The sequence below is a fragment of the Lynx rufus genome, unplaced genomic scaffold (assembly GCF_022079265.1).
Source record: "Lynx rufus isolate CCGP_SWC_20201006 ecotype Redwood Valley unplaced genomic scaffold, mLynRuf1.p SCAF_1, whole genome shotgun sequence".
NCBI lineage: Eukaryota > Metazoa > Chordata > Mammalia > Carnivora > Felidae > Lynx > Lynx rufus.
Genome location: NW_025814823.1, coordinates 228,526,949 through 228,815,306, shown reverse-complemented (window position 1 = coordinate 228,815,306; position 288,358 = coordinate 228,526,949). Strand labels below are relative to the sequence as shown.

At 41.3% G+C, this 288,358-nt stretch overlaps 1 protein-coding gene across 1 annotated transcript; it reads right to left on the bottom strand.

The window, feature by feature from the left end:
- Nucleotides 1-53,236: 53,236 nt before the first annotated feature.
- Nucleotides 53,237-284,511, bottom strand: DNAH5 (dynein axonemal heavy chain 5). The gene is made up of 79 exons (XM_047077331.1): nt 284,507-284,511; nt 278,757-278,886; nt 275,050-275,134; nt 271,685-271,845; nt 270,258-270,479; nt 267,489-267,626; nt 266,511-266,687; nt 265,414-265,527; nt 264,129-264,236; nt 261,637-261,759; nt 260,866-261,081; nt 257,264-257,371; nt 251,732-251,817; nt 250,383-250,704; nt 249,236-249,442; nt 243,736-243,907; nt 241,409-241,554; nt 235,579-235,767; nt 234,753-234,984; nt 233,055-233,245; nt 232,880-232,967; nt 226,564-226,697; nt 221,960-222,161; nt 221,173-221,408; nt 217,842-218,060; nt 216,521-216,583; nt 215,990-216,228; nt 215,008-215,248; nt 212,756-212,955; nt 209,492-209,645; nt 207,592-207,755; nt 201,297-201,453; nt 197,488-197,700; nt 196,508-196,732; nt 194,959-195,131; nt 186,419-186,597; nt 185,619-185,806; nt 185,092-185,286; nt 181,534-181,668; nt 180,585-180,692; nt 178,481-178,634; nt 171,987-172,133; nt 169,333-169,574; nt 165,605-165,781; nt 164,994-165,195; nt 163,070-163,212; nt 162,220-162,354; nt 152,486-152,608; nt 152,095-152,308; nt 150,376-150,599; nt 147,660-147,858; nt 145,091-145,263; nt 139,649-139,779; nt 135,366-135,519; nt 133,734-134,001; nt 123,031-123,262; nt 121,798-121,912; nt 121,379-121,555; nt 117,462-117,665; nt 112,923-113,102; nt 109,367-109,504; nt 105,197-105,332; nt 104,060-104,376; nt 103,343-103,498; nt 102,025-102,207; nt 89,218-89,461; nt 88,102-88,216; nt 87,418-87,608; nt 82,946-83,067; nt 80,773-80,922; nt 76,640-76,885; nt 72,489-72,708; nt 70,978-71,183; nt 70,158-70,361; nt 67,822-68,037; nt 65,515-65,727; nt 62,981-63,133; nt 62,089-62,320; nt 53,237-53,388 (listed from the first exon to the last, which is right to left on the bottom strand). Exons 1-79 carry the CDS (start codon nt 284,509-284,511, stop codon nt 53,237-53,239), a joined length of 13,833 nt encoding a protein of 4,610 aa, XP_046933287.1.
- Nucleotides 284,512-288,358: the final 3,847 nt, after the last annotated feature.

The following is a 288,358-nucleotide window of genomic DNA, read 5'->3' as shown; positions in this document are numbered from 1 at the left end:
TACAAAATGGGGAAGTAAAAAGAATGCCACTTCACAGGATGGAAGGGGGCCACAGGCAGATATCCTTAGGGGCCACAGGCAGAGTTGAATAATGCAAGCCAAAAGTACAGGGAATTAACTCTCTGTGGAGTGAACTTTGAGCAATGGTCAACAGGAAACAGGAGGAAGCCAAACCCTACCCCATCGTGAACACCACGAGCTGTTCACATAGGCTTCTTTACCTTCTGGTGCTGAGATGCACCTGTAGGGCCCACTGTGTCTTTTCACAGCTCTTTGTGAAGCTGCAGCTGGTTTGGTGATGTAGCCCTACACGTCTTTGCTCACCTTTCCTCTCGCTCTCACCGCCCTAGTGTAGCACCTCCCAAGTAATCATTAGTACTTCAAATCCTTGCCTCAGATTTATTTTCTAAGAAACTAAATTCTAAGACTGAATTTAATTTCACCTAAACTGGATTCTTCAGTTATTTCCTTCATCCAAATCCTAGACCTAAAATATAACTAAGAGTAAGTTCAAATTAAGTGTGTCAGGTCCTTGGGGAAATATTGAGATATATACAAGCTCACTAATTTTAAATTAAGAAAATATCCTTGGAAATTTTTGTAATTAACTATCGTCCTTCAAGCACTCCAAATAGTGTTAATCAAAATTTATTCTCAAAAAATTGACAAGGCTAATATCAAAGATCTATCTCTGAAACTCTAGAGTGAGCAACCAAAACAGTGTCAAAGGTTATTACTTCTCCTTCATCAACATCATAAAAATATAGTATTGGTGACATGTACAATCCCCATGACAATGAACTTTAAGGTCTCGACAAATGGATGTCTTGGGGCTCAAAACTTATATACTTCTTAAGTGGCTGGAATTCATATCCCCAGGAAGCTGGGAGTGAAATAGCTACGTCCCAACTTTCTAAAAATGAATTAGCAAATATAAACAACTGTTCTAAACACAGTTGAGAAGATGAAACATAACATGAATTCTCCAAACAAGCGACTCTTCGTACAAATGTTACAAATTGTATAATTTTCTTTTGGAAGGTGATCAGGATATTTGAGAAGGAAGGGGATGATGAGAATCAGCTTTGTAGTGAGTTGGGCCATCGGGACTCAGGAATGAATAACAAACAGTCCCTGCGTTTGATAAACTTAAAGGCTGATAAAAGAAAAGACAAATCAGAATTTAGAACTCACTGCAGTAAGTACTGAAAGTAATAGATTTCCTGTTACAGAAGCACAGATGAGAGTTGCTAATCCAACTTGGAGGAAGTCAGAGATACAGGTAGATGTTCTAGTTAACATGCCACTGTTAACTTGTTTGAGGCACTAATTTGCTTGAGGAAGGAAAATAAGTGGTTTGGTTTGGGACATGGTGAATTTAAAGTACAACATCCAGGTGGAGATAACCTGTAGACAATAGAAAATCAGGCCTGACGTTCAGGAGACACTTCTAGTCTAAAGAAGGAGATGTGAGTTGAGAGGGTACAGATTATAGTTAAGCACACATATGAGAAGGTCCAGGGAGCACGTGTCAAGAAAAGAGAGGGGTGGATTGGGTAGAGGCCAATTGGCCAGAGCCCAATTTTAGAATCCCTGGGAACATAGCTATTTAGGATGAGCAGGGAATTAGATAAAGAAAACAAGAAAGAATAGTCAAAAATTAGGAGGAAAAACAAAAGCATACATTATCTCAAATGAACGTTGGAAAGTTTCAAAGAGGAAACGTGTTCAGCAATTTCAATGCTTATAAACAGCCAATTGAAATAACTGATAAGAGGAAAGTTACCACTAGATTTGGCAGTTAGCAGGTCACTCTGAGAGGACTTTTTCAGAGGCAGGATGGGCCAAGGCCAAGTTGAAAAGGGATGGACATAGAAAGGCAGGCAAGGAAGTGGAAAGGGTGATGAGTCACTAGAGTGAAACACTGATACTGCATCACTACATTGGGTCACAAAAGTAAACTGCATAAAACACGTCTGTCGTGTGCATGCGTGTGTGTGTGTGTGTGTGTGTGTGTGTGTGTGATAGCTTGTCATAGCTCTTTCTGGGGTCTGCATCATCGCAGCGGGTCTGGTCCCTTCTGCAGTTCGGTGCTCTTTGTTGGCTGCAACACACGTATCTTTCGGGGACCCTCTGGTTTCTGTGGACTTACACACTCAGCTCTCTTTTTACAGGCTTGAAGCAAGGAGGACTGGGCTGGAGAATGGGGCACAGGGACTCCCTTTCTGCCCCCAGTTTCCCAAGAGAATTTGCTGCTTCCTGCTTTGCCTCACGTTGCCCTCCAGGTACCCCCTGAGGAAGTGAAACACTGTGGCTGTCAGCACTCTCTCCCTCCCGCACCCCCAGCCTGCTTCCCTTACTGCAGGATGCTGACGGGGCCCCTGACAAGAAGAGATGGCAGCTGTAACGGGGAGAGACGTAGACCTCTCTCTGGCACAACAGAGGAGGAAGTAATAACTTAAATACAGATCCCTATTCTTCTGTGCCATTTCAGTTACTTTTCAGTTTTATTATTCCCTAGACCCTCATTTATTATCTACTGGCATAGAATCAAGTACCTTGATACAGAAACTATTTCTTAGAATGAAAAGAGAGACTTCATATGTCATAGGAGATTATCCTCATAGAGAAACTGTGCCGGTCATATACGTCTTTTGCCATCAAATCTGCTTTCCACTCTTCCTCTAAGGAATTTCACTTCCGCGTTTCCCTTGGCACCTGGATTCCGTATAACTGCAGCCAGGGAGGGCAGGAGGAGACACCTTGGGTATTTCTCCCTCTCTTGTTCGGCTGCATACAGCACCCCCAGCAACGGCTGTGTCTTCCCTCCAGGTTCATCGTGTCCCTGCCCCGGTTCTCACTCTCTGAAAGTCAGCCTGGTTTCCGAGTTCTGGGAACACCACTGCCTCCCATTGTCTCTCCAGCCTTATAAGTGGGCACAGATCCCTGCTGTCACTAATCTTTTGGAGGCATGAACCACCCCCACGTGGCTTCTCAGATCATCCATTACTCAAGAACAAATTCTCTGAATTAAATCCCTTCTGTTGAACCGTCTAGAGTCATTTCTGTCCTCTGATTGGACCGTCACAGAGAAACCATCATAACCAAATCCAGGAAGCAGAGTTTTAGAAGGATTATTGGCAAAGATAGGCACATATTTATCTATATCAGCCTTCCTTATCACTTTGCCCTATCCAACCTTCAACCAAAAGTGATAGTGAGCTCACAGTGTCCTTCCTAACCGGAAAGTGTAAATGTATTTTAAAATCAGGAAAACACGGATACAAGGGAAGACAATGCCCTGAAGAACAGAAATGCTGTGAAGTCAGGGCTCTCAGACAGAGGGCTGATGGCCCTAGAGGCAAAGTAGTTGAGGAAAAGGGGGGAACATATTGGAGGCTAAGAGCTATTAGAAAGGGAAGAGATGTGAAGCTGAGATGCATAGAAAAATGTACTGAGCAAAATCAGAGGAACTGGGGTTATCAGTCTGCCTAGTAAAGTTAAAATACCTGAGATCTGTGAGGTAAAGGGAGACAGGGCTCCAGGGGAGGGGAGAGGGAAGGAAAGAAACTGCCCTAGAATATAGAAGAGGGGGTAAGTATATTTTTACTCCAAGAGAAACAGTAAGTATACTAAATAGCTTAAGTCTCTGCTGATATAACTGGACAAATAAAACCTATGTAAATGTAACCTCTCTCAAGGGCTAAGGACCGTGGTGCTATGTTTTCCTTATAAGGATTATCTGGGGTGATCCAACTGAATCACTATGGAACCTTAAAAATAAAACAAAATAAAAACAAATTCTGGAACGCTCACTCCAGAATTATTGAAACAGACTTCAAGGGGGCAAGGCTTTGACTCTGATTTTTAAAGAGCTCCCCACTTAGAGCTCGAGAGGTCCAGCTGAAGGAGTTACCTGCATGACACCATGGTTCGAATGAACACTAGCGTAGTTGAATCATCTCCCAGTATCCAGGAGTACAGGAAAGCTTCTTTAACAGAAGTGGGGAAATCTGTCTGATGTCGGAGATCTCAAGATTTAAAAGACACATTTCACAAAAAATGTTTTTGGACACTCTGGACTGTGATGATGGAAACCTATTTCCAGTAGACCTGGGTAAGCCTTCTGTTTGAAGATTGCCTTGGGAGGAACCTCATTCTAGACCAGAATAAGACTTTGATATCTATGCATACTTCTTTGTTTACGATGTATATGTCTATATGTTGGTCCTCCATTTTGTTCCTGTATTTGTGGTTAGGTCCTGAAATAATTTTACCCAACTTTCTTGAAATAATTTTACCCAAATTTTTAAAAAAAAAAATTTTTTTACATTTATTTATTTTTGAGAAACAGAGTGGGACAGGAGTGAGCGGGGGACAGGCAGAGAGAGAAGGAGACGCAGAATCTGAAGCAGGCTCCAGGCTCTGAGCAAGCTGTGAGCACAGAGCCCGACACGGGGCTCGAACCCACAAACTGTGAGATCATGACCTGAGCCGAAGTCGGACGCTCAACCGACTGAGCCACCCAGGCGCCCCTAATTGTACCCAATTTTTAATTCTCGGTCAGAAAGTTCTGGAACATTAAACAAAATTAAAAGGCTCTTTTAAAAATGGTGTTTTACAGAGCTATTTGCTGTACTTATTCTACACGCAGTATGATGATTACTTCTCTAGGCTTTTTTTTTTCCTTTTTTTTTTTTTGTTTCGAAGTAACTAGATAAGGAATTTTTAGAAAACAGTCACAGACACCCATTACTAAATGCCTAGCACATTCAGGGGAGCTTCAAGACCATTTGTAACACCACTGAAGACATTTTCAATAACTGGCACAATTTTGAAATGGAAATTGCTCTTGGTGTTAAATTTTAAAAGCAATTTTGTTTGGAAATATTAGTGCAGTCTACAAAGAAACATCAAATCATACAGCTACGGGGACTAACAGCCTTTGAAGCTTTAGCTGTAGACTGGAGATTTCTCATTCTTTTCTTTCTGCTTGCTTGCCTTCCTTCCTGCCTGCCTTCCTTCTTCCCTTTGTCATGACAGATATGAGGAACGCGATAGTGAACAAAACACTCATTATCTCTGCCTTCACCGAGCTGTAGTCCAATGAGAAAATTAGATATTAAGCAAATAATTATGCCAAAAAAGTAGTTAGAAATGTGAGAGCGCCTGACCATGGATTTTACATAGTCAGGTTGTCAAATGAGAGGTTTCAGTGCCTTTCAGACACCTAGGAGAAGAGTTAGGGAGGCGAATGGTTAGATGGTTTTGAGTCAAAAGATAGGTTGTGGTTAGTAGATTACAGGCTGAAACTATCTGATTAAAACTTGTTTCCTTTACATTGTCATTGGAAATCTATTCTTTCAAGCAATAATTACTAAGGATGTAGTACAGTGGTAGTTCATATGTGCTCTGCACTGACCTGGGCTTTGGTGCGAGTGAAGGGGAAAGAAGGGTATGTTTGGAAGGGTTACGTAGGAGGGGGGAGGACATGAAAAGAAAAAGTATTCTAGTGAGGGAACAGCTATAGGATCCCCTGTATTCCTGTGAAACCTCTCCTAAGCCAAAATGGCCTCAAAGAAAGCCACAGTCACCATTAATTTATATGGATTCATTTTTGAGCATCCCCAGACCAAAAATAACCTCCTTTAGGTTTTCCTGATACCTTCAGACGTATCTTGCTAACGGCTGCACAAAATAAACGGAGACAGAGCCCCGATGCTCACAGAGAGAGTTCAAAGCTCTGGGGGCTGGACACTGAGACGGAGCTTGGTTCCCAGTTCCAAAGGCTGGCCACCGTTGCTGTTTTTCAGCTTGGCAGCTTTTACCATGAAAGTGAAAAGCCTCTCCGGATTTCTTTCAGTTAGCAAAAGCAAGTACGGTGGTGCCCCCCCTTATCTGTGGGGGGATACATTCAAAGACCCCCAGTTAATGCCTGAAACCGCAGACAGGACTGAACCCTATAAATACTATGTTTTCTCCAAACACACACGTCTATGATACAGATTAACTTCTAACTCAGTCACAGTACAAGATTAACAGCAGCTAAACTATTAACACACTGCACTCACCCTTCTTCTGACCATGTGAGATGATAAAACGCCCCAGTGATGAGATGACGTGAGGTAGATGACATAGGCACCGACACGTTGCCTTAGGTGACTATTGACTTTCTGACCCAGCGAAGGATCATCTGCTTCCCGGTCACGGTTGACGGCAGGTAGCTGAAACCACAGAAAGCGAACCCCCAGATAAGAGGGGGACTACGAATGCTGGTCTTCTGTAAAATCCAAGTGGTGGAAGCAAACTTTCAAAAAGCGGGGATACCAGTATACCAAAGCAAATACCGGAATAGAAGAAAGAAAGATCCTGGTGTGTACGCGGTGCTGTGAAACGGAGTAGTTGTGAAGTCAGTCAGCTCACAGAGCCAGTAAAGATATTGACTGAAGCCCACATCAGCGGGTGGGTCTGTATATGAGTATATGCATACAGGTATATGCACATGTTTATGTGTGTATGGATATAATATACAAGTATTTATTAATTAGTATGTAAGATGCAAAAATACTAAAAATTTTAGACGAGCAGACTCATAGACTGAGAACAGGTAAGAAGTTGAACCAAACTTTAGAGAATTTAGAAACTGAGCAGATAAGAGTTTAAATAAAACTAGACAACTCCCCCTACCCATCCCTCTCTCTTGCTGCCTTCAAACCCTTCCCCACCTGTTGTCATATTTCACGAAGAAGATATTGTTATGGCCATAAATTGCCCAGACTACAACTCAAGTCAGTTTGAAGGCTTCTAGAAGAGTTGACTAGCAGTGCAAATTTTCCAATACCCACTATTCCATTTTAAAGTCATCCTCAAAAAGAAGGGGAAAGTCTCATTACTGTGTGCATTAGTCCATTCAGGCTGCTATAACACTACCATAGACTCGGCAGCTTGAACAACAAACATTTATTTCTCACTGTTTTGGAGGCGGGAATTCCCAGCTCGCGGCACCTGCAGATTCAATGTCTGCTGAGACCCTGATCCCTGGTGCACGATGCAAGGGCCCCTATGTTCTCAAAACGTGGAAGGGGCCAGGGAGCTCTGTGAACCAGAAGCTAATCCCATCTTGAGGGCTCCACCCTCGTGACCTAATCACCTCCCATAGTCCCAGCCTCCCAATACCATCACCTTGGAGGTTAGGATCTCAATGTATGAATTTGTTGAGAACACAATCATTCAGTCCATAGCACTCTGTATAGACCTGAATCGAAATGGAAAAAAAATGTATCTGAGTATTTTATATGATCAACATCAACTACCAGTCACCAAATTAAGAATAAAACATCAAAAATGTATCTATGTGTATTAAATGCCTTTGTCATCACAGAAATAATCCATCATTAAGGGAAGTCTTTTGATGTCAGAGATAGAAAATGAAAATGTGCTTTCTTTTTTCATAGCGTATTTAAGTATTACCTCTTTTGTAATCATACGCCTCCCAAGGCTATTCCAGAAGTAAGCACAAATAGAAGGCTTTTCTTATACAAATGATTCTTGAAAATGACTTAATCTTCAGCACAATTCTTTAATTATTCATTGTTATTTGTTGCACCCATCAGCCTTTTTCACTTTGTTTCACAATGAAGAGCTAACCTTCCAGAAAGGAAAGGAAAAAAGCACTTTGAAAAAGCACATGACTTCTCTGAGCCAGGAGCTCCTCCAGGCCAGAACAGGGCCAGCAGGGGCCGCTGTGGTGCCCGCTACAGCCAGGGGGCGCCCCAAGCAACTCACACCTATCTACTCGGTCCTCACCACGGAGAAGTGGCCATCCTCCCACGACAGGTGAGGAAACTGAAGTTGGGCTGCTTGCTCATGGTCACATAGGGAAGGAAGGACAGCAAAGCGAAGGTTCAAGTCCAGGGGCTTCAGTACCAGGTGCGCCGCTGGTCACGATGCTGCACGGTATAATAAACAAGCCAACCTCCTAGGATTCTTCTGCAGACCAAACCAGACAAATTACATAAAGTATTTCTTACCTTTTCAGGGACCATGCAAAAGTAAGTTATTTTTATTTAAGTGAGTGATGAAATGGAACATTCAAGGCTATTATAAATGACATTACCCCAAGACCTTGACTCAAAAGTTGCCTGATTTGAGATGTCAAATGGGGGTGGGGGTAGAGACAGACTTTGCATGTTTCATAGTACTATAAAATATTATTACTGACCTTATGACTCACTATGAGTAAACAAAAGCCTTGATAATATGTGATACCTTACAGCTTTGGTGTTCCGATTAAATCATACATGGAAACTAGAACTTATTTTGTGAGTGAGGTCATGTTGGCTCAGGCTATAAAATTTTTATTTTAACTTGCTTTATATTTTAGGTTAGTACAAGTTACATTTAGTATATTATCTGTGATTTCCTGAGAAATTTCGAAATCATTTTTTTGTAATTCATTTGAAAATCTGTAGTGCTGCCATGATCAAAATGAATTGTTCAATCTTGAATTTAGGCTTATTCTATCAATAAAGAAACCTAGCTTTCAAAGTTACGCTTTTATTACTATCCATTCTAACTTCAATACTTTAAAAGGTATTCCCCATTGTTTTTCGTCATTTACTTGTCATTGTGGCAGAGGTGAGCCAAAGCCACCTAAATTACCACAGAATACAATTTATAAAAACACAAACATGTGATACACAGTTAAGTAGTCATTAAGGTCACAAAACAAAATACATGATGGAAATTGCTCTATATTGATGCAAAACATCATAGCTTTCATTACCATTACTTTCAAACTTGTAAATAGTTTGATATCCATGAAGCATGCCTTCATAGATTTCAGAATCTTTGTATTCCTTTACACTGTGTCATATTTTAGAGATGCATTTTCTTTTCTTTTGCTGTAACCTGCTTCAAGACATCAGAGCAACTTGAACTTTGTTGAGCATTAGTTTCCCAAGCAAGAAGTTTGTGCGGCAAAATTGTGGAATGTCGAATGGTATATAATCAAAGGGGCAACCGATGCAGTGTGGCAACATTGAAAAAATCCATTAAGGGTGCAAAATCCTAAATCCTCTTCAGGCGGGTTCTTGTCTGAGTAATTCACTTCATCCGTGGATGACCCTCAGGTAAACAGAAACATCTAAGAAACAGCACAGCCCAAATTCCAACACTACGGTAATTATTTGAGGGGCTGTAATACATGATAATTGTTTCCAGAGCTAAATGATATTCTGATATTAATTGTATTTAAGGATGATATAATTATAAAAAATTGACTAAGTGGTAACTATATTTAGGTACTTACTAAGGGCTTTATGCACATGACAGTTAAAAATAAAGAAAATGTATTCAGCTGCACATACAAGGGACTTATGTAGAGTCAGGAAATGAGATAGGTCATTAGGAAACTGGGTTCAATTTGATGATGTTTGACGATACTTTATTCCAGGAAGCTAAGAATGTTCCTATTTGGCTTTTTCACTAAGGCTAATGATGATTAACAGGAAAAGTGGAAACGAAAGGCACTTTATTAATATTAGCCACTGCCTAATAGACTTCTGAAGCAAAATTCCTGGTGAAGCTGGACAAGAGCCCGCATAGCTCAGGCTGAAGCTTAAAGAAGACTAGCTTTTCCTCCTTGCCTGGATTGCTGCAGGGCCCCCAGTGATGGGCAGAGAAAATCATAGGAAAGAGAAGAAATAGAAGAGTCGCCGCGGGAGCCACAGGTCACTTCCTAATATCACAGAATAGCAGCCAGAGAGGCAGAGACGTGTATGATACATATTTTAAAAATTAAAGCAATTTTCACTATGTTTTAACATATTCATTATTCTTAATGTTGGGAGAGACAGTAGCCAGAAAGCGCTCCACAAGGGATTCTATCCTAGTTGGGGAATGTGATGGGTAACTTTATGCATCAACTTGGCTATGCTATGGTGCCCAGCAGTTGGTCAAACATTAGTCTTTCTAGATGTTGCCGTGAACGTATCTTGTAGCTGTGATTTTCATTTACAGTCAGTTGATTTTAAGTAAAGCAGTGAGCCCCATCGAATCAACTGAACAACTGAAGTTTCCTAAGAAGGAATTCTGACTCAAACTGTAATATCAACGGGGTCCTCGGTGGCTTGGCTGGTTAAGTGTCAGCTCCTGATTTTGGCTTAGGTCATAATCTCGTGGTTCGTGGGATTGAGCCCCATGTTGGATTCTGTGCTCACAGATTCTCTCTCTCTCTCCCTCCCTCCCTCTCTGCCCCTCCCCCACTTACGCTTGTGAGCACTCTCAAAATAAATAATAAAATAAAATAAAATAATCTGTAAGATAGAAACCCTGCTTGCATCCCCAAACTCCCAACCTGTTCTGCAGATTTTTGATTTAAGACTACGACATACTCTGAATTTCCAGACTGCCTGTCTTCTCTACTCCACAATCATGTAAGCCAATTCCTTAAAGTAAATATCAATCAATCAATTAATCAATATTCAAAGAGAAGAAAGAAAGAGCAGAATTCTGAATTATTTAGTATGGCAGAGATGGGGCATTTGACAAATATGTAAATGTTAACAATATATTTTATAACCTATCGGTGACATCTTTATTTTCACCTGGCTAAAAAAAATATTTGCTTAAAATGGTCATATTTATGATTGTAAAGAAATTCACAATACATTCCCATTAGTAGAACTTTTTCTAGCTCACAAAGCATTAACTAGTGATATAAGAACAAATGTATATGAAAACTCAAAAAACAAAAATAATAAAGGCAAATAAATATAACACAACCAAAAAGCTCCTAAACTCCTCCTATGTCAAAGAGGAAAGTTACATCTCTAATTAGAGATCTTTGAGAATGAGATATATACCAAATGGATATATTTGACTTCCATACGATTGTGTCCCCCTATTGTGGCAGGATTTGGAGGTGGGGCCAATGGAAGGTAACTGAATTTGGATGAGGTTACGGGGATGGAGCCCCATGATGGAATTGATGCCCATATAAGAGATGAAGGGACCAGAGCCCTCTCTCTTGGTCTTATATGAATACCGTGAGAAGGTGGCCATCTATAAGCCAAGAAGAGAGCCCTCACCGGAACATAACCATACTACCACCCAGATCATACATTCTCAGCCTCCACAACTGTGAGAAATAAGTATTTGTTATTTAAGCCACCCAGGCTACGGTATTTTGTTACCATAACAGTGGTAGCCCACGCTAAAGATACTCAACCACCCTATTTTCTGCTGAAATAAAGCAACCAAAAGAAAGTGGTGGAGAAAACTGTATACCATAGTGGGAAAGTCAGGAGGTATTTTAACTGCTCATTCCAAATGTCAAGGAGCTCTCACTTTTAAATAATGCAGTGAAAATGAAATTATGGGTAAGGAATAGTATCACCAGTGCCACCACTGGCCACATCAGGAAGAGACACCACCAAAGACAGACACCTGCCCTGGATTGTTCCTGCAGAGAAAAATAACCTGGTCAAAAGATAATTTTTCAAAAAAGGGAAAAAAATAAAATTGTGGCTCTCATGCAGGTGTAAAAATGAACATGTTACAGACTTTATTTAACTCATTCATGAGGGAGCTGGAAAGGTGTCACAACCAGGTCCAGGAGTTAATATTCGAAAAGTACAGAATTCATTTACATGTGTACAGGCAAGAATGATTTCACATCGCTTCCAGTTACCTGCAACTTACAACGTTGTAACATAGCTCCCACAAAATCAGAATCATACGATGTCATATTTAGAAAACTAGGTAGATGCTCCAGCAAATCACTTGTAGATGCATAATTTAACAGCTCTGGTTATAGTGACTTCTATGTAATATTAATAATCTACTCCGAGTAGATTTCCCTCATCCCCATCTATTTAACAGGTCATGATATTTATCCATTCAAGTTGAATGGTTGATATTGATATTATAGGCTGAAGAGAAAACCAGAACCCACTGCAACCAGAGTCTTTATAGTTTCTTTGTTTGAACACCAGGTTAGTTTCCATGCATCCTAAAATTCTGCCCTAAACCATATAAACTACACATGAAAGCCGAGAAATACTTAGACATGACAAAGGACAAAAGAATGACAAAGAAAATTTACGGGCAGGCTGAACACCTTTACCTGTTCATTCTGGATCCAGCATTACTTTAAGAATCTCTCCAATACGGTTTTTCCATCCACATGCAAATTCTTAGTACAAGCAACAGCATTTGTTTCCCTTTAGTTGCCCTGGCCTCGATTTCTAGGCATTTTAATATCTGTACCAAATTCCTTTAAATTGGAAGAGAGAGGTGTATACACATGGAAAAGAGTTCACAAGGATTAAGATATCCTTGGTTATTTGTAGCTATTCATGATTACATGTGGATAGTGGGATTACAGGTCTTTTTATTTTCATATTTTTGCTTTATTTACTTCCCATTTTTTCTACAGCGAAATGATGGTGATTCAAATTGAGAACTGATTTTTTATCTGAAAAATTTTTGAAGGCCAATGAACAATTTAGGTGTCTCTGAGAAGTTTGTGTTTGTTTCATCTGAATGTACCATGTGGAAAGCCTTAAGCCAGACATTAATTGATATATTACTCACTAAAGACTTGTACAGTTCACAATTTTAATAATTAACTGTACCCTGTTCCTGTTCAGGGGACACAAGTCCCACTCACTCCACCTCCAGAAAACAATGTGTGTCCTCACGAACTTTCATGGACTTCTTGCAGTTATTGAATTAATCATCAACACCATCATCATCATCATCGTCGTCATCATCATCAGAGCTAATTAAGTGTGTACTTTACAGATAACTCCCCAATCTTCATAACCACCCTACATGGTGTCTGCTAACATCAGCCCCATTTCACAGATGAGAACATCAAAATGGAGAGGTAAAGTCCCTTTCTCTTCTAGGTCACACAGCTAGGTGGTGCTGGAACTGAATCGGGTACCAGATGACAGACTCCAGATCCCAACCCCCAACTCTGTTCTGCTGTTGTGTGAAACACGGGAACAAAAAGGAGACGTGGGAGCAAGAGCTAACGTGAAGGTCACACACTTAGAACCAAGCAGAAATGAGCAACGTTTCTCCTGCAGCTGCATCCCAAAGTTCACACTAATGAGCTGCCCATCTTTCCAGGCATGAGTACCTTGAGAGTGGGCACTGTAAACCTTGACCTAGAAGTTTTCTGCTGGGCCATAGTTAATACATCAGGCCAAATGGCACATGGGTTAAAGAATGCTCTGAGTCCTTTAATGTAAACTTTGTATATGATATAGAACTGGAATGAAAAGGTAGAGTCCATCCATGGACAGGGAACACCTTGGGATTTTAGGGCACATCCTGCCTTCACAACCCATCTACTATCCCCCTGCTTGTAGCTCCCCTTGCCATCTCCAACTTAAATGCCATTTTCAGTCATTTTACAACCTACTCAACCATGACCACGCCACATTTCTGCTATGCCCACCTTACCATAGACCAACCCTGGGGAAAGCTAATCATCTGTTCTTGTTTATTTCCAACTCCTACTTCAAGGCTGGCAGGAAATATGAAAAATAAAATAAATCCATGGCAGTTGGCTTGATTGGTCTCACTCTCCTTATCTATCTACCCCAGATTGGGCTTTCAGAAATGTTCACTACCAGTTTTCATTTAGTTCTTCACTGTTTCCTTTTTTCCCCCGTGGCAGGTGTCAGAAAACGTTTTCCCTCACGCCATCCTTCCACCTCTACTTCCTTCCCCACACTCAGCAGAGTGCCTGAGTCCTGTTCTTAGAAGGTTGGGGCTGTCCAAATGGGGTTTCCTCCATTTCCATCCTAGCCATTGCAAAATCTGGCATTCAATCTCTAGGTATTTTCATTCCTGCCCCCGAGAAAAGCATATCCATCCCCTTGACTGCAGCAGTCACCTCTAATTGAGTTCTTTGCTCCTCATCTTTCTGTATTTCCTTTATTCTTTATCCCTTTGCTCTTGGAAATATGTATTGTCTCCTTCTTTCCTTATGCTTTCGAAGTTGGCCATTTCCTGCTATTTAGGCCAAAAAGGGTTACCAGCTTTCTGGCTTTCTGTATTTGAGCCTTAGTACTTTTGCTACACATCTTTCTCAGCCAACCAATTCTTTATCACGTTGATTTATTCGACAAATATGGACGAGCACTCCTAGTACCCAGCTCCATTCTACCAAGTAAAATAGGCAAAAATACCTGTCTCTTGAAGCTTACATTGTACATCCAATAAAATGGATGTAGAAGTAAAATATGCCATATGTTAGAGCATGCATGGAAGAAAACTAAATCAGGAAAAGGAGACATAAAATGTGAGGGGATAGGAGGTTCAAGTGACAGAGAGACTAGGAAAGAAGCACCGGAAAGAGGACTTTGAGTAACAGCCGGGAGGATGTAAAAGAACTTGCTGGGCAAACATTTAAGACAGTAGTGCTCCAAATAGGGGAGAAGCAAGTGCAAAACTCTTGAGGTGGGAATGTACCTGATGTACTTAATGAAGAAGCCATGGGGCTGGAATACAGAGTATCCAGAAGAGAGTGGTAGCTGGTAGCAGACAAGGTCAAGAAGACACAGAAGGTGGTAGCAGACAAGGTCAAGAAGACACAGGAGGGAGAGGTGGGAACCACATCAAATAGGGCCCTTGTAGGTCACTGTAAGGACCCAGCTGGCTCTGAAAATCTGTTTCAGTTAGAATGGAGAACTGAACCAAGAAAAGAGTGCCTTTGCAAAACTGGGGGTTAGTTTTCTCATATTCAACAAACATGCAGTTCAGGGACAAATAGTCCAAGACTATTTGGCTTCATAGGACTAGGGTTCCCAAGCTCCATTTATGTCTCTGTTCTGGCTTCATTAGCCTGTGACTCCCATCCTCAAGATTATCTCATAGTCAGAAGAATGAATGCTGGACCTCCAGCCGATGCCTATATCCCAGGCAGGGGCCAACTACATAAGCTCTTTTAAAAGGCATTCTCAGAAACCTCCCAAAGAATGGTTCTGACATATCACTGGCCACCCTTCCTTTATAATACAGGTTAGGAGATGTTGATTTTAGCTAAATACCTTGCCATCTCCCCAAACTGAGAGCTCATTAAGGGATCGAGTGGACAGCTAGCTACACAGTTAACATTTTTATAGCTTTCAGTCAGAAAATGAAGACATCACATACGTTTTTTAAATGGGGAATTCTGAATTTGGCAGTCACTTTATCCACAAAATAAATGTACATAACAAAAATATTATTTAAAATAAATAAGTAAACCAATTTTTGAAGCTATTTCAAAGAGCATTCCATCAGTGGAAATATATTAAGGAAACTTGGAAAGCTCTTTTATTTTGGTATGGGAATACAGCTGAAAACATGACTCTCAAAGATAATTATGAGCACAAAGGCACTCAAGAGAGGCATGGATCTACTCTATGCTTATTATGGCAGAGAAAAATAGTTCAATTATGGGGAAACCATTCCACAAAATGTGGACCAAACTGAAACACTTCGTGTCCAAAAATCCTCAGGAAAGGTTGTTATGCTTGAACGTCATTTTGCCAGCTTAAATGTTACATATTTGTGTGGTGATATCATAGAGAGGTCAAGAGAGAAAAATAGATATAAGAGGTAAACTAAGTATTCACAAAATTAAAATGGAGAGGCAATGTTAAAAATAGAGACAATCATTCAGTATCTCTGCTGGCATGTTGAGTAGAGCAAAGAAAGAGAGAGATGTGCAAGTTTAAGCTCTTCTTTAACAAGAGAACTCTTCGTGTCTAGGCTCTTTATTCCTGAAATCCTCTGTTGAGGTCATAAAATCCACTGAAGCCCTTGGGGCTCCCATTTCCAGGTTAATTTATTTTATAAAACTATTCCAGATCCTATAAGATGTTTTTCACTAAGACTGTACAAACTTCCAGCGCAGAGGAAGTTTCGTTTCTGTCTTCAGGAAGCAGTAAACCCGAGTCATTCTCTGTGGGCGCTCAATGAACATTAATTAATGATGAATGGAGGATACTTTACCATCTGTTCAGCACTGACTCAAAATACACTGTTGTTATTTAATTGGATTATTTTTAGTCTCCTAGTTTCAGCTGGGTGAACACTGATGGCTGGAACTGTGAGATGCCCAGGCAAATCACAACTCCCATTTCGAATTCCTTGTCTGGAAGGGTGGCTAATTATTGAATGATAAGTATCTCCAAATGGCAATGAAAGAAGGTCTTTTCTAACAATGGGTTTTCCAAAAGTAATAAAGCCTTCCCTCTTCAGTAAAATGATTCAGGTCATGTATAACATGAAACAGCCTGGAGCACTGGGAGCTAGTGGAAGAAAGACCAGAAAAATAATAATAAAAAGGGGGGGGCGGTGGAGGGAAACAAATGGGTGTTACATCCACAGTAAACACGACAACATTGTCTTCTTTGTCATTAGCAACCCCCCACACCCCCATAGCATCCCCAGCACAGATCAAAGCTGCCATGCTGTGCTGCCCCCTGGAGGAGAGCACGGTGATATGTGGTGGGACCAGCATAACCCGATTTCCATTCAGTCATTTCAAATTTATAATACGATAGCCATTTCTCTGCAAAGGAGAAATGGAGCTGTTTTTAAAATTACCTAAGGCAAGAGGTTTCTGAGAGGTCACATTACCTTTTTTTCAGACTTTCAAATTAGAATTAAGAATAAGAAGTAAAGACATTTACTTAGGCAAGCAAGGGGGCTGTGGTTCAGTTGTAGTGTACTTTTTTTAAGTGCATGGATTGCAGTCTAGAATAATCAATAGCCCCGAGTGTTTTATTTGCCCCAGTGAAGGACTTTATTAAAGGTGTGATGCCCCCGAGTCTGTTTTCAGCTGCTCCAACACAGCACAGCCATCTCAGATATTTCATGACGTGAGATTTAAAAGACAATCAAGTCATGTTTCTAAGACAGATGCCCAGGTTAGCAGAGTCTATGTGGCACAGAGGTCAATTGCCATTGTTCATATTCTGGTTCCAGCACGTACCAGATAAGGTCACATATTTGACCCTAACCTCGGTAAGTGTCCGTTCTCTCCACTAAAAAAAAAAAAAAAAAAAAGAAAAAAAAAATGCACATTTTAATACAACTTAATCACAAGGTTGAGTATCACATTAAACGGTGCATATTGGGTACTTTGTACAGTGCCTGGCACATCCCCTGTTTTCTATAGGTGGGGACCCTCTAGAAAATGCAGACCGCATCACTGTCCCAAGGGAAGCTTAACAGCCACCACCCACTCGGGCCCCTTCCAAAGGGTCATTTTCCCATAGGTCACATGATTTGAACCCAGGCCAAGGTGGCTTTGACCAGAGCAGGGAGCCCAGTCCAAGGACAGTTGATCTATAGGCTGATGAGAGACCCACAAGGTAGCCTAGTGCAAAATCTTTGCTCTGCAGATATGACAGTAACTAACTGAACTAAGAAAAAAATTCCTCTCGGCCAAGAAGAATGAGAGACATGAACAGAATCCAGTGATATTCGGGGCCAAAGCTAAGTGACACGTACGTGGAAAACGCAGTCAAGAGACCTGAAGCAAGAGAATGCACAAACAAGCCGGAGCCAGAGGCGAGGAGGGTCAGCCTGCAGCGGCAGAGCTGGTGGGAGAGGCCCAGACAGTGAAACCGGGAGTCCACATGGTGAGCACAGGACGAGATACATGCATGTTGCCAACGGGGCCACAAAATACCCTGGTCCCTGGAGCTGGCTGCCTGTGCCATTCTCTCCAGCTGGGTCCATCCTGTCTGCGCATGGGCGAGGGCAGAGAGGGTGTTTCTGGCAGCAGGAGGCCCACATTCCTCAGAAACGAGGTCACCCTCTACAGGGCACGAGGACAGCGAGCAGCCACTTTTCCCTTGGTCCTCAGTCCCCAGGGTTTCCACACAGGCAGCAACACCGAAGAGCAGACACGATGCATCTTGGACACGTGTGGACCTTGCCACAAGGACACGTGTGGACCTTGCCAGAGTCAGCAGGAAAAGCTACTCTTTTTCACTCCCCAGAAACTACCTAGAAAATGCATGTTCAAGTTAACCCTTCCTACCAGGCTTTTCACCCGACTCTCTCAACATTTGACTCCCCTCTTCCAGACCCTCACTTCCTGGGCTTTCCTACACCTTTGTGTGTTCCAAGCAAGCACCTCGTTTCCATGCTAGTACCATCCCTAATTAATAATTTAATAAGCTAATGGGGGGGGGCATTGAGTGCATCTCTTATACTAGACACTGGTCTGAGCACTCTACATGAATTAAATCATTATATTGCCTACAATGACTCCACCAGTTGGTAATGTAAGAATTTCCATTTATAGGTGAAGAAACTGAAGGACAGCAATTCTATTTTTTTTAATGTGTATTTATTTATTTTTGAAAGAGAGAGAGTGAGTGCATGAGTGGAGCAAAGGCAGAGAGAGAGAGGGAGAGAGAGAGAATTCCAAGCAGGTTCTGCATTGTCAGCACAGAGCCCGATGCGGGGCTTGATCCCACAAATCATGAAGGTGGGGCTTCAACAAACCTGAGATCAAGGTTTGAGATCATGACCTGAGCCAAAATTCAGAACCAGATGCTTAACCAACTGAGCCACGCAGGCACCCCTGAAGGACAGCAATTCTAAAGAATTCGTCCCACATCAATTCCCCAGAAGTTTGTAGGTATGGCTGTTCATGTTTGATTTCTTTCCCCCTATATCATTACAATAAAATCTGAATACCTGGTTTAACATATATGCTAAAATAACATGTAACATGTCTATTGGTTTCTTGAAGCCTTTAAAAAATGCCTGATTAAAATACTTTAATACATTTTCTATGCATATATCCTTAAATATTTTCCTTTGAAAGCCAGAATCAATACAAAGAGATTATCTGTTGATGGAGGTTCATAAAGAACCACACTTGGGCCCAATACGAGCGACCTTGATATGCTTAGGAAAAGGGGTTCCGTGTGGCATTACAGACAAAAACAAGAAGAGAGAAAGAGGAGGTAAGGTCAGAGTGGGGGCTGCTGGCTAGATCATATAAAGCCTTGTAGGGTGTGGTGAGGAGCTTAGTAAGGCCAATAGGATGGCATGATTTGCAGGACTTGAACAGAGGAAGGGCATAACATGATTTGTATTTTAAAAGGATAACCCTTGCAGTCGTTTACAGAGCAAAAAACCATTTGGGAAGTGACAGTAAAAGAGGACAGAGCAACCAGCAGTCTGTGAGAATTATCCAAGCAATAAGTGTTGGCAGCTTCAATCTTGAGAGGAAGGGGGTAAGAGTGTTAAGAAGGGATGAGATTCCAGAGGCACCGGGATGGCTCTGTTGGTTGGCCATCTGACTTCAGCTCGGGTCATGACCTCGTGGTTTGTGAGTTCAAGCCCTGCATTGGGCTCTGTGCTGACAGCTCGGAGCCTGGAGCCTGCTTCCGATTCTGTGTCTCCCTCTCTCTCTGCCCCTTCCCCACTCACACTCTGTCTCTCTCAAAAATAAAAATAAGCGTTAGAAAAAATTTTTTAAAAGAAAAAAAAAAGAAGGGATGAGATTCTGGATGTTTCGGAGGTGACTATCAGGATTTGCTGATGGACTGGGACATGACACGGGCATTCGTTGTCTATTGCTGCACAAAAAATTACCACAAAATTAGCAGCTTGAAACAACGGCCATGTGTCGTCTCAGTTTCCGTGTCAGTTTCCGTGCACCAGGAGTCCGGGCAGGGCTCGCGTGAGCCCTGTCCTCAGGGCAGCACACACGGAAATCAAGGTGTCAGGTAGGCTGCGTTCCCATCTAGAGGCTCAACAAAGGAAGGATCCACTTTAAAGCCTCCCCGGGTTGTTGGCAGAATGACTTCTCTTGCAACTGCAGAATCCATGGCAGACTGCTTCTCCAAAGGCAGCGAGAGACACAGAGTCTCTGCTATTTAAATTCTCTGACTTCAGTTAATGTCTAGGGCCTCATATAACAGGTCCATCTGACAAGATCAGGGCCACCCAGGATAATCTCCCCTGTGACTAACCTAAAGTGAACTTATTGGGGAATCTTATCTTTTTACTTTTACCATATCACATAACATAATCACAGAAATTACATCCCATGCACTCTGCCATATTCTATAGCATACAAGCACATCAGAGGTACCATTCACACACAGGGGAGGAGAACGCACAGGGATATGCACACCAGGGGTGCAAAAATCACGGGGGCCACCTTAGGATATGACCCCCAGAACCTGTCAGAGAAAAAGAGGAGGCCTGGATGACTTCAGCCTTTTTGTCCAAGCAACTGGCAGAATTAAGCTTCCATTTACTAAAATAGGCAAGATAGGGTTGAAGGTTCGGCATGGGAGCGGAGAATCAAGAGTTTGCTTTCAGACATGTTTTTATTTGATATGTCTATTTGACATCCCAGTGGAGATGTCAGAGTAAGCAGGTGCAAATTGCAGGTGACATGGGGAGACTGCATAATTGTCCAGGCAGAAACCAACATGTGGCACCTGCCTGGGTGAATTACCCATGTTGTGGCTTCCTTGCCTTCCATCTTGATAGTTCTGAAATGTGATTGGGTCAGTGCTCCACTGCTCATCAGCCTGGGTCTTCTCACTCAGAAGAGATGAACATAATAACAAGAACATATGAATTCACTGTAGCAAATGTCACCGTAAAGCAGACTGGATTTTCATCTGAATACAGTGAACACTTCTCCTGAATAGGTCTTCGGCTAATCTTTGATCCAATGACTCCTTTTTTTTTTTTTTTTTTTTTTTCATGAATCCATGACTGACCACCTCCCTTACCAATGGACACATTCTTTCCATCACTCAAAAATTTTCACCACCACAAAAAAAGAAAATAAAAATTCACCACCACTACCACCATATAATTCTGAAATGTTTCCTCAGTGGGACTACTCCCTCTCGAAAACCCCTGCTTTGGTTTTTAAATGGGATGCTGCTCCAAAATGCTATATATTACTTTCACAACTATCCAAGAACAATGTTATCACCTTGTTTCCCAGTTTTTTGAGGCTCACCTAATCATTACCACATACTGCCCAATACCTAATGAGATATGCATAATTTCCAAATTTACTGATGAAAATTGAAGCTCAAAGAGGTTGAATGACTTCTCTACATCCTACATCTAGAAAGGATCAGGAAAATTCACACTCAGTTCTAGAAAACCCCAAAGGTCACATTCTTTCTTAAACATATGCATTTTAAAAAGTGTGTTCTGTGGGGGGGGGGGGGGCGGGGGAGGTGGAGGAGAGGAGTAAGCTACAGAAAATTGGAGATGTCTTCCTTCCTGTGTGGGGCAATTAGAAGTTAGGTGAATAGTCCTACAGAACAATTGTCTGTCCTTCTCCCAACATAGTTTCAATAAGCAGAATAAGCAGATTAATACATCTTCAAATCCCTATTTCCTCCTAAAATCACTATTGATCCTTCAATATCTAAGTGCAAATGACTCTTTAGTGAACTCCCCAGACAAAATCAATAGCTCTCTCATAATGTTCAAAATATGCATCTATTTTGGGACCTCCCATATTTATTACAATTATTTCCCTTTCTGGCTGTCTCCCCCTCTAGTCTAGGAGTGCCTTAAAGATGGATGTTGTGTCTCGATCAGGTTTACACCTTCAGCACTGAACGCAGTTCACCTGAGCCTAAAGGATGCTCAGAAACTGTTGAATGAAGGAATAAACAAATGAACAAACGAACGGGCAAATGAACAAATAAATGTTTTATGGCCCATCACTATCACTATTATTGCAATAACATAACACATAGGGCAGAATGGTCCAATATAGAAGTCTCTACTGTTTGCTATTTGCTAAAGCCAACAAGACACAAGTTAAATTGTAGATTCTGATTTTACAGCTTGAAATGTGTAACTTTAAATGACAAATGGTAATAGCTCTTATAACAACGGCTCTTATTTATGGAGTATATATTCACTCTGTGCCAAACACTGTGTTATACTTTTTTACCTACATCATCAGTTTTGATCCTGACAAAAGGAGTGGGTATTCCTATCCCTATTTCCATATGCAGTAACTGATACTTAAACTATCCTGCAAAATTCACACCTTTAGCATTTTTACCGAGCCAGGATTTAAACCCAGTCTGTCTAACTCTAAAGTTCACGCTTTTCACCACGATTTTATACTACCCTTACAAATGTTGCTAAATAAATCGAGTTCTGTAGTAATTCAATGTGGAAGAAAAAATAAAACAGATCCAAAAGTCTACTGTTTTGCTTTAGTTTCTATGACTATCCGTTCGGTGCTCCAGGGTGTGTACACCTTCAATAGCTATTTTATTGGGGCACATCTAGAGGGACTCTGGAGAATCTCCTTTATCACTACGCCATCTCAGTTTGGCGCTGGTTTGCAGTTTGTCTGATGAAGCTGTTTCATCCGAGATTTCTTTGCATTTAATGTGCGTGTGTGTTTTCCACTGTGTCCAACCATTCTGGTAGTAGCATATGGTTACTTTTGTTAATTGGGCTTTTTGTTATGCTGTGTCTGCAAAGCTTCTTTTAATTTATATTCAAATGTTTGTCATCCTCTGGCAGTCTGTTTTGTGATGTCTGTGTTTGTTTTGTGACCCAGGACTATAGCATGTTTTCAAGCTGTGTTCTGGCACGTTATCTGAAGATGCCCACCATGTGCTGGCTCCACACTGCAATATCATTCCTGCCCTGTTTCTTTAACAAGCCAGCACAGTTTGCCCTTGCAGAGAGTGGGGGGAGGGGGAGGGGAAGGGGGTCACTGTTTCAGCCCGTTCTAGGTGGCTACCTTGTTAAGAATGATATAGATGAGACAAGAGTTGGCTTGCCTATCAAATACAGAACGCTAGATAGTTCGTGTGGCATCAAACATTCCTAAAAGCCTATCCTTTGCCAGGCACTGTCCACGGGCCAGGCTCAGGAGATTCAGTAAAAGGTAAAGTAGGGAAGCCACCAAGAATGGTACTGATCCCAGACTCTTGAGAACCTAACTGCCTGGGTTCAAATCCCAGTGCCACTACTCACCTGCCGTGTGACCTTGGACAAGATGCTTTAGTTCTCTGTGCCGGAGTTCTACCTATATAATGTGGAGAACTATATAATATCAATCTCATAAAACTGGTGGAAGTGTTAATGAGCTAATATCTACAAAGCACTTAGAATAATGCCTAGGACACAGTAACATTCAGTAAATGTTAGCTATTATTATTATCATTATTTTATATAATTTCTAATAAACATAGAGATCTCGTTAGTGCAAGAGGCACTGCAAAGCAGAAATTAAAAGCCCAAAAGGGTCTAATCAATACTTCTCAAACTACACCCGGCAGAAAATTAATAAATTTAAAGAAGGCTTCCGTGGTTAATATGTATAGGAAATGCTGAGTTAAACAGATGCCGGTGAGCATCAGAGTCTGTGTTATGCGGATGTGGGTTGCAACCATTCAAGAGGAAAGAAAACATGCAACTCCAAAGCTTATTAAATATAGGACCTTCATCTAGACATGGGGTCTAGATGAAGGGACTTATCTAGTCCATTAATCTGGTATTAAGGGACCAGTTTCCATAGCAAAATCTTTGGGAAGTTCTGATCTGAGGAAACTTGTGAACGGTCACAACTAGCAATTAGAGGGAAGTTAAAGTTCAGGAGAGTAACCTTGTTCCTGACTGTTGACGACCAAATTCTTGGAGATTTAAGTGTGAAAGTGCAGTTATGTGAGACCATGTACACAGGCACGTGTGCACACATACACAGAACCTGCCCCCCAAACAAACAAACCTTGGCGTCACCATCCGAGTGACGTTTTGGTGCGTCATCTTTTATGGAATGGTGTTTCTCAAAGGAGAAGCCAAAGAGCCTCCAAATCCCCAGCATGGAAAAGAGGTGAACTGCGGCTGGAAATCTGCTGACGGCGGAATCATGTGAAATTGTGGAGATAGAGAACTCCGTCTCGTGTTTTGCTTCTGGTAGAAAATGTAAAAAAGAGATCTTGATTTGCTTGTTTGTGCTATAATTTGTCACATGCATTTCTAATCGCGAAAGAGTTGGGGAAGACAGAGGGTAAAGAGGACCCCCAAAGGGGTGGGATGGCAGTAGCCAGAAAGCCGTCATGTTGGGGCCGCTTCGCTGTACAGAAGCACTTCCTCTCAGCTAAGGAACACTTCCATTTGACTTAAGAAACGTTTTTATGGAAATATTTGACCAGTTGTAATGTAACTACCACTCCTCTGCACACTTTCCACATTGTGCTAGATGCTGGGAGGGAAATGATGGGCCACACACAAGAGTCTCCTCCTGTCCTCATGGCTAATCACGCACTTGTAATTCACAGCGAGGTAGCTATGGAGCAAGGTGGTTCAGGAGCTGTGAAGACATGAGTCACTTAACTCAAGTCGGCTGGGAAGAGGTGGGGTACGTCCGGGGGAAGCAGGAGCTGAGCCGAGAACTGGAGTGAGCAGGAGGCAGCAAGATGATAAAGCGTGGGAGGAAGAGAAGAATATGACAACACAGAAAAGCCCGAGGGCAAGAGAAAGAAGAACAGGGCTGGGAAGCAGAAATCGGGTTACTGTGGTTGCAACGCAGAGTCCAAAGGGGCAGAGCGGTGAGGGATGAGAGGGAGAGGTGAGCCGGGGGCAGACAAATGATTTCACAAGTCAGGTTACAGGGCTGCAATTGCTCCTGAGGATTACCGGCAGCTACTGAACTCTTTAGAACTCTGTTCTAAACAGAGCAGGGACATGATCAATTTGCTCTTCAGACAGATAACTCGAACCCCTATGAGGAAAATCGGTTTGGTTGGGAACAATACGGGTGGCCAGAAGAGTTGGTGTCTGTAGAGAAGGCAAGAAATAACAACGGGTGGAGAGATGTGAGAGACGGAGGAGGTAAAGTGTGTGACTGGTGGCATATGGGAGATGAAGGAGAAGAGGGTTCAGGATGACTCACAGTCGCTTAGATGTGGGTGCCACTCATTGGTTGGGGAGAGAGAAACAGAACAGGGTGAAGACAATTAATTGAACTTGAGATACGTGGGATCTGAGATGCCCGGTCAGCTGTCTACATGATGTCAAATGGGCCAGTGGATATGTGGATCTGGGTGTCAGTTGTGAGTCATCCATGCTGGAGATGGTCTCAGTTGATGCCCTCATGGGGTGAGATGATGCTTAGGGAGAGGGTACTGAGAGAGGACCTCTAGGGTAATTCCTGGAGAGACAACCAGAGACAAAGAACCCCCGGGGAGACTCAGAAGTCATGGGAAGAACGGGGAAAGGAAAATCAACCAGATAAATAGAGGCAGCCATCATGTTGTGTGATGCTAAGAAACGAGAAAGCTGAAGCCTGAGAAGCATCCTTTAAATGCAGCACCACTACTCCTGTTTTCGGAAACCAGGAGCAACACAAGGTGAGTGGGTTGGGGGGGGGGCGGTAAAGATGAGGAAGCAGGACGAAGATGTGCTCTCAGGGTCTGGCCATGAACAAGGGGACTGAGGTGATTGGGGGCTGAGATAGATGCAGGTCATGGAAGGAGGTTTTCTCTTGTTACCATGTTCATTTAAAGAGAGGAAAGACTTGGGTGTTTAAATTCTGATGAGAAGGAGCCAGTAGATAGAAAAGAATTTTCTGGAACAATACATTGAGTAAGGTCTCTGAAGAGACAAGAAGGGATGGGAACCTGAACTCATTGGTCGTTGGTTTTGTATTCATGTACCCCTCCCTCCCCCCCCCCCCACAATTCACAGGTACACATCTATCGTATTGCCTCTCTGTGGGCCTTTTCAACCTCCTTTGTGATAGCTGTGTATAGTGAATTCCATGTAGGCAGGAACTATGTCTATCTTACTCAGCACTGTATCCATCGCATCCATAGTAGCTGCTCAGTACACATGTAGTTAAATATAGCAGGTGATTCTTAGTATCTTTATAATGAAAATTTTAGGAGAGAAGACTTGGCATAAGGGCTAGAGGCCATAGCATGTTATTTCAAGGCCTCCAAGTGTCTCGTACTTAGCAGTAGATCAATAACATCCTTTTCTAACTCAAACCTTAAGACCCTCTCAAGAGGCAGCATGGTTTAGTTTAATGTCCAGTCTGCTGCCTTTGGACCCAGCAGGCCTGGGCTATTCGACCACTTATTAGTAGTGATGGGCCTCAGGCACATTGTTCTACATATCTTAACCTCAGATTCTTGATCAGCACAAGTCAGGGGGAAGACAGTCCTGAGGGAGAGGAGACAGGAGCTAGAGCAACCCCACAGAACATCAGAACCTTCCACAGGTTGTTAGGGAGCAGATATTCAGAACCAAAGTTTCTCAGGATTCAGTGGAGAAAAATCTAACAGAGCTCTGCCAGATAGATATTTTTACAAACTTGCTTTGTTCATAACTAAGAATGACGTTTTATATCATCACTGAGATGGTACATAAGATGTTTCTCATAAGCTCTGGTAGTTAAGCTTCTGGTAGACTCTCTGTATCCATCTGTGGTAGACTGATGTTTTCCCAGCCCAGCTGAAATACCACACAGCTTGCAAGTAACAGAGCTAGGATTCAAGTCTAGATCTAACGTGAAAACTAGATCTCACATCCCTCCCACAAACCTATTAGGAAGATATGGAGAGCCCATGGAACAAAGGGCAAGATATTGAAGAGGCACTTGACCAAAAAAAAACAAAAAACATCCAATAGGTAATAAATGTGTGTGCTGATGCTCAACATCATTGATCATCAGGCAAATGCAAAGTAAATCCACAAGCAGAGACTTCCAAACCCTGGAAGAAGCACTAAAACAGGAGTTGCTGGATTAGCTAGGCGTCTCATCCATAGAACACGGGAGTCCCTATGGAGTTACTCTTCAGTTTACCTGAGGCTGTATCTTGGAACACAAAGATCTGAATGAGCTGGAGTTGAAGGAATTTGCATGTGGTCTATGGTGGAGCTGATAACTTGCCTTGGTATGGTTTGGTCCGATTTATCTATATTTGCAAGGTATAGTGCAAGCCCTGTTGAAAATCTGATTTTTCTGTTTCGGTTCTCATTATTCTCTTCACAGTCTAGCTGCCAGCAGGGCACATTTTATCTTTATTGCTATATATCTATACACTATATATTAATTTGAATTTTTTAATGTTTATTTTTATTTGTGAAAGAGAGTGTGAGCAAGGGAGGGGCAGAGAAAGAGGGAGACATAGAATCTGAAGCAGGCTCCAGGCTCTAAGCTGTTAGCACAGAGCCCGGTGTGGGGCTCAAACTCACGAACCGAGAGATCATGACCTGAGCCGAAGTCAGACACTTAACCAATTGAGCCATCCAGGCGCCCCTATGCTGTGTATTAATATTTGCATGTATATTCACTGAATTCTACACTTATGACACATGCACTCTGTTGACCTATGTCATACTTCAATATAAACTCATAAAAAATAAAAAGCCATGAATTTCTCAATCCTACTCTGCCACTCTTCTCTTCATCTTCCCTGATTTCTCCCCACTGCATTGCTCTACCTTTTAGCCCTGTGAACTGGTGGACACTTGGCTTCTACTTAAGCCCTCCTCCAAAATGTGGCTGCTCTGAGTCTACACATCTCCCCTGAGAAAGCAGGTCCCCTGTCCTCTCCTACACCTACCTTCCCCCTTCCCATGGGAAACCCCTCTGGCTATGTGGGACTTTCCCACAACCCCTTACTGTGGCTCATATTAGATTGGCAGTCTACATATTGGGTTCATTTTCCTCTCATATTCTGTATTTCAAAATGATACTGATATGAGGTTGCACTGTTTATTTTAGAAACTTTCCATTTTTTTTTCTACATGATATTTCAGAATGGGCTTTTTACTACATGGGGGAGAAAAGAATAAAAGCTTTTTTTAACCAGAACTAACCAACTAACTAATTAACTTCCTCCCTTCCTCCCTCCCTTCTTTCCTTCCTTCCTTCCTCCTTCCTTCCTTCCTTCCTTCCTTCCTAAATGTACATACCCTGAAATAACATCTTGATCTGAACAGAGGAAAGTTCTTATAACTTATCTAGAAGTGGTTATGAAGCTAGTATGAGAAGCCCCCATGATTATTTTTAAGATTGCTCTGCTGACACCTACTGGACAGAATCTCTTACCAAACACACAACACAAGTAAAGCAACAAAGATTCCCTATTCTAATTGTGATACATGAACTATTTTTTTTCAAAGAATAAAATGGATGAGATTAATTAATTTTTAAACTTTTTGTGTGAGTCCAAATTAATTTTCTTTTATTCCTTTCTTTCCTTTTTTCTTTCTTTCCTTTCTTTCTTTGGGAAGAGAATATATAAAGGTCAAACATTTCCAGTTTTTCAGCTTGGAAAAAAAAAAGTACCACTTTCCTTTAATACAATAGTGAATTGAGAAAATCTTTTTATACTTAACAAGCTGTATCTAAATTGTCATATTCCTGCTGGTAGATCTCCCAGCTTAACAAAAACGGATGAGATGAAAACATATTTTGTAAATTAATCAGCTGGTTTCCAATGAGAAGTTAATGTGCTCTCCTCAGTCATTTAAAAGGCCCTTTTAATCCCAAACAAGCACTTATGACCATTGGGAATTCCAAACCAAACAAGACTTTTATTTAACAGTTAACTAGAGGTAATAAAGCTCTACTTCTTAAAGCTATAATTTTAAAGACTTTGATAAATGCATAGCCACAATGGAATTTAAAATGTATTTAATTTAAACATTTAATTTTTTAGCTGTAGGGGGAGGGTCCAGGAACCAGATTGACAAGAAATGTCCGAGTTGTGCCTAGAACTCAGAACCTGAATCCCAGGCCAGCGCATCAGGCAGTGGCTACTGTATCACTGGACCTTAATTGTGAACTTACGGTTTATCCTATGACAGCGATGATTCGCATTATATTATGGATTAACATCATTCCTTACTTCAACTCATTGGTTTATTAGATGCTAACAATGGAGCATATCATCTGGTGACAAATTTGGGGAAAAATGCATTACTATTTACTGAGGCATAGTCAATAACCATAAATTTAGCAGCTTAAGACAACACCTACTTATTGTCTATAGTTTCTGTAGATCATTTCTGAGGTCAGGAGTCAAAGCATGACTTAGCTGGGTCCTCTGACTCAGGGTCTCACGAGGCTAAAATCAAGATGTTGGCTGGGGCTGTAGCCTCATCAGAGGTTCAACTGGGGAAGGATCTGCTTCCACTCCCTCTCAGGCTATTGGTGGAGTTCACTTCCTTGTAGCTGAAGGACCAAGGGCCTAATTTTCTTGTTTTATAGGACAGACTCTTGCTCTCAACTACAGGTGACTTCCTGGAGTTCCTTGTCATGTGGGTTTCCCTAACATAGTAGCTCACTCCATGGCAGCTTGTTTCTTCAGAGCCAGCAAGAGTCTGCAAGATAGTGCTACAGTTTTATGTAACACCACCACAGAATCATGTACATGTAATTGCAAACATCTTGTCTCCTTTGCCACATTCTATTGGTTGGAATCAAGTAATGAGTCCTACCCACACATGAGAGGACACCAGGAGGCAAGGATATTGGGGACTACCCTAGAATCTTTCCCCCACAAAAGAGATACAAAAAATACCAAACTGACATTCGGATCCAACTTGCATTTAAAAATAGAAAAGCACCCACATGTATAATTTTGTCTTGAAAATGTGAGTGTGTGTATACTTAATTTAACAGAAAACAATACTTAAGTGCTGCTGGTATCCTTCCACAAATGAAACAGCTCCTGTGAAGGGGCCTAGAGTAATGGAACCTGTAGCCAGTAACCATCAAAAACCACAGGAATATTCCTGTCCCTCAAATGGGGGTGTGAATGCTCTTCAGGGAGAGATAATAGATGTGGCAAAAGAAAGCTTATTTCAAAACAGCTAAAAAATAGGCAAAAGACAAAAAAGAACAAAATAAATCCATTTGCATGAGCCCTATAGACACATGACTGTTTTGAGTTTTAAAACTAATTATTCCATGGAAAGTACAGCCAAATACTTATTGCTGATAGTATACCACATTTTTCAACACCTATTTCAATTTTCTTGATTGCATTTTAAAATAAGATACGTTTGAGAAGCTTCTACCATGTACCAGGCAGTTACAGTTTTGTCAACTTATTTGTCCTCCATTAAATCTTGGAATTCGTAGACTTAGATTTGAGTAGCACCACAGATAGCACTAGAACAGATGCAGGGAATGTTTTATTAACGCATATAAGCAAAGTGAAGTTGTTTCCTATATGGATAGAGTTTGGCTATGGCAATATGCGAGAGCAATTTTGCAGGCTCTAAAGATGAGTTACAACTAATTAAGCATTGACTCAGCCAGGTTAGCATACTGCCAGATTGATAATGGATATTCAATAAATCTCATTTAATCTCCAAATAACCTTCTAAGTCACGGTATTACTCTTACTTTATAGATGAGGAAACCAGTGCTTAGAAGTTAGGTAGCCAGCCCAAGGTCAAGCAGATAATGAGTGGAGAGTTCTGAGTTTCTAACTAGTGCCATTTCTCTCATAGAACAGCTACCCAATATTTGCATTTTAAATTAATTTATCTTTTAAAATATCTAAAAGAAGTATCATTGCTCCCAACAGATAGGATTTGCCGGAATTAGCCAAAAAGCGTATACATGTGTTTCTTTTAGGTCAAAGAGTGTGAGCACTTCACAAAAATATTCTTAAAAATAACCAATGGATGAAGAAATAAATGTATGAAAAGGAAAATGTCCTTGGTTATCCAAAAGTTGCCATGACACTGATCTGTTGGGACAGGAGATCTCAAGTTGACATCTTGGCTCTGAGGGTCCACGAGTTCCTTGGGGTTGTAAGAGCCAATCCAGGGGCCACCTAAAGAAGCTGTAGGGCTCTCATGACATGAAGTACATGGCAGCAAATAGTCCTCTATTTACTCTATTTACTCTGTGTGTATAGATGGCAACTTTTTAAAAACTTATTTATTTAAATTCAAGTTAGTTAACACACAGTGTCGTATTGGTTTCAGGAGTAGAACCCAGTGATTCATCACTTACACGTAACACCCAGTGCTCATCCCAAGAAGTACCCTACCTAATGCCCATCACCCATTTAGCCCATCCCACACCCAACACTCCTCCAGAAACCCTCAGTTTGTTCTCTGTATTTAAGAGTCTTTTGTGGTTTGCCCCCCTCTGTTTTTGTCTTCTGTTTCCTTCCCTTCCCCTATGTCCAATCTGTTTTGTGTCTTAAATTCTACATATGAGTGAAATCATATGATATTCGTCTTTCTCTGACTGACTTATTTCACTTAGCATAATACACTCTAGTTCCATCCATGTTGTTGCAAAAGGCAAGATTTCATTCTTTTTGATTGCCAAGTAGTATTCCATTGTGTGTGTGTGTGTGTGTGTGTGTGTGTGTGTGTGTGTGTGTATACATCTTCTCTATACATTGTATAGATGGCAGTTTAGACTTCAAAAACAATATCCATTAAAATCAGTTAAGGAAGGATAAATTATTCAATAATTTTGGGGAAATAGATTCAAAAGATAGCTCTATTTCATACCAAAAACAAGTCCTCATCACATTAAATATAACTGTAAAAACATAAAAAAATGTTATACACTTGTATGATGAAAAGACTTTCTTAGCATGTCACTTAGGTAAATGCATGCATGTGCACACACACTGTAGACACATTCTATTGTTCTTTCTTGGCGGTGTTCTTTCCTTCCTTTTTTTTAGTAAAAGAAAACCTCTGATGCTTTTAGAAACCATTCCTTCCTGTTGCTCTGTCCCCATGACTCACCATCCCTACCCTCCAGTTCTAAATCAAAACCAAACCTGGCCCATCAGAACCACATTCTTCAAGCCACTTCACATTCACAGAGACGTAACCTGAGCCAAGCTAGGCAAAGTCTTCCAAAGGCTTTGTTGGAGTTCTTGGGGAAAAGACTCCCTTTTCAGGGTCTTGGGAAACTAAAGTAAGTCAGAACCTGCTGATGGAATGAAGCAGGAGAGGGAGGGGAGAAGAATTGAAGAGGGAAAGGAGGACAACAGAAAAGATAAAGAAGGAAATGAAAGATGAGGGACAAAAAGGGAAAGGCAATGATCAAGAATCCTCCCTATGCAACATATCTTTGAAATAGATTGTTTTAACTTTGGGATTGTATTTGAACCCAAAAATTATTTTCAATCATGGAACAGAAGGGAGCTACCAATTTCCAAGGGTTGAATTGCTTTAAATAGCTATATTGCTATATCCAATCTTGCTGTGTTGGGGAGTCCCTCAAAATTAAGGCAGAAAAATGGTCCACTGATGGGAGTGAAAAATACTTTCATTAAGAAAGGAAGCTGAGTGTATGTGTTTTCCATTCTGTTTTATCCTATACAGAAGTCTACCTAAGAACCCTCTTCATTTCCCTTCATCACTCTTTATTGAAATTCATGGACTTTAAAAGAACCTTAAGGATAATGAGGAGGATGTGATTTATTATTATTTAGAGAATTTTAATGATCAGAGAAACCAAGAGCTTATGTGAGCATAAAATACTTAACATTACATTCTGTATTTACCAAAACAGATGCACAATTATGTCAACTAATTTTTACTTAATCCATTGTTGGAATAATTTATTTATGAAGATTAACTTGAATAACATTGCAATCAGTAGGAGAACTGGAATGGGGGGAAAGCATAAATAGTATAAATAAATAATGAAGTGAAATAAATAAATGAAAGGAGACTATAGAAACAAGTCAGTGCTGTGTGTTCTCCCTTCATATTAAAGAAGAATACAAAGGATCTCATGTGCCAATGTCACTGAAATGTGGAATGGGCTGAGCTCCTGGCTTTCAGGGAATGGCTTTATTTTTTTTTAATTTTTTTAATGTTTATTTATTATTATTATTATTTTTATTATTTTAATGCTTATTTTTGAGAGAGTCAGAGACAGAATGCGAGTGGGTTAGGGGCAGAGAGAGAGGGAGACACAGAATCCGAAGCAGGCTCCAGGCTCTGAGCTGTCAGCCCAGAACCCGACACGGGGCTTGAACTCACAAACCACGAGATCATGACCTGAGGTGAAGTCAGATGCTTAACCGACTGAGCTACCCAGGTACCCTGGGAATGGCTTTATTTTACACCAGCCAACAACTGTCTTCAAACATTTTCTGCCCACATTCTTGTCCCTGCCTTTTTCCAGTATTTGTGGAAGAATCCATCATTTTCTGGTCATTTTCAGTTTTAACAACTTCATTCAGGAAACTATTAAGGGCACTTATTCTGCACTCTTCACATATCCAGGGAAAAGAACGTCCATTGAAGGAAGCCCTTGCCTGTCTCTGCTACCTCCCCCAGTACTTCTTGAATAGCAGTTGCCCAATATTGCCTTTGACTCAGTGGATGGGTTAATTCTGAGATAATGTTTTAGGAAAGCTACATAGGACACAACAGAAGACTTATTCTACAACCAGCTTTATTTGTAAAATGTTGAAATAGTGATATATTTTAAATCTCCCTCTGCCCAACTTCTGAATCAATCAATCAGTTATTTCAGACAGGAAACCAAACAAGGAGGAGGAATATTAAGTGTTGGCTTCTTGAATCCCAAAGACAATTGGGATGGATTTTTCAGTCATTAGAGTTAGGGTCTCACACTATATTTAATTCAAAACTTCTCCTCTTCCTTCACTCAGGTCTGACCCATTATGCGCACACCTCCAGTGGGGAAAGGGATATGGTTCATTCTTTCACTCTTGTCCTCTCCTCTATTCACTACGCAATGCCCTCCTTCCTGATCTCTGTAATAGCCTTACTCAGCTCTCCTTTCTCACAGCCTACAGTTCCCTCACCCTAGTAAGCTGCTGTCTCAGGTGGGCTCTTTCAAGATGGCTTCAGCCCAGTCACCCATCATGAGAGACAGTATGGCAACCAGACTCGTGGTATTTCATTTGCCATCCATGTGACCCATGTAGAAAATGCAAAAGCTAAAATATCAATATCATGTGGTTGCTGAAGGATTAAATAAATTAATATGCCTATTATATATATGTGTATATGTATGCGTATATATATGCGTATGACGCATATATATGTATTAAGCTATATTATTTTGAACAGGGCATGAAGAATTGCATACCTAAGTGCAAAAAACAATGTGGATATTGGTAGTAAGTAATTAGAAGACCTGGTAGTTCCATCATAATGCAATGAATAAAATGGAAGAGCACAGAAGTTTAACAAAGAAAGCCAAGGAAAGAGACAGCCAAGGAGAACCCAAGGATTTCAGCCCTGGCCATGGTAAGGACTGTGTGCAAGCAACAGACTGCAACCACTCAGGAACAATCAGAACAGTTTGTGGGGTAAACTTGAAAGTATTTCCTAAGCCACATTGAGAAGCATTAGCAAAGGACAGAAGCCTTACTGTCTCAAGAGGCTTACTTGGCTCTACACCTGGCCAAACACTGATTGAAAAAGCGATTTCAACACAGAGATGACTTCTAGGAAGCTTAAATTAAAATTAAATGACAGTCATCCCCAGTCTGGAAAACTGTGTGCACGCTCAAGACTGCACCCTCTCAGAGGTGACTAGAAAAGGAAGTTGCAGATATCTGGACCATGGCTGAATGTGGAACAAAACCATAAAATCCCTGAACTGTGAAAGCAGTCTCCAAGTCATACATATATACAACGATAAAGCCTTACATATAATCAGGAAATTCTAACTGGCTGGAGAGCTCAAGCATGGCCTTTGTCCAGTGACTCAGGAGCTGACTCAGGAACTACCCTAGGCAGCTACACTGAAAGACAAAAACAAGGGGAAAAAAATGTAAGCAGAGACTTCAGAGCCTACATACCACTGAGCAAATAGACTTCACAGATCGTGTTCAGCCAAGTCTCTAAACACATAATTGATGAAACAAAACAAAAGCAAGCCCTGAGGGGGAGGAATAGAGTCAGTATCCAGGTTCACTACAACTCATTATCTAAAACTGTCCAGCTTTCAAGAGAAAAATTATAAGACATACAAAGAAACAGGAAATTATCCCGCACCCAGAAGAAAAAAGCAAGCAATAGAAATTGCCTTTGAGGGGATCCAGATGTTGGACTTCTCAAGCAAAGCCTTCAAAGCAGCTATTATAAATATGTTCCAATCAATAAAGAAAGCCCTATTTATTTAAACAATTAAAGGAAGGTATAAAAACAGGATGATTGATCACGTAGAGAAGATTAATAAAAAAGAAATTATTAAAAGAATCAAACAAATTCTGGAGTTGAAAAGCACAATGCTAAAATGAGGGAAAAAGTCTTCAAAGGAGTGTGTATTAGTTTGCTAGGGCTTCTATAACAAGAGATCACAAACTGAGAAGCTTAAACAACATAAAGTTGTTGCCCCACAGTTCTGGAGACTGGAAGTCTGAGATCAATGTATCAACAGAGTTGTTTCCTTCTGAGGGTCATAAGGAAGAACTCTGTTCCATGCTTCTTTTCTAGATTCTGGTGGTTGGCTGGCTTTCTTTGGTGTTCCTTGACTTCTCCATCACCCCAATCCTTGGCTTCACTTTCGCGTGGTTTTCTCCCTGTGTGTGTGTGTCTGTGTTCGAATGTCTCCTGTTTATAAGGACACCATTCACATTGGCTACGGGCTCACCCTATTCCACCATGACCTCATCTTAACTTAGTTAATGCCATCTGAAAAACAAGTCTATTTCCAAATAAAGTCACATTCTGTGGTGCTGGAGGTTTAGGACTTTATACATACACTTCAACAGAATGCAAAAATAAATTTGATCTGATGGATGAATCCACAAACTTGAAAGCAGATCAACAGAGATTGTGAAATCTGAAGAACAAAGAGAAAAAAGAATGAGGAAAAATGAACAGAGCCTCAGAGAAATGTATCAGCAATCAGGCTAATATTTGCATAATGGAAGTACCAGAAGGAGAGAAGAAATATATTCAAAGAAATAATTGGAATTCTTATTGCAATTGATCAGAAATGGATTGGAATTAGAGGGTTGGGGTGGAGAGTGAGAAAACAGGTGGAAGCCCGGAAAGGAGGTGGGGTAGAAAAGTGGCTAAAACATGTTTTATAGCAGCAACATCTGATCGACTTTAATTTCTGTTACATGCTGTACCTTGTTATTCTACTACCATATAATCCAACTCTTCAGCAAAAATCTACTTTACACAACAACATATGCGATGAGTGTTGGGAAAATTAAGGAAAAGAACCATGGAGATGGAGAAGAAAGCACTGGGCACAGGTTCTAAACAGAAGAAAGATCAAGAAGTCAAAGCCAGAGTTGATTGAGCCATGAGCAGTCAAGGATCGTCTGATAAACCGCAAGAAATGTTGGGGTTCACGCTGCATTAAGGTGGGATTTAAGCCAGTTTTAACTGAATCTTCAGGGACAAGGAAAAACCAGACAGATTGCAATTCTTACTATAATTTCAACAATGGATAATACAGTTACTGCCCAAATTGTACTAAAAGCTTAATGGAAAAAGAACTTGGTCTCAGTCGTGTTTTCTTAACTTACCACATGGCTTCAAAACACATCTAAACAATGAGTTGCAGAGCATATAGGTTCATATTGCTTGCCTCAGATAAATGCGCGTGTTCTTTTTCCTTTCAGGGTGATTTGATTCACATCACATTTTTGCATACCTAGGGGAATAGGAGTAAGTTGAACTTACAACCGTGAGGTCTGCCGTAAGATCATTTCCCCATCTTTCAATATGAATCTTCTCACCAGTGGGAAAGGATTCCAAACTGCTTGGCTGCGGGCTCACTTCATAATACATCAAAGCCTCAGCCGTATCCCAGCAGCGAGCCTTTCCAGAAGGGACTTGTCATTCTCATCATCTCCAATGTCTTCAAAACTTGTGTACTCATTTTGTTCAATGCGAACTCTTTTGTATAAAAGATAAACACTCTTTAATAAGGATTCTGTACATCTTAGATCTGAGACAATCCGTGAACGGTAAACAAGTGCATGTGAGTGAAGAGAAGAGGGAGCTGAATGCACAGGGACGTCTTTGATTGAAGGGAATTTCAGCATCGGAGATTTTGTATTTTTAATGTCATGTACCATTGCAGCTGTCTTTCTTTCCTCTATAATAATGGAAGGACGGGCTTTTTCTTGAATGGGAGATCCTAACTGTAACATCACCCTTTTTCTCAGAAGAGAAAATTATCTTTCCTAGAGTTATTAAGCAACCTGTAGCTGAGACTCAGTGAGGCCAAAGCACATCTGAGAAATGAGCCATGTAGGCTCTTTGACCTTGAGTGAACCTCAAGGTCAAGGAGTAACTGATGGAGAAAACGTTTGTGTCCAAGCTGAATTTCAGGGTGAGCTGATAAGGACTAGTTCGGATTAATGCAGGGGAAATGGGACTGAATCCTGAGCACCCAGAGGAATGAACAGGAGTGCCAGGAGCACACCATTTACTGCCTGTGTAACCTTGGCCAGTGGCAAAGTTAACTTCTGTGCACTTCCATTTTCTCTTATGTAAAAGGAAGATAATACTTTTTAACTTCATAAGGTTGTTCTGGGGATAAATGAGACGCTGTGGGTAAAACACCTGTAAGCTAACTTGGCAGAGAGAGTGTTTTTTTTCCCCATTGTCATCCCCAACTAATAAAATAAGTCTAAAATAAAATCTTTACAAATAAGGATTGATAATTCCTCGTGAATATCTGTTTTAAGAACAGTGTGTTTGTTATACCAAACGTGATGTGGAGAATTCACGAGCACAATTTATGATGGAAGGAGATTTGCAATGAAAACCATTTTTGATGCTCCAATAAAGGACACGGAGGGGAACACGCCTGTCACCTAGAAGCATCACACCCAATATCACTTCCAGAGAAGTTATTAATTTAAACCAGCAAACCAAAGCTGTTGAGAGACAGAAAATGCCACAGAGCCCTTGGACCACAAGCAGGTCCCCACCCTCTTGTGGTGCGGTGCCTGCTTGTCAGTGTTTTCATCTACACAAATGAGTGGGAGGCAGAGGGCAGGGGTTATCCCCTTCCGATTCTAATTGGCACTTTCATTTTCTGCAAAATAAAAGTCATTTCCAGCAATTGTCAATTTCAAGCAAAAAGTCAATTGCTCAAGCAATTGACTAAGTGCTCCTTTCAGCAAGTCTACAGAATTTATCTAGGATGATACTATACAGAAATGCTGTTTCCAGAGAGCCCCGTAGGGCCGTACTGAGTACCTGACTAGTTTGGAGAAGCCTGGAGTACACTAGAAACTCTTGGGACTCACAAGAGCTGCAGGGAATTAGGTTTCCCTGGGTTTCGAACGAGGGCATCAGACATCCACGGAGTCAACCACCTCCTGCACTACAAAAATGCTCCACTGAAAATTCCGGAAGGCTTTCTGGGAAGGTGAAAGAATAGTGTGAAGTAAAACAAACAAATGTGTCTCTTCAGGTTTGGGTCTCTATCTCATAAAAGTGATAATTTTATAGTTTATCTGGCATTTTCTCATGGTTAGAACAGAGACAGCTTTCTTCAACAGCCATCGTTGGCACTGGTGGTACATCAGAGAGGGTTAATGGTGCCCACATGGAAAAGGCAGATCCGGCCTGGATCTAATTAAGTGGCTTTAGGCCAGTTCCCCAAACCCTTTAAGTCTTGTGTTCCTCATCTGTAAAGTAGGTGCTGACGATAATGCATACACGACAGAATACTGATGAGTGTTAAGTAAATTAATATGGAAAAGAACTGTCTCAAAGCTTAATGTTCAGACAAATCAGTAGGAATCTTAGTAATGCAGATTCTGACTGAGAAGATATGATTATGCATCGTAGGTATTTTAGGGCTGCTGGTGCTAGAACAATCTTTTTAGTAGTCAATCTTTACAGATGTTGTCTCAGGCTTGGCACATTGTAAACATTCAGTAAATGTTAGCTTTATTATAATGATTTTTATCCATTAAAAATTCCAAATCAAAAAACTCTGCGTGTTGGCCTTCCTTTCAGCTATGGAATGCCTCTGGAACTCTCTACTAACCCTCAGGAGCAGCAACGTTCAAGAAAAGTTCGCATACAGTGAAAGTAAAAGCACATCGGGGTAGTAGGCTGCATATTCTCACCCAAAGAGATTGAGTCCTAATACTTGGAACCTGTAAAGGTTACTTTATAAGGAAAAGGGTCTTTGCAGATGTGAGTAAACTTAGAATTCTGAAATGAGATTATCCTGGATTATCTGGGTGAGCCCTAAATGCCATTACAAGTGTCCTCATAAAGAGATTGACTGGGTGGGGCTGGGGTGGGGGGGGGGCGGATAAATTCCATGTACATACAGAGGAGAAGGTGATGTGAAGAAAGAGGCAGAGATTGGAGTGAGGTGATCAGAAGCCACAGAGAAACTGGCGGCCTCCAGAAGCTGGAAGAAGCAAAGGATCCTCCCCTAGAGCTCCCACAGGGCACAGCCCTGCTGACACCTGACTTTGGACTCCTGCCTCCCGAACTGTGAGAGAAGAGATTCCTTTTGTTTTAAGCCTCCAAATTTATAATAATTTTGTTACAGCACTGGTAGGAAATGGATGCAACTGGTTGAAGATACAAGCGAAGTTGTGAATATTTCAAAAGCTAAGCATTTGACAGAGTAAATTATTTTTTCTTTACTTAAAGAAAGGTCCAGACCATCACGAAAAGCATAAAGGGACTAAAGGCATTTTAGCAATGAGATTTTATTTTAGGGAATTGGATAAACCTTATATTCTGCACTTTCTTTTTAATGTTTATTTATCTATGCTGAGAGAGAGAGAGAGAGAGAGAGAGAGAGAGAGAGAGAGAGCAGGGGCAGAGAGAGGAGAGAGAGAATCCCAGGCAGGTCCATGCTCAGCGAGGAGCCCAATGTGGGGCTCGCTCCCACAACTGTGAGATCATGACCTGAGCCCAAATCAAGAGTCAGACACTCAGCTAATTGAGCCACCTAGGCGCTTCCCACTATCCTGCTTTTATGTAAAATACAGAGTTTCAAAGAAAGTTATGCTTATTATAACCATGAGAAAATGCCAGATAAACTATAAAATTATCACTTTTATGAGATAGAGACCCAAAATTGAAGAGACATTTGTTTTACTTCATACTATTCTTTCACCTTCCCAGAAAGCCTTCCAGAATTTTCAGTGGAGCATTTTTGTAGTGCAGGGGGTGGTTGACTCCAAGGGCATCTGATGCCCTCAATGCCCTCCAGGCCCTGGAAGAGGCAGGATTCACCTGTGCTCAGCCTTTCACATCTTAAAGCACCCTGCCTCCCATCCCTGCCAGAACTGGAAAAGAGAAATGGGCTATTTGGTCTTCACAGACCAAACTTTGTTTTTCAAGTTTAACCATATGTAAAAAGAAGTTTAAAAGAAAAAGCTGGCAACCCAGGATTCTATACACAATGCAAAAAATTAGGTGAAATAGAGATTTTTTTTTTCTGGACAAAAGGTAAAAAATGCCAGCAGAAGTGTTCTTCAGAAAGTCCTCAAAGAATTTCATCAAGCAAAAGCAGTATGGTAGCAGATGCAAACTTAGATCTACACAGAGAAAACTGGAGATAATGGAAAAAGGTAAATATAAAAAATATTTCTATTTGTATTTTTATATATTTTTAATGTTATATTTATTTATTTTGAGAGAGAGCATGTGCCAAGGGAGGGGCAGAGAGAGAGAGGGAAAGAGAGAATTCCAAGCAGGCTCCATGCTGTCAGCACAGAGCCACATGAGGGGCTTGAACTCACAAAGCATGAGATCATGACCTGAGCTGAAACCAAGAGTAGGATGCTTAACCAACTGAGCCACCCAGTCACCCCAAGATACTTCCATTTTTAATCATTCTAAAAGACATCTGAGACAAAAATAGCTACAATTATCGTGGGGCTTCTAACAGGTGTAAAGGTAAAATGGGTAACAATATGGCAGAAAGGATGGAAGGGAGGGATTGTAAGGTCCTGACCCACAAATAATATAATTTAAAAGTAGGCTGTGATAAGTAAAAATATATTTTGTAAACCCTTCTAAAAGGAAAACTGCAGTATACACCTGTCAAAAACAGCAAGGAAGACTTTATTCAAGACTACAGCAGTAGGTGAAAAAGACTGAACTCGACTCCATTGGAACAAAGGGCAGATCTTTGAATATGGGGCTGAGCTCAGGGAAAAGTACCCGAGGACATTGAGAGAGGTCTGTCAGTGAGCTTGGGCCATGTGTGTTTGCCAGTTGTTGCTTGTTGAGGTTCGGCTCCTCCCTTCCCACAGAGACTGGGAGACAGAGGCTCTCTACCTGTCTCAAGGGTTACATTTCAAAGGGATGGCTCCCAGGTCCTTGAAAAAGACGGGTATCTCCAAGGGGCAGAGAAAAGATTTATAATTACAAGTTTTGTAAAGTAAATGCTCTTAACAAAAGGGAGGTCCAGATGCCCAGAACCAGGAAGAAACCTGTTTCATGTTTAACCAACCTGAAGGAAATGGTAAGGCCAGCTGGAAATTGGTTACCCTAGAAATCCTTCAAAGCAAGAGAGAAAAATGAATGACCTTTAACTAATAAGGCAATACTGGAGATCAAATGGGATCATAAGCAACACTCCATCCAAAAACAGGCAGAAAAAAAGGAACAAAGAAGAGATGGAATAAATAGAAAACAAGTAGTAAGATGATAGGTTTAAATCAAACCATAGCAATCATCACATGAAAAATAAGTGGTCAGTACACCCCAACTAAAACACAGACGTAACCTGATTCTATGAAAACGAAGACTGAATCAAAGAAGCCCACTTTAAAAATAAAGACACAGAGGTGCCTGGGTGGCTCAGTCGGTTAAGCGTCCGACTTCGGCTCAGGTCACGATCTCACACTTTGTGGGTTTGAGCCCCGCATGGGGCTCTGTGCTGACAGCTCAGAGCCTGCAGACTGCTTGGGATTCTGGGTCTGAATCTCTCTCTGCCCCTCCCCTGCTCACACTCTGTCTCTATCTCTCTCGAAAATAAATAAACTTAAAAAAAAATTTTTTTAATCAAAAATAAAGGCAGAGATAGTTTAGAAAGAAAGAAAATAGAAGGATGGGAAAGTATAATCAATAGAAATCTGGAGTGGAAATATTAATATCAAACAAAGAAACATAAGAACAAGGAATATTCCCATAATAAAGAAAATTATTACATAATAATGGAGTATCTAAAAACAGAGTTTCAAAATCCACAGAGATATATGGTGTCATATCTGCAGCACTGGGAGCTTGCTAAAACTCAGGCCCCATCTGGGCCCTACTGATTGTAATCTGCCTTTATAACAAGATCCCTATGTGATCCGAGGGCAGATTAAAATCTAAGAACACGGATAGAAGGCATTTTACCACATGTCTAATAAAGAATAAACACTCGGATGTCATAACGTGTACAAATACCAAATCATTAGGTTTCCCACCTTGAATATATACAACTTTTAATTTTCAATTACTCCCCAACAAAGCTGAAAAAAGTCAATTAAAATAGATATTCCGCCACAAACCCTCCCATGTAAATATAAATAAGATAAGAGAATTCAATAAACCCATAAGCAACTCAGTCCCGTCATTACAATCCTTTTCATTGTTTAGAAAAGAATCTTGGCTTCCTGGGTTCACAGAGGAAACAGAATTCAGCAACGTAGTTTATAATAAACGTTTGAAAGGTAGAGAATAAAAGAGAGTATTGATATGAAAAATATTCTAATACCAGTTTTTAAAGGTAGTTTTTCCATCTCAATTATCTTTAGTTATGTAATTGCTCTAAGCTGTTTGAACCACAAATAGAAGGTTCCCAATTACCTTCTTGAGGAGAGTTAATAGTCTGAACTCCTTTATACTTTCAAATATGGGTTCTGGCTCCCAGCTGCTTTAAGGAGAGGCCCAGCCCCTCTCCCACATACTCTGACTTTATTAGATCCTAGTGAGGCTCTGACAGCAATATTTCTTTGAAGGTCCCCAAATGACTCTACTGTACAGCCAGGGTAAAGAACCTTTAACAAATTAAGGTTTAAAAAAAAAAATACACAGGAGCGCCTGGGTAGCTCAGTCAGTTGAGCATCAGACTCTTGGTTTTGGCTCAGGTCATGATCTCATGGTTTCATGAGTTCAAGCCCCCTATGGGGCTCTGTATTGGCAGCACAGAGGCTGTTTGGGATTCTCTCTCTCTCCCTCTCTCTCTGCCCTTCCCACGCTTGCGCTGTCCCTGTCTCTCTCAAAATAAATAAGCAAAACTTTTACAAAATAAAGCAAAATAAAAATACACAAAAGTAGTAACTTTGATTGCGATCCAATATCTGTTGTTTGTTTTTCTTCTCCCTTTTGTTGTCATTTCATATAGATGGTCACTGGTTGCTGAATGAAATAAATCATCTGTCTCATTAGTCCGGACAAGCACGAAGAAAGAGCAGCGTCGTCTGACATCCACAGTGTGAGAAGCAGCCTCAGACAGCAGCATTAAATGGCATCTTAGTATACCTACTTAGTACATTTAGGACACGCTATGCAGAGAGAGACTGCAGAGGTTCCAAAGCTCTACTTTGGAAGTGACTTACAAACACACAGCAAAACAATGAAGATGAAAGAAACCCCAAGAAATCAGTTCTCTTTTAAATTGAAAACAAGCAGGAAATGGCACCGATGGAGCTAAAGCTGGGCTTAATGGTTTACAGTGGAAGATGGCACCCGCTGACCCTCAGGGTCACCTCCTCACAATGCCCTCAAGCCGGCTGACGGCAGCCCACCCCTCTGCTCCTTCCATGACTTGACCTGTAACAGGTAAGGGAGAGCAACCCCCCTTGGCTGAGCAGTCCTGTCCTAGGCACTCTCTGGTTGTCTGTCACTATTGTCCTTCACAATAGCCTCACGTGGAAGATTCTGTATCCATTTTGCAGATGAGGAAACAACGCCTCAGAAATGCTAATTGACTCTGCCAAATGTGTCCAGCTAGTAACTAGCAGATTCAGGGGTTGAACCCATCTGTGGGCTCCAAACGCTCCTCTTTCTCTGGTCACCCTGGATCTCGCAGGCATCCACAGTGGTCCAGAAAGAGTGTGCCCAGGCAGCCAGCTATCTCAGAGAGGAAGGAGTTTTCCAGGCAGGACCTCCAGAGACTAGAGTTAGTCACACTCTTATTCCTACGGTTCCCCAGATGATGATAGCCACCACCAGGTGATTTGAGCTGGACAAATAGACGGTAAAGGTGGGAAAACTAGAACCTTCCACTGAGTGGGGCTGGAAGTAAGGGCTTGGTATGGGAGCATGAGTTGGCGGGGGGCGGGGGGTATCAGCATCCTCACTTAGAATCTCTGACTCCTTCCCATGAATGTTTTGTTACAGAGTAGGCTCAGAGTAGGCCCTCGTGACTAGTGTCATGATTATGCATAAAGATGCTCATAGTTAACAGAGCCTTTAGTGAGCTGATCAGAGCCCAAATAATATGACCAAATGGAGTGATTAATGAGGCTGGAGATTCCAGGTTTACAACTATCGTCCTGGGGTGCCATTTGGTTTGGACATTCCTGAACTTCTCATTTTAGAACAAAATAATAGTAATAATAATTCTATTGAAATAGGCCAGGATAGGTTTGAACCTCCAGCTTCTGTCATGGGTGGTCTCATGGGTGAGATGCAGAGTTATCCTTTTAACATGGGGTTGAATTTGAAAGACAACCTGTAATATCAATGGGCCCCACATTATAAAGATGCTTCCGTAAAAACTTTGGCTGTGTTTCTGGAAGGGCAGGAGAATAGTCCAGGCCAGTGAAGCATTGCATGCAAAGGTCTCTTTAGATCTCTATCTAAATGCAAGTGTTCCTCCAAGGGCAGGAACACTTGTCATCAGCAGTTCAAGCTGCTGAGAGCCAAGTCTATAACTAAAGGTGACAACAAGGTGGAGGAAAGAGTCTTTATGCAGAGACACAATCTGAGGGTTTCACAACTTGGCAAAGGTTTGTCCCAGTCTACGGAAGACTGTAAACCATCTTGGGATTTACATTAGAGGCTGCAGATCCTGTGAGACCAAGATTCCCCACAAGGGCTTCCCTGAAGCAGAGACTGTGTGCCAGGGACCCTATCCCAGTAGAATCATGAGGACGTCACTGCCACAAAACACAGACCCACACCATCGGCGGCAGTGTAACAAGGCTCTGTCGGGTGTCATCTTTCCCCGGAAGATCATTATAACTCATTATAAATTAGGAAGAGGCTGGCATGAAATTGTATTGCTAAAGATCTACTTAACTCCCAGATGATTCCTCATTCCCTTTTACGGTTCATCTAAAGACCCACTCATATGATATAAAAGAGGGATATCAACTTTCCTGAAATCAGCTAGTTGATTTTCATTCAGGGACAAGACGTTGATTTTAGAACATTTCATATTTGTTCTATGTGCTCTACATAATACACATTTATATAAGTAATAGTATACTCCCATCTAAAAGCGAACGTGATAGTGTTAGCAGTGGTCAAAATAATTAAATGTGCAATGATTCTATACCTCCAACATCAACTTCAAAAAAAGTTGTCTCACTATTTTACCTGTAAAATAGATTTATTTTAAATCCCAGATTATTCTATAAATTTCCCTTCCTTACCTGGTATCAATATGGGGTCAAATAATGTGCTCTGTTTTTTCCACTGAAGACCGTTAGTAGACGTTTAGCCTGGGGAAAACGGATTAGGAAAACAAACAACAAACACATAAAAATAAATTAAGTAGGCGAAAGCAAACTGGACATTCTCATTACTGATAGCTCCAAATATGTACAATTTCCTGTTTTCTAGCACAATCAAAATACCCAGAAGAAGGGGCGCCTGGGTGGTTCAGTCGGTTAAGCATCCGACTTCGGTTCAGGTCATGATCTCATGGTATGTGAGTTCAAGCTCCGCATCGGGCTCTCTGCTGTCAGCATGGAGCCCACTTCAGAACCCGTGTCCCCCTCTCTCTCTGCCCCTCCACCACTCGTGAGAGCTCTCTCTCAAAAATAAATAAAAACATTGAAAAAAAAACTAGAAAAAGATTTTTGTTTTCCAAGAATATGATTCAGCTTACAATGACCATCTTTTATAAAATTCCTCATTTGTACTCCTAATAAATCTTCCAGATCAGAGGTATAATGCATCAGGGGATATAAGACATGAACAATAGCAATTTATTATGTTCCTGAGACACTAAAAACATTTTCCCTATTCACTAGAATAGCAAAAAAGTTTCACTGGGACCATGCAAATGATCACTTTTCAAATGATAAAACACTAAAATGTTTTATAAGCTCTTTTTCTACGGGTCCCCAGGGATTTGCTTTAAGTATTTGCATAAATAACTTATAAATGGATACATCAGAGTGGGCTGAGTGGAGCAAGGACAGCCTCCACAGAGCGCATCTTAAACTGCACCCACTGTAAAGGGGAGTGCTCACCGTCAGCGACAGTACAGGTGTTGCTTCATAATCCTGAACAAGTCTCCCCATTCGGTGACTTTCCAGGTCGTCTCTTGCGTGTCCTTCAGCACGTTTAATCTGTCTCCTTCTCAAGGACTCGTGAACACCGTAGGTGACCTTCTTAAAAGTGACTCCTGCACAAAGTAGTGGGGAAAGCTCAACTGGCACGCCAGGCAACTCTGTGATTACACTTGACACGAATGTTATGCCTAGTAGCCTGAGGGAAGAAGACACATGAAGAGAGATACTAACAGGAACCATAAAACCTTACCAGAGCAGGGGCAGAGCATTGTGCCATACAGCATGTCTTGGCTTCGTCCACGTGACGCACAGCAACGAGAAATACAACATAATAGCACAATGAAACGCGGTATTCGGCGTTCAAATCAAAGAAGGAACAAGGCACCCAATCTTGGCCCTGTACGCGCCCAATATACACTCAAACCTGGAAACAACTCAGCTTGCGTACAAATCCAGAGCCCTGCGAAACTAAACGGAGTCCTATGGAAGCCACACCAGTTGGCTAACAGTGTATACACTATACTCTTGGTTTTGGGGGTAGATTCCCGTGACTCATAGCTCCTATGACTCCTATGACTCATAGCTCACATACAATACCCAGTGCTCATCCCAACAGGTGCCCTCCTCAATCCCCCTCACCTACCCTCCCCTCCCTCCCACCCCCCATCAACCCTCAGTTTGTTCTTAGTTCTTTTATTTATTTATTTTATTTATTTTTATTTTTTATTTTTTCAATATATGAAGTTTATTGTCAAATTGCTTTCCATACAACACCCAGTGCTCATCCCAACAGGTGCCCTCCTCAATACCCCTCACCCACCCTCCCCTCCCTCCCAACATCCATCAACCCTCAGTTTGTTCTTAGTTCTTTTTTTTTTATTTTTTATTTTTTCAATATATGAAGTTTATTGTCAAATTGCTTTCCATACAACACTCAGTGCTCATCCCAACAGGTGCCCTCCTCAACCCCCCTCACCCACCCTCCCCTCCCTCCCACCCCCCATCAACCCTCAGTTTGTTCTCAGTTCTTTTATTTATTTATTTTTATTTTTTATTTTTTCAATATATGAAGTTTATTGTCAAATTGGTTTCCATACAACACCCAGTGCTCATCCCAACAGGTGCCCTCATCAATCCCCCTCACCCACCCTCCCCTCCCTCCCGCCCCCCATCAACCCTCAGTTTGTTCTCAGTTTATTTATTTATTTATTTATTTATTTATTTATTTATTTTTATTTTTTATTTTTTCAATATATGAAGTTTATTGTCAAATTGGTTTCCATACAACACCCAGTGCTCATCCCAACAGGTGCCCTCCTCAATGCCCATCACCCACCCGCCCCTCCCTCCCACCCCCCCCTCCCTCCCACCCCCCATCAACCCTCAGTTTGTTCTCAGTTTTTAAGAGGCTCTTATGCTTTGGCTCCCTCCCTCTCTGTAACTATTTTTTCCCCTTCCCTTACCCCATGGTCTTCTGTTCAGTTTCTCAAGTTCCACATATGAGTGAGAACATATGATAGCTGTCTTTCTCTGACTGACTTATTTCACTTAGCACAATACCTTCCAGTTCCATCCACGTTGCTGCAAAGGACAGGATTTCATTCTTTCTCATTGCAAGTAGTATTCCATTGTATATATAAACTGCATCCACTTTATCCATTCATCAGCTGATGGACATTTAGGCTCTTTCCATAATTTGGCTATTGTTGAAAGCGCTTCTATAAACATTGGGGTACAAGCGTAAGGCACTGAAATTATAACATTAGATCGTAACACTGTTGGCATTTTGTAATAAAAACTTGAATCCAGGGGATAAAAAAGCTGGTGTTTTTTTTTTAAATTCTTATTTTAGAGAGAAAGAGCAGGAGGTGGGGGGAGGGGCAGAGGGAGACAGAGAGAGAATCCTAAGCAGACTCCACGCTCAGTGCAGAGCCTGATGAGGGGCTCTATCCCACGACCCTGAGATCACAGCCTGAGCCAAAATCAAGAGTCATACACTCAACTGACTGGGCCTCCCAGGTGCCCCCGAAAAGCTGTTTTTTAAAGGCTCATTTACTAATTCATTGTCTTGATCTCCAGAATGACTGCTAATAATCACATTGTAACAATGTCCGAGGAAAAGAAACCTGACCCTCCTTCTTATCCACCATCCCACCCCACTCAGGATACTTCTTCCCACCCTCAGCTTCCTTCCCTCCCACCGAATCTCTACATTTTAACTTCTTCTCTTCCAAATGAAAGAGTAGGCTCCAACCCACAAGTGCTCTCTGGCTGGCTGCTCTGCGGTACAGCTTTTCCAGGCAGAAGAACAGAACCAGAAAAGCCCCTGGGGTGCAGACTGGCCCGGCAACATGTTCCGCTCTCGCATCGATCAGGTTCATTGTCTCAAATGTAACGCAGAATCACACTCACCATTTTAAGATACGTAAGAACATGTTCGTGGATCCGGGGTCTGAGCCAAGCTCATCTCTGATTCTAAAGCTGACCTTGAATTCTCTCCTGTTTCGTTGTGGACGTATGTGTGGATGCTCAACATCTCATGTTGGATACCACAGAGGTCAGTCAATGGAGCAGAGTGCATAAACTCTGAAAATTACTACAATGAAACACTACAAAAATTACAAGCCAGAACTACAAGCTTTCCTCATGTTTTCATCACCTACCGATTTGTTTATTGGTCTTCCAAAGCATCTGCCCGATCTGGAGGACCATATTGTGAATATAAGGGTACCATTCGTTTACCCGTAAGAGGCATTATTTTGATGTGTTGCCGGGGGCTACTCATCAACAGTCATCAGTTGTACAATATAATTTTTAAAAATCACCCTGAGTACTTGCTTGAGAAATGTATTTAAAATGTAAAAGTAGTTATGGACCTCACTGGGGTCAGACATGGGGAAAAAAATGTTGCAGATTTAGGGGTGGGGAGGGGAAATAATGTCTTGAAGAGAAAACTGCTCATGTATATATATTTTATTTTTTTATCGCTACTAAAGATTCTTTTGCTGCAACAAATCTGTAAACTACATTATCAGTATACATTAACGTATCTAAATTTTTATAATTCTACACTCTGGAACAGAAATTAGCACTGGAAAAGATATTGCTGACGCTGTGCATTTTGTCTACACTGGGGAATCCTGCAAGCTACTTAACTGTAACATTTGTGGTTTTCTCGTCCTGTCTCCTAATGTTGAATTCTTTACAAGACTTTTCCATCACAAATAGCATTTAACACCAAGAAGTCCTTCGCACTCCAGTGACTTAGAAACACGATTTCCATCAGTCACTACTCTGTGGCTGGCAGTAGTCAAACAAGGCTTGAAATGTCATTTAGAGAGCAGCCCTCCTCAGCTCTCCACTCCGGGCTGGGTTTTCTGTCATCCTCCCTTCCGGCACTGTGCTCATCTCCTCTCGTCAGGGAGCAAGAGAGGAGTCCCCAGCACTTGCAGGTCTGAGATGTTCTCCCCCTTCTGCAGATCTAAGTTTAGATGTCACCTCCCCAGAGCTGCCCTTTCTCGTGGCCCCATCAAATTAGGTCTCTGAAGGGAAAGAACATCCATGATAGACAGGCGGCTCAAGAATGCCCGGGCTGTGGCTTTGCTGTGTCCCCTGATGGCGACGTGGCCTCGTTGATGCTGAATTGGTTCCACGCTTGCCAACAGTTCCTTAAAGAGCAGCTCAGAGAAGCCAGAGGTAAGGGGGATGGTGACGTAAGCAGCACGCATAACAGGACAGTTCCAATGTGGCAAAGTGTTCTCTTTTGCTCCATCCTGGAAGGACCTTACTTGCACAGAGGGAGTCACCGGCAGCTGCAAACCACACAGGAGAACCAGAGGACCAGGAAACGCCAGACAGCGGCTACTTCGGCTCAGGGGAGCTCCTTGCTGCTGTTACATTTTGTGTCCTCAGTCAAAAATAAATGGGGACGCTGCAGTGCGGCTTCTGCCTGCTAATCCAAGACACCTGAAGAGCCGCGGTCCCTCCCGCTCCTCTCACTCATAACATCCGGCATTTCCCTCCCTAGTGCTAAACTCCCAATCTTCATACCTTCTTCTCTGTCCCTCACACACGTGTCATATTATACAATCATACACTGAGATCATATGAAGTTACGGACCTGAATAATCACCTATTTTCTGTGTCTGGTCTTCTTGCGTGAAGTCTACGAAATCAGGGAAGGTGACCGTTTTTTCCCCACCATCATCCCCCCACTGCATGCACCAGAGGGCCTGACAACCTAGTTATCAGACACACTTAAGAAAATTTTTTCTAATTTTTTATACTTTTTAAAGTTTAATTTTTTTTTTATTTTTGAGAGAGAGAGAGAGAGAGAGTGTGTGTGTGTGTGTGTGTGTGTGTGTGTGTGTGTTCAAGTGGGGGAGGGGCAGAGAGAGGAGAGACAGAGGATCTGAAGCGGGCTCTGCACCAACAGCAGAGAGTCTGATGTGGGGCTCGAACTCACGAACCGTGAGATCATGACCTGAGCTGAAGCTGGATTGTCTACCAACTGAGCCACCCAGGCGCCCCAAGAAATTTTGTAAATAAATCAATATTGAGATGATGAAAACGACTACTCTACTACTCTGCAATGGCAGCAAGACACTCGCTGTGCTTTCTGCTCATGCAAGAAGTCGGCGACTCTCTCCATCACCCGGAAGACCTGGTGGGGTGGTCCTCCCTTCACCCGGATTCAGCAGACGCCGAGAACCCTTCGGTAGGTGGGAGATGATGGAGGTGGACCAGAAAGGGGCTTCATTGCTCTTCAACTGCTTCGGCGACATACCTGTCGAATCAGTCCCTAGAAATTTCTAGTTGTGTTCACAGTGTCCTTTTCTACTCTGGGTCTCAAAGGCTTGTACGTACACACCTACAGGGTGTATCACGAAATTAGATGAATTACGCATTTTCAAGTCACTTGGTAAGAAAGCTGGTTTTGAAAGCTTATTTCTGGATACTCAGTGGCTCTTGCCCCCTTGTAAGAAACAGCCATTACAATTCAGACACCCATTAACAGCTTTCTCTTAACTCACATCATTTCTACATTTCCATTATGTGTTCTTCAAAATAAAATGATTGTTTCACCACAATTCACACAATCAACTCATATATATTAATTCAGACCAAAAGACGCTGTTCAAATGAAAACGGTATTGTCCAGGATGGGTGGGTGTCACCTGAACCGCTCGGGCCCAGCTCTGACCATAGTTAGCATAAGATGGCTCTTGTCACAGAGACAGGCCTCGTGAGAGGGACACACGCCGGTCTCCTCGAAACCCTTTGCCACCAGAAACGTGAAGTTAGGCGGACCTGAAGCCAACCAAGCGTTTGTAGACCACAATTCTAATTTAATACTGGCCAAGTTTTCTAGTCAATAAGTTATAGATGAGGCAGTTCCTCCTTTATAACCAGGATTTAAAAATAGAAATATATGAACAATTCCTCAGGTAGCATTTTCTTCATTAATAAAAGCCCATGTGGCATCCACACACACCACCTGACTTCTGTCTTTTGTCTGTTTCTTTTTCCAATCATTATACCTTTTCGAGTCAACCTGATATTTTCCTAGCTGTATCTTCCACTTCAGAGTACATGTTTACCATTTGCCTGCTAAGAAACCTTCTATCCTGTTTTTCACAGCGGCCTCACACCCCCTAACTTCCTTAAGCATAGGCTTATTATTGAACATGTAGGGCGTTTCCACTGTTTTCTGTTACTAAAGACATTTTGATATGTAATTTATTTCAGTCTTTTAAATTGTTTTCTTGGTATAGGTTTCCAGGAGAGAAAATACAGATCAAAGCCTGTGAACATTTTTATGGTTCTTTCTGTGCTTGGTTATTTAATTGTTACAAAAAGGATGAGTTGGTTTACATCACTCTAGGAATCTCTGAATGCATCACGTTTACAAAGACCCCACCACGATTCACTTTCAGCTTTAATTTTTTTATTATAACAAATATCAGTTAGTATCTCATGATTATCAGCGGAGTTGAACATTATACATTCATTCAATAGGATTACATGAATTGTCTACTCTATTCACATTCTTTTTTTAAAATTTTTTAATGTTTATTTTTGAGAGAGAGAGAGAGAGACAGAGTACAAGTGGGGGAAGGGCAGAGAGAGGGAGACACAGAATGCGAAGCAGGCTCCAGGCTCCAGGCTGTCAGCACAGAGCCTGATGTGGGGCTCGTACTCACAGCCTGTGATATCACAACCTGAGCAGAAGTCACATGCATAACCGACTGAGCCACCCAGGCACCCCTCTATTCACATTCTTAATCCATCCTTCTATTTCCTTCCATTTTTAAACAGGTCTTTCCAATTGGCTCTTGGAGCCATGAAAACAAATCTCTTAACCTGATGCAAAAGGGAAAGGCCCTGGAAGCAAAGTCAGCACAAACCTAGTGTTACCTCGGAACCACATTAGCAGAAGAAGAATCCCTTCATTTCAAGGAAATGTCTGCTTGACCTACTGAGGCTTTAGAGCTGAACGTATTACTGTGGATTTGAGGGCCGCACGTCATTGGGAAGTTGTAAATGTTGCTTTTCAATCACCAAATAACTCTTCAACAAACACAGCGATTGGTCATTAAGGATGAAGCAGGTAACACGTAATTAAGCATCCAACTAATGAGCAGGGCAAACCTAACCAGCTCATGAACTACATGATCAACCTGATTTAAAAACTGTCCAGCACTCACAGAAAAGTAAAGGTTAGGATAATTCGGATCCTGCATTTTCTGAAGTATTGGTGGGGGGCACACCCCACGTTACTTGACATCACAGAGCAGGGCAACCCCACGGAGCACCCAGTGTTCAGGGACCTGGGCCGTCCTGAGGTCCACAGCGGCGATGTAGTTCAAGTCCGTTCGGACTGGCTTCTTGTAAATGGGACAGGAATAAAACCGAGGATCTCTTAAAGCTACAAAAAATTTCACAAAAACAAAAACAAAAAAAAAACTTGGTCAATTTTTAATTTAAGCAGCCCAAACAGCACAGAGCCAAATTTGCGCATTCTACAGATCATTCCAAAGGTCTGGTAGAATGAGAGAAATTCTTTCCGAGGTCAGTCAACCCCTAGATGTGAAGCAGACACAACTGCAGGTCTCCTGCAGGAATGACAAACACCCAGGCGTCTTCAGGTACCCTGCTGGCCCTTTGTCCCATGTCCTTGAAAGTAACACCTGCCCGCTTGCTATGGCCATGAACCTTCAATTGCTTCCTTCCCACCTGTCAATGCACCACGCCCCCTCCACCCTTTCTCCTTTACTTCCCCACCAAATCTTGTGCGTGCACACTCTCTCCATTTTCCCTTCATGGCTTGCCTTTGGCACGAGGCACCTGCCACCTTTAATCAATGTCCAGCACCAATGCTCACTAGGGTTTCACTATATTATGATTATTATTTCAAAATCCTGCCTTCAACGCTCTGTGCCACAGTCTAAACTACACGTGAAATCACAGGACAGAGGATGTTCCCCACCCCTATCACGGGCTGGGGATTATCCACGGGTGCAGAGGAACGGAAGTGGCTGAGAAGCAGAGCTGTGATACAGTTCAGCTCCGTGAGGTGCAATCTATCCTTTTGGGGTAGATGAACACATGGAGTTTTCAAAACTACACAAGCAAGGAAAGGCAACCTACGTACGTCCACCTTGCAAAGATCCTTTCTAATGCATTCATCCCTAAGCAAAGGCTCACTCTCTCCGGTCTTGGACACCCCATGATCAGGGACAGATCCCGGTCTTGTGGGTCCTTATACTTACACAGTGGAGGGGGAGAGGCACAGGGCTTTAAGAAAGCGTAACGTAAAAATACTAAATTAGGCTTTGGAAGAAGCCTCTGCATTGAGTAGCCTTGAAATTCAAGTGCATCAGCTCCTTGTTAAATCTACACTGCTCGCGTAGTTTATCTGCACATCTCAAAACATCCATCTCAGGAAGCAGTACATCATTTCCTCTTCTTTTCTAGATTATAAATTGTTTCAGCACAAACACTTTGTCTGCACCCATCCTTGTACTCCTCTGGAAGGCCAGTATTATAAATGACCCTCATAGAAGCATTGAGATGAAAACACATTTAACTAAGAGGACAACTTTGCTTTGGTGAATTCGTGTGACACACGTGGGCACTGAAACATGGCAAAAGTAACTCTCTACATGCAATGTTAACGTACCGAAGTCACTGAATTTATTTCCCAAAACTAACTTGCTCAATAATTTATCTTTTTCTAACAAATTACAAAAGCAAGCCACTACCTGAAATTAAGATCTTATTTTTTGACCCAATAAAATATTCAACCTGTTATGCCATGTGTGTGTGTGTGTGTGTGTGTGTGTGTGTGTTTAATTTTTTTTAATGTTTATTCATTTTTGAGACAGGGAAAGAGAGACAGAGCATGAGTGGGGTAGGGGCAGAGATAGAGGGAGACACAGGATCCGAAGCAGGCTCCAGGCTCCGAGCTGTCAGCACAGAGCCCGATGCGGGGCTCGAACTCACTGCAAGATCGTGACCTGAGCTGAAGCTGGATGCTTAACTGACTGAGCCACCCAGGCGCCTCTATGCCATGTGTTTTGATAACTCCACTATAATTAATTTTATTGGGAGAAGTTAAACACTTGAATATGATAGTATTATACATAAGTTTCAATATAAAGTAGGCATTCTAAAGCAGTGATTCTTAACCAAGGATTATTTTACTCTCGGGGGACATTTGTGAACATCTGGAGACACTTTTGGTTATCACAACTGTGGGGCTGATACTGGCATCTAGTGGTAGAGACCAGAGATGCTGCCAGCACCCTATAATGCGTGGGAGCACCCCTCCCGACAAAGGGCATCTTGACCAGAAATGTCAATAATGCCAAGGCCGAGGAACCCTGTTCTAAAACAAACTCATAGATATTTGACAGTAATTTAAAACTATGTGTTTGCTTCATCCCATGAAATTTATCCTTAGAAACAATCTACATTAATGTAACGGCGTTATTTTTTAAATTATCATGAGAATATCATTAGTATATAATGATTAGTAGAACTAATATATATAATTAGGAGGCAAATATATGAAAAATTCTGATGAAATAAGTGAATGACAGTGAAGTCATGGAGTGTAGTTAATACCAATAATACCGATGGAGAGATTTAAATCCTTTAATCCTGGGATCTGTAAATGTGGAATAAATGTTAAATATCGTTCTTCTTGATGCAGATTTGACTAACATCATAAATCCTGAAGTAACTAACCCATTGAAGTCTCGCATTTGTACCAAATGATAATTATAATACTTACACCTTGGGAAGTGTTTGACTACTTGGATTTTAGTCCCAAAAGAAAAGAAAGATTGGGGAAAAATAGCATTCTTTTCAATGAGGTGAAAAACAATTCTCTGATCTATTTATCCAATCTTATTTATTTTTAATTGCTTCAGAACCGATGGTGCCCATGCCTAGTCACAGTATGTAGCAAACTTCTTCAGCAGGATGAGAAACCACCAAAAATATAATTTCATAGTCAAAGTGCTGACAGACACTACATAACCACATAAACGGAGGATTCAAAACCATTAGCCCTAGTTAGACAAATAACTTAGAAGACAAAAATACACATGCTAGGTAGGCAGAACAAATCAGCTAAATGGGTTTGAAGCCTCAGGGTTCCCGAAGGAGGAGTAAAGAAAAGAGGCTGTCTAAATTGGTGAGCTCTATGCTTTAAGATCCAAAGGGTTTTAAAAAGACACCTTGAGGGAGTGTTATTTTCTGACTATGTCACTTCCTTCTCTAGCCTACATTTTTCATCCAAATGCTAGTATACCATTATACCATGTTTCTTCTAATATCTAAAACAACCAAGTCACATAGAGATTCCCTAGACCACCTTTAAATCATTCCTTTATTCAACTCCTCTTCGCAAATAACATTTAAGTGATTAAATAGTGCACTCTTGATGTATTTCTTTTCATCCCACGACAAACATGTGAGTTAACATATTAATAACGGTAGTCACAGCAAAATTATTTATTGTATGATAACCATGTGCTAGACATTGTTGGTTTTATGCTCTTAACAAACTTATGGGACAGGTACCATTATTAAATCCATTTTGCAGATGAGAAAACTGGAACATAACTAGGTGAGCCATCCGTCCAAGGTTACGAAGCTGTAGGTGATAGGGTAAGAATCAAACCTGGCCCGAATGGCTCAAGAGCCTAGGCCCTTAATCTCAGCAATAGTTGGGATTAATATGTGTGTGTGTCTACTTCTATGTCTTTGCAGGAAGGTGTGAAAATGAATCAGAGATAACTAGATACGTGACTTCAATATACGGTATCTTTGAGACTCCTCCAAAGCCACAGGACTAATTACCAGGGTAATAAAACCAGAAACGCAATGCAAATATGCAGGCTGTCTTTTATCTGAGAACCTGTGCCCATCCCTCTGACAGGGGAGGTGACCACCTTTAGCCTGCAGCATGCAGGGAGGGAGCCACAGGGAGTGAGAGCTCCCACCCAAATGGGCAGTGACTTTTTCTCTGTCTACTTCACCATGTACCTGAGAAAAATAAACGCATGACTTCAAAATGTAAAGAAGCTGTCCTCATTTAATGTTTCTTTATTGAAAGAGAGAGAGACAGAGAGAGAGAGAAAGAGAGAGAGAATTCCAAGCAGGTTCCATGCTGACAGCATGGACAAGGGGCTCAATCTCACAAACCATGAGATTATGACCTGAGCCGGGATTAAGAGTTGGGACACTTAACCGACTGAGCCACCCAGGCACCCTTTAATTTAGCCTTCATTTTGAAGCTTCATCCCTGACAACACAGAGACTCCCTAAATGCATAGTCTGAAGTAGAACATCAACCACAGAAATTGCCAGAGGATTGCATTCATCCGACAACAAACAAACATGATTCTGACATCAGCTTTGGTAGCTGGGAATCATAGGCAAATTACATACATCTCTACACCTTAATATCCCCATCTGCAGATTAGGCATGATATACCTTACAGACTTGTAAAGATTAAGTTAGTTAATATATGAGAACGACTGGCATAGTATAATGCCCGGAATGCAGTAGGCACCCAAGATGTGTTAGGTTTCTTCTCTCTCTCTTTCCACACACACACATGCGTGCACACACACACTCATGCACACATATACGTGTATTCTTATCTTTTCACTGAAACAAATTTCCCAGACTCATCTTCCTCGTGACGTTAACTGAGTCCCAAGTTTACACACAGAAGGTGGATCAAATGCATGGGGTTCAAGAGTCGGGACGTCTCCACCTCCCGGTCACCCCCTGGGGCTATTCCCACCCCCAGCCCCATATCTGCACACTGTTGGATCAGGATGGGTCAAAAGATATTCTTAGACACACTTTTCACTTTTTTCCTCATTATCTGTGGACACCTAGGGTGTCCTCACCTAGGGTGAGATCCTTCTCACCCTACTGGCCAAAGGTACATTTCTTTCCCCGCGTCTGCCTCTTTTCAACTTCCTTTGAGGGCAAAGGAGCCGGAGTGGATGTGGGAAGCTTTGCCCTTCTGGTGAATTTCACACTTTTTGGGTGACTTTCTCATGATGTCCTAATCAGAAACACGAATAAAATAAGCATTTGGGGACACATTGCTCAATTTCTAAAGTCAAAATAAATACCTAGACTTCTTTCTAAAACAAACCAGTCTTGTATGGAAAATTCAATGATGAATTATTTAAACTGAAAATTGCCCTTCATGTTAACATGGAAACAATTTATTATAAGAATTTTAACTTTAAATCACTGTGTTTTTGGAGTGTCCTTTGGTCTTTAGTGATGCTACACCTCTTTATCTCAATTGGAGCCTTATTCAGTTATCAAAATTAGATGAAAATTAGATTTATAATATGAAAATAGCAATGGAATTTTAGCTTTTCATCGCTAAAAAACACTTCTCTGGCAACAAAGCTATTTGGCAAAACAAGTCTGCACCAACTCCTATTGAAACCAAAAAAAAAAAAAAAGAAACAAGAATGAAAGTTTGTCTTTTTTTTTTTTTTAGCACTTTTAAGTTAGTCACTTTTTCCTTGCTTTTTATTTTCTCTCTTAACCTGCTGCTAATGAACCTCACCGCTAATTCCCAGCAGGGTGAGTACAATCCTTCTATAAAAATGTGTTCTTAAATAATAAAGAAGTGCCTGTATTATAAAATTATTTTATTAATACCCTGCTGAGATGTTCAAAGTCATGTTGCAATGGGCTTTCACTGCTTAGTCACAAGATATACAAAAGTAACACCTGACTGAACGTGAGGAAGATTTTTCTTTTACTTTCTACGGGAAATGTTTTTGCAACTGGTTGACTAGATCCAGGGATGCGATAAAGCAAATTTTCTAAAATATTAATTTTGGGTAAAAGAACACGTACTGATTATTTCTCTAAACGAACCATGGCCCCAGGTCTTGACACAACCCAATAAATACGAAGCCGCAGGCAGCGCGCTTGCCCGGGCTCAACCAGACACGTTTATCCTGTCGGATGCACTCGGGGTACGTGGAGCAACACCGTGCATCAAGGACCCTGCCGAGCACCTTCCTTCTTCTTTTCTGATGCCCCGCTTTCTTCACGGGCTCCCTCTTCCTTCACGCGCCATCCTTCTCCTCCTCACACACAGCACATCCATTGCTACCTCACGCATTTGCACCCCCCCCCCCTTTGCTCCTAGACATCAGCATGCTGCCCTCTGTCAGCTGAATCTCGGCTCAGTGTTCTTTCCTCACAAGTCTCTCCCCCGGCCCCTAAATCAGCAGCTCCCTGGCCTACGTGTGTGTATTTTCTTCATAAAAAAGAGCTGTCTAAAGCCAGTATGTCCATTTATAGTCAACTGCCATTATCATGGGACTTCTTTTTTTTTTTTTTTAATTTTTTTTTTCAACGTTTATTTATTTTTGGGACAGAGAGAGACAGAGCATGAATGGGCGAGGGGCAGAGAGAGAGGGAGACACAGAATCGGAAACAGGCTCCAGGCTCTGAGCCATCAGCCCAGAGCCTGACGCGGGGCCCGAACTCCCGGACCGCGAGATCGTGACCTGAGCTGAAGTCGGACGCTTAACCGACTGCGCCACCCAGGCGCCCCTATCATGGGACTTCTACTGAACCACTGCTCCAAGAGGAAATACAGGCAGGGCAGGTTCTTGCCGGCCTCTGGTCATGACAGCTTCGCCAACCCATCAATACATAGCCTTATTTTAGGCGTGTGTTTGTTTAAAGATATCTTTCCAACATATATTATTGATTCACTGGCTTTGGACTCACGGCACTTGAACTCTCACCTCAGGAAAGCTCACCTAACACGTATTTTCTCCATAAGGCACATCACAGCCTTCTTGTGCTGAGGAACAGCAGATAGCCCTGCTGTTCACCACTGTGCTTGGGCCACCTTAAACAGTGCAAAGTACAGAAGTGTGGAAAATGTAACACTACATAGACCACAAAAAGGACACATGTTTACAGCATGAGTGGATCAAGGAGGCAGAGTGTCACCTTATTCAACCTCAGGTGGGAACACGCCTGTGGGGCGACTCACATTTTTTTTTGCTGCTTTGTGCATGCCTGCAAATGACCAAGCCACAAGCATCGCGAACAAATTTTCAAGTAGAGGTGAATTCATAAGCACAGAATCCATGAGTAACAAGGATCAACTGCATTTGCCTCTTTTTGGCTGCCCTTCCCTCCTTGACACTGAGTTCCTTAAGAACGTGGATTGTGTATTGAGGAGGGCACCTTTTGGGATGAGCACTGGGTGTTGTATGGAAACCAATTTGACAATAAATTTCATATATTGGAAAAAAAAAAAAAAAGAACGTGGACTGTGCCTGGTCTTTTTTCACTGTCGCACCCCCAGCACCTGAGTCGAGCATGGCAGATGGCCAATACCAGATAAATACTCACTGAATGACCAAGCGAGCTAACGCTATTTGCCTTAGCCAAGAAAAGTCTATCGCCAACTTCTCTTACACTCATTCTTAGCCTCAAAGCACTTCTCAAAAGCAGTCTCCGCTGACCTCGCAGGCATCGTCATGTACTCCTTCTAGGCTCCCTGAGCATCGTGACTGTATCTCGATCTTAACATGTGTCAAGTTCTATTTTAATTATTGATTTCCTTGTCAGTCTCCCTCACTAGACGGAATCCCTTCTGGGCAGGATCTGGTTCATCGTCATCTTTGTGACCTTTGCACCTAAGATTGTGGCTGGCATATATTAGGCACCCAGCAAATATTTGCTTAAAAAAGAAATATTCATAGTTTATAAACTCTCTTCCCTTGACCCATGTTTCCAAATGTGGTATTTATCTAAGGGATGGGGATACTAGAAGCTATCTTTCCAGGAGAAACTGTCTTCTCCTTCCTTGTTTAAAGACAAATCTTTTGTGTTTTGGTCACAAAATCAGTACTTCCTTGGCTTCCACTACCATGGCCACCTCCAGAGTGTATGGCTTCTAGCGATCATTTCACCATATATGTATATCACCATATATCACCATACATTTCACAATATATGTATACCAGAACATCATGTTCTACACCTTAAGTATATGCAATTTTTATTAGAGAAATAAAATAAACCTAAAAAAATGAAATAAACAAGCAATGGTCACATGGGCTGAAAGGTGGTTATCGCCGAGGAGATATTAGCTGAGTAAAATGTAACGAAAGCCTCCAGAACACATCAGGCCAATGGTGGAAACCAGTTTAGGTATTTTTAGACTTGTCAAACAGAACTTTGCCAAAGTGGAAAAACGTGTGTTTCATAGACGTGCTATGTTCACAGGCTGAAATACGAATCCAGCATTTTACCGCCAGCTACTGGGTGAAGCGACACGTCCCTGAATTCAATCTGGCTTTTCCAACCTGGCTTAACTCTCCAAGCTGGTAGAGCTGGCACCTCCGGTGGGCCCTGAGCAGCCCTGCCGAGAAAGCCTTCCTTCCACCACTTGCCCCACCTCATCCTATCCATCCTTCCACCCGCTGTCCAGACCCTGCTCCTGAGACCCCGCCCCTGACCCCTTCTTCCCACTCCTACCCACCTTCCTTTCCTACCATCTGTTAACTCCTCCAAACACTTGCTCCTTATCTCATAAGCTAATGTTTCATGAGCATCCATGCATATTTCACCTGCTTTAATAGACAGGAAAGAACTATCTAGAACCATCGTCTCCCCTCTAACACTCAAAATAGTGCCTAGCAGCCAGTAAGTACTCATTAAACATGGGGCGAGGGGCGCCTGGGTGGCGCAGTCGGTTAAGCGTCCGACTTCAGCCAGGTCACGATCTCGCGGTCCGTGAGTTCGAGCCCCGCGTCGGGCTCTGGGCTGATGGCTCAGAGCCTGGAGCCTGTTTCCGATTCTGTGTCTCCCTCTCTCTCTGCCCCTCCCCCGTTCATGCTCTGTCTCTCTCTGTCCCAAAAATAAAAAAAAATAAAAACGTTGAAGAAAAAAAAAATTTAAAACATGGGGCGAATGTGAAGCTAGTTGATAAAATAATAAAGTCCTCATGACATGATAGCAAGAATAATGAGATCTTGTGTTTATAACATTATCCAATCTGATAATGCCCACCGTCCCTGGATGCGTAAGACAACTCACTGTTGTTTTCTGCGTAAATCCTTATGACGGGCATCAATTCAAAGAGCACTTTTGGTTTGGATTCGATGAGTTTCATGTTCCTCTTGTCCCAGCCTGCACCTTCAAGATACAAGCCGTAGACGTAGACACCCTCTGTGGGAGGGGCAGAAATGTCATCCTTCATCCACTTGGTGACTTCGTTGCAAAGCACCATATTGTCCAAGGCCCAGCCTTTGTTGGCCCGAGTTATTTCCTGCTCAGGACAAGAACAAGAGCAAAGGACGAAGGGAACAATTAGAGGTTTATCTTAACATAAAGAGCATCACGGGGATCAAAGCAGAACCCAGGATTACCCTAATGCAAAGGAAGTAGAATTGTACTTAAAAAGATTGTGTCATAAACAGTACCCGTGTCCTAATTTAAGCACTTATACTTTAAAAAAGAAATATCGGGGGCGCCTGGGTGGCGCAGTCGGTTAAGCGTCCGACTTCAGCCAGGTCACGATCTCGCGGTCCGGGAGTTCGAGCCCCGCGTCAGGCTCTGGGCTGATGGCTCAGAGCCTGGAGCCTGTTTCCGATTCTGTGTCTCCCTCTCTCTCTGCCCCTCCCCCGTTCATGCTCTGTCTCTCTCTGTCCCAAAAATAAATAAACGTTGAAAAAAAAATTTTTTTTTAAAAAATAAAAAAGAAATATCAAATCATATCAAATATAAAAATACCAAATAAATACTTTGAAATTCAACCTAGCGGCCTGAGAACAAGTTGCTGTATTTACTTTCAGGACGATGTCATTGCTGGGGCCAAAGAGAGACAGCCATTCTCTGTGTCATTATAGTCTTTAAAACTATACTGGCAGAAGAAAACCTTGTAGAAGAAAACCATAATAACACAACAGGTGCAAATGGGAGCTCTTACCTGACGCATTGCAGTTAAAAATCCTTGGGGGTTAAAAAAGCCTGTCATCCAGAAGCACTGGGGTCGGCCATTGAAAACCCAGGCGGTGAACTGGCAGTTTCTTTCTAGAAGCTCAGTAAACCAGAAACCCAAGGTACTTGAAACCCAGGATGCCTGAAATGCATATGTTGAAATAATCAAATTCTGCTGTGTAACTAGCTATGTTCACAGAAAAAAAAAAATATGAAATATCAATTTCACTTTTAGAATTTAGAAGTCCCTAAGACAGGAATTTCCCTTGGGTTTTGACAGTTAAGTTTTCAAATTATTCTTCCTCCTTACTGATATTAAGATACAACAGAATCAGCTAATGATCCCATGAATACCAAATCAATTCAGCGCTCAGTATGCTGTTCAAGGTTCTGATGTCAACAGAATCACCTTCCACGTACAAATATATTCACTGTCAATTCTGCTATAAAGTAATGAAAACAATTAATTGAATTAAATAGGTTTCCACTATTTTTTCCTCAGGTTACATTTTTTCTTTCCCCGTCAGGTTATATTTTTAATAGATACACTGCAAAACAGGATTTCTATTTCCATAAATGTGCTTGTGGCCCCTTTAAAATATATTCTGTGGATGATAAATCGTACCTTTCTCCACTTCTCATTTTTAATGAGGCAAACAACAGTTATTTTCTGAAGTTCTTGTCCCTTAGAATGAACTTTTATTTCCTCTGATGAAGGAGCAGAAACGGAAACACAGGTCCCTTATCACCAACAAATTAATTGCATTCATTGCCTGTGACATGCTGCCTGAATTCACATGTGGAACTTCTATTATTACAATGGGACGGATATGTCCTTAGTGTTATCAGCAGCTGTCCTGGTAGGTATCTCCAAATCATGTTTTATATCATTTTATTATAATTGGAATACTTTATGTATGAATAAATGTAGTGATCATCCTATGTAGATATATACCACTTGAATTTCAAATTCTTAAGACTTAATTTGCCTATTTTTCAAGAGATAATGAGATTCCAAAGACTGATAATAAGTTGAATAGAATACAAACCTGCATAAAAAGACCACACTTTATTTTTTTTTATTTTTTTTAACGTTTATTTATTTTTGAGACAGAGAGAGAGAGAGCATGAATAGGGGAGGGTCAGAGCGAGAGGGAGACACAGAATCGAAGCAGGCTTCAGGCTCTGAGCTGTCAGCACAGAGCCTGACGCGGGGCTCGAACTCACAGACTGTGAGATCATGACCTGAGCCGAAGTCGGACACTTAACCGACTGAGCCACCCAGGCGCCCCAAAAAGACCACACTTTAAAATTAGGTAACTCATTCTATCCTATCTTTATAGACATGTTAACTGAAAGGGATGTGTTTATACGACATTTGACGTGAGGCACAGGGAACTGTTTATGTGAAGGTGCCTCGTGGCAAGGATCCCTGTTCCAGAGCCTTCTAGGTGCTGACCAAGTGGAGAGGGCTGGTTCGGTGAGGAATGAACCCGCAATGGCCAGTGACCAGGAAGGTTCTCCCTCTGTCACTGGCCAATGAGGAAAGTCAGTCCAGATAGAAAACTCTCCGCCTTTGGGAACGAAGTCATTAGAGGTGAGGATATGATGGAGTCTGGGCAAAGCTGATCCTACGTTTCTAAAGCCCTGGGTGAGATGTCTGAGTGCCAGTGCTAAGTGAGTCTCTTCTGGGAGAGGCTGCCAGTCCTAACCCTGTCACGTCTCGCCTTCCCATTTACCCGAGCAGCTTCCAAGAGGCCAAAGGTCCAGTCACTGCATGACCCAATCCCTTTTCTAGATGTTGCCCTCCCGTATATTCCCCTACAACTGGTCCCTGCCTCCTGCCCTCTCAAGTCCTCCTGCCACACCCCCAAATCTTTATAACCTCCCACAATGCATGAAATGCTTGGTAAAGATACTCAGGTACTCCTTTTACTACTCCAAGTAGACAAGTATTTACCAAAAGCACATCTTGTCATTTAGCACAAGCACCAGCATGTGATCAGTAAGCATATTGTTAAATCATTTTCTTGTTACCTGGAGATATACTTGCTCACTACCTCCAGGCAGAGCAGGGAAAAAGGTTTCTCTTTGGTGCGTGCATGTGTGTGTGTGCATGTGTGTGTGTAGGAACACTTCTTTCTATAAATCTAACATCATGGGCTTTGAAGTCCAACGGAGCTTGGGTTTAAATTCTGGTTCTTGGACTTCTTAGGTGTGTGATCTGGGAAAAGACTTAGCATCTCCCAATTTCACATTCTTTACCTGCAAAATGAGGGCAATAAATGCAAAATGTAAATGAAATAACACATGCAATGGCCTAGCAGAGTGCCTGATATGTGGGAGATGCTAAAGAGTCTCCTTCCCTACCTACGCTCCCAAAATACAAGCCAGTAAGGGGATTAGTCCCTAAACAAAAGAACCCTTTTAAGTAAATTACGCTCCAAAAGCTTTCCACCTGCCGATCACAGCTATTTACAACAATAAAGTGATTAGGTGGAATCAGAGCGGACTAAAACATACTTTCTTCCACTGAGCAGGAATTCTGGCATCAAACATGCAATTCAGTGCATCTCGTAGATTTTCGCTCATGATGATAGTGCCGTCGATGGCAAGTTTCAACTCCGTCAGGGTGGTGCGGACCAGAGTCAGCAGCCTCTGCATTCTGTCTATCTCCTGCCTGAGGAAGATGTTCATGGGCTGGAACAGCCCCATCTTTAGCAGCCTCTCTTTCACCTGCCGTGGAGACATTGAACACGTGTTAAAAATGTGACAGCTACAAACGTGTATGTAACTGGTACCCTGGGGCTGCCGAAAAGACCCCAAATCTTACAATCCCATCAATGGTTAAGATTTTTTTTTTTTCACTGCCAGAAAACAAAGAAGAAATATAAAAGGAAACATCTGTTAGATGACCGGCCAACTTTTCATCCCATGTGGGAGAGGACAGGCAGCCATTCATTCGCAGTAGAAGAGAAACACATGACCATAACCACGCAGCCTTCGAAATGGCAATTGCACTTACTGGGAAACATTCACTTACCTGCCTGCCTAACACTTGCAAACACACACACAGACACACGCGAGCAGACAGGTACACATGCACAACCATTCTGCTGGCTGCTTCAAAAGACTAGGCTTCTGTTCTAAAAGCTTTCTGTGCTTTCCATCAGAGCATTCACCCGTTCTTCCTCCAACCCACCCACCCACCCAGCCATCCATTCCCATCTTACAAGTATTTACTGAGACTCCTCTATGGATCGATCAGCTACCCTGCTGGGCCGCGTTGCTTTAGCCTCAGGCAGCATTGACAAAGTCAGCCAAAGGGAGCGGACTCTCCTAAACCCCATTAGTTACCGCAGTTATTTATGTTACTGTTATGATATTTTTAGATACTTTTATTGCTTCATAAATATTTCAACCACTGTTAGATATGAATGACCTCTTTCCTGATACTACAATGAGAGGTGCTTATGAAAGCTGATAAGAGTATTGATTTTCTCCAAGCAAGTGATCAGTTTTTTCCAGGGGAAATTATTCCCTTGGCAGTAAGTCCTTGAGTTCAGTCTATAGCACCAGCAACCAAAAGGACATGCTTTGTGGAAAAGAATAGGATGCTAAAGAAACAAAATGCTGCAGATTCCTGTCAGAAAACCAGGTAGAAAAGGTCAATATATAAAGGAACATGATGGTCCTGTGACAAAAGAGTCACACGGTTAGTCTGGGTCATCTATTACGACTATGTGGAAAGTAAGTGAGTCACCTGTGTTCTTATCCAAGATTTAAAAATGTCTTCAGGGTAAATGTTTTCAGTAACGTTTGCTAAACTGCCTAAAAAATTAACTTTCCTACTCATAAATTTTGCTTACAAGTTACTTACATCTTAAAAAGACAAATTAATTTTCAAAACCTGTGAAGCTGCAATGCATTAATGATATAAATACAGGCTCCCTGAAATTAAGAAGCCCGGAATTTTAAGGTGTGCATTATGTTATACAACATTTTTTTTTAATGATCAGGTGCTTGAGGTGCCTGGGTGGCTCAGTTGGTTGAGCATCTGACTCTTGCTCTGGGCCCAGGTCAAGATGCCAGGGTCATGGGATTGAGCTCCACACTGAGCATGGAGCCTGCTTGATATTCTCTCTCTTTCTCCCTCAGCCCCTTTTCCCCACTCATGCTCTCTCTCCCTCTCCTCCCCCCCTCTCTCAAATAAAAAAATAAATGATCAGGTGCTTTACTCTAAAAATACATTACTTTCCTTTGAACAAATGATAATGTGAAGCACCTCAAGGGAAAGTTCTAGAAAAACAATCCTAAACCATTGGTACATACTTAAAACCTAGTTATGAACATCAACATTCTTGTCAGGTTTCTTTTATCATTTATACTTTGAAGTGATTACATTTATAGATTTAAAAACTTTGGGGCACCCGGGTGGCTCAGTCAGTTAAGCGTCTGACTTCAGCTCAGGTCAGGATCTCGCAGTCCGTGTGTTCAACTCCCACATCGGGCTCTGTGCTGACAGCTCGGAGCCTGGAGCCTGCTTCTGATTCTGTGTCTCCCTCTCTCTCTGCCCCTTCCCCACTCACACTCTGTTTCTCTCTGTCTCTCAAAAATGAGTAAGTGTTAAAAAAAAATTAAAGACTTCTTTAACAAAATAAGTAAAAATAAAAAATAAAAACTTCTTTTGCTGGTTCTTCAGGAAGTGAGTTTTTAAATATTCTTTCACTTTCAGAAAAATCACTCTTTGCCCTCCTTCCTTATTCCTCACTCCCCCAACAAGACAGACACATCCACCATTGACATCTTGCCAGGATGTCATCAACTCACCTCAAATGGGCCATAGTCTGGGGGTAGCTTGTCGAGCATATCGTCAGCGAGCCGGGCCACCACGGCCTCCCGGGTCTCATCCCCGCCACCAGAGCTGTCCTTGGGTTGGATGCTGAGGATGGTGTCCAGCACATCCTTGGCCAGCTTGCTCTGGTAGGTAATGTCGGCATTGGGATGCAGCCCGAACACCTCGGGGCTGTCGCAGGAAGGCAGGCTCTGAGCAACAAAGACCCCAGGGAAGCCCAGACGGCCGACATGAACACCAGGTAAATTATACCGTCTTAAGAAACAAATGTTTTTATTAAGGTAGGTAGGTTTTATTAAGGTAGGTAATGTAACATTGCGTGTCAACTATATTTGAATTTTAAAATAAAGAAAGAACATAAAGTAATCTCCTCCCCAAAAAGCCGAGTAGTTACATGATCTCGTATTTGTGTCAGGCTACAATCTCAATACTTTCTCCAGAAAAGAATCAAAAGTTGCCTCAAAAGAAGATGAACGATGAGAAACATAGTAAGTTGATGGTTCTCTAATGCTGTACCTCAGGCAAATGTAATCAAAGAGACACTGTCTTATTTTAGAATATGTGAAATAAGAAAAGGGAGCTACGGATTAGTACTTTGTTTTCTGAAGGTCTGATTTAATTCGAACCAATCATTTAAATAAATGTGGTACAACTAACAGTAACTATGTTTTTTGAGATGCCAGACAATGACAGTTTTAGCAATTATGGCCCAAAGAAGGCTGACAGCAGGAACTGTACTGTCCCAGGGAGAAAGACGAGGACTAGGAACAAAGAGGAATATTGAGAGCAACCAAGTCCGAGGGAAAAGCAGAGACATAGATAAACAGTTTTAAAAAAAAAAAAAAAGTTGGTGCAGGGGGTGCGCCTGGGTGGCTCAGTCGGTTGAGCGACCGATTTCGGCTCAGGTCATGATCTCACAGTTTGTAGGTTCGAGCCCCGCATCGGGCTCTGTGCTGACAGCTCAGAGCCTAGAGCCTGTTTCAGATTCTGTGTCTCCCTCTCTCTCTCTGCCCCTCCTCCACTCACGCTCTCTCTCTCTCTCTCTCTCTCTCTCTCTCTGTATCAAAAATAAACATTTTTTAAAAATGCAGAGACCGCAAGAGACAATCAGAAGCAGAAAAAGCGGGCAAAGAACTCAGCTATTTGAAAGAAAGAAAATGTACCTACAATTTGATATTTGTTTCTACATGTGAATATTATCCTAAACTTTATTATTGTCTTCTTCATATTGTTCCTGCACTCTCCTCCATTATTTTATTCCTTTTTACATAATGTCTTTTATGAACAGCCTCAAGTTCACTGGGCAATGAGGTATATGTAAATAAAGATATGTACGGGCATATCTAAATTTATATCTTCATAGGCACTTTCCTATTCAGTGCTGATGATTTAAAGACATATATAGTACAGTTAAAACAAATATATTTTCTGATGTGAATTAGTAAAAGTGTAGAGGTGATAATATATGATAAACTCATTACATACATAAATCACAGAACCTCTAAATGTACTGATAAATTTAGCCCTTTGGGGCTGTCGTGTTCCAGTTTGTTCAGTTGGAGATAAATCGCAGATAGATGCAAAAGAGAATTCTACATAATGATCTAAAGCATTCAAGGCATAGAGACAGAAAATGTAGTCACCTTGAAACACAAATCAGATCTTTTCCCCTAAATTTCCAGTCACAATCTACCTTATTCCTTCTGAGAGCAGTACTCTTCAGCCTGGGGAGATGCCACCCCCAGGGGACAATGTCTGGAGACATTTTTGATTGTCACAACTGGGTGGGGGTGCTACTGACAGCTAGTGGGGGGAGGCCAGGAATGCTGCTAACCACTCTATATGGTTATACCCCACCGCAAAGAAGAATCCCACCCTGAACGTCACCAGTGCCCAGGTTGAGACAGGAAGTGCTTATGGAAAGCAGGTTCCTGAACATACTCATAGGCCCTCCACTGGGCCAGGATTAAGGAACAGAGGTCTCAGGATGAGTCATTACAGGTGCCTGAAGTCTCACATCCCACAGTGGAGAGCTCCAGGGGATTTGTGTGGTTTCCCTAGTTCAAAATCTGCCCGGCCTATCCTATCCCCAAAGAATCTTCCTCACTGAGGAATAAATGAGAAGGGAGGGAGGGCATTCACACAAAATACACACTCAGAACAAATATAAACATTTTAACCGTTAGGTGAATAGAAACATAGGAAGGAAGCACCTACAGTGAGAGTATGTATCACCATTAAAAATTATTTCAAAAGCAGTATTTGCAGTGTAAATAAATATCCAAATGGTCAAAAGGCTGCGTTGACAAACCTGGATATATTGAAGATAGTTGTCCACGGTGTTGCATTTGGGAATATTATATCCTTGGTAAAAGCTGAAATCTGATCCAAACATATTTTCACTGAACCAGACCTTAGCAAACGTGGTCAGCAATCTCTTATCGTAGTTATCAGTGACTCTGCCCCCATATTGGATCTCTCCTATCATGTAGCGGACGGTGGTCCAGGAGACGCCCTGAGGGAATTTACAGAAAAGCTGTGTACAACTATGGTCTCATCCTGGTTTTCCCCACCAAGGAACGTCTACGTATTTGTGGTCATCGATGCCAGTTGTTCCTTCTTTATTAGCAATGTTAAATGTGCAGGAAGAAATCTACACAGACAAACCTGAGCATTACTCAAATCTCATGCTCGTGATTTAAAATAGACTCCTTTGGTGCATCTATATGCTTTCATACTTTAAGTTCAACAGAAAAAAAGAAGATAGTTTTTGAGAAGATTGAGGGAGCTCTTTAAAAGGCACATGCTTCAAAAATTATCTAGGCTTTAATTTTCATTTTTTAGGATTTTAGAAAACAACTTTTCTCAGCCATTTCCCCCCTCAGTAGAGCTTTTCAAGTTGTCTTACATGTAATTTCAACTTGGTTTTGAGAAATAATAACATAATCAAAATTGGTTCATTTTTTTTTCATCTGAAATCAAGAGGCAAGTGTGATCCAGTTGCCATGACTTAGAGATATGTCTGCAACCACACAAGATCATCACTCTTACAAGATCAATCCCAAAGCTGGGCAGGCACAGGCACCTACGCTCACGATCGCGAGTGGCATGAGATGGAGGGCACAGAGTACCTTTTTGACTTCCATGTCATCTAAGTGGTTTTGGATGAACTGCACAGTGGCATTAAAGTCGGCTTGATTAAATTCATAGGGGATGTTCCACCCCAGGGGACCAAACTTCCTTCTCTCCTGGACTGTAGAGTGCAGGAAAGCCACGGCATACAGCATGGGCTTCCAATGGGCCACAGCGCTCACATCCAGCAGGTCTTGACTCACACCTGGCGTGGTCGGTGGGGTGAAAAAATGTACCATCACTCACACATCTTTCTTTTTTTATTACATTTATACGCTATTAATCATTTTTGTACATTTCTGATAATAAACTTCACTTACCTTGAATTATTTTTATCACATTCATACAACAAGTATAATTAACCTTTGGGTGTCCAGATGGTATCTTTCTCTGAAATACCTGCAAAGAGATTGGGGGAGGTGGCCGGGGGCTTGCTAACATGGATCAAGTGCCTGCCAATCTGACAAGATAATGTGGGGGTAAACTAGAGGTAGAAGAATGAGGGCAGTAAAATAAATACTACCACTATTATTTAAATTGCTACTACTAATAATTTTATTATTTTTTTATTTAAAAAAATTTTTAATGTTTTTATTTATATTTGAGACAGAGAGAGAGCATGAGCAGGGGAGGGGCAGAGAGAGAGAGGGAGACACAGAATCCGAAGCAGGCTCCAGGCTCCGAGCCGTCAGCACAGAGCCCGATGCGAGGCTCCAATTCATGGACTGTGAGATTATGACCTGAGTTGAAGTCGGACGCTTAACCGACTGAGCCACCCAGGCGCGCCTATTTTTATTATTATTAGGAGCATGTACTCGGGTTGCAATGGGCTTCTGTATACACTACTAACAATTTACTATTAATTAAAATGGTGTATATAGAAGCCTACTACACGCTGAGTATATTCCCCAAATAACTACAATTATTTTATATATATACATATATATATATATATATATATATATATATATATATTTGTACACTTTTTATTTAGAATTTTGTTGTTTTACTGCCCTCATCCTTCCACATCTATTTTATCCCCACATTATCTTATAGGTTGACAGAAGTTTGAGCCTTGTTAGCAACTCCAAAAAAAACCTGTACATTGTTCAGACGGCTTCATGTGATGGAGGCAGGTCATAACTTTAATTCAGCCTCTCCTCCTGGAAAGGCTACTGGCCAACTTTACATATGGAGCATGAAGACCATAAATGACAAAATTATGTTGCCATAAAAAGGCAGGTGTCCAGCTGGAGAACGGCACCGGCCAAAGCAGAGTAACGTGGAAAAACAGAAAAAATAGAAAAGGGCTAAGCACGAGCTGACTCCCTCATGCCACGAGAGCATGTTCCACATGGCGCATGACAAAGAGTGCTGTTCTCTCCTCATCAGGTTAAGTAACAGTACAATCTGCTATAACTCTATCGTCGCTAATTGTTTTTATCGTTTCTTTAAGCAAACAACTGAAGCACAAAAACTCCCGTAAACTTGGAAGTATTCCTCAACTCACCACCGTATGTTCTTTTCAATCCTGCCCGGAGGCCCTGTGGAGGCTCATTGGCAAATTTAATGGACATCTGAAGGAGCGTAATGGGAAAGTGCTTATGAACTTCGGTGGTCATCCATAGGCGGAAAGCCTCATGTACGATCTCGGTTTCTATAATTATGTCCATTAGCTCATCCATGAAATCGAGCCCCAGATGGCAGTTCTGCAGAAGTGCCCATCCCCCCTAAGTCAACAAGAATAAATGGAAATTAGGCTATTTCATGCTTCACCCAGAGATTCAAACTAAGACATCCTTTAGAAATTGAGTAATTAAAATTTAACAGAGAAGCACTAAATTAATCCAGATAAAAATCTATGGATACAATTACGTTTAGTTGAGATAAGTGTATTTTTCCTGTCCCTCAACATACCAGCATGCCAACTGCAGTGATAATGTATGGTAGGAGCTGTGAAAAAAAAACACAGTGAGGCCTCAAAAGAGGTAACAGCACTGCCGTGTACAGATGGTTGGATGAAAGCATCCATTTAGCTCAGCCTCCTCCCATGTTCCGTGAGAAGTACAACAAATGAACATTTATGTTTTACATTTTTATTTATTTTTGAGAGACAGAGAGAGACGGAGCACAAGTCGGGGAGGGGCAGAGAGAGACTGAGACACAGAATCTGAGAGAGGCTCCAGGCTCTGAGCTGTGAGCACAGAGCCCTATGCAGAGCTCGAACTCACAAACTGTGAGATCATGACCTGAGCTGAAGTCGGACGCTTAACCGACTGAGCCACCCAGGCACCCCTTCAAACAGACATTTTTAAAGGCATGAACTCTTAAGTACAAGGACAGTGAGGGTGGAGACTATCAGTAACATTTAAAGCAGACTCAAAGCTGAATCCTCAAGTAGCATTCAAGGAAACCTGAGACGTAACCTGATTTATGCCACATAACATCAAACACTCAAGAGTAGGTGCTAAGATGTCCCTCTGGAAATGGAAAAGACGGGCTCACACAAGAGCCTCTGCCAAAGAAAAAGAGAAAGCTGATTTTTTTAGGGGGCAAAATAGACAGGGTCCAGACTGGAGGACATCCGCACATGAAGGGTCTAGGAACCTCAATGAAGACAGGTGAAAGAACACTTACCTACTCAGTTTTGAGGCCTATTACCTCCCTTCTCCCGTGGAGTTCCCAGAATACTGGCAGTAGGGCATATACCCTCTAAACAGTGGGAAAACCTTCTCTGGGGAATCTGACCACTCTAAGGACAAGAGCCTTAGAACACAAAAAGCCCTACTTTTGTATAACGCATTTTATGAGCATAAGAATATTCCTTGTATAGGAGCGCCTGGGTGACTCGGTCAGTTTGGTGTCCGACTTCGGCTCAGGTCATGATCTCACAGTCCATGAGTTCAAGCCCTGCGTTGGGCTCTGTGCTGGCAGCTCAGAGCCTAGAGCCTGCTTCAGATTCTGTGTGTGTCTCTCTCTCTGCCTGCCACCACCCCCCCCCCACCACACACACACACTCATGCTCTGTCTCTGTCTCTCAAAAAATGAACAAACACTTAAAAAATTTTAAATAAAAAAAAGAATATTCCTTGCATAAAGCAACAGAGGCAATAATTTAGTTCACGTAGTCATAATTTATTCAATATCTAATCTATAGAACGGTTTGGCTAAAATGATCTATAATATTCAGATCATAATCTGGAGTTATTTTCTTGACTGTAACTTCAGATCATTTAGGTTTGACTAGTGCAGCCTGAGTTATTTCTCTTTCCAAGAAATAAACCAAGCACCAAATCTAACATCTTAGTATAAAACTGATTGCTCTGAAATTTCACATATCCCCTTATATTTTCTTGAGGAATATAGAGTGCTGCTGAATAAGGAAACTATTGTTGGTCCCTTGAAAAATGTAATTGGCACTGTTCACAATTTTTAAAAAATTAAATGTAAAACATAACAACCACAGAAAGGGTTGAGCTGCTTTCTGTCAGCCAGCGTGTAGGGGAATCTGAGAACTTTGCTGTTTCAACCCTCCCCATGGAATCTGTTAGCTGAGTCTGTTTCTTGGGAATTGCCACATTCTGTATTAAGTGTTTTGTGTTCTTCTTACTGAGTGGATCATCCATGTTGCCTGTCATATTGCCTCAAACCTTCCTTTTTCTTTTTTTATTAACATGTTATTTATTTTATGTTATTTTTATGTTTTGGAGCATGTGGGTGGCTCAGTCAGTTGAGTGTCTGACTTTGGCTCAGGTCATGGTCTCACGGTTTGTGGGCTCGAGCCCCACATCAGCCTCTGTGCTGCTAGTGCAGAGCCTGAAGTCTGCTTCCAATTCTGCGTCTTCCTCTCCTCTGCCCCTTCTCTGCCTACACTCTGTCTCTCTGTCTCTCAAAAATAAACGTTAAAAATTAAAAAAATATATTTTATGCTTTAACTAATCTCTACATCCAACATAGGGCTCGAACCCACAACCCCAAGATCAAGAGTTACACGGTCTACTGACTGAGCCAGCCAGGGGCTCCACCTCAAGCCTTTCTTACAAAACTTTTAAAAAAACTGTAACCTCTGACAATGTATAATCACACTAATAATAATAATAAAGATTTTTTTCTTCTACTTCAAACTAAACTACTAAACAGAAAACATGGATAAACTGAATTATTCCATTTATACTCTAATTTAGTTTCCTGAAACTGTATTTATTAAACACCTATTTATTTTAAATTAGAGTGAAATAGTGTCGGTGTTTTTGTTCTAAGCATAGTAATATGCGGAGGGAGGAACAGAGGAAGGGAAAAGAAGGGAGGGAAGAGAGGAGAGGAGGCCAAGAGGAGGGAGAGGCCAGGCATTCTTAAATGTAGATGCGTGTTTTCATCTCTGGGCACACTGTGCCCTCCCAACTGCAGACCAAATGCTCAGACGTAGCACAGCATATGTGAGCACCCACTTCCCATCCCGAACCTTCACCAAAGCAGGGGCCGGGCACAATTTGGGAATAGAAGAGGTGCAAGGTAAATGTGGGGGTTCCAGAACCCAGTAGGTTCAGGTCTAGACCGGAGGAAATGGACCAGGATGCAGCAGAGCAATAAGGGTCTAGACTGAGCGGCCAGGACCTAGAACCCAGTGGTTTCGTGGTTGGCCTGGCGATGGGGGTTGGCGATGGCGTGAAGACAGCCAGTTATGTTGTCAGCAGGGGAATTCCCTGGAGGGTACCGAAAGAGTTTTGAGATATGGGAAAGAGCTCAGACTCAGAGAAGAAGGAGTAGGGCTGGTCTAAAAAAAAGCCAGAAAGGCATCTAGACCACAACTGCACGTTCTCCAGGAGGAATGAGAAGCCAAGTGCTTCTGCCCTCCCTGCTTGGTCAAAGCGTGGAAGAAGAGGGGAGCAGGGGTGAGGGATCCTACAGGCAGAGCTGGACATGCCAGACCAGAGTAAACACATGAGTGCCCTGTCCTGGAGATGGAATTCTAGAGACGAAATGGAAGAAGGACCTTGAGCATTCAGTTAATTTAAGTCCCTGAAAGTGCCCCAGCTCTGGGTGTGGCTATCCCATTTGCAAGATTACCATACGGTGGCCCCCACGTGAGGCCTGAGTATGGCATGCTCTGCATGCTACAGAATTTGCAAGCATCAGAGGGTTCTAGGAGCCCCGCCTGCAAGGTGACAAGCCAGGTTTCCTAAAACCTCTGGTACCACTGCAGGGTAATGGCAGATTCCTGGCCTCTGAAACCTGGGCCAGGCATGGGGGACTCCAGGGCATAGATTATGCATTCTGGAACTCAAGAAAGGCATGGTATGGTGGATTCTGGAATGTGGGGATTCCAAGAGCAGAGCTGGAAGGGCCGGAGCATAGGGTGGAGGCAGAGTTGGGGGCTATAGACCCCACTGAGGGTTCGAGATCTGGAGTGGGGCTTAGCATTATGCAAACTGGTTGGGAAATAACATGCTCTGGTTGGCTAAGTCAAGGTTCAGCAGAAAAAGTCTTAAATTATATCTAATTTTTCCATGAAAATTTCCTAATAGATATTATACTTTTCCCTCTTTAGTGAATAACACACAGTACATAAATTTAAATTCTTATTGATGCTCAAGTTCTTTTCTGCATTGCTATTCTACAACCTGCAATATCAACAACATAAGAGTAGACATTTGGCCTCACATTCGCCATGGTCTGTTGTAAGAGCCTGCGGGCATGGACCTCCTGGCCCTGGCCCATGGACACATAACGAGTGTCTATTTTTAATCTCTTCCCCAGGGCAATGATGGAATCCGTGGGATCTGAGCCCATAGACAGGAGACAGATGAGTGGTGTCCGCGGATCAGATTCCTCCCACGTCTTTTCCAAGTCCAGGATAACACCTTCCGCATACTTCTCTCCCATGGAGTCCATGATGTACTTGCGGGCCTGTCAAAGACAGTACAGGAGTCACAAAAAGTGGCTCTATCCCCTTCATGTGTCTGATGCACTGTGGCTTCCAAAGTTCATTTTTATAGATTATCTTGATGCCCAGAGAAATTCTGCTTAGGGAAACAGGACATAGACATTTTTCTTGTTCTATCTCCACTCCATAGGTGGAGGGGCTGTGTTATTTGCCAACACACATCGCACAGTTCAAAGACCAGAACCCAAGTTGGTGGACTCCTTGTCTGGAACCTGGTTCAATACGCTGGCTACTTCCTGGTACATTAAAAAATGTAAAATATTAGGCAACTGTATTCTTTAGGATGCTTTAAGAGAAATGCATGTGCATTCCAATAATCAAGTAAGCAGCACAATGTCTGGGGTTTAATGGATACTTATCAATAGATAACTACTGAATGACTTCTTATTGAATGAAATACATTAGACACTCCCTGAATGAATGAATTAATGTTTTAAAGATTTAGTCCATAATTGTTCTCCTAATCATTGTCATATCTTTCCATTTTTGGCTTATCTCCCTTACCGTTAATTTTGGTTTGACTGAAATACATGCTTGCAGTATCACAGGCTATGTCAACTTATCAACCATACATAAATATTTTGACTAACAACACAGTCTCTTTTCAAATAAGGTAAAATAGTTATGTTCGATAAAATACTATTGTGAGTATGACCTTTAGTCTATATTCTCCCTCTGGTAAAAATTGGGTGCCCTCAAAGAAAAACTTCCTTCCATTCTGTTATCTTCTCCCACCCCATTAGAGTAAGACCCACGTTTTTATCCCCGGTGGGATTCCCCAGAAGAATTGCTCTCACATAATAAGCAGAGCCCAGGTGTGGGTACAACATGAACTGTAACTTTTCCAGGTGAAGGGCAAAGTGAGTCTTGGTGAGGTGGACCTTAGTAGGACCCCACTTTCATTCCCAGAGAAACACAAAACAGTTGTAGGTAGAGTTTCCCTTAAATCAGAGAGGCTTCAGATAGACCTGGACCAAAGTAAGGGTGGTACTGGTTAAACCATTGTTTTTGACTTAAAAACATCCAAAGTTTGATTTCAGTCAGTAATACAGGCTCTTCCTCCATTTTGAATATCTAGCTATGCTCTATCCATTCTCAAAGTGATTGCCACACCCTACGTCTCTGAGCTTAAAAATGGTCAATCACACCTCTGCACCTGTTCTTTTCTGGGTGCTTTTGAGACATAAATGTGTATGTACCATGTGACATCCTCTGAGAGTGCAATGGTTTTGCAACCAGGCCCTCAAATGTCCCCTGACATGGGCAGTCACACTCAGCTGAAATACCAAGAACAAGCCTGATGCTGCTTATGGGAAATGGGGACTGAATGTACCCACACTGTAGACCTTCTAATATGCTTCCCAAGAAGGTGTCTGGTTGAAAATCACAAAAGGAATATAATGTGAGCATAAGAATTTCAGAGGAGAAAACATTTTTCCAGAGAGGACTTCTAGATCTTAAGACTTGGGTGTTATCATAGGGGCCATGGGAAAGCACTGAAAGACTTTAAAAGCCAAGGAATAGAATATCTTATTTCCATTTCTTCTAGAACATACAGGATTGACTAGGGTGGGCAAGAAGGAGCAAGCAAGAAGGCTTCCAGTTAGGAAGCCATGGCTGTGCCCAGCCTATAGATGGCAGACGCCAGGATGAAGATGACAAAGTTACAAAGGAGCTTGTAGACTTAAATTTTAGCACTGAACCAAATAAAATGTTACATGAGGGGGTAAAAAGGAAGGAAGAGAGAAAGGGAGGGAGAGAATGAAAGGAGAGGGAGGGAGAAAGTAGAGGAAGTAATAAAGAAAGAGAAGGAGGGAGGGAGGAGGGAAAGAGGGGAGGAAGGAAGTGAGAAAGAGGGGAAGAAAGGGAGGGAAGGAGGAAGAAAGAAAGAGAAAGAAAGAAAAAGAAGGAAGGAAAGAAAGAAAGAAAGAAAGAAAGAAAGGAAGGAAGGAAGGAAGGAAGGAAGGAAGGAAGAAAGAAAGAAAGAAAGAAAGAAAGAAAGAAAGAAAGAAACGAACGACTTGAACTTTCTACATTGTCCTTAAGGCAACAGTTTGACAATTCTTTTGGGCAAGATAAAAGTAATGAAGCTGAGAAGAAAAACTGAAGAAAGGGTGATCTCAGTTGCCCTGCATTGCAAAACTCATTTTTCTTTTCTCAATAAATCATTGAATCTAGTTGTTTTCATGATTCCTTGGCACCTACATGGATTTTGGAGATGGTTACTCCATACGGTTTTAATGCTCCCTCTGGAGAGTGAAGCGCTGAACTTCCTACATCCCATTATAAACCCAGCCTATTTTTACTATATGGCTTCTTGGGAGAAGCACCTAAGGAATCAACCTGAGCTGAATATTCAAGCTGAGTTTTTCCTGTGAAGGCAGGACACCGCAGGTCTTGTTAGCAGTGACATTTCCATGATGGTGGGCCAGCAAATTAACGGTCTTTGAAAAGATGGATCTTTTGGAGGCAGGATTCACATTTAAACCATACGTAAAATTCAAGGAATCTTAAGCCAACTCCTGCCTCAGGGCTGGTGAGACTTTCTGGGATCACAACTATAGATTTGGGAATACTGTGCTACCCTCTCACCTGCCTCTCCTCCTAGTGCCTTCTCATCATTCCTATTTAAAGAAACGTTCTTTTACTACTAACAAAATGGAGCAGCCATATCACGTCTAAGTTAATATAAAAATGGTATGGAAGAGCAATACATCACCTTTACGTTATACCTATGTGACAACTTAAAAACATGGCATTCTCATTCGTTCTTGTACTATCTAGAACAAAGAAGATTAGTAAATCATTTAGCCCAAATGTACACCTCGCTATATTTGTTTATTTTTTCATTTTGCACATAGGTATTGCTAGAAAATTCCAAAGAAGACTCGAAGAATAAATTCACATTGGGATTAAAATTTTCAACATTTCTTTATATTTCAAAGGAAACTCTCCTTAAAAATATTCTCCTAGGGAAAGGAGGACCCTCTTGCACTGTTGGTGGGAATGCAGCCACTCTGGAGAACAGTTTAGAGGTTCCTCAAAAAGTTAAACACAGAACTACCCTATGATCCAGCAGTTGCACTGCTAGGTATTTACCCAAAGGATACAAAAATACTGATTCAAAGGGACACATGCACCCCAATATTTATAGCAGCATTATCAACAACGGTCAAGCTGTGGAAAGAGCCCAAATGTCTATCAATTGCTGAATGGATAAAGGAGATGTGGTACATATATACAATAGAATATAATATTACCCAGCCATAAAAAATGAAATCTTGCCATTTGCAATGATATGGACGGAATTAGAGTGTATATGCTAAGTGAAATAAGTCAATCAGAGAAAGACAAATACCACGATCTCAGTCATATGTGGAATTTAAGAAAGATAATAGATGAACATATGGGAAGGGGAAAAGAAAAAAAAGGAGAGAGGGATGCAAACCATAAGAGACTCTTAACTCTAGAGAACAAATGGAGGGTTGACGGAAGGAGATGGGTGGGCGATGGGCTAGATGGGTGATGGGCATTAAGGAGGGTACTTGTTGGGATGAGCACTGGGTATTATATGTAAGTGATGAATCACTGAATTCTACTCCAGAAACCAACACTGCACTGTATGTTAACTAAAATTTAAATTAAAAAAAAAAAAAAAAAAATATATATATATATATATATATATTCTCCCAGGTGTGCCTGGCTGGCTCAGTCAGTGGAGCATGTGACTCTTAATCTCAGAGTTGTAGGTTCAAGCCCCACACTAGGTGCAGAGATTACTTAAAAATAATAATAATAAAAATCTTAAAAAATATATATTCTCCTATTTTTTCTAATATGTACTTTTTACCTGGGCAATGGTTCTGTCAGGACACCAGGATCTAATAAGGAGAAGACGTCTAAAGCAGTCAAGAGATTTATCATAGGCATTTGGAAGGGGTTCTTCCTCAGGGTTTTCCTTATCGAACCAAGTTTTCCACATTTTCTCATTTCTTGATATCTGAAATATCAGGGGATAAGAATTGCATCACAGCACAAGAAAATCTTTTAGTAACAGTTCACAGATATTTTTCATCAAACCTTCTGACCATTCCAGACATGTGTGAAAGATATCCTTTGACCTTTTGATTATTTTATATTCTAGTAGCAAAAAGTGTGGAAGCCTAAAATCAAATGTGATTTACGCTAAAGTCACTCTGTATTAATGCCAGCTTACAGCTAGTTTTTGAAGTAGGGAGAGTCTTGATTTGTTTAATATCTTCTAATGCCTTTGTGGTAACAATTTTGTAAGGAATAAAGAAATCAATGAAAACTCATTTTCATTATTTTAAGGAAATCTGATTTGCTCCATGAAATCCTCTCATGATCAAGAACAAATTCATTTAGTTATTCACATATGCTTCTTCATTTCCCAGGACCACTCCTGGCACAAAAGAAGACATTTAATGCATGTTTATTATTGAACAAAAAGCTTTTTGGTCAATATTCTATTAATCTAGAGTAATTTGAAATATACCATTTCATATCATCATCAAATGAATAATGATACACATGTTTCCTATAGGTAATTGAGAAAGAGGAAAAGAATACAGTCCATTATCCTTTAGAGCTTAAAAAACTCACAGAGAGACAAGCATTCTGTCGGTAATCATCTCAAAAAAATAGAACAAACAAACAACATCTGAAGATAAATGTAATCCTATGTTCTCTGGTATATTCCCTTCGATTAAAGCCCCTGGTATATTTCTGGGAGGACTAATCAAAGGAAAAGGCATTCCAGATCTGTATTTAGAAAGTATCATAGGGGCGCCTGGGTGGCGCAGTCGGTTAAGCGTCCGACTTCAGCCAGGTCACGATCTCGCGGCCCGTGAGTTCGAGCCCCGCGCCGGGCTCTGGGCTGATGGCTCGGAGCCTGGAGCCTGTTTCCGATTCTGTGTCTCCCTCTCTCTCTGCCCCTCGCCCGTTCATGCTCTGTCTCTCTCTGTCCCAAAAATAAATAAACGTTGAAAAAAAAATAATTAAAAAAAAAAAAAAGAAAGTAGCATATAAGAGTAAAAAACAATAACTTCCCTCAGTCATCAAAGACTATATGACATGGAGGGATTTCAGCACAAGATAATCTCCAGAAGACAGCAATTGTTACTGAACAGATATCGGTCCAGGAAAGGTCACTAGCAGTCACCTTCGAGGGGAATAAGCTAGAGTGCATTAAAACCTCCCAAATGAAAGTTATTTCACTACATGGTAGAAATAACACAGATCACCAGACATAGGCCAAAACATAAAAATACATAAAAACATACAAAGCATTTTTAAAAAGCTGAACATTAAGCTTCTGGTCAACTTAAACTGGGAGGAAAGTGAAGAACCAACCTTAGCACAGGTTCTGGTCATAAAAAAGCCTACAACTCATGGCTGAATAAAGCCACCTTGCTGTCAGTGTGACCTCTCTGGTCTTCTGATTTTTAAGAATCTGTTTCCTGGTTTGTCTCAACTGAACTCTCCAGACCCAACTTCCATGATCCCAGTACATACACAATTCATAGGGAATTGGCTGATTGGGAAAGGACGATAACTTGTAAAGATAAGGGGCCAAGCACTGGCATTAGATGTAAGTCCAGATGCCTGGCTAAAGCAATATAATGGTGGAAGGACAAGGAGAGGAAGAAGAAGAGAGACAAGGACAAATGGGCAGGCATTTAGATACAGGCTCCTTGTATTTTTTTTTTCCATTCAATCTCCTCTTAACTGTATCTAATGATCTAATTAAATCTATCAGTTTCCCCACTTGTGGATCTCCAGTTGGTGATACTGACATATGGTACAGGACAATAGTAGTTAAACTTGGGTGGAGTTCGCTTTATCAGAGAGTTGAGTGAGCATGAGCAAGGTCAAACACTGGTAATACCATTGTATGAGTGACAAAGTGAAAAAATCTCTCTTCTGCAAATACTGTAGCTGGTGATAAATCAGGAAGCTGCTCCCCGTGACACAGCCATAAGTTTATTCAAAGCACAAGTTACCTGATCAAGGACATCAGAAAACTGTCTAAGTTTGCTGAGTGCCACTAAATTCAGCCAGGTCATGTCCAGGATCCATTTGGATGGTTTAGGAGGACAAGCTTTAAGGTCCAATGAGGCACCTCCTTTAAAATTAAACATATAAAGTTACTAGACTTTTCTTTCTTTACTCTAAAACAGTCTATTTACAAAAGCTTTTGCTTACACTTTTCATTTTAACTATTTTACAACCTTGACATTTTTTTAACTCAGAAATGTGTCATCATAATGGACAAGCTTTAAAATTTAATAAAGGAATAGATGATTTTAGAAAAACACACTTGAGAATCAGCAATATAAGTGTGGCCCAGGAGGATGCTGAATTCTGTCCTAGCCCCATCTGGCCAAGGTCTGGGACAACGTAGCTCATCTGTCTGTGTCTCTGTTTCCAAATATATGTACGCTGGGAATAATGAAGCCAAATATATGTACGCTGGGAATAATGAAGCCAATATATGTACGCTGGGAATAATGAATGACAGAATGACAGAAAACACATGTGTAAAGCACACGAAATGGGATCAAGACCAGAGCAGAGGGTCACTAAATGAGTAGCTACTGTCAATGTTAAGAAGTGCATGATGTTCACACAAGCTCTTTCAAGGAGAGAATTTATCTAGAAATGTCAGCAGCACTACATGTGTTTAAAGAGTTCTCATCTATAAATCAGTATATTATCTATATCCATTTTGAGCACATTGAAGGATCCTGTGTTGTATCACTTATTTTTGGTCAGTCTAACCACAGCAAATATTTCCATTGGGTAGTGACTCTTATCTTGCTGCTGATTTACCTAAGCTCATGCGATTCATGTAACTCTCACAGTACCATAAAATAAATGACACCTTAAAATGTTATGGTTGCTCACCTCAGAAAAACTAAATGTGTAAACAGTCATATTTTAAGTCAGAGGAAGAGTTAGAAAGTCTTTATAGGATATAATATACTGTTCAATAAACACCATCTATTAAAATGTTTCAGGGAAAATATGTTCCAAGTATAATTCTTAAAAGAATATAACCAATGCATTTGGTTACCTTTAAAATCCTTTTCTGAACAGAGCAGGTCATGAACAAATAACAATACTCAAGATATTTATTGAGCCAATCTCTACTTTATCCAGGTACCCCATGGACCCCACTAAATTACTATCTTTTGCCAAATCCATCTGAGTATATTTCCAAGAAGGTAAGTGTGGCCTTGAAGCAATTTTGATAAGATTATTAACTCACAAAATCAAAACAGATTGCTTTAATGGCAGGGAGTAAAGACCTAAGGACAGTGGCATTGTGTTGAAAAATGTCATACCAATTTCTATGGAAACCGTCCATTTTCCAACAAACTCAAAAGAATAAGATATTCACTAGAGAGTTAGGGAGAAGCTATTTATGGGAAGGAAAGGGTGTTCCTTGCAACCAAAGCATTATTCATTGTTTTGTAGAGAGTAACTGTGTCATGAATATCTTATCTGCTTTAACAGTGTACAATGGGCCACAGAGAATGATTGTAATGGGTTGGGGACAGATGTGTTCCTGGATAATATGGCACCAGAGTAAATGTACTTCTGATGAATAAATGGTTGGAATAGGAATAATTCAAAATAAATTCTCAAGATGATTGAGACTTACACCGTTGCTTTCATTCTGGAAACCCTTACTTTCGGAAAAAGTAAGTTCCAATTTTTAAGGTAATACTTCGTAAAAATGATGTGTTCTTATAACAAAAAATGTATACTAGTTACACCACACAGTTATAAAGCGGTATAGCCAAAGCAGATTTAGCACGCCATCTGGACTGATCCTTTCCCACCTTGCAGATGAGCAAATTAAAAGACCAGTATCAAAGTACTGTTGGTATCTGAATAACATTTTCAGGGTGCCTGGTGGCTAAGTTGGTTAAGCATCCCACTCTTGATCTTGGCTCAGGTCATGATCTCGCGGTTCGGGAGTTCAAGCCCCGAGTCGGGCTCTGCACTGACAGCACAGAGCCTGCTTGGGATTTTCTCTCTCCCTCTCTATCTGCTGCTCCCCTCCTCCCTCACTCTCTCTCTCTCTTTCTCAAAAAAATAAAAAACGGGGGCGCCTGGGTGGCTCAGTCAGTTAAGCGTCTGACTTCGGCTCAGGTCGTGATCTCACGGTCCGTGGGTTCGAGCCCCGCGTCGGGCTCTGTGCTGACAGCTCAGAGTCTGGAGCCTGTTTCAGATTCTGTGTCTCCCTCTTTCTCTGACCCTCCCCTGTTCATGCTCTCTCTCTGTCTCAAAAATAAATAAATGTTAAAAAAAAATCAAAAACATTTTTAAAAAATCTTTAAATAACATTTTCAAACAAGTGAACTCCCTCTGCAGAGGAGTTCACTCACTGGGTAACTGTCACCAAACATAACCAGCAAAGAGCAATCTTACAACGAAACTGCATTCCGAAGTTTCTTCTGACACTCCGTTTCATAAAGCAGCATTCTAAAACTGTTGAATGCCAAAGACCCACAAAAGCTGTCCGGCCTACGCCAGCCGGGGACTAATCAAAACAAACTAAAATACTAAAGAAAATATCACAATGCCTATCATTTGCTGAACACGTTCCATGTGCCGAGATTTACAGAAATTGTATGACTTCTCAAGAATCTGATGATGTAGATTTGACTATCCTTGTCTTACAGCTGAGGAGGCCGAAGCCTGAAAAAAAGTTAAAGAATCTGCTTGAGACACTCATCAAGAAATCAGCAAAGTCACTATTTTCACTTAGTCTTGCTAAACCTAATCCCACATCTGCTATCATCATGCCAAACTGTAACACACTTTACGGTATTTCAACCAGACCTGGATGCATTTCATGAGGAAACGCATTTCGTGCCTGAGTTGAGGCTGTCGGGAACAACTTGCCACAGTAAATGCCCATCAGCTGGAGGACCAGTCAATGAGACAGTATTATTGGAAGGGCTCGGCAAAGAAGTCAACCCCGACACCAAACATTTAAGGGATGTCTCCCCAGTTCATCCACGTGCTCCGATTTAGGAAAACTGAAAAATAAAGAAACCTAAGGAGCAAGAGTTCGAGGGTTAGAGACAAAGAATTAAAGACAGAGAGAGAGAGAGAGAGAGAGAGAGAGAGAGAGAGAGATTGTCCATAAATCATACATTTCTTTTTTTCTTTTTAAGTTTCTTTATTTTGAGAGAGAGAGAGAGAAACCAAGAGCAGGGGAGGCACAGAGAGAGAGGGAGAGAGAGAGAGAGAGAGAGAGAGAGAGAGAGAGAGAGAGAATCCTAAGTAGGCTCTGGGCTGTCAGTACAAAGCCCAACACAGACCTTGATCTCACGACCCTGGGACACTGAGATCATGACCTGAGCCAAAACCAAGAGTCGGATGCTTCACGGACTGAGCTACCCAGACGCCCCATAAATCATACATTTCTAAGTTCAAGTGTAACCAAATGAGTCTTTGTTGTTTCTATAAGATACATATGCAAATGCATATTTATACAAACACGAATATGCATTTATTCACATATGGCTGTGGACCCACACCCCCCCCCCCCCCAGGGCACAGCATGTGCCTACCCACACCCCTTCCCTACTGCTCCTTCAGGGTCCTTTTCAAGTTCCTCTGCAAATCTACTCTCCAGGTAAACATGAAAATCTCCCCCCCACCTACTGTAGATAAAATTGTGTCTCATCTATAAAGAGATGGCTTAGAAAGGTGTAGTAGATAAAGCCATTTCGACCCGAGCATCATTTCCACCGTTACTTGAAATATTTTTTGTCCAGACATTCAAGAACGTGACAGCAAATTTGTTTCCTAGCCTTCCCCTGGGCTGTATTGTGCAGTGGCACAGGGGACCTGCCTGCGAGCAATGCCTCAACAGACACAGAATCAGTATCTGCAGGATGAGCTCCACAATCACCCCCCACACACACACACACCATGGCTCCAGCCTCAGTCATGGGAGGCTTGACTCCCACCAGAGCATTGATGCTGTCTTCCTTTGATACTCTTCCTCTGCAAGTCCCCAAGGCCAGCGACCCCTGCTCCTCCAGGCCTTTACTCACTTGTCCATCTCTCAGGGAGGCCTACCCATTAGATACCCCACTAAATATCCCACTTAGAATGTTAATTCCCAGTCCACATACCCTGTAACTCCCCATCCCCCTTTTCCTGCTTTGCTTTTTCTACAGTGCCTACTAGCTTCTCCTATACTACACAATTTACTTGTTGTTTTATGATGTGCCCCAAGTGCCTAGTCTGTGCCTTGGCATACAGTAGTAGGTTCTCAATAAGTATTCATGCAATAAATGAACAAATAAAGTATTTCACGTATACGCAATCTCCCATGACGTGCAAGGAAACTACTGTAGCCAGAAAAAAAAAAAAAACAACCGCACAAGACCTTCAAAGAATTCCTACATCTGGACCCGTGTACAACGCTTTCTATTGTTATACTGACCTTTGATAAAGGTGAGAAACTCTTCATGCTTCACTCGGTTCCTCTGGATGTCGATCTTCAGGGTAAGCAGCAAGGTGAATAAGAACTTGTGCTCCTCATACAATCCCCGGGCTGCATACTTGTAAACCTCATAAGTCATATGCTCAATGATATTAGCAATCCTCTTGCTTGTAATTGGGCTCTTGGCCGACCTGGAGGAGAGAACACTTAAACCCAGCTTACCCCACCGCCCTTTCCCATTGTCCATAAAAACAACTTCTTTAACGGCAAATACATAACTTTGGCGAGCCAGTTCCTTTGTACACAAGAATCAGCATCCTCAAGCGAAAATAACAAGCATTCTCTCAACATAAAATAACCTAACAGAATCCTCAATGTTGCCTACATCGATTTTACCCGCAGGGTACTGTCACTCACAAAAAAAAAAAGTCTTGGGAATTTTCTTGTGTAACAGAAACACACAAAACCAAAGGGATCAATCAATGGATGAAGAGTTGATGGGCCTGTCTCTGAGCATAAAATGACAAATGAGAATGATTTGTTAACACCCTGGTAATTACACTACACTTAGATTAAAAAAAGAAAAAAAGACTCAGTAGCAAAAGGAAAAGAAGTTACAAATGTAATGTCATCATTCTAGCCCACAGATACAGAATTAGCTTGGCTTCCTGAGTGCAGACGTACCGGGCTAAGGAAAGGTCAAACAAGCCAAGAAACTGGCGGAGCGAAGTCTGATACATTTCATTAACCAAGCGCATCTCAGTGATGAGGAAGTACAGGATGCTGCCCCGTGTTGCCACTGAAAGACAGAGAGCAAGGTTGCTTGTGCTACGAGGGTGGAAAATAAATGATCTGTGCCCAGACCAGCCTAAACGCTAAATGAAAACAACAAGTTTTATTTTTATCAATGACTATCTACCAGTTCTGAGGGTCTCGAGCAATGCTCATTATATATATTTAACTCTTATTTATAAGCTCTGTGTAAGCACTCTGCTATTTGTGTTTATCACACAGCATTTTTCCATTTTAGAACCTCTTATGGATTTAGAACTCTTATGAATTTCACTATATTTTTTCATAGGTAGAAAAGGTAACTGATGGGATCGCAAACACTCTAACACGCAGCAAAGTGTGTACGCATTTTATGGACCTCATTCTTAAGCTCCATGAGGAAGCCTTGACTAAGCTTCGGGTCAGGTTGGCAAAACAAGGCATCATTGCAAAGATGATGCTCCTGACTCTCCAGCAGCAGACGATGCTGTTTTGATTATTTTTTTCAGAAAGAATGATAATTTTCTAAAGGGAACTGAGTTCTTTTAGCAGGCCCCCCTTGTAACCAATGAACAACACTGCTTTGCAAATTGCTGAGTAAGACTAAAGCACGCCCAGGAGACCAAGGAACTACCTTCCTAATACAAAGACTGCAAACAAAACACTGGCTCATTGTGACCAAATGATAAAGAATTAATGAGCAGCCCACAAACGCTGCACTAATTCCTTAAATTTCAAAACTGTAGTCCGACGTTCTTTAAAAGGTCTCCCTTTTTACTTTCCAATTTAAAAGTAAGTTCACAGGGACCTGAAAGAATTTGCTAACTAACATGGATTATCAGCACCTAGAGAATTTACACCATTAAAAAATGTTTTCTCCCAGTCTTACTGTATATGTCCCAACGCAACGTCACAAAACAGGAACGGCCACCCCACTTCACACAGCCCTTACTTCCTTCAGTTTCTCTGATTTTGGTTTGTTTCTCACTTCATTTTCCTGTGACATTTGTCTTTCATTACCAAACTCACCAGGTCTGTACTCCTCCCGGGCTGAGTTAATCTGAATTTCCGTCTCTGCCGAAATCTCCAGCTTCTGTGTCACCTCTTCCGCGGTCTTTTTTGTGTTGCTCAGCATGACGATGAGACTCTCGTCTTCCACCAGGGACCCCTGGGTACTCGTCAGCCGGTAAAGCAAATTATCTTCTAGCTCCTTCATCCTTCTTTTGTTTGCAGTTACATCTTCTAGGAGATGAGTTCTCTCTTTCTCCAATTCCTGTTAATTTGCATAAATATATTCTCTTCCTTAATTAACAACTATTGTTTGGCCATCCCTGACAAAGTTCACCTAGAGGACTGTTCTCAAGCTCCTGTAATGTAGTTATCATATGTGGCTGCAGGAACTTCATGAAAATAAGAGGGGAGCTAATGGAGGAAAGAATTGGTAGCAAACAATGTGAAACTTACTAAAAATACTATCAATATCCACCGTACCGTCTATTTATTTCCTAAAGTCAAATCACGTTACGTGACTTTTGTGATTATATTGGAGCTTGTTTGAAAAGTGAAATATATTGAAAATATATTGACATATATTTGAAAAGACACACACAGATCTCTCAGAATAGATTCATTGTCTTCCCTTAGTCTCTTACTGATAAGAGCTCTGTTGTTTGACTGTGATTATGTTCAACCTGCTAGTTGAAATAGTATCCAGTTCTCTGAAAAGCAAGGGTCCAAATGACAGGCAAACAACCTGTGCCACTGCTGCAGGTACATTTAAATTGAAAAATGTTCTGGGCCTGAACAGGTGCTACTCTCTCCATGACAAGTAAAGTTTTACATCTTTCCTGAAGGATCTTTATAGATAGCTGGGGAGAGAATGGTTTAGAAAGATTATTGTCCATATTGGTTACTTCTTCTTCTTGGTGGTTTGGAGAGGGAGAGTCCGTGGAACAGAAGGAGAAAAAAGATGGGACCAGTGAGGATGGGGAAGCAGGGAACAGCCGTGACACAGAACCAGCCAAAGGCAGGGGCGCCTGGGTGGCTCAGTCGGTTAAGTGTCCGACTTCGGCTCAGTTCATGACGTCACATTTTGTGGGTTCGAGCCCCGCCTTGGGGTCTGTGCTGAACTCTTGCTCAGAGCCTGGAGCCTGCTTCAGATTCTGCGTTTCCTTCCCTTTCTGCCCCTCCCCCGCTCGCATTTTCACTCTGTCTCTCAAAAATACATAAATGTAATTTTTTTTTAATTAAAAAAAAAAAAAAAGAACCAGCCAAAGGCAGCAGGAAGCCCAGAGGCAGGAAGACAACAGAGAGGATGAGCCTCTGGCACCAAGTCAAATTGTACACAAAAGTCAGAGTCATTTAATGAGAGGCTCTAATTCTGAAGCTAGTAAAAGAATCAAAAATGGAAAGGACAGTGAGGGGCAGAAGACATGAATAGACACTTTTCCAAAGAAGGCATCCACATGGCCAACAGACACATGAATAGATGCTCAACATCACTCATCATCAGGGAAACACAAATCAAAGCCACACTGAGATACCACCTCACGCCAGTCAGAGTGGCCAAAATGAACAAATCAGGAGACTATAGATGCTGGAGAGGATGTGGAGAAATGGGAACCTTCTTGCACTGTTGGTGGGAATGCAAACTGGTGCAGCCGCTCTGGAATATAGTGTGGAGGTTCCTCAAGAAATTAAAAATAGATCTACCCTAGGACCCAGCAATAGCACTGCTAGGAATTTACCCAAGGGATACAGGAGTACTGATGCATAGGGGCACTTGTACCCCAATGTTTACAGCAGCACTCTCAACAATAGCCAGATTATGGAAAGAGCCTAAATGTCCATCAACTGACGAATGGGTAAAGAAGATGAGGTTACTATATAGAATGGAATACTACTTGTCAATGAGAAAGAATGAAATCCTGCTTTTTACAGCAACATGGATGGAACTGGAAAGTATTATGCTAAGTGAAATTAGTCAGTCAGAGAAAGACAGATACCATATGCTTTCACTCACATGTGGATCCTGAGAAACTTAACAGAAGACCATGGGGAAAAGGAAGGGGGAAAAAGCAGTCACAAACAGAGAGGGAGGGAGGCAAACCATAAGAGACTCTTAAATACAGAGAACAAACAGGGTTGATGGGGGGTGGGGGAGAGGGGAAAGTGGGTGATGGGCATTGAGGAGGGCACTTGTTGGGATGAGCACTGAGTGTTGTACGGAAGCCAATTTGACAGTAAATTACATTAAAGGAAAAAGGACAGTGGGTAAATAGTATTTTAAAATTTGGACAGAAAGATATGCATTAGTCAGTTTGCTTGAAAAGCTTTCTAAATATAGTGCCCACTGACCGATGCTTAGACGCATTAATGAAGTAATATGAATTTAAGTGTGACACAATATGGGGAAACCAGGGTTCAACGCATGGTTAAAAGGCATGGTTGGGAGTTCCAGTTGTGCTCAGTGGAGCTACCTGGGCATGTGCTACCAAGCTCAGATTTCCACAGCAGCTTCAGCAGGGTAAATATTCGATTGGGTACTCCGGATATGGCTCAGCAGTTATTGTAGATTCTACTCCCCGCTGAGAGAACTAGAAATCTAAAGTTAAAAATAGTGATTGGGGTGGCTGAATGGCTCAGTCGGTTAAGCATCCAACTCTTGATTTAGGCTCAAGTCATGATCTTGCGGTTCACGGGTTTGAGCCCCGCACTGGGCTCTGTGCAGGCAGTATGCAGGCTGCTTGGGATTCTCTCTCTCCCTCTTTCTCTGCCCCTCCCCAACTCTGGCACACACTCTCTCTTTCAAACTCAATACACTTTTAAAAAGTAAAAAAATAATAAAGTTATGTGCAGCAGTGAATCATATGAAATCATACAAAATATAATGGGACTACTCATTAATTCCATGATTAATTGGGTGACTTCCCTTCGCTCTGGTCCAGTGCCCACACGAACATCATGGGGAGGGAGAAGCCACACGTGGCCCAAACTGCCATTGTGAAACCCTAGTGCAAGTCCTTTCCCTTTAGTGCTTAATTTATGTAATCATTTTTAGGATTTTCTTTTTGACTATGAGAAACATCGCATAACAATTCCACAAACTCTGTCTTGTGTTAAACACCATCGACACGCTGGTAACTGAGAGCTTCTTCCCAGCTCTTCATCATACGTGGTCTCGACATCTCCACGTGAATGTTGAAGAGATGTCCCCCCCACCCCAGCAACACTACCAAAAGGGAAGTCAGGGCTCTTTCCTGCAAACCTGCTGCCCCCCAGCCTTCCCCATCCCAGCAGACGGCAGCCCCATTCTCCCAGCAGCTAAAATTTTGGAGGCCTCTGTCACTACGTCCCTTTCCTCAAACTCCACGTCCTGGTCATCAGCAAATCCTATCACCTCTACTTCAGAAACAGACCCCGAGGCTTATCGTTCCTCACCAACTCCACTGCTGACACCCTGGTGCATGTCTCTGTCATTTCTCCTTTAAATGACAGGACCCAAATAGGCCTCCCTGCCTCATCCCTACCGCCCGTTGTCTATTCCCAGCCTACCAGTCAGAACACTGCTCTGAAACATACCTCCTCTCCCCAAACCCTCTAAGGACTAACCATGTCTCTCAGAGTAAAAGCTAAGACCTCACCACAGCCTGTGAGGCTCCTTCTTCATTTTGCGCCAGCCACATCCAGTAAGCCCTAAATCAGCAATAAGCCAGAGCAGGGCCCGGGAATCTAACCTACCTCCAGGTGATGCAGGGCTGCTATTCCTGTCTGTTCAGGGCACCACACTTGGAGACCCACTGCCTTAAACACATAATGTACTCTCCTACCTCAGGGCCTTTGCACTGGCTGTTGCTGTATCAGGCCCATCCTACCAGGTAACTTACTCCCTCCTCCCCTTCAACTTCTCCTTAAATGTCACCTTCTCAGTGGAACCTACTTTGACCACCCTGTTTAAAATCATAGCCCACTATCTGATTTCCTAGCTCTCCCTCTTACCCCACTCTGTGTTTTTAAATAGCATTTACCACTTTCTAACATAACATATAAATTACTCATTAGTTAGTCTCCAAGGATTTTTTTGGTTCATTAATACGTTCCCTCAACTCTTGGAACGATGCCTGGTACACAGTAGGCTCTCAATATTTTGGAACAGGGGCGCCTGGGTGGCACAGTCGGTTAAACGTCCGACTTCAGCCAGGTCACGATCTCGCGCTCCGTGAGTTCGAGCCCCGCGTCGGGCTCTGGGCTGATGGCTCAGAGCCTGGAGCCTGTTTCCGATTCTGTGTCTCCCTCTCTCTCTGCCCCTCCCCCGTTCATGCTCTGTCTCTCTCTGTCGCAAAAATAAATAAACGTTGAAAAAAAAATTTTTTTTAAATATTTTGGAACAAATGACTAAATTCTATACCCTGTTTCAGACGGAAACAAAGAGTGAACAAGAAAATCCAGGCATATCTTGGTGCCAGAAATAGAAATGTGAAAATTCTCACCCTGTGACTGAAAACCACAGGTTTAAAACAAAGGCTCTAGTAACTAAACTGCATGAAGACAAAGGGCAAAGGCCACCGGCCACTGCTTCATGTTCTGGCCAATCCATCACCACTGATTGAGCAGCTATGGCGTGTAGAACTGTACCAGGCCCTGAGCACAGCGAGTCGGGTCCAGGGACATTCCAGCAAAGGAAAATTCCCTTGCTAAGCAAGAAAAAGCTCGGAACCTGTATCACTTTCTTAATTTGGGGGGGGATGTAGCAATTCCAGTAAAACCTGCCTTTATCACTTTTGTTTCCTTTTATTCGGTTACGTTTTTTAAAAAAGCTTTCTTAGTGGTTATTTCAACTCATTGATGCACTACATAAGAATCTCAAATTTGAAAAAATGTAAAAATTAGTACAGAAAGTGACATTTCATGGCACCTACAAAATTCCTTTCCATAAGCAGCTATAACAAAAGAACTCACACTACCATTACACTAAGAAAGAAAGTAGGGGCACCTGGGGGGCTGGGTTGGTTCAGCATCCCATTCTGGATTTCAGCTCAGGTCATGATCCCAGGGTCATGGGATCAAGCCCTGTGTTGGGCTCCGTGCTGAGAATGAAGCCTGCTTGAGATTCTCTCTCTCCCTCTGCTCCTCTCCCCATCTCGCGCTCTCTCTCCCTCTAGAAAGAAAGAAAGAAACAAGAAACGAGGGAGGGAGGGAGGGAGGGAAGGAAGGAAGGAAGGAAGGAAGGAAGGAAGGAAGGAAGGGAGGAAGGAAGGAAGGAAAGGTAGCTAAAGGGAAAAATTCAAATATTTTTTATTCCCACATTTTGCACACTATCATGATCATTCCTGAGTTCCTAAAGGTGAGCGTTATAAAAATCCTCACCTGAAATAAAGAAGATGTGGTTTCTATATACAATGGAATACTACTTGGCAATGAGAAAGAATGAAATCTTGCCATTTGCAACAACGTGGATGGAACTAGAGGGTATTATGTCGAGTGAAATAAGTCAGTCAGAGAAAAACAGATATCATATGTTTTCACTCATATGTGGATCTTGAGAAACTTAACAGAAGACCATGGGGGACGGGAAGGGGAAAACATAGTTTCAAACAGAGAGGGAGGGAGGCAAACCATAAGAGACTCTTAAATACAGAGAACAAACTGAGGGGGCATGGTGGGATGGGGGAGAGGGGGAAATGGGTGATGGGCATTGAGGAGGGCAACGGATGGATTGAGCACTGGGTGTTATATGGAAGCCATATATATGTATATATATATATATATATATATATATATATATATATATATACACACACACACACATATATAAAATAAATGAAATAAAATAAAAATTAAAAATAAAATAAAAAATAACAGCCACTTAATTTGACATAGTAACTGTCAAATGGTTCATGTCAATGTCACATGCTAGCTTTTATCTAGCATTAAGCTGAAATAAATCTGGACATTAAAAAAAGAAAACCTCCTCACCTGAAGAAGGTAGATAAGGGAGGAATGTAAAGCCATGGGAAGAACGATGGTTTGACAACAGGAAGACATAGGTTTGAATCACAGCTCCCAGGATCTAACAGCTGCCTGACACTGGCCATGTTATGTAACGCTATGAGCCTCGGTTTCCTCATCTGTGAGATGGATGTAAAAACAGCTCAGAGAGTAAGTATGAGGATGTAAGTAGGAAAGCAGCTACAACAGTAACTGAATCATGATAGCTGCTCAAAAGATGTCTCTCCTCTCTTATCCCCTCCCTTGATTCATTCCAAGCATGGATTTTTGGAAGCATTATAATACTTATTTGGGAAATAAGCAGTTTGAAAAATAAAATTATAGGTTGGCACAAAATAAATCATACTTTAGAATTTCACACATCATTACAAAAGCATAATAAAGTGGCTGAAAAAGGGATAAAAGGGATAAAAACTTTCTAATCTTGTACTTATGCTAAGGATGCATGTTTTCATGTCTGCTGGGAACAGACAGAGCATGGGGCTGTCAAATCCATAAACCGCACCCTGTCTTATCAGTTCTTCCAACATAATATGTTTTCTTCCTCCATCCATTTCTTCCATTTGCATAGCCACTGCCCTGGTTTAGGCTTTAATTATTCCTCATGGACTACTCTCCATAATTGGTCTCCTTGCTCACCCTCTTCTCTGCCATCACCCCCTTTCCTGCTCCTTCCCTCAGCTGTTTTGAAAGGTCTAAAATTCTCAACACAGTTTGCAAGACTTATTACAACCTACATTTCCACTCCCATCTCCATTTGAGAGCTATGGAATCAGTACTAAAAGCCCCCATGTTGCTTATGAAAGCCATTATTCACAAGAGCGACAGTTACTATAATGTGGACAAAGGGGCAAATTATTCAATTCCTGATTTTAAAAAATAGCAAGTTAAAGCTTGAACATTATTGAGATGGTTGTGGTCAATTCAATATCATTGTCAACACCAATCACTTTGTCATTTAAAGTAACCACCTACATTCCCAAAGAATTACAATGAGGCTAAGAAGTACATTTCCCCCCAAAGATTAAAACTGACAAAATAATATACCCTAAAGTAAATAGTAGAATTTAAAGCAATTTGGATTTTTTGTTGTTGTTTTCTGTTTCTTTTTTTTTTTTAATATGATTTATTGTCAAACTGGCTAACATACAGTGTAAAGTGTGCTCTTGGTTTTGGGGGTAGATTCCCAGGGTTCATCACTTCCATACGACACCCAGTGCCCATCCCAACAAGTGCCCCTCTTAATGCCCATCACCCACTTTCCCCTCTCCCCCACTCCCCCATCCACCCTCAGTTTGTTCTCTGTATTTAAGAGTCTCTTATGGTTTGCCTCCCTCCCTTTCTGTTTGTAACTATTTTTCCCCCTTTCCTTCCCCCGTGGTCTTCTGTCAACTTTCTCAAGATCCACATATGATATCTTTCTCTGACTTATTTCACTTAGCATAATATCTTCCAGTTCCATCCACGTTGCTGCAAATGGCACGATTTCATTCTTTCTCAATGCAATTTGGAATTATGAAAGCAACCTGTCATGTACCAAATAGTAGGTAAATGACCAAACACTACAATGGGACAATAGTTATGGAAAAGATAAAGTTATCTCTGAAGGAAAGTAGAACAATTTATTCAAGATTTTATTTTTCATTTATTTTTAAAAATTTTTTAATGTTTATTTGTTTTTAAGAGAGAGACAGACAGAGTGTGAGTTGGGGAAGGACAGAGAGAGAAGGAGACACAGAATCTGAAGCAGGCTCCAGGCTCTGACCTGTCAGCACAGAGCCCAATGTGGGGCTTGAACTCATGAACCGTGAGGTCATGACCTGAGCCGAGGTCGGATGCTTAACCTAATGGACTGAACCACCCAGGCATCCCTCATTCAAGCTTTTAAAATGGAAAACCTCTTTGGGGATAAGGGTTTAGGTATAGTTTCATTTGTATGGCTGATTTAGACATAGTTCTGTTGAACCATAACTTAGGTCCCCCAATATATAAGAAGATATATAATAATAAGAAGCAAAATATAAAGATAACAAATATAATAACAAGGAGCAAAATTAATCAAAATCATTTTGTCTATAAGCATTTTTCCCACCAAAGGGATTATTTCAACACACACACACATACACACACACACACAGAGGTAGACATTTGTGCTATGTATTCTATATACTAAGGCTGTTGTGTAAATGTTTTACATAAACTGTGATAATAAGGGGCACCTAGGTGGCTCAGTAGGTTAAGTGTCTGAATTCAGCTCAGGTCATAGCTGAGTTCAAGCCCTGCATCAGGCTCTCTGCTGTCAGTGTGGAGCCTGTTTCAGATCCTCTGTCTTCCTCTCTCTGCCCTGCCCCTGCTCATGTGTGTGCTCTCTCTCTCTCTCTCTAAAATAAATAAACATTAAAAGAAATTAACCTGTGGGGCGCCTGGGTGGCTCAGTCGGTTGAGTGTCCGACTTCGGCCCAGGTCATGATCTCACAGCTTTGTGAGTTCGAGCCCCGTGTCGGGTTCTGTGCTGACGGCTAGGAGCCTGGAGCCTGCTTTGGATTCTGTGTCTCCCTCTCTCTCCCTGCCCCTAACCCACTCACATTCTGTCTCTGTCTCTCTCAAAAATAAATAAACATTAAAAAAAATTTTAAAACAATTAATACAGGATGTATTTTTTTAAAAAAATTAACCTGTGATAATAAGAAAAGCATCCACAAAGTGAGTAAGAAAGTACAGTAGTGATTCAGGATGATTTCATGAAACATACTATCTATTAATTAAATGATCAAAAATTAAGTGGCTCAACAAAGATGCAAATGAAAACTAAAATTATTTGTGTACATAAACTGCATCTGTAACCACGGTTTTGAAATCAGTGAAAGGAAACAGATGATGGCCCTCGAGAGCCCTCCTTTCTAATGGATCACCCAGGCTTTCATTCCCAAAGGTTCCATCTCTTCTGCACCTTACACTGGGGGTTACAGTAGAAAGATTAAGCAAGAGAACTCAGACTTATTGTTCTCCATACCAGTGAGCTGATGATAACGACGTCTGTTTAGGGCTTCGTTACATTATTTCTCCTCTCGGTTCCACTGAGTTTGAGTGATTCTTCCACCTCCGAAGGAAATCAAGTGCTGGACCTGCTTGCTCATCTAGGATTCTGAACAAGGTGAGCCCTGAAGCCCTGTGTTGTGTGGCCAGTAAATGCTGTTAATCTATGTTAGTATTTTTCTCCTAATAGTATACAGTTCTCTTTCAGTTTCTGTCTTGTTCTCTGGGGGCAAGGTGAGAGTGAATCCAAGGAAGTTGTTGTTGTTGCTGCTGGTTTATTATTATTATTATCATCATCATCATCATTATTTTAACGTTTATTCACTTTTTGAGAGACAGAGACAGAGTGTGAGCAGGGCAGGCGGCAGAGAGAGAGGGAGACACAGAATCTGAAGCAGGTTCCAGGCTCCGAGCTGTCAGCACAGAGCCTGACGCGGGGCTTGAACCCACGACCTATGAGATCATGACCTGGCGCTGAAGTCAGACGCTTAACCGACTGAGCCACCCAGGCACCCCTCCCTTCATTTCTGAAGCAAACAAACCCGAGGCTCCAGCAGGCTGTCCGGCCGAGCACTCACAAGACCAGATCCCACTACCTGTATCTCCAAGACACTGGACAGCTGGTGGGTTTATGGATTCAAAGAATCCCTGGTATCATAAGGTACTGTCCCAAGCCACCTTCCACAAGAAGAATCGACAGACCAGTGAAGGTTTACGTTACTGTGACTGTAGAGAATCACCCTTCATTTCAGCTCCATGCGTAAAGGAAGATGCTTTCTAACACCAACTTCTTTTTCTTTAATGTCTATTTATTATTTAGAGAGAGAGAGAGCACACAGGGGAGAGGCGGAGAGAGAGAGGGGGAGAGAGAGAATCGCAAGCAGGCTTTGCACAGCCAGCGCAGAGCCCAACGCGGGGCTTCAGCTCATGAACCTGAGCCAAAATCGAGACCCCGACGTTTAACTGACTGAGCCACCCCAGCGCCCCCTCCCCACCCTGGCCAACACCAACTTCTTACTGCTGGGGTCTTCCTGGCTTCTGATAGCCCCCCTTGGCTCTATAACATTTTATATTGGTATCGTGTATATAATAATTACCTAAGAGGTGATCATGTTTAGAAAGACTGCCTTGTCACTGAGGTCAAAGGAACAATTCAGACTTAAAAACACTTTTTGAATCTGTTGGCTCTTTTCAAATGAGTTACTCAATTTCAAGAAATGCCCCGAAGGATCCAGATATCAACTCAGACCCACTTGCCACCACCCAGGCTGAGAAGATTCGGCGATGTGAGCTGACGCAGGAATGCGGTGAGAGGACTAGATGCTACAAAAGAAATGGCTGCTTGCAAGAAGTGCAATTCATCAAAATTCATCAAAAATTAAATGAATTAAAATTCATCAAAATTAAGCCCACCAGCTCACTTCTTGCATGAGACCTTGCATTAGAGGAAAGAAAATACAGGTTAGGGTGCCTGGGTGGCTCCGTCTTAAGCATCTGACTTCGGTTCAGGTCATGATCTCACAGTTCGTGAGTTCGAGTCCTGTATCAGGTAAGCTTGAGCTTGGCTTCGGGTGAGCATGAGCTCGACCTTAGGTAAACACGAGCCCTGCTTTGGGTGAGTCCTGCTGCTCTCTCTCTCTCTCTCTCCCTCCCTCCCTCCCTCCCTTTCTCTCCCTGCCCCTCATTCACTTGAGCTCTCTCTCAAAAAAAAAAAAAAAAAAGGTTACATGTTCTATAATAATGTGGTTCAGCATAAGGGACCCTCTAATATTATAAGAGTAAGAGTCACGTTCCTATGGCCATACTTTTTCTAAGAATTATCTACTGTGAGGCTGGAATGGATTCTCATCAGGAGACAACAGTAAAGGAGTAATTTTCTCAAGATACTCAAGATACCTTTCCAGGAGGTAAGAAAAAGGCCAGCTTGGGATCCATATTGGATTTTCAAGGCTGTTCACATCTTCAAAGGAGTTGGGGTGGCTGGGTGGCTCGGTTAAGCATCTGGCTTCAGCTCACATCGTGATCTCAAGGTTTGTGAGTTCGAGTCCTGTGTCAGGCTCTGCACAACAGAGAGCCCGCTCCCCTCGGGATTCTCTGCCCCTCCCCCATTTATGCGCTCTCTCTCTCTCTCTCTCTCTCTCTCTCTCATGTGCTCTCTCTCTCAAAAATAAATAAAAACATTTAAATAAAACTTTTAAAAGCAAAGTCTTCAAAGGAGTTTAAAGTGTTCCTCACTTCATCTCAAACTTCTATTGTAACAATTATGGCTCCGGAGCTGTTTCGTTGCAAACAAAATCTGTCAGGCCAAATTATTTCTTCCAAAGAGACTATATTCATCTCAGCTGAATGTGAGAAAACCAAAGACGAGTACATTATTCAAACTGCCATCAGGGCCCCTTATCTCCTTGAAGCCAACGCCACAGGTGACAGCAGCCTAAGATATGGTGAACAGATGCTGCCCCAGAGACTGTCGGGGTTCCCTGCTCAACACCACAAGCTGTTGATCAGGAATCCCAGTCCTTCCTCAAGTAACGGTATGGCAGCACTAAGCTTCCCAACCGCCTCTACTGAGGCTCCAAAAATAGGCAAGCACGTAGTCTGAAGGCTGCCATTACTTCGAGAGACTTCAAGTCTGTGGTCGGAACTCTGGCATCAGTTCCTGCCATACAGAGGTTACTAACCACACGAATCTCCAAAGTCAGATTGAACCTTCCAACCATATGACTCTAAGCAACTTCCAACCATATGACTCTATGATTTATGCACTATGCACTAAAAAATAAAAAGAAAGTATTTTTAAAAGAAAAAGAAAAGAAAAGAAAAGGGTAGGAGGATGGACATAAAAAAGAAAGAGATCAACATACAGGACTCAGAAGACCAAGCATGAAACATACAAAAAAAAAAATAATAATAATCAAAATAATGTGAAGGACAGATTCCAAAGATTTTGCCAATAATTTTAACCTAAATAAGCCATTAGGTCGGTGTAGAAAGCGCTATAAAGTAAACTAGACTCCTCATTGCTATTGAACCCAGGAGAAAATCAACAGCAACTTTGAGAGTTCATACGGTTTTACTAAAGCAGTCCTATTGAAACCCTCTAGATTCTTGTAAGACTCACATGCTCCCTAGAGAAAATACTGACTCAAAACAAAGAAGTTTAGCAATTAGTGGCCATTTTTTGTTCCTCATGAAGTTATTCCGCAAAACAGAGGTAGAGAAAACAGATACGGAGTTATACTAGCAGAGCATAACTAAGCCAGCAGCCTCCAAAAGGCACTCCGTGAAGCTCTGAGGCCCCAGATGTGTGTCATGTCAGATCACACACAGAGCTCTCTTAGGTAACAAATGAGACTTGAGAATGTGGTGTGTGATCTGGTACAAAGGTTTAATTTCAGATTCCAAAAGCATAATCATGAATCAAATGAAAGCAAAACCTCACTGTATCCTGGAAACCTAAAAGTGAACAGGTGAGTAGAACTCACAGTAGAGCAAACTTCAGAAAAATAAAGCAAAATAAGACCAGAATAATGATGCCGAGTCTGAGGCTGACAGCCTCATAGTTACATCATTAGTCTACACAAAATCAATTGATTAATGTGATTTATGAGACAGAGAAAACATATGGGCTAATCGATTAGTAATTACCTAAGATACTTGGAAATTAATAAAGGGAAGAACATAGGAATAAAAAGGGGGGACTCAATCCTACTACAACTTTTATCATGCTATTCTCACCAATGAAAGAATCACAACACAATGCAGAAAAGGAGATGGTCACGCTTCACTCACCTGTTTCTCTGTGAGGATGACTCTCCCCAGTAACTGATCTTCCAGACCTTTCATGGTGACAGTGAAGTCGATGATAGAGGTCCGAGCACTTATTTCAGGGGTGTAGGCTGGATTGGGCAGTTTGGTGGTAATGTAGAGTCTGAAGCCATCCATCACATCTACTTCCTTGTCACCAACTTTCACCTTTATTATAAAAATAAAGTTCGGGGCACCTGGGTGGCTCATCTGGCTAAGCATTCGACTCTTGCTTTCAGACCCGGTCATGAACTCCCGGTTTGTGAGTTCAAGCCCCGCCCGCATCAGGCTCTGTGCTGACATTGCCAGGCCTGCTTGGAATTCTCTCTCTCCTTCTCTCTCTGCTCCTCCCCTGATCACTCACTCTCTCTCTCTCTTTCTCTCAAAATAAATAAAGAAATAAACTTAAAAAATAATAAATAAACTTAAAAAAATAATAAATAAATAAATAAATAAATAAATAAATAAATAAATAAAAGTAGTAAAACAAATGCACCTTACCATGTCCTTTTTTGCACAGGATCAAGCATTGCTTTAAACAATTATGTAACTAGAGGTATTTGTAAACCGAAAAAGAAGAGGTCATTGGGCATTCACAGGACTTCAAACCACTAGGATGAAAGGGAAGAAGGAGGGAAGAAGGAGGGAGGGAGTTCAATGTGCACCAATATATATCATAAATGTAGAATTTTGCACCAAAAGTGGTGTGATCGTACCACAGAAGTGAGATGGATTCTTTACCCAAAATTTGGTTCAGAGGTCAAGACTGATGACATCACACATGCACCAAAAGGGAATGAAAAGGTTTATTGCTCACGTATGGAGATTTGGGGGAAGATGAAGGTAGGCTCCCAAACAGGTCCCAAAAATTGATTGAGAGAGTAGGAAAAAACAGCTGGTGGCTAGGGCATAGGGGTAGGATGAGAGTCCCCACACAGGGCATGAACAGAGGACTGCATGGCTTGAATGTCCCACCACTGCCAAAGGAGAGAACCCCAGGTTTTCTTATCAGCTTGCCCAGATTTGGGACACAAAGGTGAGGGGCATGGTGGGTTTTGAAACATGTCCACAGTCAACCATCAAAATGGAGTCAGATTCTGTCACACGAGTGAAGTAGATATCTCTAAAAGGACTGCTTTTGAACACTTTAATCCCAACTCAGGAAGTAGAGAGGAGAAAAGCAAATGCCTCTTGCACTGACTCAAATTTGAATTCCTGCCTATTGAGAAAATTCCATCTATGTCACATTTACCTGGCCTCATGGTTATGGCTCTACACATCATTATCAATAGGTCTAACTGACCTTAAAGGTAGACCCAGTCTTAATGAAGTTTCTCTCCAAAACATTATCCAGTGCTGGGTCTAGTTCCTCTCCAACATCTTCAATAAGCAAGGGCCTTCCAAGAGAAAGACTGTCCTCCAGGTGGTTTCTGAAGTACTTGTGATTTAGAGATGTGATCTAGGAACAGGATCCAAGAGTTGCTTTCACAGTATCATGATGCAAGGTGCAGAGATGACAAATACTAAATGGTGCTCCAGCAGTCTATTGCAGAGATTTTTAGAAATCCTTATCTGGAACCCATTCTTGGTGAAATTATACAGAAAGCTTAAACCGTTTCCATCCTTTTCCTTAGCAAACTGTTCTTCCCCCGTGCAACCTGTCTTCTCACTACCACCACCAATTTGGTGATAAATAATAATGGAAAAATCAGGATGTGTCCTTGTAAAGTGCTGTATACTCAGTGTGATAGAACTCCACCCTGCTCTGTTCATCACGGAGAGTTTTAGGCTCTAATAGAAGAGTCTGCAACCTTTGAAAGATGGCATTAGTAGAGATCAACACAAATGTAAATACAATTTTTAGAAAAGATCTTAATATCAGATTTTAGGCTTGCATCTGTTATTGCTCTATTAGGATTACAACTCTACTATTTTCAAATATTTCTTTATTCTCGGACTCCTGCTCATCAGAGACAATAAAACTTGACCAGTAACATAAATATACTTGAACTCAAATTACCTGGAGTTCATTCCGGCTTTCTTTATTTTTAATCCAGATCTTCCCTTGAGTCTGTGGATCAATTAACAAAGGATAGCGAGATGCCTTTGTGACAATAATTCCATTTTGAATGGATAGGTCATCATTTGGCAGACCTTGGAGGTTCCATTCACTAATAGTAGGGGCATCAATCAACATCTCATTGAGATTTAGATTGTCTCCAAATGGGATTTCCCGGACTTTCATTTCCTTCTGCCAGTCATTTAGCAGCAGATTGCGAAACTCTTGGTTAAATGGACCAGAATAAGATAGAAAAGCTGTAGCCAACAATACATCCCCTAGAACGAAAAACAAAACACTACTGAAGTATTTTATAATCAGCCTTGTAATTGTGCAGAATATTAACATTTATTTTTGAGAGAGAGAGAGAGAGACAAGGCGCACACCAGTGGGGGAGGGGCAGAGGGAGGAGTCACAGAACCCGAGGCAGGCTCCAGTCTCCAAGCTGTCAGCACAGAGCCTGACCAGGGGCTAAACCTCACAACCGCAAGATCAAGACTTGAGCCAAAGTTGGACGCTTAACCGACTGAGCCACCCAGGCACTCCAAAGGCAAACATTCTTTTAAACTAACTTCCAGAAACCAAACTGTAACCATGTTGCTGTGCCTTGGTGAATAAGAAGTAGGTTGGTTTCTTGTTAAACAGGGTCCAAATGGTCAAGTGATACCTGCTAGTGTCAAGCACTAGATTATTTCGACTCTTGTTGGATGTAAGAGTATGACCTTGGAGTCTAAGAGATACACAACTTCAGAAGACAGAGCCTCCATTCAAAGTGACCTTGATCAGTATGACCATTCGCTCATAAGGGAATTGAAAAACGACCTGATAAGATGTTGAAGGTCATTAATACATCTACTCAGGGTTGCATAGATGCCAGACCGATATTCATCCTTCTGAAATATCTGGACACAAACACACACACACACACACACACACACATATACACACACACACACACACACACACACACACACACACACACACACAGGAATTTGAAGTACTAGAATGTTGGTTTGTATTCTGATAAAAGTTCCACTTTGCTAACTCCCTACCGTGGTCAACATATAATCTGATCAGTAAAGGAACTTGCATACATACCTACAAGTCTTTTTGTTTGTGCAGCAAACTCTTTACTTTGTTCCGTCCACCTTTCCTTTTCTCCTGCCAAGCCACCAATCAGTGTGGAGGCGGTCTGCATCTTATGTCTGCACCTCTCGGCATCTTCGAGCAAGGTCTAAAAAGGGCCATAATCAGAAGGAAATTTATGTTCAGAAAAATACAGCCTCTGGCTCAAAAATATGATTTTAAACCATTATATATTATCTGCCCTTCTGAGACCCGGGAGCCATTTATTTCCTAGGAAGCATAAGATTCAGTGCCTTTGTGCCTGTGTCAGCCAGAGACTGTCTCTTATAAACCTTCATGTAGGGTCCCAAGCCAACGGGTCAGACTCTCCCCACGTGTTAATAACTAAGAGATAATAGAGATCTGCATCATTTATGACTTCCCTATAAGAATAGAAATAAAATACAAGCATACTTACTAATATCATAAAGCACAAAGAAAAGTAAAAAAAAAATACATATCTTTGCTTGAAAATCAGGAATACTTCTCATGTTAAAATTCTAGCACCATTATTGCCTTATCTAACTCCACATCTCCTTTTTCTTTAGCTGAAACTTTAGATTATCCCCAGACTGTGGTGTTTTGAGGCTCGCTCACAAATCCCAGTGACACCTGGCTCGGCCAGTCCCTCCCTGGTGCTCTGCATGGCAATAAAAGACTTGAGCCAGACTTCCACATGCTGTGGCCACTCAGTGCTCGGTTCTTAGAAACAAATGGGCCTCTCTCGGAGACAACTGCTAATTCTACTTATAAAAACTTATATGTATGAAGTAACAGTGGAACAGTTAAAGATTTAGCTACAGGACCAGTCACTGAAGTTCATTTAAAACATATGTATACGTTACACATAATATAGTATATACTTATATGTTATATATGCTAAATGTCTAATAAAATAGAGCATTATTTAAATAAATTTTGGTGTGCCAGTGAATAAAAATACTCTGAAGCCATTAAAAATTATCTTGTGAAAATTTTTATAACTAAGAAAGACATTCATGATATATGACTAAGTTAAAAATTCAACTTATAAAGCAGTTATGTGTTGAATTATATTTTTAAATGTTATATTTTACACATATTTTTAAAACATATGTAAATCAAGGAATATGTTCAGACAGCAAATACTTTGCTCTTTATCTAAAATGAACTTTTAGAGTTCATTTCCAGGATTACCTATGTGTATTTTCCACAAGGAACACCAGTTGCTTTTGTAATAACAACCCAATACAGTGTTTTCCAAAAGCAAGATATTTATTCTAGTTTGTTCTCTGGGATTCTAGTCTGCTCTAGTCCTTTCCCCCTAGAGTTAATGCAGAAAACCTAAAACCCAGCTGGGGTGCACCCCCACGTCTATATGGCCCATATTTGTTTGTTTCTCCCCAAGAAGAAAGATATCAGCTGGGAAGTATGACATTGCATCACTTATTTCTGCCTCCCTTTGAAACAAACTTTTCATGTAAAAGCTATTTTTAAGATTAGGTTGTCTTGGGGCACCTGGGTGGCTCAGTTGGTTAAGTGTCAGACTCTTGATTTTGGCTCAGGTCATGATCTCGCGGTTCAAGAGTTCAAGTCCCAGGCTGGGCTCTGCGCTAACAGTGCAGATCCTGCCTGAGATTCTCTTTCTCCTTCCCTCTCTGCCCCTTCCCTGCTTGTACTCTGTCTGTCTCAAAATAAATAAACTTTAAAAAAAAAAAAGATCAGGTTGTCTTCCTGAATTTCATCATCCCAACTCCCAACTGGCCAAATAAGAAAATGGCCAGGGCCCTCCTCTCTGGCTTTTTTTTTCTGGGACCCCACACTCCTTTAGGGGATGAGGGTACAGGGAAGAGAGAGGAGCAGATTCATGAGAGTTAAAGCAGCTCCCCCCCCCCACCCCCGAGCTTGGCGGGGGCAGGGAGCAGAATCCCCTGGGTTCTTTGGGCAGTGTCCCAGCCCACTGTCTGTTAGTACTCCCAGAGAGTGACTAGCTGTCCAGAGGGCCTAGGGAAATGGGTCCCCCAAAAGGCACTGCCCTGTGCAGAGAGGAGCAGGGCACACACTTCTTCAGGGGACACACAGGCCTGAGTCATGAGCTTATCCATGTGACCATGATGAACTGTGGGCTTGGGTGCCCTGCCCTCCCTGCCTTCCATAAGCCTGTGAGCCTCCTGGACTCTCAAGGAGCCCTATGCAGGAGAAAGGAGCCACAAAATGACTAACGGTCAGATTCACTCCAGCATGTGGGAGGTAGATACGCTCACAGCCAGATTTTGTGTTTTTTTAATTTAAAAGCTTGACATTTGTTGAAACAAGTTTTCAAGTCAGAGCCATACCTCTACGGGAGCAGGTCTTGTAGGGTCCTAACAGCAGATGCTCAAAACCAAAAAAGCATATTGAATGAATTAATGCAAAAATGTTACAACTGAAACATAATAAGATGAGGCGTAAAATATTTTTAGTGTATTCAGTAGCATCTCCCAGCATAGGTGAGGGTCCAACATGGTAGAAGTGAGTATGCCTTCCCCATAGTTTCTGAAGTAGGCGCTTTCAAATTGTGATGCTAATTGTCTCCTTATATTATGATAAGTGAACCTCACAGAGCATAATTAACAAACCCAAATAGGTTACATAATTACTTCTCTAAAATTTCTACAAAGCTCTTATTTTGCTTTCCGGCGATTTATCTTTAAGCAAAAGTATCACTCGTTCTGCATATAGTGAAACTGAAGTGTTTATCGAAGTTCCCTTGCTGGGACTCCCATAAGAGAATGGACTACCAGAGCAGGAATCTCAATCCTGACAAGAGAGGACTGAGAAGGGGCAGGAGGAAACTCCAGAAAATCATCAAGGAAAGAACAGAGTGAATCTACCTCTTATTTAACAAATGCTGGATTTATCAGAGGCAGATACAGATTTTATGGGACCAGAAGCTTATATAATCTGGGGGGGGGGGTCCACTTTAACAAAATTATTAGAGGGACACCTGGGTGGCTCAGTGGACTAAGTGTCCAACTCTTGGTTTGGGTTCAGGTCATGATCTCACAGATTGTGTGTCCGGGCCCCACATCAGGCCCTTTGCCGACAGCATGGAGCCTGCCTGGGAATATTTGTCTCCCTCTCTCTCTGCCCCTCCCCTGCTTGCTCTATCTCTGTCTCAAATAAACTTAAAAATTTTTTTTAAAAAGAAGACAATTAGAGATTTTTTTACAAATACAAAACAGCCAAGTGAACACGTATTTAGACTGAGAGGGAAAAAAATCACTACAAAGTCCTGGTGACTTAGAAACTCTGGTGCCTTTCCTCTGAAATTTCTAGGCATTTTCTCTATGCTTATACACAAATGCTTGCCAGTCATAACCCGGTTTCCCTTCCCCTAAAACACTACAAATCCCAGGAACCCCAGCTCCTAGAAGCCTGGACAAGTGAGGAGCTCTGTAGCATAAGCTACACTAGGTCTGCATTAACGCTGCCTGCATTTCCAGCCGCAAAGAGTCCCCAGTGGAACTGGAATTAGTATAAGTAAGATAAAGAAGTTGTTAATGCCTAGTGGCTCAGAAATGTATGAACCCAGATTCTGAAAGGTCCTCCAGCTGCAAAGTATGCACGGGCTGAGAAGACGGTAGATGGCCATCAGGATGCAGCCATGTGGTCAGCCACATAGGTCCAGCAGAGAGGCCTTGAGTGGACACCAGAAGGCCAAGGTCTAGTCCAGACTGTCCAGCCCAAGACCCGGAGCCAGCCTCTGGACCTCAGTTCCTATCTCCAAAGTGAGAATTAAAATGTCCACCTTGCATCCCTTGCAAAATTGTTTCAAAGGTTAAATGAGATGAAGCGGGAGGTCAGGATTTGAAAACCGTAACAGGAAGTGCCTCATGAGGTGCTGTGCCATTGCCATCAGTAAGGAGACTCAGAATGTTTATGTTCCAGAACCTACTCCTATCTTGGCTGACCATCCTGACCTCTCACCAAGGTCCCTGGCGTGTGTTAGGAACAAACTCCAGGGCTTAGTGAGGGATTATATGTTGTATATGTATCGTGTCTACGCAAAATCAACCCCTTCTGGGAACCAAACCCTTGGAGAGAGAAGGCAGCAAAGGAACACAGGGTTTACAAGAGCCACGTTGGTGTACGAAGGTCCCTCCCAGGCCACAGGACAGTTACCTGCTTTTCAGTCATGGCCTGCTCATACTCGGCCTGCACCACGTCGAGCTCTGCTTGCTTCTCGTCCAGCTCGGCCTGGGCCTTCTGCAGATCCTGCATGGCCAAGACGTAGCGATTCTCCTGCACCACCAAGTTGGCCTGCACAGGACACATCAAGGTGAAGGATGCGCAGCAAACCAAGCCGCCACCATCCCAGAGTCGCAGAACTCGGCGGTGCTCTTATCTCTTCTCTGTTCTACCCCTAGAGTCTCCTCAAGCTGCATTCAGTCAAGATCAAACCTTAATGTGGACTTGATATAAATGTTTCTAAGCAGAAAATTATAATTCACTAGAAGTCAGAGAATTTTGAAGTGTCAGATAGTAAATATTTTAGACATTTTGGGTAAGAGGCAAAATCAAGGCTATTGTTCAGGCACTTATTTCAAAGCCATGTAAAAATGCAAAAATTCTGGACATCTGTGTGGCTCAGTCAGTGAAGCGTCCGCCTCTTGGTTTTGGCTCAGGTCATGATCTCATGGCTTCGTGAGTTTGAGTCGTGCGTTGGGCTCTGTGCTGGCAGCGCAGAGCCTGCTTCGGAATCAATCTCTCTCTCTCTCTCTCTCTCTCTCTCTCTCTGCCCTTCCCCCACTAATGCTATCTCTGTCTCTGTCAAAACAGATAAACTTAAAAAAGAAAAAGAAAAAAATGTAAAAATTCTCCTTATTTCACAAGCCATACAAATACAGGTTTGGGCTAGATTTGGCCTGTGGGCCAGAGTTTGCCAGTCCTGAGATGAGAGCATTGCAATATTTAATGCATATAGGAACCTTATAGCACATTGTAATATTAAGAACTGTAGAGAAAGAAAAACCAGAATATTAAGAAGCATCTGCCTAGTAGGACTCCTCACTGTTGATGAGAATGTTAAACCAAGATAAAGGATGGAACATGATTATTCACTAAAAATAAATGTTGTGAGTCGTGGTGATCTTGATGTAGTTGCTGTGCTTTTCATGTATCGTTCGCCTTCCTTAAAACGATTGGTACCTTGAGCTGTGACTAATCAAAAGTATATGTTTTAAGGAAGCTACTACATTTGACTCAAAAGACATATTCAAAAGCAATTTGAGCAAAAGAGATGTAGAAAATAGCCCATGCATACAGGAATTTAGACGTTTTAACTAATTTTTTGAAATCAATTTTTTTTTTCCTTTTAAGTCTCCAAAATGTTAAACTTGACTTTAATGGGGTAATCTGCTATAAGGGCCACATTCTTTCTGGGGTGTTTCAGAAGGAAAGATTACCTTGAAAAAGTTTTTTGGAAGTAAAATCATTTTCCTATCTGGAAACCTCAGGCTCCCAAACTTTGGCAGAATAATTCTTTAAGAGAAATTCAAAGTTCCATTACTTACTAGAAACAATGACAGGCTTAACAACTACAGTTTAGAAACGATCTCACTCTTGGGATCATTTCTTTTCTCAGGTCAGCTCTAAACTGCACCTGTTGCGGTGGCTTAAAAGAGGGGCCCCTGGATGGCTCAGTCGGTTAAGTTCCGACTTTGGCTCAGGTCACGATCTCATGGTTCGTGAGTTTGAGCCCCACATCAGGCTCTCTGCTGTCAGTGCAGAGCCCGCTTCAGATCCTCTGTCCTCCGCTTGCTCTGCTCCTCCCCCACAATCTCTCTCTCAAAAATTAATAAACTTTTAAAAAAAAAGATATTTTTGTCCAAGTTTAATATCTAAGGCTCTACTGTTTTTAAACATTCTGTTTATATGGACTGATATTCATGGTTTTCAAGGAGAAATCTCATTATCATTAAATTGAGTAGAGTCTAAATCACCATTGTTGTAGCCGGTATTTAAGTTTTCCTCTACGAGAGGTCACTTAGCCCGTCTACAGGGATTGCGGGATAAAGGAAAGCAGCCCCCCAGGGTCTCCATCATGGCTCAATGTTGAGGAGGTTCCAGCTGGCAATGAAGGAAAGTGTCCTTAATCTGTCCTCATTCAGGAAGCAGGGGCTCACGGGTGAAGCCCCTCCGGGGACACATGAAGTCAGAGGCGGCAGTCTGTGTTGCTTCACATGTTCACCCGGATGACAACCAGCACTCCCTCCCTCTATCTTCCCCGTCTCCCTAAGCGGTACAGACAGAGGCTCTCTGTAACTGCAGTTATTTTCAGGACTGAACATTAGCGGGGACCTGATACGCTCAAGGCTCCCAGAGGCTGGGTGCTCATTGCACTTCAGGAGGTCACTTCCAGGACCGACTGCTCAGAAAGAAAAGCAGAGTTTCTAGGAGCGAGTAAAAGGCTCCCCCTCGTGACGGTCTTCACTTCCTACTGCGTGATCTGGATTGTCCTGGGACCGGGTGGAGGCTGAATTGTACTGGAATTGAGGAGGGGATTTCATTGTTCTCATGCAAGCCTTGTTCAGAATGGCCATTATGTGCTACTGACTTCAGTTCATTTTGTTTAAAAAACAATTACAACGAAAGCTACCCATCGTGCATTCAACAGTAATTCCCTTAAAGACACTGTATGCTCATTCACTCGAAACATTTGCAAAGGATGCTCTGTATGTTGCGCTTGATATGGTGCTTCTAATTCGTCAATATCAGAATGTCCATTTTTAAGCTATGCTGGAATCTTCAAATGGTTCCCAAATTCATAATGTTGACAAAATGACATCATTTACATCCTCTAAAGTTCTCTGAGCCAAGTAAATCTTTGTTCTTTTAAGTTGCCCTAGGACCCCAAGGGGCCTCAGCCACTGAGTAAATGACTCTGGTATGGTAACAATTAGAAAATAAAATCAGATTCGCAACTCTATCCCTATCTTCTTTCCACTCTCAATTATTTTTATCATGATTATTAAGCTCCTTGGGTAGTTTATAAACATAAGTGGATTTCAGTCGATGGTTGAAAGAGATCAAAGTCACACAAAAGTGAAATAATCCACCAGGCCACACGTGTGATCTTTGAGCCATCGGTAGTCTGTTTTCCAAACATGTATTTGCCTCTGCATCTGCCAGAGACTGTCAGTGGTGGGGGGGGAGCGTGCACATATGAAGCTTAAAAATGCAATTACTCGAAGGAAAACAGGCATATTCTCAAACCACATTAAAGAACAGAGAACATTCAGTTTCCTTCCCAAGGTAAAGGAGAGGAGAGGGAATACCACATCACACCTTGCAACCAACACCGGCCACCAGTGGTGTGCCAACCCTGCCTCGGTTGTAACATTCCCGGCAGGACATTTATCAGGGTATTCTACGCTATGGTTTCCTGTGTTTCTTTTTTCCAAGTTAACATTGTGGAGGAAAAACATCCAGCAGCCCACAGTCAACGTGGCGCCCTTGTAGAATGGCCATGCGTCGACTTGTACAATTCTGAACTGGAGTGCTATTACAGAGAAGAGAAATGTCCTGTGCCTGGCAGTTCTGTCCCTTGCCCTCCCTGTGGACTTGAGTACAATAACCCCAGAGGCCAAAGGTTACTGTACACTCTGAGAAGACAAGGCCGGTTGGCCTTGGGCGCCCTTGCAGGCGCGCATCACGCAGTTCCAGCGAGCGGGCTCACCTTTAGAGGCAACACTTCTCTGTTTATAGAAAAGAAGGACGCCATGGCTTTGGTCCAGGAACAAAGGCCAGCTACATTCCCGCATACGCGTTTAGCAGTTTCGATGTTGTAGTCGGCCATTTCAAAGTAAGGATTCAAAAATTCTATCACTTCTTCGTTGATTGTGTCTTTTGGGAATTGCTATGAAAGAAAAGAGTAAAATTAAGTCAAAATGCTTCTTTCCGTGAGGCCACATTCACATTGTGCTCACAATGCCATGGGAATTGTTGAACTAAGGAATGAATGAACGACATCGTATTTTGTTGACATTTCAGGATATTGGACAAAAGTCCTGAAAGTGAGAACAGAGGAAGCAGTGACAGCGAAGAAGTCGGAGCATTCTTTATCTTCTGTGAACAAGAGATACCAACCCTAAATAAATGTTCCAGGATCCAGGGAAGGAGTAAATTATTTAGGCGATGAATACTAACATGGTTATTAAAATTTCCAAAGCAATAACACGTTCATGTCATTAATCCTAAATAGGTGGATTGTAAGCCCATAAAATCATAATGGAAAACAAATACACTCTGGTATTTTCAGCCTGCAGACAAAATATGTTTAGCATTTAGCAGCAACTAAACGCTTAATACATTCAAACAGAGGTTCTATTAAACTCATCTGAAATACGAAGGTAACTACTTGGACATTCGGCCTTGAGAGCAATGAATTAATTTTTAATCATAGAATTATCCAGAATATGAAAGAACTGTTAGCTTCTGAAGGGATAAGATTCAAAAATAGTAGCATAAGTGGATTAAGAATGCCTTCCTGCATCAAGAGAAGACTGGCCAAACAATGAAACTGGACCTTCCTCGAGTGGTGTTTGACATCTAAAAGAAGCTGAGTAGGGGCACCTTGGTGGCTCAGTCGGTTAAGGGTCTGACTTCAGCTCAGGTCATGATCTCACGGTTCATGAGATCAAGGTCCACATCAGGCTCTGGCCTGACAGCTCAGAGCCTGGAGCCTGCTTCGGATTCTGTCTCCCTCTCTCTCTGCCCATCCCCTACTCATGCTCTGTCTCTCTCTGTCTCAAAAATAAATAAAACATTAAAAAAATTTTAAGAAGATGATTCGATTTCTCCAAGTAGAAAGGAATGTGGCGCCTATAAATCAAAGCTTCCACAGAACATGCACGGTACAGGGCGGAGCACACACACTCTCATTCAGGCAACCTCCAATGCAAGTTTCTTCTATGAGCCTGGAGAAATGATGAAGGCAGAAGAAAACTCAGAAGAATATTTGGGAGCAGCAGAAGGGCAATGGCGACAAAAGGCAAATGGTGAGGAAGCTTCCAAGAGCAGTGGCCCTGCCACCAGGCACATAGGGCAGGAGCCTGGAGTCACCTGCCAAGATCCCATGAGAAGTCCAACGCCACTGTTGCACTTTTCTGTGAAAACTCCTTGATCTCTTCGGTCACCATTGTCATTTCACATATGCTCAGAGTTCATCACCACCTGTGACTCCTTCTTGGTGACAACTTATGTCATAGAGTGCCACGTTTTAATTATCTGGGACAAGTCTGTATGGCCACCAGTTTCATAAGCTGCTCACTGTTACAGCTGCTGTAAGGTGCCTCACAAGACGCTCTAGCCTCACAACACTTGGGCATGCGGAATTGAAAACTGAATGAAAGACAGCATGAAGGTTATTGCTTTGGAAACAGATGTGACTTTGGTATTCCCCATTAGTTGTGTCACGGTCCAAATATGAAAGATGAAACAATAAAACTTCTTGAATAAAACATAGAAACACTTATTCTGCCTTAGAGGGAGGGCAAAGATTTCCTGAACAGAACACAGAAAGCACTCGTAGGAAAATATTGATAAATTGGGCTACATCAAACTGAGGAATGTCTGTTTATCAGAGGACACCCTTAACGGAATGAACAACCAAGGCAGAATGTGGGAGAAGATATTTGCAAACATATAAATGACAAATTACTCATGTTTCTTATAAGGAAATACTACACATCAATCAAAAATTTAAACAGACAAGAGACCTTAACAGGTACTTAACAAAGGAATCCCCAAGAGGTTCATAAACTGTTGAAAAGATTCTCCGCATCATTACTTACCAGGTCTAATGCAAACTAAACCCACATTAATAAAACACTACTGCAAACCCATCAGAATAGTGAAAAGTAGAAAATAGTTAAGATGTAGAACAACTTACACACTGCTGGTGGGTGTGTAAAAGGACACAGCTATTTTTGAAAGCTCTTTGGCACTATCTATAAAGCTGTTTAAATGTATACAGATGGTAGCTACCCTTGTAGTGAGCATAGCATAGCGTATACAGTTGTCCAATCACAGTGTTGTACCCCTGAAATCAATGTAATAGTGTAAGTCAACTATACTTCTATCAAAAATATTTCCATCTGTTTTTAAAAAGGATAACGTAAGACCCAGAAATTCCATTCCTGGAGTACAGAGCCAATAGAAATTCAAATACACCCACCAAATGGCCCGTAGACCAATATTCACAGCAGCTTTATTTATAATAGCCAAAAACTAGTAACAACCCCCAAGCCCATCAACAGTACAGTGGACAAATAAATTGAAACATATTACAGCATTTCACACTGTGCTGGCTCATACAAGCTCATAGGAAACCATTACTAAATGTTTAGGAGTTTTGCAAATAGGTTGTGAAATAGAACTGTTCTTAAAAGTTAAATTATAGAAACTTATAATTAGACAAATGTTATTTACAACAAAAAGAATATACAATGAAAGTAATCACATTCTCTTACATTACTACATTTTACTATCTATGTTTCTGAGGGCATTTATATCCATTGTACCTACGTAGTGGGAAACGATACTGCTTACACACCTCTCCCCCAGTTGCATTCAGCAAGATCATTTCGCTAGCTTGCAATTGGCCATTGTAGCGATACTTATGCCATGGAAATTGGCGAACACTACAAATCAGACTTTTTCTTTTTCTTTTTTTCCTTTTTTTCTCCCCAGAGAACCAGTTGTTTTTAAATATTTAGCACACACCGCTGCTTCATATACTGAACCGCTATATAGCAATGAAAAAAAGAATGAAATACTGTCCTTGCAACAATAAGAATGAATCTCAAAGACTTGTTGAATAAAAGAATTTAACACAGGAGGTCACGTGATATCAATTCGCCTATGTAAATTTCAAAACCGACAAAATTAATTATCAGGATAAAGATGAGAATAATAGTTACCCTAGGGGAGGTTATTGACGAGGTAGGGACACAAGACAGATTTCCGGGGTCTGGAAATACAAATCCTGATCTCAGTGTTCATTAACAGGTATACATATGTGTAAATATTCATTAATCTGTATACTTAAAACTTGTACATTTTATCATATGTAAGTTCTACCTCAAAATTAAAAGCATGCAAATTACTACTCAAAAAATTACTACTGAGACTTGCAAAATATAAATACACATATACTTGTATTCATATGTATACAATACATGCACATATGTCTTGCTTTCTTAAAATGATTTTTTAAACTTCTATTGAAATAGGTCACTGATGATGTTTTAGTATGCCTACAATCTATCAGGAGAGGTTCTAATGCTTTTTTTTTAATTTTTTAACATTTGTTCATTTTTGAGAGAGAGAGAGAGCAGGGGAGAGGCAGAGAGAGAGAGAGAGAGAGGGAGACATAGAATCTGAAGCAGGCTCCAGGCTCTGAGCTGTCAGCACAGAGCCTGATGTGGGGCTTGAACCCATGAACTGTGAGATGATTACCTGAGTCGCAGTCAGACACTTAACTGACTGAGCCATGCAGGCACCCCATCTAATGCTTATTTTTAAAGCTCTAATGTCTTATATTTGGAAAAGAAAATTCTGCTCTGAAAAAATACTTAAATATATGTTCAATATATGTAAGTAGAATATTATTAAGGCTTTAAAAATAAGAAACTCTTGCCATTTGTGGAGGACATTGTGCTAAATGAAATAATCCAGACACAGAAAGACAAACCCTGCCTGTCTCACTTATACATAGAATCTAAAATAGTCAAACTCACAGAAGCAGAGTAGAATGCTGGTTGCCAGGAATGGGGGAGGAGAAAGGAGAGATGTTGGTCAAGGCATACAGAGTATCAAGATACAAGAAGAAAAAGTTCTGGAGACCTAAGGTACAGCAAGAAGAATAGAGTCAACAACACTGTATAGTTGAAATTTTCTAAGTGTTCTCGCCACAAAACAAGAAAAAGAAAAAAGAAAAAAGAAAGGAAAAGAAAATGGTAACTGTGAGGCCATGGTTACTTTAGCTTGACTGTGGCAATTATTTCATAGTGTATACAGATCTCTAAACATCAAGTTGTACACCTTAATATATAGAATTTTATGTCATTCTACCTCAATAAATATGGCAAAAAAATTAATAAGGAAAAATGTGTACGTACAGCAAAATCTTTTCAGAAACTTATTCTATTAAAGGACTCAGATACTCTAACGAAGTCTGAGTCCCCTGTCATCCCAACGTTACTGAACTACCAACCTGCAAGTTCTGTAAAAAGTTTCCTGCGGTCATGAGTTTTAAAGACTCCTGCCAGGAAGGAATTGTACAGCTTCTTTCCAGGTCAATTTTCACTGCATTGACTTTCCTTTGAAACAGGAGCAGCACACAATCCATGATCCTCATGATGAGGTGTGGTGGTCGGCCCAATGTGCGGACAGTGGCAATGTCCGATGGCTTGATAGTCTGTGAGAGGAGAAGAGGTCATCGTGCAATCTCAGATGAGAAAGTGTGGACAAACCTGTAATCTCTCAATGCTATTTTGACAGAGGAAAGGAAGCGTATTTGAGCTAGATGCAGTCATAAGGTTGAGATGCATATTTAATCCCAAAGAAACGCATGTCCCAGAAAGTTCAAACTTCTACAATTCAAACTGACAGCAAGAGGAGAGACAGTGAGGGAAATATTGGTGAGCAGATAAGGAGCTGTGACTTCTCCAAAATTGTACAGACCACTTTGTGTCAGAAAAAGAAAAGGGGGGTGTGATCTGAAAGAAAAAGAAAACTCAGCACTCAAGGAGATATGAGGAATTCTAACCCAGGAAAACTCCAGAATGTGCAGTGCTTTTTACTCATTAGTGATGTTGGGCAAGAATCTGCCTCTCTCTTTAGCAACCCAGACTTGTCACAGTGGACCGACACAAGCAGGTAGCCCCAGGGCTGACAGACTGAATAATTAGAGGTTTCTGAGTGGAAGTGACCTTTAAATGATGGAACTTAAGCAATACGAATTTCACTAACTCAGAGAAGTCCTGTTCCATTTCTATCATGGAGATTCTGATAGAGTAAATTATTTAATAGTCAGATAGACCCACTGTGGTTGCTAATAACTGTTCTGTCTCTTAAACACTTTATGGGATAAGTATGGGAAAAAATTCTAAAGATAAGAATCTGATACGGTCCTATTTCTGGGACAAATAGTGTATACTCATTCCTTCCAGATGTTGAAAACCTTCTGTCTTAATTGCATTTGCATCAAAGGAAGGTGACCAGAGACCTTGGTATCAAAGCTAATAACCTTTTCTCTGAGGATTGGGGGAAAAAAATGAAGAAAAAAAAAACCCCCACTGAATTTCGGATTGTAACTACATACTTTGGAAATGTTTGTTTCAGTCGATGCGTATTTGTGACGCAAGACAACCGGAAGTGAAAGAGAATTTGTGTTCAAGGGCTAGGAACAGCTGACAGATCTTTATGAGACATGTGGCTATAAAAGAAAGGAGAGAAATATAATAGCAGCCAGTGGGGAAAGTAGGGTCAAATAAATGTTGTAAATAAATGTTAAGTAAAGGATGTAAGGAGCCGGACATGCTGATTTTACTTTAGCTTTAAAAGGGAAAATTGTCTAACAGAATTGGGCTCAATTATGTTGGGTGCCCAGGTAAAAGGAGTTGGGGGGAGAGGTATGTCTAAAGCTCAACCTATTTCAGCTAAGTATTGGATTCCTCTTTTCTCTGAAGACAAAGCAGTGTGACTGCCACATAATTTCCTAGACATGCTTGCAATATAATAGTTATTTAACATCTGGAGGTATTTTGTTTGTTTGTCTGGAGTCAGATTAGTTTTGAGATAGGATGAGAAATATTCTTTGTGCTTACCTTATTTCTTGTATAGATTTATGTGGCCTGATGCCAAAAGGTTAGTTTGAGGGGATCTAGAACTTCTTAGAATAAATTGGTAGTACCATATTTCAAGATTTCAAAAGCCCACAAGGAAGCAATAAAATGGAGGCAGAACCAATGAAGGAAATTATTGAAAATCTCTCCAATACACCCCATCATGTTACCCCTGTTTCCGGACATTTCTGCATTGATGTTTATGTGGAATATCTTAGTGGTAGAGAACATGAAATTAGGAGGATAAAGAAAAATATTTTATAATACAGAAAAGATGCTAAGCCTTTTAAATCTTGGGAAAATTTACACCTTTAAGCATGATCTAAGATGCCATAGGCTCTTTTTCTATGATGCAATGGGGTATCATGAGTTAAGTAAAGATTTAAAAGATTCTTTACACTATCAATGTCTTCTTTCTATTGATCAGAGACCCACAGTCAGAAGCCAAAATGCCCCAAAAAGGGGGTTGGGTGGAGACCAGGATCTCGAAGAGATATCTAACCCCCACGTTCACTGCAGCACTATTTACAGTAGCCAATATATGGAAGCAATCTAAGTGGTCATCAGTGGATGAGTGGAGAAAGAAATGTGAGATATACATGTGTAGAGAGAGGGAGTGTGTGTGTGTGTGTGCGCGTGTGTGTGTGCATGTGTGCATATGTGTGTGTGGCGTGCCTATGTTCAATGGAATATTATTCAGCCTTAAAAAAAATAAAGGAAATACTGCCATGTGAGATAACATAGATGGACCTAGGGGCCATTATGCCAAGTAAACTAAATATAGAAAAACAATATGATCCCATTTACATGTGGAATCTAAAACAGGCAGATTCATTGAAGCAGAGAGTGGAATGGTGGTTGTCAGGGTCTGTCAGGAAGAGAAAATGGGGAGCTGATGGTTTTCAATTATGCTAAATAAATTCTGGAGAGTTACTACAGAGCACAGTGCCTATCGTTAACAATACTGCATTATACACTTCAAATTTGTTAAGAGGGTAGATTTTAGATCCTATGTTAAATGTTTTTATGACATGAAAAACAATAACAACAACAATGGCATTAAAGGGAGCAGTGGGGAAACTTTGGGAGGTAATGGACATGTCAATGGGCTTGAAGTTAGGGATGGTTTCAAGGTATATATTTATTCCCAAACTTTCCGAGTTGTATACAGTATACACGTCCTGGTTTTTACATGTCAGTCATACCACAGTAAGTTGATTTTTTAAAAACAGGCAGGGGGGAGATGAGGAGTCCACCAGTCTAAGAGACTGAAGACCCCACGGGGCTTTGAGGATGAAGAAGCACACTCTAGCCGGTGAAAGGAGGAAGACAGAAACAGTAAGTGAAGACACATCACAGTAAGAGTAGTGTGAAAAGTTGGAGGGACAAAGGAGGCGGCCATATCTTCATTATCTCAAAAGAGTAGAAACTCATATTTATATATTGCTCAGGAAACTAAAAGACTCAACTTGGATCAAAAAAGATTTAGAAGTGTCTAAGGCAGTGAGCCAAAGAAGCGATTAAAAAAGCTTGCATTGTCAAGTAACGAGGCATGTTTAGTGGGGGTTCTAGAACTTGAATTAGCTGTGGGCAGATCATCAGGGCTTCATTTCTCCAGCCATTTCCTAGACCAGGAATCAATAACATAAGGCAGTAGCTGAGTAAGACCGAAGTAAAGGCAATCTTCAATCGAGTCCCCAGAAATCTTCAATTGGGCCTTCGAAACTGGACCAGCTCTTTAAGGTGGGGCCTATGTCACTAAACTCATCATATTTTCTCAGAATCCAACCTCCTTCCTAATTTTGCCATTTCTGCTATTGCCACGCAAGTTGGGACCTGTTCAGAACCTGCCGTTTACAGGCTACATTAGGTCAGCAGCTCTGTATTTGGGTAAAATCCACAGATACAGTCAGAGAACGTTGTCTCTTACAGACCCATGCCAGGGTCCTCAATGAATGAGGAGAGAAATGTTATTTTAGAAATTTTATGTGACTTTCCCAATGTCACATGTCTTATTGGTGACAGAGTGGAAATGAGAACCCAGGACTCCTGACCGCCAATCTATGACACTGCCCATCATTCAGGAGTGAAGAAAATGAGATGCGAAGTAGCAAAAGCAATATCTACACGGAGCTAATAACATCACCCTGCAGAAACTATTCCTTGAAATAGTTCTAGGGAAGACCTTTGGTCTAGAGCACTAGAGCGTTTCCTTGCTGTTATTCGTTTTCCTTCGCCCTCCTCCCAGGCGCTGAACTTGACACCTGCCATATCACACATTTACCTGCAGGGCTGCTTCTGCCTCTTCTAAAGCTGGTTTTGCGGTTTCCAGTTTTTCTTCAGCGGTGGCTTTGTCCTTAGAGATGCTGTCTACAATGGCTTGGGCTTTGTCCTTCACCTTCTGTACCTCAGCCTTGACCTTCTCAGCGGCCTGCGCTTTCATTGTCACTTCTTTTAAGACCTAATTCAATATAGAAGGGGAAAAAAGCTCACAGAACAAAGCTTGGCAGGCTGAAAATGCACATTTTTGCCTTGATTTGTTGAGTTGGTCTGGTATCGTTTCCCAGTGAGATTAAGAGTATTAGATTCTATTGGAAATAATCTGTACTTTCACGGTGACAACTCAGTGAATACGCATACATCGTTAACACTTATTACCAGGAATTTAAAACAAATGTGGCACACGTGTGAGTGCCCACGCACCGTGTCGGCTTTATCATTGGCCACTTGGAGCTCCTTTTCCTTCACTGCTAGTTCTGTGCTCAGGGCTGCAACAGATTCTGAGGCTTCTTTTAGCTTTTCCAATCCAGTATTCATTCTAGGATTAAAATCCAAGCAAGCCATGGTTAAAATTTGTGGTTTTCCAAGCACTGGTTCATTAACACAGACAGCAATGGTCGTATTTGAAGAATGAGGGTCTGTGCAAATAGCAAATCCAAGAGGGCTTGAGGAAAAGAATATGCATCCAGGGTTGATGCCTAACTAAACACGTCCATATGTTTTTCACACACCGCATGTGGGACAGTGAACCCATTACAACGCTGCACAACATGAAGAACAATCGTGGGTCTAGAATCTGTATCATGAAGGAAACAGGCCTAATGAAGTTTAGTTAAATGACAAGAGACTTCAAATGCTTGAAACCCAAATCTGGAGGAAGGAAAATAAATAACTTCTGTTTTGTTTTGTTAAAAAGACCAATTAAGTTAAAAGAAGAAAGATTTGGGATTAAGGAATGAAACAAATCAAGGAATGAAGCCATCAGAACCACCCTGCAAAGGGATGCTGCCTGTCTGGGCCTGAGATAATGTAACCCCAAAGACCAGGGCCCTCAGAGTCAGTCAGTCCAATGTCCCACCCAGGGTCCCTTATGAAGCATCCCTGGCTGGTTCTGGCCATATCCAAGCAGAAGCTATAGGTGTTCAGAAGAGAGCTGGGCAGAGCAGTGAAATCTGGAACAGAGTTCAGTGAAGCAGGGTATTCTCTAGGCAGTGAACGTCAGCATTCCAGAGAAGGACGAGTGGAGGGAGGCAGGCAGTCTGAATTCTCTATTTACGCCATTATGTCATTCAGTATTATAGCAAGTAGTAGGTCACATGAACACTTGGCAACACTTTATTCTACTGGGCAAAAACAAAGCTCCTAGCAATCATGGACTAATCCTTGGAATAGGCTTGAGAGGAGGGTGCCTCAGCCTCAGCACTATTGGCATTTGGGGCTGATTCTTTGCTGCAGAGGGCTATCCCGTGCACTGTGAGATGTTAGCAGCATCTCTGACCTCTACTCATTTGCTGCCAACAGCACCCCTTCCCGACCACCTGAGTTGTAACAAACAAGAATGTTTCTAGTCATTGCAAAATGCTCCCTAGGAGCAAATTTGCTCCCCGTTGAGAGCCAATGCTTTAAAACAACTTTATATCCGAACTTCACACTTACCTGTTGGCCAGGGTTTGCACTTCTGCACGCTTTTCTCCATATGTGAGCATATAGCCTTGAATAAAGGAGAGGTACGACTTGGGAGTCACATGAGCAGGCCGTCGGAATCTCTGGAAATAATCAACACACTTCTCAGCTACCCCGTCCTGGAAGGAGCCCATGCATTGGACCACTTCCTTCTTGGTTTCCAAACTGCAGTCAATATCATAGGGGGACAGGAAGTGTTCAGACACTAGAAGGAATAAGGATGGCAGTGTGTGAAATATACACACGAATGACCATCTGAAAAGTCAACTGGCTAATTTTGAAAGATTTAGACGTTTTTTAGGACTGCAGACCATTTTTATACCCAAACTTGGTAAATATCTGTCAGCATTTTTGGCCCCAGGCCTATGATTTCAACAATTTTATTTTCCCTTTCATTTATAAAGCTGTAACAGACCTCAAGACTATCATCAGCCTTTGTTTTCTGTTACTTATGCAAAGAAGTCTCTTCTGCATGGCTGCGGGTTCTGGTCAACTGCCAGCCTGTTTTATGCTTCACATAAGGGCAAAAGTGGTACAAATAACTCAGAAATCAGTGCCCACCTGGTACTCAAATTTAACATTCCCATTCATTTTTAAATGCAGAACCTGTCATACCCTTAATTCCCCCAGGCTCTGACTGCATTTGGAATGTGGAATGTTTGCCACTATATTTTTTTAGGCCTGGGTCATCCTGTTCTTAAAAGTGGTGGGTGGCCATTTGCAGTCAATTCTAATTTACAGTGTCCTTTAAAAATGTTTGGGTAAAAACCTCCTGTTGAAGACCTTTGTCTTCCCGATACTGCCAATCATGGGACCCATTCTAAGGCAGCATTTCCTATTATAGGAAGAGGCCATAAAGCCAGACCTAATCAATCACCACAAACACGCTGAGTGTCTGCGGCACACCAAGCCCTGTGATGGCACTGTGGAGCTAAAGACTAGTATGAAATTTGGCCTCAATGCCAAGGAATTTACAAAGGTCATGCACAATGCAGTTAGAAGTTATCATAACCAACTTTATGTATCTTGGGGGATACAAAACTGCGTACAGATTTGCTTGAAAAGTACTTAAAGCATTGAATAATGTACATAAGAGTTGCAAATAGAAATATGGCCAATAAAAAGGGAAGGAAAGAGAAGGAATCACGTAAACAAACCTATCTGGTGATAGTTGGCAAAGAAATAAAAAATGATTAGCAACTGATCGCTAAATTAAGTTCTTAAAGCAATTGTGGGGTAGTGTTTACATCTATGTAAATAATAGGTACCATTTCTCGGCTTGGTTATAAACAAAGTTTACCATATACATTGAAAGGCCATAAATTAAGACTCAGAAGTCATATTTTCTGATATGAGTTAAGCAATCTCTACAAAGAACAGTTTAACTTCTAGGAAGTTTAAGTCTAGGCACCAGGAACACAGGAACAATCTTTGCCTAGGATAAAGTTTTTGTAGGTATTAACCCCTACAGCTGCAATATTCACCATGCACCAGGCACGATACTAAGTGCTTTACTTGGCATTACAGTGACCTCGGGGAGGTTCCCACTTTCTGAAAACCTCCTTGTATTTACTATGTAATGATTTTTTCCCTTCTTATGTGAACAGAGAGTATCAATATGGGGAATTCTTTTTTATGTAGCAAGTGCTGTTTTTATCTCCCTAAAAGTCAAAGAGAATAAAAATAGAGTAGATTCAAAGGATATTTTTCCAAGGACCCACAATCTCTGGTGCAGGAAAGGTTATGAAAACAATCAGATCACTTTTACTTAGCGTGACCAAAGCCTGCTAAGCTCAAGCAAGAGGCCATTGAAAACCCTTCCAAGGTCATCTCTATTATCTAATCACCAAAGCAGCAATGCCAGTTTGGGGGCCCATCTTCAGACTGAAGCCTGGGGTTGGTATGGGTTATATTTTGGTGTTGTGTGCTCACAGCACTTGATGGGAATGAGGTGAGGTATGTGTGGGATAGAGAGGAGAATGTTCGGATCACTGCCTGAATTTTGGTGCCCTTCAATTTCCACTTCATTGAGATGAAAAGAATTGAAGTAACAAAGTGAAAGAGGGACATGAGTTGCCTATCCAGCATCCATCCTCTCTCTTTGTTACTAAAAGAATCTCTATTTTGCTCAAGGTAACAATCTGCCCAACTAAAATTCGTCGATTGTCCAGACTCTCTTACAAGTAGGGGTGACCCAGTTGAGGCCAATGACGTGCAGACAAAAGTTCTTGGGGAAGAACGTTGCCCTGAACTAAAAGGCAAATTTCACAAGGCATCAACAAACATAATGTCTGGAGATGCAACAGCCACCTTGTGCCTGTAAGAGTAAAAGCCACACCCTAAGGACAACAGCAAGATAGAAGGAGTAAGACCCCCCAAATGGCATCATCCTGGACTGCACAGCTCTGTATTTTCTTGGCAGCAGGAGAAGGGGGGAGAAAAAAGTACTTGCTTGAGCAAGCACTTCTCTGGTTTTCTCTTAGAGCCAAACACATTCTTAACCGATACCTTCAGAGGGCAAGCATGTCTAATCTTGACAAAACCTTATCAGTTAATCCTTACAACATCCCTAAGTGATGAATTTTAATATGTACCTTTTGTACAGAAGAATAATGAGGCTTAGAGGAGTTTCCTTGCAGATGGCAGATTGGCGATTCGATCCAAGGATGATGGACTCCAAAGCCCATGTCACCTTGATTTAGAAATCCAAAGACAACTGAACTCTGTAGTCTTTTAGAGTGCTAAGCAAACACACTCAACTGCAGCACCAAGTCCAAAAATATTTATTGACTAATGTGCTTCATAAGCAAAATAGGCTAATTTTCCCAGAAAAAATGTGGATACTGTTGTGGTTGGCATTACTTTCTGAGGGGTTATCACGTGAAGCTGCCTTCTTGATGATGTATCACCAGCTGTGAGCGGCTGCAGAAGCAGGGTGGCTAGCTCATAAGACCATGTCTTGTATATTATAAATCAAGCAATAATTCTCAAAGAGGGCCATTTTATTCACATAATTAAAATGGCCTTCTTTGAAAAAAAATACACCATATATATGCTATTGATTTTGCTTGAGACTTCATTTTCAAGTGAAGATGGCCTATTTTTATAACAATGTGCTTATTTAAAATGTAATCTAGAAGAACATTAAAAGTTACCTTTACCATGGAGAAATCTAAATGAAGTTCATGGGTTTAGGAGTGACATTAGTACCACAGAGTATCATTAAGAAATGCAAGACTACTATCTTAATAATACTGGAATTAAACAAAAAAACCTAATAAAAAATGAAACAGGAAAGGAAAATCAAAATGCCTCAGCTGATGGAAACCTCTGCCCCTCATTCTCCCAAAAAAAAAAAAAAAACAAATTAAAACTGTAACACACCACAAATTGATGCCAGTATCCCCAAAGAAGCCTTTGAATGAGTCATAAACTACTTTGGATCATAAAGTCAAAAGTTAAAAAGAAACTAATCAAATAATGTATCAGGAAGAAATGAAAACAGGAATTGACTGAGCTCAGGAAATAAGAAGAAAAAGACAAAACCATCTTGGAAATGAAGACTAAACTAAAGGTAGCCAAGGAAGGGACAAAAAAAGAGAAAAAAAATACAGATAAGACCACCAGAATGAAGAGAATACAGACATTTAAAGAAACAATTCATTCAAGACAACGCCATATAAAGCTAAAAACAAAGGTTTGCCAAAATGGAGGTTATTAAATGGTGGAAAAGACAAGACTTTACAACATAAAACAAGGCATATTTTTCTTTAAATGCTTTATCAAGAGACTTAGTCAATTTAAATTCACATATGAAAAAACTCACATTTTTCCCAAAAGCACTTTAGTTATGAAAATACTACAAAATCTAGTATTAACCTTCTAAGTAAGCATCTTTAAATTAGAAAAATACTCTGTGCAATAACATCAATCCAAAAAAGAAATTAAGAAGAACTAATTTATAATGATAGCATCCAAAAGAATAAAATATGTAGGAATAAACTCCACCAAAGGAAATGAAAGACTTGTACGCTAAAAATTATAAACTACTAATGAAAGAAATTAAAATAAACACAAATATATGAAAAGACATCACATGTTTATGATTTGGAAGAATTATTATTTTCAAATGTCCATACTACCCAAAGCCATCTACAGATTCAATAGAGTCCTGATCAAAATTCCAATGGCATTTTTTTACAGAAATAGAGAAAACAATCCTAAAATTCATATGGAACAACAGAAAACCCAAAAAAAACCAAAGCAATTCTGAGCAAGAACAAAACTAGAGGCGTCACACTTCCTGATTTCAAAATATATTACAAGGTTACAGTAATTAAAACAGTGTGGTATTGGCCTTAAAAATAGACATATAGACCAATGGAACAGAAGAAAGTTCAGAAATAAACCCATATATATATTGATTTTCAACAAGGGTGCCAAGAATACACAATGAGGAAAGGATAGTCTCTTCAATAAGTGGTGTTGGAAAAAGTGGAGATCTATATGCAAAAGAATGAAATCGGACTACTGTCTTACACCATACACAACACTCTATGTATTGTTTAATCTATTTTGAGATTAAAATAGATTAAGTAGATTAAAGACTTAACCATAAGACCTGAAACCATAAAACTCTCAGAAGGAAGCATAATGGGTAAGCTCCTTGACAATGCTCTTGGCCATAATTTTTGCACATGACACCAAAAGCACAGGCAACAAAAGCAAAAACAACATGGGGCTACACCAAACGAGAAAATCTCCTGCACAGCAAAGAAATCAATTAACAAGTGAACAAGTAACTCATGGAATGGGGGAGAAAATATTTGCGAACTGTACCTCTGATAAGAGCATGTGAAATAAATAACTCCTACAACTCAACAGCAAAAAAACAAGTAACTTGATTAAAATGGACAAAGTGGGGAGGTGCCTGGGTGACTCAGTCAGGTAGGCGTCTGACACAATTTCGGTTCAGGTCATGTTCTCATGCTTTGTGAGTTCAAGCCCCACATCAGGCTCTGTACTGACAGTGTGGAGCCTGCTTGGGATTCTCTCTCTCTGCCCCTCCCCTGCTCACGCTGTCTCTGTCTCCTGAAAATAAATAAACTTGAAAAAAATTTCTAAAAAAAATGGATAAATTAACTGAAAAGAGATTTCTTTAAAGAAGACATACAAATGGCCAACAGATATATGAAAAAGTGTTCAACATCACCAATCACCAGGGAAATGCAAATCAAAATAACAATGAGATATCACTTCACATCAGTTAGGATGACCATTATCAAAAAAAACAAAAGATAACAAATGTTGGCAAGGGTGTGCAAAAAAAGGAGGGTCCTCACAGTGTGGAGGGTCCTCAAAAAATTAAAAATAGAGCTACCATATGATACAACAATCACGCTTCCAGGCACATTTCCAAAGGAAGTAATATCACTGTCCCAGAGATATCTGTGCCCCTGTGCTCATAACAACGTTATTTACAGTAGCCAAGGCGTGGAAACAATTTAAATGTCTGTTGATGGTTAAATGGATATACATGCAATAGAATATTATTCGGCCTTAAAAAAGACAGCCTGCCAAAAAAAAAAAAAAAAAAAAAGACACCTGCCATTTGCAACAACATGGATGAACGTGGAGGGCATTATGCTAAGTGAAATAAGCCAAACACAGAAGGACAAATACTCCATGATACCACTTATAGGAGGACTCTGAAGTGTCAGACTCATAGAAGCAGAGAGAACTGTGATTGCCAGGGACTAGGAAGAGGGGGTCCCATTTCCCCCTCCTCCCAGTCAGAAAGTAACAAAAAGTACAAAGTTTTAGCTATTCATGAATAAGTCCTGGAAGTCTACTCTGTATCATGATGCCTGTAGCTAACAATGCTATTTGTATACTTAAAATTACTACAAGAGATCTTACGTCGTGTTCTTATCACAAAATAATAATAATAATAATAATAATAATAATAATTAAGAAATAACTTAAGAACTTCTTACACTTAAGAAGTCAGAAGGAAACTTCTGGAGGTGATGGATTGTCTATGGTACAGATTACGATGATAGTCCCATGGGTGTGTATTTACCTTGAAATACATCAAGTTGTATATTTTAAATATGCTCAGCTCTTTGTATATCATTTATACCTCAATAAACAGGCTTAAGAAACAAAAAATGCATCTTAAAGAATAAAATATTAATCGGGGCGCCTGGGTGGTTCAGTCAGTTGAGCGTCTGACTTCAGCTCAGGTCATGATCTCACCATTCGTGGGTTCTAGCCCCGCATTAGGCTCTGTGCTGACAGTTCAGAGCCTGGAGCCTGCTTCAGATTCTGTGTCTCCCTCTCTCTCTGCCCCTCCTCCGTTCATGCTCTCTCTCTGTCTCAAAAATAAACATTAAAAAAAATTTTTGTTAAAGAATAAAATATCAATAAAATACTAATTATAAAAATATACAATTTGGGGCGCCTGGGTGGTGCAGTCGGTTAAGCGTCCGACTTCAGCCAGGTCACGATCTCGCGGTCTGTGAGTTCGAACCCCGCGTCGGGCTCTGGGCTGATGGCTCAGAGCCTGGAGCCTGTTTCTGATTCTGTGTCTCCCTCTCTCTCTGCCCCTCCCCCGTTCATGCTCTGTCTCTCTCTGTCCCAAAAATAAATAAATGTTGAAAAAAAAATTAAAAAAATATATATATATATACAATTTAATATTTTATGGGAAATAGTATAATCTAAATGATATATACTAACACAAATGAAATCATGTATTTCCTTTCTGATGTGGCTGGAGATAATAATTTAATTTAGAATCAGAATCCTGAAGACAACTTGAATAAGGTTGTTTCTAGAAACCTCATGGCTAATTTTCCAAAAAGAATAAACAACACTTAAGTTCCTAAGTATATTAAGTATTTGCAATACCCACACATGGTATTCTTTACAATTAACAGAAGCAAGGTTAATATTAGGTGCGTAGATGTTGGTTTTCCCAACAAGATTTTGTATTTACTAAATAAAGGAGCTATGTCTTATATCTTATAATTATTTTATCCACTACTGTGACTAGCACAGTAAACACTTACCAGACTAGACTGAAGACATACCACAAAAAATTACAGGTTATCAATAGTTTAAGAATATTTCAATACCAGGTACATGATATAAAGTCTACGTGCTAAGATATTGGAGGGCCAAGATGGGAGGGCAGGAAACTAAATATTCCTTAGAGAACAAAAAAAGAGTGAAGGATGTGATGAGTTCTGACTAAGCTCTGGAACTTAGATAAACAGAGGAGACTGAAGAGAATATTCTTGATCTAAGGGGGACAATGTATGGAGAATAAGTATGATTAAAGCATATTCAGAGGACAAACAAAAGAGATATCTGGGGAGAAAAAGAGAGAGAAGGTTTGTGTTGGGTTAGAGAAGACTGCAAGTAAATGAACTTTGACAGACTGACTCATTCATTCAGCACTGGTAGCTGCCCAGATTGTGAATAAAAGATAGGTAGTCCTTGACCTCATGGAGTTTTTAGTCTAGTGGGCCAGATCAACACACAACTATACAAATGGCAGACTGTGGTTAGCCCCAGGAAGGAAGAGCACAGAGTGCTATGAAGTGATACCATGGGATCAGTTTTGTGGGGAGAAGGGGAGGCAGGATTGTTCCCCTTAGGAAGGGAAGTTTGACTGAGCCAGCACCATCCTGACAAAGGGAGGAGGGTCCAATAGGATGGAGGAGGAGGGTGTCACATGGGAAGAAAAAGCAGCCTGTTCAAGGATCGAGAAGAACAGAATAGGAAGAAAGAGTGACCTCAAGGGAAGATGGGGGGTGGGCAGGGCCACTCTTCCCAGCCTGGGAGGCCAGGCTACGTAACATGGCCTTTCCCCCAAGAGCACGGGGAGGTCATGCAAGGTTCTAAGTAGAAAGCTGTGTGGTTGGGTTTGTGTTTTCCTCATTCTTCTGTCAGCATTGTGGGATAGATGGCAGACAGCTGGAAGAGGAGGAGAGGTCATTAGAAAGTGATCTGGGTTTTCCAGGTGAGTGACAATGACAGCTTGGCCTGGGACATCTGTGAGAGGGAAAGTGCTAGAGACAGTTCCCCAGTATTTAAAAGATAAAGTCAACTTGGGGTACCTGGGTGGCTCAGTTGGTTAAGCATCTGACTCTTGATTTTGGCTTTGGTCATAATCTCATGGTTCATGAGATTGAGCCCCGTGTCAGGCTACAAGCTGCAGTGTGGAGGCTACTTGGGATTCTCTCTCTCCCTCTCTCTCTGACCCTCCCGCCCCAAATAAATAAATAAACTTAAAAGAAAAAGATAAAGTCAAAGTGATTTGCCAATGGAGCAGACTTGAGAGCTGAAGGAAGCTGGGATGTTCAAGACAAAGACAAAGCTCTCTGATTGCAGAGAGTTTTTGTGGATGATGGTGGGACTTCCTGGGGAAGGGACCAGAGGAGAGGCAGTTCAGCAGCAGACACATGGAGTAGCGGTCTGTAAAGCCCCCATGAGGATGTATCAAGCAGGCAGCCAAGTGCACAGAATGTATCAAGCAGGCAGCCAGAGGACCGACGAGACTAGAGCGAAAAGTTGATGGGGCACATCACCCAGAAGGATGACAATGAGCTTGCCTGGGAAGAGGATCCGGACTGAAGACACAAGCCCACCTTACCCCCTACTATGCCTGGCTCTATAAACAGCATGGAGTTCAATAAATACATTCACAATAAACAAACAAGGAGCCTCATCCGTTGAAAGTCAGGACAGCAGCTAGGAAACAACTACACGGAAATGAAAACTTCCCTGACCTCCATGTAATCCTGGCTTGGGTTGATACGATGAGATTTAAAAGAAAGGGGCAGAGGGGCACCTGGGTGGCGCAGTCGGTTACGCGTCCGACTTCAGCCAGGTCACGATCTCGCGGTCCGTGAGTTCGAGTCCCGCGTCGGGCTCTGGGCTGATGGCTCGGAGCCTGGAGCCTGTTTCCGATTCTGTGTCTCCCTCTCTCTCTGCCCCTCCCCCGTTCATGCTCTGTCTCTCTCTGTCCCAAAAATAAATAAACGTTGAAAAAAAAATTTAAAAAAAAAAAAAAAGAAAGGGGCAGATTTGTGAGAAATTAACAAAGGAAAGATCAGTGAGGCCTTTGTCTTGTAATAAAAGAGATGATTGAAATACAGACCTAGCAGGAAGGGCTCTATATGTAAATTAAATCATCTTAATTATGGTATATTACAATGTTTGTCACTTGAAATTGTTATTTTATTGTTCATAATAATACCTTACATGCCACCCTACAAAGTACTTGCATTCTAATTACCATGTTTCATAGTTAACTTTAATATAGCTCTTAAATTCTGTCATTGTGTGCTCTGCATTTATATCCTACTTCAAGGAATTTTAAAGCTTTACCCTTAGTTGTGTTTACATTTTAAGAGGACTTAAAATTTTAAATCACTGGCCTTTTCTCAAACCTTAGAAGACAAAAGAGGAAAATGTACATGTGTACTTTGAATATGTAAAAACATTCTGTGTTTAAAAGCCACAGATTGGAAAAACATTATTGTCAACAGCAGTTTGCAGAGAATAAAATGTCCCCAGTGGATAAGAATTTGTTAAAAATATATATAAATCTATAAAACCTGGGTTCCTCCCCCAGTACAGATCCTAATGCTTCTTAAATCTCTGACAAGTCCCTCGGCTTCAGCGTCCCCCGTGTCTCCATCTGTAGGAGATGGGCTAATCGGTCGTTCTCACACTGGGCACCATAGAACTGGAGCGCCAGACTTGGGTGTGACACAGACGTGGGCTGGGGCTGGGAGGGCAGGCTCCAGCCCCCTCCTCACCTCCTTCACCTCACTTTTTATCTACCAAGGCTACCAGCAACGTATTACTGGGAAATAGGACTCTTCTGAATTATTATTAAAACATAACCAGACAAAAAGTTTGAAAAACCACTGCCGTGAGACAGGGCACCCCTGAGATTCTGATACAACAGGTCAAGGGTGAGTGAGGCCTAAACATCCCGATCACTTAAAATGTCCACAAGCAATTTCTCCCCCAAAGCTGAAAAAACATAAACTCAATGATCTCTAACATCTCCTCTACTAACATCTCTTCCACAGAAGTGGAAGCAGCAAGGATCCAAGTCCCAGAACACTCTAGCTAACATTCCTTTCAAGGATAGGAACCATCAGAGGACTGCTGGATAATGTCTTCTTCTTTGATTTCCAGCACTGCAGCCACGAGAACAAAACGTCCAAGAGACATTTGGCTTCAACTACTCTGAGATTGGCCAATCCACTTTGAAAAGAACACAAATGCTGTCAAAGCAGTTAAAACCTCAGTGCCTTCCTGGGACATCCTGGAACGTGTCTGGGGATCCAACAGAGACAAAGCCTTTAAGCATCCCTGAGAAGACTAGAATCACTGGAAATTAATCCAAGGGAGTACAGACTGAAGATCACTATCTGATAACCACACTCTGGGAAAAATTAGCTACCTAATATGAAAGAGCAGCATCTTGTAAATATCCTAAACTGCTGGACAAAGTGACTTTTGACTCAATCCAGTACAGAGAGAACAAACAGCACAGAATATAAATAAACACACGTGCGCACGCACACACACACACACACACACACACACAATGTTAACCAAAAACTGACAAAAATGTCCACCACACTAACCAGCAACTAAGGCATCTTTAGGCCATCGGCTGAACCAGTCAATGGTGCATCCTGAAATAAGGGCAGGGAACTTCAAAGCTCGATTTCGAAATTTCTCCCCCACAGGTGAAAAGCAGAGCACAATGTGAAGGTTCTGCCGGACCCGACTCATGAAGTAGTCATACAGGTTCTCATTGGTAGGAGGGCGCCTGGGGTATTCTTTTTTCATGACTGATAGGAGATCACTATTAATTTCATCAATTTCATCACGAGCAAATAGGTTGGAGACCTTCAAAAGAAGAGCAAACATTCAAATTCAGTACAGGCATATACAAACAGATCAAAATATATAGGTCAATACCTATGATATCTTTCCTCCATTTGTGTCCTAAAACTCACCTTTAAAAATTAACAAAAGTCCTCATGACACAAACAAATGGAAAGACATTCCATGCTTATAGATTTTTTTAAATGTTTACTTATTTATTTTGAATGAGAGAGCATACATGCATGTGAGCGGGGGGCAGGCAAGAAGGAGAGAGAGAATCCCAAGCAGGCTCTACTCTGTCAGCACAGAGCCTGACACGGGGCTCAATCCCATGAACCCATGAGATCATAACATGAGCCAAAATCAGGAGTCAGATGCTCAACCGATTGAGCACACCCCCATACTAATAGATTGAAAGAATTAATGTTATTAAATGTCCATATTTCCCAAAGCAATCTACAGATTCAATGCAATCCCTATCAATATACCAATAGTATTTTCTGCAAAACTAGAATAATCCTAATATTTGTATGGAACCACAAAAGACCCCCAATAGCCAAAGCAACTTTGAAAAGGAAGAACAAAGATGAATGTATCACAATTCCAGATTTCAAAATGAACTGCAAACCCATAATAATCAAAACAGTATGGTAATGGGGAGTCTGGGTAGCTCAATCAGTTGAGTGTCCAGCTCGTGATTTCAGCTCAGGTCATAATCTCAGTTTGTGAGATCAAGCCCTCTGTGCTGAGAGCATGGAGCCTACTTGGGATTCTCTTTCTCCCTCTCTACCCACATTCTGTCTCTTTCTCTGTCTCTCTAAACATAAACAAAATAACTAAACTGAAATGAAATGAAATGAAATGAAATGAAATGAAATGAAATGAAATGAAATGAAATGAAATGAAAATGGCTTAAAGACCTAAATATAAGACCTGAAACCATAAAACTCCTAGAAGAAAACATAGGCAGTGGTCTGTGGCATTAGCCTTAGCAACATTTTTTCTAGATGTGTCTTCTCAGGCAAGGGAAACAAAAGCAAAAATAAACTATTAGGACTACAGCAAAATGAAAAGCTTTACACATCCTTTTTTTAAAAAATTAGCCAAGTCCTCAAGATAAGATACCCCACATTTTAAAATACACAAACGATTCTATTATTAACTGTGAAGTCATAGCCCTTGGAGGGGGTAAATGGACATACCAAATATCCAATCAGCTCACTTTTATTCTCCAAACCCAACAGAAAAAGCAATTCTTCCTAATAGGGATCTCCTAATCCCCCATAATAGCACTCATTCAACAACTGTGATGGAAGGACACAGAGAGCTCTCAAGTTGGAGGCCATCTGAAGAGTCAAAATGCATGAAGATATATGAACTCCTACCTCCCCTGATGATAAAACATTGTTCACGTATTCCAAAACTGACTCATCCTTAATCTCGTTGTCCGTGAAGATGAAAGTGATTCCTCTGCCTTGCTGTCCAGCCGTTCTATACAAAATCTTCAGGTCTTCCACTAGATTTGATGTGTTGTAGGACCTAAAGAAATATTGTCATTGTGTCGTTAGCTAAATTATTTTGATGGGAAGGAAAAGATCGTTATAACAATGCTTTATGCCATTTGGTTAATAAAAAGAAGTGCTGATATTGTTCCATCAGGTAAGAATTTTATTGTATGGGAATGTTACTGGTTCACTGTATTTACTTACAAGGATGAAATTGATTTTTAAAACTTTCTTTCAGTGCTGAATACCTACTCCTTTGGGAGTAATAGAGGTGAACCATTTTGTGAAAATTTTGAGTACTTCCTTATTCGCTAAAGTTAAGAACTATTTTTTTTTCTTGAGGCATAATTGACATATAACATTATGTTAGTTTCAGGTGCACAACATAGTATTTCCATACTTGCATATATTGTAAAAAGATCACCACAATAAGTCAACATCAAGTCAAATCACAGTATATTTACCTGAAAATATGAAACAGATTTTTAAACTCCACATATCATGAAACAGTATAATTTTCTGGGACACAAAATAAAAACCTAAAGTAAAAAGTCAACCTGAAACCAAAATACTGTTTTTACCACAACGAAGTGTCATCTGAAGCCATATATGTTTCATTTTGAAAATACTTGTTGGTAACGCTAAAACAAAGGTTAAATTGGGATGTTTACTAAGGACCTATCTGCCACTGGAATTGTAATGACACCTCACAAATTAATCTAAATGAAGCAATTTCAAGTCTTATTCTTTCGGGTGAGGGACATGCCTCATTACAAATGGTGCCCTCTCGAGGCGCCTGGCTGGCTCCATCGGAAGAGTGGGTGACTCTTGACGTTGGGGTTGTCAATTTGAGCCCTGCATTGGGTGTAAAGAAATTACTTAAATAGTAAAATGTTAAAAAAAGAATGTTGCCCTCTCATCCTCCAACACATCTTTGGGGCCCACATAAAAGAGTTTTCTGAGCAATCAGTACACAGTAGGAGACTAGCTGGAAACACGGAATATCACACTCTAAATCTTCTTTCACGATGAAAAGCAATCCTTTAGTGGAAGTCAGCCTGCAATCATGAAATATTAGAGAGGTCCCAATACAGGGCAGCCCATTACCACCAAAAGTAAAAATAAAGATCTTCCAATCCTAGAGATTCAGACTTACTGAATTATTATTTGAAATTTTTTGTCATTAAATAAACTCAGAGTTCAAAGCACAAGAGCAAATGGCCTTCTGATTTTTTTTAAAGCTACTAAATATTTAACTTCTATACTCTGTGCTTTTTTGATCATCTAAACCCTAAATCCTAGAACCAGAAATCCCACTACCAGGCATCAATATTTTAAGAAAATGTCTAGAGAAGTGAGATCTGAGAGATTAGAAAAGAATTTCAAAGATGCAGTTCCCCATTTGAGAGGGAGACAGAGAGGAAAAAAAAAAAAAATACCTCATCCCAGCTTCTCCTGACTTGGAAAAACTTCCAGTCCAGTCCCCTGGATCAAGGGCCCGCTGCCTCAAATAATGACCTGAGCCTTCTTACAAATGTCTGTGTTTCCAGAATGTGAGGCTCTTGCTTCCTGATTCTTGGCCACATAGCTATGCAGAGGTGTAGGCAGTAAGATGGCCTCTTGAAGGCAATGGGAAGGCTAGCAGGCCTTGGCCCTCCTTTCCATTAGTAACAGAGCGTTCCCACTATGACATGCAGAGGAACTAATTTATCACAGAGAGAGGAGGTGCAAGATATTTTTCCTGAGGCATTGCGGCACAAAGCCCAGCCAGACCAGAAACCAAAAATACTGTTGGTTAATTCCCAGGTAGATCTGGGATTTCCCACAAGTGATAGAGTCTCCACTGTAAGATAGGCTAATATTATATGCCCTGCTAACCCATAAAGCTCTTTTAAAGACCAGATTAGCCTAGGCATATAAAAGTGCTTTGAAAACTATACAGTTTTAAATAAATGTTGGGAACAAAAATCTCAGAGTCCAGGGATACCTGGGTGGCTCAGTCGGTTAAATATCTGACTCTTGACTTTGGCTCAGTTCATGATCTCAAGATTTGTGAGATTGAGCCCTGCACAGGGCTCTGTGCTGACAGAGTGGAGCCTGCTTAGGATTCTCTCTCTCCTTCTGTCTCTGCCCCTCCCCTCACATTCTCTCTCTCTGTCTCTCAAGATAAATAAATAAACAACATTAAAAAAAAAAATCTCAGAGCCCAGCCTCTTTCCTGTATAGGATATCATTTATCAAATTCTGCTTCTATCCAAACTAGAACAATTATACACAAGGCAATTAGAATTATTTATCTCTGTCCTAGTACTTGAAAACAAAACAAAAACAAAAAACAAAAAACAAAACAAAACAAAACAAAACAAAAACCAGCAATCTTTTGGATTTATTCTCCAAGCAGAAACCTATAATCTGAACCAAATGGAAAATGTAACAACAACACATGAATATCTGGGCCTTAAACCCAGTGTTGAATCATTTTCGATCTTTGCCCTAGTAGATATCTATTGGTCTCCATCAGTAAGACAGATGGGTACACTTTGCCCTACTGGGCCAAACCAAAACTCTAGATCAATGCCCAAAAGGCAAGACTTCCTAGTCCCACACCTACAGGTTAACCTCTTATAATTTTCAGCCCAACTAAACTTCGCAAACTGGCCTCCTGTTTCTCATCTTGGTTAATCGTGAAATTCAGCCCCTTTGAATCACCCCTGCTTTTCTCTTCATGCTGACTCTTCACTTCCTGGTTCCGCCCGCCCCACACATGTATGTCCAAGAACAACCGTCCTGGGGTTCCCTATCTTGAGGAGTGTTTGCATGAGTGTATGCATCATCTTTCCAAGCCAGAACTAGGATGGATCAAGTCCAATAGTTCAACTTCCCAACGATCTCAAGTCTGTCCTTTTTTCTCCATTCTTACTGCTACCACTCAAGTCCCTTTATCTCTTGCTTAGATACCTGGGACGCCTTATAACTCTTCCTGTTTAGCCCCTTCCATCCATTTTCTGTACATACAAACCCATAGGCCCTTCCTAGGGGTAACTCATTAATGGTTTTCCGTTGCTCTAGGATAAAGTCTAAATTCCTTATCATATCTTCAAAGGCCTCCTTTTCTATTCCTTCCCCACTTAGTATCTTATGCTGCACACCCACCCATATTTTCCTTCTTCCAGGGCCTCAATGTGACTTCACATGTGCTGATCTTTTTTGCCTGGAACGTTCTTTATCGTTCCTCTTCTCTGAGATAACTCCTATTCTTATTCAGGTTTCCATCTTTTCCTCCAGAAAGCCTTTTCTGACCATCCCCCACACTAGGTTAGGAGTCCCTCCCTCATGTTTCAATAGGAGCTGGTCTGCATTTATTTCTTTCTCATAGATAGCACCTACATACGACACCTTTTTTTTTTTAATTTTTTTTAAAGTTTATTTATTCTTGAGAGAGAGAGAGAGAGAGAGAGAGCGTGCAAGCAAATGGGAAAGGGGAGAGAGTGAAGGAGACACAGAATCCAAAGCAGGCTCCAGGCTCAGAGCTGTCAGCACAGAGCCCGACACGGGGCTCGAGCTGACGAGCTATGAGATCATGACCTGAGCTGAAGTCGGACGCTTAACCGACTGCGCTACCCAGGCGCCCCCTACATACGACACCTTACTGAATGGACTGCTCAGGTGCCTGACCCCTTGACTACTGTAAGCTCTGTGATGACACGAGCCAGACTTGCCATGTGCTCCCTAGCACCTAGCCAGTGCCTGGCGCATAGCTGGTGTTCAACAAATATTTTTAAATGTACAAATAAATGAATAAATACAAATTTTTCAGTTATTTTTCTAGTTTGTTAACATTCTTGAAACCTGAATTAACATCTAGTAGGGAGAAGTTTCTTCCGAAATACACCAAAAGGAATACAGGTAACACTCATGGCATGCATAAGTGCAGGGGGGCAGCTATTTACAACGAGAGGCCGAAGTATCTCAAAAGCAAATTATTAATGTGAAAATTTCATATCTACAACAAAGGTTGAAAGGGGACAATGATAACTCAACATTTAAGAAGGAAAATGATTATGATTCCTTATGTTTAAGAAAAATGCATTCTAAATTCAAGTGGCCTCTGAGAACCTGCTATCAAAATCCATTTCAGGTTAATTAAAGTGAAAGCTTGTTACCTTGTCAGAGTGATCTGGAAGGAAGTATAGCCAGCAATGAATGAAGCCAACCTCGTCAGGCTCTGCTTTCCTGATCCGCCCACCCCCACCAGGAGGGCATTTCCCCGGGGCGTGCCAATGACACGTGAGATCTAGAATGCGGAATAGAAAAGACACAGATCATTGTTCAACATGTAAATATTCCATTTTTTCCTCTTTACGCAAAAGAAGCATTTGGGAAGCCATATGTGTCTCGGGATCGGAATGGAGAAAGACGCTGGCTGGATGAAGGACAGCATTTCTGAAATAGAATGGTGTTTGAAGAGTACCAGACAGGGCATATGTTGGGGGCGACTTTGGGAAACAAGAGGAGACGAGTACAGAGAAGTCAGCTGAAGTCCCTCTTTGGCCTGCTCTGGGTTTTAAAGAAAAGAAATAGAGGAGACTTGGATGTTTCCTTTCAGTCTCCCAACCTAACGCAGTGGGACAGGAAAGAGACTGAAATTTCAAGACAATGTATATCCTTGGAATACAGAAGAGTTGATTAGAATATCTTCCACATTTGAACAATGGCAGAACATTTAAATCGAAGGGAAGAAAATTTCCAAAATGTGGCATTGATGATGGAATTTTGAAGAGGAAGATGACGAGGAGGAGGAGGAGGAGGAAGAAGAAGAAGAGGAGGAGGAGAAAGAGGAGGAAGGAGGGGAGAGAAGGAGGAGAGAGAGAGAGAGAGGGCAACACAGAATCCAAAGCAGGCTCCAGGCTCTGAGCTGTCAGCATGGAGCCTCACACCGGGCTGGAACTCACAAACCGTGAGACATGGTGACCTGTGCCAAAGTCAGACACTTAACCAACTGAGCCACCCAGGTGTTCAGAAGCCCATGTTTCGGGGCGCCTGGGTGGCGCAGTCGGTTAAGCGTCCGACTTCAGCCAGGTCACGATCTCGCGGTCCGGGAGTTCGAGCCCCGCGTCGGGCTCTGGGCTGATGGCTCGGAGCCTGGAGCCTGTTTCCGATTCTGTGTCTCCCTCTCTCTCTGCCCCTCCCCCGTTCATGCTCTGTCTCTCTCTGTCCCAAAAATAAATAAACGTTGAAAAAAAAAAATTAAAAAAAAAAAAAAAAGAAGCCCATGTTTCTTTAGCTTTATTGTTACTGATGAATTGCTTACACCATCAGGCTTCCAACACCCCCACAGAGGGGATTCAGTGTAGGATTCTCCTGGATGCTTTTTTCTCTTTACATGATAACTACTTCTCTTTCCGACCTAACTGCAGTCTGAGCCTGGGGTATTGGTGTGATACCCACTTTTCTGTAGACTAATGATAGTGACAATGGAGCTGAGACGGATCACCTCTATGTGGCTGGGGTAACCTGGAATTAGCAATATGTTGACGAACATATTGGTAAACATCCTTTCTCAGGATTACCTCCTGCGGCAGGGGCTACACTTTATTCCTGTTGGGACTACTCTTTTTTTCTTTTTATTCGGATATAATAAAATTCTGGGACTACTCGTGGCTGTTGGATTATTTCTCCCAATGTAGTGTGAGCCCCTGGAAAGGAAGATCATGTTCATGTCTCTGTTGTGGACCTGAGAGCCTGTGGCATGGGTGGGTGGCACACTGGTCCTTCCAGGCTCCTACTCAGTTGTAGGCAGGGGAGTTGTTGGAGGCAAGTAAGGAACAGTACTGGCAAGAATGATTTTGCTGCGGTCTATTCATATTCCACACTGGAATCTTCTGTGTCTTTCCTTGGTTAATATTTTTCAAATATATGCCTTTTGTCCTAACCATTTCCTTCCGTTGGTGTTGGTGAATATATTAAGGGTTGAAATAATTGTTGATAATTAGGTACTGGGAACCTCCACCCAATACCTTTTCCTGAAACCAGCCTAGATCTTACATTACAACATTCCATTCCCAGTTTCTAGCACACGTTAAACACTCAAACCGCATACGACAAATGAACATATACATGAATAAATAAGTAGAAGGGTTTAAAAGAGATTCAAAAACTCATACCCTAGAATACAAAAAGAAATAAAGGAGAAAACGCAGTCAAATAGGACCTTCAAATGGTACTATCTTTCTCCTACTCTATAGACTGTGAGATAAAACTATTCATTTTTCAATTCCTTTAGCAAATATTTTAAAAACTAACAATGCCCAGCCTGCCCCGCAGGTGCTCATGTGCTAGCAGAGGAGAGAGACCTGCTAACAGAAACGTGGGGATGTACCACGCTGCATGTGGAAACAGGAAAAATGGCGGCAAACGAAACAGTGCTGCTGGGCAAAGGCAACTCTCAGGTGTGGAGCTGGAGCGTGATCTGGATCTTGAAAGATAACTACGAGTCTCCTACAAAGAAGTGGGCAGGCCAGGCAGGAGTTGGGCTACGTTTTAAGAAGAGGGGCTGGGGTGCACAAAGTCTCAGAGTCGACAAAAGGCCTGGGGTACCCCTAGGAGGTGGGAACTTCAGTACTAGGTCCAGAAACATCAGGAGATGAGGCAGCAAAGGGTTGACTAGGGCCTCAGTGGGGACTTGGTTAAATTCCAATCCCATTTATCAAGCATCTCAAGCGTGCCTATTCTCCGTCCTGTGAATACTGAAGTGAATAAATTGGGTGCCCCACACTCACAAGCTTGCTGCCCAGCAGGGAAGACAAACACACAACACAGATAAATTCCACATGACGCGGCACTTGTTGGGAATGCACGTGGGTGAAGTTGTCTGGAAGAAGGGTGCGTTTCATCATGGGTAGCTGATTTTGCTTGATTACATGCTAAGCTGAGCATAAGCCACAGGCTAGAGTGCTAGGCAGGGGCGAGACCACAAAAAACCACACACGTCATGGTTCAAATCTTAACCAAAGAGGCAAAAGAGCTGTCACAGAGATATTCTCTGTTTTGAAAGAAAATCATTATTTTATTTTATTTTATTTTATTTTGAGAGAGAGAGAGAATGGGGGAGGGGAGAGAGAGAATCTTAAGCACGGAGCCTGATGCAGGGCTCAATCTCCCAACCCTGAGATCATGACCTGAGCCAAAATCAAGAGTCGGATGCTTAACCAACTGAGCTACCCAGGAGCCCAGAAGAAATCATTAGTTTACTGAAGAAAGGAACAAAGAGATATGCCTGGTCTCATATCACATCCTGTTTTGCTATAATTTTCATCTTAATTCAATCTTGTAGCTTCTATCACATCTTATAACTAGGTCACATATTTCAAGGCTCACATCCATGTGACACTTTGGATGTATTGTCCACAGGAAACAAGCAGGTAGAAGAGAGGGTCAGCCTAGGAGACTGTGAGGAATGGAGCATCTTAGCTCAAAAACTCCAGTCAGGAATTCTTCAGCCAATTCAAGAGCAGACACAAGAGCCTGAGAGAGAAACTGAGGCAAACAGTCAAAGACCCTGTGCTGAGTCACCTGTGCCTCAAATGTCATGTGCCCACAATTCTGAAGTGAAGAAATGCTCATCACTCATACTCATCGCTCATACTCTGTGTTTGAAACACAGAAATGAGACAGTTCTAGAGAACTTATTCAAGCACGAGACTAACAATAGCCTCATTTCTTTTTTTTAAAATATTTTTTAATGTTTATTTATTTCTGAGACAGAGAGAGACAGAGCATGAGTGGGGGAGGGGCAGAGAGAGAGGGGGACACAGAATCCGAAGCAGGCTCCAGGCTCTGAGCTGTCAGCACAGAGCCCGACACGGGGCTCGAACTCACAGACTGCGAGATCATGACTGAGCCGAAGCCAGACGCTCAACCGACTGAGCCACCCAGGGGCCCCAACAATAGCTTCATTTCAATCTGAGCCATTATGAAATCCTAGGCCAGTCAGATTTTGTCCCCAAGAGACGTTAGTTATGAAGTTGCTTTTGGCATCATTTTTTTTTCTTCTTCCTTTTAATCATTAAATACGACAGACTATCATTATTTATATTTGGAAGGATATCTGTGCTCATAATTCAGCACAGATGTCTCAGATTCTGAGTATTCTAAGTGTCCAAGCTAAATGCCTTCATGCAGGGGGCGGTGGGGGCAGCAGTGGGGGGGGGGGTACCCAACCCAGACCAGCCTCTCCGTCTTCCTCCCTCTTCCTGATGTCCTGGAGCCTTCCCCACTCTCTTCTGCTTTCAGAGGGAGGGTCGTCTAGATGAACTCTAGATTCAGTAATTATGAGAGGAGACAATTTGCAATTATAAGGTTGCTCCTCATGATTAAACCTAAGCAATGGAATTCAGCCTCAAGCTGTCCTTTTTCTAACTTTTTCTTTCTTCTTCTGAGAAAGAAGTTGACATCAACAAAGTGAGAATATCAGCAACAGATTTAAAATGGCTTTATCTTGGGGCACCTGGGTGGCTCAGTCGGTTAAGCATCCAGCTCTTGATTTGGGCTCAGGTCACGATCTCAGGGTCGTGAGATCAAGCCCTCCATGGGGCTCCTTGCTGAGCATGAAGCCTGCTTAAGATTCTCAAGCCCTCTCCCTCTGCCCTTCCCCCACTCACACACTTGCCCGCACTCTAAATAAATAAATAAATAAATAAATAAATAAATAAATAAATAAATAAAATGGGATTATCTACCACCACAAAAAAATTAGATCACATAAGTTATCAAGTAAATAATATATTTTGTTTCCAGTCTTTGAAAATCAACTATCTTAGGAAGAGATACTGAATGACCCCTATGACGAAGCAGAAAGGAAAATGTACTTTCCTGGTAAATTTCATTCTAGCAAAATTTTCACCCAGCTCAAAGTCAATTGTTCATGCAGTATTTTCTTATTATCATTTCTAACTGTGGTAAAATACATGTGACCTAAAACTTCCCATCTTGACCATTAGGCATATCGGTCAATGGCATTGTGGTTCAACCACCACAAAAACTCTCCATCCTGCAAAAGTGAAACTCTGTACCACTAAACACTCCCCACTGTCCCTATCCCTACACCCCTGGCAATCACCATTCTACTTTCTCGTCTCTATGAATTCGACTATCCTAGGTACCTCAGACAACTGGAATCGTCCAGTGTTTGCCCTTCTGTGACTAGCTTATGTCACTAAGCATAATTTCTTCAAAGCTTACGCACTACTTTTTACAGCTCTCCTTTGCATAATACAAAAAATAAGCAGACTTTCTGCCTGTGCTTTGAACTCAGATGTCAACCACATTCATTCTACGTAGTGAAAACACTGAGCTGGAAGCTGTGTGGCAACACTGAATAAGATTATATCACACGTTGGAAGTCTACATGCTCTGATTTTCAGGCTGATTTTCCGCCTATAGGTGTCACGTGTTGCGGTTTCGAAATTAAACTGGACTCCAACATTGAGTTGATTTTTTACACTGAATATTCTCTTAGGAGATGAAAACAAAAGAGGGGGAAAAATTCTGGTTTGAAGCCCCGCGTCCGTCACTTTGGGGAGGTGTTACTGGGCGTGGCCACTGACCTTGACTAAGTGAACCATGGCATCGTCGAAGAACACCAAGTCCATGCCGGTGCCACGGATGCTCTCGTTATACAGCTGCAGGAACACAGTCAAACGCTTCTTTAGGTGATCAAAAGATTCAATTGGCTCATAAATTTTGGGCATTTCGGCATCAGCCTCGTCAGATGTTTCACCTAGGGAGTTGGGGGAACAATTCAGTTGTTTCCTCAAATTGCCAGACTTTACTACTTCCTTCAACCTAAATTAATACACTCATAACTCTACAATTTAACACTGAACGATACTGATTTTCACCCAAATGCCATAGTATATATATTTTTAGAAAAGAAAAAAAGCAAACAATAGTAAAAACATTGGAATTTTTGTGGTCATATGCAATCTTAGTTCCTTTCTGCCTAGAAAAGGCCAATTTCAAATAATGTAATATATATTGAATTTAATTTGAATCCATAATTGAATATTGGCATTTCAATAAACCTTCCGGGAATATTCGCTTCATGGACAAAATGAAGGTCAGAAAAACAGGGATTTAGTGTAAAAAATCAGCAAGAGAGATGAAGACTTAAAAGAATTTTTTAATAAGAGGAAAAGAAAAAGGTCATTGCATTTGCTCAGGAAATTCTTATGATTCAGGAGTTTCAGGTTAGCGGCAAAGATAGAGTGAATTTTAGGGAACAGAGGTAGAGGGTTGAGAGAAAACAGAATAATGATTTCCTAAATAAACATATTGAATTGGGTCACTGGGAAAAGATTATTGAAATCAATATGCTTTTTTAAAAATTAGAAACACATAATATACCAGCTTAACACTTTTCCATCTTTGACTACAAGGCATAATGCCAAAGGAAAGCTAAATGAGGTCTCTGGAAGTTTACTATTGGTTCACATTAGTAACAGGAAAAAGAGTGACATCTGAGTTGAATATGCCAGTAACAACTTAGAAATTCACTGGGTACTAGAAGAGTGAGTGGATCTTCCAAATCTAATAGTACATAATTATTGTCAATTGACCTTGTCCTAATATAATAGTATATTAACCTTTTTATAACAAAGCGAGAAAATTGATTTAACATAGCCATGAAGATTGGCTTCTTTGCAAAGCCCTCACTAATTAAATTTCAATAGTCACTTCACCTTTTTTTTTTTATAAATGTCCAACTCGAGCTTTGAGAAACAAAGCGCTTTGAATCAACAAAGGTCATGTGTTTGCCTCCCACACACCCGCCCAGCAAAAGTGCCCCAGTTGTGCTTTGCTGCTTGGAAACCATAACCTAATTATTTAGCCTTCTGAATGAGAGGAAATAAAAGACATAAATTTTTATTATTTACCCTTCTGAATTAGAGCAAATGAGATACATAAATTCTAATTTTAAATGCTCTTACACCTACAGGATTTTTGTACGTAGGTGACCTGATTTCAAGTAAAATGTGTCAGCTTCTTTCTGTGGAAGGATCCTTCCAGCTGCATAGCTAGCAGTAAACTGCCTTTTGCAATTGTCACTCGGGAACTTCTGATAGATCACACACATCCTTACCAAATCTGGGAAGGGGCTGCCTGGTCACTTTCAACCATTTAGAAGATACAAATAGCATGTGTTTAAATATGGAAATTAACTTAAAATTCACTTCCAGTATTTTTAAAAAAAAAAGGTAATTAAATGAAAGAGAAATAGTCTACTTACACTCAGTTATTTCTGAAGGAAAAAAGTAATTGGAGCACTACCTCTTTGCATTAGAAGAGAAGCAATATATCTCTCAATTTTGCATAGAACCATAACCACGAAAGCTTATGGCCACATCACCCACCTCTTTCCCATTAGATTCAAAGGCTTTCTCAGGTATTTGAGGCTTTTCTAATTTCAACACTCGGGATGACCCAAATAACAATTACAGGAAAACCACGGACTGCGAGTACCCTGTTCTGTGAGTGTTCCGCGAGATGAGCAAACATTTCTAATGAATTTTATCTTGATAAACAAGCGATGTCTTGCAATACGAGCAGTACGCGTCGCCGAATATCACATGATCTCAACCGAGCCAATGGTTCTTGAAATTCTCTTTGACATACGAGTGCTTTGGATTGCAAGCGCGTTTCCGGAACGAATTATGTTCGTAAACCAAGGTTTTTGCTACCTTCCATTCGGCAGACTGCCAAGCCACTCTGCAGATAATATTTCATTTATTTCCCGCAGTGCCCCATGACGCATATATTACTATTTCCATTTTCCTAAGGGAGGAGAATGAGGTTCAAGTCCAGAGAGTCATCCAGCTAACGTGTGGTAGATCCCTTCCACAAACCTACCACTGTGTAACAGCTACAAATCCTGGGCACTTTCTTCTACCCTATCTTGCCTCCTAAATCTACTTTATATGCAGGATTGAGAGGTATAAAAAATAGTTCATCTTTGAGCTCCATCAGTATCCACGCATTCTGTATTTATTGAGCAACTACTATGTCCCAGGCTTGTTTCAGTAAACTTTCCTAGCCAGAAACTCAACATCCCTAACCTGAACCTTCTGTCTTCAAGTATCCCTTTGGGGAATTTCAAATTCTGCTTCACTTCTTTACCTGTCACTTCAGGTGCATCCCTCAGGAAATCCACAAAATAAGCATCAGATCCACAGTCCACCAAGGGTTTTTTCTCTTCACCAAACTCCTCCTCCACCAAACGTACTAAAGCCTTATCAAACCAGGTCACATCACCGGAAACCGTGAAACGATCAGCTACAACACGTTTACACTCATGCTTCCACAGCCTTAACAGATCCTGTTGAAAACAGAATTAAAATGTGTTATTCGTTCCTATTTGCCATAGTTGGGAATCAAATTGACAAAATTATAGAGCACCATCCTTCCTGATCTAAGATGCTACATTTTAAAAACTGAAGTTTAGGGGCGCCTGGGTGGCTCAGTTGGTTAAGCCTCCAACTTCGGTTCAAGTCATGATGTTGAGGTCCATGAGTTCGAGCCCCACGTGGGACTTGATAGCTCAGAGCCTGGAGCCTGTTTTGGATTCTGTGTCTCCCTCTCTCTCTGCCCCTCCCCCGCTCAGGCTCGCGCTCTCTCTCTCTCTCTCTCTCTCTCGCTCTCCCTCTCTCTCTCAGAAATAAATAAACATTAAAAATATTTTTTAGGGGCGCCTGGGTGGCGCAGTCGCTTAAGCGTCCGACTTCAGCCAGGTCACGATCTCGTGGTCCGTGAGTTCGAGCCCCGCGTCAGGCTCTGGGCTGATGGCTCAGAGCCTGGAGCCTGTTTCCGATTCTGTGTCTCCCTCTCTCTCTGCCTCTCCCCCGTTCATGCTCTGTCTCTCTCTGTCCCAAAAATAAATAAACGTTGAAAAAAAATATATATTTAAAAAATATATATTTTTTAAAAAATTAAAACTTAAGGTTAAAACATACTTCATTTCAGGGTGCCTGGCTGGCACAGTCGGTTAAACATCCAACTTCGACTCAGGTCATGATCTCGATCTTGTCGCTGGTGAGTTTGAGCCCCACATCAGGCTCTCTGCTGTCAGAGTACAGCCCTCTTTGGATCCTCTGTCCCCCTCTCTTTCTGCACCTCTCCAACCCGCACACACACTCTCACTCTCTTTCTCTTTCTCTCAAAAAATAAACTTAAAACAATATATTTTATTTCAAGTTGGTCTAATCAAGTATATCAAATAGAGTAGTGTCTATTCATGTTCAGTCTTTACATTAAAATGAAAACAAACCTAGACAAATCACTAAAATGACTCTGATTAACCAACAAGGTAATATGCTACATAAAAGTCTTAAACCTGTGATAAATTAGTCTGTTTGGATAAGACACCTACATTCATGTGGCCAGAGCAGAAAATAAAATGTAGGGTATAAACAATTTTCACATATATAACTGAGTATTAGAAGGGTATGTTTACTTAACACGATGTGAAGGAAATTTGCAGCAAAAGTCTGGATTATCTGAACAAAACAATCACCTAGTCTATGTAATCCAAGGTGCAAAGTTCATTGGAAGTTGAGGATATTAATTGCTCGATACACTTGTTTCTATAGCAAGTTCATCTGATATGAAAGACTGGTGGAAACTTCTGAGCTTGCTAACATTTTGCAAGTTAGGGGGTTTTTAAGCTATTATATTACTAATGATAAAATGCTATTGGTTATATTTGGTTACCAAAATTTAAAAGGAATTTAGTAAAATATATTCAATGATTCAGTTAATTAAGACAGAAGTTCATGACAACATCAATTGCTGGAAATATTTATGATGATTTCAAGTAAGCATCAAAATCTGGCTACTCAAAAAATAATATTGGGGAACTGCATTCTGCATGGCCACTAATGTATCAATGAGTTTGAGGGGAAAAAAAACAAGATAAAATGTTCCCTGCTGCTAAAATTATTTTCTGTTCTCTGTAACAAGGAAAGTGAGCTTTCCCCAAAACGTCTTTCTTTGGAGTCAGCCATGTGGTTACCTACTTTGTGAGCATCTGGGGCAAAGCTGGGTTTTTTTTTTATAGTCACTACTCAATATGCCTAGTGATGGTTTGTTTGATATCTCAACTGTTCCTGTGTATTGATGTGGACAAATCCCTAAAGCCAATTTGCTTAATTACCTTCTCCATTCCATAAAAAGCTAAAAGGGAAGCCAATATTACCTTAGCCTGAGCACACAGGCCATGCTTTGGAATTTTTCCATAATGTTTCTAGTTTGAAGAGAATTCTTTTAATGCTAGGAACTGTTATATTCAAGTGTGTGTACAAATGCTCATTTCTCAGCCAAATGGACTTTCTACTTTTCTGCCTCTTCTTAATTATGCCAATATACATAATTGTTTTAGCTCATCTAGTTACACGGAAAAGAAAGATCGTGGATGATTAACAACAAAATGGTCTCTTCAATTTTGAGTGTTTATAAAGATAATTACTTTTTTAAAGCTAAGATGTCAAGTTTAAAATATGGAGACTATCACATAATAAAATCAATACTGATTCTTTCCATTATTTAGTATAAGAAAAATATAATGGGAAAATAAGATCAATTGTTTACTTTATTCCATTCATTAGAAAATAACTATGTATACTATTTCCTTAAATATAAATTTAATTGGAATTTTTTAAAAGAAACTTCCTGATGTACTTTTCCCTTATTTATGTTAGTTGAAAGGCAGAAAAAAAAATGCATGCTAAAACATCCCAAAATATTTCATCATCCCACTAAACATTACATTACGAATAACAGTTTAGGGAATAGAATAAATAACGATGCCATTTATTTTCTCCTCTTATATTTCACTTACATCTGGTTCCTTGATAACCTCTGAGGTGGTGTTCAGCATTCCCTGCCAGATCCTAGAAAGATCTCGAAGGTTAAACACATAATGGAATTTTGCAGGGGTAGGGAGCATTTTCATCTTGGTCATCTGCCACAGTCGACGTGTCAGGGGGACCAATTTCTTTACTGAATCTCTCACGCCATCTGAGAAGCCCCTCTGACTGCAATAGTGGCCTACCCCAATCACACCTGAAAGGGGAAAAAAGTAACATTCTGAGTGATGGTTCAAGTCAGTGAAATTAAAATGGAAAACATTATACTATAGAGTTTGCACAATTATTATATACAGTATAATCGATGACCACATATCAAAGAAATTTACATTCGTGTTCTCTTATTTTTTTAATCTAAAAAATAGATATAGGCTCAAGGAAGTTAGCATCCAAATACTGAAAATTTGGTTAAGAAACACTACTGAAAACTCTAGGTAAATGAATTCAGTATTATTAAGTGGGTGACATTAAATATATAAAGGTGCTTTCGAGGGGCGCCTGGGTGGCGCAGTCGGTTAAGCGTCCGACTTCAGCCAGGTCACGATCTTGCGGTCCGTGAGTTCGAGCCCCGCGTCGGGCTCTGGGCTGATGGCTCAGAGCCTGGAGCCTGTTTCCGATTCTGTGTCTCCCTCTCTCTCTGACCCTCCCCCGTTCATGCTCTGTCTCTCTCTGTCCCAAAAATAAATAAACCTTGAAAAAAAAAATTAAAAAAAAAAAAAAAAGGTGCTTTCGAAAGACATAAGGAAAAGGGAGGTGCCGGGAACCCTTAAGATTTCTCCATTCTACTGTTGCCTTCCCAAGCATTACAAAATATTTTAATTTACTTTGTGTGTAAAACTTTCTAGGCAAAAAAAGAATAATTAAAGAAAATTGAAGGCAGATATGGCCAAACCCCACTAGCCCAGGGTGCTGAGATGACATTCTAGTCTGCCAGAAATTAATTAGGGTATCCTAATGCATTTTCTCTCAGTAGTAGTTTCAGAAATGGTAAGTTAACACCTAACACAATGCGTACATAACTTTACACTCTTTTTCTGCAAAAAGAAACCACAAAATCAACTATAAACTCTTTCCATTATTCAGTTTGACAATCATAGTTATCTCCTGGGCTAGTGTCGATATAGACATAGATATAGATATGTAGATATGTAGATATATAGTGTTTATCTCCTGGGCTAGATATTATTTCTGAAATACTACATATTTAATCAATCAGTAACTTATTACAATCCTGTAAATTACTCTGATGATCAGACTCTGGCTAATCTCTGCTATGGGCAAAATTATTGCTTTGGCCAAAATCATTATGTGGCTTGGTTAAAGTCTCAGCCACATAAACTTTTGGCATGGTAGTCTATCAATCGGACCTGAAATAGGTATATCCACGAGGAAACAATCTCATCATCTTCACGTTCATTTAATGTTTAGCCTCCTTGGTTAAGAAGCTGGCAACAGTCACCTTAAGAAAAACAAAGGTAGAAAGGATCTACCTAGGCACCCAATTCACTACATATATATAAAAATTCCTTATAGAAACAAAATCCTGATATAAATACTACTTGAGAGTACATGGTAAAAAGGACTGAAGAGCCACCCAATGCCCCTTCTGTGTTGACCTCTGGGTAGATATCTTCTCATTGGAATGCAAGTAGGTATTACTCCCTCCCCGTGCCCCACTGACACCATTTTACCAAAGATCTTGTCCATGGAAGCATCAGAAGGCAACGTGCAGTTGAATATAGAGAACTGTCTTTTGAGTCTTTGGGGAATATCATTGCGTCCACCCCCAGGATGGATCATGGCTGCCAAAAATTGGATGTCCACAATGCTGGTGAACTCCCCAGGCTTCTCCAGGTTATAAAACCCATTCTGTTCCATCAGCTGTCGTACTATCTCATTAGTAACCTAAGAAAGACAACGTTCAGAATTTAAAGGTCACTCCTTTACATCCCAGAAGCTAATGCCTTGATGTTGCCAAATAATGGAATTTCTTGGAATTCAGTAACAGCATATTGAAAAAGTAGAAAAATATTTACTCATCAATGTTGAGTTGACATAAAGTGTGCAATGGAATCAATATACCTGATCGCCCCACTCATTGATTACTGGCATATTCACATCATCAATAAAAACAGTCATCTTCTTTCCCGCAGGAGGGCCATATGTTGTACCCATGCGTTTATCCACATAGCTCTCTATTGTCCTCTGCAAAACAAGAAAGCCAACAGAAAGATTTGTGAAAATATACCCTAAGACACGGTGAATGATTTTTAAAATCTAGGAACATGTGAATCGACAGGAATTACTCACAAACACCCCCCAGAACTCTCCTTAATTCTGGAAACCAGGGCATGAAGTGCCTAAACTGTCTTGCATAATGTTCACCTTCGAAAATCTGCCTTAATTTTGGAGTACATGAAATTCTAATTACTGTAAATTTTGAGTGGGATGAGACTCCTTAGTCTATTCCTAAAGATTTTGTCTCATTGTTCTTATAAGGATGACACTGCATTCCCCAGCCCCGTTATTCGAAGAATTTAGCCCTTCTAAAAGTTTCCCTGTAAATCAGGGACAAAATTAAACAGGGCAACTGTCCAAGAAGGCTTCCTAGGTCGGTGCTCCGAGCCACACAGCCCGTCCCAACGTGAAGACTGCTCTGTCTCCATTGAGAAGGCCACCCACGGGCTTCTGTAGCGGACACAATCCGGATCCAACGCTTTGGGACAGCTGCAAGTACAGTGAATCACCTCTCACCCCCTGATACAAAATAGCAAACCACGCCCCGCTGGGTCTCTCTCATTTCTCCATTCTGAGTTTAGGCGGTAAAGAAGACTAACTCTACTGGGCTCTATTTAAAAAACAAACAAACAAACAAAAACAAAAAAATTTTAAAAACCACACTTTTTCCTAGCAATATGAAAAAAGGAGTATTGGGAGAAGTAAGGGAAACCTGGGGAGGGACCCAGACTATCAATCATTTCAAGGGTAGTACCGTGTGGTTTGGAAAGCAACCAGTCATTCAAAATGTATGCCCTGAGTAACCAGAGCTAGCACACAAATAAAACAGAAAAGGCTTCACGGTCCTCATGCTCTAGAAGCTCAGTCTTAAAGATCTCGTTCCATACCTACCACTGTAGCAATTTACTGATCCAAGATTTTAAGTTGTGTTAAAGATAATGTAGGGGCACCTGGGTGGCTCAGTCGGCTAAGCATCTGACTCTTGATTTCAGCTCAGGTCACGATCTCCTGGCTCATGAGATCAAGCCCTGCGATGGGCTCTGGGCTCTCTCACTCTCTTTCTCTCTCTCAAAATAAATGAATAAACATTTTAAAAAGATAGTGTATAGGGGCACCTGGGTGGCTCAGTCGGTTAAGCGTCCGACTTCGGCTCGGGTCACGATCTCGCGCTCCGTGAGTTCGAGCCCCGCATCGGACTCTGTGCTGACTGCTCAGAGCCTGGAGCCTGCTTCGGATTCTGTGTCTCCCTCTCTCTCTGACCCTCCCCCGTTCATGCTCTGTTTCTCTCTGTCTCAAAAATAAATAAACGTTAAAAAAAATTAAAAAAAAAAAAGATAGTGTATAAATGTAGGAGAAAGTGGAGATACATTGACCCAAAATGCATCCTCCTCCTATCCAAAAAAGCTTACTTATTTCATGATGAAGAGCAAACTAGTTAAAAATGACTTCAATAATCGAAGACACAACCACAAAATAAGGCCAACATAGAAGCAAAAAGTCATATATTTGTCCTCGGAAATCTTTGCAGTTTGGTCATTTCAAATTATAATTTCCCATCACCATTTTAATGAATAAGGGCAAGAGATATGACATTTTTTCACCATTTCCAAATATAAAGATATATAAATAATCACAACTCATTCAATTACAAAGTAAATCTCTCACGACAACAGTACAATGGCAAAAAGAATTTCCTATTTCCCTGAAATAAAAGCAAGCTGTTTAAAGTAATGAACTGGCTAAATTTAGCTCTGCTTTTCAATGAATTTAAATGTATAAGGCGATTCATAATCTCCTGACACCTTCCTATGGCAAGCTAGAGCCTTCCAGATATTCCCTTGTCTATTAATGAGACCTCATAAACACATGAAGATTTTATGTCTTGGGGCGCCTGAGTGGCTCTTAAGTGTCGGACTCAGGTCATGATCTCGCGGTTTATGAGTTTGAGCCCCACATCGGGTTCTGTGCTGACAGCTCGGAGCCTGGAGCCTGCTTCAGATTCTGTGTCTCCCTCTCTCTCTGCTCCTCCCCCACTCAAGCTCGTTCGCTCTTTCTCTCTCTCTCAAAAATAAACATTAAAAAAAAAAGATTTTATGTCTTGGGTGCCATCTAAGAGGCAAAAGGCCACAGGTGGGATAGGTGAAGTGATATGGAGTAATAGTCCCACACCTGCACTTTCTTCCCCTTCACGGTGACCCTATTTTTTTTTTCAAAATAACAGGAAATCGTTAGTAAGCTATATATGTCATAAAAAGGCTAAGCTGACAAAAAAAAAAAAAACAAAAAACAAGAGGGAGTAAAATGAAGCAGCTTCTGACACTGGAGTTGAGACCTTTCTGATTTTAGAACTGCTACCCATTAAATCATTACCTAATGCATCTGGAGTTTGAGGAGACCTCCTAGAGTTCGGAAGCACAAGAACTGTAGGTTCTACTCCATCACATAACTATTTGGAAATGTTTGGGAAAACCATATATGTGGACTAGTATCTGCAGCTGGGCTTGCGCACTTGGATCATCCTTACTTGGCATCACGAAGTCAACACATCCAACATAAATGCCTCTTACCCCAAAGTCTGCACCCCCTGCTGGGCACCCACTTCAGGGATCTACACCAATGACCCGACTGTCCCGTCCAAACATTTCCCCATCCAACATCAATACATTCTCTCTCTTCTAATTTCCATACTCCTATTTGATGTATCTCCTCCTCCCTGGACAATGATATTCCCAAGGTCAGTTATTTGTCTTTCTCAGGGGGATTCATGTCACAAACTCTTAAACCGCCCCCATTCTGCCTCCTCCAGCCAGTCCTGATAACTTCTTAATAAGTCATATATACTATGTTGTGTGATTTACAATTTTATCTAGAATTTTCTGTCTCCCCCAAAAAATCAGTCTAAAGAACTACAGATAATCTTTGTTGTGTTTTGCCACCCACACACTCTCGGATTTCCTTCACCTGGGTTCCCACTTCAACCACTGTTTTGGTGAGATGGACCCCGGTGTAGTTAACAAAAATTGGTATATTTGTTTATCTGAGTACTGTGTCTCCCACTGGAATGTAAAGAGGAAAGACATTTTGTTTATCTTGTTCATCACTACAACCTCAGGGTCCAGAAAGGTATATGGCACAGTGTCCTTATTTGTAAGTATTTGATATACAGATAAATGAGGAAAAGAAACCTGGGAGTCATCCGTAACTTTCTTCTCTCTCTTCTACCCCTCTCTTCTTTTTTTTTTTAATTTTTTTAATGTTTATTCATTTTTTGATAGAGAGAGACAGAGAGTGAGTGGGGGAGGGGCAGAGAGAGAGGGAGACACAGAATCCAAAGCAGGCTCCAGGCTCCGAGCTGTCAGCACGGAGCCCGATGCAGGGCTCGAACTCACGGACCGCAAGATCATGACCTGGGCCAAAGTTGGACGCCCAACCGACTAAGCCACCCAGGCGCCCCTACGCTTCTCTTCTAACAACACCTACTCAGACAACAACAGGTGTGCTTCCATTCTAACTTTTGCTACTTGGTCCAGCCCTCACCTCCCAGTTCTCTCTGAAAACACCCATATCTCTTTCATCTTGTCCTCCCCTCTGCAGAGAGCATGAGCCTTCTAAAGGGGCAGCGTCACCCTGTAAAATACTCCACCGGTTCTCCAGGAGTGATTTACAAGGAGTGCCATGATGTTCCCACGTACATCTCCAGTCTCACCTCTAAAGACCCCTTAGTCTCTTTGTTCTGGGCCCTCACCATCGTAATTCATTCACATTCAGTTAACAATAAAACACATACCACACAGTGATGCTCAGCTCACAGGCTAGTGTTCGTTAAGGGGTCCTTATTAACATATTCCTAGAGTAGCCATTTCTGAGCCAAAAAATCTCTCAGCATTAGCATCAGCTAAACACAATTTGTCAAAAATTGATTTAGATGAATGATCTTCCATAAATGTCACTTCTCTCAACACAGCTATTGATAAAAAAAAAAAAATTGAGATCTCTAGCAAGAACTCGGACTAAGGGCAGTTTATGCTGTTGTCTGAGAACAAACAAAAACTCTACTCTGAAATCAGAGGATGGTAGTGAGCATGATATCATCTTAAGCACTCTATGGAATCTTAGAAAGATTCTGTTCTTGTTGTCTGCCTATCTCACACATGGCATGCGAGGGCTGGCCCAAGTTGCGACAACAGCATTTTAAGAAGTAACAACCAGAAGGCTAGAAATCCAGACAGACTTCGGAATGCAGGTGAAGAAAGCTGCCCGTGTCCATGCTAAGCTAGGAGCCCTACAGCTGGGGTAATTCAATTTTTTGAATTAATTTCTTAATAGTTCAGCCTCTATAATTCCTAAAATATATAATATTAATATGACATAAGTATGGAATTTCCTTAAGTAAAGTCAGCTTTTTCATTACATTGATTTCTGTAATCTTCTGAAGAAACTACTTCCTTCCTCCTCTGGTCTCCACAACACTTTTAGATTACACCATAAGTAGCACTTATCACATCAGTTATACTTGACTGTATACATGTCTATTTCCCCAACCAGATAGAGGGTGGAACACTGCACTGGAAGAGATATTGGCAGGGTAATGTACAGTTGAGAAGGTTGTGCACTGCCCAATTCTTGGGTTTATCATTCACACAATTGTCTGTGTAATAGGACATAGCACAAATCTGCATAACCTGCATAGTCACAAGTGGAAGTGTATATAAAGATATTTAAATTACAGATACATGTGTATGTGTGTATATACACAACACAGTGTTATCCATAAATGATATATGTCAAAGTACAGGGTGAGCTTAATGCATTATAAAGATGAAAGATATTTTATTATCACTTCCAGGTAACTCTATATATCAGCATTTAAGTCATTTTCATATATATTACATCCAACTGAATTGAAATATAAAATATGCTTGGGGCGCCTGAGTGGCTCAGTCGGTTGAGCATCTGACTTCAGCTCAAGTCATGATCTCACGGCTTGTGAGTTCAAGCCCTGCGTTGGGCTCTGTGCCGACATCTCAGAGCCTGGAGCCTGTTTCAGATTCTCTGTCTCCCTCTCTCTTTCTTCCCCTCCCCCACTCATGCTCTGTCTCTCTCTTTCTCTCTCTCTCTCTCAAAAATAAATAAACATTAAAAAAATTTTAAATACGCTTAATTTTAGGCCTACATATCTGCTGTTTAGCTAAAAGATAAAAATGGAGAGCTTATGTTCTTATTAAGACATCTATTGAGGGGCGCCTGGGTGGCTCAGTTGGTTAAGCATCCGACTTCGGCTCAGGTCATGGTCTCACAGTTTGTGAGTTCGAGTCCCATGTTGGGTTCCGTGCTCATAGCTCAGAGCCTGGATCCTGCTTCAGATTCTTTGTCTCCTTCTCTCTCTGCCTCTCCCCTGCTTGTGCTCTCTCTCTCAAAAATAAATAAACATTAAAAAAATTTTTTTAAGACATCTATTGCTTGAATAAGATCTTCCCCCTTTTACTATAAGTCACCAAAAGCAAATGAAAAATCTTACATTAGTAAAGTGTAAAATGCTCAATAGCATATTATAAAGAAAAGTAAAATATCTAAAACAATGTGAAAATACAATAACAAGGTAAGTAGAAGCTAAAAATAAAACAAGATCACTAAGTGATAAATCAGTCATTTGAATATTAATGTGGATAAAGAAAAGCCAATTGGAAGGAGGCATACGGGTGAACTGGAAAAGCACAGAACATATGGGGACCTGGTTTCTCACCAGTTTCTGCTACCGGCTAACTGTGTGAACACAGACAAGTACCTCAGTCTCCCTCGAACTGAGTACATTCATAGTAACAGTAAAACCTGACATTTTTAGAGACCTTCACCGTGGAAACATACTTTCACATATTATCTCTTATGATTCTACTCCAGAAACTCATCGTAAAACTATGCTCTGAAGAATCGGAAGGATTTTCTGCAACCACAGGGGCCTCTGCAGGAAGCAAGGATGACATCGGGAAGGGTTTCAGGAGTTCAGCTCCAATTCCACCAGAGCAAATCTATGGTCACCTGTTTCATAGCTTAGTCTTCTGCATATGATTTCATTTGGAAAAGTGGTTCTGAGTCTTTAAAAAAAAATGTGGGATTTCTTTCTAGGCTCTATAAGTCTCATTTTTTAAAAAGAGAACCTAGTGCCATACAACTATTTATAAGACAATTATATTCAAAACATTTTAAGATTATTTTTAGAAAAGATCAACTTTTTCAGAAATTCTCTAAAGAAACTTTCTTCTTAACTTCCTGTGTTGTTTAACTTTTTAAAGGTATGTGTAGATTACCTCTAAAACAGAAAGAAAACACTTAAAATAATATTTGTTGGGGAAAAAATTGAGATCTCTCTCTTAAAAGACTAACTGAATTGCCTTCGCCAAAAAGATCAGGGCATCGTACAACTTTTGCCCAAACTATACACTTTCGATAGTTACAGGGATGCCATTACTTATTAATCCAAGCCAATGGAAATAAACTAGACTGTTCTAGATGAAGACGGACATATAGTCAAATACTGACAAAAGCTGTGCATGTGACACCTTGGGGAAAATAAAAGAAACCATAAATGAAGACAACCTGTCAAGCAACAGACGTGTGGCCTCGACTGGACCGTGTGCTACCGTGGTAACACAGGAGGGACGCACAGTATCTATTTTCTCGTCTACAATTTCAGTTGCGTTTGGACCCAGGTAAGCAGAAGATACCGAGAAAGATGCTCATCTCCCTCAAAACTCACTTTAGCATGAACGGTGGAAAATTACAGTGAGAAAGTTAATTATAGCAGGCTAGGTAATTGAAACTTTCTAAAACTAATGAGTCTAGCTTAGTAGAAAGCTTGGATACTCAGCAGTCAACAGGCACTGAGCAGACTACATGATCCTCTGATGCTTCTGAGCAGGAAAAGAAACAGTGAACTACCGATGACAGCTTGACACCGGGGTCGGAGGGAATTGGGCTAACGTAGCTGGGAATCAGCTAATGGGACCTGAAAGAGTACACATGTTTGTGTTCTAAAAGCCTGCCTATTATTGTCCTAATTATTACATTCCAATGTGGTGCAACTTCTAGAAATCTATTCTATCATTTATGAATTTTGATATCAACAAACAGGCTGCTTTCCAGATAACATATGCCTTTTTTCCAGGGAATTAATAAATGTCTCATGTTAAAGAGACGTAGCCTACAGATCTTTATCACCCTGAAGGAGTAAATAACACCAAGAGTTACTAATAAAAATACAGTGACGGGGTCTTGTTACATACTAAATGATTTGGCTGGCCTTTGTCCCTGGTTCCTAGGAGGGAGCCTTTAAACACCTGCAATTCCCCGAGTAATAAGAATTTGTTGTTCATGGTGGGTCCCCTCAGTCTACTCTTGCCCGAAAGGCCAACTGTGTGATTTGAGGGTTGGTGCTTTGGACCACGTGACATCAGTGGATATTTTGGGAGGGGAGGGGGCTTGGAGACTGAGTTCAATCACATGGCCAATGATTCCATCAGTCACGCCTACGTCATGAAGCGCGACAGAGCTCTGGACAGTGTCGTTCAGGTGAGCTTACCAGTTGGGGACGCACTTGGATGTGCCTGGAAGACAACACATGCTGAGGACACAAGAAGGTTTCGGCCGGGACCCTCCCAACCATTGCCTCAATGCATCTCTTCTTGTGGCTGATCCTGATTCATATCTTTTATAATAAAACTGTAATCATTAGCACAGCACTTTCCTAAATTCTGAGAGTCATTCTGGTGAATTACGGAGAGAGAGTCATAGGAACCGCTGAACTTTGAGCCAGGTGTTCGGAAATGCTGGTGGCCTGGAAACTGAGGCAGGTGGCTGATACCCGAAGTGAGGGAAGGTCTGGGGGGGGGGGGGGACTGAGCCCTTTGCCTGTAAAGCCTCAGTAACTCCAGGTAGTTACTGTCAGAATTACATTACAGCCCTAAATATTTACTCCAGTCTCAAGAAATGTGAATTGATAATTACCCAACATAATAGGGGGAAAGAATCACACTTTCATTTAATGTTTGAAAACCTGCATCCACAAAGAAGTTATAATTAAAACCTTTAAGGGGATGCTCTCCTAAAGTAAAACTAACAAAAGTTCTTCAAATGTGAGATAATACCAAGGGAATGTGCATAATGTCAGTAACAAAGGAAGATGTATAACATTAGCATCTTGCCAGCCTAGGGTAATTTAACGTGCTATTCCCCAAACACAAAAATACCACAGCTCAGTCTTTGCAGTTTCAGGCTGACCTTCCATGCAGACATTCCTTCCCATCACGACACGGTAAATGGTATTCATCTGACAGAGGGCTAGCAGGTATTGGAAATTCCATCTCTAACAGGAGCAGAAAACAGTTGACAGTCTTATTTAGAAACTTAATCAATGGTCTTAGTTTATTGGCACTCTCCAGTCACCAATTACATGAAGGGATAAAAGGTCAGGATGTAGCCAGGCTGTCAACAATTTTCATTGCTCTTTGATATTTTAATTCCAACAACTACAGCACAACAAAGTTAATCAAGACCAAAGTTCTTTGGGTTGGAATTCTCCTAAAAATTCCCCTTCCATCTTCAAGTTATGAAATGTATCCTTTTTATTTATGTATTAATGTTCTAACAGATATGAGGGATGATTTGAAAACAACCCAAGCATGAGTTGACATAGGATTCTCTCCCCAGTTTCCACAGGGTCTTAAACAACTTAGGACCAGAGCAAAACCACCAGGCCACCACTGCGATCCCAGTCATTCTTGGCAGTGTTGTTCACAGAAGCAAAGCAAATTTGAGGGATTTTTTTTTTTCTATTACTCCTCAATAATACAGTAGGGTAAAATCTTGAATGTGCTAACTCTACGATTTATTCCTGCAATTGATAATGGGAGCCATGGTGTAATGTTAAGTCAGGATACAACAAAATAAATCAGCAATGTCAGGACTGGAGATCAGACAAGGAATGAAAGCAAGACTGGAAGAGAATTAGACTTGCACCAGTCGGAGATCTTTCCACACTAATACCCCAGTGTGGACCCTGAGGATGTGAATTATGGAGAGGTGGGCAGGGAGAATGAAGAGAAAGAAGGAGATGTGAAAAGTATTTCCGTAGCTACATTTTCAGACCTTGATTCAAGAAAGACCCATCAAAGACGACCAGTGTATCTAGCCTAGAGGCTAGAATAATAGTAACAACGACAGAAGAGCAGACATTAGGGAGAGGAAGCAGGTTTGGATGGAGGAATGAATGATATTCCTTTCAGTTTTGGGTTTTACATGTTCACAGGCTTTCTTTACACATTTTAAACAGTATTGAGGCATTTAACACCCTATATAAGCTTTTTATTTCTCCACAATTTAAGATTATACGGTATAACTCAACTAGGGGGAGATTCTATTGCAGGTAAATAATACAGATAATGGAAGGCATATGTAGGGGACTTATCACGGCTGGGAAAAAGTGCAGATGAAGTCAATGGGCACAGGCTTCCCAGGGAAGAGAGTGGAGCCTCCAAACTTTATCACAAACTTGGTCTTAACGAGCAATACCAAAGAGCCAGTACCTGAAACATCAGTGGGGTGGTTGCAGAAGAAAAATTCAGACTCTTGGTTATGTGACTTTCAGAATCGTATTTTGACATAAATCCTTTGATAATGACTGTTTTGGCTGTTCCTTGCTCCCCAATTAACAGCACGGCCTAAAAGAGAAGTTGAGAAAGAAACCCAAGGAATGCAATAAAATGATTATGGGCTACATCGTGCTCCCCCTCTCCAAATTCACACGTTGAAGCCCTAATACCCAGGGCCTCAGAATGTGACTGTATTTGTAGAGAGGGCCTTTAAAGAGATGATGAGGTTAAAATGAGGCCATTAATGTGGGCCCTAGTTCAATCTAACCAGCCTCTGTAGAAGAGGAGGAAGTCTGGATACACAGGTAACAGGAGGGATGAGCACAGATAAAGACCACAGAGAAGACAGCCAGCTGCGAGCCAAGGAGAGAGGCCCCCGGGGAAACTAAACCCGCCAGCACCTTAACCTTGGACTCCAAGCCTCCAGAACTAGGAGGAAAGAAAGGTCTGTCATTTAAGCCACCCAGCCTGTGGTGATTTATTTGGGCAGCCCTGGCAAACTAACACAATTATCAGAAGAGAAGAATGTCTCTTTGGACAAACGAGTCAAAATTCACTGTCTCTCAACTAACATGTGAGAACAAATTACTTGCTCATGAATTGGAACCAGGCAACTCTACGGCTGTCAGTGGACAATAAGAAAAGTAGTATATCCATTTGGGTCATATTTTCATTTCCTCTAGACAGCAACCTAAAGCATTCTAAGATAAATGCAAGATGCCTTGTGTTTTCGAGGGACGTTTGAAAACGTGCTATTGTTAACAATTAAGTTAAAGAGCCGTACCTTGCCCTGTTTAGCGATGGTTTTGATTAGGAAGTCAGTCCTCACGTTGTCGACATTTGGTACCAGGATGGAGCCGTATTCTGGAGTGACGTCAGGTGGATACACATATTCCTCGGTACACGTGTTCCAGTGAAGCCACTGACCTGAGGTGCACACAGAACATTCACATATTCATACACCTATTAATGATTTAATTCCTAACTGTCACGAGCAGATGTCCTGGACATCTCATAAAGCATCTTTCAAAATCTCCCCGTAAAATAAGATGATTACAATGGTAGCTCTACGTAGTATTTAAGTATGTGTTGGCCGAGTCAGAATTTCCCAAGGAACAATTCCAAAGTGGTAATATTAGGAAATATTAAGAAGTGTCTTGGAATTTTCTCTTTAAGTATGTCAGTTTTCAATAATGCCTGAATAAAAATTAAGAATACAGTGATAAGGGACTGGGTGGCTCAGTCGGTTAAGCGTCAGACTCTAGGTTTCAGGTCAGGTCATGATCTCACAGTTCATGGGTTCGAGCCCTACATGGGGTTTGGTGCTGATGGCAAGAGCCTGCTCGGGATTCTCGCTCTCTCCTCTCTCTCTGTCCCTCCCACGCTCACTCTCATTCTCTCTCTCAAAAATAAATAAACATTCAAAAAGAACACAATTGGGATGCCTAGGTGGCTCAGGTGGTTAAGCGTCTGACTTTGGCTCAGGTCCTGATCTCACAGTCCGTGAGTTCGAGCCCTGCGTTGGACTCTGGGCTGACAACTCAGAGCCTGGAGCCCGCTTCAGATTCTGTCTCCCCTCTCTCTGCCCCTCCCCCACTCACGTTCAGTCTCTTTCTCTCTCTCAAAAATAAACATTAAAAAAAATTTTAAATAAAAATAAAAAATAAAAAAGAATATAGTGATAGTAGTATGTACCTAAAACCACTTAAAATATCTAATCTCATAAGCTTTTCATTACGTACTTCCTTTAATTATAGAACCAAAAATAAAAGATACATAAATATTGTGTGTATATATATATATATATACATGTTTTATATAGATGTACTTTATATATGCACATATAAATAAACTTAAGGTATATCTGGATAGATCTATAGACATAGATAAACACATATTTAGTAAAAATATACTTCACACTTTGTAATCTTTATGTAAATTTCTGATTATATTATACAAATGACTGAAATAGATCTGATTCGGAGATTTTTCTTTTCTAATTTTTTTTTAAATTTTTTCTTAACATTTATTTTTTTTTTTTTATAAATTTTTTTTTCAACGTTTATTTATTTTTGGGACAGAGAGAGACAGAGCATGAACGGGGGAGGGGCAGAGAGAGAGGGAGACACAGAATCGGAAACAGGCTCCAGGCTCCGAGCCATCAGCCCAGAGCCCGACGCGGGGCTCGAACTCACGGACCGCGAGATCGTGACCTGGCTGAAGTCGGACGCTTAACCGACTGCGCCACCCAGGCGCCCCAACATTTATTTTTGAGACAGAGAGAGACAGAGAATGAAAGGGGGAGGGTCAGAGAGAGGAGACACAGAATCTGAAACGGGCTCCAGGCTCTGAGCTGTCAGCACAGAGCCCGACACGGGGCTCGAACTCACGGACCGTGAGATCGTGACCTGAGCCAAAGTCAGACGCTCAACCGACTGAGCCACCCAGGAGCCCCTCTAATTTGTTTTTAATTCATTAGAAGTTTAGTAAATATTATACCTAACAAGGGGAAGATATGCATCTGGGACACAAATGAAATAAAGTTTTGAAAAAGAAACAATCAGTTTTCATCACACATAAAGATTTCCCTTTTAATTTCACAGCGTGTGTTTTAATTACCGTTTAGAAAAATAAAAGCTATGTAAACATTAGCCAGTGGGAAAACCTGCTCCCGTGTGTTAGGTAGGAACAGAAGCAAGTGTCCTCACCACTGGACGAGACATGGTAGTCAAACATGGTGTCATCGGTCCCCGCTAGAGGCGGCAAATCCAAGGTCAGCGCTTCCTGAGAACGCAGCCACTGCTCCACCCGACGTCGGCCCTCCAATTCCAGCACGGCCCCGACGCTCCACATGAGGGAGAAGACATACAGTCTCCCCAGGTGCTCTGGGGTGACCTCTGCACCTTGCTCCTGGGCACGGAAGAAACTTTTTGTTTTAGTCACTCAATTCTCAAGCCTAAATTTTGCTTTGAGGTTTCAATAAAAATAATAAAAAATGTCAAAGGGACAATACCTTTTCCCAAGACAAGAACAAGGAAAAGATGAGTAAAACTGGAAACATACAGAATTTATCTCAATACCAAGTCAGCGTCCAAAATAAATCTGGATGTTTATTAGATGACTGTGAACTTGCCACTAAATTACAAACCCGTGACTTACTTGGGGAGAAAAGTAATGAGAAAAATAAAAAAGATGCAGGGGGACGTTTGAAACATTCCCCCATCCATAGCTCTAAGAGAGCCAGTTTCAAATACTATACTCTCTGCACAACATGGCTCAGTTAATAAGAGAGAAATTTCTAGAAAGTTGAGCAATTTACCTTTGGAGGGATCAGCCCTTGAAGCATGTCAATGCTCTGCATGATCACAAAGGCCTCAGGTATCTCCATCTTGTGTTCTAAGTTCTGAATACTGAAGCGATACAGGTCGGGAAAAGACTTGATGTACAGCTGACGAAGAATTTCAGCTTCTTGGGGTGAGCGCTTCTTAAGGAAACCCTGTTAATTTACATATTAATGCACTAATAAATGTATTAGCATGCCAGGAGAATGGCCGTTTTGGGACAAAATTTTTTTAAATATCAATGGACTATAATAACATCTAATGATAATACTGCAGATGGGATGTGTCAGGTCTTGCTACACATTCTTTCATGCGTTAACTCATTTAATGCTCAAAATAATGCTATGAGGTAGCAGCTATTATTATCCTCCTTTTACAGATGAGAAAACCAAAGTCCAGGGGCCTCTGGGTGGCTCAGTCAGTTGAGCGTCCAACTTCGGCTCAGGTCACGATCTCACGGCTCGTGAGTTCGAACCCCGCGTTGAGCCTGCTTCGGGTTCTGTGTCTCCCTCTCTCTCTGCCCCTCCCCCACTCGTGCTCTGTCTCTCTCTGTCTCTCAAAAATGAATAAACATTTAAAAAAATATTAAAAGAAAGAATGAAAGAAAGAAAGAAAACTGAAGCCCAAAGAGTTTAAGTGATGTGCCCAGGATCCCACAGCCGGTGGGTAGCCAAGTCCAGAATTCAAACCCACATGTTCCGTTACCACCCTACACATGTGCTCAGGTCTTGAAACCAAGATGGACAAAAAGTCTTCAGCTCTTGATTAAAATACACTAGAAGACAATGAGGAGGCATACATAAGAGAAATAATTCAGGAAAAGAAAAAGGACTAAAAGATGAACACAGCAAATCCATACCTACATTTTCGTAAGTGGGAAACAACGATTTATCAAATTAGCTGTTTCCTTTTATTTCTTCTGATGTAACTAATAACCAGTGTGGAAAAATATCAAAGAACATTCAGGAAAATGGAGAATTGAGTCACTTGGAGAGCCCACTGTAGAAAAGTGCATGTGATCCCTAACAAAATACCATGTAACACACAATATTCTCTGAAGCTGAGACAAGTTCCCTTGGCCTCAAGAGATCGGCTCATTCTTAGACACTGAACAGAAGCAATAAAATGTTGATTCCAAATTATTCATCAATTCATGAATTTACCAGGGTTCCACAGCAACAAAAACAGAACATAGCACTTCCAAGTGATGGAAGCAGAAAGGTCATACACAAGGCCAAGAAATCAGCTTGGCTCCCAGGAGCTGGCAGATTCCTATGAACAAAACTTCTCCACCTGCCTGCCTCTAATAACTCCCTGGAGCTGCCGGATACTGCTCTAAACACTTTCAGTCCGATTCTCTGTGAGTCTTGCCTCTTGCTAATCATTTGTGAGAAGAAACTGCATTATTGAAAAGCATTATAAAAAATTAGGTAAGTGCAGCATTAAGACCTTATTCAGCCTCAACACAGAACATAATAGAAGCTTATTTCATAAAAAGCAAAGTCTAAATATTCATTAGCTAGCGGTGTAAAAGTATTTTTTAAAAGCCTTCGTGGATGCGAAGTATTGGGGGAAAACACACAAATACTTTTTTTCACTTGGAGCTTGCTGCCGTATCTGTGGTTGCCAAATCTGAAGCTACTGCAGTGCTTTTAAAAACAAAAACAAAAACAAAAACCAACTCCTGGACCTCTGTCCCCAGAGATTCTAATCTGGTAGGATTGGGGTATGACCCAATCACCTGTATTTTAAAGAACTGTCATTGATGACTATTTTTGCAAAGCTAGGGTTCAGAACCCTTGCTCTGTATTCTCCTTAATGGATGGATAATTTGATTGCGAAATCTGAAATCTTTAGAAGCATGTTTAGTGACACATCCAATTATACGTAAGCAACATTTTGCTATATAATCCCCCCCTTTTTCACATCTTGACACTTCACCAAACCTAAACCCTTGTGCAAGCCAGAGTTCTGTAAATCCTGAGATATTATTAAAAGCTAAGGCATATTGATACAGAAAGACAAGTACAAAAATTTAATGATGATGTAAAATAAACACCTACTTAATTTAAATTATGATTTTATAAGTTTTCAACCGAAATCATTTCTAAAAAATTAGGTAAATAAAATAATAAATTTAACTAACAATGTCAAAAAGAGGTTTCACACGTGGCTACTCTAATAAGCATTCTGCCCAGGGCGCCTGGGTGGCTCTGTCAGTTAAGTGTCCAACTTTGGCTTAGGTCATGGTCTCACAGTTCATGAGTTCAAGCCCCACGTCAGGCTCTGTGCTGACAGCTCAGAGCCTGAAGCCTGCTTTTCTCTCTGCCCCTCCCCCACTCATGCTCTATTTGTCTCTCTCTCCCTCTCTCTCTCTCTCTCTCAAAAATAAACATTAAAAAAATTAATAAGCATTCTGCCCTACATTATAGTATTTATTTAGTAAAATATCTAAGTATACAAGGCATTTAATTATAATCTAATTATAATCAATACACTCTATAATGTACCAGTGATAAGAAAATAATATAGCTTTTCATGAATTGAAGAGACATTGTCTGAAATATTATTTCCAAGAACAAACTTAAAACGAATATTATGGCTATTGAATCTCACCAAAATTCCTTATATACAATTTTAATAAATTGTTTTCTCCCAGCTAATGTTTCTAAGATGGGTGCTCCCAAACTTTACAGGCACGAGTACCTTTTAAAAATGTCCTGAATTCCCAAAGTGATAACAGTAAATCTCACTTATTCACAGTTTGGCGGGATTACTGATTCAGCTAGGCCTTGCGATTACTCCACAACCCACAGTGGACATCACGGGTCTAAGGAGATGCAAAGAGCCCAGAGGAAATCAATCAGAACACCGAGGGCACCTGGAAGGGACAATCGGGGTTTCGATGTCCCGAAGGATACAAGATCTACCAGAAACAGTAGCAACGAAATGCAACCACACCGCAGGTCTGCAGAAAAATCAGCATGCGCTGTACCAGAACACGAAAAGATCCATCTTCCTCTTTGGGTCCACAAAAGAAAGACTCCATGCTGATTCAAAGGGGCACGTGCACCCCAGTGTTTATGGCAGCACTTTCAACAACAGCCAAATGATGGAAAGAGGCTAAAAGTCCATCAACTGATGAATGGATAAAGAAGATATGGTTTATATATATATATATATATATACAATGGAGTACTACCTGGCAGTCAAAAAGAATGAAACCTTACCATTCATAACAACGTAGACGGAGCTAGAATGTATTATGCCAAGTGAAATAAGTCAGTCGGAGAGAGACAGATACCATATGTTTTCACTCATATGTGGATCTTGAGAAAGTTAACAGAAGACCATGGGGGAAGAGATGGGGGAGAAAAATAGTTACAAACAGAGAGGGAGGGAGGCAAACCATAAGACACTCTGAAATAAACAGAACAAACTGAGGGTGGATGGGGAGTGGTGGGGGAGGGGGGAAAATGGGTGATGGGCATTGAGGAGGGCACTTGTTGGATGAGCACTGGGTGTTGTATGTAAGCAATGAACCATGGGAATCTACCCCAAACCAAGAGCACACTTTACACACTGTATGCTAGCTAATTTGACAATAAATTATATCAAAAGAAAAAAAAAAGCTGGACATGAAAAAAAAATTAAATTAAATTAAATTAAATTAAATTAAATTAAAAAAATGAAGACTCCACTATACCTCAAGAATTGGACTCCAATCGAGGACAGAAGAACTCATGAAAACCATTCCATTTCTTGAGACAGTAGCAGGTGAAGCGTTGTCAATGTTATGAGGTTCAAAAATGATCTTACAGTTTGGAGCCATGGGAATCCGATCACCATTGGCAAGGGTTAGAGTTTTGTTATCATCCAAAACAGAATTCAGATTTTCAATCCAGATGGCATCTACTGGACCATCGAGAACTATCCAGATATGCTCCCCTAGAAGAGCCCATGAAAGGTGGGGGGGAAAAATACACACACACATATATACATATACACGTAACTAGTGTACTTGAAGAAGTACTATAATTTGATATAATTTTCATTAATATTTAAATAAAACTTTGATAGAAATGATTATCTTATTTTGTCAGTTAGGACTTTTCCAGTTCTATCTATAGCCATTGTTTAAAGCATATAACCAAAGGAAAAAAGTTATTTGTTCGTTGAACAAATAATCATTGAGCACCTTCTATGTGTCAGCACTATTCTAGGGTCTGGGGACATTACAGTAAAAATAAGACACTGTCCTGTCTTCACAGAGCTTACATTCTGAGGGGTAGAGATGATAATGAAACCAATAAGCAAATAATACGTACGATAAGAACAATCAGGAAGAAAAGAGGATGGGGCATTGCTTTTGATAAGGTAATCAATAAAATATTTCAGGAGAATGAAGTGATGTAGGGATCTAGAGGCAGAATTTTCCAGGCAGTAAGAATACCAAGTGCAAAGGTCTCAAAGTGAGTACAAATTGAGGCTGTTCTAGAAAGCAAGAGTTGGAGAAGAGAAAAGGGAATGTGAGTGCCATCAGAAGGACAGGCAGAACCACGGAACTGATTCTGGCTGGTACATGTCACATTTGAGATGTCACACACATCCCACAACGTTGTTGAGCTGGGGATTCAAGGCAGAAGTCAGGGCTGAAGATTAAAATGTAGAAGCCATTGGCTTAGAGATGGCACTTAAAACCATGGACAGGGTATGTTTCTTCTAGGGAGTACAAGTAGACAGAGGCAGGAGGTCTGAGCACAGAGCCACTTCAAAGTTCAGACTTCTGGTACAGTCTCCTTTGCAGACTCCTCCCTCTGACAGACCCCTCATGAGGCAGAAGTAGAAGGACAGCAAGCAGGTTAAGTTTCCCTGATGTCAAGTGACAGAAGAGGTCCAAGAAGGGGAGTGATCAACCGTGCCAGGTTCTGTGCAAGCCGGACTAGCCTGAGAACCGACAATTTGTATCTGACAAGCTGGAGGCCATGAGCCCCTTGGAGGGGCTACAGGGGACAAAACTGATGGGAATCACTTAAGGAGATATTTGGAAGTAAAAAAAAAAAGTGACAAGCATCAGCAGAATGGTCAACGGAATGCCATCGCAAATTTCGGCACCTGGTTTAATAATTCCTCCTAATTTCTTAATCTCTAGTTTCTCTTACTGACACCATGACCAAGTTTGGAACTCTAATCTTTATTTACTGTGCCACAGCTGTAAAATATTATGTGTCAAATAAAATGCTTTTAAAAATCTTAATTATGCTCAGTCGACTGAATTTAAGTAAAATGATGATCTAAACACCCGAGTCATTTAGAAAAGGTATGTTGTCTTCTTTAAAGAGGGAAAAAAACCACTGCTTTGAGCTCCCATTCTTTGAGGTAGCACTGGGCACTGCATATGTGTTTACATAGGATTACTGGAACAAGACAGAGACAAACTTTCATTTATTTCCAGTAAAACAACAATGTCTAATATGAGCACACTTTAGAAATTATACATGTTCATGTCTCTTTTGACAACTGATGTTAGGTTGCTGAGCTCCGTTCCCTAAATGAGTGGCACCACCTTAAACATTTCTCAGTAGACAGTGTTCCAAAGACAAGACTCATGAAGAAATGTCCCCAGTATCTTTTCCTTCTCCTGCATCCTTCCTTCTCCCCGCAAGTGCATTCACTATGCCTTTCTCCCACTTACTCGAGAGTGAGAAAACACGAGGAGAGGAGAGTTGATATCAACTCTTCCATCTGAGCCTGTATCCCAGGAACATTGGGTTCAATTTAGAGACTCCAAAAGTAAGAGAGCATTCAGAGTGAACCACTAGCCCTTAACGAGTTTCTTCACAGGATAACCAAACATCAGTGTATGTCTAAACAGCAATATTTGTTAGTTCAATAGAGACTTTGTTTTTGATATATGCAATTTTCTTCCCAAAGAAGCCCATTTCCCCCTGCGATTTTATGGGGGCATCAGTATTCTCAAAATAGGCTATGCTTAAATAAAAATAACATTTTTAAAAGACTCAGGGAAATGGTTATGGTAGAGTTACTTTATTCAACACTATCAATTTTCCTTAACAGCTTTTTCTTTCTATTTTATTCTAAGATATCACAGGGATACAAAAACATTTATTGAAAAGGAAAATCATTCCCTTTGTAATAACAACAACAAAAAAAAAAGGTGGGAGAGGGGGATTTTAAATATACTAATCAATAGTTTCAGTATTTCAACATTGACAAATATACTGATTCAGGACTTGCTGGTCTCCTCGTATGGAGAATACAGTTGTTCTACTAATTCTAAATAGGCACCCTAAGATTTTATCTAGAAGTACAGGTCGAAAATAACACTTCATTTTCTACCTTTCTTAGCTCTCAACGTTTTCCTCCAAAGAGTTGAAAATATCCCATCAGTCCAATCATTTGTGGCCACATCAAGTCGACCAAACATCTGTGGGGCGGTAATCGCTTTGGGATTCATCCTCATTTCCCGGTGTGGTTTTCCACAATCTGTACCAAGTAAATCCAAATTTTAAACAACGCAGATGTAGAGCAAGCCATCATTAGGTAACACTGTACTAATTGCAATGTACTGTCAGCAGGTGTTCAAAATAGGAAAAATACAAAATTACACGAAAACATTATGTCTTACTGCATTCCAAGGTATCATAATTAACATCGTTACATCTTATGGACTAACATACTTTTGTTTCTATCTTCTGTAAAAGCAAGCTGAAGGAAACATAATGGGGGTGGGGAAAGGATACCATGTTGGCATGGATGAAGGAATTAATGTAATCTGGAAGTTCTTCCAATTTCACAGCTCAAAAATCTTTTGATTTATGATATATTGGATTAAGCCTGGTCTCTGAAATACCACCCAGAAGATGCTGCATTCTCTGCATTCCCGACTTCAATTTGCTGAGATGTGTTCTTACTCGTTTGGAAAAAAACAAAAACAAAAACAAAAACTAAGCGAAACTAATGTTTCAGGAATCAAGGACTTTTCTTTTACAGCCAACTTCAAAAAAGGTCTTTGACTCTTTCACACCCTAAAACTACTTCTAAATAAGCTAGATTCTGTACATAAGGGACTGTGGTTAATAAGCAGAAAAGTGAAGAATAAGGTTTAAAGTATAAAACGATAAAAATCGATGCTGAAACATTACATACTGTGCGAAAGGTTAACAAACACAGGCAAACATACATAATAACTATGCACGTTGAAAAAGGTGTTAAAACCCATTTAGAAAATTAGACCATAGTTCTCTTTTTTTTAAATCACAAAAAGACTCGGGGTAATTATTTGCAGTATTTTACAACGCTGAAGGGAAACTGCATCACAACGCAGCTTCTTCAATAAATGATATCCATAAGACTAGCAAAACTATATCTTTTACCTAAAGGCCAGCAAACTCCTAAAGAGTATGACAGTATTAGGGTGTCTAGGTGGCTCAGTCAGTTAAGTGTCCAACTCTTGGTTTCAGCTCAGGTCATGATCTCGCGGTTTGTGGTTTCGAGCCCTGCGACGGGATCTGTGCTGCAGACTGACTGGGATTCTCTGTCTCCCTTTCTCTCTGCCCCCTTCCCTGCTCACTCTCTCTCTCTTTCTCAAAATAAATAAATAAACATTTTTTAAAAGACTATGATAGTATCATAAGTAAAAATGTATTGATCATATAAGAAAAACTATCAAAAATGATTTCATTATGGGGGCGCCTGGGTGGCTGAGTGGGTTAAACGTCAGACTTCGGCTCAGGTCATGATCTCATGGTTCAAGCCTCACGTGGGGCTCTGTGCTGACAGCTCAGAGCCTGGAGTCTGCTTCGGATTCTGTGTCTCCCTCTATCTCTGCCCCTCCCCGGTTCATGTGTGTGCTCTCTCACTCTCTCTCAAAAATAAACATTAAAAAATTTTTTTTAATTATTTCATTATGGTAGTATGTAGAATTGTATCATTTCAATTTTAAATACCATAACATTTTTGGTACAGAATTATTGAGTCACTATGTTATACGCCTGAAACTAATATAACATTGTATGTCAACTACACTTGCACAATATTTTTTTAATTTATGACCAAAAAAATGAAATACCAAAACATGTTGATAAGACCACTACAAGAAAAAAATGCTTTACTTTCAAAAGGTTGGTTAAACTAATTCCTTTTATTGTTATTTTTTAATTAAATCCATGTTAGTTAATATATAGTATAATAATGATTTCAGGAATAGAATTTAGGGATTCATCACTTACATACAACACCCAGTGCTCATCCCAACAAGTGTCCTCCTTAATGCCCATCACCCATCTAGCCCATCCCCCCACCCAACACCCCGCCAGCAACCCTCAGTTTGTACTCTATATTTAAGAGTCTCTTATGGTGTGTCTCCCTCTCTGTTTTTATCTTATTTTTGCTTCCCTTCCCTTATGTTAATCTGTTTTGTTTCTTATTGCCACATATGAGTGAAATCATATATGTCTTTCTCTGACTGACTTATTTTGCCTGGCATAACACACTCGAGTTCCATTCACATTATCACAAGTATCAAGATTTCATTCTTTTTCATCACCAAGTAAATATTCTATTGTGTATATATACCACGTCCTCTTTATCCATTTGTCAGTCAATGGACATTTCGGATCTTTCCACACTTTTGCTATTGTCAATAGTGCTGCTATAAACATTGGGGTGAATGTGCCCCTTCAAAACAGCACACCTGCATCCTTTGGATAAAGACCTAGTAGTGCAATTGCTGGGTCATAGGGTAGCTCTGTTTTTAATTTTTTGAGGAACCTCCATACTGTTTTCCATTCCCACCAGCAATGCAAAAGGGTTCCTCTTCTCTACATCCTCGCCAACATCTATTGTTGCCTGAGTTGTTCATTTTAGCCATTCTGACTGGTGTGAGGGTGTATCTTGTTGTGGTTTTGATTTGCATTTCCCTGATGAGTGACGTTGAGCATCTTTTCATGTGTCTGTTCGCCATCTGGATCTCTTCTTTGGAAAAGTGTCTATTCATGTCTTTTGTCCATTTTTCACTGGATTACTTACTTTTTACATGTTGAATTTGATAAGTTCTTTATAACCCTTTATCTGATATGTCATTTGCAAATATCTTCTCCCATTCCATCGGTTGCCTTTTAGTTTTGCTGACTTAAACCGAATCCTCTTAATTCTCTTCCTAGGCATTTCTTGACTGTCCTGATCACTCCACCTTCATGGATTCTGCCCCTAGAGTAGGTACACTTTCTTGCTGCTGCCTCTTTATGGACTCCAGACCATCCCTCCTGTCCCGTGGCCCATTCTCCACATGGCCACAGGATGGTCTTCTACACACAGCATTGATCATACCACTCCCCAGCCCAATGGCTTCCCATCACCTACAAAATAAAATCTAAGTACTTAGCATAACTTACAAAGCTCTATTGCACTAATTTGAATGCCCCCTAAAAGGAAAGCCTCAAACAAGGATACGGGTATGGGGAGTTTGAAGTCAGGGGAAAGAGAGAATGAAACAGAAAGTGAGAGAAATCCAAGAATGGGCTCATTTGGGAGGTGGCCACAGATGTAGTGTCCCTCTGATGGACATGAGGAGGTAGGACACTTGCCTTCAACCCAACTTCTGCCACTGTTTGAGGGTATGGCTGCCTCAGGGGCATTAATGCCCACTCTCTTCCAGGCTGAACCAGTTCCCTAGATTCTAGGAAAGTCATAATGCTGAAAAACTGGGAGACACCCCTGGAATTTGTGGGAGAAACTGACCAACAGCTGCACCTGTACCAGGACAGGGTCAAAGGGGTGTGGTGGTGGGCACCAGAAGCACGTACTATATATACCTTCTCACCTTCCCCACTCCCACCCCCACACACAGACTACCTTTTATCCACACCAGTGCACTTTCTGGGCATGCCATGCTCTCTGGAGTCTCTCCTATCTGCACAGGCTTTTTGTTCTGCTAAGAATGCCTTGCATCCATCTGCTACTCAACCCTCAATCTTCAGCTGAAGTGGCACCTGCTCTGTAAGCCTTCCTAGAATTCCTTAGAAAGGTTTCTGATCTCCTTTGCCTGCTCACAGCATAACTGTCCAAATCTTCTCATAGCGATTCCATGTTGACTAATAACTGTCTGGGTTATCCCGCTCCTTGAAGACCTTTGGTTTTCACGCCTGCTTCCCCACTTCTGCTACAGAACCTAGCAGAACCTCACGTACAGAACATTAAAGATATGTGATAAATAAATACATGATGAATAAGGAAACAGATATACATGGGTCTAGTATAAGTTCAATGCAATTACCTTCTCAATCTTTGGGATTATTAGTGTTTTCGGCATTAGACAATGTTTTGCTTAAGATAACGAATGTTTGGGGCGCCTGGGTGGCGCAGTCGGTTAAGCGTCCGACTTCAGCCAGGTCACGATCTCGCGGTCCGGGAGTTCGAGCCCCGCGTCAGGCTCTGGGCTGATAGCTCAGAGCCTGGAGCCTGTTTCCGATTCTGTGTCTCCCTCTCTCTCTGCCCCTCCCCCGTTCATGCTCTGTCTCTCTCTGTCCCAAAAATAAATAAATGTTGAAAAAAAAATTAAAAAAAAAAAGATAACGAATGTTTGCCCTATGTATGAAAGCCAAGAACAGGTTAATCAACAGAAAATAGTCTAATGATTAATTCATCTTTGCAAAGAACTTCTCCAAAACCAGCGATGCCATATGGATTACATAATTTAGACATATTATACATAATGTATCACTATTGTTTAATATTTAGTACTCATTTTGTTCAACTCACTTTACCAGGTGCATTTGTAGTTTATTGTTAACAGAAGGCAGCTACACAACAACAACAAAAGTATTATTAAGCATAATTTGAGAGAACACATCATTTTAAAGCTATATAAAAATCCCCAGACAGAGTCTCAACTGCACATGAAAACCGCACGGTAAGTCTTGCAGGTGTGTGCTCTCAGTTTTGGCAAAGGTAAGTGAGAGCTGAGAGCACAATTCTGTCTCAGTGTGAACACTCCGTGCTGGAGTCTTAACGTACAGAACTCACTTTGCCCCCTAGCTGAGGACACCAAGACTAAACCCAACACGTGCAGGTCCCTAGAGCAAACACAGAGCAGTCTCCACCACCACAACTCAGCATCAGTGCACTGGAGTTTCATGAGTGGACTGGAAACCCAGCCAGGCACCTTTTCCCCGTGGGACCATGTGTGATGCAATCCAACGGCTGAAGTTCTGTGAAATTTTGGGACTCAAATCTGCCATGGCTCAGAGCTGCCTACACAGTACTTTTAGTATGGGAAACATCAATGTCCAATCAGAAAATACAGGGATAGTCACAAACGTGGCAATGCCCATAATCTTTGGATGACCTTGGGCTAGGTAGGGAATTAGATATAAGGCTAAGGGAGATCTGGGAATTAAAGGCATCTCTTGAACTTCACCAGAAAAATATCTGATTCTTGGTGGGAAATTAGTTTACGATTAGGATGATTTGGGGAGTTGAAATTGAAATTATTTTTTTTAATTTACTGAGAGGTAGCACATTGTATTAACTCATTGGGAAGTACCATGTTATAATGGGAAACGTCCGGGTTTTTCATTAGTGGGCCCTGACCTTACTGTCTTCACAACCTGTAGCATTTCTGAACTTGAAGCTTGACATTTTTGTACAAAATGGGGATGGTCAGAGCCACATCTCAAGATCATGGTGAAAATTAAATGACATAACATAAGTAAAACACATAACACAGTACATAAAGTCACTGTTTAAAATTTGTTTTCATGCAGCATTATTCATAGAAGTTAAGACACGGAAATGATGTAAATGCCCATTAATAAGAGAAAGAATTCAGGAAATGTGACATATATATATATATAATTCAACCACACGCAAGAAGGACATCCTGCCATTTACAATGACATGACGACACGGATGAACCTCGAGAATGTCATGCTAAATGAAGTCAGTCACACAGGGAAAGATAAACCCTGTATGGTACCATTTATGTATGGAATCTAAAAAAAAAAATGATCTCTCTCTGTCCCAAAAATAAATAAACATTGAAAAAAAATCTAAAAAAAAAAAAAGGGGGCGCCTGGGTGGCGCAGTCAGCTAAGCGTCCGACTTCAGCCAGGTCACGATCTCGCGGTCCGTGAGTTCGAGCCCCGCGTCGGGCTCTGGGCTGATGGCTCAGAGCCTGGAGCCTGTTTCCGATTCTGTGTCTCCCTCTCTCTGCCCCTCCCCCGTTCATGCTCTCTCTCTCTGTCCCAAAAATAAATAAACGTTGAAAAAAAAAATTAAAAAAAAAAAATTAAAAAAAAATTAAACCCTGGAAAACAGATTGTAGAATGGTGGTTACCAGGGGTTAAGGTGTAGGGAAATGGAGAGATATCGGACAAAGAGTACAAACTTCCAGTTAAAAGATTCACAAGGATGAGGATCTGACATACATTATAGCATAACGTACATATAGCATCATGATCATAGCTAATTACACTGTATCATATGATTGAACAAGTTGCTAGATGAGTAGATCTTAAATGTTCTCACCACAAAAAAGAAATGGAAAGTAACTGTGTGACGAGATGGGGGTCAAAGCTAATGGTGGTAATCATTCTGCAACATACAATTGCTTCAAATCAATACACTGTACACATGAAACTTATCCAATACTATGTGTCAGTTATATCTCAATAAAGCTGCAAAGAAGTTTTCCCCTCCAGCTCATTATTATAATACACTATCTCTAAAATGTGCCCAATAATCAGTAGAGCATGTCCCTCTTGGAGCATCCAAATGTGTCACAGTGATTTAAACGTGTTGCCCGGAGCAACACAGCTTGACCACCCCCTTACCTGTCATGGCTTTCATCAAGGTGTGGATACAAGTGGTCTTCCCCGCTCCACTGGGCCCCAGGGTCATCATTCCGTGTCGCACTCTCTGTGTCTCAAACAGCTGGATAACTTTCAGTTTCCAAGGAGGATGGTTAATTAAACCAGCTTCTTCAACCTGAAAACATAAACAAAGCCCCACATTGGGCCACATCGACAGCAATCTGGACCTTCCACTGCGCTCAAACTAAGCACAGACATTGAGGAGGGGGATAGAGGAAAGATAGTTACTATTTAACAGGCATGGAGTTTCAGTTCGGGGAGGTGAAAAAAGTGCTGAACATGGGTGGTGACGACGTTTTGCACAATAATGTGAAATGTACTTAATGCCACTTAACAGTATACTTAAAAATGATTAAAATGCTAAATTTTAAATTATATATTTTACTACAATGAACAATATATTGCTGGGGTGCCTGGCAGGCCCAGTCAGTGGAGCATGTGACTTTTTATCTCAGGGTTATAAGTTTGAGCCCCATGTGTGGCGTGGAGTTTACTTAAAATAAAAAATTTGTATATATATGGCATAAAAATATATATATATATATATATATATATATATATATATATATGCAAAGACCATAGGTTGAATATTCAAAATGTTATCCCAAGGCAATAAGAAACCTCTGCATTTGCCTTTGGGAATTAAATACATTTATATTAATACATCCTTGAATATATGTCTTAGGAGCAACTTAAGAATAAAGACTCATGTATCAAAATGTATTTTAAATGTTTAATTTAAAAGGTGATATTTAATAACTGGAAAACTTGGTAGCACACCAAGTTGACTGAAATTCCATCTAAAACTCAAACTGTCTATAAATCTACTGAGTTTTTATCTGTCAAACACACACATGAAAGTTATTCTGCCAAACACTAGTCTAAGTTCAATATTCATAATAACACTACAAGATTAGTACTGTCACTATCTTTCTTTTACAGAGAAGGAAACTGAGGCACAGAGAAGCCAAGCAATTTACCCAAGATTATTACTTGTAAAGTTACAGAGTGGGAATCCGAACCCAAGAAACTAAGCTCCATGGTCCATGCTCTTAACCATCATGCTACGCTTAACCCCACTATAAATGATGTTTTTATTTTTATTTAAATAACTGTTGGATAATAATCACATGTCATTTCATGCTATGTATATGCTCTTCAGATTTTTCATATGCTACAAACTATGCTAACGTTAGTCACCTTATAAATTACTTTATACTAAGCTTTTCAGACAATTAATTCAGCCATAGGATGACGATTCATTTGCAAAATGAATTATCACTCTTACCTGATCAGATTGATTTTTGTATCTTGATTTTTAAAAGGAAAATATCCATTAAGTACTACCGTATTTGATTTTTGTTAACAAATATCTTAAACAAATTGAAATGTACTTTATAAATGTGAGCCAATCACTATTTCTATAAAACTTTTCTTCCCCCAAACTCTTCTTTGCAGGAAAGTAAACTGTGGCACAAGGTTTACATGACTCGTCTTCATTCCTAGGAAAACTAGAAAAACGTACAGCTGCACCAAGTCTCATAGGAAATCCAGACACCTAATGCCTCACATAACATGGCAGATCCCCAGAGCCTAAGCAAGAAATCACAGGTGATCCTAGGCCTGGGGGAAAAGAATGACAGTTGAGGAGCCACGTGAGATCATTGTGAGTGACACTTCAGGGCGGGAGTCCAGAGATCAAAGCCATGTGGAAGCACCAGGGCCACAGACAAAGCCAAGTCGAGGAAGACTCGCCAGCCAGCTGAGCCCCACTCGCCCTGCTCGCTCATCATACTTCATTTCAGAATCTGGTGTGGAATGTTTTCCATCCATCGTGGGCCCACTAACATGTGGCCAACTAGATGTGCTTGTGGGACAGCAGGAGACTGTCTGGCTGGAGAAGCTCCGTCAATGGCGTGTAACAGCCTCTCCTAAAACAGTAGCCATCATCTTGGGTGTTGTTCTTGAAACACACGGATCTGCAATACATCAGCTCCACCTGACACCCATGAAATTCAGATGAAAGAGACACGGGCAGAGCTGGATGTCCTTAGAGATACATTACCTGCCTACTAATCGCCATTTCCAGTTCGGGGTAACCTGCTTTGTCCAGAAGAATATTTGGGAAGAGATCTTCAATCAAACTCAAAAATAAGGGTTCATCTTCATCAATCTAAGAGAGAAAAGAAAGAGAAACTGGACCAACTATTTTGGCACAATCATAACAATGCACAGATAAACTGAAAATGCTGAGCACACCAAATTATTTTATGATAATAAGTAAAATATCACCTTCATTGAAGTTGAAGAATATTTTCCTCATGTTTCCCATAAATTAAAAATTATTTTAGAAAAGAAAGGGAGAGGAAAAGGGAGGAAGAAGAGAAGAAAATGAAGGAAGGAGATGAAAGAAAAGAAAATAGTGCCCATATGACAACCTCTCCATAAAATAATAATCAGTTCGGGGAATTACCACATAACCTACAATTTCTAATTGAAATTTTAAAAATAATAATTGAAATAAGAGATAGTAACAAATTCATGAATTGGAATTTGCTCCACCCTTTTATTTTGAAATAAAATATACCATCTGTCACCCTGTACATAGATTCACTGACACTGAACAATTGATTTTCAGTCTCACCTATGAAATGAGAGAGTGTGAAATTACACACTTGTTAAATTTACATATAACTTCCTGCTGGGTTCTACAGACTTTAAAGAAGGTGAGATTTAACTCTAAAACCCAAAAGTATTTCAAGGTATTTGGAAACTTAACATGTGGATTTTTAAAAATCCATTTGAATTCTATCGAAATAGGCATATGTTAGACTAGATATGAGTTACCACAAAAGCAACGTCTGAAAAAGTCTAAAGTTAGGCTCTCCAGCACTTTGGCTGATTATTAAGCATTTTAAATGAGTATTTTAAATAAATATTTCTAAATCTCATTTGTGCTTAGTTAGCTGAACTGATATCTAAGTTGGTGGAACATTTCCATCTGTGAATCTTACTAGTTTAGAAAGATTCATGTCTCGCAGAACACGCATGACGATTGTTGATTCCGTATCTGTGGGGTTGGCTCTTTTTGCGGCTCCCAGCGTTCGCAGAACTGACAGAATGTTCCGCAGACCAAAATCATAATGTACCTGAAGAATGTGAGATACAGTGGGCTTATTTTCAATATTAACTTGTGCATGAAAACGATACAAACTTGACAAAATACCTCTTCACAATAACGAATAAATGCTAATTTTCCTTTAGAAAAAAAGTGTAGTTAGTGAAGCAATAAATTTTTATCAGTATGTATTTTTAGAGCAAACTGAGAATATCCAAAAGAGTTCTCTCATGGACAATCACTAATTTAAGCCCTTAGATCAGAGCTAATAAATATATCTTGACAGGGAGAATTTCCTCTTAGAGTATACACGTCTCCCTGAGCCTCTTCTTAATCAGTCATCCATAGGAAAATGTCCTCATATCTCTAAAGCTAAAACTCTGAACCAGCAATGTGTGTATATATACATACACACACACACTGATAGGCTAAAAGACAGGTTTTAAGAAGGAAGAAAAGTAGTCCTATTCTAGGATTACCTAGAGCGGGGAAAAATAAGGACAAACCAGAAAGCCAAGCCCTAGCTTTGTTATTCCCTTGATACATACCTGTAAAAGCTCAAATCATAACAAATTTTATCACCTATAAAGTGAATAATTAAAAACTGATTATCTAACCACTATGGAAAACAGTATGCCAGTTGCTCAAAAAATTGAAAATAGAACCACCATAGGATCCAGAAACCCCTCTTTTGAGTATATATCCAAATAATTGAAAGCAGGATCTCAAAGAGGCAGTTGCACACCCATAATGACAGCAACAGTATTCACAACAGCCAAGAGACAGAAGCAACCCAAATGCCCACCTTCAGATGAACAGGAAAATGAAAATGTGGCATCCTTTCTTCAGTCATAAAAAGGAAGCAAATCCTGCCATATCCTACACCACGGGTAAACCGAGAGGACATTATGCTAAGCAAAATAAGCCAGTCAAAAAAGACAAATGCTTACAATCCCATTTACATGAGGTATCTAAAGTAGGAAGATGCATGGAAACAAGTAGGCTGTTGGTCATCAGGGGCTGAGAGAGCAGCAAGAGAAGAATTTCTATTTAATGGGTACAGAGTTTTGCAAGATGAAAACGTTATGGAGATCAGTTTCATAGCATTGTAAGTATCCTGAATACTACTGAACTGTACATTTACGAACAGTGAAGATGGCAAATTTAATGTTATATATGCTTTACCACATAGAAAAAAAAAACAATTAGGGGCTAAGGTAACTGGGAGCAGTACGCCTCACTTCAGACAAATCATTTGGAGGATGGAGCACATAAAAATATTTGGACTGAGTTCCTGCCTTCAAGGAGTTTAAATTCGAATAGAGGTAAAAAGGTAAAAATATGAGGAAACTCGCTAAAAAGTAACCATGACTTGAAAGTGCTGATGTGTGGAATTAAGGAAAATTTCTCAGAGCTGGACTCAGTTAAATCTGTGGGCATGAAGTGAGATTCATAGAATGTTCACCCAGAGATCAGCACGGGGCCAACTGTTACGGGCACGTTGGCTCATTTCATGACAACGACCTGTGAGCAGGGCTGTTGGCATGAAGAAAAGTAGAAACGAAACAGTAGAGAAGAAGGAGACAGGAGCCAGTGATGTGGGAGTTTTCTACATGCAAGAAACAGCATGGAAAAATATTTCTTTGACAGAAGAAAAAAGGAGAATGGGTGAGTAAAGGCTTCAATAAGCAGAAGAAACAAAGAGCATTTTCAGTGGGAAAGTAATTTAACTGAGTTTGGGGGTATAAAAAAATAATCTAGAGTCAAAGAAGTTTGGAATGGAGACTAGAGTAGAGAGGTACCAAAGTATTATATATGTTAAGAGATTTTATTTGTGTTATAGTTTTATGTTTATTGCAGTGTATTATTATTTAGTGTATTCTTTCAGTAATTTTTATATGTCCCAGAAATTTGTGGGATGATCCCCACCTCCTGGTGTCTGTGTCCTTGCATAATCTTTTCCCTTTGAGTGTGGTAGGAGCTAGGCTTGTTTTAACCAATATAATATAGCAACAATGACTGGCCATATGTGATTTCTGTGTATGTGTTCATGTGGTCACATTACATAAGATGTGTGATGGTTAATTTTATGTGTCAGTTTGACTGGGTCACAAGATGCCCAGAGAGCTGATTAACGTTATTTGTGGGTGTGTCTCCAAAGATGTTTCTGGAAGAGATTAGCATTTGAACTGGTAGACTGAGTAAAGAAGATGGCCCTCCCCCATGTAAGCGTGCACCATTCAAGTGCTGAGGACCCCAGTAGAACAAAAAGGTGGAGAAAGGATGGATTTGCTTGCTCTGCCCTACTGCTAGGCTGGGATATCAACCACCGCTGTCCTCAATGCTCCTAGTTGTCTGGCCTTCAGACTTGGACTAGAATCTATACCATCAACCCTTCAAACTACACCATCAGCTGGTCTCCAGCTTACAGACAACAGATCATGGAACTTCTCTACCTCCATAACTGTGAGCCAATACCTTATAATAAATTTCCTTACAGGTATATACACATATATCCTATTGGTTCTGTTTCTCTAGAGAATCCTAATACAAGACCATAGCACTCATCTTGCCAGAACCTTTTTCCCTTGCTGACTTTGAGAAGGCAAGTGGCCGTGTTGGGGGATCCCATGTGGCAAAGAATGGCATTCAGCCTGCAGGAACTGAGGTGGCCTTCTCCAGCTGACAGCCAGCAAGAAACAGAATCCCTCAGTCTTTCAACCTCAAGTAACAGAATTCTGCCAACAACGTGAGTGAGCTTAGAAGTAAATCCTTCTCCAAACAGGGAGCCAAGACCTTGCTACCCTCTAAGTAGAGAATCCAGCCAAGATGTACCAGGACTCCTGACCTACAGAAACCATGAAACAATAAATTGTGTATTGTTTTAAACCAGTAAGTTGGTGGAGCCGTTGTCACACAGCAACAGATAACACCAAACTAACACAAAAGTAATACATGAGTAATCTCATGCCTCTTAACTGCAAAGCTGCATGATGTCAGAACCTGCTACGCTAAACAGTACAGAAAACTTAGCAAAGAAGTTACCATAGATAAAATAGACAATTGGCAAAGCTTGGCCCAATATGTGGAAGATATTGGAAGTAAGAGGAGTAAATGATTGAGAGGTTCCTGAAAACCATGAGGACGCACAACACATATTATGATTAATGTACAGGTGGGATAAAGAGCAAGTATTAATATTTATAATTCTTTGGCTCTTAAATCAGTTCAGATAGTACTCATCTCATTTTTATGCTGTAAATATTAATTTACTTAAATGTACTTCAGGAAACTATGCATATAAAATTGATTTCATAACGATACAACTTTGTACTTTGTATCCATAAGGTAATCTGTCAACAACCCCAGTCTACAATTTTTCGAAATGAGCAAATCTCACTGAATAGAAAAACTAAGTATGCATAAGTCCAGAGAGACTTTCAGAACATCACACCTGCTTAGAAAGCTGCTCCTCACACAGCTTGTAGAGAGTATAAAACTTCCTGGCCAAAACGACGTTGTCAATGAAGCCGCAACTAGCCAACTTCACCCTGATGATAATCTGTCGGTCAGGCACCATCATGGCCACGGAGCGGAAGTTAATCTTCAAGTTTTCAGGAAGCTCCTGCCGTCCAGCATAGCCAGGATTCTGTACAGAAAATAAGACCCACAGATGAATGACACAGTCATGGGGCAACACACACACATTAGCACGGCACTAAAAGATTCATTATGTCCACACAACAAATCTGGACTGACAACCGAAGAACTCATTTACATATCTCACTCTCCTTTTAACTGGAGAGACTACATCACAAGTTATTAACATGAGCTTTGTTTAACACCAAAGGCCTTCACACAGCAGTTAAAATTACTGTCGCAATTTCCATTCATGAAAAATAAGTGACCTAAGACGAGGGAAATGCATGAAAGCTGTGAGATGAAGGCTGAAATTCAGCAGCTCTTCTTGTGGTTCCTTACCATGGTCAGGAAAAGTCCAAATTCAGGGTTCATAGTCACATTATCTCCATCGGTAAAAATAAAAGACTTTTTGCGCTCCTTTTTACATGTCAGAATAATGGAAATTTGCTGGGCTGCCACTGACAGAACTGGTAAATCGATACGGTTAAATTCATCAAAACAACCCCAGGATCCAGACTGTGCTAATCCTTCGAAGGGAAATTAAATAGAAAATCCAATTAGTATATAATTTCGGAAAGCCAAGGAAAAGAGCATTTTGCAGCTGCCAAGACAAGCCAGAGATAAGTCTGCTCAAAAATAACCTTGAACAAATAGATTATGCATAAAGTGCCCCCGAAATAACTCACAATATGGCGCTCTATCTGTAAACAGCCAACCTGCAGGGATAAAGGAACATTACAATGGCAAGTGATGTTGACATTTGATCCACACAAGAGTGGTTAAGATTTGGATTTTCCAAAAAGTTGTACAAAGTTGAAAAATGACACTGAAATACAGCCAGTTGTTGAAAAATAAATCTTTTTTTTAACGTTTATTTATTATTGAGAGAGAGACACAAAGCATGAGCAGGGGAGGGGCAGAGCGAGGGGGAGACACAGCATCTGAAGCGGGTTCCAGGCTCTGAGCTGTCAGCACAGAGCCCAATGCGGGGCTCGAACTCACAGACCGCGAGATCATGACCTGAGCCGAAGTTGGATGCTTTACCGACTGAGCCACGCAGATGCCCCCCAAAATAAATCTTAACCAGATATTCTACCTTAGCTTTAAATTTCTCATCAAATAAGAAATATAACCCTCACCTTTAAAAATCCGTCCAAGTCCTCGGAAATCCATCTGGTCGGAACAATTGAAAACCACGACATACTTCCCGAGACATCGACCCATATCTTTCGTAGTTTCTGTTTTTCCTGTTCCTGCGGGTCCAGTGGGAGCTCCTCCCATGCTCATTCCCAGAGCTTGAGCCAACGTGATATAACACCTGGAGGAATAGAGACATCACTAGAACCATGCCCCCCGGCACCTAGATGACACTTCTGGGACATCACAGTAAAATGAACTGCGCACAAGACTTAAAAATGGAAAATTTAAGCCACTGTCCCTACATAGCATTTCCAAAACTGCACCCTAATATACACTTTCCTTATGGATATTTGTTAAGGAAAAAGGAGGGGCTGGCCTATGGTTAACTCAGTTTGAAAACTCTTAAAAAGTTTCAACAGGCTTTCTCATGACAACGTACAGCGTGAGATTCTCCGAGTGTGAAAAAATAGTACACAGCATTTCCAAAACTTACTTGGCAACGTTTTTCACAGAAATCTACCAACATCTAGAGAATAGTGTTCTATGAAACAGATTGGGAACCATTAGATCAATTCCCTTCTGGGAATCTAAGAGTCAATAATTTGATGTACTTGGGTACAAATGATCACATGAGACAAATCACACATTGCTAAATAATCATATCTTCAATCTATTTCTGGGAGTGCCTACTGTACCTTGCACATACCTTCTATTATCTCTTATCACATGATATTAACAAATAAAAGACTCTGATGAGGAAATACAAGAGTGCCTGGGAAGGAAAAAACTACCCTGATAACTCACTGATGAATCACTCAATTCTCCAGCATCACCCAGTGCTGTCAAAGTGATGAATCTACAAAGTGATGAAGTTGAGGGCTTTCCTACAGCGAACTCTATAAAGAATTCACCTGGACTTGAAAAAAACTTCAAAGGAAATCAAGTGATAGTCCAATGTGAAAGGTGGGAATAAACAGCAAGCACACCAACCAGAGGTCCTCCAGAGTCTGTATGTCATTGGAAGTGGGTTCCTAAAAAGGCAAGTAAATGACTTAGCCGTGAATGTATATGGAGCCTGGAAATGGAGAGGACAATACAGGAGGACGCCCAAGCTCACTCTGATTTTGCCTTTTAATTCAAAGTTTTATTTCCCGCCTTGCACTTTTGTCATCCCTTGCGGAGCAGTGTCTAAAAATAGTTAACACGTTGTGCTCCACCTACATTATCTCGCTTAAGCCCAGAGAATCCTGCAGGGAAGCTACTGTTGTTTTTCCCACCTTATAGATCAGGAGAAAGGCTCACAGAGATGGAATTACTTCTCTCGAGATCGTGGTAGCAGAGCCGAGATCCGAGGCTACCTGTCTGGCGGCAAGCCCTCAGCTGCCCGGCTCGAGAACACGTCCACCCCGCCAGGGTAAGAAATAAATCTCCGAGAGCTCTGACCCCCAGCTACTCTGTCTTGCAAACCCTCTTTATAACTGGGACCGTTTGGGTTTATATTTGAACTGAAGCAGTAGTAAGTTGTTAGGTTGCCTAAAAGAAGTAATCCTATTCGTGCGGAAAATGAGCAGGCAAGCCAGGCGCTTTATCCCTTACTTCCTCTGGGGGGTGGGGCTTCTGTCCATCTGCTAGGCTGGCACCCGGGCTCTTCGAGGACCTGCCTTTCAGAGACAAGCGTGCATCTGCCAGAAAATCTTCATGTCCTTGTTTACTTGACCATCCCGAGTATTCTACATGCATGTGTACCTCTCTCCCTCCCTTTCCTGCTTTCCTTTCCAGTGTCTTTGCTGATTTCAAAAGTGTCATCATTCAGGAACACAATTTGGACTCTGATGTGATCTAGGGGCCTGCTCCGCAGTTTTCTCTCTCTCCGCTAGGCTGCCGTAAAATCTCTGTTCTCAGGAGCTGGGTCTAGTTCACATTTGTACTTCCAAATGTTTGCCTAAACCCTGGCACCTAGGACTCTATGAACATTTACTAAACAAATGGCTTGTGCCCGTCCAGCCATACGCTCCTATCTGGTTCCTCCTATCCCAACAGCTACTGGAGTTAAAGATGCAGAATGTGGGGTGTCTGGCTGGCTCAGGAGGAAGAGCATGAGACTCTTAATCTCAGTCACGAGTTCAAGCCCCAAGTTGGGCATGTAGCCTACTTAAGAAATAATAAAATAAAAATAAAATATGATTCCTTTCTATCACACCAAGAGTTTGAGAGAGAGAGAGAGAGAGAGAGAGAGAGAGATGCAGAATGTGACCACCATGCTCAACCAGCAATGACCAACCTCATGACCTGGGTCTCATTATGGTATGCAATTTAAGCAAATCTGTCACCAACATTCATAGCACCCTACGTGCATTTCATCACATATAAGCCAGTAGTGCTTTTGGTTCCTATTCTTAAACAGTATTGATTGCAAAATGCTGGGAAATTTCCCAATGCAATTATGGTACATGCATCAAGAACATATTTTTCTTTGTTTCTTTTCTTGGGGGGTTTAGTTATAGACTCTGATTATAGGACGTACTTAAGGAGAAACAGAAGGAAACATTGAGAGGCACCTGGGTGGCTCAGTCAGTTAAGCATCTGACTCTTGATTTCAGCTCAGATCATGATCTCATGGTCATGAGCTCGAGCCTTGCATAGGGCTCTGCACTGGGCATGGAGCCTACTTAAGATTCTCTCTTTTCTCCCCCCTCTGCCCACCCCACTGGTACTCTCTCACTCTCATGCTCTCTCTTTCTCTCTCTCTCAAAAAAAAAAAAAAAGGAAACATTGATAAAGAATGTGTTATTGATGATTGGGAATAACCATAGTCATAGCAACAATAATAATGAGTAACATTTACTGAGTGCCAGGCCCTCATTACCTACATCTGTCACCTCTAGTCCACACAGTGATTCCAAAAGGAGGGAATCAGAGAGTTTAGGTGTCTGGGCCAAGACGATGCAGCTATTAAGGGCAGAGTCCAGTGGTCAACACACAAGTATGATTCACAGAAGCTGTGAGAATACTTCAGAGAAAGGCACATGTTTTCTGTTTAGACCCGTGTACATTTCTTATCAAGCAGATGAGAAACTTCTATAAGCCTTTGATTCCTGCTGCCCTCTGCCTGAGTGACAGTGTAGTAGAATGATTCCTGTCTTCTCTGCTTGTGCCCAGAGTGGAAGGAGGGAACGGCCATGAAAAAACACCACGAGCTTTCAGAGAAAGGCACTATATGTTTTTAGTGAATTAGAATAACTATTTTATCATCTGGAACAATGGCAACTCCATGTGATGTTGAGCTTCCCAGAGACTACAGCCACCAACGTTGTTGACTTTCCACGTGGCAGTCAGCAAAAGACTGATGAGATATCAATGCCTCTGCCCTTTGAGTTTTTTAAGGATTAACTTTAGTGAGGAATTCTTCGGGAAAAGGGCAGGAATGCTTACAGTGGAATCTCAGTGACCGGCAAAAAAAAAAAAAAAAAAAAAAATAGGTAACTCACTTCTCCCATAATCAAGAGAGTTAAAGAAAAATAAGCAAATGAACATTGAGGGGGACACAGGCTGAAACAAACCCTGGAATCACTTCCACTTCTATACTTAACAGACACCTGCTGTGTTTCTAAAGTTCTCAAGTTCTCTGGGGTGCGTGGGTGGCTTAGTCGGTTAAACATCCAACTTTGGCTCATGTCATGATCTCACCATTTGTGAGTTCGAGCCCCATGTCAGGCTCTGTGCTAACAGCTCAGAGCCTGGAGCCTGCTTTGGATTGTGTGTGTGTGTGTGTGTGTGTGTGTGTGTGTGTGTGTGTATGTGTGTGTCTCTGTCCCTCCCCTGCTCGCATGGGTCCTCTCTCTCTCTCTCTCTCTCTCTCTCTCTCTCAAAAATAAACATTTAAAAAAAATTTAAAGTTCTCAAGTTTTTTTGATACAGAAAGATGTACAAGACAATGAATATAGTGAAAGAATTAAGATGCAGAGAAGTTTGTAGACTATATACCAATACCTATATGTAAAAATTAAATGTAAATTAAATGTAAAAATTTACCAATACCTATATGTAAAAATTAAAAAGAATTTTGACATACTAGCATTTGAAATTTCTAGAAGAGGAAATAAACTGTTAAGTGTTAAAAAAAAAAAAAGAAAAAAATTTACTCTCACACTTTCAACTTTATGTCCTTTTGTACTATTTAAATTTTTCATCACAAAGATGTGCCTCTGAAAATAAACATTTCGTTCATTCATTCTGGAAATGCTTATTTAGCACCTATAATGTGACAGCACTCTTGCAAGGGCAGTAAACAAGTCACAGGAAGTCCATGCCAGCTCTTTAGCTGACATGTTAAAGGAAGGTAACAAGTTATTCCAAAATAGGAAACAGAAACAATAAAGTTGGTCAGGAGGGCTAGGGGGAGTGTGGGGGTCTCTGCTTCTTGTGGTGGGTCTGAAGTGCCCTCTGAGGTGACATTCGAACAGAGCCCTGAAGGTGAGGGAGCAAGCCATGCCAGTACTGAAGGGAAAAAGAGTTCCAGCTCAGGGGGACAGTAAGGGCAAGGGCCCCGAAGCAAGAGTGTGCTGTTCTAGAACAGCTAAGGAGCAAGTGGCCGGAGCTGAATGAGGAAGAAGAAACAGAAGAATAGCTGGGGCCACATCATGCCATGCCACATAAGGTCACTTTATTTTGGGTGAGATAGAAAGACAGTGCAGGGAGGGGCGCCTGGGTGGCGCAGTCGGTTAAGCGTCCGACTTCAGCCAGGTCACGATCTCGCGGTCCGTGAGTTCGAGCCCCGCGTCGGGCTCTGGGCTGATGGCTCGGAGCCTGGAGCCTGTTTCCGATTCTGTGTCTCCCTCTCTCTCTGCCCCTCCCCTGTTCATGCTCTGTCTCTCTCTGTCTCAAAAATAAATAAACGTTAAAAAAAATTTTTTTTTTAAATTAAAAAAAAAAGAAAGTGCAGGAACTGAGGCAAAGAGATGACAGAATAGGACTTCCAGTGTCTGAATTGAGAATAGACCACAGAGGGGGGCAGGGGGGCAGGGCAATGGCAGGAGCAGGGAGACCAGTCAAAATACCGTTGCGAGAATCCACGCTAGAGATTATGGTGATTTGGAGCAGCATGGTAACAGCAAATGGGTGAAAAGTGGTCACATCCCAGGTGAATTCTGGGAATGGTGCTGAGCAAACTTGATGACAGAGGGGGAGATAATAAAGCAAGAGAAAAAGGAAGGTATCAGAGATGCTCCAGGCATTTTGGCTTGAGCGACCCAAGGACGGAACCACCATTTGCTAAGATGAGGAAGACTAAGGAGGGTGCGTCTGTGGGGGACGATCAAAGCTGTTAACTGTGAATTCCGGGCAAGCATCCGAGTGGACACGTTGGGCAGGTACGTGGATAGATGTGTCTGGAGCTCAGGCGAGAAGCCCGGGCCGGGTGCAGACTGGGGAGTCCACAACTGGATGACACTCGCAGCCACAGGAGATCACCTGAGCAGCGAGCGTAGACGGACAAGACTCCCGGCACATTCTGGGCTTAAACTGGGAAGGTAAAGGGGAAGCAGAACAAGGGTACGAAGGGCCAACTGGAACAGTACAGAGCCAGGACAGTGTGGTGTCTTGGAAGCCGTGTGACGACAGTGGGTCACAAAGGACAGAGTGCTCAGCTGTGCACACCGGCGCTCCCTCACGGGTCAGGAAAGACAAGAACAAGAAATGACTAACACACGGAGCAACAGAAAACGTCTGCATGGTAGCTTCCAGAGAAGGCAGAGAGTATGAGGGGCAGCTACACCCCAAAGAGATCCACATTCAAATCCCCGGAACCTGTGAACAGGTTGCCTCGAGTGACTAACGGGACCTTGCAGCTATGATGTCAAAGGTCTTGCGATGATCCGGGATCACCTGTCGGGACCAATCTAATCTCACGAGTCCTTCAGAGGAGAGAAGGGAGGCAGAAGACCGGGTCAGATGTAGGACTGAAGACAGAGGAGAGTCGATGCCTGAAAGGGTCTCAACCCACCGCTGCCGGCTGTGAAGATGAACCAAGAAAAAGTACAGCCTCCCAAAGCGGGGAACGGCCTTCAGCTGACAGTCAGCAAGAAAACCCGGCCTCGCGTCCTCCACGGCCAAGATACGAATTCTGCCAACAGCCTGCAAGCACGGGAAGGGGGTTCGCCCTTACAGGCCCCAGGAGGGAGTCAGCCACGCTGACGAGTGTCAGACCTCTGACACACAGACTGTAAAATCATTAATTTGGGTTGTTTAACCTTCTAAGTCTGTGGTGACCTGTCACGGGATCAGTAAGAAACTAACGCAGAGAGGGGCGCCTGGGTGGCGCGGTCGGTTAAGCGTCCGACTTCAGCCAGGTCACGATCTCACGGTCCATGAGTTCGAGCCCCGCGTCGGGCTCTGGGCTGATGGCTCAGAGCCTGGAGCCTTTTTCCGATTCTGTGTCTCCCTCTCTCTCTGCCCCTCCCCCGTTCACGCTCTGTCTCTCTCTGTCCCAAAAATAAATAAACGTTGAAAAAAAAATTAAAAAAAAGAAAAAAAGAAAAAAAGAAACTAACGCAGAGAGCCCAACTGGAGTGAATTCCACATAAAAGAGGTGAAAGACAAATGGGTGCTTCCAAGGAGTTGTGATGAGAGCACAGGCGTGGGAAGAAACGCCGAGGCGTCACAGGAGGATTTTCTTTCCGGTAGCAATTACAGCATATTTGCAAGTTGATGAGAAGGACCCAGCCGGAAGTGAAAACTGATGCTGTCCCAGAGAGGGAAATCACTGGCGGTGGGGATGTTGGCTTTGGATGGCCGCACAGACCATCCATCCAGAGAACTGACTGCCCAAGAGCAGGTGCCCTGGATAGCCGAGGCGTGAGTGGGGACCGAGGGCGCGGCCCCTCCTGTGACGGCATCTTCCCCACAGGACAGGAGAGGCGGTCTTCGCTAGGGAGGGAGGGGGGTGCTGGGAGCCTAAGAAGACAGTAGGTGTGAAATCACTGCCTGAGCCACAAGCGTCTCAAGGAACTGGTCACGTTTTGTGATTATCTGCCTCTGTGCTTCAAAACAAAGAGAAACACTCCAAAAGGACATCCAAGAGCATCCAGTATAAGTCACCTCCAATCCAGGCATAAGGAGGAATCGAAAGACAATGAAGAGGAGGAGAGTGACAATAAAGTCTCTCGGTTGAAGGTCAGCATTTCATTTAGCATCCGGAATGAGCAGAGAGAACAATCAAACAGCATGTGAGTAACATGCTTGTGTCAAACTTCTATGTTTTGTGTGAGAACATTTTTTTTTATTTTAAAATATCTTTTTTAAACGTTTATTTATTTTTGAGACAGAGAGAGACAGAGCATGAATGGGGGAGGGGCAGAGAGAGAGGGAGACACAGAATCGGAAGCAGACTCCAGGCTCTGAGCCATCAGCCCAGAGCCCAACGCGGGGCTCAAACTCACAGACCGCGAGATCATGACCTGAGCCGAAGTCGGACGCTTAACCGACTGAGCCACCCAGGCGCCCCTTCTTTTTTTTTTTTTTAATATTTATTTATTTTTGAGAGAGAGAGAGAGAGAGAGAGAGAGAGAGAGAGAGAGAGAGAGACAGAGTGCAAGTGGGGGGAAGGGCACAGAGAATCGGAGACAGAATCTGAATCGGGCTCCAGGCTCCGAGCTGTCAGCACAGAGCCTGACGCCAGTCTCGAATTTACAAACCGTGAGATCATGACCTGGGCCAAAGTTGGACGCTTAACTGACTGAGCCACCCGGGGGCCCCTGGTGTGACAGTATGTGTCATCTAATAGCCCAGAAGTTCATTCCATGAAAATAAATGATATTCACCATCAGCTTCCACTGAGGCCAAATACTGCTTTTAACACTCAGCCATTTTGTCCAAAATAAGTGGCAGTGCATCCCTGAACAGAGCACATATGCAATTAGTTGATGCCACAAAGTTCAAAGTGGACTAAGTGAATTACAGAATATGAGCTGCGCAACGACTCTTGGAGACAGACTGGCTCATCTTACAGATGAGGAAACTGAGTCCAGGGAAAGCGCAAGGCGGCTCTGGCTAACAGAGTTGCTACGCAACAGGCAGAGGACAACAGAGAACTCCAGGCGTCCTGGCCAATGTCCTCCCCATCACTTTTCACCTGTATTGATACTCAATTTCTTTCCTGCTAGGAAACCATCTTAATCATCTCTAATAACAGCAGGTGCCACCGTCCCCAGTGCAACCCTCAAGGCCAACTGTGATTTGCACCTATTGACACGGCAGTTAATTCCTTTTCTTGCCCCGCTGATGTCCACTGAGGTCGTTTAAACTTAGCCTCCCTAAGACTGCAGGCAAAGGAAGCAAAGCGTTTCGGTCACAAAAACCCAAATCCCATGCAAAGACCCATGGGTAAAGCTAAAGATACCGTATTTCAAAGACTTTGGTATAAAAGAGCCTATAAACCCTAAAGAGACATGAGGCAGAAATCTCCTGAGTGACTCAGGAGGATAAAAATGTAGGGGAGTGGGTGGAGGGAAAGAGGTTGTGGGATCACAGAACCTTCCATCACCTGTCTGTGAGTGGAGTTATAACAAGCCTGTCAGTGCAGCCTAAAAATTCATTCTGGTATATGAAAGCCACATCCGTGATGTGGATCATCATCTTGTCGGAATCTTCGTTAAAATAAAATCTGCACTGTTTCAGCCACTCGAAGTCTGTAGGGCTCTTGATATGCATGTGGCACTGAAACGCAAAAGGGAGATGTTAGAGCTGAGATGAGAACACCTATATTACATATGCACATTAGCATTCACGTAGATCATAATGGGATGTAAGACAACCCGGCTGGTTTGGAGATATCAACTACATCACCATCCAACCCATTCATTGACTGATCTGCAAAAAGGACACTTGAGAAGATACAGGAATAGGAAAATTCAAGAGGAACCCCTAGTTGTGCCCACCAATGTAAACAGCATGACACATTTTAATAGATATTCACTTTTCAAATTGCACCCTTAAATGCCCCAAACCACAGCCCTAACCATAAAGTACAACCGATGAAAAATGTTTTGGCATACAAAGACAGAATCAAACAATCTCATTAGGAAAAAGGCATCTCTTGTGATTATGACAAAGTACAATGTTGGGGTTTTTTAATCCATTCGTTATCCTTCCTAGGATTTGCGGTGGGCCAAAATTTCTAACATCCAAATGGCAGGTTATTGACCAGTAACGCTTTTGTCTGAGTTTTGTAACCAAAATGTTAAGCCGTTTTCATCATTTTTCTTGGATAAATAATTAATCTAAAATTATCCTGGGCCCTTTATTTCTCAGAGAGGCAAACAGTGTGCTTCACTATTAAGAGAGATTAGACCACAAGAGCTTCAATAAGCTGTCCTTCTCTCCGTTACGTCACAACCAATCTTTTATAATTTTTTTCACATAACGGGGTGAGACACGATCCAGAAAGTTATTATGAAAATAAGGGCTTTTTGCCTCTTATCTAATGTTCTATTTTGTAGCAGAGGACAAATTTCACTTCTTTTCACATTTCCTATTTTCCATAACTACTAAACTGCCTTTGCTACTCTGTTTTCTCTTGAAAGGCAAGAATCTGCATGACCTCTGAATGTCACCAGCCATATTAGGAAAGGCCATTTGCAATCAATGACATAAAATGTAGCGAAACTTGTTAAAGATGTGACTTATCCAAAAGCCTCCAAGGAAGCATGAACCAATTCTTCTAGCAGTGTTCCTTGTCATTTCCATAGCAAGAGACTGGTAATCTTTAATAACTAACAGGAACACAAGACCAATGAAAGCTTTTTTCAGGATGTTCCATGGCAGTTTAGCTTCCAAACTGGTCACGTAAAGAATCTAAAATAAAGTCTAATTGATCAATAACATCTTAACAAGAGATCATCAAAATATGACTGAAATTTTGGTTTAAAGACTGAAAAAAAAAATCTGACAAACAAGTTCTCATCAGGAAGATGACCCTTTGCCTGAATCTAACCTTTCCTTTGAATTCATTCAAACTAATCCCAGTGGGTAAACACGGATAGTGCCCAGTGTTTGCTTTTCTATAGATGCCATAGTATTTATAAAGCATTTACCAAGTCATCAAAGATATCCCTTTGGTGCACATGGATAGTAATCAAAGTCTCATATTTAACTCGTTCCATGGAACTCAGATCCTTCGTCGTGATGCCTATCAATGTATTCAACAGCTCCAGAAAAGACTGATTGGTTTTCTGCATGATTTTTTTATCAAACTTGGCATTTCTGAGGGCTTCTTCTGAATCCCGTGTCCATATCATTTGAATTCCTAATAATCCAACCTTACGGAAACAAAAAAAGGCTTTATGAGTGTGTGTGACATATTAATATATTTAAATAGAAATTACAATATAGTGAATGATGGTGATTATTATGCAAATGTAAGGACATCCTTGATTATTTCAACTTGATTCATTGTTTGGAAACCGATGGAAACTCTATTCATAATGTTCCCTGGCAGTTACACATATACAACCTCATGATGTGTCCACAATTTTTTCCTTGTAATTTTAAATCATTTATTGTTTAAGTCATATTTCTCCCTAGATAGATTTTAAATTACTGGAAGGGAAAGGACATGGCTTAAACCTGTTTTTCTCAAACTAGCAGGGTTTACATGTGGTAGGTACCCACAAAATCTTTATTGATCATAACAGTTAAGAGAACATCGGTTTTTACATTTTAACACTAAAATACATTTCTCATCTTTCTGGCTAAGCATACGCTCAGTACTTTGTTATGATTTATTTACTAAAAAGATTCAGCAGGAAAAAGAAAACCCTTTTAGGTTAAAGAAAATATAAAGAAAATGTATCTATAAAACATGTGTCAGATGTTATTTATATTTATACATATGTATATAACCAAATAATCTGTAGCTGAAACCTTCAAGCTTATCTATATTAAGAAATCCTTAAGAAAATCTTAATACTGGTCCAGAGTTAAATTATAATCAGTTGTGTAGTTTACAATAGGCAGTGTACGAGATCTAGTATGACTATTCTGTAAAAAATATTTTCCAATTTAATACACTGACCTGAGCAGGGAAGGAAGAAAGAAATTCAATCAGCTGGAAACCTGTTTCTTGAATATTTGCAGCTGCCTGGCGAATCACAAGATGTAATGAGGACTGAGATTCCTCCAAGAGAGAATTAAGCCAAACTTCCACATTGCCCTCTGCCATCACAGGTTTATCCAAGTCAACCGTCTCACCCTCTCGAGAGGAGATTGACAGAATTCGATCATAGATCTACAATAGAAGCCAAAACAGAAAAGAAAAAAAAAAAAAGCTATATTCACATAAAGAATGAATTCCTCCACTGCCCTCTTGTCAGTGTTATCCTTCCTGAAGGAAGGTAAGCTATAGATTATAAAATAAGAGGCAAAATATGATTCAAAATCAATTTCAAGCCAAAAAAAAGTCACCCATGAAATCGAAAAGGGAATACTTTCGAACTGAGATAAATCAATTCCAAATAACCTACACCTGAAAGGCAAAAACTTACTTCCTAACAGAAATACTCAACATAAATGGGATGATCGAAACAAGTCTAGTTTCCGCCAATGAAATGGGACACTGTAAGAGCCTGTCATCCACACCACAAGCTTATCGAGACATTAGCAACGACCAGGCCAATATGATCAATGCAAACACCTTTCCAGGTAATTCCAAGTCTGTACTAATTGTCCTCTTTACAGGAGCTCCTGGTGGCACATAACGTTTTCTTTTTTTTTTTAATGTTGTTTTTTTGTTTTTGTTTTTGTTTTGAGAGAGAGAGAGAGAGGGAGAGAGAGGCAGAGAGAGGGGGAAACAGAGGATCTGAGGGTGGGCTCTGCGCTGACAGCATGGAACTCAGTGCAGGGGTTTGAACTCACGAACCATGAGATCATGACCTCAGCTGAAGTTGGACGCTTCACCAACTGAGCCACCCAGGTGCCCCGATGTTTTCTAATTCAAATCCAGCTCCTAGTCTGGTCTTCTCACCTCAGTTTCCATGCAGCATGGCATCATGAGGATAGCATGCTATTTGCTAAAATACAGGTCCAAATGGTGCTCTGCCATTCATTGACCATGCGATGGCGGAGGACACATCTCTGAGACTAAATTTCTGGCTCATAACTAGTCATTAAAATCTACGCCTGTGCTGCTTCCCTACTCACTTCACAGGCTGCTCATAGCATACAATAAAATAAGGCAAATGATCAAGTAAGTACAAAGTTCTTTAATAAGTGGGATACTGTTTCCTTGGGCTCCAATGTAGTACCGTATCAATGAATCCTCCTGTGTCGTAGACAGAAGTGGTCTACCAAGAAGCTAATGAGACAGAAGTTCCACAGCCTGTCACTTCCACGGGCCCTTTCCAAGTCCCGACTAGAGTTGTAGATTTATAATTTCACAGGAGTGAGGACCTACAAAAACCGGATCTGCCCCTGGTTGTAGAAATGTTATAGCAAGAGAAAACAGCAAAAAAGCGATGCTATTTACTTTAAGAAGTAATTGCTATGAATAGCGGCTAAAAATGAGGACGTTTAATTGATTCCCACTGTGCAATGAGACCGTGAGAAGCTGCACTCTAGAGCCGTTCAGTCCTAGTGTAGAAGGATGTAAGAAAAGCATCGGGAAGAACTTCCTGTGTAATTCAGTGCCTCTTTCAACCCACACATCCAGTAGGTCTACAAGAAACAATGGTTTTGACCCACTGAATCCACACTGCCTTCCCTTCCTCTCTCCCCATTCGCCTTCATCAAGGCTTTGTTGTAGCACCTCAGCCTTTTCCATCCTGACTGGGTTCCATGCCTCCTTCTATTTTGCCTCCTACACTGAGCCAGAGAATCTTTCTGAAACACAACTGGGTCACCGCCCTGCGTAAAACCCTCCTGCACCTTCTGTCATGTTCAGGATGAAGTAGAATTCTGTAGTGTGATACACTTGGCCGTTTGGAATCTGATCCCATGTCTCCTTCTTCCCCTTCTCCCTTTGCTCATCACTGCCCATCAGGGTTAAAATGTGTACCCCCGGGGTGCCTGGGTGGCTCAGTCAGTTAAGCATGTGACTTCAGCTCAGGTCACGATCTCGAGGCTCATGAGTTGAAGCCCTGCTTCAGGCTCTGTGCTGACAGCTCAGAGCTTGGAGCCTGCTTCAGATTCTGTGTCCCTCTCTGTCTCTGCTCCTTGCCCATTCATGCTCTGTCTCGCTGTCTCAAAATAAATAAATGTTAATTTTTAATTTTTAATTTAAAATACATGTTGAAGTCCTAAGCCCAGAACCTGTGAATGGAACCTTATTTGGAAATAGGGTCTTTGTAGACGTCATCAAGTTACGATGAAGGTGGACCCTAATCCAATAACTGGTGTTTTTATAAGAAGCAAATCTAGACAGAGACACACAGGGACACACAGAGACACAGACACACAGGGAAAATATCATGTGAAGATAAAAGCAGATTATCAACGTGACGTGGGTATAAGCCAAGGAACATCCAGGGTTGCCAACTGCCACCAGAAACTAGGAGAAAGGCGTAGAATGAACTCTCCTTCAGAGCCTCCAGCAGGAACCAAGTCTGCTGGCATCTCAGTTCAGACTTCTAGCCTCCAGAAAGGTGAAAGAAGAAATTTCTGCTGTCAATCCAGAGCAGCCGTAGGAAACTGACACAACCCGTCACGTAGCCACACTCCCGACACCCGAGGCTGCCCACACTTTTCAGACCCTTGCACCTGCCCTTGCTTCTGACTGGATCATGAACCCCTTTCTCCACCTGCCTGGGTAGATTGCACTTGCCTTCAAATTATCAGTTCAAGTACCATACTGTCCCGCAGGGAGCCTTCCCTGACACCTCTTATACCAGGCTAAGGCTCCCTGACAGCATCCCCATGTTATTTGTGCATAACACTAGCACAGCGAGTCAAGAATTACCAACCATTAAATGGCCAGATTTCCCATGAATGTTGCAAGGCATAAAAACAACTTCGGTGTAATGATAAATTCTTCCTTGGAGCCCCAGGACTAGCACCATGCCTGACACACAGCCCCGGGCATGAACTTAAACGAATGGCTTTTGATCGCGTCCAATGTAATCACTCCACCACGGCACCAGCTGCACTCTAGAAACACCCCCCCCCCCCGAGTGTGGATCCCGGAGGTCTCTGATTCTCGAGTTCAGCACAACATCTGGCACATGGAAGTTGCTCCCCAAGAGCATGCCAGGATGAATAAGGGAATGAATGGCATTGAGGGTTTCCGGGAAGCCCCGGAGGACGACCGAACACACTGTCAAACTGGAAGGGCCTCTTTCCCAGGGAATTTGGGGTGAAGCGATGGATCAGGCAGTATCTTCTCGCAGCCGTGAAACGCAACCTCCCTTACGTTGAACGCCTTCTCTTGGGTCCCCCACAACTCCATGACCCTAGAAACTTGTAAGGAGTGTTTCAAAAAAAAAAAAAAGGCTTCAATCAAGCATGACGAGCACCAGGGAAGACGATCATGCCAAATACTTCTCAAACCTGATTAAAACAATCAAATCACTAGGGCAATTCTGCTTGTCAAGGGACTATTTTCTGAGCGATTGGTTTCTTTGTTTCGTTGAATTTCGCAACAGCTAACTTGGCATGTAAAACCATGAATGCTACATACGATGCATCCCTAATCATATTCACACTGTTCTTCAAATTTACACTTCGGATAGTAAGAAATCACACAATTCTGAAGGCACATTGGGCCCAAAAGTTTGTTTTTAATCACTAGCTGGGAGTAACCCTATGCAAACACAGCATCAGAGAGCGATTGTACGAAGACAAGGGAAGTTTAAGATATGGCAATTGCCGGCCAGCAGTTAGAATTAGGCAAACCTTTTCATGGAACTTCACAGTTTTGATGTTGTCAAACACGTTCAGCAAATGGGCTTGTATCGTGTGTGTGTCTGATGCCTGCCCCAGGATCTCCAGAAGGGCGGGGTCCGAGACAAAGAAGAAGCGAGGAAAGCAAAGACGTTTTTTCTCCAAGTACCTAAGTGGAGAGGAAAAGAGAAGCTTTATAAACACACAAAGCAGGCCTTTCTAGAAATAAACTCATCGGGACAGCGAGAAGGGGGAAGGATTGTGAGACAATCAAATTTTCCCACACACTGTTCGATGTTTTTGTCCTGTGGTTCTTACTAATCTTGCCTAGTAGCATTCCGTATTTGGATGAAAAACAAATATTTTTTCCAGAACTGATAGGAGAGTTTCTTCATCTTTCACGAGTGTAATGCATACCCTTGAGGTAATCTGGAAAAGCTTGTACTTTCTTGGTGGAGGACGGAAGCGATCACACTCAGGGAGTTTTGGAGGGGGTGGGGGGGTGGTCTTGTTGCAAGCACAGCGCTGTGTCAGCTGAAGGGTGCATCTCATTCTTGGAATTGTATCTTAAAGAATGCAATGAATCCATTACCGAAGCAGAAGGCAAAATCTAGCTCTGAATAAACTGTGTGAAGGGGCCCTGGCACTATTCTCTGCCTCCAGGAATTACTGAAACCCAGAGAATTTTCAACTGTGCTTTTGTTTCTGTATTTCGTTTCTATATTTGCTTTACTTTATGGTGTTTCTTTGTGTGATGGATATATTTTTCCTGTTATTTTTTTTAACGTTTAATTTTGAGAGACAGAGCATGAGCGGAGGAGGGGCAGAGAGAGGAGGAGACACAGAATCCGAAGCAGGCTCCGGGCTCTGAGCTGTCAGCACAGAGCCCAACACGGGGCTTGAACTCACGAACTGTGAGAGCATGACCTGAGCCGAAGTCGGACGCTCAACCGACTGAGTCACCCAGGCACCCCTGTTATTTTCATACTAATACCTCTGTACCTTCATTTTCTTGCATCCTTTGATATACTTACTATAGTTTTCATTGTAATTTGTTTTTGAAACCTTACCAGAAATCCTTTTCAAGTGTTGTCTGTCTGAAAAATTTCTATTCCTTCCTCGCCACGTGTATTATTATTTGTTTCCTGTGTAAAATCATGAGGGAAATATTCTTATTTCACAGAAGCAGACTCTCTTCATAGGACGGTAGGGTTTTTACCAAGGACAGTGTGCACCAGAAGCTGAGCCAGCTGGTGCCCTTGAGGGCATGCAAGCGGGACACTTGGCTGCCCATATTTAGTCAACTGCTGGACTTCTGTTTTGGTGAATGGTATGCCCAGCATGAGGGCAAGAGCTAAATTCCTTAAGACAGAAGACAGGACTTTTTTCAGAGGCTGAAAGAGGCAAAGAAAGGAAGGAAACAGAAGGATAGACTATGCTACAAGAGGTGCTCCGGGTGCTGGACGAGCTTTCTGTATGTGGTGTAATCTTCCTCCTGAGCTCTCATGGAACAATCAGTAAAATACACACTACAAACTATTGCTTTTGGCAATTCGGATTTATTCACTTTGGGCACGTGAAAAGGCACAAAATCTGGCCTCAAAGAGGGGGCAGGACAACACTGCCCAAAGAGTCTCTGTTTACATCCCCCTCATTTTCTTAAACTCTTGCTTTTATGCTCGTGTTTGTTTGGGTTTTTTGAACATTTATTTACTTTTGAGAGAGGGAGAGACAGAGCATGACTGGGAAAGGGGCAGAGAGACACGGAGACAGAATCCGAAGCAGGCTCCGGGCTCCGAGCTTGTCAGCACAGAGCCTGATGCAGGGCTCGAACTCACACACCTTGAGATCACGACCTGAGCCGAAGTCAGATGCTTAACCGACTGAGCCGCCCATGCACCCCTGTGCTCATAGTGTTTTATGTTGTTTGTTTTTAGCTTTTTATTTTCCTTACTTTAAATAGGCTAGTTTTATTTTAAATATCCCAATCCATCTTATTTGTAGAAGCTTGATCTTTATTCTTTATTGAGAAAAGAATTCCTTATTCCTTGTTCTTTTTTTTAATGTGTATTTATTTTGAGAGAGAAAGAGGGTGTGATCAGGGGAGAGGCAGAGAGAGGGACACACAGAATCTGAAGCAGGCTCCAGGCTCTGAGCTGTCAGCACAGAGCCCAACACAGGGCTTGAACTCACCAACTACAAGGTCATAACCTGAGCTGAAGTCAAACGCTTAATCGGCTGATCAAATTTTTTAAATGCTTATGTATTTATTTTGAGAAGAGATAACACAAGCGGGGGAGGGGCAGAGAGAGAGGGAGAGAGAAAACACCAAGCAGGCTCCAAAGTGTCAGCACAGAGCCGCACACAGGGTTCGATCTCACAAACCCTGAGATCACGACCTGACTTGAAATCAAGATTTGGACGCCTAACCGAATGAGACACCCAGGCGCCCCTCACATTTTTCTTTAAATTCTAGTTAGCTAACATTCAGTGCAATATTGGTTTCAGGAGTAGAATTCAGTGATTCATCACTTACATACAACACCCAGGGCTCATTATAACAAGTGCCCTCCTCAGGACCCATCACCCATCTAGCCCATCCCCCATCCACCTCCCTCCATCAACCCTCAGTTTGTTCTCTATCTTTAAGAATCTCTTACGGTTTATTTCCCTCTCTCTTCTTTCTTTTTTACAAAAATTCTTCTTTTGTCAAATGTCCTTCAACAGTTACTTGACTTGATTCAATAATTTTATGAAACATATCAAATCATTCATACCTGAAAACCTATTTTTCTAAAAAGTTATTTTGAAGGATTTGCTTGCAAATGGTTTTGCTTTAAAGTTAACATTTAAAGGGTGCTTTACCGACGATGCTTTAATTGCCTATGATCTTCGTGCTTAATAATGTCTTCACAGGACAATTTTCTAAAGGAAAAGTATTAGCATAGGCCCATGGCATAAGCTGTTGGGATGCCCATCACCTAGATTAGAGTAAACTTGCAAATATTTGCCAAGGAAAATCTCGGTCCTTGTTCCACCTCCTACTGAACCTGCCTCCACATGTAGTGGGATAGACATCCATCTAGGCATGGTCTTGTTTAGGCTCTTCAACTTTCCTAAAAGCATGCCAACTTCATCATCCTCCCAGCTGAACACCAAAGTCTATGGATTTGTCTTTAACCAGCAGTGCCAGTGGTCTATCACCTAGATTCTTGTCAGGGCTTAACATCCCTCACATTTCACACTGCCCCATATCCTCTGTTAACTTGGATATACCAGTGATATTCATGAAGGAGTTCCTGAAGAGTGTGCAGGCATCCCATCGCGACTTCCCTGGATCAAGCCATTCTATCATAATGTCTCCCACTTGACTCACACTGGGGTAAAGCAAGCAGGTGAGGATTCTGCTGAGTGTTCCCATTATAGAGAATGCACAATAGAGTATCGTCCAAGGTGTCAATTTAAAACAAAACAAAAAAAAAAATGTTGTTTTCCCGAGCAACTGGAACCTTTCATTTTATGCATCGTATGAATGCTATACCTAATCGTACATCACTCTTTCCTTTGTCCCTGGGAAAAAAAGCCTTTGGTCTCTGAATCTGAGGTCCATTTATAGCTTCTTTTTGAGACAAGTTTACCATCTTTGGTTTTTATCCTTTCCTTTCACCTTAATTTTCTCATTACTTTATTATTTTCCAGCAGCCACCTCAAAAGCCACTTAACCAGCCAAGCATAAGTAAGCAAGCCCCCTCCCTTACATGTTACCATACAGGTCACGTTTTTGGTTCAAGTTTAAGCAACACTTCTACTTCACAGAGATCCTTCCAAAGTGCCATTTGAGGCTCAGAATTTTAACCACCACCCATGACTCTGAGCACAGCCTGGCTTAGGTGCCCTCGGTTGCTCAGTGCACAAGACAGCTGCCTAGTCACAGGTGGTGTTATAGGTACTGTTGTAGGTCGTGAGAACATGGGGGCGTTGGTATGGGGAGGGGGCATCCATCTCCCAGAGTTAGCCAAGGAGACATCATCATTTAGTTGGAGTCAAAAGCTCAGAATATGTGGCATGTCAGTGTCAATGTACATCTCAGCACAATTAGCATCTCTGATGCTGCTCCCACTCGTGACTACAGATGATCGTGACAGGGAATTTTATGTGTCAACTTGGCTGGGCCACGGTACCCACGCATCTGGTCAAACTTTGTTCTAGATGTTTCTGTGAAGGTTTTCATTTTAAAGTTTATTTACTTATTTTGAGAGAGACAGAGAGAGAGTGAGCAGGGCAGGGGCAGAAAGAGAGAGGAAGAGAGAGAAGTCCAAGCAGGCTCCATGCTGCCAGCTGCAGAGCCTGACACAGGGCTCGAACCCACAAACCATGAGATCATGACCTGAGCCGAAACCAAGAGTCAGATGCTTAACCAACTGAGCCACCAGGCACCCCAGTGTAAAGGTATTTTTAGCTAAGATTAACATTTAATCAGAAGACTTTGAATAAAGCAGATTATCCTTCATAATGTGGGTGGGCCTCAACCAATCAGGCAAAAGCCTAAAGAAAAAAAGACTGACAGCCCCTAGAAGAAGGAATTTTGCCAGCAGACTGCCTTTGGGCTTTAACTGAAGCAGGTCATCCCTGTGTCTCCAGGCTGCCAGCCTTCCCTGTAGATTTGAACTTGCCAGTCTCCTCCATCACATCTCTCTCCCTCAGTCTCTCTCTCTCTTCTTCTCTTCTTCTCTCTCTCTCTCTCTCTCTCTCTCTCTCTCTCTCTCTCTCCACCCCCAACCATGTGTATACACACCCTACTGATTCTATTTCTCTAGAGAACTCTGACCAGTACATAACCAACAGTTTATCCTAAATTTCTCCATACATACTGACTATTCTAAGATTGAAGGGGGGATATTTAGGGACACCTGGGTAGCTCAGCCAATTAAGTGTCCAACTCTTGATTGTAGCACAGGTCATGATCCCGGGGTCAGGGTATCGAGCCCCGTGCCAGGATCTGTGCTGAATGTGGAGCTTGCTGGGATTCCCACCACCCCCCCCCCGCCCCTCTCCCCTGCTCATGCTCTCTCTCTCTCTCTCTCTCCCTAAAGTAAAAAATAATTTAAAAAAAATGGTTAAAGGGGAGATACTTATTTTTTTAATATGAAATTTATTGTCACATTGGTTTCCATACAACACCCAGTGCTCATCCCAACAGGTGCCCTCCTCAATGCCCATCACCCACTTTCCCCTCCCTTCCACCCCCCATCAACCCTCAGTTTATTCTCAGTTTTTAAGAGTCTCTTATGGTTTGCCTCCTTCCCTCTCTGTAACTTTTTTCCCCCTTCCTCTTCCCCATGGTCTTCTGTTAAGTTTCTCAGGATCCACATAAGAGTGAAAGAGAAAGAGGAGATATTTAAAAGCATGTATATTCCAGCTATAATATAAATAAGTCATGGGGATATATTTTACAGCATGGTGACTATAGTTGAAAATACTCTATTTCATATTTGAAAGCTGCTAAGAAAGTAGATCTTGAAAGTTCTCATTACAAGAAAAATAGTTTGTAACTATGCACGTTACGATGGACGTTAACTAGACTTATGGTGGTCATTATTTTGCAATATATACAAATCTCAAACCACTATGTTGCATACCTGAAACTAATGTAATGCTGTATGTCAATTATATCTCAATAAAAATAAAAAATACAGAAAACCATGTGTAGTTAACTGTTTTTGGAATATTCACTACTATTCAACATATTTCTGCTTACATGATTTATCTTGATTAGCCAAAGGGAAAGAAAAGAAAAATATATGTTACTCTTGGAATTCACCCCGCCTCCTATACACGTGTGTGTGTGTGCACGTGTGTGTGTGTGTGTGTGTGTGTGTGTATACACTGATAGATACATGAGGCTCTTGTTTCTGTATAATCTTGACTACTTGTGTACATTACACTGTTCATATTGTTCTTGGTTGCACCTAATGAAATATTTTGACTCTTCAGATGCTTATCCAAGAAGAAAATCAGGAAAGTAGCTGTATCCGTTCTAAAAGGCAAGGACTATATGAGAATTTGCAAGACTTTGTCCCAGTGGATGGAAGAAGCCCTGAGTCCTATTATTCCAACATCAGAACAAATCCAGCAAGGGCTTGGAGATAATATGAGACTCCAAGCTACCGGTTTTATCTATGCAACAACATCAGACACGAATTACGTTTTAGCAAAAGAAAATCAATATGGCTAATGCTGTCTAGTCCCTCTGATCCCTTTCATCTCTAGGACGCTAAGGGGGCCTTCACAAAGCCAGTAAACTTACCCAGTGAGGGATTTCTGGCACATTTCCAACTGGTCCAGCAAGTGCGGTAACAGCTGCCCCATGGTCTCATCTCCAACACAACACTGAACCACATTTGGCATTTCATGAGCCCGAGTCATAATCTTCACCCAAGATTTATCGATGTTGGAAAAGCGCTTGGCTTCCTACAAGAACGAGGTAACAAAGCCCACTTGGACACATCTGTGATCTCAAGGAAAGCGCATCTCACATACCTTCTGCTGAGGCCAGATTTCTCCCCAGTCTGGATATCCCAACTTTACATGCCTAAAATGTCACACATGTTCTATTTCGATTCTCCTTTTGCACCATCCCACCCCCTTTCTTAAATAAGGTCCCCCCATTATGTTAACTGAAAGCAGAAGACAGACACAGAAATGAAAATACAATATGAGACAGCTTGGAAGAGAAAAGCACTCCCAAGTGTTTTTGCCAGTTATCCCTAAATGAAGTGAATTTTATGTTTTTCAAGTTTTCTACACTGAGCACTGAATTGTTTGTATATTTAGAAATGAAAACATTTAAAAATAAGATACAAAACTAATTACGGTATAACCCTAATACCGTGAAATTTTTAAACATAGATTTTTTTTTTTTTCAGAAAAAAAATTGAAAATGCGCAGAGGACTTTGAGAGAATAGAAATAAGGTTTTCCTTCTTCCCTAAAACTTTCTGTAGTTTACCAATAAGCATGTACTATCAAATATGAGAGCAAGAGACCCCACCGAGCTCCTTGAATATTGAATGTGAAAGTTGCCAGTATTACATCCAATTTGAGATTCCCCACCACCCAGCAAGAAGAAAAACATGCCCAAATATAAAAGCAGAAATAAAGAAATAAGTAAATAAATACTTAAAGTTTCAGTGTGTGGATACATTCCACTGGTAGGTGAAAAATACATCGGCTAACAGATCCATCCTCTGTAATGAAACTGAAAACTCACCACAGGGACAGCTAGGAAGACTGAGCAAAAAAAACACTCAACACAACCGTGTTTCTAAAACTCAAATATATCATTAAAACATTATAATTTTGCAAACGATTTAAGGTAGTTGAATAAGAATCCTTGAGATTTGGTAAGAAAAATGTTTTTGATAAAAATTTCAAAATACTGCATTCCATATTCCCCATAAGATGATTAAATTTGATGAGAAAAAAACATGTTCCACAGTCTTGAGAAGAGGGCCTTTTTGTTCTGGAGTTTCTTTTTTCTGCCTGTTTCCACCCCCCCAGTTTTCCAGTACAGATATAATTGGGTGAATCATATAGCGTGAGTTGTTTTAAACTGTCAGTAGTAACAGAACAAATTATTCTGCCATTGTCGAGATAACTACGCCATAATTCCTCACTGTTCCCAAATTCTACCTTCAAATTACCTAAAGTGTATCAATTATGCAGACACTCCTTTTCTTTTTTAACCCTCTGTTTCCCACAAAACCACACGGTTTTGTAGCCTTCACACCCTTACGTTTCCACAATCGCTCTCTCCTTATAAAACAGTTCAACAACAACAACGAAAACATTGGGGAGGGTGTGGCTCCAGAGAAATTGAAATAGTATTGCATTTTTGTTTTTATTTATTTTTTTTTTTCAACGCTTATTTATTTTTGGGACAGAGAGAGACAGAGCATGAACGGGGGAGGGGCAGAGAGAGAGGGAGACACAGAATCGGAAACAGGCTCCAGGCTCTGAGCCATCAGCCCAGAGCCCGACGCGGGGCTCGAACTCACGGACCGCGAGATCGTGACCTGGCTGAAGTCGGACGCTTAACCGACTGCGCCACCCAGGCGCCCCAAGTATTGCATTTTTGAAGGAATTATTAGTTATTAGAGAATTCTCTGAGTTAAAACCCTGATGAAACCATAAGGCAAACTCTGAAACCTTGGGAAGCTGCTTGGCAATATCTCCTCCCACGAAGACAGCTTCTAAGTAAATCCACAAGTTCTGCACCGCCATCCAGCTCTCAGTGATGTCTGCTGAGTTGGAAAGGTGCTGCACCCATTTTTGGATCTGGGCCTTGAACGGCATATTGTACCTAAAATGAAAAACACAGTCGGCATTTGGGAGGTTTTTTTGGTGTTTTCTTTTCTATTGTTGTTGTTTTCAAACTAAAAGATTTTATCTAATCCTAATTTTTACCTGTTTCTTTACAACTGGGATTATGTTGTGCTGGTTTTGAAAATGATGCTACTTGGGGCACCCGGGAGGCTCAGTCAGGTCAGCATCTAGGCCTTAATTTCAGCTCAGGTCATGACCTCACGGTTCATGGGATCGAGCCCCGCGTCGGGCTCTGGGCTAACAGTGCAGAGCCTGCTTGGGATTCTCTCTGCCCCGCCACGATTCTTTCTCACACCTTCTCTCTCACTCTCTTTCTCTCTCTCTCTCTCAAATAAATAAACTTATTTTTTTTTAATGATGCTACCAAGTGGCTAAATCATCATCATTTACTGGACATTGTTCGACTTTTCCTGTTTTGATCCAGAGCATAAACAGGTGGGAGATGTGTCATCTGAGGAGCAGATCAGGCATTAGACTTGATTCCACACAACTGCTAGAGTAATAAAATTGGGGTCATTGTTGCTACAGCCAAGCGAGTAATAGTCTCTCTGCTGACCTTTGTGTCTTCTCCAGCGACTCTCTCTGGTTTCTCACATACTATGGGGCAATTACAGAGACACTGGTGGGGATCAAACAACCAATTCAACTTTCAGACATGTTAATACCTGCAATCTCTCTCTAGCCTCCCCCTTTCTGGGTCTCTTTCCAACTTCCCAGCCACTCAAAACCACCCACTCGTGTGTGTATGTGTGTGTGTGTGCGTGTGCATGTGCGTGTGCTTGTGTGTGTATGTGTTAGGGCTCATGCATGTCTACGTGTAATACTCTGATAGTCACTCTTTAGCCTCTCCTATAGTTAATCTATCTTCCCTTTTTCATTCTTGAGAGAGAAACGGATCATGGCCTTCCAGTGTTTTTTTCCTTTTCTCTTTAGATATAGGACCCCATTTCTACCTGGAAACGTAAGTGCCCAGTTAAAATACTGAATTTCCCAGCCTCCTCTGCAGCAATGGGCAGGGCCGGGACTAAGTTCCACATCAGTAGCTCCCAACCTTGGCTGTACTTTGGGGACATCCAGCAGACATTAAAAACTACTTGGACCTGGGCACCAGGGTGGCTCAGTCGGTTGAGCATCCGACTTCGGCTCAGGTCATGATCTCGCGGTTTGTGAGTTCAAGCCCCGCGCGGGCTCTGTGCTGACAGCTCGGAGCCTGGAGCCTGCTTCCGATTCTGTGTCTCCCTCTCTCTCTGACCCTCCCCCACTCATGCTCTGTCACTCTCTCTGTCAAAAATAAATAAACATTAAAAAAAAAAAAAGCCCTACTCAGGCCTGCCTGGGTCCCACCCCCAAGAGACTCCAATTCAATCAGTGTGAGATGTGGCCCAGGCACTGGGATTTAAGTTCCCCAGGCGTCCAGTAAACAGCCAAGTGAGGACCACTCTCTTGGGTAAGAAGTGGGTGGCAGCATTGTATGGAAGGGGAAGTAAGGGGAAGGGCCACCCCTGGAAAAGACAGAAGGGGAGCCTGATAAAGCTTAGGTCCCTGATGATGAGGTGGAGCCTGCTCTCTACCCTGAACCATCAACCGTGGAGCTTCTTTTACGTGAGAGCCGCATAAACTTCAGTTTTGTGCAGGCAATGTTTCACGAGGTGCTTCTATTATTTGCAGACAAAATTCTAATAATTGTACTCCCTGTCACTGTTTTTCCTTTTTCTTCGCCCTTAGGGAGCCCTCCATTCCAACAGACTATGGACTTAAATCTTTCTCAAATATTAGTCATATTCATTAATAAAATTTTCATTCCCACAGTCCTAATTGTGAAACAGACTGTTTTAATATTCCACATCTTTCTGGGTTTTTTTTTTTTAATTTACGCTTTTCACTAGAATGCAGTTCCATAGCAACAGAGAACATTGTTTGATTTGCTCTTCTGTCCATAGCACCTAGAAAAGTGTATGGCACATAGTAGGTGTTCAATAAATTTGTACTGAATATGTGTTCCTCACACAACTCTCATCTGTGGATTCACTGCCATCGGTAAGGACAGTTTCCCCATCCCTAACATAGTAATTTTTACTTAATTTGTATGTGTTCATTTTCTACCTCCCTAGGATGTGTTATTTTCCATCTGTCCTTCATTTATTTGGGTATGAATGGCAACCAAATTCATTCAAACTCACCAAATCCTAGGTACTTCAGAGTCAAGGTTACCAATGGTCTAAATCTCTAAGACCGAATTTTATATCCCATATTACTCACTTCAAACACTTGGGTGTACCAAGCAAAAGTGAAGAAGAGAAATTTTTATCAAACAGTATTAAGTGGTTATTAATCCCTACATTAAACTTATTCATATACATATACACGCAGAAGAGACTGACATTCGAAAAACAGAATGCAGTAAACTCGTATCTCAATGATACCCACATGCTACACAATTATCATATATCTGAGAAGATCCTGGTGAACAAAAAATTATTTCAGGAGGAGCAAAGGGAAGCAAGGAACCAAGGAAATGTTAAGCTCATGAGTCTAAGGCATGTGCATCCAAAGCATGATGGTTTTGCAGTTAACTGTCAAACAGAAGTGTTAGACTCGTATCGGTCTGTGCTGTTTTATTTCTCTTTATGAATTAAATTCACTCTCTATCTTAATCTGTCATCTCATTAAAGTATGTACACAACTAAGAGTTTCTAGTCCACAGATGTTGGCACAACGATTTCCCAAGTAGAACGATTATTCTGAAGCTCAGCCTAATTTCCCCTGGACTCCGGAGCCCGTCAAGCTGTCAGCTGTGCGGTGAGGCTTGTCAGCTGCAAAGTTGAAATGTTCCGCAAGATCCAAGCGGCTAATTACATGTTGCATTATTTTGTCCAGTTGATGGTCTCAGACACATCCCACAGTAGAGGATAATGAAATAAAAACAGCATTACACATGCTGTGCCAAGGGCTAAAATTAAAACACGGATTTTTAATGTTAAATAAATTGTATGGGGGCCATTGCTGCATCGTTTAATATGAATTTCCCTTAAAACGTTTGTTGCGGTGGTTCCCACATCTCAGGGGAAAGATGGACGGACTTCCTACCTGTTGCTCAGTAGAGAGCCTAGCAACATCAAGCTGTCCTCCATGCTGGTGATGATTTCTGAGGTGCTGTCTCCCCGCAAGAGGAGCTCTCCACGGGCTTTAAAGCTGCCAAATGTGAATGTTTTGCTGTCCCACTCGTTCATCACTTGCTTCAGCTTGTGCTCGATGTCTCTCTCTTTCACCGCACTGATACAGATGTCCTATTAAAATTGCAAGCTCTAGCTTTACCACATGAAAGTCACACGTCCTTCGTGAACAGTCCAGATTCAGCAGAGGTCCTAGCCTCACTATTTGCTTCATACGTATCTAAAAATACTTTTCCCGCCCAGCTCTAAAATGCAATATAACAAATGGTGTATATGTATATAGATCGAGATTTAGGGAGAGAGATGAAGATGCATTACTAAGTAACAGAACCTTAGTTTGTAAAATTTCCCACCAAACTCTTCCAGAGAGAAAGATGACAGAAAAGGTACGCAACAACGGAACACCGTGAGAAAGGACATCCTGACGTTTGTGACAACGTGGGTAGACCTTGAGGGCATTAGGCTGAGATAAGTCAGACAAGTAAAAATACCATATGCTATCCCTTATATGTGGAACCCTCAAAAAAACAGAGGGTAGAGTGGTAGTTACCAGAGGCCAGGGATGGGGGAACAGAAGAGATGTTGGAAATCTAACACACAGTACAGTGATAATAGACAACAAAACTGTATCATAAATATTAAACTTCCTAATAGACTAGAGCTTAATTGCTACCACCACTAGAAGAAATGATCATTATGTGGCATAACCCAGGTGTTAGCTAACACTCCAATGGCAATCATGCCACAATATAAATGTATCAAACCAATATGTTATATACCTTCAACTTACACAATGTTATATGTCAATTATATCTCCATTTGGATAAAAAAAAAAAACACATGTGTGATAACCTTGTAAATTTTGAAACTCTAATCAAAGACCCAAAATTTAACGTGTCTCTGATTTAACTCTAGAGCCAAATCGATGCGGTATGAGAGGAGAAAATGAAGAGAAACCTGACTTCTTCCAGGTCTCCCTCCACTTTCCCAGTCTCCTCTGCAGCCACGCTTTTTCCTGGACCATTAGTCAAGCCCCATCCTTGCATCTTCTCGTCTCATGCTGCACTCCCTCTCTGCATGAGCTCATGTATGCCCACACAGTCTGTAACCTCTTGTATCTCCCGGTAAGGCCCCCATCCATTTGCCTATTGGGCCTCTGTGTTTGGATCTAACCAAGGGAATCCCAAACACATTCTGTGAAATATCAAACTCATGCCCCAAATTAAGCTCTTTGCATTTGTCGCTCAACTGATTCCCTTCCAGTAATTCCCTATCTCCGTGATAAGCACCATCATCCACCTTGATCTCTCAGCAGGAAATCTAAGGTTTACCCTAGATTGTTTCTCCTACCATGTTCCCTCTCTTGCCAGATTCTACCCGGCTCTACCTTCTGATGATCTTGTTGATCTTTTCTCCCTTCTCCAGCTTCACTACCTGCCCCCTCATCCAACACACCATTGTCTCTTGTCTGGGATATTCTTATAATCCCCTAGTTGGTTTTCCCATCATTCTCACTTGCCCTCCCCCAATCCTTCCTCCACACAGTTACCACAGTGATCTTTACAAAATTCAAATCTAACCATGTCATCTCTGCTCAAAATATATCTCCCAGACGGCTCCCCATTGGTCTCTCCACCCTGGTGTTCCCTCTGGTTCCCAAACACACTTCAGACCCTTCACACATGCTGTTCCACATGCCTGACATTGTCTTCTTTGCCCTTTCCAAGTCCCTCAGCCTCACCACACGAGCACATTCCCTCCCCAGCAGTCATGGGCATGTGTCTCAACTTCCCTACCTTTACCACCCATCACCCCAAACAGGTCAACCCCATTACTATGGGCTGTCATAGAACAGATGCTTTTTACTTCAATGGTATTTACCACATTGTGTAACTATACCCTTCCTTATTTGTGTATATTATTTAACTATGCAAGTTATTTAATGATCTATGAATGAAGGAAAGCATCTGTATGTCCCCAGCACTTAACACAGAACCTGTCATGCAAACATGTGTTGAAGGAATGAATAGCTGGATGCCCAGAAGAGTTTTAATTGTCCTGATATGGTTTACTGGTCCAACATTCCATAATGTAGGAATACTGTCAAAATAAATCCCATGAGACCTTCCAATCTCCCACCACATCAGGTAATCCTATGAACTGTACCTCTATTTCTTCTTTGTATTTCAGAAGAGGTGCCTCCATGATATTTCTTAACTTAAAAGTTTCATTCCCCACATCCAGATTATGGCCAGTGAGAGCAGCTATCCTTTCCCAGTGCCTGTCCATCATGGCCTTACTGGCCATGTGCTCCAGGAGTGGGCAACACTCACTGAAATCATCAATGGTCTTCTTCAGATCCAAGAAAGCCTGCCAGTCCTTCAAGGCCCGGGGTAGCTTCCGACACCTGCAAAGGGAGTCACCGTGAATGGTCATTCAAAGATGAGCCTGAGTGTCTCCACTCCAAGCTTGTCTAATAGCATTCTATCAAAAAACAGTCATTTCAAATACCTACCACACTTTCAAATCTCATGATTCAAATGATATCTGTTAATCTAACATACTTTTACATTAGAGAAAACTGCTCCTCCCAATTGGGAAAGTTTGGTGTTGTTTTTTTTTTTTTCAATTCCCTCGTAACACTTAGCTGGGTAAAAAGGCATTATTTTAAATGACGGAGGTGCCTCCCAATTCAATTCAATTCTACAAACATGTATTGAGATCCTCCTAAGTACAAAGCACAGCGGAGTGTATCAGGCTGACAACCAAAAAACACAACAAATGACCCTGTATTTTCTTTGGGTTCAACACTTAAATCATAGGGCTCTTGCTTTTATTACAGGAAGTCATCTCACATAAACTTCAAATGTTTGATAAGTGTAGTATAAAGAGAGATCAGCTCCCTCCAAGATGCAGAAGAGCCCCTGACAAAATTCATCCAGGTTTAAAGGACGCGTTTGTCTTATCACGTACACACAGGGGTAATTAATAAATAGCGTCTGACAAGGGTGACGTCAACGGACAACAGCAATGCAGCCTGATGTGCTTTCAAAACATCTGGGAGTGAAAAGAGAACTTGACAGTTTATCAAAGAAGAAAGCATTTAAGATTCAATAGCTCGGGGCATGCTAAACATTTAATTTCTCACCTGTTCTGGAACTCTGAAAGTTCCTTGTTGATTTTTTCAATATTCACTTCCGACCAAAGCATCTCATGATAGCTATTTACAGTTTCTATGACGCTGTTGTATAAAGAGTATATTTTCTGTAGAAGATTTAATTGCTTCTTTATTTCAAGAAGCTGAGGATATGGAGTAACTGGCAGTCCAAAGAGCTCCTCTCCTCCAGTATAGGTGATGTATTTCCGATAGATATTATCAAATTGATTCTAAAGAAAACACCAGTGAAAACTCAGCAAGATGATTTACACATGAATAAACAGGTAAACTTAAAAACTGGCAAATAAGCAAACATGTATGATTTCAGAGCACATGTAAATAAGAATAGTAAATAACTATAGTTAATTAAATAGACACCATCTCCAAATATAATTATCCCAAATCACAATTTTTAAAAATATTCCACAATAGGCTTTTCTATATTAAGGGGAAAAAACGTATGTGTCTAAAACATGTTAAGGTTTTGGTTGTGTAGAAGGTCATAGAAACCAAAAAGATTACCTGAAATATGATAAGCCTATCACTGGCTTCCTGGGGTTTTAAGCCACTAGCCATTGGACCATTCTGAAACAAAGAGTTAAACACAAAATAAAAGGAAGTGTTGTATTCAAATTTCATGAGCTCCAAGTATATGCACATCAAAGCTAGTTTTCATTCACGTCACATCAATGTTAGGAAACTTCGTTCTTTAATTGTAGAAAAGGACTCAGGGAAGTGACTCATTTGGAAATATTTTCAAGTAAAAAAAGCCAAGTTAATACCACACCTTCTAATTTCAGGAAATTCTTAAAAGTAAAAATGAGTACTTCTCATTTCTTAGGCGACCAGGCGAGGAAGGGTCAGTAAGCAGTCTATAGGGAGCACGTATCATGCCTGGTTTTGAACTAAAACACCAATGCCACAGAACTCACAGATTTTACCATTCTAATATTTATTTGCAGAGTGACATGGAATCTTAACATTCCAGTCGGGCTTTCCTACATTAGAACACCTTCAATACGTGGACTTCTGTGCTGTTTCATCCATGTTAGTGCATGGATCCAACCTCATAACTTCGTTAACTTTGTGGTCTTGTGTGTTCCTACTTAACAGGTACAAACTGTACCCGTCACATATTTCCTTTCTCTAGTGTATTATGATCGGTTAGAAGTGGGTCTTAGGGGCGCCTGGGTGGCGCAGTCGGTTAAGCGTCCGACTTCAGCCAGGTCACGATCTCGCGGTCCGGGAGTTCGAGCCCCGCGTCGGGCTCTGAGCTGATGGCTCAGAGCCTGGAGCCTGTTTCCGATTCTGTGTCTCCCTCTCTCTCTGCCCCTCCCCCGTTCATGCTCTGTCTCTCTCTGTCCCAAAAATAAATAAACATTCAAAAAAAAAATTTAAAAAAAAAAAAAAAAAAAAGTGGGTCTTAGTGCACATACTCCTAGTGCAGAAGAGTCTGCACTAAAACTCATAAATGAAGGACTAAAACAGGAACGGCATCTGTCTTGTCCACGTTGGTGTGTTCCGCACCAAGGGCGGTGCCTGCCACACGCTGGGTGCTCTACAGTGTTTGTGGAACTAGGGAAAGCTGCAGAAGGATGACATTTAACCACATGCGAACAGGATTTGGCCACACAAAGTTAGAAAGCTACCAAACAACTTCAGGAACAGACCAATGATATAATATGGATTGCACTTTTAGATTCCTCATTTCCTGGATTGCTCTCATGAAAATGAAACTCCCATTCCTAGGGAGAGTCATGAAACTTGGCATAGAATCTTTATGCACTTTGCCGGCTCTATTGACTCTTCCCAAAAATACAAACAGGAAAAACCAGAGTTGTACCAAATCATAGTCCAAATAGAAGTGGTGACAGTCTCGGAGGAAGACCTCCACGGTACTAATTAGCTCCTTCCTGAAACGGGGCTGCAGTGAGACTAATTCGTTCTGAACTTCACTGGCACGTGTCAGAAGCTTCTCCCAAGAATAGCGCAGAGTATCAACTTTGTCCATCTCTTCCTTTGTTATGAGAAGACCGTATTTGTTAAGCAGGGCATAGGATTCCTACACAAAAGAAGGAAAATTTAATTTCTGCCAGTCAGATGCGTAAATCTACTCACTCACTTATTAAAGTGATAGAATGGAAAAGATCAGTATGATAGGGAAACTACCCCGAGAGTTCTTTCCTTCGTGCAAACCATAAAAGCTTAAATGAGCAACCGAGCCCCTAAGCTTCAGTTTCCTCTACGGTAAAATGAGAAAATTCCTGGCTGCTTCACAGGATTTTTGTGAATATCCACAAATATCATTTTAAATGAATTTCAAAAACTATAAACCATTATGCAAATAAAAGGTATTTTTATTTAGGCCCCTAAGTTGTATTTGAAGACTTCGAGATGAAAAACATAAGATAATCTAACTGCTAATATTAGCATAATAAAATAAATCAGGGTTTTAACTCTATCCCATTTCATTTTGTTGGTAAGAGGTTCCAATAGTAAGACACACAAGGGTACTGTTGCATCAAAGCCTGAGCCCAGTCATTGACCTCAAGATGCAAAATCCTCGACTACTCTCTTGGCTAAAAGAGTTTGGTTTTCATGAGAAAGGATTTTCCCTAAATATCTCTGCCCTCCTCTCCTGGCATTAGTTCTCTACATACAGATGGAACGAATACCTGATCATTAATTTGGGTAAAAGACTTGATGGGGGCAAGCCTAGCCCAGTGCCTTTCTCCCTCTTTCTTCTTCCTCCTTGAAGGCAACCCACTGGTCTGCCCTCCAGTGTCAATAGAGTGAAGCAGGGTGGGGTGCCTGAATGGCTCAGTGAAGCGTCCGACTTCGGCTCATGTCACGATCTCACGGTTCGTGAGTTCAAGCCCCATGTCAGGCTCTGTGCTGACAGCTCGGAGCCCGGAGACTGCTTCCGATTCTGTGTCTCCCTCTCTCTCTGCCCCTCTACCTCTCATGCACGCTCGCTCTCTCTCTGTCTCTCTCCCTCAAAAATAAAGCATTAAATTTTTTTTTTTAAATAGAGTAAAGCAGGGTAATAGAGGGGCCTGCAGCTTTTCGATTCTGCTTCTGACGCACGAATAAGTTCAACAATTCTGGGATGTAGTCGTCACAAGTAGTGTGTGTGCATGGATTTGGGTGGTAATGGGAATATGGGAGTTGTACACTAAGCCATGTCTTCCAAATAAGTTCTATCAGGAACAAAGGGTTGCATTTTTACCTTGACTATTTGACTACAGTTTTGTCTGAATGCTCAGACAGGGGGAAACAGGGGTGTCAGTTACTGGGCCTTCCCTTCAAATGCCCAGGGACGCTCCTGGTTCTACACAAAGCAGGGACTCTTTATCTTATGTTTCAATTCCCAAGAAGGGCACAGTGGGCCACATGATTTTCCTGACCCAATACGGCAAAGGTGCAAACATTTAATTATCTGAACCATTTTCATGGTTATTTGAAACTTTCCAAAATTCAAAGAGGGGCACAGAAAATGTGAGACTGGTGTACAATCCTCACCATCAGAATTTAAGTCCAGGGATACCTGGGTGGTTCAGTCAGTTAGGCGTCCAACTCTTGGTTTCGGCTCAGGTCATGATCTCATGGTTCGTGAGTTTGACCCCCGCATGGGGCTCCATGCTGACAGCATGAAGCCTGCTTGGAATTCTCTCTCTCTCCCTCTTTTTGCCCTTCTCCTGCTCACTCTCTCTGTCTTTCTCTCAAAATAAATAAATAAACTTAATAAAAAAAAAATTTTTAAGAATTTAAGTCCAGACATTTAAGTTATGAAGTGCTAAAATGGCATTTTTTTTTTTCTGGAATCATTTTAATGCTATAATCATACTGGTTTCATTCAAAAGAATAATACAGTGATCCGTTCCTGAGCAAACAATTTCATACAGGAGAGAAAATATGATACAGCATAATTATAAAAGAAATGGGTAACACATATCAAGCTGAATAATTTCTTTGACCCTTGGTTTCCTTATGTTAAATGAGGTGTTGAGTAAGGATTAAATGTGTTAATACAGACTTAATACACGAATGGACACTGTTAGTACCTATAGGGACCAAAATGTGCCACTTTGCACATTATTTTGAATAAAAGTCACTTAAGAAGTAGCCAATTCAAAAAGAACTCTCTGACACGCTGCCCGACTTTTTCTCCAGAAACCAGGAAATAAATCTCCTGTGTGAAAGGCAGCCTCTCAGAACCAGGAGGTAAAGAAACATCCTTATCACCAGGGATAGGACATTTAGAGCTGAGAAGGCTATATAACAACCCTTGTTTCTTTTTACTAATTTACTACCACAGCCCAAAACTTATTCAGAATTCCTTACTAACTGAAGCTCCCAAAGTTCAGTTTTCTTTATCCTGTCAATTCCTCACGGATTTATTGTCTCTTTGTCTGAAAAGCATAAAAACGGCCTGCCTTGGTCATTTCTTTAGGTCTCAATTTCATTATTGGGCCTCTGTGTGCACATAGTAAAACTCTGGTTTTACTCCTATTAGTAGGTCTCATGTCAGTTTAAGTTTTAAACCAACTGGAGAATCTTGAAGGGTGGAGGAAGAATTTTTCCTCCCCTACAGTTGCATCCAGGTTCTGTTTTCCAGCTAGTATTCCCATCCTGACTGCTAGGAGTACTGTCTGGGGTAATGGCAGCTGCCTCTTTCCCTGGAAAACTGTCCTCAGCTAAATGGGAGTCTCCTCTTGGGGAGGTGATGGTCAACAACCAACTGTCTCAGGGGTACAAAGGGCCGTCTCTCTTCCCTCAAAGTGGGAGCAGCTGTGTGGAATTCATGCTCCAGAGCACCCTGTGGGAAATCTGTCTACAGCTAAGCTCACACCCTCCCTTAGCTCCCCCACCTCCGACCCGACCTCATCATTCCTATTTCCCTCCCACTCCCTTCTCCTATGAGCACTTATCAGTAGATCACTTGTACAGAAATCCTCCTCTCAGGCTCTGCAGTTAGGGACTTTGGATGCCAGGCAAAGGTCTAGAACTGGCCCATAGAAGGTGCCCTGTAAGGTTAGGTATCATCATTACTGAAATTATTCCTGCGTTAAGCATCCATCTGTAACCACCATCCCTACAGTCCACGGCTAGTCAATACTTCAGCTAATATCACTCAACATGATGAGCTATTCCCATAATGAACCATCAGTTACCTCAATAGGTCCTACTTGAAAGTCAATGGAGATTTGCTGCTCCCGGATTTCTTTCAGTGCTGCCATAGCAATCCGAATATCATCCAGGTCTTTAATCTGACGATTCAGTTTTTTATTGAATTCTTCAACAAGTGTCAAAATGTTTTCCATCTCACTCCTGTACTTTTTGTTACAGTGACGACCGATGACGACCATCCAGGCCTTTGTCTCAGCAGCCAGAGTGAACTTCAAGTCAGCTGTAAAACCCAAATGTCCACAGTTCAGTTTGAAAAACTTGAACCAGTATGAAAAAACAGAGCACTGCTGTTCACCAATAATAAACACTTTGCAACTTACAGCTTTGTGGTGCATAAAAAAAATTAAACTGGAAACAGTTAGATTTCCTACTCATCATTTATTCATTTATTTTATAAAGCTGGTCTTACAACAACACGAAACATATTTCAAAAATGCTTTAAAAGGTACATATCAAAACCATTGAAGATTAGCCTCAAATGTTTACAATTATTTATTAAAGGAAGGGTGCATTTTAATTGCAAATACAACACACTCATTCTCTTTCTCTGAAATAGCATTTATTTTCAAGGTTTAGCAGCAAAGTGTTCAAAATAGTCCAGAATATATAATTATGCAGAAGGGAATTAAAAACAAATCTACAAATTGGTCTGAAAACTTGAAGCCCATAAAAACTTTAAGACAGCTAGAACTCTCTGGCATACTAATCTAGGTAAAGAGACAGAACAATACAGTTGAATTTTGATGACTGTATGAAAGAAAACGAACCAACCTGTGTACAGAGCAATGGCACCCACACAGATGTACTCCGGCTCGGCATTAATTTCCTGCTCCAGCTTTTGAAAATAGACAATCTGAGATTCAAATTCAGAAAGCAAGGGGTTTTTTGTAATAACCGTCATAATTGTTTCTTCTTTCTCTTTTTGCCAAATATGATTGTAGCGCTTGAAGCAATCCATAGATGTAATAACTTCCTAGAATACAAATAACAGATTTGTGTTCAGAGGGAAGATGTGGAAATGGCATCACGGTATAAGTGAATGTTGCTCAACTGCTGGTGGTTCCCGTGGATTTATTAAATGTTTAATTAGTGAGGCACCTGGGTGGCTCAGTCAGTTAAGCATCCGCCTCTTGATTTCAGCTCAGGTCATGATCTCACGGTTCATGAGTTCAAGTCCCACATTGGGCTCTGTGATGGCAGTGCAGAGCCTGCTTGAGATTCTCTCTACCTCTCTCTCTGCACCTCCCTGCTCGCTCTTCCCCTCTCTCTAATATAAAATAAAATAAAATAAAATAAAATAAAATAAAATAAAATAAAATAATAAAATGTTTAATTAGTGAGCTGTTTAATTATTTAAAAATGACATAGGATTGGTACTAGATACAATGTGGGCATAGTAACTCAGGAGTAGTAACAATGAAATTGTTAGCCTTCCTAGCCAAAAGGAGAAGGGGACAATTTCTAGAAACTAGAAAAAGAGAGTCCATGAAGACTTTTGTGGACAAGACCCTCTTGATTGGAGTTGGGTCTTCATTCAAAAACCACAGCTCAGGGGCGCCTGGGTGGCTCAGTCGGTTAAGTGTCTGACTTCAGCTCAGGTCATGATCTCACACTCTGTGAGTTCAAGCCCGGCTTCGGGCTCTGTGCTGACAGCTCAGAGCCTGGAGCCTGCTTCAGATTCTGTGTCTCCTTCTCTCTCTGCCCTACCCCTGCTCATGCTCTCTCTCTCTTTCAAAACTAAATTTAAAAAATTTTTAAAAAACCCACAGTTCAAAATCATGCCACAACAGGGGTGCTATGGAAAAAATTATGCTAAGGTCACTCTCTTTCCCCTGCCCCACACCCCTGCCCCCAGCCCCAGACCTCTGCCACGACTCTGTCGTTGGTAAACTCTATTGGAAGCCTCAATGGAAAACTATTAATTTGTTCCATAAGGTCAGAGGGTGGAGATAAGATCTGGAGGGGCAAACAGAATACATCCTGTATCAAACCCCACCTGGCAGATTGCATGAAACCACGTAAAATGTATAAACTCATTGGATTAGAAGTGACGTCTGTGCAATATTAAATCTTCCCATCCAGGAACACAGTATGTGTTTCCAAATCTTCCAATTTTTTTTTAATTACATGTTAAGTGTTATGGGAATCTTCATAGAGACTCCAGACACTCTTTATTGCGCATATTCCTAGGTATTTTTCAGCGATGTGATTATTGTAAACAGGATCTCTTTTCCACTATTTTTACAACTGGCTATGGATGGCATGTAAGTTTAAAAAATTGATTTTTTAATCAACAGTCCTGTTTGCTACAAAGTGTGCTTCTGTAAGATGAACTGGCTCATTCATGTTTGGTAACTAGAGAATGATGTCAACATAATGGGGAGGTGACATTATCAAATGCTATTTTTCCCAGCATGCTGTTCTGTACCAGCTAAAGCAGCCGGCCGCGGAGGGGCGCATTTGTGTGTGCACGCCCCTCCCAGCACTTTTTCCTTTGGGGCCAGTTTGGTCCTGCTTTGTTTTGAGGCTGTTCTCTGCACAGTTCAGCCTGATCTCTGGACATCTTATCCTTGTTTCAACTGTTTCTCACACCCACCTTTTACCAAGTTCTGTCACCTTTTAATAGTAAAGCTCTTTGTTTACGATACCATTTTTAAATGGGTTAAAATTTTACGATGATTGCCCCTGTTTTTGTAACTACTCGGTTACAAACTTTCCTAGGTTTTGTGTGTCTGCCTCAATTCTGTTTTTCTCATAATCCGTATGATATTTGATGTGCAACTTTGCAAAACAGTGTTTTCAGGAATGTTTATTGTATGACAGCAGAAATGCCTATAATTACCTTTCAACGAACTCTAACCTGACTCTCATTTGGGCCATATTTTTTTTTTTAGATCAGCCTCTTGGATTTATATAATAGATAATTATATCACCTATAAATAATTAAAGATTTGGCTCCTCATTTCTTATGCGTCTACCTCTTGGGAATCAACTTTTCCTATTGGCTTATATTATAATTTCAGAGATACATCTGCGTGAGAAAAAAATGTTTTAACTGGGATAGAATTTAAAATGCCATTATTTGAAAAAATATAGCATACCAACAGCATTCTAAATGGCCCAGTCACTTAAGTAAAGCTTACCAACCTGCACTAAACCAAATGGCTTCACTCCAATCCCCAAATGCAGCGAAAGTGTCCCACATGCCTCGGGTGTAATAGCCGTTGAGACGTCCCAGACTTCAACTGAAATTGGAAAGCTAAGCCCGCCACTACTTATCCCAGCCAAAGTGACCCCCTTGCATGGACTGAGATGTTGACATGCACACCCAGAATGAATTGCAACAGTATGCAGACATTCACAAGTGTAGGATGACGTGGAGAATGAATTACAGATTACCAAAGATGCCAAAATATGGGTAGAAATTCCAGAATCCTGAGCTCTTTAAACATCCTAGACTTTATAATATTAAGAACATACCCTAACCAAATACGTTGAGACTCTCATTTATCTTTTCTGACGGTGTCACTCTTTATCAAGTTGGGAATTTTTAAAGCGGAGGTAACCTAGGGCTTAAAGGAAAAATTGCACGAACTGCAGGTGTAGAGCTGAAGCTATTTTTATTGCCAAGGTTATTTAAATTGTTTGGTCCAGCTCATCTTTCCAAGCCAGGCAATGTTGTAAGTTGGTGGCTAGCCTACGGATCTGCTGAATGTAGGTCAGGTTTACGATCTGATCCAGTCAGCGATGGCAAGAAGAAAAGGGCTGGGATCATAGGATTTTCCATAGTAGAGCCAGAATCACCCAGAAGGGTCTTTGGCTATAGAGAGCTGATCATGTCTAGTATGATGACGAAGTGTGTATTTATTCTTCCAGAAACACTATGTCCATCTCGTCAGTCTGGAAAAAGTCCAAGTTATTCTAAGTGCCTAAGATTTGCACACTTCCTTCGTGTAATATAAAAGCAAATGCGACAGAAATAACACGGAGATAAGCATTTTGTTGCCAGCAGTATGCTAATTTCAACGACTATGCTTACCCTTAGATTTTCATAATAGTGGCTGCTTATATTCAGAGAAAGTAATGAGCTTCATTATTGATTTGTTTCATTGTATGTTCCATGATTACTGCAACATTTGGAAATATATCTGAATGTTTATCATCACCATAAAATACTTACCTTTATCATGCATACAGAGCTTGATAAACTAAGCACTAGATAAATATTTGTTAAATTGAATTATGTGAACACTGTCCCTAAGGCAAAATTAAATACAGGACCTTCAATATCTTAAGAAAGGAATATTGAAAATGCATAAATGCAAAAGCTTCCAGTTCCCTCAGGAACACATTAAAATTAAACTTAATAATATTTCTTCACATGGTTACAGCAACGGCAGCTCTCAAAATGTTTTCAAACAAATGAAGCTCATTCTATCAGAACCGAGTAATAGAAAAGATGTATTTGCTGAGTGACAACTATTCCCTCAACACGGAGAGACATTTTTAAAGAGTCAACAGGTATTGGCGGCAGTGTGAATATAAATTGTGCGTAAGTAGAAGCTGACTTCAGGGTTCTGAATCCTTTTGACAAAAACAGGCTTGCCTGAACAGAAAGGGGGGAGCTGAGAGAGGAACAGGTTGGAAGAAAACTTAATCCTAATGTACACCCCTTTCGAGTACAAGTTTGAATTGATAACACCTATTTGCTTTATTTTCCCTATGACTTCGTCTCCGTGTGGTAATACACATACGTTTTCATCTGATAGTTTATGAGATTTACCTGACTACACAAATAGGAAAAATTAAGTATAAGCCTTATTCTGCTTCAGATGATACTAGTCAGTACTGACTAGTACTCACTTGTGGTTTGAATTTTTTAAGTTTATATACTTATTTTGAGAGAGACAGTGAACGTGCGGGAGGGCCAGAGAGAGAGGGAGAGAAAGAGAACGCCAAGCAGCCTCCACGCTGTTGGCTGCAGAGCCCGATGTGGGGCTCGAGGCCACGAACTGTGAGATCATGACCTGAGCCGAAACCAAGAATCAGACACTTAACTGACTGAGCCACCCGGCACCCCTTAAAATTTTTTAACAGTTAGGTTTATTTGTACTAAATCAGTAAATACATAGACTTAAAGCATTAAACAGAACACAACATAAAACATAGGAATAATGGTCCTTTTTCACCTCGCAACCTAGAAAGAAAAAGTTTTAGGTAAACAAACATTTGCTGAGCACATCCAAGATTCCACAGCTCCTCACCAAAGGCACCGTGGGTGAGACCCAGGCTATGTGTAGGACACAAGCTTGTGACATTCACACAAGTACATATTGTAAAGCAAAGGGTTCTGGTGGCAAATCCTTTTGACATACCTTTTTGGTGGAGTTGATGATTGTGCTAAGCACAGAGACTAATTTCACAATCTCTTTGTTATCAGACACATTCTTATAATAGTTCCTGGTTTGCACAGGAATGGGTAAGTTTACAGATGCTATTTCAAAGGTATCTAAAACCAAAAAAGGAGAGAGAGAAATTTATATCAACAGCATAGGGAACATGCTTTAAAAAGATGAAGGGGTAGAAATGCAAGCTGGTGCAGCCACTCTGGAAGACAGTATGGAGGTTCCTCACAAAACTAAAAATAGAACTACCCTACGACCCAGCAATTGCACTACTAGGCATTTATCCACGGGATACAGGTGTGCTGTTCCGAAGGGACACATGCACCCCCATGTTTATAGCAGCACTATCAACAACAGCCAAAGTATGGCAAGAGCCCAAATGTCCATCGATGGATGAATGGATAAAGAAAACGTGGTCTATATATATATACAATGGAGTATTACTCAGCAATCAAAAAGAATGAAATCTTGCCATTTGCAACTACGTGGGTGGAACTGGAGGGTATTATGCTAAGTGAAATTAGTCAGAGAAAGACAAAAATCATATGACTTCACTCATATGAGGACTTTAAGAGACAAAACAGATGAACATAAGGGAAGGGAAACAAAAAGAATATGAAAACAGGGAGGGGGACAAAACAGAAGAGACTCATAAATATGGAGAACAAACTGAGGGTTGCTGGAGAGTTGGGGGGAGGGGGGATGGGCTAAATGCGTAAGGGGCACTAAGGAATCTACTCCTGAAATCATTGTTGCGCTATATGCTAACTAATTTGGATGTAAATTTAAAAAAATAAAAAATTAAATTTAAAAAATTAAATAAAAAATGTTTTAATTAAAAAATTTTTGAAAATAAATAAAATAAAAAGACGAAGGGATTTCTATAAGGAAGAAATTTCTATAAAGTAAGGACCTCTGACAGTCTGCTTCTCTGTAAAAAGCAATTGAAAACTTGTCAATATCAATTTTTCAGGACTCTGGACATTACCCAAAGCTTGCAAGAATCCAAGTAGTGTTTCTTTATTTAAGAAGAAATGCTAAGGGGCGCCTGAGTGGCTCAGTCAGTTGAGCATCCAACTTCAGCTCAGGTCATGATCTCGCAGTCCGTGAGTTCAAGCCCCATGTTGGGCTCTGTGCTGACAGCTCAGAGCCTGGAGCCTGCTTCGCATACTGTGTCTCCCTCTCTCTCTGCCCCTCCCCCACTATGCTCTGCCTATCTCTCAAAAATAAATATTTACAAAATTTTTAATTATAAAAAAAAGAAAAAATGCTAAAATCTTGGCAACCATAGTGAATTTCGAGGTGTTTTAACTTCCCTAGGTCCACTGCCCCCTCCTTGGCAATGTGTTTGCCTTGAGAAACACAGCCACAGTTTAGCATCACCCAGGAGCCAGACTGGCTTTGGAGCCCCTCAAGAAGCCCCAGAGAATTGTGAGTATTTGACTCATCGTGATGTTCTCTAGAAAAGCCCCATCCAGAGTTTATCTTTATTTGACTTGACTCAGAATTCACTGGGTAAAAAAACAAAAAACAAAAACAAACAAACAAACAAAAACCCTATCACCAAAGCATTTATTAGAAAAAAACGAGCAGTAACAATTAACTTCACAGATGCCTGAGACAATGGTACTCGTTGAGATAAACAAGAGGTTGGCCAAAAAAATTAAAGATCTGAGGAATGAGATAGATATCTACAGAGGGTGTTGTAAAGTCGTGATCCCCTGGGGCTCTAAAAGTCATGCATATGTACAGAGCTGTGCACATGCCCAGGAAAGACCTAAAATGCCTTGATCTTTTACTTTGTCTGAACTCAGGGCCTCGCACAATCAGTAAATAAAGGCTAAGGCAGTCCTGAAAACTTCTTGAGCCGTCAGGTGCTCCAGCCAACATACCATCCCCTAGGTGAAGGGTGTAAGACTTACTGGTTCAGAGGATTAAGGAAATCTCTAGGCAATCGTTAGCTGACCATGAAACTAACCAGAAACTCCAGCTGTGCACACCACAGGAAAGGCAAATTCTACAGAATTAGTCCAGGAGAGTCCATAAAGTCAATAAAGAGACAAACAGTGACAACAACAACAGACTGGGGACAAGACAGCCAGATTTTCAAAGGTGCCACATTCTATTCTTTAAAATATCAAGTTTTTAACAAAAATAAGAATGGTCAGCCATGCAAAGATACAAAATAGCAGTCCCCACACACAGGAACAACAGCAGTGAATAGAAACTCTACATGAGAAAACCCAACTATTGGAATTACTAGACAAAAATGTGTACATCAGCTGTTATAAATGTGTTCAGGGAATAATAGAAAACCCTAACTAAAGAATTAAAGAAGGGGCACCTGGGTGGCTCAGTCAGTTAAGCCTTCAATTCTTGATTTCGACTCAGGTCATGATCTTACGAACGGTTCCTGAGTCTGAGTCCCACACTGGGCTCTGCATTGACAGGGCAGAGCCTGCTTGGAATTCTCTCTCTCTCTCTCTCTCTCTCTCTCTCTCTCTCTCTCTCTCTGCTTCTCTCTCTGTCTCTCTCTCTCAAAATAAATAAATAAACTTTAAAAAAAAAAGAAAGTGTGAGAATCATGTCTCACAAAATAAAGAATAGCAATAATGAAATAGAAATACAAAAGAGTTGAATGCAAATTCTGAGATTGAGGAGAACATAAATGAAATGAGAATTCACAAGAGGGGCTCAACAGATGACAGTCTCTAGAAGAAAAAAATAGTGACCTTGAAAAGAGTTTTGTTAAGACAGAAGACTAGGTAATGGATTTAAGGTATTTCTTCTTTTTTAATGTCCATGTTTAAGATTATAAATTTCCTTCCAAGTGCTATTATAACTACATTTCATAAGTTCTGGTATTTTGTGTTTTCCTTTGCTTTCATCCTAAAAGTACTTCCCAATTTCCTTTGTGATTTCTTCTTTGGCTCATTGGTTATTTCAGACTGGGTTATTTAATTTTTATGTATTTGGGAATTTCCCAAATCTCCTGTAACTGATTTTTACAATACGGTGGGAGAAGGTACTTTGCATTATTTGAATCCTTTCAAATTTCATTTCAATACTCTGTAATTCAGCACAATGCCTATAAAAATCACAGCTGCCTTTTTCTATAGAAATTCACAAGCTGATTCTAAAATTCATATGGAAGTACTAGGGACCCAGAATAGTCATCAACAACCTTGAAAAAGGAAAATGTTGGAAGATTCATTTTCCAACTTCAAAACTTACTTCAAAGCTTCAGTAACCAAGACAGGGTGGTGCAGAAGATCAATGAAATAAAACCAAGGGTGCAAAAATAAATGCTTACTTTTACATTTATGGTCAACTGATTCTTAACAAAGGTCCCAAGAAAATGCAGCTGGGAAAAAACAGTCTTTTCAATAAATGGTACTGTCACAAGTGAATATCCACAGGCAAAAAATGAATTTGAAATCCTATTTCACTCAAAATGGATCACAGGCCGAAATATAACAGTTAAAACTATAAAATATGTTAAAAAAATAAAAAACATAGCAGTAAACCTTCATGACCTTAGGTGAAGCAACACTTTCTTTTTTTCTTTTTTTTTCTTTTTTTTTAAGATTTTATTTTTAACCAATCTCTGTACCCAACATGGGGCTCGAACTCGTTACCCCGGAGATCAAGAATCACATGCTCCGCCAACTGAACCAGGCAGGTGCCCCACAACTGCTTCTTCTTTTTTTTCTTTTTTAATGTTTTTATTTATTTTTGAGAGAGAGTGAGAGTGTAAGCAGAGGAGGCACAGAGAGAGAGGGAGACATAGAATCTGAAGCAGGCTCCAGGCTTTGAGCTGTCAGCACAGAGCCCAACGTGGGGCTCGAACCCACAGACTGCAAGATCATGACCTGAGCTAAAGTAGGAGGCTTCACTGACTGAGCCAACTAGGCACCCCTGTTTCTTTTTTTCTCTTAAGTTTATTTATTTTGAGAGAGAGAGAGAGAGAGAGAGTATGAGTGAGGGAGGGGCAGAGAGAGAGAGAGGGAGAGAGAGAATCCCAACCTCTGTCAGCGGGGAGCCCAAAACAGGGCATTGGATGCTTAACAGACTGGGCCACCCAGGCACCCCACCCCCCACAACCCTTTCTTAAATATAAAATCAAAAGCACCAAAAAAAAAAAAAGCAGCTAAATTGGACTTAATCAAAATTAAAACATCTATACTTTCAAAGATACCATTAAGAAAGTGAAAGACAACCCACAGAATGGAGAAAATATTTGCAAATTATCTGATCTTGTATTGAGGTAAATAACTGTTACAGCTCACCAATAAAAAGACAAATAATCCAATATTTTAAAACATGGGCAAAAAATGTGAATAGACATTTCTCCAAACAAGATATACAAATGGCCAAAAACCAAGTAAGATGCTCAACATCATTAGTCATTAGGGGAGGGCAAATCTAACCCCCACTGAGGTGCCACCTTACCCGTGCGAGAATGGCTACAACCAAAGCAGACAAGGGCTGGTGAGGGTGCAGGGGGCTTTTGCGGAAGCCTGACACACCGCTGGTGGGGGTGGAAAATGGCACGACTGCTCTGGAAAACAGTTTGGCACGTCCTCAGAATGTTACGCATAAAGTTACCCTGCGGACTCAGCCATGCCACTCCTTGGTACAGACCCAACGGAAAGGAAAACAAAACATGTCTGTACAAAAACTTTACGCAGATGTTCACAGCAGTATTATGCATAAGTGTCCAAAAGCAGAAATAACGCAAATGCTCAACTAACGGATGCATCAGGAAAATGTGGCATGTCCATACGATGGAATATGACTCAGCAATAAAAAGAAATGAAGTACTGACATTTTGCTACCACATGAACCTTGAAAATACCATGCGAGGGGCGCCGGGGTGGCTCAGTCAGTTAAGTGTCTGACTTCGGCTCAGGTCATGATCTCAAGGTTTGTGGGTTTGAGCCCCGCGTCGGGCTCTGTGCTGACAGCTCAGAGCCTGGAGCCCGCTTCGGATTCTGTGTCTGACCCTCTCTCTCTGTTCATCCCCCCTGCTTTTGCTCTGTCTTTCTCTCTCTCAAAATAATAAATAAACATTAAAAAAATTTTTTTAAGAAAAAGAAAGTGTTATGCTAAATAAAGGAAGTCACAAAAGACCATGTACAGTATGATTCCATTTATATCAAATGTCCAGAGCAAGCAAATCCATAAAGACAAAGTAGGTCAGTCGTTCCCAGGGGCTGGGGGAGGGGGATGGGGAGTGATAAAAATGGTCTAAAATTACATAGTGGGTGATGGGCATACAACTCTTTGAATATACTAAAACCACCAAATTGTACACGTTAAAAGGAAAAATTCTTAAATAAATAAAGGACACATTTTATGTAAGTTATATCTCAATACTGTTATTTTTTTCTCATGCAGCTTATTTTTTTAATTCGTTTGTCATGACAAACACATACAGGCAACTTTTCATTAAACATTTTTTCTTCTCCATTTTAGACATAATTCATGACTGAGCATATTCTGAGTTTAGAAAATTCTGTATTTTAGACTATTTTAGGAAGTAAAGCAGTGTTTCCAAATAATATAAAAATTGAAGTTAACACAATAACATATGCTTTTTTTTTTTAGCTTCAATAAATACTATTGTAAGTTGTGGGCAACACTGTTCTGAGCTATCTTTCTCTTTCTCAGTGACAGACTCTCCCAAAGAGGTACCTGTTTCGGTTTCTTGTGATGGTTAGCTGATTTACCATGCAGGAATATAAATAATAATTGAAAATTACATGGCGTCTCCCCTTTGCAGGGTTGCTGTAGAAAGAGTTTGCAGGACTAAAGACAACATTTAATATCGTTAGCAACTGGATATCATATGTTCTCTAATTTTACAGACTATAAATGAAAACCATGAGACATACGGCAAAAATCACAACACATTAGCACAACAGGACACATACTGGGTTAAAGTACAAACTATCTCTTAAATGTCAGAAAATATTCATTGCAATGATGACAAGTTTCTCTTTAAACTGTGAGACTAAAGTCTTCCTTGTCCCCCTGTTCTTTTCATTACCAGGGACCAGAAATCAGTGAGGCAGCCATATCTGTGATGTATACACTAAATATATACCATTTATAATGGCGATATTAAAATACGTGGATCTTCATATTATATTAACTTAAAACTGGCTCATAGATTTATATTCCAATCAACACTGATTTAAGAATTGCACGGAGGGAAATACATTTTAGCTCCATCAATGTTGGTTTTCAATGACTGGTTAAAAAGGACTAAAGGAACATTTACCTTGAGGTTCATTTTCTCCAATTTCAGCATCAGAATCACTGTCTTCATTATTCTGCAAAGCAGCCACTGCTCTTTCCTGCATCTTTTTCTACAAAGTGAAAGGATATTCTTCAGCTCAGCCCCATCCATAACAGAAGAATCTTCCATATGAAATGATTCCTTCACCCACACCCACCTTAGACAACAGCTCGCTGCTCCACTGTCTAATGCCCTTGGTGACATTGACGATGCACTCCACAGCTTTGTTCAGCGTCTGCTGTATGTCTTCCAGGGCAGGGGCCATGGCAATGTTGGGAATGGCCAGAGTGATGTCCGCCCGGAAAATGGGCAGACTGTTCTGCTTCCTCTTCGATGTACTGTTACTGTCTGAGTTAACACAAAAGAGGGAAGCCTTACTATTTTTTATTTAAAGTGGGTTTTATTTCATTTTAAGCTGGAAAAACTAAAGCACCTAGAACAATACATAATAGATATATATAATCAGACAAATATTTAGTAGATGAATGAAAACTAACTCGTTTTATCCAACATAACAACAGTTCAGTGGGACCGACGCATTGGCTACTGATGCAAGCCACTGGTGCCCCCTCCATAACGGACACCCACTATGTGGGATCAGGCTTAAATATGTAAACTGTTAGCCAAAATACTGAGAAGGATGCTGTTCACATACCACCATGCCACCAAATTAAATGTTAAATGGAGAATAAGGAAGCAAGGCATGAAGAACAAGAATAGCTATCAGAATAAGGCAAAGTCAGAGCACATAACCAGTTGGGAAAATTTCAAATAAAACACCTTTTTACCACAGTGTGTATAATCCAAACTGGGAGCAGTGAAAGAGTGGAGAAGAAATAAGGTGTAACTCACCATTTATAACTAAGGGGCTTTTAAAGTTGCATGTAGGTATAAGTATCAGTATAGCATAGATATATAAATGTGGGGGTGTGTGTGTGCATGTGTGTCTGTAACTTTATATAGTTGGAAATACCTGCAATATATACAGTTGGAAACACATGTGATTTAATATTCAGCATATCAACCAACGCTTGATAAGTTCTAATAATACCCTGGTGTTAAATAAAAGGATTATCTTCCCTTCCAAAGTGAAATAAAGCATAATAAACCATGCTACCAATCAAAAAATCCCTTCAATGTATCCACTGTTACTCATCTACTTTTAATTATTAAAGATGCTTCCCCTTAAATGCCAATATTCAAAATAAATAAAAAGGGTTTATTGCCCTATTATTTTTCTATTCTAATTAATATTTTATTTTAATTTTTAATTTAAAATGTAATTGCAGAATGTCTCTAGATTTGATGGATTTTTGTGGCTCATCTGGGAATACAACATGTGTTTCTGAACTGTGCTGAGGACAGGATGATTGTATTAAGAATGAGCAAACCAGCTGGAAAGTAGCAAATTGACCCAAAAATAGTAAAAACATTTTCTGTTTTGGAAAGAATGGATTAATAAGACCTACTTCACAGAATTATCGGCATAATCAAAGTTCATAAAGTATAAACTTACACGGAGGCTGTTAGTAAATGGTAATTTACTTTTTTAATTTTTTTTAATTTTTTTAATTATGTATAATTTATATTTATAAAAATAATTTATATATTTATTTATTTATTATATATAATAAAATTATATATTTATATATAATTTATATATAATATATGTGTTTATTATATATTATATATAATAATTATATATAATAATTTATATAAAAATTTATATATTATAATTTATATTTATTTTAAAAAAGTAATTTTTTAAAATTATTTACAAATAGCAGGAATATACACACACACAAGCAGCAACCATGCCTGACCCGCCAGTAGGCAAGCTGTGCAGAATTATTACCCCGGAAGTTCACCATGTTGCAGGAATGAATGCGCTTGCGGATGGCCTCCAGTGCGTTTCTTGTAACTTTCAGAAGCGCATCCGTGTTTAGATGGTTAAAATGGGAGAGTAACCCGCAGGCTTCCTCTTCTAATATCTCAGTCTCCTTCTTCTTTCTCAGGATTGTCGCCAAAGGCAAGAGGCCTGACGGGGCCTTGAGGGATGACGTCAAGGTGTCAGAATTTCCTTCTCTCTTTGCTGTTACAAGATGAGAAGATGGAGGGAGATGGAAAGAAAGAGAACCATCTATCACAGTTGAAGAGATACGATAAATTACGTGCAAGTTTAATCATACTTAGACGTCAGATTTCCTAGAAAGTGAGGAAGAGGAAATTGGGGCACCACATGGGTTATTGGAGGCCTCTCTGCTCCACAGTGTGAGGAAACAGGAGGAGAGGCCTGAGCTATGGCTGAAAAAGCAAGACGGGGCCTCAGGGACCTGGGTTCTGATGCTCTCTCTTCTATCAATAGCCATAAAGCCTCAGAGGAATCACTTTCCTTCTCTGCCTGTCAGTGTCCTCATCCCCACGAAAGGTTTGCTTTAGGACAGACAGAGATCCTCTAGTGGGAATTCCAATCCGTCATCCATCCTACTCTACTGACAAGGTGCATGCTCGTAGAATTTCACAAAAAAAATAATGGGACTAATGACAATAGGCTCAGAATCATAACTTCAGATTTATAAATGTCCTTATAAAATTGGGAGAGTGTTTACAGAAGTGTGACAGTAACTGATATATAGCAAATGAAATTTTAGTTTTCAGTAATGCCCTTGGACAAGTAAGACCCTTCCATTACCCCATCTCTTACCTGAACTTTCGTTTTTTGAATCAGCACTATTTACATTAGATACTTTGTCACTTTCTTCTTTGGACAGAACTTCCACATCCAGCAACATATTTATTAGTTCATTCACTGCTTCCTCCACTAATGAGCTTTTAAAATTTAGTATCTGAGCACCATTTACACAAAGGTCCTACCAAAAAAAAAAAAAAAGAAGAAGAAAAACAGTGTCATATTTGTTTATCTAGTTCTTTTTTTTCTAATGTTTATTTATTTTTTGTTTTTTGAGAAAGAGAGAGTGTGAGCACAGAGAGAGAGAGGGAGACAGACTCCAAAGTAGGCTCCAGGCTCTGAGCTGTCAGCACAGAGCCCAACACGGGGCTCACACTCACAAACCATGAGATCATGATCTGAGCTGAAGTTGGACACTAAACCAACTGAGCCACCCAGGCACCCCTGTTTATCTAACTCTTAAGACCATATCAGTACCAGTAGTAATGCCATAGATATAGCCTCTAGATTGGATTTTGGCCTCCAATAATGCAGGGCCACACCCCTCACATTAATCCTGGCAGGCATGTAAAAGAATGCATTAAAGATAAGAAGCCAACTTGATCAGCTCAGGTAGACCAAAATTATACTTACTTCTCCAACAGTAAAGAAAATACCTCCAAATGCTTATCATCAGCCTCTCTGTCCATGAAGCTCCCTTTATTTCACATCAATCTGCTCTAGTCAGCTTTCTTTCTCTCCTCACCTTTGACAACAAGCCATAGTCAGCCCCTAATTAATTTCAGATATTCCACTCCCCTCTCGTGAGATTCCATGTTTCTCAAGAATGAGATTTAACAAATATAAACTAATAATGATTGGGGCACTATGATCAGTTCTGTAGGGTGATAGATATAGATAGATAGATAGATAGATAGATAGATAGATAGATAGAGACAGATGATGTACACAGTCAGCAATTTACCACCTAGTTGGACAATAAGTCCATGCAATAATAGACCCTGTTAGTTGGTCACAGTCTCTGGTTCCTTTCCAAGGCCCACCATTACTCATCTTGAAACTCTTCTAATGTGCTCATGGACCATCTACTCCAAACGTCAGCTTCACGGCTCATTTACCTCCTCATCACCAATGACCTTCACCTCCACTCTGCTGCTGCAGGGCACATGGCATTTTGATACCATTTACATAGGAACATTCTGATGTGTCCTGAAATAAACTATTAAACTTCTTTATCATCAAATAAAGCATAAAATAAGAACTTCACTCCCAACTCACAACTTCACCCAACTACCAATCTCTATCCCTAGCCTTGAGACAATTATGAAAAAGAGGCAGGTCGGAGATTGGGTAAGGGATGAGATAGAGTTAGTACCATCTAGTAACAAGTAGAGACTCCAGCACCAAAATTCCTCGGTTCAGATCCTAGTTCTGGGAAATCTTTGACTCCCAATCTGAAAATTAAGTGGTGATTATCATAGAACCTAACCTTATGTTATTGGGAATATTCCATAAGATAATATATGTAAAATACTAGAATAGTGCCTGGCACAAAGTAAGTACTCAGGAAGTGTTTGTTTTTATTACTGGTCAGCAAAGCACACATAACCACAGGACCTACATTTGCCAAACTTGCTAATCTCATTCCATATAAATGAGAGCACTTATTTTCTGAGAGCACTAATATTTTTTAGAGTCTGTATCCTAAATCCTTTCACTGTACACACCCTTTCCTAATGACATGCTTTCTCACTTCAACCATTCTTTCATCAATATCCTTACCTCCATCACTCCCTCAGCCTTCCACTGCCCCAGCCCGGAGAAGCCCAACCCACATGAACCAGGTAACCAACCCTTTCCACTTGCATACACAAGTCAAGGCAACGCACGTACTTGACACTGGGAATGTGGTCCCCAAATTCAGTCAGGCCCCTAATGCTACCCAGAATCATTCTACAGGACTACAGTCACATTCTTCTACCAGGCCCCATAATAGCTGTATCCTCAAATCTTTACACTGGCCTCTTCCATATACTCAGCCAGTGACCTTGATTTTTACAGCACAAAGCAAATAAAGGCCAAGAGGTGGGGACTCACCCAAATCCCTGACCCCATGCCCTCACCCAGAAGATAAATTGGCCTCTATCATTAACCCCTTATCCTTTTTCAGTGAATGCGGTAAGTCCCCTTCTGTTTAAGAATAATCACACAACGTGAGTTCTAAATCACAGACTCCCCTGCTTCCCAGACACATACTTACTAGCCATTCCCTTTCTCCTTCCCCCTCAGCATAAGAACATAGTCGGTGAACTTTAACGCAACATCTTCCTCCAGCTACCGTAACAAGTTTCTGCCTCAGGGCACTTATTGTTCCCTGTGCCTGGAATTCTCTTCCCCAAAGTTATTCCCAAGGATTTCTCCCTCATTTCCTCTGCTCAAATGTAATAGCAGAAGTCATCCCTGTCCATCAACATAAGTCACAACTGTCTATCAGATACTCCTTTTCTTCATTACCCTCTTAATTTTTTTCCACTGAGCTTGTCACCTCCTAACTTGTTGGGTTACTGGCTTTTTTGTTTATTTGCTCTTCTGAATCCTGAACTTGAACACGGGCTCCACGAAGGCAGGGATTTCATCTGTCTTGCTCATTGCTGTATCCCCAAGTAAATAAATTCTGGGGCGTCTGGGTGGTTCAGCTGGTTAAGCCTCCGACTCTTGGTTTCGGCTCAGGTCATGATCTTACAGTTTTTGGAATCGAGCCGTGTGTTCGGCTCTGTGCTGACAGCATGGAGCCTGCTTGGTATTCTCTCTCTCCCCGTCTCTCTGTCCCTCCCTCACTCGTGAGCATGCACGCGTTCTCTCTCTCTCACTCTCTCTCAAAATAAATAAACTTTTTTAAAAAAGCAAACAAATTCAAGAGAAAGCATTCACTTAATTGGTAATCACTCATTTTGGTAAGCAAAATGCAAATTAAGATTCGGTTCTATGATTCTGCTACTTAAACTGAAATGAATAAGTTATAATAATTTCAAATTATTTATTTCAATAAATTTATTATATTTTATTTACAATAAATGTGTTGTTTTATTATATAACTTATAATAAAATCTCTTTTGTAATTTATTACTATTATTATAAAACAGTATCTGTTGAAAGATAGTGAAATTGGTACCACTACGTTGCCGATGGCATTGGAAGCTGATGCCATCCTTTTGAAGAGCAAGTTGGCTACAAATATTAAGAGCTATTAAATGAAGCCACATTCTTTGATGCAATAATTTTGCTTTGAAGAAAGAAATAGTCCTAAAGGGGAAAACATGATACATATAAATATATTCATTGCAGCTCTTGGCAAAATAGCGAAACTGTGGAAACCACCCAAATGTCCAGCAACAGGGAATGAGTAAGTAAATTAAGGTACGTGAACTCAATAGAATATTTTGAAGGCATCATTAAAAAGGTGGCTATAAAAGCCACATAGCAACATGAAAAATAGTTCTTGAAAAAACGTTAAGTGGGAGAGAAAAACACTATTCAAAATCTGCTGGAGGGGCACCTGGCTGGCTCAGTCATTGGAACATGCGACTCTTGATCTCAGGGTTGTGAGTTCGAGCCCCATGTTGGGCATAAAGATTACTTTAAGAAACTATTTTTTTTAATCAAAATATGAGGCACCTGGGTGGCTCAGTTGGTTAAGTGTCTGACCCTTGATTTCAGCTCAGATAATGAATCACACTTTGCGAGTTCGAGCCCTGTGTCAGGCTCTGCACTAACAATGTGGAGTCTGCTTGGGATTCTCTTTCTGCCTCTCCCCTGCTTGTGTGCTCTCTCTGTCTAAATAAATTTTTTAAAAATAAATAAATAGATAATAAAAAACAAATCAAAATCTGATGCACGTGTAGCAGGGGATCACAACTTTACTGAGAGGCATATAAAATAGTCCATACCCCAAACTGTAACAAGCATGGTCTAAATGATAAAAAAAAAAAAAAAAAAGGTATTTTTCCCATTTTTAAAAGCTTGTGCTTAAATTTAAAAGAAATGTATTTTTATAGAATAATACTGATAATAGGGGTAACATTAAAACCATGAAGCTAAGTGATTTCTCAGAGGGCAAGAGCATGACAAATGAGCAGGGGCGTGCGGGCAGGGGGAGTTTGGGGTCTAGACACAGCTGGTGAATCTGAGAGAAGGAAGAAATAGGAATTTCTAAAATGCTGACATTTAATTTTGGTTATCTAGTAGTAATTGAATGTAAACTGAAGATTACCACATATGCAGAAAAGGTAACATGTGTTACCGGGACGGGACTGAGACTACTATTCTGCTTGGGACGTTGGTCTTTGGCTGGTGTCTGGGGGCCTGGATTTGGGGAAGGTTCCCACGGCTCCCCAGCTGGTAAGACTGGCTCACTGCGCCTACACGGCCTGTGCAAACAGTGTGGTTTATGCTGCATTCCTGTTTTCCTTCTGGATACCTGGGATTTTGGTCCACGCTAGGCAGACGGTGCCTATGTGACCACACCCAATGAAAAGCTGGGACACTGAGTTTCTCATGGACTTCCCTGAGCAGAAATGTTGCAAACAGGTTGCTGCATTTTTGTTGCTAGAGAGAGAGTAAGCTCTGTGTGGCCCCTCATGAGAGTGAGAGAGCAGAAGGAATGCACACATGCATTCCTCCAACCCCCCACCACCTCGTTTCCCTATGGCCTGGGTGTCTTTACTATATCACTCTAGTAAGTCTCAGTCTTTAGTGCAAATAGGTGCTGACTTCCAGGAGTCTTTCTTACCAATCTTCCATTCTTTTTTGTTTTTTTACGTTTATTTATTTTGAGAGAGACAGAGAGAGAGGGGGGAGGGGCAGAGAGAGAGAGCAGGGGACAGAGGATCTGAAGTGTGCTCCGTGCTGACAGCAGCGAGCCCGATGGAGGGCTCAAACCCATGAACTGTGAGATCGTGACCCGAGTCGAAGTCTGACACTCAACCAACTGAGCCGTTCAGACATCCCTTAATCGGCCATTCTTATAAATCATCCTTCTAGTGGAGGTGGTCTTGAGGACTCCTGACATACCATATCAAAATCATCACTGATGAATTCTCATAATCAGGATGCCCATAGAGAACACTGCAGTGATGCCAAAGTCTCATTTCCAAAGGGCCAATTCATGGAACACTGTTTGTAGGATCTTAATCCTGGTATAAGGAAGAAAGTGTTCCATTTGGAAAAAAAAAAAAAAGTGTAAGAAATAATGGGTCAAAGCAAGTTATAAAGGCTCTCCCAGGAGACCTTCTGAAAGCTGTTATTTGAATATGTTAATGAGTGAAGAAGCTGCCAGGGTAACTGGGGGAACGGTCCTTACCCTGAGCAATCTGCACCCAGACCCAGCTTTCCCGGTTTCCTGGCAGTGACTCTGGAACTGTGCACCATTGGACACCTGTTTGGGAAGCAGTGCTCCACAGAAATGTTTAAGGAAGAAATTCTGCCCTGAAGATATTTAAAACAATCGCCTTATTAATTAGCATTAGCATACTGGAAGCTCTTCAACAAAATAGCTCTATTTTTCAAAAAAATATGGAAAAAACGAGAAATGCGTCCCATGGCAATTTCCCCTCCTACTGGTCTGAAAAGAAATGATCTGCTCTTCGTGTCTAAGTGACTCCTTAGATACGTTCCTCTTCATTTTCAAATTACTGCCAGAAAGCTCTGCGTTTGATCACACCTATCACAGACCAATTACAGACATAAGAAAAATGTGTAATTTATGCTTCGAAACATGCCCTTTATTTTAAAATTTTTAATAAAAACATCAATCTCCTAATAACCTTTGTCATCTGGAGGAACTCGGCGCAGGTAAGTGGCTCCTCCTGGGGAAGCCGGCAAAGCGGCGTGCTGCTCATTTCTTCCAGAATGGCATCAATGCGAAACTCCATCAGATCGTTGACTCTGTCAAGCAGCAATTCCAGGTCCTCTTTGGAAAAAATAAAAGTGAATACAAGGGATGAAGCACTTTTCTTTTTTCAAAAAAAAAAAAAAATGTACACGGCCAAACTGCAGTGGTGAAATCAGGATTATGGTTACTGGGGACCGCTGTGTCTCGCTTGGTTTTCTCACACTGTCCTTCCTCTAACTGGTTTCCCGGCTCTGGCTCTCTCGACCTGCCTCTCTCTGACTCAAGACGTCAAGGACTGGCTCGAATGCATCTCCCTCAGGAGGCTTCCTGTGACTCTGCACATATTCGAATTGCCCCCTCCTCCTGCGCTGGCACTGACCCCTGAGCATCCTTCTAGCTCTACGTGTGCCATATTGCCTACTCATCTACTCATGTGTCTTTTCTTCTTCTAGAATTCCTCCTTGTCATCCTTGCTTGGTCAACACAGCTCTGCACCTATTCCTCAGGAGGTATTCAACAGATAATTCTCTGTTAAGATTTTGTTTTTAAGTAACCTCTACACCCAACATGGGGCTTGAACTCACAACCCCAAGATCAAGAGTCACATGCTCCACCAACTGAGCCAGCCAGGCGCCCCAACAGATATTATTGAAGTGAAACAATTCCCTCGGTTTTTTTTTTTACGTTAGTATCATAAGGTACATTTTTTTTAAGTTGTGCTGAAGTAATATTGAACACTAAGTTCCAGACAGAAAGGTCAATTCCAGAGGAAATTAACACTTTTACATCAAAAGTAGGAATGATGGTTAATAAAGCTCTATCTAAGGGATAATATGGTTTTCAACGGATACCACAGAGTCAATTCTCTTTTCTTCTGATACGGTTTTCATCTAGGAAATGAAGTTAAAATTGAATACAGGAAAGTCCATGTTATATACTCATGATGTATCAAAGATGTAAAATGTTCCCTTAAGTAAATACCTTTACTTCCTATAGAATAAGGCCTTAAAAGTTTTCAACCATTTCTAAGTTAATATCAAGATACCAAAAAGTTTTGCCTGGTAAGCTTATTTCCAACTAGAAGAGAGCCAACACTTTTAGGTAAGCATGAATGCTCAGTAAAATTCTTTACTGTTTCTGATTCTATAAAGCTTCTTCGAGGACATCTGTGAGCCACCCCATCCCCCAAGATGTCCACATCCTAATCCCCTTCAAATGCTACCTGATATGGCAAAGGGGACTTTGCAGATGTGATCAAGTTAAGTATCTTGAGATGTAGAAACTGTCCTAAATTATCTAGGTGGGAATTATCTACACTAGGTGGGAGCAGTGTAGCCATAAGAGTCCTTATAAGAGGAAAGAAGGAGAGTCAAAGTCCATGGAAACAGAGAAACAGAGAGAAGGAGATTTAAGAATACTATGTTACTGGCTTTGAACATGGAGTGACCATGAGCCAAAGGATGTAGGTGACCTCTGGAAACTGGAAAGGATTCTCTCCCCCAAAGCCTCCAGAAGGAACTATCTGTGCTGATACCTTGATTTTTAACTCCCTAAGAGTCATCTTGGGCTTCTGACATCCATCTCAGATCCTTCATGTAAATCGCAAAAAGAAAACAGAATACGAGAACTAAGGAGAGCTTCTTTAGAAGCTAGCTCCTGTCCCAGGTAACATAATAATAAGACATCCAAATGCAAACATTCTAATCCTAATATTCTCTAGGGAGAAAAGTACTAAAGTATAGCTTGGTAGAGCCTGTTCTAACTTGGTTGTGATAACTCTTATTATGAAGTTTTTATACCTTTTATTAAATACCTCCTTCTAGAATGTTAGCCTATTTCCTCCTGTTTTAGTTCCCAGGGAGCTGTATTTTGGAAAGAATATTGTTTTGGAGGCAAGGAAACCGGGTTCTAAACTCACCCTTACTGCTTACATCTATATCACATTAGCAGTCACCCAGCATCTCTGGGTCACAGTTTTCCAACTGTAAATTGACCATCTTATTGAAAGTCGAATGTCCAATAGTAAGTATGATTTTTAAATGCAGTTAACCTCTGGGAGATAAAATTAAATAGTGAATACGTATAGTTTCCAGGAAATTAATGAGTTCGTGTATTTTGGTAAAATTCCCTAAGGGACAGCTTAAGAATAACGGTCTCATTTCATTATTTATATCCCAGTATCTAGAAGAAATTATACCATAGGCGTTAAGAACGCAGCCTTTCAAAAATGAGAAATAATAACTATTCAGACAGACTTACTGATCTTCGCAAAAGTGTTTTTTAAGTACGTCTCAATGTTCAGTGATGTCCAGGTCAGTGCAGCCAAGCCAGGCTGGAGAGCTTCGTCCACTTTAGCCAAATGAGGGACCATCAGTTGCTCTATGGTGGGAGGCATTTTTGACTTCACTCTCTGGTATTCGGCCAGCATCATCTGCAATGAAATGGAGGTTAAATGATCAATGAATACCACACTTCTACTATCTCGTTTTTTTCTTGTCCAAAAGGATGGCTTTTAGTTAAAGTCCAGCTGTAGGGCTCCAACAGTAGCCCGGCGGGTAGAGTGGCCAAAACAACACAAGAATGGGAGAGGCAAAATCTCTCCCTAAATACAAATTCCTAATCCAATAAAATACAGCTGAGAGAAATTAAGAGTAGGAGTTTCTCACCCCTTCCCCTGTCCAAAAAGGGGAGAAAAGTTCTAAGGTCAAGTGACTTTCTAGACCAGGTTACCAATGACTTAGTCTGTGCATCACTAAGCTCATTCATTCAACTTTGTATGCTGGCACCACCCACTTCCTGCTCCTCTGGGCAATTCCTGTGGACCATACTCATCACCCAAAATGCTGGGGTCACCAGAAATCTGCCTCAGCCCAAAGGAAACAAAAGCAAAAATGAACTATTGGGACCTCATCAAAATAAAAAGTTTCTGCACAGTGAAGGAAACAATCAGCAAAACTAAAAGGCAAACAACAGGATGGGAAAAGATATTTGCAAATGACATATCAGATAAAGAGTTAGTATCCAAAAGCTATAAAGAACTTATCAAACTCAACACCCAAAAAACAAATAATCCAGTGAAGAAATGGGCAAAAGACATGAAGAGACACTTTTCCAAAGAAGGCATCCAGATGGCTAACAGACACATGAAAAAATGCTCAACGTCACTCATCATCAGGGAAATACAAATCAAAACCACAATGAGATACCACCTCACACCAATCAGAATGGCTTAATTAACAACTCAGATAACAATAGATGTCGATGAGGATGTGGAAAGAGGATCTCTTTTGCACTGCTGGGGGGAATGCAAACTGGTACAGCCACTCTGGAAAACAGTATGAAGGTTCCTCAAAAAGTTAAAAATAGGGGCGCCTGGGTGGCGCAGTCGGTTAAGCGTCCGACTTCAGCCAGGTCACGATCTCGCGGTCCGTGAGTTCGAGCCCCGCGTCGGGCTCTGGGCTGATGGCTCAGAGCCTGGAGCCTGTTTCCAATTCTGTGTCTCCCTCTCTCTCTGCCCCTCCCCCGTTCATGCTTTGTCTCTCTGTGTCCCAAAAATAAATAAAAATGTTGAAAAAAAAAATTTAAAAAAAAAAAAAAAAGTTAAAAATAGAACTACCCTACGACCCAGCAGTTGCACTACTAGGTATTTATCCAAAGGATACAGGTGTGCTGTTTCGAAGGGGCAGAGGCACCCCAATGTTTATAGCAGCATTATCGACAATAGTGGAAGTATGGAAAGAGCCCAAATGTCCATCGACAGGTGAATGGATAAAGAAGATGTGGTATATATATACAATGGAATATTACTTGGCAACCAAAAAGAGTGAAATCTTGCCATTTGCAACAACATGGATGGAACTAGAATATATTATGCTAAGCGAAATTAGTCAATCAGAGAAAGACAAATATCATACGACTTCCCTCATGTGAAATTTAAGATACAAAACAGATCAACATAAGGGAAGGGAGGCAAAAATAATATAAAAACAGGGAAGGGGACAAACCATAAGAGACTCCTAAATATAGAGAACAAACTGAGGGTTGCTGGAGGGGTTGTGGGTAGGGGGGATGGGCTAAATGGGTAAGTTAAGGGGCATTAAGAAGACACTTGTTGGAATGAGCACTTGGAGTTATATGTAGGGGATGAATCACTGGCTTCTACTTCTGAAATCATTATTGCGCCATATGCTAACTAACTTGGATGTAAATTCTAAAAAAGAAAAAAAGAAAAAAGAAAAGAAATCTGCCTCAGCCCATTGCTGGAATTGTAAGCCAAATCTTTTTTTTTGTTTTAAGGTATCTATATATTTTTGAGAGAGACAGAGACAGTGTAAGAGGGGGAGGGCGGAGAAAGAGGGAGGAGACAGAATCCCAAGCAGGTTCCACACTCAGCGCAGAGCCTGATGCAGGGCTCGAACTCACAAAACCATGAGACTGTGACCTGGGCTGAAACCAAGAGTCAGACACGTAAGCAACTAAGCCACCCAGGAGCCCCACGCCAAGTCTTGATGTAAGACCCAAAGCATATAAGGAGTCAGGAACCAGCATTGATCCCACCAAATGTCACGGCTTTAGGTATCATCTGTATGCCAAAGACAACTAAATTCACATCTCAGCCCAGATCTCGCTCCTCAAATCCAGAAGCAAACAAGGCCTAAGCCTCTTCAATATCTCCAGTTGAATATATAAAAGACATTTCGATTTAACATGTCCAAAACTGGAAGTTGGTTCTTCCCCAAAACCTTCTCTGCCCACAGCATTCTCCATCTCAGCTGACGGTGGCTTCTGTCTGTCTCTCCCGCCCACAGGCAACCCATCAGGATATCTTGTTGGTTCCATATGCAAGAGATCCTATATCTGACCTGTTTACCATATGCAGTGCCACCACTATCGCTGACTCTCCTCTAAATTACTGTAACGGTCTACCGTTGTCTCCCTGCTTCCACTAATGCCCCGTACAGTCTGTGCTCAATTTAGCCACAAGAATGACCCTTTCAAAATGTAAATCAGCCTGGGTAATACCTCTGCTTACATAGCCACATGCCTTCCCATCTCATCCAGGGATACAAGTTCTTATGTTGGTCTACAAAGATCTACCCAATCTGGTCCCCATTACTTCTTTGATCTCATCTCTAATCATTCTTCTCATCCCTTACCTACTCTTGCCCTACTGTCATCCTTGCTGGTCCCTAGCCTCAGGTCCTTTGTATCCCCTTCAAATAATTACTCGAATGCCATCTTCTCAATTAGGCCTGTCCTGAATACCTACTTCATATTGTAAACCATCACCAAAAACCACCCAAACATTTTATCCTGTGTCCTGCTCCATTTTTTCCCATAGTGCCTATCACGTTCTAATAAACTATGTAATTTATCTATTTAGAATGTTCATTGCTTATTTTCAGTCTTATCCAACTAGAATATAAGGACAAGAGTTTCTATAGAAAATTCTCTTCAAGAATTTTGTCTGCTTTGTCCAATGCACCTGAAAGAGGTGCATATAGGAGGTGATCCATCAATATTTCCCTAATTTATTAATTAGTTGTTATCAGAAGGAGTGCTTGTGATTACAAACTCAAGGGTTCTGTCCTACAATGAAATTTACCTGTTGTATAATATTGAACTGTGTCGGTATTCTGTTCATATATTACCATTTGATAAATTTTTTTAATGTTTATCTTTTATTTTTGAGAGAGAGAGAGAGAGAAAGTGCAGGGGAGGGACAGAGAGAGAGGGAGACACAGAACTTGAGGCAGGCTCCAGGCTCTGAGCTGTCAGCACAGACCCCAATGTGTGGCTTGAACTCACGGACCAGTCCGTAAGATCATGACCTGAGCCGAAGTCGGACACTTAACTGAGTAAGCCACCCAGGTGCCCCATACGTTACCATTTTATTTATTTTTTTTTTTAATTTTTTTTTTCAACGTTTTATTTATTTTTGGGACAGAGAGAGACAGAGCATGAACGGGGGAGGGGCAGAGAGAGAGGGAGACACAGAATCAGAAACAGGCTCCAGGCTCCGAGCCATCAGCCCAGAGCCCGACGCGGGGCTCGAACTCCCGGACCGCGAGATCGTGACCTGGCTGAAGTCGGACGCTTAACCGACTGCGCCACCCAGGCGCCCCCATACGTTACCATTTTAAATAAGACTAAAAGTACTTGCAGCCTACCTTTTTTCATAATGTTATTATTAATAATAATTAATTATAAGAAAGTAAATTTAATGTGCTTCTTAAATACAATTGTTTTTAAGCTCATATTTGTAATGTGCATGTTGATATTAGTTTGTCATTAGATCAACGTTTACCCAAATGTTTTCCCTGAACTACTAGCCCTAAGAGATTCTATAAGGAAAAGTGGTCCCTGGATGAATAAGCTTGGAAACCACTGTATACATGATCCCCCTTCTTGGAAAGTCACAATGAAAATTAATAATTCTGCAAAAACCACAAGAAAGAAGTAAGAAACCCAACGGACTTTGTGAATTTTGTTAAACCCAACATTTCCCAAATGGACCACATAATCCTTTCTTCATACAATACTTTTCTGCAATTTCTCTATATCCTTTCAATTTCCATGAAAACCACTTTGAAAAAGCCTATGTTGGATGGTTCTATTAGCAGCTACTTATACATTTCCTCAATCAATTATCCACGGCTTATCTATTTTCAACGCCCATCACTTATTCTACCTGGAAAGCAAATCAGCAGACCTTCTACCTCTCACCTTAATCCTTTAACCCCATGAGATATTATTCATTTTATGATGACAAACTGAGGCTTCAAAGGGTAAAACAATTTGCCCAAAGATAATGATTTGTATCCAGATCAAACTGGTTTTAGAATCCATTCTCATAACTATTAGTCTATGTGGGCTCATTTCTTTCCTGTTTGAACTACACTCCAAGGAACAGATGAAGAAAACAAGCTCTCAGCATAACTGTGGGAGCCTGGGAGCTCTGTTAAATATTCAGCACAGTAACTGCAACATCTGAGGTGGTCCTCCAACCTACCAAAATATCTGCTCTTACCAGTTACTCATGTTGCACACTTGTCCTCTTCTGTCAGACCCATTAACATTGGGGCAACCCGTAGCCTTCTACTCCACTTTACCTACATTCTCTTCCTTGGAGATCTCATCCAAGACAATGACATTAAATACCAACTATATTTTAAGTTTATCTATTTTTTTTATTCATCTCTACACCAAATGTGGGGCTTGAACTCATGACCCCAAGATCAAGAGTTGCGTGCTCTTCCCACTGAGCCAGCCAGGTGCCCCTAAATGCCAACTATATTCTTAAAATTCTCAAAAAGAAAAAAAAAATTTAAAAATAAATTTAATAAAAATAAAACTCTCAAAACTATGCCTTCCACTTTGACTCCTCCACTCTACTCCAGACTTACATATCTATCTGCATGGATAATATTTCCACTTAGATCTCTCAAAATCATCTTCTACTTCAGATGGACATTATTGATTTCCTCCTGTAGTTAGTTTTTACGATAGTTTTATCGTGCCTTTTGCTCCCACTTGAATTCTTGCAATGTCTTCCTGGTGCATTCAAACTTATAACCTGGGTTTACATGATCGGTGATGAGCCGGCCTCCGCCTTCCCTACAGTCACATTCCCTCTCAATCTCCACCTCAGTCATCCTGAGCACTTGCTATCCCTCAATAGTGACATACCACCAGATTTTTTTTTTTTTTAATGCAAACTGGGCCTAGCCAGAAAGAGGAAAAAATTAAAGTACCATACCTTCATGTTACTGAAGTTCTTTTTGTATACATCCCGTTTCTGGAACAGGGCAGCCGCCAATGGTGACACTTCCAGACCCATCTGTGACATGCACTCTGTCTCTCTAAATAAGGTTAATATCTGTGGGTCAAAGTTTACAAACAATTCCCCCGTGCCTGGAGCCTTCACCAATAAAGATGCCTCAAGTCCAATGTGAATTTCTTCAATCTGTGTCAAGAGATCAACATTTTTACTATTAGAAAGTTCAGTGCCTCCACAGGGGGTCTAGCTCAGTCATTTCTGGGAATGATGACCAGTAAGTGTTCTTCCTTGGATTTGAGCTTCTCAAACTAAAGACGACACTCTTCTTCCAAGGTCACTTTCAGAAAAGTGCCTTCGAGCTCTTGGTAGTGATGCTATGCAGTCAATCTGACAAAATGCCTGGGTCATGACCCTCTCACACCCAACAGGTAAGTGGACACTGCAGAGGCTTCTCAAAACCCGTTTAGCTCCCTGATACAGTCGTGCCCAACTCATTATTCTTCCTAATAAACGTTTTATTCAACCCACTAAATTCGGTTTTAGTTATCTAGAGAAACTATGAATACCACCATGGAGACCTCTCTGTTATTGGCTCAGGCACCCAGAGCTAAACCAGGAAAATGGGATAGCATTTTAGGGGGCCTGTAAGGCTGAATTTCATCCTCTGAGATACTTCCCGTCAATCTACAAAGACATACAAGAGTGGGTAGGGTATGAAATACAATTTGATGAACTTAGGATAACCAAAGAAAATTTAAGATTTCGCTTTACAGAGACATACTAATGTTTAGCAACACATCAAGGAAGTTAATGGATTAGAAAAAAGTCAGAAATCCCAATCGACTAGGTAAAAGAACCAATAAACAGGATCTTCTTTCTCTCTTAGGAGTTTGTAAATTAAATAAAAATGAGTTTCTGTTACCTGCCTTATAATTTTTTTCAAAATCAATCATTATTTTTCTTCATGGACATATTATACTCTTTGACTGATTACCTACATTCAACCAAACCTGTCTTATGAAATACCCACAAATCCAACTTTCTACAGGAATAAAATGCTAGCAGAGGGTTTCCTCTTGACCTGGCAATGAACACGTCTTTGAAGGGCACACATGTAGAGACTCACTTGTTGAAGCCATGCCCTGTGGTAGAGAACTTCAAACTCCAGGAGGACTTTGGCCACCCTGTTGTAACTGCGAATCACAGGCTTGGCTTCAGCTGTCTGTAGCACAGCCGGGTGCTCCTGGAAAAGCTGCATTGGTTGCTGAATCCTCTGGAAGAGCTGTCGGGCCCACAAAATCTTCCCAGCAATGGGAGGCTGATCTCGACCCAAAGGAGGATCGCATTTCTGCTTCGTATACAGCTTGGAGATCATACCGACGTCAGCCCCATAGTTTTCAAGAATACGCCGATATTTGTCATCAATACCAAGATTAGGTATATTCAACCTGAAAAAAAACAAAAAGTGAATGGTTTGAATGAATGGGAAGATACCTAGCAATCTCCTTTATTAAGATTTATGTTAGGGGCACCTGGGTGGCTCAGTCAGTTGAGCGTCTCTGGAACTCAGCTCAGGTCATGATCTCATGGTTCATGAGTTTGACCCCCCACATCAGGCTCTGTCTGCATTGACAGTGCAGAGCCTGCTTGGGATTCTTGCTCTCTCGGCCCTTCCCCCACTTGCACACTCTCTCTGTCTCTCTCCCTCAAAATAAATAAATAAACTTTAAAAAAAAAAAAAAGGTTCATTTTAAAACCTATGGCAATGGAGGGGTCCCTAGCTGACTCAGTCAGTTGAGCATCTGACTCTTGATTTTAGCTCAGGCCATGATCCCAGGGTCATGGGATCAAGCCCCACATCAGGCTCTGTAATGATACTGCAGAGCCTGCTTGGGATTCTCTCTCTCCCTCTCTCTCTGCCCCTCCCCCGCTCACTCTTTTTTTTTCTCTCTCTCTCTCTCTCAAAATAAATAAATAAACATTCTTTTAAAAACATACAGTAATGGAAAAAAATGAGATATTTGGTTGGCATATTTAAAAAATCAGAATAGTATCAATCCATCCATTATCTCAATAAAGTGGCTTTAAATAATAGTATTGGGATGCCTGGCTGGCTCAGTAGAGCATGTGACTCTTGATCTCAAGGTCACGAGTTCAAGCCCCACATTGGGCATAGAGTTTACTTAAAAAAAAAAAAATAGTATAACTCCTTAAAATCTAAGCAAAACCATTAGCCTGGTAAGAATTTTTTTTAATGACTTAAACATTAAGTAATATTATGATAGATAATCACATGGTAGTTCAAAGCTAACAGGAAATAAAACAAACTCTTAACATCTGAAGAACTTAAAAACTCTGACCTTGTTATGCAGACTGTCGAGAAAGGATTTTAATTAATAATAACAAAATAAGCTAAACTGTGTTCATATGGCCCCAGTTTTAGAAGACAGAATAGAATCTGTTTCAAATTTTTACCTTTCAAATTTCTTTAACATACTTAGAGCTTGATTTGTGTTCTGAATCTTTTCAAATGTAACATCCATGAACTTCTGCAAGTCGTTCTGAAATGGAATAAAGTCTGATTGTAAACAGTGAATTCTCATTGGAAAAGTCCTCTTTCCTTTAATTTTTTTAGAGTACACATTCTTTAGTTTCAGATGTACAACATGTTGATTGAACCAGCACTCACCACATAGGTGTGGCCAACGGCTGTCACCATAAGTTATTACAATATTATTGATTTTAAAAAGTCCTATTTAGCAATAAGACAGAAGAGTTCCCCATTCTCTACGAGCACACATAATATAGGAAAAAGCATAACAGAAAATTTAGTCCTCCCCTGAGCTTGAAAGATAAATGCCCAGAAGCCATAACAAAGAGGGTCTTGAAAGCCAGGGCAATCACAGGACCTGGCACGAAGTCAGGCTCCATCGGCTTGGGTCGGATACAGGGCCTGGGGGGCAGGAAGTGGGGTTTTATCTCAATGTGGGTAGAGAAGCGGTGGGGTCCTAACACTCTCAACAGATCGCTGTAGAAAGCCACAGCCCTTGAAATGCAGCCCGGCCCAAGCAACAATTCTGTCCACAAGGTAGGGAAAGCAGCATGGGGGCTTGCCATCTGCCCAGAGTCATGAATGGCTGAACCAGGCCCCCTGAATCGGGATCCCGCACCTCCTCTGTAAAGGGCCAGACAGTAACTATTTTCCGCTTTGTGGGGCATAGGTCCCTTTCACAACCACTCACCTATCACCATATGCAGAGGCAGCCATAGCTGCATGGAGGGTTTGGCCCTTGGGCATAGCTTGCTGATCCCTGCCCTAGAGCAAATGAGATCCTATGTCTGCACCACACCTAAAAGAGGGGTCCGAGTTTAAACTACACACGAGATGGGGGGGTGGGGGAGGGGCAGTGTCTAACCCAAGAAATTAATATAACAGCTGCTCTGGAATAGCGAAACCACTGGGGCCCCAGCAGAAGAAATGCAAAACTACTCTGTAGAAACACTTCCAGAGCCCAGGAACATAAAACCACTACAGAAAAAGAGATTAGTAAGTAATTCCTAAGAATTTCAAAAGGAATGACTTAAATACCAAACTTTTAAGAAACACCTCTTTCATTAAGCTCTCAGATCGATTTTCCAAAATGATTTTCATTATGAGTTGTCCTGAGAACCTCACATATCTTACACTATCGTACAATTTTATGTAAAAAAAAAAAAAAAAAAAAAAAAAAAATCGCACCAAAAAATGAAGCACGTGATTTATTCTTGGTCATTCTAAGATTTAGTACAGTTGTCATTAAAATCTAAATTAATTCATTAAAGACAAAAAAAAATATTTCATTATTTTCTATCTCATGCTTCAAGGTAAAGGTACAACCAATTCTTCTCAATTTTACCAGACGAAAATTTTGAGCCTCTACAATTCTAAAGGGATCATTAACTTACACACAACTGGGAAGCCAGTTGCATATGCAGTGAGAATTAGTACCAAGATGAGCTTGACTGTACACAAATCATTTGGCAAGACCAGTTGGAAGTATCCAGGACACCACTGGAAACACTTAACACTTGAAGAAACATTGCTACCTGGGGGGCTCCCTGCCGCATTCAGCAAAGCCCCAAAGCTGAAGGATCACTACACCTATCACAATATATTCTTGCTCTCAATACTTCTCACTACTCCTACTAAAACTATATATACATATATATATACACACACACATAGACCATTTTACATATGTTATATATTATACATATATTAAATGACGCTATTTCTTCTGCAAAAACCACATCTTAGGATTGAGAAATTGTCCTGCACTAAATAGTACAGTTAGCCTACTAAACAACATTCAAATGTTGTCACTACATTAAAAAAAAAAAGAACAACTGTGTATAAACCATGCACAACTAGAATATTTGCAATGCCTCCATTACCTCCCTAGAAGCTACAGACAGCAGCTTTACTGAGCCCTAACATTTGCACCTGGTTTTCCTTGCTTTCCTACCCTGTGGCTTCACAAAGTCCTATGCTAAGCTCTGTATGAATATTTAAGACCTTGAATTAGTCTTCTTTTCCCTCTTCCTTAGGCCCATTCTGAGAGTCTTATGGAATCTGGCCATGGAATCTTCATACTAGTCCTCTTACAAGTTCTGGGCTCTCGGGTCCTTCTCAGACTTCTCTTGCCTCAGCTTGACATCTCAACAGCTGGTCCTTTGCTAAATCCTTCCTCTGCCTGCTAGGCTCTGCCTGCCAGACTTCTAATGGCTCACCTGGTTCCAAGGCATTCGCTCTCTGACCTGTTAGCACCAGCACGAACCCAGGATTCCAGGCTCTGATCCCCTGGACACAACCCTGATCAAAATCACTCATGCACTGCCACCCCCCACCACCACCACCCATGCCCTCTAGTCTTTATCTTGGAGATACCAGTTACTGGTCCCCTCTATCTCTTATCTCCAAGGCTCATCACCTCTGTCCCCAACTCTAACCAGAGCTGTAGGAAAGTCAGTATTTTCATCCTGATTTTATACAGACAAGAGCTGAATTCAGTGAGAGTGGGTGAGTAATTTAAAGGAGAAAGGCAGGGGTCTCCTGAGTGCTTCAGTCAGTTGAGTGTCTGACTCTTGATTTTGGCTCCAGCCATGATCCCAGGATCATGGGATCGAGCCCCTCATCAGGCTCCACACTGAGCATGGAGTCTGCTTGGGATTCTCTCTCTCCCCCTCTGCCCCTCTCCCCTGCTCACAGTCTCTCTCTCTCTCTCTCTCTCTCAAATAAAAAAATTAAAATTAAAAAATAATAATAATAAATTAAGAAGAAAGGGGCTGGTTAAGAAAAAGAGAATGGAGGGGCACCTGGCTGGCTCAGTCAGTAGAGCATGTGACTCTTGATCTCAGAGCTGTGAGTTCAAGCCCCACATTGGGTGTAGAGGTTACTTAAAAATAAAAATCTTGGCGGGGCGCCTGGGTGGCGCAGTCGGTTAAGCGTCCGACTTCAGCCAGGTCAAGATCTCGCGGTCCATGAGTTCGAGCCCCGCGTCAGGCTCTGGGCTGATGGCTCAGAGCCTGGAGCCTGTTTCCGATTCTGTGTCTCCCTCTCTCTCTCTCTGCCCCTCCCCCGTTCATGCTCTGTCTCTCTCTGTCCCAAAAATAAATAAACGTTGAAAAAAAAAAATTTAAAAAATAAAAATCTTGGCAAACCGTAAGAGAACTGAGGGTTGACGGTGGGGGCGGGGAGTGGAAATGGGTGATGGGCACTGAGGAGGGAACTTGTTGGGATGAGCACTGGGTGTTGTAAGTGATGAATCATAGGAATCTATTCCCGAAGCCAAGAACACACTGTATATACTGTATGTTAGCTAACTTGACAATAAATTATATATTTTTTAAAAATCTTAATCTTGGCATGTTAAAAAAATATATGTACCTTGAAACCATATGGAGAAATAAAGATCTCGATAAAGGCAAATACACGAGCAATTATAAAAATAAATAATAAATAAATAAATCTTTTAAAACAATAGAGACAAAGAAGTCAAAGGAAAAATTGGTCATTCAACCAAAGAAACAAGTAGACCACGTCTGAGGTGTAAGATGAGATAAACAATAGTGTTGAATTAAAAAAAAAATTATGAGAATAGGCACTAGTAATCTACAACTGATGCTTTAAAGCCAGGCTGTAGGGCATTTATAAAATTATATTCTTGGTATTACATAAAGTAAGCACAGTCTTGAAAAGGTCTCCCCACTCCTCTGGTGTCCCCCACCCATGTCTGTTCTAGCATCAGCCTCCTCTCCAAAACCTCCTCTCTGAAGCTCCACCAGTCCCAGCCAAGCAGAAGACAGGGTTATTCTCCTAGGCTCACATCCTACCCTCACGGGTCGCCGCAATTATCAAATCCTACCTGTGTTCCAGGCTGTCCTGTAAGTTGCCCTGGGACTTCTTTAGAATATGTCTTTTTATCTTTGAATCCTCACTTCCGGGCACGGTATCAGAATATTACACTTTTAGAGTTGGTCATTTTAGCCACTATTTGCCCTTCCTTAAATAAGGTACTCATTATTCTAACATATATGTGCTTGTATTTTAACCATATCACATGTCTGCCTCTGGCTGTGAGCTCTGAGGGCAAATCTACTTGATTTACTTCTGTCTTTATAACCCACAGCAAAGAAGCATAGTTGTTAATTGATGTACAGTAGATGCTTGTTTAATTGCAGTAAATCGAGCTCTTACGAATTCCTTACTCACACACTAATTTGGCAAACATTCCTTCCGCTCTCTCCAGTTAGGTAAGGTGCCCTGGAGACACAAAGAGGAATGAACACAAGCCCTGCCCTCAGGGTGTTCACCGTCCACTTCTATCCACCCCCACACAAGCTACTAAAGTGCCGTGTGATCTGAAACTGCTGGGAAGGGAAGCTGGAGCAGGGAATCAGCATCACCACTGCCCATAGCTTCCCGTCGTCCTCACGTCTAATTGGCCCCCAAACAAGGTCATTGCATAAATTACCATAGGCACTATATCTTCCCACCCATCAACCGAAACATTTATTCTAGCATAATAGTTAAAAACTTGAATGCTAGAGCCAGAATGCCTGGATTTAATCCCCACTCTCCCAGTTGTTATCTCTGTGATGATCAGATGATTAACACCCATAAAGTGCTCAGGACAGTACCTAACATATAGAATTAGCTCATTTTGTTACGATTCCTTTTTACCATTGGACCCACCCTTCAGAGCTCTTTTTCCTTGAAATGTACGAATTGACTTCAAAACAGAACTTTTGGGAAAGAAGCAACAGAATGGTCATTTTCCTTTTCAAATCAGAAAGGCATACACTTCGGACTTCACTAGGATGAAAAGAAGTCTGAATATGAAACTTCGGTAGACACCGATGGGGTCATCTCCCCCTCACCCTCCTTGATTCTTCTCTGATAACACTCACAGCCCGCTCCCCCCTCCAAGAGACCCAGACCCCCCCATATGGGCTGGAAGTCAAGATGGCTGGTCAGTGCAGGGGGGGGGGGAGGGGAGGGGAAAGGAAGAGAGAAGTGGGCTGCAGACCAAGAGGGGTCCAGGTGCTGAGTGGGTCCTGGCACCACTGTTTCTAAAGCCAGCTGCAACCCTGGCTTTGCAATCTGGCAGACAGTCGGTCGTAATCATTGCTATAAAGTAACAAACAAACAGAAACAAATTTCTATATTCTAATAACTCCACATTTCAACAGGAGATGAAAGTTAATTCTCTAAGAACTAAGATGGAAGGCATGAAAAAGTATGATTACAGATCATTATCCAAAGCTATATTTATGACCCTTTAATCCATGAAAAAGAGCCTTCAATTATTAATGTGAAATCACAAAATACAGGCTGAGGTTGCGATCGGTCACCTCTATGATGAAGCCGCCTCTCCCTTCTGAATGGTTAATGATTAGCAACAGCATCATACAGAAGGGAAAAAATAAACACACGGCTGTCAACAGGAATTTTATTATACAACTTACATGAAGGTCATTAGTCTGCTTGCAAAACTCTTCATAATCCTGGTCAAAATCCATTTTCCTCTGGTCTAAGAAATTATATTCCTTTTTCTTTATGGTGGCAACAATACTCTGAAATGTTATGAAAGAAATAAGACATTGTCTCAACATTCTCGCAATACTCAATTAAATAGGACCTTTAAATGTAGAACCTATATAATCATCTTTCAAAAATCAACTTAAAAGGAGCCTTATTTCTTTAATTATTCACATGGCTTAATGCTTATCAGGGGCAATAGAATCTTGCCAAGTGCATTCAGAGAAATCATTTAGAAAGCATTTTCATGAGGTTTTACATATTCCTGAAGAAAAATATAAAATAAAACCATAGCTGAAAAGCAGGAGAGGTGTTTTCTCTAAAAATTTCTCTGGGGTGCCTGGGTGGCTCAGTCAGTTGAGCGTCTGACTTCAGTTCAGGTCATGATCTCATGGCTTGTAAGTTCGAGCCCCACGTCTGGCTCTGTGCTGAGAGCTCAGAGCCTGGAGCCTGCTTTGAATTCTGTCTCTCTCTCTCTCTCTCTCTCTCTCTCTTTCTCTCTGCCCCTCCCCTGCTTGTGCGCTCTCTCTCTCTCTCTCTCTCTCTCTCTCTCTCTTTCTCAAAAATCAGTAAAAACATTAAAGAAAATTCCTTTTTAATTTCTTACTAATGATATCTGAATTTTTTTAAAAAGTCCAGAGTAGAATTATTAAAACATTTTTCACTGAAAAGTTTAAGTCTTCTCAGAAAATAAATAGCAGTAACAGAACACAACCAACCTAGGAAGAAAATAGTTGTAGCATCTACAGATGAAAACGTACCTTCTAAGCCTCACATGTCTTAAATAAAACATCAAACCGCAATCTGCCGTCTCAAGAATCTCCAGAATTAACTGCTTCCTCCTACCCTGCAAAGCTACAGTCTGTGACTATGAAAGTACAAATCAGGCAACTCGTCTCCTTGAGAATACTATTATCCTAAGTTTTGTTTGCTCAGAATAATGAGCTATAATGCTCTATGATCATTCTTAACCAGGTACTAAGCCATTCTCAAACTCAGGTGCCCACATTGTTGACACAGGCATATAATTTTTATGAAGAAAGTTGGGCCCCCTTCCATCACCTCCTCTTCAAAGTCATTTCCATTTAAACATCAATTCACATCTCTCAATAGACAAGTGTATAAAATGCAGAACTCCTTGAATCAAGTTTACTAACTAAAACAACCTACTCTTTCATGCTGTATAACTGCAAAATTAGCTCTATGTAGACACTATATACATATGGTGCCATCCATCATGTTATGAGCATTGAAAAGCTGCATTACTACATTTTAATGTGGCAAAAAAGAAAGAAAGAAAGAAAGAAAGAAAGAAAGAAAGAAAGAAAGAAAAAGAAAAAAGAAAGAAACAAAGAAAGAAACAAAGAAACAAAGATTTGGGGTCCTTAGAAAATTCTTTTCTATGTTTGGATTTAATGGTCACTTAAGAGTATTAAGCTGACAAACATTAATCATGACCTTCAACCAACTAATCCAACTCAACCTAGTAAACCATTTACTTGACGGGTATTTATTGTGCACCTATTACATGCTAGTGAACTCTGAAAACACAGGAAGGAGCTGAAAAAACAAATGTCCCTGCCCTCAAAGAACGTCCAGCCTCGGTGCGGGACGGGGTCAGAATCTATGTAAAGCACAAGTAAATGGACAGGATAATTTCACACAGTGATAAAATGAGTAATGTGACATTGAGTGCTTGAGAAGAACAGAGATCAAGGAAAACCTAACCAAAAGGGTCATTTAAATGAAGATCTACAGGCCAAGAAAGAGTAGCCATGTGATGGTCCAGAGGCAGAACTTTCCAGGAAAAAAAGCTCTAGAAGCCCCAAGGTGGACTGAACTGAAATGACCTGTGTCCAGAGAACATCAAAGGAGAAGAGAAGCAGATGAGGAGACAGGAGGGGTGGACAGGACCTTGATAGCTACACAAGGAACCCCAGTTTCACTTCCATGGTCACCATTTTGAGCTTCTAACACTGGTACTAACACACAAAAACCTCACTAGATGCTTTCACGCACCGTCTACATTTTATCTCACTATCCTCTGGTACATCCATTTTAATCAGTATTTCACGTTAGATTTTCAGAACTATTTCTCTTCCCAGTATTTTTATCAGGTTAGAACAGTCTTTATCTGCATTTAGATGTATAGCTCAACTTCTCCTTCAAAAATAAACTTTGACATATGCTCCAAAGTTATTTTTTCATTAAGAATAGAAAATAAATAAATTCCAAGCTGAAAAGTAAATGAATATATTCGGTCTTTGTCTTGCAAAACTGTCGGTTTCAGATATAGATTATGCACCCTGCAGATAACACCCAACCCACCTAAAATGTTTCCTGCTATATAAAAAAGGTCTTTTCTCTTACTCTCCTAAAATCTGGTCTACTCAGGAAATGAAAAAGATTCCTTATATTAGACTAAACTGTTAGAGTACAAAAACTAACGTGTGGCAGTAGATTTTACCATTCTTTTCAAATTCGAGTACAAAAAAAAAAAAAATTAGCTTTTAATATCACTGTCCCCAAACAAGAAAAACTTAACTATATCAAGACTAAGAATTCAAAACCCATTTTGTTCGGAAATTGTTTTTCAAAACTCTTCAAAACATTATTAGATCACTGTGCCTGCTTTAAAAACTAAGATTAGTTACACACCTACCCTTACAAGATAAAGCAGTTAAAAATCAAAATAATTAGAAACTGTTGGGCTAGGGGCGCCTGGGTGGCTCAGTCGGTTAAGCGTCCGACTTCGGCTCAGGTCATGATCTCGCGGTCCGTGAGTTCGAGCCCCGCATCGGGCTCTGTGCTGACTGCTCAGAGCCTGGAGCCTGTTTTGGATTCTGTGTCTCCCTCTCTCTGACCCTCGCCCATTCATGCTCTGTCTCTCTCTGTCTCAAAAATAAATAAACATTAAAAAAAATTAAAAAAAAAAAAAGAAACTGTTGGGCTAAATTAAAATCTTTTATTTCACTAAAATATGTCCCTTTTATTTTGCTAACATAGGTCCAAATAAAAAGATTAAATGCAGCCATAATCAGATGCACCCAGAACTCAGTGTCAGTTAGTGCCTGAAGCATAGTATATGTTTCATTAAATATTTCTTGCACGAATAAATGAAATAATAAGTTATATTTAAACATTTTTCTTGTGCTAATGAAAATGCTCTTACTAATGATGATTAATTTTAGACTATTGGTAAGTCATTCTCATAATCACATACCTGAGAAGAACATATTAGCACCCTTACACAATTCTCAAATAGATTTAATTTCTTTATTGTTCAAGGGTCATGAGCTTACATCTAACATTACAGATTATTTGAATCATTCTAAATATAAATACTTGTACGAGGTATTAAAGTTTTAGTTACAGAAAAGGTAGGAAATTTAGTTTTAAAGGACAGAACCTCGGGGGCGCCTAGCTGGCTCAGTCAGTGGAGCGTGCAACTCTTGATCTTGGGGTTGTGAGTTCAAGTCCCACGTGGGGTATAGATGTTACTTAAAAAAAAATAAAATAAAGTACAGACCTGGTATTTACTGACCATGTCTTCCAGCCCCTCAATTTTAGAATCTTGCAGGACTGAGTATGTCCTGAAGGTTGTAAAGATGTCTATTATCTTGGCAAGACGTCGGTGGAAAGTTTCAAATTTTCCAAAAATATACATCTCACTAAATTCAAATTGTTTCTCATTTGGATCTTGTTTAAGCTTTTGTTTTGTCTTGTGAAAGCAGCGCTGGTATTCCTTAAAATCAAAAACCAAAATATTAGAAAGGGAACATAACCCAGGTTATCAACCTTATTCTCTCACATGGAAGAAGCTGTAAATTCAGGGTGGAACTTCAAACCCGTCAGTGTCATGCCTTGCATGTGCCCATTCTTCAGCTGGAAATGTCATCATTTCCTAACTCCCAATCTAGCAAATTACTACTTACTCATGAGGCAACTCAAAGGCACAGCCTTTCCACTTGATCCCACTGTGTTAGCATTAGCCTAACTCGGTGTCTAACTCCCAATTCATCCTCAAGAAACTGAAGACACTACCTCATCTTTGCATTTCTGGGACTGCGTGTGGCATCAGGACATCACAGGGCCCCAAAACAGCAGAATAAGTGCGTAAATTTTGAGAGCAGATTTATTAACATTCAATTTTCTTCACAATAAAGAATTACTCTTTTACAAAAAGAATTACTTTTCAGCAATCAACAATGATAATTGCTAAATGATTTAAGATGCATCAGCAAAAACCACATAAAAATAATAAAATATTATCTAAACGTGTCATTAAGCTGACCGTTACCTGCTTGAGTTTAATGGCAGATAATATCTTTTCCACAACAACATCTTGCGGCTGGTTCCAGATGGACGCAGTTCCATTGTTGGTAATGTAGGCTTTACATGCAGATATCATCTGATTCGTCACCTGGAATTTCCCAATAAAATGGTGCTAAGTACATAAAACAGCCATCACTCAAAAACTGAACTGGAGGGTCCTTGACTCCTCTACCTCTCAGGGTGTGCAATCTGTGACCTTGACACTAGGTTTCTTTTTTTCCATCACAGCCATGATCCAGCACTAACACTTTTTTTTGCCCCAGCCCTTTTTTTGCCCCAGCCCATTTATACAAAAGACAAACAAAAATTATTTATATTTCAGGTGTACAACACGATCCTTTATATTCATATGCAGAGTGAAATGATTACCATGATAAACACATGTACCACCTCACAGTTTACCACTGTGTGTGTGTGTGGTGTGTGTGTGTGTGTGTGTGGTGTGTGTGTGTGTGTGTGTGTGTATTGAAAAGATGTCAGATCTGCTCTCTTACCAACTTTTGAGTACACAATACAAGTATTATTAACTATGGTAGCTATGCTGTGCGTTAGATTCCCAGAATTTATTCATCTTATAACTGAGAGTTGTAGCATCTCCCTGTTGCCCACACTCCCCAGCCTCTGGCAACCACCCTTCTACTCTCTACTCCCATTTGTTCGTCTTTTTTCGATTCTAATATGTACTGTCAAAATCATTTGTGAAATCACAGAGTTGGAAGCACTGTGGCCAATCAACAATTCAGGCCCCCTGGTTTATGCAGGATGAACATCTCGATCAACCAGGAGAGAATTCACTTCCCTGTCTGAAAGCTGTTGAGAGTTCCCCCAGTCTCCTTAGGTAGGCTGCTCTAACATGTAACTCACAGTCTCCAAGTGCCATGGAAAGGACTGTCCACCTGACCATTTCATGACACCAGGAGCTGTAGCAGAAATGTCAAAAAGGAGAAGAAGAGAATAGAGTCAAGCTGACATCCGTAACCACTAATATTTTATCCATTCCTCCAAACTGCAAAAAAAAACTTCAGAATTTTCTTATGACTTTTTTATAATGTAAAAGGAAAATCAGATGACTATGTACGCATGGAATGGCAAGATGTCTGGGACGGGCAGTGCAAAGGCTGGAGGAGAGTATGGAACAAGAAGGGTGTCGTGCAGACAGAACCTGGGCGACAGGGACTTGGGGGTCTGGTGTATAATTCTCTGTCCTTTGTACCCATCTCAAAATTTCCATAATGAAAGCTTCTCCAAAATTAGATAAATGGTGGTTTCACAATTTTGTTCAAAAACAAGCCTTGCGGATAATATGCATGAAGTCTGGAGCGATGATACAAATTGGCTTTGGAGGCTCCTTCTCAGGGAATATCCCTCACGACCCTCACATGTCCTTTTAACATGGGAAGAAGTGGAGCAAGAATCTCATGGATTTCCCTCCTTTCTCGACCTGAACTGCCTGACTGAGAGCAGAGAAAAGGGAGCCTCCTGTCCAGTTCTCAGGCTGGACGTACCCCTTCCCAAGAAGAACCATGCCTCCTACTATGCGAGCATGCACAACACAAGTCCTGATGAGGCAGAAATGCCTCTATTTTAGCACAACATTTAAAATTTTCACCTTGGTGATGAAAGCCATTTACTTCTTAGAGACTGTTCAAAATGGGGAAAGCAACAGTGCTCACCATAAACGCTTATGAGTTAGGACATACGGTTTAAACATCGTTATGTTTTTTGGCAGAATCATTATAATTGCTTTAGGATTACTGAAATGTTGCAAGTGGCTTTTATGACCATGATAACTGTTCTAATAACACCAAGTAAACAACTGTGGCATCAAATAAATTTGGAAAAGTGGCACATAAAATATAAAACAGGAGAAAGCCAGTTAAATATAGTTTTTCTTAATTAAAATTTACCCAAAAGGAATAAATAATGTGCTAAATAACATAGGGAAAGAAATTCCAAAAAGACTCTTTGTTAAAATTTTATTATATAAATAACACAATTATTGGGGTGCCTGGGTGGCTCAATCGGGTAAGTGTCCAACTTCGGCTCAGGTCATGATTTCGCAGTACATGAGTTCGAGCCCCGCATTGGGCTCTGTGCTGACAGCTCAGAGCCGGGAGCCTGCTTCAGATTCTGTGTGTCCCTCTCTCTCTGCCCCTCCCCCACTCATGCTCTGTCTCTCCCATCTCTCAAAAATGAATAAACATTTAAAAAAATTTTTTAATTAAAAAAATAGCCCAATTATTTATTATAATAATTATTTTGGGAAATAATGCTTTATGATTTGCAAGAATCAGCCTCACGAATACACTTAATTCTGTATCTATTTTACGGATTAAATTTTTTTTAATTGTAGGATACATAGACATTGAATTGTGCCCATATGGTAATTTCTAATTATCAAAAAATCAGCATTGCAAAAAAATACAAGTGACCATGGGATCTATGCTACGAACTTACCTTTACAAACAGAGACGTGATCTTCTCAGAGGTGTTATAGTAATGGGAAATACTATAGATCATTTTAATTGCATTTATAAGTGTAGGGATAGCATCAACCATGGATATCTAGAAGACACCACAAAAGTTTTCAGAGAAACAAATACCAAATTCAGCAAAATTCTGATAGTATAACCATTCAATCTTCATTAGAATAAAATTAGCTAAGAGATTTTTAGTTAAATTTTTAAAATATTATCTAACACTCCACACAGATGTATTTAAAGGTAATTTCATTTTTATTAGTCATATGCAGTTAATCAAATTTGTTTCAATGCAAGAAACATTAACTGTTAATGACAAGGTTAACATTAATTTTGTAATCAATAAAAGCAGGCACTCCCTAAAGTTAAAAGATAAAACACCGGGGCGCCTGGGTGGCGTCGGTTAAGCGTCCGACTTCAGCCGGGTCACGATCTCGCGGTCCGTGAGTTCGAGCCCCACATCGGGCTCTGGGCTGATGGCTCAGAGCCTGGAGCCTGTTTCCCATTCTGTGTCTCCCTCTCTCTCTGCCCCTCCCCCGTTCATGCTCTGTCTCTCTCTGTCCCAAAAATAAATAAACGTTGAAAAAAAAAATTAAAAAAAAAAAAAAAAAAGATAAAACACCAACCGATAACTTTTCCAACGCCTCTTTAAGTATCATCCAGGATGTCAATTACAATACTCAATGGAAACCGGAATACGCAAAAAAGATTCTAAAATATAATATTGCATATCCATCTCAGAGAGATAGACAGACAGATAGATACAGATAGATATATACATATGTACAGTTGACCCTTGAACAATGAGGGGCCAGGCACACCAATCCCCATGTAGTTGAAAATTCGTGCACAACCTTTGACTGCCCCCCAAAACTTAACTACTAATAGCCTACTGTTGACTGGAAGTCTTACCGATAATATAAACAGTTGATTAATACGTATTTTGTATGTTTTATGTATTATATACTATATTTTTACAACAAAGTAAGCTAGAGAAAAGAAAATGGTAAGAAAGATAAAATATACTTTCAGCAATATACTGTATTTTTTGGAAAAAAACCTCATGTGTAAGTGGACGCACGCCGTCCAAACCCATGTTGCTCAAGGGTCAACTGTATACATATAAAATTTTCTTGAGGCTAAAAGGAGGTTTCTAAGACTTTTCCAACAGACTTTAATATTAATGAACCAAAGCCCATGCTCGATTCCGCCAGTGCAAAAGGTTTACCAGCAGACTAAGCAAGTAGGTTTCTTCAACTCACAGGGTCACTACTGTACAAGGGGTCACAGCATTTTTCAAGTGTGTACAAATATTTGACATTGTCCTTCGCTTCATTAGCTGCATCAGTGATTCGAATATCCAGCTCCCGCCAAGTCTAAGCACAAGACAGGAAAGCAATTTTTATGCAATTATTATAAAGGAACTTCCAATATAGCAGCTGCTAACAGCCACCACAGGTCCGTTGTGTCAGACTTCCAGTTTATCCTGTGCATCTCACATAAAACTGAATCCACAGGAGTGAGGGGTATGGCCACGTTGGAGAGCAATTTAAACTTTTGGGCCGAATGTTTAAAGGTATCTCTTTAAGGCCTTCCCTTATAAAATCTACTCGCTAACTAGGACAGAGCATCAAGAGGGCAGCACCTCCATTTGAACCCACACTTTCTCTCCTCCACTGGCTGCTGGATCCATCGTGCCCCTCACTCCCATACTTTGTATGGTAAGAACCGAAGGAAGCCTCCAGCCCACAGCGAGCAAGAAACTGAATCCTGCAATGACCTCATGAGCAACTTGGAGGCAGATCCTCCCCCCTAGGTGAGCCTCAGATGAACCAACACCCTGACTGTGACCTCAGGAGAGATCCTGAGTCAGAGGCACCCAGCTGAGTGGCCCCTAAATTCCTGACACACAGCACACGGACTGGGATGTAATATATGTTTGCTGTGTTAAGTTGCTAAGTGTTAGGGTAATGTGTTACAGGGGGATATAAAATGAATATACTAGGACTAATATATATATATCAAAGTAATATATATATATCAAAGTAAGTTTTTGTTATTACAACTCCTGGTTAGTCCGAATTCAAAATATATACATAATCGTGACGTGAAGCTACATCTTAATTACATGCAATGCTCTCTAATAATACATATACATACATGCACACCAGCCAACAAATACTCTTAATTCAAAGGCAATGTCCACAGTACCCAGAATTATAAAAGGGCAAGATTATCCAGCCTTCAAGTTTTTTCATAAAGGTATAACAACATTTCTCTGTTCCTACTCTATGACATGAAAATACACACAGAGAGTTTCCATTCCCGTTTCATAAAGCAGAAAGAAATGGCTGACAACCTTCAGAAGTTTCGACCTAGCAGCAGCAAGCATTGCCAAGACAGCCTTCACATCCGGGCCTTTTAACTGATCCAAAAGGTAGTTAAATTTGGACAGTCTTTTCTTCCAGTGCTCCAACTCTGCTCGGGGCCCGAGGTCATCCGCTTCCTTACGCAGCTGGTTGTTTTCAGCAAGGACCTGATAATGCACGGCAGAACTGTGAACCACTGAACGGGGCTGGCGGAATGAAAGTTATACACTGGGAAATAAATCAATTATGCATCATGATATATTTGAATCTGAATCTGAATCTGAATCTGAATCATGATATATTTGTATCCATTTGCATGCTTCAAGTGACAACCTTTTACTTGTATCCATTTTTAAAACTTCAACAAAAATTTAGTGAACATGCTCAAATTGAAAACTACTTATTTAGAAAGTTCTAATGAACTTTTGGAGGACCTGACCTCAGAACATTTACTTGACTCTTCACTTACCGTATACCCTTAGAGCAATATAACCTTGGAAAATCTGCATGCCTTAAGTTGGTTAACTTTCATTGTTAACTGTTGGTTAATTTTCATTACTTTTTGATTAAATGTCTGCCGACACTTCGGATTTTTCTGAAAATGTTTTTTTAAGCTTTTTTTTTTTTTTTTTAAAGTCTCGAGCTCCCTTTTAGAAGGCACACTGACTGGAAAACTCCTTGTACTTCTACAGAGATTCTCTGTAAAATACACCTTGAGAAAAAAAAAATTGACAAAGTGCAGTCTTCTTGTTACATTAAGTATTTAAAGTTACTTGCTTTCCTCTCTTCAAATTTTTTACTATCTCTTCTTAACTAATGACGATAAATGAAGACCACACTGAACTCCTCACCTTTGTAGGGACTCGTCAAATACTTAGGCAAATGGGAATGGCAAAAGATATACCGTCTTCTATTGACTAGTTCAGTAACGTAGCATCTGAAGCTGATGTTTGCTTTCTGAAAATTACCTGTTCTGTCTGTTTGATCCATACTCTCATACAAGCTTCTATTTTCTCCAGAGTCTCAGGGTTATGAGCTAGACTCAAGTAGTCTATCGGCTCCTTCAGGGTTTTCAGTTCAAATATGTCACACTTTTGAAGGCTCACCTAATTAAAACGAAAGTTAAACAATTAAGATGATGCTAATTTTATTTTTTAATGTTGATTTATTTATTTTGAAAGAGAGAGAGAGGAAGGGACAGAGAGAGAGGGAGAGAGAATCCCAAGCAGGTTCCGCACTGCCAGCATAGAGCCCGACACAGGGCTCCAACCCATGAACTGTGAGATCATGACCTGAGCGGAAATCAAGAGTTGGATGCTTAACCAACTGAGCCACCCAGGCACCCCATGATGATGCTAATTTTAAAACACACACACACACACACACACACACACACACACAAACACGTAAACACACACTTCTGGTTCATCCCCGGGGTCAGAAGGATCTTAAATTTTTCTCTAAACTACCCTGTTCCCTGAAGAAAGATCTCTGAAAGCATAGTGTAATACATAATGCTTAGTCCTCCCTGTGAACTAGAGATGACTGAGGGCAGATTTGGGGTCATAAAACAGAAAGAGTGAACTAAAGAGAGAGAGTCATAATATCACAAATTTTGGGAATTAATAGGGAATTTAGAAATTAAAGAGTCAACTCACGAAACCAAAGAACATGGGGGAGCTTCAAGGAAATTGATTGGGGGAAGGGTAATTTCTAATGCATTACATTCTTTTTTTGAAACTAACCAGATGAAAAGATTCTCCTGTCCTTAACCAATAACATCCATATAGTTTGCAAGTTTAATGGCAAACACATGGATTCATTTCAGGGGAGGAAGGAGGAAGAGGATAGAGAAGGAGATGTGCTGGATTTTGACTTGACAAAGAAACTCAGCACATTTTTGCACACAGATAAATGGACCTCAATATTTGCTCGGGACATTTTCTCCTGGGAAAGTGCACCCGGCATTGTGAATGCCTAAATTCAGGTTTCAGGCCAATCCCACTTTAGCAACAACAGAGCTAGTACGTTTCTCTCAACTGGTTCAGAACCAGCAGGAAGGGGCGTGGTTATTTGTCATCCTCAAATGCCCATATGGTCAAGGAGCCACAACACAAGGCCCAGGCCCTAAGGGCTTCTTGGTAACTGAGATAAAACCAAAGAGTTCACTAGGAGATGTGGCAGGTGAATGGTGCAGGCTGGGAGTGAAGGGCACCAGATGCTGAGTTCAGACCAGCAGAGAGAAGCCTATAGGGCGAGTCAGAGCACCTGCTACGAGGGCCTGCTGCAAGGGGACCCTGTAACCCCTGGATGGCCCCCTCAAGGTTTCTCGTTTCCTTCACTTGGCTTCCTAATAAAGCCCTGCCAGCTCTAACCTTACCTGATGGCCTCTGGCCCTGATGGCCTCTAACCTTACCTGATGGCTCCCATGCCCACCGCTGCTCTATGGGGCTATGTCCCATCTACATGGAGCTCAGAGACACCTCTCCATCCTCCAAGAACCTAGCCTCCCCACTCTGTTTTTCACTTTGCTGCCCTCCGACGGGGCTCTGAAAACCCACCAGGGCAGGCACGTGCCTCTGCTCCCCTGTGCCCTTGCTCACACTGCCCCCAGCCTGGAGGAACCTCCCAGCATGCCGCCACCCCTCCCCCCGCCACACTGCATCTTCCACCTGCCACTTCTGGAGCCATCTTTGGTTTTACAGGGGAGGGCTCTGCTCTCCATGAAGCGGCACTACCTCCCTTCTATGTGGAGATCCATCCACTTTTTTTAATACCTAGACCACAATATGACGTGGGACCATATGAAAGCAATGCTTTTTCAAGTAGAACAACAATCTAACTTGCTTCAGCTTGCGGTTTAGTATATAGGCCTGCATCAGAGTTCACTACACATAGAACTCAGATATTAGGTGGAATCAACCCGCTCCCATCTGGATGAAAGTTACTCCACTCCCCTATTCCATATCCTCTAGAAAGCCTGATGTCTCTCTCCCAATATCCCAATAGGTCCCAATGCTTCTCAGTCTCCTCTGGAGAGGAGTGAGTAACACACCGTCATTGGTATCACAGGCTACATTTCTGTCTCCCATTCGTGCCTGATCGGGGCTATCGCCATCACGGTCTTGCATCCACCACCGTCTGCCCCAAGTAATGTGTAACACGGGCTTCCAGTAGATTGCACACATTTTAAGGAAGCTAAATCTCACATTTGCCAAACTTATTCTTAAAGGCCCTTTTGGTCACAGGCTTAACTGCAGGACCCAACCCACTCCCTCCAGATACGTCAACTGCTCTCTCCTTCTCTCTCATCTTCAGGATTTCCTCCATCCCTACCCATCACCCACCACCCACCACCCAGCCCCCCCCCCCACACACACACACACGCATGGGCACACACTCTCCACACTCTCTGGGTCCAGATTCCTTTCCTTCTAGGACAAACAGTGATGCCACAAGCATTTCATTCACTTCTCTTTGCAGTCAAGCATGCGATGTGACTGAATGAAACCTTCCATCGTGGCCGACACTTCCGATGCATTAATCACTCCAAACCGTAAGAATCTACATCTAGCTACCACCACCACCTCTGGGAGGGGCAATAAAAATGCCCATAAAATTTTTTCAAGATTTGCCAGGCAGAGGAATTAAGACCATCCAACAGAAGCATTACACACTTACATGTTGATTTGTCCACCATCTGATAACTTTTGAAGGAAGAACTTATTCATTCTTACCTTCTCCTTCAAACTCTCCTGTGCGCCCGACAGGACGCCCACAAAGCCTTCCAGAGAGCTCAAGAACTCCTGCCGAATGCTGGATGCTTCCTGAAGACCCTCGAGCTCGCCCCAGCCATGACTCGTGGCCCTGAGAGCGGGAATGAAGATGTCCGACAGCAAATGCCTCACGCTGTTGAGCAGGCCCCCATCCGCGGTATCTAACATATTAAAGCTCACCTCCTGGAACACAGGAGATCCTCTGCTGTAAAAATTGTCTGCAATTGCAACACAGCTACTAAGTCATTTCCAAATGCTGCTCATTAACCAAATATCCCGCGTCGGTCGATGAAGACCAACCAAATGAGAAAAGCAAAACTGCTTACTCGGAACTTGCTATAGCAAGAGTCGGCCACCATCACCCGCATTTCGGAAGACACTTAAAAGCAGGCAGGGGAGCGGGAAAGCCTTCTAGTGGAGGAAAGAGAAGCTTTCAGGCATGTCCTGATTGGAGGCTGCTGGTGTGGGGGACCTGGAGGCGGCCCCTAGAAGTGGGGCATCCTGTGTGATCCGCGAGGGGTGCATATTTGGCTTTCTCCGGCCCCAGGGAAATAGGCTGGGGGTACGGACAAAAATTAGGGAGGCCGACAGTCACAAACCAAATGCTGGCACTACTGGCCAATTTGTCACAGCAACTCTTGTGTGGCTGCCCCGCAGGCTTCCTGCGACTCTGACAGTGCAGGCTGGCTCCTTGGATTGTTTCCTAGATAAGGGGGTTGGCTCCCTGGACAGGTTGCTGCCAGTTACAGGTCAAAATTCTGCTTTACGTGCAGTCTGGCCTTTGTTTGTATGTTCAGTCTCTCAATCCAGTAAATTATTTTTTGATGCCCTGGTTAAGACCTACGCTTTATACTATTCCAAATCGCAATCATCAAAATAAAGACCTGAAATAAACAGAACACGACACGTCTACCAGTTTATTTGCTCCAAGCAGATAATGCCCCCATCGAGGGCAGAGGAGACATGCACTTTATTTTGCACAGACACAAAAAAATTATATACCCATTATTACAAACCTTACTTTAAATGTATGAAATTTGCCATTAAGTAAATAATGTACGGGCCATTATTTTTTAAAGGAAAGACTTCACTGTATCACACACACACACACACACACACACACACACACACACACATGCGCGCAAATACATATACATAATGTTATATCAATTTTTGTTAACAAACTGAATATTAAGTCTTATAACTCAACAGATTTAAAGGAAATGTCTTGTTTGCTATGAATGCTTTTAGAAATACTTCTTTGAAAGTAGTTTTAGATAGTTAATGAAAACAGTGGTTACCTCTATAGGGAAGGATTTTTTTTTTTTTTTTGTAGAATTTACATGATTTTGGGTCATTTGGGGTAAAGGATTACTCCGGCCCCTTACCCTATGGATGTTCTCAGGGGTGATGGCTCTGGAAGGGTCAGTCCTGATGAAGAACACACATACTCCAGTAAGAGCCACATCTTTTCCCTCGGTCACAAACACCTTCGGTTTTTTAATCTTTTCAGAAAGAGAAGTCACTCCCCCTGGAGAGCCAAGTTGTCCTACAGATGCAAAAGAATTTTAGTTTCACAAATGCTACTTACGGTCCATATGGTTGTCTCTTGGAATGAGTTTCCTTGTTAAAATAGTGTCGCGTTGACTCATCCATGTGCCCTGGAAGGTCTGCTGCCTGGACCATCTCTAGCCTGAGCCCTGAAGGGATCTAAAAGGAGGTGACTGTTTCCAGATCACAGGTTCATTTCAAAAAAGTGTTGCTCCAGCAAAAAACAGGAATGAGGGGCGGCTGGGGAGTTCAGTCAGTGAAGTGTCAGACTTCAACTCAGGTCAAGATCTCCCAGTTTGTGAGTTTGAGCCCCGTGTCGGGCTCTGTGCTTATAGCTCGGAGCCTGGAGCCTGCTTCGGATTCTGTGTGTCTCTCTCTCTGCCCCTTCCCTGCTGACACTCTCTCTCTCTCTCTCTCTCTCTCAAAAATAAATAAACATTAAACGCACACACACACACACACACACACACACACACACACAGGAACGAGAGGCACAGGAATGAGAGAGTTTGGTCCAAAGCAGATTCTTGCTGAAGCTACAATAGTCATTTTCATCCACAACAGGCCACAATAGAGGCAAGGGGGAGGGGCAAAGAGGGAGACAGTACCTGTTGCATGTGCTGGGTGTCAGCTCCTCTGCTTGGTACCTTATCTACATTATTAAAGTCACTACAACCTTAAAGGCAGCGGTGGCCTGTCCCATGTCACAGCCAACAGGTGCTAAGAGTTGAGATCAAAAAACTAGCTTTGACTATAGAACTCCAGACCCCTGCAGCCCCCTCAGTATCGTGCTAGAGTCAGGACACTGTAGAGCCAGGAGAGCAACGGGATGAAGGGCGTGGGCTCTAGAGTCAGACCCCCAAGGCGTGAGTCTCCTCCCCTGCACTTCATGGCCATGTGACCTTGGGAAAGATACCTAGTCTTTCTGTGCCTCAGTCTTCTCATCTGAAAAATTCGAATAATATCCCTAGAAGCTACCATCTGCAATTGTTGTGAGGATTAAATGAGTTAATACATGTGAAGCCCTTAGAAAAGCACATAAAAACACTAGGCCACTAAGCATTACCATTATTATTATTTGAAAATTGTATTTTCGGTCGTCGAAGCATGTAGCTCATTGAGTGGACCATTCACGCACACAGAGGGAGCCAGTGCCCTTGTCCGCCCACGGAAGTTGGAGCTCTCCAAGCAGATCGGTAGTTCAAGCAAGGTTATCAGGGGCGGGAGCACAGTGCCAAGGGAGGGACCTGGGGAAGAACGTGGACTGCAAGCTGAATCCTGAAACCCTGCAATTAGAACCTCTTGGAGGAACCTCCCCCCACGCAACCAAGTTCTGCCCCCACGGTGCCGGGCTAGAGACCGGTGCTGGGGCTTTGGCAGCGAACCCGCCCAATAAAGATAACCAGCAGATATGCCTCACGGGGAGGACAACACGTCACCGCGGGATGTGCAGCGAACACTCCCAGTGCCCACCCAGTGCCCACAAGAGCAAGGGCCTGGGGAATCAAGGTCAGCCAACTTGTGACAGTGCCAGTGCTGCTCGAGTAAAAGCTTTCCTGCCACCTCATCCCTCTTGTGCCTGCCCTACCTCAAGCCAGAGCCGTGGTTTGCACAACGTGGACAGGAGCAGAAGGTTAACTTGAAGGAGCAGAGGAGGACCATATGCTTCTCTCCTCCTGTGAATACTGACCTTCAGAGGTCCCTGCTTGGAACCTTGGGGGATGGTGGAAGGAAGTGGGCGAGCCAGCAGTGAAGAAGATTTAACTTTAGATCAGTTCATTTTGATCAACTGGATAGTTTTAGTTTCTGCACTGAGACGGTATTTGTAATGTGAAGCAACCATAGGAACATTTCCTATCTAAGAATATCCAGGAAAGTCATGGAATGGTCTCAGTGTTGATCCAAGATCAAAAGGGTAAGGCCAGTCCCACGGTAAAGGTCTAAAGGGAGAGCGGGGAACGAAATTAAATTATGTTTACATCCCGTGAACCTTCCTCGTTCACTGTCACATTTACACGCGAACCCTGAACTCCACCCAGTGCACATTTTGTAGATAACTCAACATCCCATTTGACTTTATGTTTGTCAGACTGGGATAGAATTAGGAATTTCTGTATTATTTTGATTCTTCGTTCAAAGTGTAATGGACTTTCTGGGTGCCTCAGTGGCTCAGTTGGTGAAGCGTCTGACTTTGGCTCAGCTAACGATCTATCTCATGGTTTGTGGGTTCAAGCCCCGTGTTGGGTTCTGTGCTGACAGCTCAGAGCCTGGAGCCTGCTTTGGATTCTGTATCTCCCTCTTTTTCAGCCCCTGCCCCGCTCACACTCTGTCTCTCTCTCGCTCGCTCTCAAAAATAAACACTAAAACAAAATTTTTTTTTAAAGTGTAATGGACTTTCTGACCACAAAATATCAGAAGAATAATTCTAGGAAAATCCCAATCACTTAGAGTATGCATGCATAATTTTCCCAGTTTTTAAACAAAAGAGCATAGTCATACTATATGCCAACAGCAATAACTATTTTCCCTTCAAAAAGGTTATAAAAAGATGAATGTAATATTTTAATATAATCATAATATATTTGTTTGTGCCCCTAGCTTGGCTTTAAAATTATATGAATCCACATAAATGTAGAATGGGAGATGCCAGTTGAATCCACACAAAGATTTGCAAATTTTCTTAAGTGAAAATAACTAAACTTGTCATTCCACATTACTCGTTTGAATCATAGTCGGTAGAAAATAAACATAATGTGATATTTAACTAGACAACTCATTATGCTTATTGGCAACAATTCCTCTGTTAAAAATAAATGGTGCCTATATAGAAAAGAAACAGATGCCCATAAAAAGTTCTAGAACATCACTGCATAGAATGAACTAGGATGTAAGGAAAAGAAGTCTCAAAATGTAAACTACTTTATTATTCCTCAATTACCAGCACAGCCTGAAAAGGAAAGCAAAATATCTCAAATGAAGTTAGAACAGCCAGGCTAGACAGCCATCATTATCCGTCCCTTTTCCTTGAGAACAAAACGGCACCTTGGCCTCACCCACCACACCTCACCGCTGCCCATTCGTCCCATCTCCCAGCGTGGATGTAAGGGGCCTGGTCAGCTCTGAGAGTGGCTTTCTGCTTCAAGCCATCCTCAGATGAACCTGGCAACACGTTTCTGGCTTACGTCGCATCAAATTCGGATACCTGTATCTGCTACCTCCACGTCCTGATAGTAGAATATAAGGTGACGAAAACCTCCAGCAACAAAAAGCTGATCTATCCTTTCAATCTGTGAAAAAAGAAAAGGCAAGGTCACAACTCCGTTCTGAATTAGAAACCATATTTCAGTCAGCATTTACTATCAGCTTTCTTCTTCATATAAAACTGCATCTAATGCAAAGCGTACAGAAGGCGTCATGTATTTTTCAACCAATAAAACCACGAGAGAGTAAATGCCTCACCATAATAAAAATGTAGTTCAAAGAAGGAATCCAATCAGTCATCAAAATATTTGCTACATACATGTTTGAAAAGATTGTCCTTCCATTTTTGCTAATTTCCTAAAGTGTTGAGCTGTTGAAAGCAATAAATATAGTGTTTCATTTTCACTCAATTGCAGATGAGAAGGGAGAACAAACCTTTCAAAACCTAATCTAACACACTAGAGGTAATTAACAGTAAATTGGAGTAATCACTGGAAAATGCCATGAGAACACATATGATCATGGAACATTCCATCCAACAGTAGTCCAGAACTCAGTCCCATCCATGAGGTTCACTACACAATCAGAGGTCTGCCAACCGGCCTACTACCAGTGGAAGCACTTTTTAAAATCTTTTTAAATGTCTATTTATTTATTTTGAGAGAAAGTGTGTACATGCAAGCTGGGTAAGGGCTGATAGAGAGGGAGAGAGAGAACCCCAAGCAGGCTCCATGCCCGTGTAGAGCCCAACACAGGGCTCGAACTCATGAACCGCGAGATCATGACCTGAACCGAAATCAAGAGTCAGATGCTTAACCAACTGAGCCACCCAGGAGCCCCAGAAGCAATTTTCTTAAAGTCACTAGCACTGTTTTAAATTCAAATTGGAGGAAAAAGGATAAAATCTACATGCCCGTTAGCATGGCTACTGTCAAAAAAAAAAAAAAAAAGAAAGAAAGAAAAAGATAAATGTCAAGGATGTGGTGAAATTGAAACACTTGTATACCCTTGGTGAGAATGTAAAATGGTGCAGTCCCTATGAAAACAGTATGGGAATTTCTCATAATATTAATATATTCCCCCATGATCCAGAAATTCCACTCCAGGTATATACCCAAAAGAACTGAAAGGAGGGTCGTGCAAAGATATTTGCACACCTCTCCTCACAGCAGCATTATCCACAGTAGTGAAAAGATGGACACAACGCAACTGTTCATTAACAGATGAACGCATAAACAAAAGGTGGCACAGACATATGATATAATATCATTCAGTCTTAAAAAGGGAAATTGTGACACAGGCTACAACATGGGTGAACCTTAAGGACATTTTGCTAAATAAAATAAGCCAGTCACAAAAAGACAAATACTGTAGGATTCCACTTATATAAGGCATCTAAAGTAGTCAAATTCTTAGAGACAGAATGTGGGATGGTGGATTCCAGGGGCTGGGAGAGGCAGGGGGGAGCTGTTGTTTAATGGTATCGATTTTCAGTCTTGCAAGATGAAGAGATCTCAAGATGGGTTACACAACAGCGTGAATAAACTTCACACTACTGAACTGTTTACTTAAAAACGATTAAGGGGCGCCTGGGTGGCGCAGTCGGTTGAGCGTCCGACTTCAGCCAGGTCACGATCTCACGGTCCGTGAGTTCGAGCCCCGCGTCGGGCTCTGGGCTGATGGCTCAGAGCCTGGAGCCTGCTTCCGATTCTGTGTCTCCCTCTCTCTCTGCGCCTCCCCCGTTCATGCTCTGTCTCTCTCTGTCCCAAAAATAAATAAACGTTGAAAATTAAAAAAAAAAAAAAAAAAACGATTAAGATGATAAACTTTACATTCTACATTATTACCACAATTTAAAATAAAACATTTGCGGGGTGCCTGGGTGGCTCAGTCGGTTGAGCATCCGACTTCGGCTCAGGTCAGGATCTCGCAGTTTGAGTTCGAGCCCCGCGTCGGGCTCTGTGCTGACAGCTCAGAGCCTGGAGCCTGTTTCACATTCTGTGTCTCCCTCTCTGCCTCTTCCCCACTCATGCTCTGTCTCTCTCTGTCTCTCAAAAATGAATAAACGTTAAAAAAAATTTTTTTAATAAAATGTTTTCAAACAACAAAATCTAGCCTGAAATTTTAAGTGTGAAAAAAATAAGCCCCCTCCAATTTCCACCATATTATAGATAAAACTATTATATATAAGGGAAAGCAAGTTGCCCTGGTTCCTTCATGACTCTTCTTTGATTGAGAATGCTGTCGGGCTGAGTGGGACGCCCTCGTTAAGATTAACTTCCAAGCCAAGAATCTGAAGGAGATACTTCCAACAGGCCAGTACTGAAACTCCTGCCCCTCTACTTTGCTTGGGAGACTGAGCCAGGACGTTTTCTTTCAACCTCCAGGTTTTGACATTCCTGGTCCTGAATACGACACAACAGTTTGACCTGGGCTTCTTATAGTTCAGAACTTGTACTCGTTTATTCCCCTCACATGATCCCAAATCCAGATGTCTGAATTAGGAAGAGGGGTAGAGTTAAGCATTTCACCTCTCGAAGACTGAATCGGTTAAGTGACTGTCTCATTCTGTGCCTCCATTTTGGAGGAACAATATTATCTACCTCCTGGCATCATGAAAATTAAATGAGATAACAGATGAAAACCACTTAGATGAGACTGACACCTGGTAAATATTCAACAAATGTTAGCCGGAAGGAAAAGGAGAAGGGCATTTCCTCAACCTCCAATTAACTCATCCTGCAGTCTAGCCATTTTAGTGTTGTCCACCCCTCACTGTTCCACTGACTCCTACTGATCCCACCAGACTGACATGGCAGGCAGGAACAAAGCCACCGGAGAATTGGAGCCAACTCATACTGGTTCAGGACAGCCAATTGATCACAACCCTTTCCAATTAAGCCTTCAGTAGCATCATGTTCATAGTCTGGAATCAGCCATTGTGGCAGTATTAACACCACAGAAATCAACACTCAAAATAGCGCCCCCCTCTACCCTCTTGCTCAAAGCTGGTTGTTAAACATTTACAGGTATACCACTAAAAAGCATTATCAAGAGTGTGCCACCCCCATCAACAGAAAGAATTCTCTCTCCCTCTCTCTCTCTTTCTCTCTCTTTTTTTTATGCTAATAAACCAAAACAAACAAACAAACAAAAACAAAAAAACCTTCAGGAACCATCATAGGGCTCCTGATACGCCTTCCTCAATGCTCATGAAATTATATCCTCCCATATTTTGATCTTCCCTCTGTAATCACACCCCAGATTTTGGAAGGAAATCACGGCAGAAAATGGAAGTCAAGCTCAGGAACAACAAAAACCAGATTCAGCTGCCAAAATTCAATCTCCCAGGTTAGAATAGGATAAACGCAAGACAAGATATATCAGAAGCTGAGAGAAGATTCTATTCTCCGACCTCAAGTTCCAAGATGGCACCCGAACCCAGCTTCACTGGATTCAGAAACATGCAGACATTGCTGTCAGAACCATGGAACTTAAGTGACAGTTATAAGTACCCCCATTCAACATGAAGAGCTGGAGAGCCCTAACGTCAATCTGCCACCACCCGTATGGTCAGAATGGAATCCTGTCCATGTTAGAACAGACACCCTCCTCTGCAGCCCAGCACAGATCCTGCCATAGGACAGAGGTCAATAGGTTCTCTGTGCCCTCCATAATCAAGTCTGGGAACACTCAAGTGCATCTCACCTGATTCCCCTCAAGAATGGCATCTTCCACTTCAGTTTTGTCCAGGTCCACGCAGGAAGCTACGATTGCAAATAAGTAGTCATGTCTGCCATCCAAGCGTGCCCGTTTGGCTTCCTTCTCTTCCTTCAGTCTTTGCTGTAAGAAAGGAACAAAAATGGTATGTGACAACTACTGTTCTCAGATGTATTCATTTTGTAATAACCGCATGAGACTGTTGCTTTTTTCAGGTCTTGAGTACTCACATAACAGACACCTTAATGGTACCAGTTTTAATCTTCCATTTTTAGCAATAATGTTATTCTGTTATGAAAAGAAGATGTGCTCATCGTTTTGGAATTGTGTAATACAGATAAGCTAAAAGAAAAAAAATAAAAATCATCTGCCATCCAGAAATTATTACTGCAATTATTTTGTTCTAAACCTTTAGATTTATTTCTATGCATATATAAACATTCAAAAGACACACAAAAAAAGAGATCCCCATTTTTGTAAACATTCCCCAAGCCTTTAAAGTAATATCGTTCCACATTATCTCCTACCTTTATTGTTTGTCTATAGATTCATATCTGGTCTTGAAATTGATTTCTGAATACTAGTGCTTACCTTTAAACTGATTGTTAATTACAATACTAAGGCATGTGACCAATGTGGGCAGTTTGAAGCATATCCTTCCATATGCACTATGCTCATACAAACGTATGCAAATGTATACACACATCTGTATATTATACTATAAAATTTTCATACATATTCCCTTAATAATACACCACAGACCCTTTTCTACTTTAATACAGGCTATTCCTACCTGTGTGATAGCTGCAAACTATTCAACAATGTGGATGTACCATAATTGATTCAACCATTCTGCCACTGGTGGATATTCAGCTTCCAATTCATTTCTTGAATTAAGTACATCGCCTGAAATGCCAATGAGCAACACTAGGAAGAGAAAAGGTGGCCCCTCTTTTGTCCAACATACAGTTATTAAACCCCAATTATGTACCTGTGCTATAGAGGCAAATGCTACGCAATGACGTCAAAAAATCTCATAGCCTGTTTGGCAGGATCTGAGCGGAAAGTATAAGTATGAAAGGATGGTATTATGGTTGCCACCAGGGCATCAGATCAAGGCAGGGACGTTTATGGGTCTTCAGAGAAGTTGCAAAAAGGAGGGTGCCCCACTCCAGCCTGGGGCTGAGGTAGCGATGACAGAGAACATTTTGGGAAGAGGTGGGTTGAACCTAGACTGGAAGGGCAGTTGGCCACAGTCCCAGAAGGGAGGCATTTCTGCACGTGCAAAGGCCAAGTGGCGTAGGAAAGCAGAGCACACTTTGGAAACCACAAGGTAGCCAGGTTGACTGAACTAAAAAGGACTAGAAAGACATAATGGGAAATGAGAAAGCAGTCTGATCATAAAATATCTTGTGGGCCACATTAGGGAGTTTAAGCGTTATCTGAAGTCCATGGAGAATCACTGACGGGTTTCAGATCAGGGGAGATGTTAGCTGTCCATGCTGCAACAAAAAAATCAGTCATTCTCGAATGGAGATGTGGTTTATATATACAATGGAATGGTACTTGGCATTGAGAAAGAATGAAATCATGCCATTTGCAGCAACGTGGATGGAACTGAAGGGTATTATGCTAAGTGAAATAAGTCAGGCAGAGAAAGACAGATACCATATGTTTTCACTCATATGTGGATCTTGAGAGACTTAACAGAAGACCATGGGGGAGGTGAAGGGGAAAAAAAAGTTACAGAGAGGGTGGGAGGCAAACCATAAGAGACTCTTAAATACTGAGAACAAACTGAGGGTTGATGGGGGTGGAGGGAGGGGAAAGTCGGTGATGGGCATTGGAGAGGGCACTTGTTGGGATGAGCACTGGATGTTGTATGGAAACCAATATGACAATAAGTTATATTTTTAAAAATTAGTCATTCGTTCTGTCAGCAGTGTGGAATGTGGACTGGAGCGACACAAGCCTGGAGACAGGAAAGCCAGTCAGGTGCCTTATGGTGGCATTCCCAGAGCCCAGGATGCACAGACCATTGGGAATGTGGCTCTGGAACTCAAGGGGAAGCTGCACTGTAGATCCAGATGCAGATACGGGTTCTCAATGCAGCGCACTTGATATTACAGGCCAGATCTTTCTTGTTGTGAAGGGTAGTCCTGCACATTGTAGGGTGTTCTTGGTCTCTTCCTTCTGGATGCCAGGAACTCCCTACTACTGAGCTGTAAGAATGAAAAATGTCTCCAGACTGCCAAACATCCCGTGTGTGCCAAAATCACTTCCTGCTGAGAATCACTGATACGATAGAGACAGAGACAGTCAAGACGGTATCTTTTGGGGTTACGCAGTGCACAACCTGCACGATTATGTTATCAGCCCTTTCATCCAGTAGGGGGCATGTGCATACTAGATATTCAGTAAACACTTGTCAAATGAATAAATCGAACTTTAAACCATGAGTGCAGATATGATTTTCTAAGAAAGAAATGGAGAATGAAAAGCGAGGTGAAGAGCCTCGGGACGCACCAATATGCCAGGAGCAAGGAGGGAAAGAATAGCCCACGGAGACAAGTGAGGATAGTGGGCAGACAGGCAGAAAGGGAACCAGCAGGCCGCACCAGCAATACACCACAGAGCCAACAGTGCTAATGCTATAGCGGAGCGGTGGGGTCAGTTAGGGTTTCCTTAGTAACTAATTGTGTTTACAAAAGGGGCTATAGCATCCCCCAGCCCCTTGGCAAAAGGATCATGCCATTCACCTCTCCTCCTCTTGAAGGTGGCTGGCCCTGTGACCAGTTTTCACCAAAAGATCGTGGGGAAAAGTACGACTGTAAACCTGCCTAAGCTAATCCTTAGGAGAGCTTCAGCTTCTGCCTTTGCCCTTGGAAATGCTCCCTGGGAACCCAGCTACCATGCTGTGACAAGCCCAAGCCACATGGGGAGACCACATGGAAGAAAAACCAAGGCATTCTGGTCAATAGCCCCAGCCAACCCAGCCAACACCCCAGAACCAACTTCCCTCCAGGTGAGTAAGCTATCTCAGACATTCCAACCTAATCAAGCCTACAGAGGATTGCAACCCAGCCCAATGCCACTCGAAGCAGAACCACCCAGTTGAGCCCAATCACCGATATACTCAAGACAGATAATAAGGGACTGCTGTCTCTGCTATAAGCCATTATGATCTCGTGTGGTCTGTTATGCAGCAGTAGATAACAAGGTAATCCTTGTAGAACAATTTCACTGGTTGGACAGAAAGCAAATGGATGTAGGCTTGAGAAAAAGGGGACTGAGAAAAGAGAAATATAAAGATACTGAATATAAACTATTCTTTCCAGAAACTTGACTATAAAGGAAAGAGGTGTGGTAGCAGTAGATAGAGGGGAATTTATAGTCAAGGAAGAATTTTTTAAGACACACACACACACACAAAACAAACAAACAAACAAAAACCTTCAAAAACAGTGAAGAGGAAAAGGTTGGGGATTTCAGAGGGCTTGAAAGGCCATCTCTGGACCCATGCAATTAACATTTGTTTTCCAGAACCTGAGGGGCCTGGCTGGAAAGAATTGGAGGTGGAAGGAGGAGGGATTAGGGATTTTTAAAATTTATAATATACCTATTTTCTTGCCATTTCTCTCTATAGGAACTAACACAGGTCCTGACACAAAGTATACATTCCATAAACATCAAACAGAAGCAAATTTACATCTCTTTTTAAATGTGGCTACAACAAGGATGATGTCCTGTTGTTTAGACTGTTTTCTTCTTGCTTGGCAGGGAGGAATAAAGTGCTTTTCAAAGCGAACTCTCTGGGTTTGTACTAAATGGCTGCAGCAGCTTGAGGACATGGTGGGCAACCAGGGGAGCCAGAAATCAGGCATCAAAACAACCATCTTGCGGCAAATGCTGGGGAGTGACAAAGAAAGAAAAGAACTAGAAAACCAGGAAAGTCAGGATGTAAAGCCACTGAAGCCTTCCGAAGAATAGAGAAACTTAAATAAGACTCTGCCATGGCAACACATTCTCTATGACCTGATTTTATGAGACTCCAAAGGGGAAAAATATATATATGTGTATATACATATATATACATATATATATATATTCTAGTGGAGGAAAGGAGTGATTGGTCCCTAAAACAGAACACTAATGATTCTATTTTTACTTAAATATCACAGAGGAAGAAAAATTCCAAAGAAGCGTCATGTGTACACAGCGAATTATCAATGTGTTTTTAAAGTCAATGTTTCGTGAGCTGCACGAAAAAGCATGTTAAGCAACGAATGTGTTCTTGCATAAACTGATCGTTGGTTCTATCTTTGCTGAACAATGAGGGAATTGTTTTTTATCTACCACAAGAAGTCAGTAACATCAAACAAACATTTAGTGACCAGACCAGGGCATTGTCAGCCCATAAACTTTAACCCGGAGCTTTCTGGCTGCTAGGGAATGGCAGCAACAAGCAGTCAGGTGACAAGCTGTCTGGAGGTGACTGTCCTGTTGGCCTTTGAAACATGGAGGGCAACTGGGGAGGGATTAAGATGGCAATAGGCGGACAACGGAATGGCTTTTTTTGGAGTCACATTGAAATTGTTTCCTGTTGCATGAATAAGCACCGAGGGATGGGGGCGGGGGGGGGGATGGGAGGAGGGGGCTGGGAAACCTATTCAACGTCCACAGAAATCTCGAAAGTAGTAAAACACTTCTGCAATGTGGTGGCAAGCTATGTCGCTGCCATCCTTGGAGAAAAGAGTCACTAATGCGCTAACTCACAAGAAACAAGTGCTGCTTTCAAGGCTGGACAATTCTGCGTGGACAAATGAGCCCTGGTCCCGATCTTAGGTTCCTGTCCCAGCTCTGTCACTTGCATCTGTCAGTCAATCTGCCCAGGCTTCAGATTCCAGAACTGCAGACTCGAAGTGTTAGACTAGGGATGCCTGGGTGGCTCAGTGGGTTAAGCAGCTGACTTCAGCTCAGGTCATGATCTCACGGTTTGTGAGTTCAAGTCCCGCTCACAGTGCAGAGCCTGCTTCAGGAGCTCTGTCTCCCTCTCTCTCTCTCTCTGACCCTCCTCCACTCATGCGCTTGCTCTCTCTCTCTCTCTCTCTCTCTCGCTCTCTCAAAAATAAACATTTAAAATAAAAGCATTGGAGTAGATGACAGCTAAGCACCGTTACCTTCTCTGCGGTCGGAGCTTCTTGCTGGTTCAAAAGTTAACACAGACGAGAGACTTGAGATTTTAAAATACAAATCCCAACAAAGACCCAATGCATGAGCTTTCATAATAAGCTCTGTGATGTTTTCTCATGATGAGCCTACCCGTCCAACTTTTTTTTTTTTAACACAGTATACCAACTTCTGCCTTTAACTCTATGGTTAAGTGCGAGTCTGAGTGCTTGTTCACGTGAGACCGTGCAACTTCCTTTTGGCTCCGGACTGGTAATCCCTGAGTATGTGAGAGACCTTACTCTCATCTGAAAAATGAAAATACAAGTCCAAACCTGAAGGGCATTTATGAAGATTAAAATGGGAGCAGTCTTGAGACAATACCGTCAAGCAGCACTTGAATTAAAATGGCATGATCAAGGCACTGACCCTGGGCATCAAAACTCAGGAGAAGCCAAACTTTTCAATCATATATTTTTTTAATTCTACAAATGTTTATATTCCCTCTACCCTTAGAAAGCCCAGCCCCATGAGCAGGTTTGTCTCAGACCCAGGTCCACGCCACAGACGCCATGACGGCCAGAAGTGAATGTCAGGTCCAGGAGCCCCTTTGTGCACAGGGACACCCTTTTCCCCAACTCTCTGAAGGTGTCACAGGACACTTTGCTCTGTTCGCCCTGGTGGCATTGCTAGCCGTGGCTCTGACAGTCATCATTTCCTTACCGTGCTTACCTTTAATTGTCACAAAAGCCTTATGAAGCAGCAGTATTACCTCCACACCAGGAAGTTGAGACTATGGACCATTAACAATTTCCCAAGAGCACACAGCTAAGTAAGTAAGCTAAGAGCTGGGCTGCAAGGCCATGACACGGTTGCCCCAGGCAACTAAGAGTTTTGCACCTATTCAAACTGGTATTCCATAAACATGGTCTCTTTACATTCCCACCCAAGAATTATCTAGGGCCCTCTTGGAGGGTGTCCCCATATACATTGCGTGAGTTATATAAGGAGTGGTGGGTAGAAACTGGGGTTAACTGGCACCATTTTCTGAGTTACACCAGTGACATTTTAGTACCAGGATGCACTGGTGCCCACTTGGCTTCCAGTTGGCATGCCTTGTGTCCAGCTCTCTCATGACGCTCCTGTGTCTCAGCAAAAGGTAACCTGCCATCCTCAACTCCTAAAAGTTCCTAGAAGGTGGCCTCCCTGCTTGGGCAGCCAGGAGGCTGGGCTCCATGCTTTCCCCACCTGTTGCTGCTTCTGCCTGAACAACTTCACTTTCATCTATGTCATCCTCATATGATGCCTTTGCACGGCCAAGTGTATGGGGAAAGGAATGGGTTCTGCAGCCAAAAATTTATTTCTTTGTTTAAAAAAAAAAAAGTTTTCCTAGGTGACATGATTAGCCTTGTTGCAGGTCTGAATGTGAGAAAGAGGAAGAGATCTGTTTTAATGAGGGTCTGTTGCATATGTTTGGATGAATATCTTTCTATTTTCTTCATTTGGGTGTTTTGTTCTTTTATGTATACAGATGCATACAGCAATGTATCAAGTGTGTTACAGGAGAGTATAATCTAGATTTACATCCCACTGGAGATACTGGAAATATCGTGAGTCTATGAATTACGGGTGAAACTCCTTATCTTAGATCGCCAAAGTAAATTTGTCTAAGACTGATTCTGCTTTGGCTCTCCATATCAATCTCAAGTCCACACATAATTAAGCATCTGATGAAACACAGTACCAAAGAGACCAAGGACGTGGATTTGATCATCTCAGGCCAGTTGGCTTCACTTTTTACCATCTTCCTCAACCACGGATGAATGAGGGCAAATCCATGAGCAGAAGGAGAAATTACTCAAAGTGTATGCCCAGCCTTCTGAAATGCCTCATTATTGGTAACCTGCCATAGGTATAACCTGATCCTTCTTATCTCTTGCAGGTTAAAATAAAACAAAAATCAACTGAGTCTCATCATTCCTGCAAGACGATCAGCTCCACAGAAAGGGAAGTTTTCTATTTTAATTTTTGCAATATCCCCAGGGCCTAGAACAGTACCTGGGACATAGAGAGCTTCAGCTGATACCTAGTGAGTGTATAAAGTAACCAAATTAATCATTTACGAGTCACTTTCAAATAACAAAGGGCTGGAACAAAGTATTCTAGCTCAGTCTGAGTCCATGATCACAGACTCAGAATTCAGTCAATAAGCTCCTGGGTCTTCAATGCTGTTGTGTCTCGAGTATAAACCATGGCACAAAATTCTACCACTAATATGGACTATAGCCCTCTCTCATTTTACAGCAAATATGACTAAGCTCCCTTAGCCTACATCCTACTTAAATGTGTTGAATTACAAAAACTGAGGGAAGCGGTTCTCCTGTTCACTTCCATGTAGAGCCCTCTCTACAAAGTCAACTTCCTTTCCATGTCTTCCAACAAAGAAGGGCCTCCTCCTTTGTCTTCCAGCATTTTCGTTTTACCCCACAGGACCCCCATTCCTCTGAGAGAGGCTACTCTGTGGTGCTTCCTGGAGCATCCAACCCTGCTCTTTAACCGGCTGGGAGACCCACAACCTAGCAACTCCCCACTTTTAACTGTACTTTTCACGTCTTGCCCTTTCTTATCCCCTTTCCCTTTCGTCTCTCCCAGTGAAGCATCACAGATGCAGAGGATGCACTCCTTCCCACATAAAGAGCACTTCAGCAAAGTGGTTTTCTGGAAGGGAAAGACACTCCACGATGGCTAATCCCACTCACAGCAGGTGCTACAGTGAAGTCCTCCTTTATTCAACAAGAGCTACACTCCCCTCCATTGCAAAGAGACAGTGCTTAAACTGAGAAGTTCCCATCAATCTTCTTGTCCTAACAGTAAGCTCTGGAATCTTGTCTATTTTTCACCGGAGTTCTCAGGACCCTCAAATCTCCCCATTTACTGGCTCTCTTGTCTGTCATTCTTTCCAAGCCAATAAAAGATACCCTCTTGACTTTTTACTCCATGTGGGTTTGTCACCCAAATCGATCCAAAACCTGCTGTAGGGATGTCCTCATCGCCACAGCCTTCTCTGCCCCAAACATTTCAACCATCCAGACTTACAGTCGGTTTTCTGCACACCAAATTTGGGGATCTGATCGAAGGTCCTCAGTGGGCCTTCACATGACTCCATATTCTATCTTCCTTCCCACCCCACAGCGGTTTTTCTCCAAATCAGGAATACCTCTCTTGCAGAATTCCAAGAGTTACCTCTGGCAGCAGGGGTCATCTAATTTCACTCCCAAGCTAAAATATATATAATGTCACCATTCACGTTACATAGGGCACAGGGATGAAGTTCAAAAATGCCCTTATTCATCACAATAAACTAGAGCACTTAGAGCTTGCTGCTCACTAGAATCATGGGGACTTTCGGGGCGCCTGGATGACTCTATCAGTTAGGTGTCCTACTCTTGGTTTGGGCCCGGGTCATGGTCTCATGGTTCGTGAGATTGAGTCCCGTGTTGTCGGGCTCTACGCTGACAGCATAGCCTCTGCTCGGGACTCTCTCTCTCCCTCTCTCTGCCCTTCCCCTACTTGCGTGTGCACATGTTCTCTCCCTGTCTCTCTCTCTCTCAAAACAAATAAACATTTTTTTTTTAAAAAATCATGGGGAGTTTTAAAATACTGATGCCTGCCCCTTCCCCAACACTCTAACTTATCTTCTCCCAAGGAGGCCTGAGCACTGGTATTTCTCAAGAGTTCCCTTGGCAATTCTAACAGGCAGCCCAGCCTCAGAACACTGCCCCAAAGGAAATGATCTTATGGATTGATCATGACTGATTAGTAGGACCAGGTTCTCACTTGAGGCAGGAACTTCACAGAGGAAGTCCAAGGGCACAAACGTGGGATCCTTCCAACCCTAGACCTCTTTTGTCCATCTCGTTACTGGCGTTGTACAAAAACCGATAGTTGTAACGAGGTTCCAGCTCTCAACTCCATGAGGCCCAGAAGTGCTGTTGCATGCCTGATCACAGAGCACAGCAGCGCCTGGCACAAAGTAGACATTCAACAGATTATTTGTGGACTGGATGCATTTTGCACTTGGCCACACTCTCCCGGGGTCCAGCTAGGGCGTGATTATGATGTGGGCATCTGGAGCATTCACTTGCTCAAGCTCAGCAACACTCACCTGGGTATTAACAAGCAGCACTGGTCCCTTCCTCCCCCGCCAGCTAAATCCTAGAGCCATTCACCTCCCCATCTGCAAGGGAATTGTTTTCATTTTGTCCGCTGTATTGTAGATATGAAACGTGTTCACCGGCCAAACATGCCTGGGCCTGATGAACAGAGGACACCGAAACCTGTTTGGCTGTTTTGCCCGAGGATAACGAAACCCACACCCTTTAAGCTTTCAAAAGATATCTGAGAGCAAAGGTTCTTTTCTG

Coding starts and splice junctions, on each gene's coding strand:
- DNAH5 (XM_047077331.1), bottom strand. Junction 275,135..278,756: donor CCATTCTTGAGGGGAATCAG/GTGAGATGCACT, acceptor CTTTTTTCACAG/ATTGAAAGGATAGATCAGCT. Junction 265,528..266,510: donor CTAGGTCGAAACTTCTGAAG/GTTGTCAGCCAT, acceptor TCTTGTGCTTAG/ACTTGGCGGGAGCTGGATAT.